This window comes from Copidosoma floridanum, unplaced genomic scaffold (assembly GCF_036245765.1).
Source record: "Copidosoma floridanum isolate Cflo_tuat_1 unplaced genomic scaffold, Cflo_Japanese_pri ptg000013l, whole genome shotgun sequence".
In the NCBI taxonomy this organism is placed as follows: domain Eukaryota; kingdom Metazoa; phylum Arthropoda; class Insecta; order Hymenoptera; family Encyrtidae; genus Copidosoma; species Copidosoma floridanum.
The window spans coordinates 32,657,001-32,943,947 of NW_028321890.1; the positions used below are offsets into that span (position 1 = coordinate 32,657,001).

At 42.1% G+C, this 286,947-nt stretch overlaps 15 protein-coding genes across 27 annotated transcripts; 8 read left to right on the forward strand and 7 right to left on the reverse strand.

The window, feature by feature from the left end:
* Positions 1-4,135: 4,135 nt before the first annotated feature.
* LOC106637533 (uncharacterized) lies at positions 4,136-8,343 on the reverse strand. Of its 2 annotated transcripts, none has more exons than XM_089591461.1 (4): positions 8,258-8,343; positions 8,059-8,160; positions 5,126-7,827; positions 4,136-5,046 (listed from the first exon to the last, which is right to left on the reverse strand). In XM_089591461.1, the coding sequence occupies exons 3-4, from the start codon at positions 7,805-7,807 to the stop codon at positions 4,825-4,827; spliced, it is 2,904 nt and encodes a 967-aa protein (XP_089447587.1). In that variant the 5' UTR covers positions 7,808-7,827; positions 8,059-8,160; positions 8,258-8,343; the 3' UTR covers positions 4,136-4,824. The 2 variants fall into 2 exon arrangements, with proteins under 2 accessions (XP_089447587.1, XP_089447586.1); XM_089591460.1 differs by having other exon boundaries at positions 8,240-8,343.
* Positions 8,344-9,034: 691 nt separating this feature from the next.
* LOC106637520 (eukaryotic initiation factor 4A-III) lies at positions 9,035-11,076 on the forward strand. Its single transcript, XM_014350321.2, has 5 exons — positions 9,035-9,259; positions 9,438-9,773; positions 9,887-10,109; positions 10,188-10,442; positions 10,526-11,076. Exons 1-5 carry the CDS (start codon positions 9,112-9,114, stop codon positions 10,776-10,778), a joined length of 1,215 nt encoding a protein of 404 aa, XP_014205807.1. The 5' UTR covers positions 9,035-9,111; the 3' UTR covers positions 10,779-11,076.
* A 210-nt stretch (positions 11,077-11,286) lies between these two features.
* Bili (FERM domain-containing protein 8 Bili) lies at positions 11,287-14,152 on the forward strand. 3 transcript variants are annotated; one of them, XM_014350364.3, is made up of 6 exons: positions 11,287-11,904; positions 12,230-12,760; positions 12,836-13,278; positions 13,372-13,530; positions 13,635-13,809; positions 13,940-14,152. In XM_014350364.3, the coding sequence occupies exons 1-6, from the start codon at positions 11,796-11,798 to the stop codon at positions 13,978-13,980; spliced, it is 1,458 nt and encodes a 485-aa protein (XP_014205850.2). In that variant the 5' UTR covers positions 11,287-11,795; the 3' UTR covers positions 13,981-14,152. The 3 variants fall into 3 exon arrangements, with proteins under 3 accessions (XP_014205850.2, XP_089447391.1, XP_089447392.1); XM_089591265.1 differs by having other exon boundaries at positions 11,287-11,897; positions 12,280-12,760; XM_089591266.1 differs by having other exon boundaries at positions 11,287-11,865; positions 12,248-12,760.
* Positions 14,153-14,239: 87 nt separating this feature from the next.
* On the reverse strand, positions 14,240-181,128 carry LOC106637499 (dynein regulatory complex subunit 7). The gene is made up of 12 exons (XM_089590826.1): positions 180,730-181,128; positions 178,250-178,355; positions 165,853-165,893; positions 16,990-17,343; positions 16,089-16,515; positions 15,769-16,026; positions 15,531-15,687; positions 15,377-15,443; positions 15,101-15,313; positions 14,810-15,031; positions 14,492-14,728; positions 14,240-14,422 (listed from the first exon to the last, which is right to left on the reverse strand). The coding sequence occupies exons 1-12, from the start codon at positions 181,126-181,128 to the stop codon at positions 14,240-14,242; spliced, it is 2,664 nt and encodes an 887-aa protein (XP_089446952.1).
* On the forward strand, positions 134,109-135,726 carry LOC149375025 (uncharacterized). Its single transcript, XM_089591524.1, has 2 exons — positions 134,109-134,834; positions 135,169-135,726. The coding sequence occupies exons 1-2, from the start codon at positions 134,452-134,454 to the stop codon at positions 135,200-135,202; spliced, it is 417 nt and encodes a 138-aa protein (XP_089447650.1). The 5' UTR covers positions 134,109-134,451; the 3' UTR covers positions 135,203-135,726.
* LOC106637567 (T-cell immunomodulatory protein) lies at positions 148,523-151,816 on the forward strand. Of its 2 annotated transcripts, none has more exons than XM_089591301.1 (5): positions 148,523-148,661; positions 149,440-150,003; positions 150,087-150,698; positions 150,798-151,144; positions 151,403-151,816. In XM_089591301.1, the coding sequence occupies exons 1-5, from the start codon at positions 148,601-148,603 to the stop codon at positions 151,664-151,666; spliced, it is 1,848 nt and encodes a 615-aa protein (XP_089447427.1). In that variant the 5' UTR covers positions 148,523-148,600; the 3' UTR covers positions 151,667-151,816. The 2 variants fall into 2 exon arrangements, with proteins under 2 accessions (XP_089447427.1, XP_014205870.2); XM_014350384.2 differs by lacking the exon at positions 148,523-148,661 and adding an exon at positions 148,671-148,861.
* dan (protein distal antenna) lies at positions 175,368-177,786 on the forward strand. Its single transcript, XM_014350372.3, has one exon. The coding sequence runs from the start codon at positions 175,889-175,891 to the stop codon at positions 177,401-177,403; it is 1,515 nt and encodes a 504-aa protein (XP_014205858.2). The 5' UTR covers positions 175,368-175,888; the 3' UTR covers positions 177,404-177,786.
* Positions 181,129-182,250: 1,122 nt separating the features above from the next.
* On the reverse strand, positions 182,251-192,162 carry Atg2 (Autophagy-related 2). Its single transcript, XM_014350475.2, has 20 exons — positions 192,080-192,162; positions 191,171-191,986; positions 190,587-191,092; positions 189,531-189,840; positions 189,140-189,450; positions 188,864-189,046; positions 188,561-188,788; positions 187,909-188,387; positions 187,544-187,834; positions 187,341-187,464; positions 187,155-187,255; positions 186,571-187,062; positions 186,191-186,469; positions 185,592-186,120; positions 185,321-185,508; positions 184,732-185,234; positions 183,401-184,643; positions 183,030-183,307; positions 182,649-182,950; positions 182,251-182,562 (listed from the first exon to the last, which is right to left on the reverse strand). Exons 3-20 carry the CDS (start codon positions 190,764-190,766, stop codon positions 182,332-182,334), a joined length of 6,252 nt encoding a protein of 2,083 aa, XP_014205961.2. The 5' UTR covers positions 190,767-191,092; positions 191,171-191,986; positions 192,080-192,162; the 3' UTR covers positions 182,251-182,331.
* An 834-nt stretch (positions 192,163-192,996) lies between these two features.
* Positions 192,997-195,443, forward strand: LOC106637529 (transmembrane protein 179). Of its 2 annotated transcripts, XM_089591020.1 has the most exons (3): positions 192,997-193,223; positions 193,307-193,535; positions 193,661-195,443. In XM_089591020.1, exons 2-3 carry the CDS (start codon positions 193,426-193,428, stop codon positions 194,208-194,210), a joined length of 660 nt encoding a protein of 219 aa, XP_089447146.1. In that variant the 5' UTR covers positions 192,997-193,223; positions 193,307-193,425; the 3' UTR covers positions 194,211-195,443. The 2 variants fall into 2 exon arrangements, with proteins under 2 accessions (XP_089447146.1, XP_089447145.1); XM_089591019.1 differs by having other exon boundaries at positions 192,997-193,535.
* Positions 194,493-198,468, reverse strand: LOC106637531 (uncharacterized). The gene is made up of 2 exons (XM_014350334.2): positions 198,098-198,468; positions 194,493-195,141 (listed from the first exon to the last, which is right to left on the reverse strand). The coding sequence occupies exons 1-2, from the start codon at positions 198,221-198,223 to the stop codon at positions 194,704-194,706; spliced, it is 564 nt and encodes a 187-aa protein (XP_014205820.2). The 5' UTR covers positions 198,224-198,468; the 3' UTR covers positions 194,493-194,703.
* mtTFB2 (mitochondrial transcription factor B2) lies at positions 195,083-201,737 on the reverse strand. Its single transcript, XM_089591018.1, has 7 exons — positions 201,675-201,737; positions 200,507-201,569; positions 200,139-200,437; positions 199,868-200,042; positions 199,628-199,786; positions 199,084-199,564; positions 195,083-195,141 (listed from the first exon to the last, which is right to left on the reverse strand). The coding sequence occupies exons 2-6, from the start codon at positions 201,218-201,220 to the stop codon at positions 199,112-199,114; spliced, it is 1,800 nt and encodes a 599-aa protein (XP_089447144.1). The 5' UTR covers positions 201,221-201,569; positions 201,675-201,737; the 3' UTR covers positions 195,083-195,141; positions 199,084-199,111.
* A 4,397-nt stretch (positions 201,738-206,134) lies between these two features.
* LOC106637513 (3'(2'),5'-bisphosphate nucleotidase 1) lies at positions 206,135-208,117 on the forward strand. The gene is made up of 5 exons (XM_014350311.2): positions 206,135-206,274; positions 206,581-206,973; positions 207,053-207,272; positions 207,351-207,435; positions 207,600-208,117. Exons 2-5 carry the CDS (start codon positions 206,616-206,618, stop codon positions 207,855-207,857), a joined length of 921 nt encoding a protein of 306 aa, XP_014205797.2. The 5' UTR covers positions 206,135-206,274; positions 206,581-206,615; the 3' UTR covers positions 207,858-208,117.
* LOC106637512 (luciferin 4-monooxygenase) lies at positions 207,590-210,461 on the reverse strand. Of its 2 annotated transcripts, XM_014350310.2 has the most exons (5): positions 210,136-210,461; positions 209,841-210,029; positions 208,775-209,750; positions 208,281-208,694; positions 207,590-208,210 (listed from the first exon to the last, which is right to left on the reverse strand). In XM_014350310.2, the coding sequence occupies exons 2-5, from the start codon at positions 209,958-209,960 to the stop codon at positions 208,089-208,091; spliced, it is 1,632 nt and encodes a 543-aa protein (XP_014205796.2). In that variant the 5' UTR covers positions 209,961-210,029; positions 210,136-210,461; the 3' UTR covers positions 207,590-208,088. The 2 variants fall into 2 exon arrangements, with proteins under 2 accessions (XP_014205796.2, XP_089447463.1); XM_089591337.1 differs by having other exon boundaries at positions 209,841-210,461.
* A 1,781-nt stretch (positions 210,462-212,242) lies between these two features.
* LOC106637591 (uncharacterized) lies at positions 212,243-232,904 on the reverse strand. 3 transcript variants are annotated; one of them, XM_089591763.1, is made up of 17 exons: positions 231,354-232,904; positions 228,917-230,583; positions 221,656-228,256; positions 221,309-221,539; positions 221,018-221,236; positions 220,711-220,926; positions 220,401-220,622; positions 219,598-220,326; positions 219,283-219,522; positions 218,881-219,030; positions 215,890-218,816; positions 214,946-215,155; positions 214,695-214,811; positions 214,343-214,612; positions 214,148-214,264; positions 214,002-214,073; positions 212,243-213,927 (listed from the first exon to the last, which is right to left on the reverse strand). In XM_089591763.1, the coding sequence occupies exons 1-17, from the start codon at positions 232,843-232,845 to the stop codon at positions 213,844-213,846; spliced, it is 15,564 nt and encodes a 5,187-aa protein (XP_089447889.1). In that variant the 5' UTR covers positions 232,846-232,904; the 3' UTR covers positions 212,243-213,843. The 3 variants fall into 3 exon arrangements, with proteins under 3 accessions (XP_089447889.1, XP_089447888.1, XP_089447890.1); XM_089591762.1 differs by having other exon boundaries at positions 220,711-220,944; XM_089591764.1 differs by lacking the exon at positions 219,283-219,522 and having other exon boundaries at positions 220,711-220,944.
* Positions 232,905-239,698: 6,794 nt separating this feature from the next.
* Snap25 (Synaptosomal-associated protein 25kDa) lies at positions 239,699-283,289 on the forward strand. 5 transcript variants are annotated; one of them, XM_014350423.2, is made up of 7 exons: positions 239,699-240,224; positions 250,557-250,898; positions 252,090-252,131; positions 274,972-275,020; positions 278,040-278,157; positions 279,655-279,922; positions 281,729-283,289. In XM_014350423.2, exons 2-7 carry the CDS (start codon positions 250,803-250,805, stop codon positions 281,789-281,791), a joined length of 636 nt encoding a protein of 211 aa, XP_014205909.1. In that variant the 5' UTR covers positions 239,699-240,224; positions 250,557-250,802; the 3' UTR covers positions 281,792-283,289. The 5 variants fall into 5 exon arrangements, with proteins under 5 accessions (XP_014205909.1, XP_014205907.1, XP_014205902.1 ...); XM_014350421.2 differs by lacking the exon at positions 274,972-275,020 and adding an exon at positions 272,014-272,062 and having other exon boundaries at positions 239,700-240,224; XM_014350416.2 differs by lacking the exon at positions 274,972-275,020 and adding an exon at positions 267,391-267,439 and having other exon boundaries at positions 239,722-240,224.
* Positions 283,290-286,947: the final 3,658 nt, after the last annotated feature.

The following is a 286,947-nucleotide window of genomic DNA, read 5'->3' on the forward strand; positions in this document are numbered from 1 at the left end:
TGAACACTCACGTACGTGTGTATGTGGAACGCGATCGAATCGAGACCAAGAAAAAAAAAGACGAAATTAACATTTTTCAAGAAACCTGCAGTACAAGATAAAAACAATTGTTATTTGCAATGAGACGATTTAGAAGATGCGACGAATGATAAAAAAAAAAAAACCTTGCGAATGACACGCGTACTTTATTGATTGAATAAAAATATTTTACAAATCTATGGGAGAAACGGCGCAAATGACACATAATACGCGGTACGAGAATCATCTCGTTTTGAAAATAGGTACACATCATACTCGGGTATACTTGAATAATGATATGTGTACAGGTATAACTAAGGTGATGATCATTAATTGAAAAGTTGATCGAGATTGACAAGGAAATTGACAGAATAACCGTGACGATTTTATTACTTTATGCGTGTGAGTATATGTATATATTGTTCTTCATTTCATTAGCGTTTGCACGTGCATTTATGTATACCTATTTTGGTACGATCCCCATTTCCATCCGAGACTTTGCGAGCAGCACAAGTGCATACGTGTCGTAAATAAGTAGCACAGGTGTAACTAACGCACATTTTGTTTTTTTATGCGCAATGGGGGGAAAAAAAGAAAAATCTCTGAAACGCTGACTCGCTAAGGGCCATTTTTCTACTCTCGACTCTCACGTCGTGAGTACACGTACTCATGGGTACAGGAACCCATATAATCGCTCTTACGTAAGCATAAATTCTACATTCATGCGAATGCAAAAATAAAGTAAATAAGCCACGCGTGTGTGTTCGAGATTCGCGACCCTTTTTGCTGGATACACCGTACAGCTTCGCGAGTACATGACTTTCCCTTTGACTCGCTAATGTTGCGCTGGGTTGCGTAATGTGTGGATGCATACCTGTACGCAAGTGTACACATATATACGCAAATAGAGAAAGAATCTCAGAATCGTATTCTTCCCGCAGATGTATAAAATGTCATTTATTTCTTTCTTTACTTTTTTTTTTTTTTTTTTTTTCAATTACCTCTTTAATCTTGGGAGTTGAAGGTAATGCTACACGGTATACGAAACGACGTTCGAGAATCGGTTATGGATTTCAAGGAAAAGATAAGAACGTCGCGCGTGTCGGCGTAAATACAGTAAGTGTTTAAAGGAAATTGCGCAAAGGGCCATTTTTTCGAATCATATAATATATGCATGGTATGTAAGTAGCGGCGTACGGTTTACCCAATTCCCTCGTAGGTAACAATGTGACTGAGTACATATACGTAAATAGTTAAGGGATGAGATAATAGTTTGATGGCCGGGTGTTGCGAAACAGTGAAAACAACAATTCGACCAATGGAGATACCCTTGGGCGCGAGAAAATAAGTACGGAGGGAGGTGGTGGTGGCTCGAACAAAAAATAAAACCCGCGCCCAACCTTCACTAATAAGCAAAGCGAATTTCAGCGAAGGGAGCGATAAAAAAAAAAGTTTACGATCCGCAATAGTGCGGCGAAGACATTAAACGGACCCTCGGGAAGATAATGGCCATCTCTTCTCTCTTCCTGTATATTCATGCGTGCCACAGCACCCCCGTATATAGGGGAAGGCCTATACGTCATATACGCACAGGGACTTGTAATTACACCCGTATGAAGAAAAAAAAACATAAACCTACAGGCTCTCAAAATTCTTTTGGATACATTTTCTCGCTTTCTCTAGTAGCAAATAAAGTATAAAATCAACTTTAATGTAAGTTTTTTTTAGTAGCAGAGATAAAAAAAAAAAACAGGACGCAGCGACAAAGTACTTCATATGGGATAAAAAGGCAGTGCCGGATGCTTGTTGTATTATATTTACCATCAAAGTGTGCAATGACGCGATTCCACGTTTTATACGTACGATATGAATGGTCGAGTAAGGACGCCGAACAAGTGATTCGAGCACACGGGCGATATGTATTGTTCATAGAGTTTTATTTTGCTGGATCAATGAAGGAAGTGTATATCGGCTTTGTACCGCAATCGTGGCTCTTTTAAGGTAATGCAGGAAGTACCTGTCTCTCGGTATACAATCCAAGAAATTTACAGTATACGGAAAGTAAGATTTTCACTTGGTTTTTAATCGATAGTAATACAAGAATCAATTAATCGTCACTCGTGCGTACAACGTGGAGGATTGAATTTATCGAGGTTTTCGAGAAACGCGATCGGTATATACGTAGAGAAAATAAGGAGAAAAGTTCCACCAATCGTCTAATTAGGTAATGCGAGAAGTTCGGAGAGTCCGTTAGTACCGGCATAAAAATACCAAAGCGAGTAGGTATACACATACACACTATACGTGCCGAGTTCCGCAAAGTGCATTACCTCGGCAGTTTAGTCCGATTGATAAAAGTCTCCCACGCGAATAGAGGAGAGTGTGTGTGGGTACTTTGGCGCGATCCTCAATAAATCCGGTCGGCTCGAAGAGAGCGCGTCGTAACTTTCGCACGAGCAATCGCAAGAAAGGGGAGGCGCGCCGATGGAATTATCGCTTACTTTGGCGACTCTCTCGAGGATAAGCGCTGCATCCAGAGCGCGCCTCTCCTTTACCTATGCTCTTGACGTCACTGCGCATGTTTTTTTTTTCTTTTTCTGTTTATTATTTTCATTTAAAAATGTAAATAAGCGCTGTCTTTCTGCGCATAGTGTTTTTACAACTGAGCGTTCGTGTCTTGAAACATATTAGGTATGTGTGGTTACTCGATTCTTCGTAAATAGGATTTACAATCAAGTGTAATCGTAACTTGACTTTGCATCTCACGCCGCGTAATTGAAAAAAAAAAAACAAAAAAAAAAAAAAAAACAATAATTTATCAAACTTACGCGAACAATCACCGATTCTCGTAACGTGCCGATGTTTATGCGCGCGTAAAATCTTGATAAAAAGACACATCTCGGAATGAGAACGGAGTATTAAATACGCAAGTAAACGCGGCACACCGTGGTCGATCGCTTACTGGCATAATTTTTTCCACTACATTTTGGATTGCGCAACGAAGTATCGGCAGACACATCTCGATCGATCAAAGCAATCCTCATCGGAGGGGAAAAAAGGTGCTCGCAGTCCACACTTTGCTGCACAAAATACCAACAGAGGAGCTTTTACACGGCCGCTGTAACGCGTACGTGCTTTTACGAGCGGAAATCGGCTTATCGCTTTCCAAACATCTCGATCGCCCCCTCCCCCCTCCTGTGCTTGTAGTTCTTTTATGCTTGCACTCGACTCAATTTAGATAAAAGGAAACGAGTCCTCTTGATATTCTTGGCACATAGGGACAAACAATAATGCATCGCCAGCGATTTAAGGCAAAAATGTAGCTTCCTAAACTACCGATCCCCTCATTGTGCCGTCGCCGCCCGATTTTCCTCCTCTTTATGTTCAAGCTTTACAAGTAGACGGCGTCTGACAAGTTGCATTGTATGCAAAGCACGCGACTATTTCACTTATTATTTCGCGAAGAGAAATCACGTGCTCCGCTTTTTTGGGTGAGATCTTCCTTCGTTGAGAGACGCGCTTGCTATATTTATGCATATTTCTCTTTGCAACAGAAGCCGATGATATAAATTACAAAGTTGAAGATATTTCTAATTATTGCACAGGAGCAAAAGTAGCAACAATGTCGCGCGAGGATTTTTAGTTTGTTTTCAACGCTTCTCTGCGCAAGTTATGTATACGATAAACAAAGGAAACAGACGCGAGAGGGAAGAGCGAAGAGAAAGAAATCAAAACTCGTGCACGGCTCGAGCGACGCACAAAGGATTCGGAATCTAATTGGCGCGCGATGCGATCGCTATCGCGGAAAAAAAAAGAAATTATATCCAGTTCTCTTTGTGTTGCTTGTATATATACACTTGCCTATCTATACGTGGCTTTCGGCTTTTATTGCTTATCGCGTTTCTTGCGCCGAGCGTCTTTCTCGTGGCTTTGTGCTGGCGACTTTTGTACATCAACGGGTGTGTGTGCGAGCTTTGGATAATTAGCGTGAAATTTTCTTTCTTCCGCTGCAAATCATTTTTCTTTACTGCGCGCTAAAACGGACCAAGGTCATTTCGGAAACGCAAATGAGTGGACGATGGAAATGAAAATGGTAGCTGATACTGTGTACAAAGTATACGTTTAGATGTACGTTTATTGCATTGATTTCTCTTATATGGAATTAAACAAAATTTTTTGCATCTATTGTTACGTACGGATCTGAACATATATAATAGGAATACACGAGGTTGATTTCCTCTGGAATACGTTTTTGTACAAAACTTTAGCACGGAAAACAGATTTCTCAAAGAAAATTGCTACTCAGGCCAGTAACTGCTGAAAATTCCGTGTCTTTCAAAGTTTTTGTCAGAGTTAATGGGTTCTTGATCAATACTTGTACATTCAATGCATAGAAAAAAAAAAGGATAAAAGTTTAAACAATTTATAATATTATGAGACATTTCAAAGAACTTAATTTGAAACTTTCGGAGGATACAAATTAACGTGGCAAGCAAATAATATATTGGATGTTTAAAGCCATCGCGGAGCGCAAAATAAATTACGCGCTACGAAAGTTGGCGATTTTCAAAATTACGCAAGTTTTAACGAAACATTTGATAAAGCATACTTAATAATAAAATAATATCAAAATTATTACAGTTTACAATACTTTTTTACAATTACGTAAAATGAAATAGTTTAAATGAATTATTTACAGTATCTGGGAGAATTTCAATACATACATAGGGACTGATTTTGAAGGCGATCACAATGTTTCTGAATCATTGGCGTTTAAACATATTGTCCAGAATAAATATACAAAATCTACTCGACCACTAGATCAAAATGATCTATTTCCTCAAACGTTTCATTAATGCTTTTGACCCATTGATTCATTCGCTTTCGATCCTCTTTACTTAAATTATCCTTCTTCTTCTTTTTTTGTTTCAATAATTTTTTGCGTTCTTCGTCGTCGCTATCGTCGCTCTCTTTGTTTTCACCTATGTGAACCTCTTGTTTGCGTTTCTGGTATGACCGCCTTGGAGGCTGAAATAATTATTCAACATTTTGTTATGTACGTTTTTTTTTTACTATACTGAGAAAATTAGTTAAATTGTCATGTTACCTTTGAAAAATGAACTGGTTCCAAATCCACAAACAAAGGAACTTCTTCAGGTATTTTAGATTTTAAATCTTCATTCTCTGAGATGATGTCGAAAGTATCTGAAAACGATACGGCATTCAAGAGTTCTTTCTGTTTCGGCTCTAGGTCGTTGTCGTTTGCCGCGTGGTTTTTTGTCTTTTCGGTCTCTTTAACTGCATCACTACTAGTACTACAACTACTATCATCTGAATTTTCAGTAGTCATTTCTTCCTGCTTTCTATTCTTTTTCAAAGCAGCTTTCAGCAAAGGTTTTTTATTGGATTTTTTCTTTGAAGCCTTTACTGACATAGCTGACTTCACTCTAGCATTGGTGAACACTTTCCCTTTTATATTTGATTTAACATCTTTTTCTGTGACAATTTTCGAGTGAGGTGCTGATTCAACAAAGAGTATTTCGTCCGTCGTATCATCATCATCGAAACCAAAGGCATTTTTTGCGTTGAATTCAACATTTTGCTCCTTCAATTTTTTCGGCTTTCTTGGCGAGGCGGGTATATCGTCAAAGATACCGTGAGGGGTAGATATGCATGTGCTTTCTGGCATTTCAATTCGATTAAGAAATGCATTAAGATTCGTTTGTTTTAGTTTTACAGGGTAACGTTTTTCAATCGTTGGTTTTTCGAAAGTTTTTGTTTGTTGAAACCTCACGGGAATCCCGTCATTTTCATTATTTTGCTTACTTGGACTCTCTTGTATATTTTCCTTACCAACAGCAGCAGAAAGCTCATTACATGTCGGTTGTTCTGCAAATGCACTTTGTGGAGAAGTGATCTTTGCTGGTGACGGTTGATTATCTTTAATTGTTGTCTGCATAGAGAATCCCTGAATTGTTGATGTTTTTTTGCTGTTATCAATCACAGTTTTTGCATCATATATACTCTCATGAGATTGACTCTGTAGAGGATTGGTATTTGTGATTACAGTTCCAAATTTCCTAGGAGACACTGAGGTCTTTGTTTCTGGAGCATTAGTTTTATTTACTTTAACTGACCCATCAGGATTTTCTGATGAAATGTGGATTGTATCCATTGAGCAAATCGATTTTTCCTTCAACGGCATTGGGATTGGTAATTTTTTTCCTCGATTAAACGGTGGCCTTATAATTTGCGGTGTGCTTTGCACAACTCTATTAACACGAGAAAAAGCTATTGGTCTCCAAGGACTACCATCATCAAAATCATCGTTGTTATTACATTTGACAATGGGCGACATGGATTGCCTAATCAGCGAATGATTCATCATATTGTTGAAAGAAGATTTGGGTTGTGAAGTTATAGCATTAGTAGGACCAAAAAGTTTTAGTTCAGAATTTATCGTTTTGGGTATATTTGGAGTTGTCATTAAATTGATTCTCTTACTTCCATCTAACTTTTCACAAGATATGATTTTAATTGCTGGAATCTCTCCAACTCCTTCTATGTTAGGTATATCTTTTGGAACTGCTCGGTTGGAGATAACAGTGTTAATATTACCTTTAGGCTGAAGATCATTACCTTTCATTATTCCATTTTCTTTAAATTGTACAGTTCGAGGAACTTGATGAGTAAGTTTTTTCGACTTCTTCTCAGCTGCAACAAGTTTTGTACTGGCAACCTTTTTAGGGCGTTTCACAGCTGGTCTTTTTACTACCTTTTTTTTCTTTTTACCTTTTTCTACTTTTTCTTGAGAATTATCAGGAAATTCGTAAATTTCTTCTTTATCCCTGATATTTTCTTGAGATAACTTTAATTCTTGTTTATAAATTGGCAAATGATTTTTATGACTACCTTCAGCTTCCTTATCAACCACTTTTTCATTTTCTGTTTCTTTTATGGTAGCCAAATTAGAACTTTGCATTATCTGAGATAGTTCACAGTAATTTTTAGTCGCCTGACAGCGAAGATTTTTCTTCGAAGGCTCTGTGGGTTGCTTATCTACCTTCATTATTACATCAAGATCACTATCATCATCATCAACCATCTTGGCTTTCTTACAGGCAGCTTGTCTGCGTGGTCTTTTAGAAGTAGTAGCGGACTTCCCTTCCTTCACTTCAATTTGCTTGTACCTAAAGAATTTTTTATTTTTCTGAATTTTTCCTGCTTCCTCTTCATTAGGCAAGTTTTCTTGTGATTCATGAGAATCACTGCCCTCAGGTTGTATTTTAGGGTAATTTTTTTGGTTATCCTCGAGCTCAGAATCAGTATCCCTAGTATTTGTTTCAATTTCACCTGCTTCTTCATTATCATCATCATTTAATAAACCTTCTACTTCTTCCATTGACATATTTTTCTTTCTTAGCATGCTGTTTTTCTTTGAATTTTTTAGATTATCCGTTATTTGTTTTGCCGTTTCTAATCGATCTAGTTTAACAACAGGTATTTGAGTGACTTTACTTGACATTTTGCCATCGCTCAATTTTGCTCTGCGAATATTCATTTCTTGATTTTCATTGAGTATATCTTCAATTTCTTTATTACTACACTTTTTGTTTTTGGGCACTGGTACATTAACACACGGACTGTCCAATTTACTGAGAACATCTGGTTCTGTTTTCTGATCCGCTTTCCTTACAACTCTCTTGGTAGCGGTTTTGCTGCTCATTTTTGATTTTACTTGATTTTTTTTCTTTGTATGAACTTCATTGCTCCGAGTGATTCGCGACATGATCGTCAACTGTTTCCTTCCTAAAATAAAAAAAAAAGTATGTAATAGGTAATATGTATAATATATATAATAAAAGTATGAATAGGGTTTGGTTTTGAAGACAAATGATGTGAGATCGAGACGTGACGTGTTTGAGTTATCAAACAGTACTTTTCTCTTATTCAAGTGTCAGACCTAATTCTCTCTCTAATTCATAGTGCTTATCAAAGTTATTGTAACTAAGTGGTCATAAACAAGTTATAAGTACTTACACACACAAAATATATCCTTCGAGCTTCAAAGGAATATTCTAACACTTTCCCATGACAAAGTATACGAAAGCCTATAACCTTGAAATCAAGCGTCACCACTACCTTGAACAAAAAAAAGGCCAGAATTTGTCACTAAGCATCAAAATCATTAAAGTTGCAAGCAAACAAGTCAATGCTAAACTTTTTAATAATATAATACTTTGCGAAACGTGTTTATTACTCGGTTACTACAACAATAGATCATTTATTACGCAGCCCGCTAAAATTACGTTTGCTCGCGTAACTCGCGTTACAATTCGGTTTGTTTTTTTGAATTGAATTTTGATAGTTTTGGTACCCAGCGTGTAGCGCAGGTGGCGCTTCAAGCGTAGTGCTTGAAGGCGCGAACATTCAAACACAAATGGTACCTTAATAATATAATCAGAAGAAAAGTTTTTAATTCCATAGCTTAATTCAGTACGCAAAAAAAAAAAAAAAATCAGTTGTGATGAAATAAAATAAGGTTTAGGAGAATTAGTTTACTTTTGCTGGAATACATGGCAAACATATGTATTTTAATATTCGAAATAAAAAATTTCCACGATTATTGGACAAACCAATATCACTCTATTTTGTTAAAAAAAAGCACATTTTGGTGCTAAGTTATAAATGTAATAAATGTTGAAACACGATGAATAAATACATTTTTTTTACTCGTAATTTTTGTTAATTTAATTATACATACATATTAACGAAAAATTACATTGATTACTTAGAACAAATTATACTCCGAACATTTTTCACAGTTGTTTGTAAAACTCATATTATTTGTGAAAAAATATGTCTAAGAATGGAATGCTTCTTTTTCTCTTTAGCTATTATTATTTAATTAATTTAATCTTGATATTTTTATACTCATACAATACACTTATACTTTATATTATAGATAGTCCGGATTCCGGATGTCACTGTCGTACTGATGTCACTGGATGACTTGTTAATGTCATAGAGGTATCTATGGTTAATGTAGTTGATCGCGATCACCAGCAGTGAAAGTAACAAACAGCAAGAAAAATGGCGGAAGCTAAGTTGCGACGTGTTGCTGCTCAAAACGAGGATTTATCAAATGTTGAATTCGAAACAAGTGAAGATGTCGAGGTCATTCCGACCTTCGACAATATGGGTCTTCGGGACGAGCTTCTCCGAGGAATCTACGCATACGGTAAGCTCTCTTTCGTTCATCAGTGCAATCTATAACCTCAAAATCCCAACGTTTACCTTTTGGTTTGTTGACGTTTTGTTTACCTACATACATCTCAAGTACAGTAAAATCAATAAAAAATAGTTTTAAAAAATACTAATTTATGCTAATTAAATGATGTATCGATGTTTGTTTACAGGTTTTGAGAAGCCTTCCGCTATCCAACAGCGATCAATCAAGCCAATTATGAGAGGCAGAGATGTCATTGCCCAGGCTCAATCCGGTACTGGTAAAACTGCCACATTCTCTATTGCGATTTTGCAATCTTTAGACACGCAACTGCGCGAGACCCAAGTCCTCGTTCTCTCGCCAACTAGAGAACTTGCTACACAAATTCAGAAAGTTATCCTAGCCCTGGGTGATTTTATGAATGTTCAATGCCATGCCTGCATTGGTGGCACGAACTTGGGTGAGGACATCAGAAAACTGGATTATGGACAGCATGTGGTTTCTGGTACACCTGGGAGAGTTTTTGGTAAGTAATCAAATTAGTTGACATACACTTTCAGAACATAAGTTGAATCTACACTTGAAAAGACTAGATCATTTTTTCTGATTGTAACTGTAAACCTCTGTTCTATTTTTTAGATATGATTAAAAGGAGAGTTTTACGAACAAGGGCCATAAAGATGCTTGTTCTTGATGAGTCTGACGAAATGTTAAACAAAGGTTTCAAAGAACAAATTTATGACGTTTACCGTTATCTTCCTCCTGCAACTCAAGTAGTTCTGGTATCAGCCACATTGCCTCACGAAATTTTGGAAATGACCAGCAAATTCATGACAGATCCCATTAGAATCCTCGTAAAACGGTAAGTTTTCTTTTACATATAAAATGTATTTTTTTTAATCAGCAAAATTTTTTGATTTTTTTTATCATACGTTTTTAGTGACGAGTTGACCCTCGAAGGTATCAAGCAATTTTTCGTCGCAGTCGAGCGCGAAGAATGGAAATTTGACACGCTTTGTGATCTCTACGACACACTTACAATCACACAGGCTGTTATTTTCTGTAACACAAAACGTAAGGTCGATTGGTTGACCGAGAAGATGAGAGAATCCAATTTCACAGTCTGCTCCATGCACGGAGACATGCCACAGAAAGAAAGAGACAACATAATGAAAGAATTCAGATCTGGTCAAAGGTAGAAACATTGTTAACACTATAACTTTGTAATGACTTGGATTCTTTAAGTTGTATTATGAATAATATATGTATTACTTTTAGTCGAGTTTTAATCACCACAGACGTCTGGGCACGAGGTATCGATGTTCAACAAGTATCCCTCGTCATAAACTACGATTTACCAAACAATCGTGAGTTGTACATTCACAGAATCGGCCGATCGGGTCGTTTCGGACGTAAAGGTGTCTCCATCAATTTCGTAAAGAACGATGACATCAGGATTCTTCGAGACATAGAACAGTACTATTCCACACAGATAGACGAAATGCCCATGAACGTAGCTGACTTGATATAAATAGCCTACTTTTTTTTATCATCGCCTCACAGATTAACGTTTAAGATAGTAATCTTAAGTCTAGAGAATTATGGTGTTTGCGTTTTGTTGTATGCACATATCGCGTAAGATATGAAATTTATCTTGACCCAAGTTATCAACTGTGTATTAAAAAATGCATTTTTAGTTTGTCAACAGAAATATCAACTATTTTTTAACCCACTGGACACGTAAGGTGTCTCGGAATATTACAGAGTAACGGTACCCTGTTACACGAAAAGTAAAATTTATACTGTCAATAAAAACTGAAGAAAAAAAAATCCACAATCACGCCGTTTTTCATTTTAAAAATCAAGCGCTCCATCCTCCCGCGTCTCAAGAGCAGCCCGAACAACAACGTCGAGTTTCTGACCTCGTATACGAGAAAGCACGGCTCGAGACGCGAAAAATCAATAAACACCCCTATAGCGTACTCAGCAACACGACGTGTGTGGTGTGCAGTGGTCGTCGCTTCGGTAGGTAAAGATGTGTCGTCGGATCTCGGCCAAATAACGTGAAGTAGAAATGCTGCTCCTCGTTAATCATTGTTAAAGCCACGGGTTACCCCCGAATTAGAAAAAAAAAAAAAAAAAAAAAAAGTAAAGTTGTAACAAATCGCCTGGGGTTCGGTGAAAACGGGGCTGTGAAGAAGTTTGGTCGTGGTGCGGTTCGAGGAATGGAGAAGAGTTCAGTGTGAACGAGAGAGAGAAGAGTAGGACATGGAAGGTCGCTCGAGGCGTAAGCTTATGTCTCGGGGAAGGGAGGATAAGTGACAGCACAATGTAAATACCAAATGGAAGAAAGAAGAATTGACAAATAAAAAATAAACCACAAAGTTGGGAATATAACTGAAGAAGAGAGAGTGATTTTTTTATTCGGGAGAGTCATGGCTGCGAGCAATGGATTTGGTGGCTCGTCGTTGTTAATTGTAAGAAAAATTACTATTTTAAGGGTAGGCGTGTAAGTAGGGTAGCTGAGAGTGAGAGTTCGAGGGAGCACATGTATAATATGGAGCAGCAGGACGACTGCGGCAACAAAATAAGGAACCAGATATTTTGTCGCTATCAACATGATTACAAACAACAACACGAGGGAGCCTGTCAAACGCGTAAGGATTTTTTTTGCCCTCTTTCACGTGATTATCTTATTTTTTTATTTTATTTTTTTATTTGGTCATCAATCAATTGTCTTGGGTAAAATTACACGAAAGGTGATTCAATCCAAACACATCAATTTATTTATGCACGTATGCAAACTTGTTATCGACAATTTTTATTCGTTATAAAATGGTCACGTAAATTGTATTTACGACAGTAGTTCCAATAAGTGCACGATGTTTCGCATCAATTTTTAATATTACAAACTATAACTAAAAACCAATCATTTGAGAGATCAGTGGTATGATGATGAAAAACAATTTTTGCGCATTAAAGAAAAACCAGGCAGTCAACAGCAGCAGCAGCAACAACAACAGCATCAGCAACCACAACAGCAGCAGCAGCAGCAGCAACAATCGGAGCGCGCGACAACGATATGCATAGCGATCTACCTGATGTCCGAGGTTTGCTTGATGATGGACGTGGACAAGAGCACGACGGCCCAGCAGATAGTCAGCATGATCCAGTCGGACGGCGAGCTCGGGCTGACCAGGACGCCCCCGTGCACGAGCAACCAACCGGTCTTTGCCCTCTGGCTATGCTCGTCCCAGCTCGAGCTTCAGCTGAGGCCGAGCCACAGACCCCTGGATTTAGCAACAAAGTGGCCTCGATTAGTCAATAAGTATTCCACCCAACAGAGCTCCAGCAGCAACGGTGTCAACAGCACAATCAGGGACACCAGTGACGAGGAGCCGTTGCTGTACTTCCGGAGAAACGTCTTTCTCTCGCGGAGGGACGAGGAGCAGATCAAGGAGCCCAAGATCCTCGAGCTTCTCTACGCGGAGGCCAAGCGCAACGTTCTCGATGGTACGTACATGTTTTATATTATTATTTATTTTTTGTATTAATTTTTTTTTTGTTTTTTTAACTATTTACCTGCAGGACGATATCCGTGCGAGAGCCAGGCGCGGTACACGAGTTTGGGCGCGTTACAGGCGCGGATAGAGCTTGGCCCGTACAACGTACAGACGCACACGTTGGCCTTTTTCCGTAAGCACCGCAGGCACTTTTTGCCCCACCATTACAACACGCCCTCGTTGCTGTTGGGCCTGGGCCTCGGGGGCAAGGGCTCGCCCGAGGCGCGCTTGCTCGAGCAGTACAAGCGGATACCGAACCACACGACCGGGCCCAACGCCAATCCCCGCAAACTCGTCAGGAAGTACTTGGAGTTTTGCTGGGGATTGCCCTGCTACGGGGCGGCCTTTTTCCACGGGCAGATCGAGAGGCCCGTCCGGGGCTTGGCCTCATGGATCATGAACAGGGACGTGCCTGTTCTCGTGGCCATCAATACCATCGGAGTGTACATAGTCGACGACACCCAGTGTGTTAGTAGTGCCCGTCATAGTACCTATACCTACCGGTGCTCCGTTACTGACAATTGTATACTTACGAGTTTTTTTTTGGTGTGTGTTTTTCAGAGTCTCTTGTTGGGATTGAGGTACTCGGAATTAAATTGGGGTATGCTTAAGCCGTCCGACGAGACGAATCCGGATTGCTTGCCTTGCTTGATCCTCCAGTTTCCGGTGCGGGAGAACGGCGCGCGAGTCATTAAAATACTACAAGTATTCTCGAGACAAGTGAGGACCATTTTTCTTACATTGATTTGGAAAATCCAAATTTCTTTTTCTTTTTTTTTTTTTTTTTTTTTTTTCATTGTTGAATACGATGCGTTTCGTTGTAGGCAATAATGATGGATACGCTGATAACGGGCTTCGTGGAGGAGAGCAAACAGAACGAAGCGGCGGACGAAAACGTGAACGCCAACAACAGATTACAGGACAATTCGATGCTGTCGAATTTTGGAAGTTTTACGAATAAACTTAGCAAATTCACCCTTGCCACGTTCGACGAGGAAGGTAATTGACGGAAAAACAATAAATGTGTATAATATAGATATTTATATGCATGATGAGTGATTGTTGAAAGATTTTTAAAACATTGTGGAAAACAAGAAAAAAATCGTAATACCTTGATTGTTTAATTTAGGCCACTGCATCGGTCAAATGGGTTCGTGGTCCATTCAATAGCTGTTCGCTCCTGCAAGTACCTCAACTCTCACGTCATATAACGTAATTGTGAAAAAACAAATTATTAGAGCCAAAAAAGAACCTACATTTTGTATAAAAACTCACATTCTGTACAAAATCTATCGAGCGCCGTTCATTGTTCAATGAAATAAATTATTAGGCGATCCTTTTACACGTACCGAGGCATTTTTCATTTGACCATGCATATTCGTTACTGAATGTTTTTTTTTTTTTTTTCTAGAATTTTTAATTTTTCGAGTCAACGTTCGTAAAGGATGGAAAGACGCCTGTCCGATTTCACGATCTCGACGACTCTGTTGTATCGGAACGATGCGAGATCGCGATGACGAGCTAATCGCACTTCCAGCGTATGAAGTCTCAGATTCGCTTTGTTGACCTTTTCCAGCAGCGATTCTTTCTCTTCTTTGCTCATACCCTCCGACTGCCGACAAGTAATATATTAATAAATTTAAATAGAAGAAAAAAAAAAATAAAATAAAAAATGTCATACATTGGTAAGCGCTGATTGCCAATTTTCCAATTCATCGCTGCATTTCTCGAATTCTCGTAAAATGTGATTGGCCCTGTTGACCAGAGCCTGCTTCAAATCATTGAGGCAGGCATCTCTGATTTCGGTCGCTTGCTTCAGTGTTAGGTACTTCAGATTACCGATTCGCGCCAAATACGGTTGCAAAAAATCGACTTTTCCCTCCAATTCTCGTTTACTTTGAGCCTTCAATTTTTCCGCCTAAAAAGTTTTTCATGAGCAACGATCAAGTAATAATAATTATTTTTTTTTTTCATCCTCGTTTGTTATTATGTTGCACACCTTTGCCATCAGGCCAGCTAAAGCTTCCTCGTTCCTGATGGGATCGAACGCGTAAACCTCGAGTTCAGGTTTCGAGTACTCCTTTGCCCTGACCGACAGGAACTTAAATATTTCAGACTCGGCCTTTCGGACTTGCATTACCGAAAGTTCCTCCTCGTTCAACAGCTTTTCCAACTCCTCGATTAAATCGTCAAAGTTTTCGGGCAAAGCTAGCGGATTGGGCTATCGTGCACGGAATAAATAATCCAAACAAACTTTCATCCGTTTGCAAAATAAGAGAAATAAGCTTACATTATACGCGTAGGTCATGTCGGGCGTGAAAACGAGCTTATCTCCTCTTTCAGTCACAGGTGGCTTTATGAACGTCCGAGTGGCTTGCGTGTACTCGCCCACGTCGTAGTGATAAGTCAGGCGAATCTCATTATCTACGAAATTGAACTCACGTACCGCGACGTCTTTGCTCGCCGGCAACTCTTCGTTTCTGTGAAACTTTTCTACGATTTTCTAAAAAAAAATATGAACGATGCAGTTATACTATTTCAAAACGTGATATTATTGACAACTTACTGCTAGATTTCGATAATGAATATTATTTTCCACGTACTCCTCGCTGTAGGGAGAAAATTCGACAAAGCTAGAAAGAAACACGTTATCATGAGTGTTGGTGATTTTACTGTAAACGATAAATAGTGAATAATAAAAAGTGATTGCGAGTGATAACCGATTGTAAAGACGATCATCACGATTTTCGTAGTCTTGCGATGCGTAAAATGGATTCATTTTCATACGACGGAGCTCGTCGAGTCTTCTGCCGGCGTAGAACTCGATGGTTCGCTCCTCGTCAACGGTACCCGAGCTGTTTGCGAAATACTGATGGACTGAAAGAATTAAAAAAAAAAAAATCCAAAATTTTTACATACAAACAAAAAAAAGTATATTCACCGAGTGTCATTCTGTACCTTTGCAAAAATCCTTCCGGCCTAACGCGTAATGATCGGTGACGATTTCCTTGACCACATCCTTGTCAGATCTCACGAGGCCATCGCTGCGATTGCTAAAGTATTCGTTGATGAATGTCCTCGTCCTATACTCGTACTCCCGGTACTGAGTGACTCTTTCGATCAAACCGTCCGGCCGTAAATACGGACCATACAAGTCGACCCTGCACTTTTTGAAATAAATGGTCTTCTTCCCGTTCGGATATCGCAGCTCGTAATCTGCACAATTGAGAGTATTCACGCGTTGAAGGTACATCGACTCGTAGTACTATGAAACCGACCTTTGTACGGTATCTCGATGCGCTCGACGTAAGACGCAGGCATGACCATGTGAAAGTCCCGGCGCACTTGTACCTCCTCGTCCTCGTCGTCTTCGACGTTTCGCAATTCCCTCGGCTCCCCGGCCAGAAAGTGTTCCCACAATTTGACGTCCGACAAATCCCACTCGAGTCCCGTGCAAGCCTCCGTGCAGTTTTGCATGTTCACCCAGTAATTACGGTTGTTCCAAATGCTCTCGATACCGAGGTACAGGTTTCCGGTGGCGGGTTCTCGGGGTGGATACGAGACGCCGGTGGACGGCTCGATGAATAGGGACTCCGTTATCTCGGAGGCCGGCCCCACCGAAGTGTCCGCGAGGTTCGGCAGCAGGAGCACCCAGGCGTGGATTCTTTGGCCAAAGTAACGGTCCGGGGGAGGTCGCTCGAGCTCCTGGTGCGTTTATTTACTTATTTTTACATATTTTTATTTCGATTCCTTTGATAAACATTGAAAATACATTTGACTCAAGTGGTCTATGTAAAAGAAGACCCTATAAAAAAGCAGAGGGCCTCGAAAATCAACGCGTCTGACCATACGTTGACTGTTTTCACTTGTTCCCTAATTTGTCGTGTCCCAACAACAATGAAATATATTTGATTTATATATGATCTTTGGACTAAAACCAGATAAAAAAGCAGGGGGTCTCGAAAATTAACGCGTCTGACCATACGTTGACTGTTTTCACTTGTTCCGTAATTTTCGATGTCCTAAGCGGGTCACACGCATTGTTAGTCTTATTTTGTTTGTTAAAAATATACTTGATAATACCCCTCGTTTAAAATAAGTAAAAACATAAACTAAAAGGAAATATTTTCAAGCTAAAAAGGATAAAGTTAAAAAAAAAAAAAAAAAAAATTTTCTCACGGTTATCATTCGTATGCGCTGATTCTCCCGTTCCTCTAGCTCGGCTTCAACCTTCCTGCGCTCCCGAGCTTCCATCTCTTCGATAAACTTGCTCTTAAAATCCGGCGGCGATTTCGGTCTGTACTTGGACTTATCGACGGATGGTGGCGGAGGCTCGGCTTCCTTTTCACGAGGCAAGTACGGGCAAGGCAGCATCCGCCGATCGCAAAGCGTTTGCTCCCTGGAGGCATAGCCACTGACGACGTAAGCGTTGTAACCGAGACCGAGGAGGAGAGACACGAGAAATGTTGCGAGCTCGAAGCTGTTGCCCCGTCTGATGCGCAACAAGTACGTGGGCGAATACAGGTGCTTGGGCTGTAATCAGAAAACACGTTTGTGTTTAGTTCCTGACGAATTAAAAGATTTTAGAATGAAATGGCAGTTTGGGGAGTTGTTTGTGAGGTCGAAGTACATTAAAGTTATACGGTTGAATGTGTAAAATTATCGTGGAAAGTAACGATTTCAAGTAGAATAGGACGGATCGCAACAATTTTTATGGATTTCTTATAAAGCCATTCATAAACGAATTCAAAGGAGTTCAACTTATTGCATTTTTCAAGAATGTTTACATCTCTTAAATTTAAAGAGACAATGATCGGTATGATTTTAAGTCTCTTCCGGATGATCCTACGCGTGTTAGGTGGTTAATGCAGTAAAATAAGTAGTAACGTAAGTGTTTGGTCAGACACAAGTAAAAGTGTACGTGTTGGGATTTTTTAGTTTTATGAGGATAATCCCTGATGTATATAAATGAGGTTTATCAACCCTAACATCTCCAAAGCATAGATTTTATAGATGAAAATATCAATTTACCACAATACTGCTAAATAATACATGTTTTCAGAAAAATTTTGCAAAATCATTTAACAATCATATATTTTAATGTTGCATTTTTCTCTTTGCATAACGTGTAAAGATTAATTGCCAACGAATGATTATTTGCCGATCTGAATGAATCACCATCATTCTTAAAATGCTCGTATGACCCGGTCATCATTGACAGTGGGTAATGTTACCATCGGTTGGTAGGCCACTCCCGGAATAACGAAATGATAAAAAAACCCAAGCCGCGGCGCTTGTTATCAAGCTTTTAGCTCCCTCTGTCTCCACCCTGACCCAAAACATCTCTCATGTCGTCATCGGAAATTCCTACCGGTGAAATGCCGGTACGGGCACAATAACAACAATAACCGGTTCACTGGCTGCGCCCGCACATAGACCTACATTAAACTGCATGACGAGTGAGAGTGAGCCGTTGCCGCCACCGAGAGTAGCAGACGACGCAAGAAATTCTGCGAGGGGTGGAAGGGGCCGAGAGGAGAGGGATAAACGGAGTAAACGGAGGGGCTGCTGTACACGAGAGAGAGGTAGAAAATGTAAACACGTGATTCTATTGCAAGTGCCGTATACGTACGTACAATCATATAGCTGTATAAACCACCACAGGTAGAAAGAGAAAGAGAGATATGTAAAAAGACGGTGTGGGGAGGGGGAAAAAAGAGAGACACCGGCCGGCCGGCGAACTTGAATGAAATTACATAATGTATATAAGAGCGGTGCAGCCGCAGATGTCGGTTTCCCTCTCCCTCTTTCTTTCCCCCGCTCTCCCGTGTTGCCGTGGTAAAGCTCCTTACAGAGGAGACAGAGAGAGGGAGGGGGGGGGGGCGCAAAGAGAGATAGAGAAAGAGGGATTTATATTCTCCGTGAAATTCCCTCCGTTTCTCGCTCGGAGCTCGGAGGAGCGGAAGATGACATTGACATTGAAAAGCCGAGTGCGCCTCGTTCCAGTTCCCTCTCCCTCCTTATTTCTCTCACTCGCTTTCTTAACCCATTATATACGTATATAAAAGCATGTACGCGCAAGAAGATGGATGTATATAGAAAAGGAGAGTAACGCTTCGTGCGAAATGGATGGGTAGAGAGGGACGAAGAACTCGTTCGGTGTCGTTAACCAACGTACGCAATACACAGCCCATACATGTACACACGCATCTGGATTCTGGATGTGAATTTGTGGGTAGGCACACACATATACGTAGATATATTTGCCGACGCTTTTCTCCCACTCTTTTACCTCCTCCTCTCCTTCTCTTCTCAATGAATACACTCGTATTTCTCTTTTGCGGAAATACAGGTCATACGCTAGCGTAAAGGTACACATGTGTGCTCCAGCCTACATCCGCACACCGTAAAAGCAGGATATGGCGCGGGGAACAAGGGGAGGGGAAGAGAAAAAGGCCGGAGAGTGGGGGGCGAGAACGCGCTCTTTCTCTCTCTCTCTCTCTCTTTTGTAGTATAGTAGTAGTAATGGAGTCGGCACGTGCGTGCTGACGATCAGCTGATCCCTCCGATCAGCCGTTTTCCGTGTTTGTTATGTGTGCACGTGTACGTATATAGGTACACATAGTCTCTCTCTGCATTTTTTTTCTTCCATTCCTTTATTTCTCCATACTTTTTCGAGTCTGCGCCGAGACTGGCCTTTTTTTACTGCCAGAGCTGTTTCCGATGCTGCCGCCACGCGCTATATGCATGTAGTCTCCCCTGTCGTCCTTGACTTCCTCTCTCTCTCTCTCTCGCTCTCTCTCTGCCTCCCACCCCTTGCTCCGCCCAACTCGACTGCGTGTGCATGTGCACGTAGATTCTCGCTTGGCTTGGATCTGTGTTGGTTCTTTATTTCTTTTACTGCAGTCTGACGAATAACGGGCTGTTACTACTTGTGTTCGAGACCGGGCTCTACATGGCTATTGTTGTGGCGCTGCTAAAAGGAAGAGCAAGCGGATCTTGACATTGAGACGAGGTATACGACTTTTTCAAAGGGGGGATAAACAACTTGGGCTTTATTTTGCACGCTGAGTTTCGTTGATGATGGGGTGAAGGGTTCGATTACGGTTCAACGTACTTCTGTTCGAACGCACGGAAATTTCGGAACTTGATTTAAACATTTCGGGAAGTAGATTTTTTTGTTTTTTCTACATGAATTGTAACCTCGGTTTCGCGCTGTGAGATTATTTTAAAAAATGTAATTTTTTAAATTACAGTGCAAACATTTATTGTAATTTTACCCTTTTCAAAATAATCAAAGCGACTGTGAAATGATGAGTCACCTTTGAAAACCGATTAGGACTTTGTGCAGTGATACACATTACAATAAATTGCAGTGTCAGCACGTGGTTCGTGAATAGTGGCTGAATGGCATTGTACAGGTTAGGCGAAATTGCATAGAGAAGCGAAAACTCGGCTTTTGAAGTTCACTGGGTTTGAAGGTTAAGAGCGCATCGGAGCAGGAGAGATAGAGAGAGAGAGAGAAAGGTGGGGCCATTTATTTAGCGAAAAGTGAAAGCCCGTCGGTACAAGCGGAGAATAAGGGAGAGATTATCCTGGAATTGGATGGTGGGGAAAAAGCGACACGTTGTGTACTGGGGCACTTTTTGTAAACGCGTTTATGAGCACTGCCGGTCGTATACTATACCTTTACTCTTTCCCAAGCGTCTGTAACTTCTGCGTTAACTTTTTCAAGCTCTTTCGACCCTGTTTGTTTTTCGACTAGATGATCTTTACACGTGAAAGCTCCACTTCGTACTTGGAGCCACGTGAATGCCACAAAAACACCGTGACTATTGTTTGCGCTATACAATGTCATTGTTAATTAAAAATTGGGAGTAATTCACCATAGACCTTTAAGATGAAAGTGATTTAGAATAGTTATTTTCGTCACACAAGCCCTATCGTATAGGGGTTACATGGGGTAGCTCCGGTTGGATGGCGCTTTCGTGTGGCGAATCAAATTTTTCGTACCAAGGACTCAGTAAGATCCGGAAAACCAGTTCAAGTGAAAAGTAAAAAAAAAAAAAAACTGTCGAGATGAAAAGAAAAGAAAAAAAAGCATCCTCTACGAGACCTTCCACTCGCTCAAGTCATGAGCTTGCGAGCACCTTTATTTTTCCCCCCTTGTCCTCGGAGGGATTTTCGGAGCGTAACGAGAAGCCGAAAGGTGTCACCCTCCGCTAGTTCTTTTCCTCCCAGAGAGAGGGAGAGAAGCCAGCTCTGCTATTTGTTTTTTCTCTTCCCTCCTCCGCGCGGCACAAAAACACCTCGTGATCCACCAGAGATAAAAAGGAAGAGAAAGACCAGTTGTTTTTCCTTCCTCCAAACTCACCCTCTCCTCTCCATTCGCCTGTCCGTCCATCGAAGCTCGTCGCCAAGAGAAGGCCCAACCCACCCACCGGGGGGTCGGTCGTTTCCCTGCTGCTGCGGTGTTATATATGCACGCATATATAGCCAAGCCCCCCCCCCATTTCCTCGTCCGGCTCGTCAACCTCATTCCGGGAGCAGTACGCGCTCTCGCGATCCAGCCACGTGGGACGAAGACGGCGCGAGCCACTGCGGATCTCCCCCATCCCACGTATACTCGTACATATATGTACCCTATAGCTAGCTATACGAGAACGTGCAATGACGTCGCCGTGCATATAGGTGTACACGTACACAGACACGACGAAAATAAGCGCGCAGAGGGAGGGCCGAGGGCACAGGCTACGCGCGGAGAGATAATACCGGCCGCTGCGGCGTCGAGGGAGAGAGTACTATGTGCACGTGTATGTAGGTGTATATATATATATATATATATATATATATATATATATATATATATATATATATATATATATATATATATATATATATATATGGGTCGTGGAAGCGCGGCAGCTGCGGCGAGCGGTGCTCAACTGCACACGTGTATTATAATGAACACATACATGTATATGTTACATGGTAGTCCTCGCAAGACGCGGCAGCCGGGGTTCTCCGTGCTTGTGCCTGATGAGCACGCGGGGATCTTTTTTTGCAAGCTTTTTTTTTTTTTTTTCTTCGAGAGCTACCGTGGATTCTTTCTTTCTTTTGTTCTTCTTTTTTTTTGCTTTAGAAAAAAATTGGGAGCACTCGGGAGGTTCGAAGGATCTTAGTGGGTCAGAGGCTGCATAGATTGCCCGATGGAAGGGCTTCTTTTCCTCCAAATGGGTATTGTTAGTATAGTCGGAAAAGGGGCGAGTCGGTCAATAATGTGTTATTTAATCAAGTGTCCTTTTTTTTTTTTTTTTTTTTTTTGCCCCTCGTTGTTTCAACACTGTAACAGCTTGATTTTTTCCTCGCCATTTGTGAGAAAAAAAGAAAAAAACCTACTAGTCATTAAGATATGAGAAAAAGTTCCCACCAAGTTTTTCTGTTTGAAGATAAAAGCTTCACCGTCAAACATGAGAGAAAGCTCCGCGTCGAACCCACACTCTATATGATACGCACGGATTCCCAAAGATCCCGATGATAGAATAATTTTTTTGTACGCACTCCAGCCCATATAATGCACCGTCGACAAATCCATTCTCGCGAACGCAACGGCCCATCGATTCTCCCTTCTCTGCAAACGCCCTTCTCGGGCACGCGTATACAGCGTAAGGTCGTGGGGTGTACGGGCTTCTCTGTTCACCGATAAAAAAAAAAGAAAAAAAAATAGATGCAGTGGAAGAGAGAGGAGGGGAAGGGCCAGTCGCCGTTTTGTCCGATACACGTTACCGATCCTACCGGCTGGCCGATAAAAAAGAAAAAGGTATCATAACCGATAAATCACGCGCAGGGCAGCTGCCGGAGAGAGGAAGGGGAAAAAACAGCCAACTGGACCGTAAGTACGTAGCAAGGGGGAGAGAAAAAAAAAAAAAAAAAAAAAAAAACACGCGAGGAGGGGCCGGACGCGAAAAATTCAAGCCATCGGTCGTCAGCCTCCATCGTACCACCCTCGTCTCGACTGCTTACTGCAGCACATTTACACGCACATGTACGCATGTATGATGATTTTGGCAAACTCGCGAGCGATCAAGTGGTTACTTGTGTGCACGTCACGAGCCGAGCGGCATTTGTCTCCTCCGAACGACCCACTTTTTCAAGCTCATTCTTCCGTAGCCCCGAAATCATACCGAAAATTGATCACTCGCACAGCACCTTTACTCCGTCTTGTACGTGCATAGCGTCAACGATTCCTGTAACAGAGAGGGAAAAAAAAAAAAAAAAAAAGCAAACAACCAACCCTCTATCTCACTCCCAAAAGAGGACTAAGAAATTACTTTGGGGCTTTTCCACGCTCACGGGTCGTACTTACATACATCAAGCGTCGCACCACTATACATAAGGTATCTAGGTGTACAAGGCTACGTGTGGAGGCTAAGCTCTATATCTCTTCTCCAAGGAGGAAGGCTATAAGCGCCGTAGCTCGAGATAAAGGTTTTCGGGGTTGCCGTTGGTAGCCCTGTACGTATCCCCTGGTGTTTCTGCCCTCGGCGGAGCATCGGTGCTAGGGCGCATCGTGGCTCGTTATCTGCGGACGCGGCCAGAGGCCTAAATCAGGGACGATCGCTGCTCCTGCTGATGGTGTGTATCTATATGTATATATATATATATATGTACCCTGCACGTATAATACAAGGTTAGAGTCAACGAGCGAACTAGAATTGGAAGAAAGGGACCAGAAGGGGAGAGAGAGCGAGCATCAGAGGAGCGGAACGAGAGACGAGGTAAGGTACAACCTCTGCTATACATGTATAGCCATGCCGGTGCTCGTACATATACACGTACACGGTGTCCTATAGTCGCTATCTCCCTGAATATGCGGAGAGCTATTTGGCGTCCGCACCGCGACGACGCTGGCACCCATCCGCGCGCATACCTAGTTGTATATATAGACATATATGTACCATGTACCACCCCCGTGACCTGCTACACCCGGTATTACTATAGATAGGTTAGATAGCTCTCTCTCTCTCTCTCTCTCATTGGTTACGGTCTAAAATGTGTATACGTGTGCCAGTGACTCGGTGTTGGTGTGAACCTCGTATATACGTACATGCAACGTGGACGTTGAATACTGCAGTTCCCTCCCCCACCTCCCTTGCAGTATGGTCCGTTCGTCCGAAATTTCGGGGGATTGATTAAGAAGAAGAAAAAAAACTCGTGCTTAAAAGCAAAATGTTTTCAGACTCACCCCCAATTTTAATTGGTACGCCGTACCACTTGTATATAAGTGCATACATCATGTCCATGAGACAGCGAAAATATTTTATCCAACATTTTGTATGTTTTTTTTTTTTTTTTTTTTTTTTTTTTTTTTTTATCATAATACCTACACTGCACTACCGTATTTAATAGTCGGTATTTATGTATAATAGAGTTGACAAAGAGAAACAAAGGGTCGTGCGGGCAAGGGTGCACGCGCGAGCCCTACCTAACAATTCTCGACTCGGGGAGGGGTTTGAAAGCACGTCGTTAGCCACCCGTGGATTTCGCGAGCCGCGATGTAAGTATAGGCGTTGCGACTTTGGTGAGGTTTAATTGGACGGTCGCCTTGCAATCGTCGGCCCGCATCTCTTTGGTAAAAATATTCAATGTCGGGCATATGCGTTTCGTCTCAACCTCCGGTCGCCTCTGTGTACCAACGCTCGCGTGCCGTCTGAGATGCACGTGCTGATGAGGTGTGCCGAGGAGTTATTGGCGCGGTGCAATGATCGAGCGTGCGTTACACTCGGTCCCTTGATTTGGGACAACCCGCATGCATATTCATGCGCGTGTGCACGCGTCGTCGTGTACCTAAATTTACATGCGCATTGTGCGTGTGTGATGATACGTCGATGATGTGTCATTGTTGTGGAAAACAATAAAAACTTAACTAAAGACAATCGTTTAAGAATAACGACAATGCCGAGAATACAGTTTACTCGTTGCGCTTTTACTACTTCTAGTTTATTGGTGATTCAATGAGTGCAAAATTTTCCAGGTAATCTATAGCGAAAAGGAATTACTGCTCCTGATGAAAAAAAAAAAAAAAAAAAATCACATCATTACAATGACGATCGCGGCCCTTGCACCAGAATTTCATTTACATCAGCCCGCAACTTTTAAAAACACCCGAAAAACAAAAAAGACACACAATTACAGCGTTGCGCGAATTAAATATTTATCGAGCGCAGGATAAACTCCCCTCTCTCCTATCCCCACTCCAAAGGGAAACAATTTCCAATTGCGCGGCGTAATTCACGCTCCGGAGCCGCTCGGAAACAAAAGAGTATATTATACGGTGTATATACCCTTGCTCGAACGCATGGTACGCGGCGAAAAAGAAAAAAAAAAAAAAAAGAGAAGAAAGACAGAGGGGCAGAAGGGAAATGAAAGAAGAGGGTGAGGCTACGGGCAAAGCCTGCCACCCCTCCCCCGATAACAATCGATGACTCGTGCCAGGCATCTCTCTGCAATCGGTTGCGCGAAATCGTCGTCGAAAACCGATTATTTTCCTACGCGCCGCTGTCGCTCGCGTTTGTATATCACAGTGGTATAGAGGCCCCCACGTACGTATTATATCCACGTATACACATTGTTCTCCTCCTCCCCCCCCCCACCCTTTTGGATTACTGCGCGTACGTACGATCGGACCATCAATGCGTACGCACGCCCAAGTGCGTGCAGCAGCCCGTGCGCACCGTCTATATATACGGGGTATACGTACTCTTATGCCCCTGTAGGGGTGACGTGGGACGGAAGAAAAGGAGCCGAAGAGTACACATATAAGTAAGCTTTGCGCGGGCACGTGCATAAATAAATAGCCAGCGTTGCGCGGAGTCGCTGCTAGCCAATTTTGGCGTCCGTATGTGTGCGTGTGTTTATTGCATCCACCCGCAAAGCTTGAAAAAAAAAAAAAAAAAGAAGAGCAGAGGACGGTGCAATTATGCTGTGCGCCCTGGCTATCGATCCAATAATTTCAAAGAGGGATCGGCTTTTTCATCGGTCGGGCCGGCGGTGCCGATTGATTGCACCCTCGATGCGCCGAGAGTCCCGTCCGCGGCCCCCCGCCTCCCTCCCAAAGTGGTACTCTCGCCGAGGCTTTCGTTGTCATTGCTTGCGTTTCGACGATTTATAATAATACCAGCTTTGTTAGCGGCCAACCATTATCGAGAAGACGGGTATTACGCGTCATCAGGAGGACAACCCATCAGGTACAATGATGTCACTGTTTATACTGTATCGAAACGGGACGCGCAAGCGAGTGTTTTCTTGAAAAATTGCGCGAGCAAATTAGTAGCCGGCACGCGTACATGGAGTCCTATGATCTTGAGTACAGACTTTTATAGGAGAAATTTACCGATATTACATGCATACGAGCCTCGTTTTTTCTTCTTCTTCTCTTGCTCCCATGCAGAATATATTACATAGAATATACGATGAGAACAAAAATAAGACCTGTCCACCGAAAATTCGATACGCAGACTCGTTCTCCATAGTATCCAAGTGGTCTATACTTCCCTCGCTTGTATACAATCCAGAGCTAGTCCTCCCCTAATCCGCGGAGGGGGTAAGGCCTCCTTTGCAGAGGACGAAAACAAGGGTCGAGCAGCGCTTCGAAGAGAGAATCGGCCCTGCTGTCCGGCGACCCTTTTCGGCTCGATTAGCGCGCAAGCCGTCGACAGAGAGACAACAAGAGCCAGCGGAGAGGAAGGAAAAAAAAAAGAGAACCAGCGTGAGAGGCCATGTGTTCGCGTGCGTGTGCCCGAGAGAGGTGCACCACACGCGCCGGGGAGCAAAGCCGTAAGGGAAATCGAAAAAATCGCTCGCGCCCCTTCCGTGGGTTGCAACACCACCCCCCCCCCGCCAAGCAGTCGAGGGCGCAGTAAGGGCGGTACGCGCCGAGGGAGGAAGAAGAGCTTAATGACACGCACTCGCCCGACCGGGCATGTGCGCGGCCGATGCTCGCTCGCGAGGGGCGCCTCGGCTTTTCGCTTCAATTGTCGACGGCGACGCCGACGCGCTATCGATTTTTCTACCCCCGACCCCCTCGACCTTCCACCCCCCTATCATCCGGGCGTTTCGCGTTGTCACCGTCGGGGACGCCTGTTTTTTTTTCCCCGAGATTTTTCCTCCTCGCGACGCTCGGGGGTTTTCCAGAGATGCTTCACGGGCCCATGAACGCTTTACTATCTCGCGCCCCTCTCCCATCCCTGCTTTTTTTCATGCTCGTTCCCATACGTTGTTTCACGAAACCATACAAGAGCTAATTGAATGAAATAAGCGCCAATCGATTACAGTTCAGTCGGTGCAACGATTAAACCTTTACTTTTTTAATGTACTTCGACACATTGCTCGACCTTGGATAAAATCTTGCAAATGGCACTTTTGTCTTGCATATACGAGTACTGGCAGGTGTAGTTTTCCGACAACGCAGACAAAAGAGAGGGGTATACCAAGATGTCGCAACTATAATCAGTTTGCACGTCGAGCAGAGCGGAGTTTTGTGGCCAGGGGATGAGATAATTCATGCCCCGAAAACTCATTATTGGTAATCTTTTTTTTTTTTTTTTTCGTCTCATGACAGTCAATGTATCGTTTTCTTGTACGTGTTTTTAGTCACGCAGGTACAAAAGCAAGTATAACTATAAGAGACGACGAAGATTCAAGCGTAAAATTTCGGAAACCGAAGAAAAAGACGGTTGGCGGCAGAGAGGGAGAGAGAGAGAAAAATGTAGTTATTCGTATGAAAAATTGAAAAATCCTCCCCCCGTAGGTCGGAACGAACCGTTTCTCGAAAAGCACATAGCGCGTCCCACTGAATAATTCATAGGGGCAATCTCTATTACACAACTCGGGTCGTATACCTACAACCGAAACGATCGAATAAAAGTGATGGGGCGCACGTTTTCGAAACCACCTGTGGGCGTACAAGCCGAGTATATATACATATATATATATATATATAAATCGCATTGTGTGTAGTTATACACATAGTGCGGGGTACGTGTAGTAACTCGAGTTTTGTGCTCCCGAAAGCACAAGTTGAAACGACGGAGGTTTCAAGGTGTGGGTCAAACGACCGAGTCACGAGACTAAACTAAATCTCATGCGCGTTATACACTGGGCCACGCACCTCTCGTCTTTTGGAATTCAATTACTTGCCCCAAGCTTTACTGTGTGTATTATTTGCTGGTAGAATGGCGGGCGAAACAGGTGGCGGGTCAATATTGCCTCCACGCGATGTGCAACAGGATCTGTTGACATGTAAAGCCAGTGGAAAACAGTGATTTGTAAAAGAATCCATGATAAATACTGCTATACTGGCCATTTAACAACACAATCCAGTGACACAAAATAAACGGAATCTGGTTGTGCATGTACCCTTTTGCATATTGCTGAATCAATTGACCGATGATCATGATGATATTATATGTTTACGATTTTACTTTCTAGCAAAATTCACTGATTTGAAGATGTATATTTGTTAAATGTTATTTTTTTGTCGGTGACAACTATAATTGTAGGATCAAGCATCGGTCGACCCACCGATACGGATACCGTGTTCTTGTAAAAGGGCAATTGACCGGTTTTACACGTATAATATCTGTCACACGGAAAGCACAAATAGGAGGGGTCGGTTATAATAATAATATACTTCAGAACTGTGGACTCACGCGTATACATGCACATCAGGCACGCGTATCGCATCGCCCCGTCGTGAATTATCAAACTTTGAGATCAGTCGATGGGGAAGTGAGCGAGGAGCTAGTCCAAGGATGTATGTATGTATATATGTATACACACATCAGCCAATGCTACATACAGCTGTATATATACACATACACGTGTGTTACCCGTGTAATCCCGTTCTCGTCTCTGATGATGCGTGCACGTGCATTACACGCAGGTTTGCCCGATAACTATATACAGGCGAGCTCGACCCTATGGTAGGTACGTATACCAGGATTGCGGTGTCCTCCGTGATGCCAGAACTAGTGTGGTGTGGCTCTTGTGTTGGCGACTGCGTGAGAGACCCGAGGTATAGTTTCTCTTTCCCCATTTTTGTGCCTTTGTATTAACTTGGGTGGGTACATTGATTGTTTACATATCCAAGCTGTGGAGGTGCACGACTCCTACTTTGCTCTATTTTTACGGTTTATTTGTAGGATTGTATTTCTTTTTTTTATTAGGATGAGATTGTTATCAACAGAATACAAATGGCACAGAAAAGCTCTGGAGTGAAACTTTTTTTATGATATTGAGTGTACGGTATACGAATGGTGAAGGATCACGTTTTTTACGTTGAATTTACGTAGAAAACTGTCAAAAAATTGAAAGGCTTCTAAAGTCCCGTCTTTCGCTATTTGCGGCTGATTGTCCGTCATTCATTTGACCATCGTAACACAGAATGGCCCTGTGGGTTCTTTAATTTGTACCGAATTTGTCTCAAGAACCCACTTTAAGGGTTAGTCATAATCTTTATGAGCCGTGTCAATGGGGTAAGTAATTTCAGCGACAAGGTTCATTTTACGAACGCAGGAAAAAAAAAAAAAAAAAAAAAAAAGAGAAAAAAAGAAAAGAGCTCGGAAAAGAGCGCGAACAAAAGTGACGAACCCAAGAGATCAAAGTAAAAGCGAAAGCTCCGCAGCCATCGGCATTTTTTAAAGAGGATATGAAAGAAGACTCGACGACGTGGATACAAAAAGAGCCTGTAAAAAACCCGACTCCCAGACCTGAAAGAAATTAGCCCTTATCGGGGTGTCACGATTTACCCCAGGTGACGGTACACAGAGGCAGAATCGCACTCTACTCCCGAGACCCTCTAACCCATTAACATCCATATCGCAGTTACAGATATACACACGCGTGCGCCCTCGCGCGCATACGATTATGTACTATATGATCCGTTACCGCGTTATACCTCGCACAGCATATTTTGTACTCCCTCGAGTATAGCACACCTGCATACATTAATAACTGTATACACCGACGTAAGTACACACAAACTACACGCGCGTACATTTACTTACCCGTGTGTGTATAATATATACATCATCAACTCTCATTTCTCTTTGCTTGGCTCGTTTTCTCGTTCCGCGCACGTTTATTGCCTGCTATACTATATACATACGTACTCATCTATACCTACAAGTATATACGTATAGGTACGCACATGACTCTTTCCCCTCATATTATTATCCACCTTGTATTGTTACGTGTATAAGTACGCTGCACTTGGTCTGCTCCCTTCCTCTTTTCTCCGCGCATTTATTATCCCGTGTGTGTACTTACCTCGTCTCGAGTAAAAGAGGTCCCGCTTTTTTCCTCCCTCCATCACCGTCACAGCCCGCAGCGTGTCCCTTTTCAATTTCTTGTCCACGCAAACATACACAGGGTCACACCTATATAATATACCTGCTTACGCTCGTTGTGTATTTGCACAGCGACTCCGGACCTTTTTTCACCCCTTTCACCCGTACCCGTAAAGAGCTTATGGTCCGTCAGCTGTACACCGTACAGACCCCGAGAATCCCAAGTGTCGGGAGAATTACAAAAAAAAAAAAAATGGGGCACCGTCTCTGGTGGTTGCTTACTTTTTTTCTTTCCTCCGAGCGTTAACTTTCCGACTCGCTCTCTGCCACGGCGACGTTTTAATGACCCATGTTTAAGTACAAAAGTGGGTACCTGCGTAACTTTTTTTTTTTTTTTTTTTTTTTTTTTTTTCCACCCTGCCACTGGGCGGTAGCTTGTGGGCGCGTGTATTAAAGAAGTTGAATCTATTAATCGCTCGCGTCTGGGACGGCGATGGACCAAGCTACGTGTTTCGCAATGATTACAGTGTTTTATGGCACGTAGGGTGTCCGCCAACTTTCAGCCAACGTTTGCCCCGACAATCACGTATATGAGGTGACGCAACAAACTTTTGGTGTTTACTTTACCGGTGTAGGTTTATAACGCGTTTGCAGGATCAATTCCACGAAAAAAAAGTCACCCCCCTCAAGAGAAGGAGGGGGGATTTATTTTTCAAATATCTCGAGGGGTGTTTGTGGACAGATTAAAAGATCCGGTGAAAAAATGACCAGCAGCGTTGTATTGCGAGGATAAACTAGAGAGCCGATAAACTGTGACCAGTCGAAAACCAGGCGACTAGTGAAAAAAAAAGCTGTGTCTCATGACTTGTGGGTACATTTAAAGGAACTTTTGAGCGTATAGTTTTTACGCGGAACCGCTCGTATATAATATGTACTTAAACACGCTAGAACGACAGAACTAAAAGTTTTAAAGCCCACTCTGGTGAACTTGAACCTCAGCAAGGGTATAGTTACTGCACAGCTGTACAGCAGCTTTGACACCTGTACCTATTCTCCTCTTGCCCATGTCGAGAAATTTACTCACTACTTTATATCCAAATAATACTCACTGTAAAGATTGCGTAGCCCACCCAATAACTTTTTTGTTTGCACACATCCGCGTTGTACTGCAAGTTGGGGACACCAAACTCGTGGGTGTACGAAGAAAAAAAAAGAAAAAAAAAAAAAAAAAAAAAAAAATGTCTCGAGCTGCTGGAAGATCATTGCACTTGCACGGCCGCGCGGGATTCACAGCGGAAACGGGGGCTCGAGCACTCGTGAAGAGGCGACGAGTCATAACGAGCGACATCCTGAGCTATTAAAACAATACAAGCGTGCAATGTGTATATATACATATATAGACGTTACACACTTGCTGTGCGAAGAAAAAACATCCGCGGAAGACGAACCGTGTCGCGAGCCCGCGAACCAGAGAGGTGTATATCATAGAAAACGAGAGTGTGTATATGGCTGATGTAGTTACAATTTAACCGGGGACATCGACGCGGATCAGGATCTGCCAGGGCAGATTAAACCGGAGCTCCCTCTCTCTCTCTCGGAGGGGAGAGCCACAATTTGTCGCGTTAGCTCATATAGGAATACTGCGATTATAATATATATGTATACACGTGTGTGCGTTGTGCGACGGTGAATTTTGCTTCGGAGGTCCTCCGAGAGAGCTTATATTATGTTGTACACGTATATATGCAAGGTCGAACTTGCACCAAGAGTTGGACATTTCAATACGAGACGCCGATTTGGTGTTTTTATTTATCCTTCATTCCTGTCTATTCTCAATTTTCAATTTCTACTTGATTCGTACGATTTTTTTTTTTTAAACAATACGTACATTCAAACCACTGGATGAAATTGCTATCCCTATTTTCTGTATCCTTTCATATGTCACTCGTATGTTAACTCATTCGTTTTATTTACTTATTTTTTTTAAGAGTGAACGCGTAGCAGATCACATCCAAAGACAAGCCGAAAAATCAATCCCTCCAGCATATATGATAAAATTACAAGAAAAAAAAAAAAAGAAAAAAGTACATTCCTCGCCACTAAACAGGATTTGCGCCCAGTGGTGATAAATCAAGATGGCCCTGGAAAAACTTGTCCGAAAACTCGCACACATCGGCAATTGTGTATACATATACGTGTGCGCGTGTGAGGAAGGAAAGTAAGAGAGTCGTCGTCCCCCTAAATACGGTATACAGCGGTACAAGTACTCCTTTTTCCTCGTCGTCCCTCAAATCGTCCGTAAAACTCTCGTGGCCGGAACGACCCCATTATCAGCCCCTCGTCCCAGAGCACGGTGCGTATCGTATTTCCTCTCTCTTTACTTCCGCACTCGTGTATACTCGTGTTTGGCCTCATGCACCTTTTTTTTTCCTCACCTGCGCGTTACATGCACATATCCGTATACATATGTCATCCAAACTCACCTCGACACATCTGTATATATAGGTACTTTCACAAATACAGTCACGACAATCGGTACACTTTAAAACCACGTGAACCATCTGAACTTGAAAAATCGAGCAAATTAACTGTACCCTCATCGTGATCACCAGGTAGACTCTCGGAAAAAACTCCCTATTACAGCAGTAAATCGATCGACCCCCATGAATATTCGATACACGGTCTCGGGGCACAACAAACTTTAAAAGACCGTCCATTATTGGTACCTATACACGCAGTATAGGTACTTAATATATATACATACACGTCACGCGTGTCGAGTCAAGATTAAGCCATCGTATCCTTGCAGGACCGCAATCCGAGGAGCTCACCAATGGGGGGGTGGTACGTTTAAACGCGCGGCGTGTGCGGAACGATAAGTATACAATATATACATGTGTATATTTATTATGCGAGAGACGAAAAAAAAAAAAAAAAAAAGAAATATCGCAGTTCTGTACATTTTCGAGACTCGCCTAATGTTTTTTTTTTCCGCCCCCTGTCTGTTTTTTTTTTTTTTTTTTTTTTCATTTCAACAGCAGTTGATTTGCCTAATTGCGCGTGAAGGAGCGAGGGGGTGCGGGGCCGTCAAGAGGCAAAACTGTTAACGCGACAACAGCTCGCAGGCGTAGGTATAATACAGCCACGCACGCAGGAGGGGTATAGAGTCCGTAAGCAGGAGCATAAAAAAAAAAATCCTTATCGCGAGTTGTGCATCAGTCGGTGCCGGGCGGAGGAGGGGCGAGACGGGAAAAGGCGAGGGGTTAAAACAAATTTTATCGTCCATTAAACGCTCGATGCGTTTTATCCTGGGGGAGGAAAGGACGGGGTTGGAGAGAAAGAGAAGGGAAACACGGCTAACCTACTAATTACCCTTCGAAATAAAAGGCAAAGCAGTATAAAGCAGCATCAGGACCCCGTAAACACATATAGAAGATATACACGTATATATATGTAGCTTCCAATAGTGGTGGTTGGTTGCACGTATAGCCGGGAAAGAAAAAAATGGGAGAGGATAATAGACTCTCCCTGTAAGCTCCCTTTAGCCCCAAGCCCACGTGCGTACAGATATATATTTATATATATATTACGGTAGCTCTCTCTCTTTGTCCCTCTTTTCTTATGAGTTTATAGACGAGGTATCGCTTTAAAAGTGGCCGAATCGATCTCCCTTTTCCTCCTCCCTCTTTTTTGCCCAACCAAACGCTACATATATGTATACGTATAAACAAGCGATCCCATTATTAAGCTACCGTGCGCATTATAATGCAGGTATACGCGTATCGTGTGTGTATAACGTGCGTTGGCCCACTTTACCTGCCTGCCTTTTATGTTATACGCGCAAATACGTACATTAGGAGCCATTTGAGACCGGGACAGAGTAGGTATTAGAAGTGTGTATCTGTTTACCAAAGGAAACGAGAGAGAGAGAGAGACTTTGGAGCGGTGTTAAAAGTTGAGATCAAAAAGTTTTCGGGGGTACAAGAGTATACGCATATAGGCTATTGTTAAGCGAAATTGGCATGGAACTTGAGACGTTTCGTACCTACTTATACATATATACATGTGTATAAATATTGGCTGTGGAAGGTTCTTTTATTGCGTTACCCAATAACCATCATCACGCGGAGAGTATAAGTATATAAGGTAAGTGTTTTACGGGTGCAAGTGTACAAATCCGGACGCCACTGCCACGCACGATGATTTAATTAATTTGCAATTTATAGCGTTTTCATTCCACATTGATCAAACGAGTTTTCATCGATGGGATTTTTAATCGCGTGGAAAAAAAAAAATGGGTTTACCGTACGCGCAAGTACAAAAATGATTTCACAGATTTGCAGTGAATTTTTGATAACGGGCCAAGGGGATTGGAAACGGCCAATAATACCCACGAGTTTGTACAAGTACAGTATACGTTGTACATGTATATATCATTGTGTACGATATAGCGTAACGGAGAAAGATTTCAATGCCGGGGTAGACTGCGCTGCCGCAGGGCCGATAACTCAATTCGAGTTAACCATCCACTTGGATAATAAATTACGTCGTGCGCCCGCCACTGGCGTGTTTTACTTATCGTCCAGCTGTGGTTCAAACGAGACGTCGATCTTTCGTCGTACTTATACAAAACACGTGTCATACGGCAAAAACGCGTGTGTCCGACAGAGATAAGTAACTATACTAGAGTGAAAATGTCGTTTCGCCTCGTTGTGCACTCGCACTTATTTGTACAATCATACTCCCATTACCTACTACATAAATATACTCTTTTAAATTAACCATGAAATCGCATCATATCGTACATAATACACGCCAGCAGGGAGTTTGGAGAAAAATATTTCCCTCCCACGAGCAGTGCAGCGAAAGCAGCTCGCGGTGAGAGGGGAAAAAAAAGCTCCCCAAAGCCGGGGGCTGATGCTCGAACGCCAAATATGTATAGTATATAGTATATTATGTACCTGGTTGGGAGACAAAGAGAGCGAGGGCAAAGGCTGGACGGACGCGTGTGGATGCACGAGACAAAGGCACGGCTGATGTGCACGAAGCAGAGAAGAGGTGAGAGGGGGGGTGGGGTGATCAGCATCTCTTTCTCTTTTATCGGGTCGCTGGTTAGAAGCTCGGGCGAGGAATCTATTATTCCTCTGGACACCCGGTGCATCGGCGGAGGAGCACGAGAGAGAGAAAGAGGAGACCTGCACATCAGGGACGGATAGGTGGATGGATGGACGGGTACACACACACACACACACCTAAGCCACCTCTGCAGGTCCGCGAGGAGTGCCGCGAATATCGACCTCCGGCGGTGTATGGTAGCAGGGAGACCAGTGAGGAGGGGGGCAAAGGACGGGGGAGGCATTTGCACAGGTCGGACGCCAGCTCGCGCGCTTCTCTCGCTGATTACGTCGCGCACGGGGGCCAACACGGTTCGAAGGAGACCAAGGGGGGAAGAGAGAGAGAGAGAGATGCCCAACCACCTCTCGGATAGCGAATATCCGCAACGTCCCAGCGCTCCAGCTCCTACCAGCCTCTCCATTCCTCACCCTTCCTATACCTCCCGCTCTTGCATTCTCCTCGTCTCTTCTCCTCGTATCGTATCCACCCTCCGCAAATTCTGCTGTACACGTATATACGACCGGGTTGCTATACGTACACACACATATATATATATATATACACAAACTGGTGCTGGCAGCAACTGGGTTGGCCGAGGCGAGCAGAGAGAATCCATGCCCAGATATAGGTGTAGTGATCTAGCCGGTGCCTTACCCTCCTCGCCCCCGCCCTGCTTTGATTGCATCTGGCCGTCGGGAAGAGGGTCGTCGAGACTTTGGTCACACTGTACACCTCTCTCTTCTCAGCCCTTGGCGCCCTGCTTGCTGCTGATGCCTATAGGTTTTGCTACCAACCACCGCATGCACCCCACACGTGTATGTATACTTCGGCCAACACAGCGTGTACACATATATATGGCTGTCTTGGCGAATCGCGAGGCAATTAGTACGCCGGCCACTCTGCAGCGTTAACCTGATTATATCATCGTACGTGTATCGGCGAGGGACCGTAGGACGCCAACGTCGTGATGCTCTTCCTCCTCCTCGCCCCTGTTCTTGGTCCGTGGCAAAAGTTTGGGGGGGGGGAGAGAGAGAGAAAATTTATGTGCGGGGGGTGTGGAGTAGCCGCCTGCCTCCGTCTTACGTAAGAGAAATTGGAAAGAGGCTATAGGCGGGGAGAGCCGAATGAATTGTTACACTTACACACCTAAATACACGTACATTGCAATACGTATATATGCGTGTATGATGTATTATATTATACATATATATATATATGTGTATGTATATATGTACAAGTGGCCCGCAACGGGAGGACCTTGTACCGTGTCTCGATGATCGGACGCTAGATTAATAACGTAAGAGCGGCCGAGAGCGTCGGGCGCGATAAGGAGCGGGTAGCGGCAATTGATTTGTTGTTGGCCTCCCCCCCCCACCGTGTATGTATACGGTCTGCGCCCGGAATTCGTATTAGCATTTTAATTGAAACCGATACGCCGAGATAAATCACGGCCTCCGCACGCCTATACCCGTATACGTGTGTTGTTATGAATGTGTATACGGTATAGATGCAACGATACAAAGAGAAACGATGGTTTGTTTGTTTTTTGTTTTCTACCCAAATCATCATCATACATCGAACATATAGTTTTACGTAATGAAAGTATAGGTACGCGTGCGTAGAGAGAGCACTCGAAGTTGTAGTACTCCTGTCCCGGGGTAACAGAGCTCGAGGAGAAAGGAGAAAGAAAAGCGTAGAATCGCGGCGCATATATATAGTATTTTATGCGCGGCTCCCCCGGGCGGGTCGAGAGGGCTTTTGTTCGTTTGATACGCGAGAGAAAAATCGAGAGGGGGTCGAGCGCTAAACGTACCTATATATTAAACGAGGTAGCGCGGGGCAAACGAGAGACAGAGAGAGGTCGCGTCGGAGCGCGAGGATTAATCTGAATAATGGCGAATGGCATTACCACTCGACGCCGTTAAGTACAGAGCAGCGGCACAAAGGCGCGCTCTTTGCTCAACCTCGAGTGGGTATATACCTACTTCTGCCGCTGCTCTTTTTTCGTTTTGTTTTGTTTGTCTTTTGAGTTATACATATACACAACGCGTTATTGGACAAACTTCCCGCATCACGAGCGAGGAAGAGGCTTCTCAAATGCGCTCGGGACGTGTCGTCGGTGTGGGCACTCCAGGACTCGGATTCGGGAGCCCAACATTATTTATACATTAAGTATATACGTACAATTATTATGTATTGCAGCGAGTGTTGCAGGTCAACGAAAGGGAGAAATCCCCGATAGACCCTTAAAAGAGTTTATGGCTCATCCGATTGATGATCATCGGAACCGAGTTGCGCATAGATTAGCGTGAAAATTCAACATCGTGGATGAGGTACAACCTTCGCGTGTGACATATACATCATGACGTATTGGGAGTTGAAATCGACAGTCAATGGCTCTCTCAGTGAACTGGAGCATCCGATTCAAGTACAAGGGTGTCGAGCGATTAAAACCCCGTATGATGTACAAATAGTACCTACCCATTTTAACCGAACGGCAGAGAGTAATATTTGTACAACCGATAAGCGAACGGAACGGCAAGTGACGCGACTTGAAAGAAAAAAAACCTTTAAGCTGTACATAGGTCAAGCATCAAAAGAGTATACGTCTCTAGGTTCGCGTATTCCGTTTAAATATATATATCGCAGAGACCCAAATCCCTCGCGAGGGAAATAAAGGGAACTACCGAGTATATACCTACTGGACGACGGGAAAGCACAGGACGGGGGAGGGGGAGAAGCTTCACGGGCAGAGAAAATAGAGCTCGGGGGGGAACAACGGGTCGCACATACAACGTGCACACGTGCGTCCAATGCGCTCTCGTCTATTTTTTTTTTTTTTTTTTTCTTTTTTTTCCTGCTATTCTCAGCCAGCACGACGTCACACGACCAGTGTGACGACGAGGGCTGCCTCGTACACACACACACACACGTGCATAGCACCTTTTGCCCGGCTCGTCGCTGGCGCAAAGCAATCTCCCGCTCCTCTGCCTCGCTCGTCTATACCTACACTGCCTCTGGCACCGGTTCGCCATACCTACCTACCTATCCTCTATGTGTATATATCCATCTGCGGAACGAGCCACCCACGGCTCTCTCGGAGCCATGTTCACCCCCCCCCCGGGAGGGGGAGAGTTAGTTAGGGGTGGTATATTGACGGCCGGCGTCGCGAGGACGCCTATACTTAGAGCTTCCTGACACTATACCGTATGGTGTACTAGAACAGGGCTAGAGACCCGGTGGATGCTGGCGTTTTTTCTACACAGATATAGGATACATGCCTTTCGTCCGTACACACCTCGATTAATGTCGTTGTAATGGCTTGATCGTTCATTTATATTGTGTACAAAGTTGCACCATTTGCTTAAAGTATAGGCAACTTGTGTTTTATCCATACACGTGGATCTCACACGTATACCTATGTCTACGTTGTTTGTTCTTTTTCGTCCGATGATCTACGGACAGGTGTGTCTATGACAAAATATTCTGACCGCAGTTGCGTTGTTTTGCAGTTTAGGTGTCACAATAACCGAGATACAAATTAAAAATTTGTAAGGAAGCCACCTACATATGTATGTATTTGTACTATATAATATGTCTTCTCCCTCGTCCTCCTTTCTCGCGGAATATCTCTGTCTCACGTGCTAGCGTCGCTTTTTCCTCCTCCTTCTCCTTCGTTGGCTTTATATATATACATACCTATATCCGCTGAGCAGGCCATCTCGTCTCCGCACCCGCCCTCCACCGCCACCCGCTGTGCTGCCCTGCTGAGTCGGGCAGAACGACGGAGCGCGTGTGTGTGTGTGCCGGTGAGCCACCCTTCTCGGCCCTTCGCTGCCTCGGGGCAAAGGGGGTTGCTGCCGCCACTCGCTCTCGCGACTCAACTCCCCGAAGCGCACGTATTGGCACACACGTGCCTGTCCGTGTCTCATATAGCCCCGCGCGAACTACGTGGGCTCTATACATGCTCCACCTCCCCCTTGCCTCTGTATAATCTTCCCATATACGTGCTCTTCTATATATCCTATACCTAGATATACTAGCCGGGTATGTTTATTATTTGTATTCCTCTATCTCTCTCTAATTCGCGACCCTCTCGTCCCTCACCTGTGTACGTGGGCCTATATATGCACTACACGCGCTATTGCTAAAGTGCTATTATGCCTAAACGCGAGAGCCGGTGACCTCGCGACTCTCCTCTTCTTCGTCCGGGCAACGAATTTGTGCCGTTACATGCTTTCACCGATCCGGTACGCTTCTATCCCTTATTTTTCTTCGGCTATGTCTCTGTACTTTGGCCACGCTTCTCTTCCCCTTTCGGTGAGCGAGAAACGCGAGGCACGGGAATGCGAAAACCCTCAGTGGCCACTCATAAGACATGGCCGCGTGCACAACCTATACAAGTGCATACACGGTCGCGGCGACATGAAACAGGGTCGCAAGGCGACGTATACGCGAGATCGAGTGTCTATATGTATGGTGAAAAATAAAGGCACCCCGGAATCATTTCCAGTCGAGCGGGTAAGTGTATACATATATAGGTGCTAGTCGATCATCGCGGGGTTTGCTTCTTCGTGTATGGAGCGTGCCAATGTTGGGGGGTGATAAGACCTTGCGAAATTTTGGAATAGCTTTCTGAAAATAAGTATATATGCCTTAAGTAAAAGGGAGAGTTGGATTTCCTTTTTTTTTTTTTTGCCACCCCCCTGCCCCTTGAGCGCTACATAGAACGTTTTTACATCGTATGCGAGAAAACAGGAAAAAATTGTGGAGGATTAGCATGTGTCAGCAGCAGCCTCAACGCGTGACATGTGGAAAAAAAAAAAGTCTGGGAAGTGGCTGAACGTTATAAGCCGGATGGGTTAGTCGCGAGCGTGTCTTGGAGGAAAATATTGTATGCTTAAAGCTATCATTAGTATGGATTTATACACATTATTTTAAAACGCGTAACTGGCCGCTTAAGAAAAAACAACAATCCCCTCGACGTGTTGCAACTTGGTCCAATGAAGTTTTCTCAAAATAATATTATACATTACCTGGGACATCGCCTGGTACATAATATATGTAGATACTATACGGATACACGTAATGATATGTATGGGTGTACAAAGAGAAGATGAGGTAAAAATCCAGAGCAAAAATCGAAGATTCGAAGAGAATGAGAAAAGTGAGCGTTGAAGGAAAAAAGCCGAGATGAGAGGGAAAGACGAGGCTTTTTTTTTCTCGCTCCCCCTACACGCATGTATTTACGAGGGTAGGCGCGTAAAGTTGGTTACTATTACGACGCAATTTGTACACCAATTACTGGACGTACTGTGTATTATATGCATGCGCGCTTTGATAATCTGTAAAGCAGTGTAGGGTAAGTAAGTATGTGTCGCATACACTGTACCTATACATCACATGAGCTGTACGGAGATGTAACACCAGGTGACGTAATAATCAAGACAAATAACGCAGGCGAACGGGGAGGCGTCAACTTATGTAATTACGTCTTCTTAGGAAAAAAAAAAAAAAAGGGAAAAAGAAGCCACGGCAAAGAAGAAGACGTGGGAGATGAATGTGTATGTGCGGGGAGAGAGGAAGTGCACGCACATGCAAATATATACAGTGGAGTGAATCCGAGAGAGGACCCCTTCATACATGTATACGGACACACACACACTATCCCATCGGCAGGGGGAGATTATTTTACATGGAGGGCCATGCGCTTTACTATATATGTACCTTGGTCTCGACCGGGCCCCGGGAAATCGTTTGCGAGTGCGCGCTACCGAGTAAGTGAATTACGATGCTCTTCCTCCCTCACCCTTTCTCTGTCTATGCAGGGAACGAATGAGAAAATGGTAAGGGGGGAGGTTGGATTATTCTAGGAAACGGCAATTTCAACGATTCGTGGGGATGCATGGGGTAGTTTTGAGACAGTTTGCAAGTTTTCTTCTTCTTTTTTTTTTTTTTCGAGCTTCGTTCAACGTATCGGTATACCAAGGATTAATAAACGCGTCGAAATTGACCTTGTGAGCCGGCAAACACGGTGCTGTACTCCCATCGTGCCTATACAAAAACTTTGCTTCATCATCACATCCAATAAACGTTCATTTGCCACTGTAGCTGCTGCAATTTGATTCAGTTTGATTTGCAAATTAATAACGAGCCAACGAGAACGTGTACGGGAAAGACGGGAGGGAACAAAAAAAAGGGCCACGTTGGCCGCGGTTGGTGGCAATAAATCACGTATAAAGGAGTCGTCGCGCGACCGAGGCAGGCAGAGGACGGACTTGAGTACATACGTATACATGTACATGTATAATATTGTACGTACAGCAGTGGTAGCAAAAAACAACCTGTCGCACGGTAAACAGGGAATAAGTATAGAGGTGGAGTGCATTACAGTATCCGGCGTCAAAATTACAGATCCCGTTCAAGGTTGAGAGCGAAGGGGGGGAGGAAGGAAGAAACAGGAGAGAGAGAGAGAGGCGCGTGGAGCAGGAGAGAGACGGAATAATCGAGGGCGGAAGGTGAGAGCGAGGGAGATGGACAAAATGATATAGGGGGGGGGAGAAAAAAAGCGAGCACGAGGAGGTGGCTCTGGAATCCGGTTTGCCGGCGCGTAATCGAATTAACTGCAAAAGGTAGGTATATACGTGAGAGAGACGAAGATAAAGGAGCGCACCACCACTTTTCTCCTCTTTCTTTTCTCATCTTCCCGAGTGCAGGCATTGCGGGAGCGCGTGTTTGTATGTATAATGCCTCCTCCTTGTTTTTTCCGTACCGTTTCCTTTTTCTCTTTTTTTTTTTTTTTTTTTTCGCTCTCCCGTGCTTGCGCTCACGTATGCGAGAAATGATGTATCCGCGGCTATAAAAATCCACTTGCACGCGCACGCGATACATTTGTCAAGTTAAGTCGGGGAAATAAAAAACGCGTATACGGTGGAAGGAAAAGGAGAAACAAATCGACGATGCGACACCCGATGCTCTCTTCATTGTTGCGCTGTATTTTTTTTTTTTTTTTTTTTTTCCTACAAAAAAAGCAATAGTGTGCAATCGTTTGATTATTTACCGATTCACTGATACGAATTAATTCCCTTCACCTCCGAAAAAAAAAAAAAAAAAACCCAATAACTTCATTGACTTGTTAATTGTCGAGATACGTAAAATCTGACACTTAAAAATCATAACTTGCACCGCATGGGTATGAATTTGATTGTATTGTTCCTAGCAAACAGAACGAAGCGTCAGAAAAAAAAAAAAAAGAAAAAAAAAAATTGAAAATGAAATAAGAAATTCGACAAACATCCGACACTTTCCTATAGTCAAGTCTATATATAAGACAAAGGGAAAGAGAGAGAGAGAGAGAGGGTTCTTATTTGGCGTAGCAAAAGTGTGCGCGCATGTCCGTGTACACGAGGGAGAGAATCGATTGCCGGGAGGAGCCATACGTAATCCCCGTCGAAAGGCGTCGACGTGCAAGCATCAGTCGATTGTGTAGCCGAGCGTCGCAAAATACGCGCTCGATAGTGAGTATATATATGGAAGGCGATGTATTGAAAGCCGAAAGAAGGGTGGAGGAGAGAGAGAGAGAAAAAAATAGAGGAACGAAACTTTGTAGCGAAACAATCGCTCCTGTATGCGGGGACAGCACGGAGTAAACGCATATAGTTCGGTGTAAGGGCGAGAGAGCGAAGCGTCAGCCGTAAATAGCATAATTACAGCGATGCGTCGGGGATGTAGGGGAGACTGGGTTCAATCAGTTCTGCGGAACAGCGACGGTATAGTCTCCCCCTCGCGCCGGTGTTTTATTAAACTGACGTCATAGGCGCCTAGTCGAGGCCGCGCACAAGAGGAATGGTCGTCTCTCCCCCTCTGGGAGCACCTACATTTGCGCGAACTCGCCCTTGACGTCACTGCATATTATACACGCGAGAGGCACGGCTGGCTCCCGTGCCCGTACACGCTCTGTCAGGTATGTTTTAAAACCGTTAGTGTTGTCGCCGAACGCGGAGCACTGGACTCTAGAAATACACGTACACGGCCATGCGATGTAAAACATATACACAAAAACAAAAAGTTAAATCCAAATTAGACGTTGACGATGGTTAGGAGACAATCAAGTTCTTTTTTCCAACTTTCGACGACATTCCGATGACTCCGTACAACCGAAATTGAAACGTATATCACTTGGCTGTTTCATTGATTCTCACTCAATCAAGCATCGGACGGTAAAAAAAAAGTTCTACCATTTTTTTGTTTGTCGGCATTTGCGCGTAAGTATAATGCCACAGGCGTGAGTGAATCACATCGATGTAAGAAGCAGCGGGACACATGGGGCTGAAACAAAAAGCCGCAAATAGAGAAACAACAAGATTGGAGCGTATATTTTTATTTGCACGCTTTGCGGAGGGTCCCCCACACTGGCTCCGGTTCTCGTCTATTGTGCGCGCGTGGACGCGTATAGAGATGGTTTTAATTGCCCATCGGATATCTCGCGATTGCTACGGTCTTTGCGAGCGGACGTGAGCTCTTTCTCTCTTACTCCGTGGGATTATCTTTAGCCCTTTCTGTGCGTTTGGTATAAAATGCACCGGTTCGTGTACCACAAAGAGCGAGAGAGACGCGCCTTATCTACTGGATGGTTGACGCGATGACGAACGAGCGATGCTCCCCCCCCCTCCCCGATTTTAAACTCCCACGTTGATAGATTTCGGGCGATGTTCCCGACACAAGGAATAATTATGCTTTTTAAAGTTTTACCTGTACCGCACTCAAACAGCAGGTGAAACCTTCGTCATCGAAGTTTGCGAAAACTTTGCCGAAACTTGGACATGGCCCAACGATACACCTACTATAATACTACAATAGTAGCTATCGTAAGGTGAGCCAGAGTAGACGTGTTTATTAATTGCTAATACTCAACTCTTCGCTATACCGACTTTGCTAATTTCTTCGTCAAACCTCTATGAGGTTTTCTCAATTTTTGCAGGCATTCGGACTCCTGTTGGCTCTAGCTTCTGAGAGCATAAAACACGGGCGCTCTCCTTTTGAGCCAGGGAGTCTGTGGATGCCTGTTATTTAAATCATTGCAATTAATCCACGTTGGCTTTTCAAACTTCGGATTGCTGCACTACTTCAGGCTGCCCACTTTCATGTTATAATCCTGGCAGCGCTGGAATTATTTGATCTGCACCACTTTGCTGGACCACTACTATTCGCCTGCGTCTCATACCGAAATTAGTGAGTGTTTCTCTGAGTGAAAACCAGTGACTGTGCACAAACTTAACTACAATAATAACCTTGGCCTTAGTTCATATTTTAGTGTAATATTATTTAAGCATTTCATTTACTCATTGTTTTAAATCACTTCACTGTATCCATTTCTCTATATCTATTCTCATTTTATCAACATATCCTCCATTTTTCACTACCTTATCAGTATTTTTCCTAGTATTCTTTCTTAATTCTTGATATACTGATTATCACCTGTCTTTGTTCATTTTCGCTTGGCTCAAGGCCAACGTTTCATATTATGTTCTGTCCCTACCATTTAATTTGTATACACACTCTTTCATAGCTTACTATATGTTGTTTACTTTACATACGTCTCGACCGTTATATTTTAAGATATTAATAAGTGTTTATAACTTCATGTACTACTACAAACTTTTCCTAATGTCCAATTTTAAGCGTTGTGTAATATTATGCGTAAATATCTGCGCAAATCGTGTCTAGTCTGTCGTCGCGCTACTTTTACAATTGGGCAAAACGAACGCCTTATTTGTTCTATTTGCTGTAAGCCTTATCATAGAAAGTGTATTGATCCCAGCTGGTTTTCAAATTCTGCATCTAATGTCTTTCACTGCTGCTCTTTAATACCCCTACGTCCCAGTCCCCCCAATTTTATCTCACAGCATCATTCACAAAATTGTAATCTAACAATCCACCACACAAATCTTCCTCACAAGAAAAGCTTGAAGCGTTCAATCCCAACCGACATACTTGACAATAGTTATTCCTTTCCCTCAGTAGCTAAGGCCCCTAGACTTTTTCTCTCTCGTCCGCATTTCGTGTATTTTTTGAGCAGTATGAGCGATAATGGTGATCAAGAAAATAATTCGGGCATGATGCTTCTTCGAAGTCTTGTCAAAAATTTCGAGGATTTCCGGAAAGAAAATCATGACGATATGATAAAACTTCGAGATGACATGAAACAATTTCATACTGATATGAGGGAGTTTCGTGATAATATGACAGAATTCCGTCAGTCATTGTTGTTAGTCAATACACGTATCGATAATCATGAAACTACCTTAAACTCACAAGTAGCCAAGATTAATGACGAATTAATTACTGCCAATGCAAAATATAATGCGATCTCTGATGCCTCTTTATACAAGGAAACTGCCGAATTAATTATCACTAACATCCCTTCATCAATCAACCTTAGTAATCAAGATATCATCAAAAGCGTTTTTCAAGCAATAGGCTGTCAAGAATTTATCAGTTATGTTACACATACACGCGATTGGGCACCGAAAGTACAATCTAATCAGAGCAATCAAAGACCATTACCTCGCGCCGTTTACGTTCGCATGAACTCACTGGACATTCGAGATCAAATATTAGAAAATTCTAATAAACTTTCAAAATCTAAATCTTCTACTCTCTTCGGCAATGGAGGTGATACAGCGATTTATCTACGACCATTACTCCCCCAGCCTATTTATAATCTATGGCGTAACGCTATTAAGGTTCACAAATCTATTAATTACTATTTTCCTGTAATGAAAAATTTAACGGTTTGTATGCGTAAAACAAAAGATTCAGCATTGATCCCAATTCGATCTGATAATGAATTGAAGGCCCTCGTTAATAGTATGAATAATTCTCAAAATTGACGCCAATTAAATAATAGTAATCAAATTTCTATCCCCAACTTTTTTAAAATAGGACATATTAATGCGAACCGCTTAAAAACGCACTTTAACGAGATTGAACTCAAGTGTATCGATTCTGATTTTGATGTATTAGCAATCACAGAAACATTTCTTTCGGATCTTGATGATGATTCAGTCAGGATATCAGTCATACTCTTTTATATCATCTTCTCACCCACAATACTTATCATCTCAATACATTCATACAACTGACCTTAATCATCTTCGTCGATCTGCCCGGCAGTCCAAAGAAGCCCTAGTATGTCCAAGATTCCACACTGAAACCTACAGGCACTCATTTCTCATTCAATCCACTCTCCTTCTAAACTCGCTGGGCATTACAGTTTTCGACACAAGGTTAAAAAATAAATTTCAAACATTTCTGTTTAATAAATTGCTTGATTCTGATTCTCAAGATTGGAACCGCGAACAAGGCATTATCTCATGACTCTAAAAACTTTTAAAATTATTTTTAATAAAAACAAACTTATACAATCTTACAATAGCTACAATAGTGTTAAAATAAGTCTAATCAATTACGTTAAATTTATTTATTGCCAAATTATACGATTATTACTATTACCAATTTTATTAATTATTTTGTCAATTATAATTATATGTATTCTACGAACTATTACTTTTGTCATCTTCACTGTATTCTTATTCCATTGTTATTAATTATGTTGATAATTTGTTATGTATCTTATTACTCTATTAATTATCTGTAAATTATTTGAGAACCATACGTGGTTATACCACAAGGTTTGAATAAAGAATTAATCTAATCTAATCTAATCTACTTTTCGAGTTTGCAAGCACGACCCCTTATTTTTCCTCCCCCGTTGGCTTATCTCGCGTCAGTTCCCTCTCGGCAAATCCTTTATGTATACTTACTTGTACGCATTCTAAGCGCGTAGAAAAAGAAAATCAGGGCCAAAGCACATGCAACTCCGCGTGTCGCTTCTATTACAGGTAAATACAAAGCGCCCCTGTAACTTTCTTTAACCCAGTGTGCGTGGTGAATTTCAGCAAATTGGTTGGAAAAAGAAAAAGGACCGCAATGTGTGGGCGTTGGTATATATCATAAGGTGCGGAGCGAGGGTGTGGGTGTTTGGAGGGGGCAAAGCTCGCGGGACTGAAGGAGCGAAAATTGCCGTGCGCCACGAGGACGGAAAAAACAAAAAAAAAAACAAAAAAAAAACGCGTCGTCCGCGCGAACGAGCGCGTATACATGTAGGGATTCTCTCCCTCACGGATAAGGGAAGAGCGAAAGAAAAGAAAGGAGCCAGACCTTGCCACCGTACGTATGTATACGTATACCCTTTGCGAGAGGGAGATTCGACTGCGGCAAATATATATAGGAGAGAAGGAACCGGGGGAGCAAAGACTCGTGCTGCAGAAACGCGAGACGCCTCCCCCTCGTTTCTCTTCGCCCCCTCGGGGAGCCGCTATTCCCGGTCGAAAATGCGCCGCGGCTCTTTTCTCCCCATCCCCCCCCCTATCCTCGCCCCCAGCATCGTTAGGTGAACGCGAGGGATCGGGCAAACGAGATGAGGGGGAGAGAACCAGCAGGGGAGCACATCGCGAGGCCGAGGGTGACCGTCCGAGGAAAAGCCCGAGGAAAATCGCCCGATCGATCTGCTGCTCCAGCCGGGTAGAGACGGGGGCAAACTCGAGGGTGCACGGAGCCAGAACGGGGAGGCAAGCAAATGTGTGCAGCACGGTGGTGTGTATATATATATATATGTATATGTATATATGTATACCTGTACATCGGCTCCGCTTCTACCTATCGAGTTTCTCGCGCCAACGAGCGCCCTCCTCCTCCGCGCACCCGCGTCTCCGGGATATAACGTCGTACGTGCCCGAGTGTGTGTTGCGTGCGTGGGTGGTCGATGCTCAAGGGCCGTCCACAAATTCTGCGACCCCGTGTTTCACGTTGCACCTTTTACACCGTATTAACAACAATTTTCCACTCCACGAGCTTCTTTTTTACGCAGAAAAAAAAAAGAAAAAAACAAAAAAAAAAAAAAAAAAAAGAAAGATGTACGGTTGTTCAATCTCGACGGTGATAGTCTTGGAAACCCAACAGGAGGAGCGGTGGACAGATCAAACGTAAAATCAGAGACGATTAATGGCCGGATGGTCCAATCCTTTAACCATCGCTTAATCCGGTAAAGCCAGGAGGAGGACCCTCCCCCTGATGTAGAAGCACAACTTTACAGTGGTCCGAGCGAGAGACGTACATACAACCCATTAGTCGGAAACTTTGGCGTCGCGCATAAACACGCGCCCGGCTTTTCGCCCCAAACTTCTCTGGGAAACAACAATAGTGTGTGTGTATACTCAATCATCGCCTACCGTCCGGTGGGGCGCGCGAATCACCCTCGTATCGGACGCGCGGGGCGCTAGCAACAACAACGGCCGCCTCCTCTTGGTCCTCGTGAAATAGTAGCCCCCCCCCCCCAAGACGGAGGTAGTCATAATTCGACTCGGTGCGAGCCCTGTCGGCGACAGGAGCTCGAGTTTGGCCGAAACTGCGAAACGAGCATCATCATCATCGTCGTGGCATCCCGTTAATTTTCGCTCAAGGAGCCGAGATACCGGGCAAATCTCGCAACCCTCCCTCGACAGAGAAAGAGAGGCCGGACCACGCGGTAATTGAGCAGAGAGCGAAGGACCAGAGCGGTTAACGCACAAAACGCACCTCGTAAATCTCGGCGTTGGTAAAAGGTCAACCCCGGACGGAGGAGATGGCCGTGCTGACTAAGGGATGTGCTCTGTATATACCTACCTCGCACGGAATCGCCTTGGAAATCACTTGAAAAATTAAAGGAGGAGTAGGAAGGGTCGCCGAGGATGGGTGTAAAACAAGGAGCGCTCGATGCATCGGCCACGCCACATATACACGAACAAAGAGAGACAGGAGGTCAGCGTGCACGAAATTTGGCTCGTTATAGAGTAGCGCCTGGTGCAGCGCACGGAGAGAGAGAGAGAGAGAGCCCAATCCGAAACGTCGTCGACGGGGTGGCCATAATTAAATCCGTAGCCGTTGGCTGCGGTGACGTTAGGGTGCCTCAACCCCCTCTCCCCCATCTCCAACGTTCGCTCGCGAGGGAGAGACAGACGGACGAACGGATTACGCGCGTTCGGAGCTGCTGCCCCGCTTATGTAGTCTCGCGAGAGAGAGAGAGAGCGTTGGCCCTTTGTGAGTAATCCCTTCGTCGTTGTTGGGTGTATATAGGTACGGGGGGTAGGAGGAGGAGGAGGAGGGAGATCGATGCCTGCAAGTGGGGAGTCGCTGCATTACGTACGCGGCAAGGATAAAGGATACACACACACACACACACACACACACATATATATATATATACACGCGTGTACGCGCGAACGGTGATGATGACTGTGCGCTCACGTGTTACAACGTACGTATACGTATATATTATGTAGTTGTTGAGAAGCGCGAGCGCGGAGGAGGAGGAGGCTGTGCACGTCCTCGACAAAGGGGGAGCGGTGCGTGCGCGCGTGTGTGTTTTTTTATTTCACGGTGACCGGGCCCATATTACCCCCCCTCTCGGCATCGCTGACTATAACGTACGTGCCCGTGAATGATGGATGCGCCAGTGTCTCGAGTCGTCTTTCTTTCCACGAGCGCCGCGCGGCGTATGCCGATTGTTTGTTGAAAAGTTTAGCTCGCGCTCTGCTTTTGCCGATTAGCAAAGGGGGATGATGATGATGATGATGACGTTGAACGGATGGGCGGCTCGGGGATTCGCTCGGATTAATCGAATTTAGCTGTATGAGCGCCACGTACATGTAGGTATATATACTTAAATTACTACGTTTACCGTGTGCGTGTGTGGGATGTGTTATTCGGCCGCTGGGCTTTTTCGGGGCGGAGGCGATGGGGATGATACAGATTCGTCGGGTTTCCAACTGTTCCCCCCCCCCCCTGTGATATTATTATTATCAAGGACGCGATTGAATCAAGTGGTTTTCATTGCTGGTTATGCCGGGGGTGGCATTTATTTTTTTTTTTTTACACCCGTTTGGATAAAACTATTGAGATTTTCTCTCGTTCTTCGCGCGTCATGGTGTGGATGGTTGTGGTAATATCATCGATCGTTGCACTGTGCATGTACATATATATATATGTACGAGACACGGCTGTCGTCTACAAGAGCGTCGTCGTCGTGGTCTATAGATGCTGCTAAAATATGGTAATTGCCCGGCTAAAATGCAACGCTCGGCGCAACGCGGGTCCGCTCTCTGTACATGCACAGAGGGACGTGGATGGTGCATGTTATATATGTATACACACACGGAGAGAGCTTTCGCCAAAGGGCGAATGAAAGAACGTGTGCGGAGGCGAGAGAAGGGAGTAATGAACGTGGGGTGGGGGGTGAGGGTGGATTTGACGAGGGAGAGCGAGTTGCGTTGAATCATCGAGATAGGGCACATCGAAAGAGAGACCATAGGAGGAATAATAAAGGGTGAAAGAGAGAACGATGGCTGTTTGCAGTAATGACCGACAATCGAGCGTTCAAGTTTTAGGAGTGAGTGTTTAGCTCAAGGAGGCTGTTAACTCTGTCGATCGGTTAAGTTTTTTTTTCTCCATACATGGCTTCGTTCTCTTTTTTCTGTAATCCCATTAGATTTGCGCCTATTGTATATACATTTATGGTCTGCAATGTGCCGCAGATTGATGACTCTGTATACTTACGTGTCTCTTGCACGAAAGAAACTAGTATCGCTAAGAATTGTATAGAATTAATAGCTCAATTGCACCACGTGTACACATGTAAACTGTACAATCATTTATAAAAGCTTATAGCTATATATACATTGGATTTGCCTCTTCTTCCTTATCCCTGCACGTATAAGACAGTAAGAAAAAAAAAAAAAAGTGAAAGAAACTTCTTATTCTTATACCTTTTGCTAATTTCAACTACACAGCTGATCCAAATATTCATCAGAGGCAAGTAATGAAGTAGTATACAGAGGATCATCCGAGCAAGCGCAAGGGGATAAGGACACAGCGAGGACATGGATGCTGACCGCGTCGAAAATCTCTCTCCATCTATATATATATATATATACACAGTATACCGTAGGTATGTACATATAACACTCACACGTATCCAGCGTCAGGAGTATCAGCAACGACGACAACGACTGGCCCGGAGGCCCAGCAGCGGTGCAAGCTGCCGCACAGCAAGCCGTCCCCTTTCCTTTGTGGCCCTCTCGGGCTTCGCGATGACACGCGGGCGCCCATTTCGCGCTAGACCCGTATATACTAGTCTATACCTATATGTATGGTGTTCTGCACCAATCTACCTCCAAGCTATACACACAGCGTCAACTCCCGAAGCGAGCACGAGATTCCCGTCACGTCTATACATGTAGGTGTACCTCTATATATATATATATATATATATACAGCAGAGGAGGGTCGTCGACGAGCTGCTGTCGACGAACGGCCGACATTGCTGTGAGTATATACGTATATATACAAGCCGAAAATTCAGGGTAGGGGAAAAAAAGTGGAACGACGCGAGGGAAAGAACTTTTCCGATGATTGCTCCTCTTGCGAATATACGTGTATAGTCACCCTCGTTCGCCCCTGATGTGCGTTTTCCTTCGCTCCTTCTTTCTTGCTCCCCCGGAGCTGTGCAGACACCGCCTCTAATTATGAAGACGCGCTTACGCGGACAAGTGCTAATTAAGCCGGTGATAAATCGACCGGGGGACATTGGATCTTGGTCCCGGGAAGGGGGTGCTGCCGTTGTATAAAACAGCTGCAACGCGCGGGGCGAAACAAAGGAAATTGAATGTATCCGATTGTCCGCGCGTGGGGGTGTCCGTTCGGCAGTCATGTGTAGCCATCAGGTACAGCTTACGGCGCGGTGGTATAGTTTGCGGATTATTATTATCTTTGGAGTTTTTTTCGTGCGAATTTCACTGGTTTATTTGTACTTTTACACGAAAAGTAGGAACATTTTGTTTCAGCTAGCGATGTACATTAACACCAACTGCGTAATCTTACAACGTACAAACCCGTGAAAAAGTTTTCGATGAGGTAAAGGGGTCATCATGGAAAGGAAATTATGGAGGTATAGAGCGCGTGTCACCTGATAATTAATTTTTTACCCCACGCCAATAGATCATAGTACCAATTTGGCTGTAGCCATCACCAATCTGATTGGTTATTACTTGTTATACATATAAGTATATGTGTCTACACCAAATAAATACACATTTCGTTACTTTTGATCGTGCATGGATCTGGTGTTGATTGCGACGTGAGCAGCGGCAACGACAAAAGAAACACCAGTCGTGCAAATCGTTTCAAGAAATCTGAGCATCCACGCGGTCACCGTTTGCCGAGCCTGCCCCCCCCCCTCCACGTCCCTACATAGTTTTTATTTTTTCTCTTCTTCCCATCGGTCTGCCCTTGCTGCTGACCTTCTCCTTTCCACTGCACACGTACACGCGTACAGGTGGCCAATTCCAAGCACCAAGAAAAAATAAGAGAGAGAAAGGTGTATGGCCCTTTGGGCAATTAATCAATCAGGGCGCGCGCAGATGTACGCCCTACATTCTTCGCGCACGTGTCTTCCCGCGAAACGAGTACATTATATACATATATATGTGTGTGTGTGTACACGTGAACTGGTGGAGAAAAATAGAGAAGAAGAAGAAAAACAATCCTCGTCTCGCTAAAAGAAGCATGCACATGGTTTCCCTTTAAAAAAAAAAACACACAAGGGGGGAGGCTATACTCGCGAAGGTCGTTTATATATACGTGCTTGTGTACCAGCAGCCGCGGCGGCGACGCCGGCGGATAAAACAAAGATAAGAGGCGTCCGAGGAAGAATAGGTTAATAAATAAGGATCGCCGGAGGCGAGGCTCTCTCGCACGCGCGACTCCCCCAACCCTCCCGGTCATACTCGGGGTGACCTCACGGGGTAGGAGCAGGGGATGGAGGAGGATCTCTGTCTTGTAGATACACGCTTCGCGGCTTTTTTTTGTTCGACTGGTCTAGGCAACGGTGCTCACCTCCAAGTACATAATATTATGTACATAATAATATACAGCCAAGTTGCGGGTGAGCGAACGAGCGAGCTAATGGGAAAGAACTTGTACTACTTGAGATCCGCGGCTGTGTGATGGGTATGCGGAGGCGGGGGCCGAAAAAACCAGCGCGAGAACGATTCCTGGAAGCCAAGAAGGGCGCACCTCCTCTCTCTCTCTCTCTCGAGCACATTAGGCCGCGCCAAGAAGGGAGATACATTGGTCCGTTCGCCCACACACACTCACAGAGCCACCGGAAGGTAAATCAGAGGGAGATGGATGAGGAAAAACGTCCCCCGCGTTGTACTCGCTCTCGGAGGCTTATTTTCCGCAGGCACAGGCGCCCCCGCCCATTTACTGGCAGGGGTGTATATATACAGTCGGCGCTCCTGCTGCTGCTCTCGGAATCTGGCCTGTCCCTCGCTCGCTCGCACCCGCTGATTATTGATCGCCGAGGGACGGCCTCGTGTTTTCGCCGGGAAAGCTTTGGAGGGCCGGCCAGCCAGAGCACCGCGTATATATATATATATATACGTACACACCCTAATACCCTCCGAGGGGGAGAAAAAAAAAGGGAGAGAGAGAGAGAGAGTCGCGCCGCGCGGCGAATGTGAAATATCGCCTCGGGGAAGCAGGGGAGGGGGGCCGGAGGAAAACCTCGCTCTTTTCTTTGGTTCTTCCTTGCTTTTCCCTCGGCTGTGCGTCCGTGGCGCTGGGCTGCTAAAAGCGCGGTCACGTAGACGCTACCGTGGTCGTCGGCGGGGCGGAGGAATGTTTTTTCAGCTTGTTTATGCGGCAGAGAGGGGATAGGGGGGGGGAGCGAGAACCAGCAGCTAATACCAGCACCGAGGGTCCACTACGCGGGCGATTAGTTTTTCGTAGAGTACACACACACACACACACATATATATATTTTACGATGGGTACCCATGGTGGAGCCGAGGAAAATTTCCCAGTCGCGCTTTTCGTGCGTGATTCACGCTCCTTGTATCACATGGGACGTGGGGCTCTCTTCGATGATATATATTTTCTCTTTGCCAAGGGGAAAATGACTTTTGGCGAATACTCATTTATCTATGGCTACTCATTGATTTAACGTCGAATCGTGAATTTTGTAAGTTTTAGGAGCCTATGACGATGGAAAAATGGGAAAAATTCAGTTATCACCGCGTTTCAATGTCTAAAAAAATCAACCACTATATTGTTAACGAGCGTTTGATTGTAAGTGATCGATGGTTTGTTATAACTAATTCAACCAGATCGCAGAACTTTTTAGATTAACAATAATTGCACACAATGAATCCAAGCGCGTGATTGATTTAATAAACACGTTTAAAGCGGTTGATTGAAATTTTTCCTTTTCATCAGCTGCATTGCAGTTGCATAATATACCTACATCGGACGATTGACTAAGCAACACCCTCGATTTGAAATAAAGAGAACACTCTATTTGAAAAAAAATCGCGGCAAGTGAATTTCCACGTAACCGATGCGTAATCGAACTTAATTTAAACGGGCAGCCGCGGGCGACCCTACATCCACCTCAAGTACCCGACATAGTTATATTTACCCACACGGATACAGTTCATATACAGAGCCCAACGCGACCCTTTATATACCGTCGAGAGAAAGAGGGAGAGCGGGAAAAAGCCACAAGATATATAGCCTCAGGTGATGGTACGTACATATACACATAACCGTACAGTGGATTCGGCCCCTCTCTACGTATATATATACATGCGCGCGCAAAATGAATTGCACATGAATAATTAATCATCGGCCGCAAGTAGCCCCGAGCAACCCTCATTACGCTTCTTATATTTCAAAAGGGAGTAAGTGTATACAGCGGCATAACCGTCTCGAGGACTGTAAAATCGGGCTACCGCCATGTACATATACGTGTGTATATGTATATACGTGGCTTTGGTGCACGCTGATATGGAACGGTTGGTTAGCTCGGTTAGCCGGACACATTAGTTTAACAACTTTTTCTTTTGCATGTGCAGATGATATTCTCCATTCGTAAAATAATAATAAAAAAAGTATCGCCTTTCCCAGCTGTTTGACACTTTGATTGCGCCTGGCTAGTTAATTTTTTATCATTTGCCATTACGTAATAATTGATCAAATGAACGGTGTACGTGGGGTCAGATCCAAGGGGGGATCGCGAAAATCTCTGTACCATAATAAAGTCATATTATAACGATTGGACGCCTATTACACACTACAAATTACCGTACTTACCGTCGCTGCGGTTTCCTACACTATGCCCGGCTCTATAGTCTAGAATTAATTCTAAATCGCACGTCAATCGCAAGTATACATTATACAGGACTGCAGTTGATGTAACGTGTACGTGTATGTATATGGTGTACAGCTGCCGTGCAGACACCCGCACCTCACCCGCGTTCATTATAAATATACACATATATACCTATATGTGTACTCTCTGCTCCAGTGCTCATGGGTATACATAACACATTACCTTCCTCCTCCTCCTCCTCCGACGCTCAGTTACCTCGGGTAATTCCTGTTTATTCTACAAATCGCAACGATTTGCCCCAACTGTATAACGTTCACCTATCGTCTGCTTGACAATTTAATTTGTTTCATTTGCATTAGTTTACTCAACCGGTGCACGATGTATGTATACCTTTTATTTTATTTTTTACCCCAAGTATCACGAAATAGAAGGTAAATAGGAAAAAAAAAAAAAAAAAACAGAAATACACACTTTGATTTACATATGTACCCACTGTTATTCTTATACCGATCTCTCAATTACGGTAATTGATTTCCAGGGGTGCTCGACCAGCCCCCACTTTTTCACTCGTTCGTTCGCTCGGTTATTTGTTCCGTTTGACTTCAACAAGTGCAGCTACATATTGTACACACCCACACAAGTGCATGTTTATACAAGCGGTGACTGATGCACCACTTCGATACAACGAAATAAACACGCAACACCCACGTTTAATCAAACGTTTGCGGTCCTTTGCACGTGAAAAACAATAACAATGGAAATTCTAATCGATGGAGGGATTATTTTGTAATTTGCAACCACAAGTAATTTTGCACGATGAAAAACTGTGTCAAAGCGGTAAGTGAAGTTCAACGATCGGCAATCCAAAGTCGATGCTTCGTCGTCACAAATCGATAGGAAGCTTTTAAAAAAATGTACCCTGTCAACAATATATAACCCGCAAATCCTGGCGTATTTTATTTATATAGTCAGGCCAATCGAGCCGCGTCTACTGTATGTGTATACGACGATCCGGGCGCGTAATTTTCGCGGGACGGCGATTTCTCGGTACGACCCGGGGCGGCTTTTATTGGGCCGGCAGCCCTTGACGCTTTCTAATTAAAAGTCCGTATAGCGCGCTGGTGCGCTGTATATATATATACGTGTATACAGTCGCCTCTGCAGGGTACTGCTGCCAGCGCACGGCGACATTCGGGGCCGATATAAATCTCGGGAGGAGGAAAAAAAGGGAAAAAAAAGGGGGGGCGAGAGAGAAAAGAGCCAGCGAGCGCACGTCCCATTTTCTTCCCTCCTCCTCTTTTTCTTCTCCCTTTGTAGGTATACCTACACCACTCTCGCAGGCGCATCGATTTTCGAATTCGAGCCCATGCAGTCCGGGCGAGCGGAGCAACGCGGCGCAAGGTCTTTCGCACGCGGCAAAGGCACCACACACACACACACCAGATACCTATACAGCTCTCGTTTTACCTCGCCGGGGGCTTATTCTTTCTTCCCGCGTGCGCGCGCGCGCGCGTGTCTTCGTCTCACCCTCGGGCGCCCCCCTCCGCTCGACGTTTCCTTTTTTTTTTTTTTTTTTTTTTTTTTGCGCACCAGCTCGCGGGGCTGTATATATACGGATTCTCATTTCCTGCGGCGCTTATATAAGGAAGGAGAGCCGCTCGTTCTCCTTCGGCTCTGCCTGTAGTAGATGAAAAGGCGAGAGTTGCGCCGCGCTGCAACATCATCCTTTTTCGCTCCTTTTTTTTCCTTCCACTTTCGAGCTGCTCTCTCTCTCTCTCTCGTACGCTTTTTAAGGGTCCGAGATGGCTTGATTGGAAATTTTCGAGCAAACGAGTTGCTGGTTGACGAGGACTCGCGGCTTGCCGATAATTATTGCGAGGGATCGTTACTTTGTTAAATTTTGGGAATTGGAGCATGTATACTGTATTGTTTGTGGATCACAAGATTCGACGATTCGCGATGTTTTTAGTAATCCTACAAAATACTGTTTGCCAAAAATTGAAATCCCTGTTGTACCGTTTGAAAAAAAAAAAAAAAAAAAAAAAAAAAAAAAAAAAAAAAGTTATCGTTCGCGCTCTTTGGAGATTAAAACCTGATCAAGCGAGATCACCTGCAACAATGGACATCGGATATTGAGGGGAGAAAGGACCTTAGCCGAAGATGGAGGAAGGAAGGAGAGTAAAAAGGGGTCAAGAATTACGGAAAGGAAGAAAAATCACTTATCATCATCAACTGTAGAGTGAAAAAACAAAAGAAAAAAGAAGTAAGTTTGATGAACGATAAAAAGAGAGAAGGAGAAAAGTAGGTGGAATAAGTGAAGAGCCAATGTCTCTCGAGGCAATCAGCGACAATCAGGCGAAACGAGAGGGAAAGTAATAAAAACAAAGAGGAGGTGCAGGTATATATATAAAGGAGACGGGGACAACTTGTACAATTTAAGTGGTATAGGTATATATACAACGAGAGCAAGAGGAGAAAGAAGCGGCTTAGAGAAGTTTTTGCTTCATCGTTAAAAAGTTTAACCCGCGCGAGGAGCACAAGGAGGAGGAAAAAAGGACGAGGGAACTGCAGAAAGTTTGTAATACTTGTACACGTACACACCACAGGTATGATGTGTATCGCATATATATATAGGACGAATGAAACGGAAAGTGTAGGCGATGCCTATATATACTTATATATAGTACAGAAACGCGGAAGTTTGCCGGTGCAGTTGTAGATGTACATATATACATCTGTAGTCGTGCACGGTGCATTATCCTGGCGTTTCCGGCTGAATGGGAAGTCGGGGCGGCTGGAAATCGTGTTTCGAATTCTCTGGGCTGATTTACTACATGCGTATACTTATACCTACGTACAATACAACACACACAGTAGAAGAAGGCCAGAGCGAGAGAGAGGGAGGTAAGGTATATAACAGTACATATAGAATGGCAGTGCCATTATATTATAACTTGATGTGACGTGACGTAATATGTACATGTATAGAAGAGAGAGAGAGTGAGGGAGGGAATCGTATGAATGGGCACATATAGACGCGCAACAAGTTGCCACTAAAAACTGGGAGTGAGTTTGTGAGTTGAGTTCTGCTCGTTACACTTTCGTATGGGCATGTGTGTGTGTGTGTGTGCATGGGTATATACTGCACGCACGTATATATGGTTGTTCTGTATACTTCTCTCTCTCTTCTCTTCTCCCTCTGCACGTTTATATACACGCGCACGTACGAAGACAGAAAAGAAAGAGAAGGAGATGAAAAAGAGAGCAGGGAGCCCGTTACGAAGCCTCGGGCTTTTAAAGTATTCTTTTTAAAGCAGAACTGTCCTAAGGCCATACTCTCGCGCTGTGGTTGCAGTAGTAGTCGTCACCCCGCGATATAATATATATACACATCTTTCTCCGGTTTTCCGTTCCCACTTCCCTCTTATTTTATCGTCAGATGTCAAGTCGCGACGTAAGGTAAAGGGCCCATCTATGAGACAATTTTAAAATCGGTACCTATGCATGAGACACCCAGTTTAATTTATATACGTAATACTTAAACATGAAAAGAAATTTTTTTTAATATCATTATAATATAATCTTTTGAATAAACAAATATTTTAAAGAACTTCAAACGTTATTAAATAATAAAGAATTTTATTGTAAGACCCTGTCTCATACATAGGTACAATGTGAAAACATAACCTCAAACATGTGTTGTCCCTATTAAGAGACACTCAAGACGCATTTAAATAACATGGGTGTCTCATAGTAACGGACGTGTGTCTCATACACAGGGCCCTACAGATTCAATGTGTCTCATTAATAGGTGCATTTCCATCCTGTTTATATTTGTTTATAAAATTATTTTTTAACGTTTTATTTGAATTTAAAAATTATAATATTATTCGTAATGATCTAATGCTTTCATTGATACCAAAACTTGATATATTTCCGCTCATAGAGAGTGTACATTAATTTAATAGCAAAAAAAGTGGTAAAAAACTGTCTCATAGATGGGCCCTTTACCTTATTGCATCGATCATTCGGAACCCTGCCTTCTTCTCCTCCTCCCGCCACTTTCGGTATGCATCTTTTCTGTGCTCGAATTCCCCCACATGTATATACGTGTATTTATACTACATCCAAGGCCCCGCGTGCCTTATTCACTTCGTTTTTCTTCTCTTTCTCCCCGTTCGGTCTCTTCTTCTTCTCCTCGCGCCTCCACCCCGTCCCTATACTGTCCCTCTCAATCACGTTCTGCGCATTCCCGGCGATTTCTTCGGTTTATTGCCGAACATTTGTTTCGCGCGCACGCCGTCGCTTACATTACAATGCACTCTGTCGCCGCTGGAACGTCTCTCTCCCTCTTTTTGCTTTCTTGGCTTCCCAACTCGATCGCTCCTTTTTAGCGACCCGCCACAGGGGTGGGCGTTGGACGTTCACAACCCACGTGGCAGAGCGCACGAGTCAATTACACCTATACGTTTTTTTTCTCTTTCTTTTTTTTTGCGTTTGGTATTTATCTCTCGTTTTGATTAAATTACACGTGGCTCCGTCTTTATCTCTCTTTCTTTCTGTTTGTTCTATTCTCTCAAAATGCGTCTTCTAAAGATGTTAGTTTCTTTAGAAAAAAAAAAGAAAATAAATGGACTATTACAGGTAATCAAGTCCCCCAGCTGTAGTGCCACATCTGGTGGGCGTCAAGTGTTGCCAGTAAAATGGACCAAATATATTGTATGTACTCGTACGGTGCGGCACTATAGGGTCCAAAAAGCATCCTTGAGCGTATACTCGTCCACGACCGCCCTGACAAACGGTTCCTCGAAAGAACAAACGCGATTAATTGAAGGCCGGTACTTTTTTTATTCCCATACGCTCGATCTTCTTCAGAACCAGTACAAAGTATCTTGAAAATGCGCAAAAGAATCCCAAAAAGGGGACAGACCCCCGTGTCGCATACTTTCGAGGAGGATCGAAATGACTCTCGGACGCTACATGTAATTTTTGTTCAAAGATCGCGCGATACACTGAGCGTGCATCAACTGAACCTTTTTTACACTCCTTGTCTTTGATTTTTTTTTTTTTTTTTTACATCGACAGCTCTATTAGCAGGTCCGAGTGCGAGTTTTGCGGGCATTATGGATTTGGGGGCCATTGATCATTCGGGCCATACGGAGTCGGGAGATGAAAGTGTCGAGATAGGCCGCACCAGTAGAGAGAGAGAGAGAGATTCGATCTTACATATGCCGAATCATGCTTCGAGAGTTCGAGGAGGGCTGGTCGAGCGCTCGTAGCACCCATCAGGCGTGTGATTTCTCTGGTATCGAGTCGATTGAATAAGCATCGATATCATCGATTACTTTGGTTTATTCTTTTTTTTTTTTTTTTTTTTTTTTTTTTTTTTTTTCAATGCACCAACTTGATTGTTAGAACCTTCGTTATTATAAGCACCGACTGGATCTACTTTAACGCCAAGACTTTTGTCTCAAAATCCCACAGCGATGACACAAAAATCCTTGCACAAGTTTGTTTACATTTACAATTTGTCCCTTTCGTAAGGAATTCGATAGGAAATAATAAACGTGTTGTCGATGAAAGAAAGGAAGGGAAAAAACGATACCCATCGTCAATACAATGCATTCCAGCAAGTATGTCTCCCGACTGTATCCGATGAAGCACCGAGATGCATATATATACGCGACAGTCGATATATCGAGCACAAAAGGGAGATGGGAAAAAAAAAAGGAAAGAGGTCGGCGTCGAAGATTTTTTTTTTTTCACCCGCATCCCCCCCGGCATCAGAGAGGAGCCTATAATCCAATCGGGCGTTAATTCCACCCGAATTCCACGTCCCCCTCCTCGCCGAATATAACTTTTTAATCAATCGCCGCGGACCCGCGAGAAAAATACCCGCTCCCTCCGGCCGTACCTAACGACCGTCATTAGAGCCGTGGGGCGCGCTCTCGAGCTCCACCCACGCGAACGGAGGAAGAAAAGGAAGCGAGTCCGCGACGGAGGGGGAGCTCGGACCGGTAATCAGCCGGCGAAAAATCGATTTGCAGAAAGTGAGGCGCGAGCCAGCCGATCGCTCGTTAGCCGCGCTCGGAGACGAGGAAAAAAAAAAAAGAAAGAAAAAAAAATGGGAGAAGAAAGACCGGGAGGGTGTACTGGGAGAAAGAAGAAGGTGGTGGTCGGAGGAAGCGAAGAAAAAAAAGAAAGAGAAGGGAGCCCTCTCGTACGTATATATATACGTATACACACGGGAGTTGCTTACTTCGTCTCGCCCGTGTACATCCATACTCTGGGGCGTTCGCGGATGTGTGCGTATATATATATATATATATATATATACATACAACCGTGCAAGGGTGTGTATAGAGGGAGCGAGCATAGGGCACACACACACAGGGGCCACGAGGGCAGATTGCAAATTGGTTTCGTCGAAAGGATATCGATCGATTGCGCGCCACGGCCTCACGTACGCCTTCCCCCGCGCGTCCCCCGGCGCCCGAGGCTACGGCTTTTTCGGCCAACGGGAGAGTAATATAACGTCGTCTCCGTCGTCCTCTCGCGAGGAGCCGCACCTCGCGTTATTTTCGCTCGTGCGAGCCAACTGGCGCGCGGCTGCCTGAATTTTATATCATATACCTATAGGACGGGGTATCCCGGGTTTTTCGATGTTCATTTTGTATTTATTTACGTTTTTCTGGGGGGTTGGGGTGGGTGGGAAAGTCATCGCATCGGGCGGTGCTGTTTTTACTTGTAAAACCTGGGCGGCTTGGCGAAATATTGGAAAATTGCGGGCGAACGAAAATGAAGTGAAAAAAAAAAAAAAAAAAAAAAAAAACAGAGGAGTGGATGCGCAAGGTATTTATTTGGAAATACCGGTACCACAGCGTAGGGACGATTGGCCTGAAAATTACCCGATTGCAGCGTCGCCACCTCCACCTCCCGGTGTAGGAAAATTCCGTAGTTGGTGTTTGATCCGCCTAGGTATACGCCATTGGATTGGACACACAAATTTAAGAGGAGCAAAAAGGTAGAGGGAAGTTTTTTAGAGCGCGAATTTCGCGGTGCTCTGCCGGCGTTGCAGTGCAAAAGCGAGGGAAGAGAGAGAGAGAGAGAGACAAGGTGCCCGAGGGCGGACGCGATTACTTTGCCGCTGTGTCTATATTACATCCGTGCTTGTAGATATATGTGTGTGTGTGTGTCTGATGGTGGTGGTGCAGCTGCAGGTCCGATAAACCGCCCACTCTGCCCCGTACATACATACCTAGCGCTACTATACGAGAAAGCTGCACAGGAGCCGTAGGGCACGTATAGGATATAGGAGGAAACAGAAAAGGAGGAGGAAGAGGAGGTAGTGGTGGTGGTGGTACGCGACGCGACGGGGGCAATCGAATTAATGCCAGCCTACAAATTGAAGTCGCTACTGCACAGCGGTGGAGGCAGTGGCTGATGCTGCTCGATAATTACTAGAAAGTACGCGACCTCCCCGTGTCCCCGACGACTATGACGTCTGCGAGGCAATCCTTTTTTTCTGCCCCCTTCCATTATGATTGCACGCGTCGCGTATTAGATCATCTCGAGGGGTTGCTGAAGGTGATACTTTTTTTTTTTTTTTTTTTTTTTTTTTCATCAAACTCAAGCTCGATTTGTTTTATTTTAATCATCCTAAGCGGTGCTCCTCGGTTGACCACTCGGAATTCAATGGGAAAACATGGCGTTACGGATTCTACGATTGGTGCGTCAAAAAGAAAAAAAGAAAATAAAATACGAAACACGAGAAACCGATTTAACTGTTGAAAAAAAAAAAATTCCGACTAAAATCCAGTTTCTTTAAAGTAAAAAAAAAAAAAAGCGCTTCGGATTAGCGAGTTCTCCACTCGCTTTGACCGAATCGTCGAGTCTAATTGATCGCGTGGATTTGGCCAGCAGCCTCGAGCATTCGTGGCGCTCTGATTTCATTTGCACGTATTAAAGGAGATATTTCCGGTCATTTATACTCATGCAGTATTATATACGAGGGGTTTCACGAAAAATTGCGGAAAAAAGTTAGCACCGCAAGAGTACTTTATCTCCAAAGTAATGGAATTGGTGAGAGTAAAAACAGATAACAAAGACAGACAGAAAAATTTCGTGATTCATAAAAATTTCATCAGATTTGATCAACTTGGACTAAAATACGCTGAATTATATGAAAAAAAAAGGTTTAAAAGAAAAAGTCACACCAGCTTCCCACGGGATTTACATTACACTCCGCTGTACAAATAATATTATCTACTAGGTATACGCACAATTACAACTCTGATTTCTCAAAGCTTATCTTTTGTAATCTATTCACGTAGGACGTAGAAGCAGAGATCTTTCTCGCTTCTATATACAACACTGGAGGCTAAATCATCGCCGAGACGACCCCTGCATGCGTGCACACATAAATATCATGTATGGGTATACGTATACACAACGTTGGTATATACGTATGAGCAAAAAGAATATATTATAGAGGGGAGAGCAAAATAAAGGATGTACCTATGGCGAATGACATTTTACATCGTTAAAAAGTTATCATGAACTTGGCCGAATCTTCATAATTTGCTCCGTGATTTGTGGCTCCACGACTTTTCATCGAATTTTCATTCAAGTCCCTCGTGTGCTGTTAACTTATATGTTGGTAATACACCCCGTACTGTATATATATAAACAGACCCTCGACGTGGTCGAAGACAACGAGTAAATAGGGTCGTCGTTCTACACGCAATATAGACGTATTGGATGAAACTTGACGCATCGTTTGTTTCGAGTTTGAACGAAAATTGGGCGTTGTACGATTAATCGACTGTAAGTACCTACTCAGCCCTACCCTGTTTGTCGATTACATTTTCAAACGTAGAAAAAAAATGGTACATATCCCTAAACACACGTCGCGCGAACAAACGATGTACTTATATGTTACTACACTGTCGTAGCCGATTATCCTAATGACATAATTATATATATACATTTTTTTTTTTTAATAACGCGCAAAAGCAATAGCTGGAGAGAACGCATGTAAATGATTGAGACGCGGGAAAAGGTCGGGCGGGGGGGTGAAATTAAGAGAGTTTAAAGCGTACTGAAAAACAAAAAAAAAAATGACAAAAAAGAAAGGAGAGAAAAAAAAACGTCAACAACAACACGAAAGAGGAAGGGCGAAAGAGAAGGAGGGAGAGAATGAATAACAAGTGACTACCGGTATTCTGCGTTTAACGACACCCCGTTTAATCGCCCTTCTCTCTCATGCTTGGCCTCCGCCTGTCCCCCCCTCTGCCAATCTATTACGCACACATGCGCCACACAGTATATGTATATGTATAAATATACACGCATGCAGGGGGAAAGAGAGACGCAAAGGCATAGTGCCCGCGTGCACATGGGTATTATTTTACTTTTTTTCTTTCTCCCCCTCGTTTCACTGCGCTGTACACCATATGTGTATATATATATATATAGAGAGAGAGTGTGTCTTGTCTCCCGGTGCAAAAGTGACCTGTCGCTCGCTCAAAATGCTATATCCCTGTGTCTCTCTCCATGACTTTTTTTTTTACGTTGAACGCCTCGTGTGACGGGGCTTTGATTTTTTTTTTTTCCTTTATTCTCATGACGCCATGTAGCTTTGGGATTAGCATAAACGGGAAGGTGTTGATGCTTCGAGGGAACAGAAGTAGAAAAACAGGTGCCTAGGGTTCCCGTACGCCCAATTACCCGTACAAACAATAATCCCCAAATATCTGATGAAAAAACATATATATATATACGTATACACAAGACATGTGACATATATGTATATATACACCACTCTCGAAAGATTCGCAAAGCTAAACCAGCCTCTCTGACCGTGAACGAGTAAAAAAAACTACTCGAACCTACCTCGCGATTTCGCAAAGCATCGCTCGCGCAACGTGTACGTACACATATATATATATGGGTGTGTATAGTGGGCTCGGCGAGGCCACGTTGAGCAAAGGAGGAGAGGCGAAAAAAAGAAGAAAAAAAAAAAAGAAAAAAAAAAAAAAAGAAGGAGGAAGCGTGTAACAGCGGCGTGCACGCGATAAATAAAACGACGCACCGTAAAGTAAGTGTATATAACATTACACATGGAAAGTAGGTACGGGAGCGGATTCGCGAGAGCTGCGCCGGGCTGCGGGTTTCACGCGCGCGGCGAGCGACTCGTGACCGGAAGCCCCGTTCGAACCGGAAGCCGACGATTTCGCGACGCACACACACGCGCGCGGTCGTGCAGCACAGCCGTCAGACCCTTCTCGCAGGCGAGGTACGTCCAACGTGCGTATATATATTTATGTACTTACATGTACGGTATAGGTATATATATTAACGGGACCCCGCGGCTCGCTGCTGATGCGAACGAACCGACCAACGATGTTTCTGGCTCGCCGTCTCTGGTCCCTCTTTTTTTCCTCTCTCTCTCGAGCATCGGCTGATCGAGTACAAAGAAGCACATGCATGGGAATGATACAAAAAAAAAGGGGGGGATCCGCTCGTGTTTTTGCCAATCGATCATCCACCGGATAACTCGTGCTTAAAAGTTTTGATTTCGCGTTACACCCACAACAATACCGTATTCGTTTCAAGTGGATGTACATTACATTCGCTCCACGTACCCATTACCCGTTATATCTCAAAATAAGACGCCCGACCGAGTTGGCCAAGCAACACCCCGGGCTATATAATACAACAAAATGACGTATCAATTAATACGAGTAGTGCACAGGGACAACGCCAAAAATGATGCGGAGGAAAAAGATTTATCGGACCACGCTCGAAACGACAATTAATTTCATTACGTGTGCGTATAGCGATAGTGTTGTGTAATTGCGCACGAGAAAACGGTGGTGGGCGACCACAGTGATGATAAATAACTTACACTCCCGCACATGGATATATATATATATATATATATATATATATATATATATATATATATATATATATATATATATATATATATATACACATGTACCCACCTACGGTGATACTCGAAGTAAATTATCTACATAATATAGGTTGGGTACCCTAAGAGAGAGAGAGAGAGAGAGTCGTCTTATTTGTCGCGGCGCGACGGCATTCCCTCGTCTTTTCGTCTCCACCCCGCCGACCTGTATACACGTACATGCCTACCCTACAGTGAGAAGTACGGTGTAAGATTCGTCGGACTGTCGCCGTGTGTATCTTATGCCCGAGTCTCCGACCGCGTCCTCCTGCGAGCCGCATTTTCGGGCTTCACCGACGCCCCTCATCGCAGTATATAGACTCACGTCAACTCGTGCTTTTTTTTTTTTTCCTCGCAAGCTCCGTACAATACCTATACTACACTTATTATGTATATAGACATTGGTCAGTCATCATCCCTCGCCCCACACCTTACACTTACAATCGTATCGCGGATGATTTGGCTACTACTGACAGCTATGTTTTACAATTGTGCATCACGCGTGTCCATATCAAACTTAAAAGCGGAGAAAGAAGGAGTCATCCATACCAATATTTTTGTAATAAATAATATATATACGCATGCACGGACAGCAAAACGCATCGGGTGGATCACAGTTGGCATTAGTGTAGCACCTATATGGCTGCGCGACGGAAAAACCCGGCGGAAATTCCAAGGCGAAATTGCCGAAGGGTCCTCACCCATACCTACACACGCACTTTCAGTCGGTGTATCCCTGTCCCTTTCCAGTTCGGTGGTTGTATATACATGCAGTCCTCGGTGGCGACAAACTCCCAAGAGGCCCGCTCTCTCGGACGCGTCTAATCCCCCCCAATTTGGTCTCTCGGTCACCCCTATGCTCGCTCGGCTCGCTCCCTCCCCCTACCTCTGTGATGGCCCTCTCCTTCTCGTCGCCGTCGGCCTGCTGCTGCATGCGCCGCGTCCCTCCTCGATGCCCTCGCACACGCGGACTCGGGGACCCTCTCATTTGCACGTATAACACGCGCGGAGGGGAGGGGAGGGGGCATTCCAAGGCTGCGGAAGAAAGAGGTACGGGGAAGAGATGTGCCAGCCAACAGCCGGGGCCCACCGGCTGATGGCATACATATATACAACCGCGCGAGTACGCCAGCCATCGGACGTTGTCAAGCTCCACCTCCACCGGCACCAAAGTCATCCTCTGCTTCCTTCCTTTTCCTTCTCAACGAGCACGCGAAAGGCACATATATATATATATTGTACACACATGCACGCGGTGTTAAGAAAAGGTGGTCACTAGCGCGTTCGAGCGGGTGTGTGTATGTGTGTTTGTGTGTATGTACGTATACGAGAGCCGAGCGGTGGACCCGATAGGGATTTACGAGCGGTTTCGGGCAATCGCGAATAGAGATTAGGCCGGTAATTAACTATGGATCTGGTACGTAGGTAGGTACATACACATGGCACAGAGTTCGCGAGCGTTCGCACACGTTGTATATATGTATATGTATATATAGACCTGTACGTGTTGTAACGTTGGGGCAGCGAGAAAGGGGGACAGAAGGGAGCTATGTATACGTATACATCAGGCTCTGCTGTATATATACGTATATGCATTCGCTCCCTCTGTACCATTATACCGCTGCTGCAGCCAACTATATGCAACACCGCGGCCGTGGACCCAACCCTCCCCCCCCCTCGTGAGTCACCCTTTCTGGCCCACCCCCTAACTGGATGCACACACATACAGGTATATGTATATATAATATTATGTTCAAGCATAAGGGAGCAAGGAAGCAAGCAACCCTTGTGGGAGAGAACGTTCGGACCAAGCCTGTATATGTGCAGTGTGTATGTATATACAGGTATAAGGTATCGCTCCGAAGATAGAGGACAAGCGGGCGGGTGAACGGTAGATCGTATATATATGTGTAGCTGTATATATATATATATATGTACACATGCATATGCACGTAGAGGGTAGGTATTATGTACACTACCCTTATACAGGTATATACCATATGTATACGCACCCTATGGACGTTGCGCTCGCTCCACTTACATGTTAAAGGTGAACCTCCGCATGCCTCCGCTTTTCTGCCCTCGCTGCGGTATTACTGCACCGAGGGGCTCCCACTCATTTTCGTCGTCCAACCACACACACGACACATGGGCAGGATAGGATGCAAAATATTCCCGCACCTGCAGATATTAAGCTTTGACGCTAAGACGCTCCGACGCAAGTATCATATAGTGTATCGGGTACAGCTATATATATATACTTATAATAGTAGTATACGATGGTACAGTATTCTTGCCAACATAAAAATACAGTGTGCAACTATCACTAGATGCATCATACCTACATAGGTATTAATTTGTATACGTTGTACATGGGTCATCAGAGCACTGCAGATATGGGTACTACATACCTATATATATTATAATATCTTACGTGTGAGCGAGAAGAGGGTGGCCTGCGTACAGTCGAGCAAACGCAGCGGACCTATAGGTATACATTATGTATACGAAGCTCGCGCTCGGGCTTACATTATACGAGTTAGAGGGTAGGTATAGGTGTATGTATATAAGCTACCTAGCTGGCCCGGCTTCCCCGGCCCTCCCGAAAGGCTCCAGACGTGCCTGGCGTCGACGTCCTCCTCCCACCGTACCGTAGCGTCCTCGTCCCGCATATAGTATATAGGCACACACACACACACACGGAGTGTATTCGCGCGAGGGTGGCTGTACCAGAGAGTAGAGCAGCATCGAAGCCCGGCTCTATACGTACCTACTGTCTCTGGGATTCTCGAGGCGCGCTGCTACTACACTCTGCTATCCCAGGCTAGATCGACGCCTAATTCCGTAGCGAGCGCTGGCGCCGAGGCTATACTGCACACCCACACGTATACAAGCGTGGACGAGGGAGATAAAGGGGGAGAGAGAGAGAGATTCTCTCGCGGAGAGATAGGAGCGTGGGAGTGCACGTGTGCGCGTACATCGTATGGGAAAGCTCGAGCCCGAGAGGCTACCGTCGACGACGGCGTCGCGTAATATATATATATACATATACGTACATCCTTTGTCGTTTGAATTAAATAAGCCCGCGCTCTCTGGTGCCCCTCCCGCTACAATGCTTAAATATATATAGTGCAGAGAGGGGGGGGGGCACGGAAATAGAGGGAATTTGGGGAAAGGAGGATAAAGAGACGCGGAGCTTTCCTGGTGCAAGCGGCACCGGCCCAACGCGTGGATTCTCGATCTCGGCGATGCGCCGCTCGCTTTAATTTTCGCCCCAAGCTGCGGCACCGCTACATATCCTATCCACTACTGTTTATAAAATACGATACAATAATGTTTTTTTAGAAAAGTTTATTTTCAGCTCGGGCAAGGTGCGTATATATACATGCGGGTGATTCCGGTAAAATTATAGTTGAGGATGATATTCGGGAATCCCAAAGTTTTCAGTTTTTTCCCGCACTCGAGGGGCAAATGCACAATCATACAGATAATAATATTGCAATCTTGCGATTCCATGGGATCACAGCGTAAACACATCGCGCCTTCGTTAATAAAAAACAATTTTTCAGAGTGAACGAGCACTGTCCCGAGCTCCTTTACTTTTCTTTCATCGTATTCTAGAGACGAATGTCCAGAGCATCAATCTATCGCTGAAAAATTCGGGAAGGGGTGGTAGTTGAGGTGTACGTGAGTATTTCTTTCATGTACTTATTTCCAGTAAACTTGCAAATGGGCGCACGTTGTATCATCCAATACACTCGAGAACACGACAAAAGCCCCCACGTCTCTGTTGGAAAAAAAATGAGAGTACCGCGTTTTCGCGAAGCGGCCACCAAAGCGATGGTCTCGCAGCTTCTCGGCCGAAAGGAGGGGCACGTCTGGCTCCCAAGAAAGCGAGGAGAAACGATCCGGGTCATTATTAATATCATCATCCGCGCGCGACCGAGCGAAAGTCTACTCCAAAGCCGACGCGGATGCTCGCATAAATATACACCATGTAGTACAGGAGCGCCGCGCTCGTTATTATATCTCGCGAGCCAAGGCTCGTCCCTCCTCTGATATGCTCGCGTTTCTTTTTTTTTTTTTTTTCCCCGTTCTCCTCTCTATTCTCGCCCACCTCGGCGTTCCGCGACTCGCGCCTAACTCTCCTCCCTTTGTTCTCTTCTTCTTTGGCACCCACCGCCGCCCCTACTCTCGGACTCGCCGGTCGCCTCCTCCGACAACTCCGCTGCTGCTTCTGGCTCTGCTACAAATATAATAACTACAGCGAACGATAACTACTGTTCCCCCTTTTGCACAGTACCGCAAGCACGCAGCATCACGCGTGTAAGTATATATACATACATAGCTGTACTGGCATCACTTGTTGTCGACAAATTGTGGGTATAGTTATTATATGTGTGTGCACTATCAATACAGTCGTAGGCATAACATCGTGACAGGTGACTGGGGATAGCGCTGATGGAGCATATATATACACTATTTGCGTTAAATTGCGAAAAGTACCCGTACGTATACACTCGGGGCGCTGGAAAAAAAAAAATAAATAAATAAAAAGAATGTTCTTTGCGTGCAAAAGCCCGTATGCTTTCGTTAATTGATGTGTCCTCGATAAGTATACACGCGGTATGTGTATGTGCATCCTCTTGCGGGCGACTTTATTTGCAAGAGCCGATGCATGTAAAGTTCCGCGTCACGTTACATGTACACGTATATATGGGCGTATACGTGTACCTATACACACACACACACACACAAACGAGAGCTCCATATATATATATATATATATATATATATATATATATATATATATATATATATATATATATATATATATATATATATATATATATATATATATATATATATATATATATATGTTGTGCGCTCACGAATTTCCGACGCACGTACGTACGAGCAATTAGCGTGTAACGTGTCATTTCAAAGGGGGCGTGGGCCGTCGGGGCCTGGCTGGTGAATTTTTTTCCCTCTTTTTTTTCCCCCTCCGTTCATTTCACGGGGTTCACTTGGAACGCGTGCGTGAAGGGGATCGAGGAACAAAGGGGCTAGGCACGGTCATTAGTCTGTTTTCCTCGATTACTTTTTTTTTTTTTTTTTTTTTTTTTCGTTCGCAGAGCTGGAGGACACCCTGAAGTAGGTGAAAACGCCATTGATCCGGCGTTTACACCGAGGACGACTCTGTGACGAATGGCCTGACTTTTCCTCGGTGCTTTTTTTTTTTTTTTGTTTTCCCCTTTCGCTGAGGGTAACTTTCTGATCTGAGCTTCTCATGAATGCGTAAACTTATGTTTTAGCCACATTTGACGAACAAAACAAAAAAAGACTCGATTTTAGTTGGAAATTCATCAACTTGGCGTGTACGAGAATGTAGACACTTGTTAACTTTCCCAATAAAGACTCATTTGGCTCCAACACTTTCCGTACAATGTATATGGTGTATCGCAAAAAAACCTCTGGATAAAATTAGTGGAGCGTGCCCCCTTTTCCAAGGTTTGATCTTGATTTTGATGCTGCGAGAGATCGAGGGGTCGTGTACACGAGTCCGCAACAATAGGACCCGGGGGTGAACGTGAAATTTACAAAGGCTCATGACTCAATTTACGGTGTTGTTCAACACTGCGGTAGACCCGCGCCTTCTTCTTCTTCCGTACACTTAACCGTGCGCACGTGTGTACATATATATCAGTTTGGCCAAAATTACAAGGTGACTTGCGATAAGCCCATATATTTAAGATGATTGATTATACGTTTGCGCACAACGAATATTACATGCTCCACCCCCTTGTACGGCACTGTTTGCGTGAAAATAGTGATTTTTATACGAATGAAATCGTGTGTTATTAGCCAGTAAGCGCCCGGAAGGATTTTTCCATCTCTTTGAAGGGTCCGAAAATCAAAGTCGAACGCATCACTACAAGCACGCCGGAGAGGAAAGAGACAGCTTCATCTCGAAATCTGCACGAGCGAGGACATATTCCTCCGAGGCGATCCGTCATTTATACACCCGCAGGAGTAGGTCAAAGCGTCCCACGGTTCACGCGTCACCTATACATAAAATACGTTTCTCCTTTTCTCTCTGCTCGATTTTGCATGGCCCCCGAAAAAAGGATGAATAAAAGCGCACAAAAAAAAAAAAAGAGGATATAGAGGAGGGGCACCTCTGCCTCCATACATAATAATATCCATCCGTCTCTCCGGCAGGCCCACCCTGCCCCGTGCACTCTTTCTCGATTGAATCGGCGAAATCGAGAGGCGTGAATTTTGTAGGAACCCTATATAGCTTCCTCCGCTCGCATCCCCCTTTGGCCAGCGCGGACGCTGTACACAGCGTGGATAGAGAGAGAAAAGACTGCAAAGGTGGACCCGTTGAAAAAAAGAAGAGAGCGGGAAAACGAGGGTGCGCGAGCGGGCACAAAAGACCGAGAGTCCGGAATTTATAGCCGCGTGGAATTTCCGAGTGCATCCCTGCGGAGGAGAGTCAAAAAAGAAGAAGGAAGAGCATGGCGGCACGGCAGTAGCGGCGGTAAAAAGTCGACAGTGCAGCGTATATATATGCAGGAAGGTGTCTCTTTTATTTTTCCTTGCTCTCCTTCTCCGCGTGTATTTTAGACGGCGGGACCACTCCTCTCTTAGCACATTGTAAACAACTCCGACGAGGGCCCCACTGAAAAATTGCCCGATGCCTCGGCCCGATTGCATTTATATGCTTACTGTATGAGCGACGAGTTAAAAATCGGAGCTACCCGCGGCGGTGGCTTTTACTTTGGAGCCCTTTTGCCACCTTCTCTTTCTCTCCTCGTCCTTTCGCCCTCTCTCTCTCGTTCGGTTTTGCTGTTGCTGTCGTTGTTGTTATAGATGCCTATTTCTTTTTCTTCTAAAAATTTACAAAAATATACACCCACAGCTGTAGGGTAGGGCGAATAATCCTTGAAAGGGCTAAGTGTATGACTATACTATTTATTGTAATACGTAATAATTTTAAAATTTTTTTCCTTCCTTTAGTCATGATACGATTAGAATCCACGTCTCTCCGACTTTTGAATATGTGTGACTCGTCAATTGCACAAACGGCGAGATTCAATTACGCGGTTAGAAACACCATACAGTCACCTAAAATAAACCCATTGCGATGATCACTGGACAGCTTTGGCACTTTCTCCCCCTATACACAGTGGGGCATCTCTCACCCCCCCCTTTTTTTTATTATCATCTTCCGTGTCTGCGACGTAAATGTGCACACGTCTGCACGTCGCGTTAGTCTCGCCCCAATGTTCTCGATTGCCCCTCTCATCCGTTCGTACGTGTCTCCATAGTATACGGACTGCGCGCCTAAGCCGAGCGAAAAGTCTCTCTATTTATTAAAGTTTACAACTTTCGATGCGTGCGTGCCTGCAATGATTCAACCCAATGTCCTAGCGTTTTTTTTTTTCTTCATACACAGATCACCTATAAATCAAATATCTGCGGTACATTGTCATACATATATGTTTGCTGTAAATCCACAAGTGCATTTCAACGTGGGTGGGACGGTTGTCGTGCCCCTTTTAGGTATAACTCGCCCATGATCATCGGATGACGAGTTGACCATCACATGGATCGCAGCGAGGAACGAGCATTGGTGAAATTTACAGCCCCGAAGGAAGGAAGCGGTATACGGGTATAAAATGTAAAAACAAAAACGGGGACCCGTTGTTACCACCGAGCAGGGGCTCTTAAGTATTTTTACAACGCGGAGACGCGTACATTGTACATAATATATACAGGGGAGAAAGTGACGGGGGAAAAAGTTTGTTGTACGTCGCGCGCAAGGCCCGCGAGAACGACCACCACCTAGGTGGTTACAGCGGATGTCCGCAATATATATACGGTCCTGCGTGTGATATATTGCCCCGCCAATATAACCGTAATCCCGGCTCTTCAGCTTCCATTCTGTACATGATGCACATACCGACTCCTCGGGGACCCTACACACCGACTCTCACTCGCGCTCACCACTCTTGCACTCTGCTACACGACGTACACACACACACACACACACATATATATATATATATACACGTACAATGCAATTATGGTTTATATATACGTAGGACACAATAACGCGCGTAAGCACATCCTCGCAACACAATAATAACATGTGCTCGCGGGCACTTACCATGTGCCCCTTGCACCAATCCATACGTAGAACGCGGTCGAGAGGGACGCTCGGTTTATTGCTATTAGCCCTCGTAAGCCCCGCGACACTGTACATAAGAATCGGCAGCTACACGGATTACAAGCATACACGGTCTTTCGCTGTAGCTTCGGCTCCGCCTTATAATCCCATTGTGCGCAGTTTACTGCCTCGATCGCTCTTTTTACCATTTGGGAGCGCGTAGGGCAGCCCGGGGAGACGCGCTTGGCTCGTAGGACCATATAACCGCCGCCGCCGCGCATAAATACCTCGTGCACACGCACGATCTTCTTCCTCTTTTTCTTGAAGACAAGTCGGAAAGAGCAGCGCCGTTGATGCGGGCTCTCTCTCCATTCACGAATTTCCGCGTAAAGGTGGAGAGAACAGAGGGTAGGGGAAGGGGGGGGGAAGAAAGTCATCGTCGCCGCCGACCAAGCGCATTAGTTTTCCCTCTCCGAAGCGCGTCTCTTTTATTACAACCCTCGAGAGTAGTTCCTTTCCCAATGTATTATTGTGTATCATAGGTATAACGCTGCTCGCGGACGTCGTCCACCTATAATATACACTCCGCACCCGCATGTTGTGTGGGTATGCGCGGTCGAGCGGAGAAGCGAAAGACACCGTGAGCCGTCATTGTCGAGGAATGTAGTGCGAGTTGTTTACGGTTCCGAAAAGTTCCTCCCCTTCATCGATTGCCCTTCACTCGTGAATATGGTTGCGACGATTTTCTGACGCCGAGGTCCGTTAATAGCCGTTCAGCGGCTCGGGGCCTACCTTATGACTGTTTGTTTCTACGTTTTTGCCAACCCACGATTCATCCAATATTATACACGCGCTGAAATATTTCACACCCGTCGACGACTCGACTACCTATGTATGTATACGCACATTTGGCGCATTTTTCCCCCGAGTCGTCCGTCGGATGTAATAGTCATCGTTAAATCAAGCTTTAAAAGATTAACAAAACTCAGCGCGAACAATCTCGGGGATCGACGTCGCGAGGGTTGCGAGGGACCTTCCTGCTCGTATATACACGCACCCTAATTCCCGTCGAGGAGGGAGGGACGACGTAATTTTTCCTCGACTCGTTTCTCTCCGTGGCGTTGGGAGGAAGGAAAAATCCTACGAAATAAAAAAAAAAAAAAAATTTGATCGTCGAGGAACGGGGGGGCGTCAGCTTGTAAACACGTCGTTTTCTCTCGCGTAAGCCTAAGTAATTAGATGCGCCGACGCCGTTTGTCTGTACTGCCGTGCACAGAGTGGGGGGGGGGGGGTATGGAAAATTAAAAATTGAGTCGTTTCCAGGGACGAAGACGAAGAACAATTACATTTACTTACTATCAGTGGACCAGGTTGGTATTGGTATAAAAAAATCAAAAGTTACACAACACCATGGTATTATAAAAGTTAGAGCTTACAGCAAAGCAAAGTATATACAGGTAAGCGTACAAATTGACAACTCCTTATTGAAGTCCTAGCTCGGTACGTATCATTATATATACGTCTACCCATCACCCATCGTCCCACATATTATCGTACCCGTTCCATATATACCTACCCACCTACTTGCGGTACATACGTGTGTAAAATCCTCCGTCGGTTGGGATGATTCTGCTCTCTTTTCTTTTGAATCGACGAAAAAAAAAAAAAAAAAAAAAGTAAAAGAAAGAAAAAAAGCTACGCTGCAGGGAACGAACGTCCATATACCTATGTATAAGCTATGCACACGCGAGTCCTCGCTCTATGTATAATAGCCGTTTCCTGCCAACTGCAATATTATGTATATATACCCAACCGGTCGTCTCGCGCGAGTCGAGCAGTGGCTCCTCTTCGGTCTACTCTCATTTTTTTCTTTCTTTTTTTCCCGTCCTGTCTCCCTTCACCGTCGTGCCGATGCTCGCGGCCAAAGGAAATTTTTCGGTGGTATAGCCTGTATGAAGCCCACCCCCCTCTATATATATATATCTGTATACATCGACACGCGAAAAAATCGGTGAGCCAGCGTGAGAGGGAGAGAGGGACCACGCGAGCGTGCTAAGTATATATATACTTACCTACTACACGCATCGATCGCCAAAGACGCCTGCATGTGCTTACCTGCTGCTGATGGCAGCTCTCGTATAGCTGAAACCATCTCGAGAGCCTCTGTGCGCGTAATATGTTTTTTTTTCCCACCCCTTGCCTACGCATCAGCTTACTCATCACCGCGAGCCAAGATGCAGGCAGGGCAGGGCCACCCTTTTTTTCCACCCGTGTCTCCTTTCTCACTCTCTTTAGCGCCTCGTCTGTATACCCCTCCTCTTTTTTTGTTTCACTCCCGTCTTATTTCTGTATGTTATACCTTCTGCCCCGCCGCATCTCGCCCTTTTCTGCCTCACCTCGGCGTCATGGCCGTTGAAAGGGCCTCAGGACACTCTGTTTTGCCTGCATCGCACATTACACCTCAACCTCACTCTCATACTGATACTCTTGCACGAGAGGTCATCGTATGTACGGGCATAAGCGAGCTCGCTCGCCTATATGTGTTTTCAATCGTTAAATGAAGAAGTTATACAGGGTTGAAAGGACAAAAAAAGAGAAGAATATACGCGAGGAGTTATTTGTGTGGGAGTGTATATATATAGCATTGCTCGAAGAGATTTGACGCGTACCGTTAGCCCATTGTTTTCATTTCTGTATTTTAAAAATATATAGAGCTGCAGAGATAGGGAAAAGAGAGGGCGAGTATAGAATGTATTGAGAAAGAGAAGAAAAAAAAAAACAAAAAAAAATACCTGCTGCGGCCCAACAATTTTAATCGCCCGCGCCACGCACGATAGAGCCTCTTCACCTCTTTGGAGGCTGCACCGGAGCTCTCTGCCTCACTTGCATAACTTATACACACGTTGGCGCGCCAACTACGGCACAATACGTATATGTATATAATATGTAGGTGATGTGCCGTACACACATAAGTTAAGTACCTACGGGTACGACGGCATTTTTCGCGCACCAGCTGCGCAACGCGGGCTCCTATACTTATACGGTGCCTCGCCCAGTATTCCTGCTGTTGCCTCATTTTTTTCTTTTTTTTCCCCCTCCTCATCCTACTCGACCTTCTTTTTTTCAACTTCACGACACGGGAAGCGAATATATGTATAAAACTACGTGTAGGGAAAAACAGGAGAGCGGCTCGCCTTGCCGTCGATGAAGATTGGCTAACGCGGGGCAAGAGCCACTTTTTTTTTTTTTTTTCGTTGCAGTATGTTCATTTGTATGACAATTGATTAAGGTATGCGGAATCGTGGAAGAGGAAAAAAAAAAAAGCACATTGATTGTTCAAACGAAGGTGAAATTTGTCACCTCCCATCGGAAGGAAAATGAAGACGGAGGAGCATTGAAAACGCAGCGGCTGCCGGATGGTCATAAAAGTTCAGCCCGACGAAAGTAAAAGTCCGGGGAAGGGAGTCTCGCTCGGCTGATAAAAAGCGAAACTTTTTCCGCAAAGAAATACACACTTGTTGCGCCAATGAAATATTAGTAAGTGTAATAAAATGACTCTGGAAAAAGCCAGCCCCAACCCCCTCCTGGCCCCTCTCGTTTTCGCCGAGATAAGCGCTTTTTTCCCCTCCTCTCTCGTTCTTCTCTCTTCTTATTATATACATGTTTGTACATCACGACAGGATTGGATTTACAACGTGTTACGCTCGTAATTCAAGTATATACACCGAAAGGCACGAGTGATAACTTATTGTACTCGAATTAGTGATGATTCCACCCGGTTATTGCTTTTTTTTTTTTTCTTCGGGCACTGTAAAAACTACCGCTTTGATTCAACAACATCATCGACGGCAAATTATTCACCTTTGCTCGTAAAACTACGTAATGGGCCGCGATACTGACAGACGGAGCGACCATTACACACTCGCACACGTGTACTCGGGAAATATGGAGAAAGAGCCATACATTAGTAATCTACCTGTGCTCATCGGCACCTGCACCAGCAGTCCACCGGCGAGTTTTACGCTTCGGCGAACCGGCCAAATTAAACGAGAGGAGGAAAACGAACGAAGGGAGGGAGGGTACACGTATAGGAGCGTAGATCGGGTAGAACGGTTCTAATAAAAAAAAAAAAAAAAAAAAAAAAAAAGGAGGGTCTGTCCTCCGCGCTCGCCCGCGCAAATAAGTAAAAAGACGACTGCCGGCTGCGACGAAGAGATGCTATGTATGTATACATGTATACAGGTGGAAAGAAGAAGGGGAAAAAAAAACGAGGAAGCTGCAGAGGAGGAGGAAGAAAGGGAAGTAGGTATATATATATATATCCGCAGAGCACTCTTCTCGCCTTTCTCTCTCTCTCTCCACCAAATACCCTACACACTCTCTTATTTCCCGGGGCTCGTTTCTGTGCTCCTATATATATACACGCTGCAGCACCACCCTCATCGTCCGAGTTTCTTCTCCCCAACCCCCTGGCTTGCCCTTATTCGCTATCTCACGGCTCCAACTCGACCCTTAAGACGGAACGCGAGCCAGGGGGCACCCTTGAGCGGCGCTTCTCGCGAAATTTGTCCGTTTCCAGCTCGAGCTCTCGCGAGTGAATTTAGGGTGCGAGGGGGGGGGTGGTGTGCTCTACACACGCCGGACTAATAACAAAAGGGGGAGGCGGGAAAAGGCCGAGCCCGGTATCATTATTATTATTATTATTATTATTATGACTACGTATATAGCTGTACACACGGTGTAAGTTGCTACCGAGAACGAAGACGAAGAGAGAGAGAGAGAGAGAGAGAGCCACTCCTCGGAACGGAGGACAATATCTTCCTGCTCCTTCCTTCGCTGCTCTCTCTCTCTCTTTCTACCAAGAAGGACAAAGATAGGTGTAGCGCTCGGTGATGCTGGTGGCTCGCCCACTGCGCGAATTTAAGCAAGAGGGAGAGAGAGAGGAGGAAAAGCCGTCGCGCTCTTCGAGGTCCGACGACGGCGACGATGACTATACGACAGAGGGGGGCTGAGGGGGAGAAGGGGAGGCGGTGACCCGCGGTGCCTGTCTGCCGCTGGCCGCGTTTCAGAGAGAGAGAGAGAGTGTGTGTGTGTGTGTATTGCGCTCTCACTCTCCCTCGGGCTAAAGTGGAAGACCGAGCCAAAGCACGCGAGCGGGAGGAAGAGAGAGATATAGGAGCCGTTGGCCCGCGTTATATGGCCCCCGGAGAGAAGGCGGTGGAGAGAGAGAGAGAGAGAGAAACGACGTCGCCGGCAGGAAGGCGAGGAGGTCTGTACGGTGCGGAGAGCTGCTCGACGGCCAGACGCAGGCATCAGCCGAAGGAGGAAGAGGAGGCAATGTATAGTATATAGGCAGAGAGGCAAGAGGACGGAGGTAATTTGAGCGTCACACGCCGAGAGAACCAGCGCTCTCGCGGGCACACACACTTATGTATACACGCGCAGGGAGAGAAGCTAACAGGGTATACATTATACGTATATGTATATACAAAAGAGAGAGAGAGAGAGAGAGAGAGGTTGATGGGCTGGCAACTCTGAAAGCGCTAGCTCGCCATACGTATATAGAGTGCACATACAAAGAGAGAGCCCCTATATACAGCGCACAGAGAGAGAGAGTAGAGTAGACCCCAAATAGGAGGAGGCGTTAGTATCGAAGCTCTATACGGGTAGGTAAGTATTTAGCGCATGCATGTTGCACACGCGAGCTTGCCTTGCCTCATCGGCAACTCTGATGCGACACCTTTAGGTATATGGCAAAAGCCGCAGAGGGATTGATGGTCTCGGTCTATTATTTTTCCTCCTCCCAAGTACCCAATATCATATATATATATCAACCCCTTGCAGGATGAAGCGCACACGAGATATACACGGACGCGAAGGCAGACAACTTCTCGTTCGTTTTTGAGGGATGCGCGCGCCCTGGTGGAAATTTAATCCCTCGCAGTGCCCCATGCAGCAAGGCCGGGGGGGCCTCTCTTTATGTACATTGTACACTATATATACGTATACCCACCGCCTATATATACACAGGGCTGGCTGACGTAATAAATATGTATATAGTCGTGTCGTCGGCTCCTCGTTAGAGTCCGACTTGAAATTATTATAGGGCCCTTTTCCGCTCTCTGCCTTTTACGTGCTCCCTTGTCGGGGCTCGTTTTTGGTCCTCGGTTGTGTGCAAGTGTGTGTGTATGGACGCGATATTACACTGGACGGACGGACGGCCATTTTCATCCCCGATTAACGAGAGCCCTGTTGACCGAGCTTTTGAAAGTTGAGGAGCTCTTTGGCCCTTTGGGTGAAACTTCCACCGGAGAACACATAAAAAAAAAAAATTTCTCTGAAAAATCGTGAGTAGGTGGATTTTGACCACAAGGGAATAAAAGAGAGCCCATCGCGTCAAACAAAATTCAGCAACCAAGAAGGCCCCCTTGCACATATATTGAGCGTAAGGCACGTACACTTATATTATTTAATGATGGCACACAATGCCATAGCTTTTGAGTCAAGTTAAAATTCGTAAAATAAGTACTATTGGCATTAAAGGGGCGTGTGCGCAATATTCCATACATCTATGAGATCACCTGTTTTCCCAACAACTCTCACACTCGTGTAAAAATCTAATCCTCGACCATAAAGCTAGCGTTTTGCCATCGGTCACGTTATATGTGCGTGGCCTATATAGGGCCTGGTACAAGTGTGTGTATTAATGTCATGTACAAGGTAAGAAGAAGAAGAGGAAGGGAAAGGCCCAGCGATGCGGCAGCAGAAGGTAAGCATACGCGCGTCCCGAAAGCACGGGGACAGAGAAAGATCTCGAGGGGGAGTCGAGATGGTGGCGGAGATATATTGCGCGCTCCGCGACCGTATACCCACCGTCAAAAGGGGCAGAGTCGGCGACGTCGTCTATACTTCGTAGAATAGGAGAAAGGCCTATACACCGCTACTCGGACCGAGTGGCAAAGTAATTATCGCCGGGGCCAGCCGCTTGTTTCGGCTCTCCCGAGGGAGCCCCTCTCTCGACCCATCCTTCTTAGCTTGGCTGTATATTTCACTGTGTACACGCGCACACGCAGCCTCGACGGGGAAGATAATATGAGCCTTGTCTCGGCCGTACGCGCCGACACTGGAAAATTTTCTGCGACACGCGTGTGCAGGTTGACACATTTTGGGTACGGGGTGAGCTTCGTTCTCCTCCAAGCTGTGCGCATAGGTGTACTAACACGTAGACTGCGCATTACACTGCGTGTATAATTTTGATTTTTCGGGGTAGGAGGAGTTTACGCGGAAGGGCAAACTGCACCAATAAATATACGTATTAAATAACACATGTATTTAGACAGCGTGGGATAAGATGGGCGCTTCGTGATTTACGCAGTCATCATTGTACATACGTGCGGCTTGATTTATTGGATTCAATTTCGAGTTAGCTCCTCGCGGCTGCTTCTTTGGATTCAGTCCTCTCTCTCTTTCTGTTAATATCTCTCTTTATCTCGTGAGATTGTTATATTATATTATACGTATATAGGTACAACGCGACGGGGGTAGTAGAGCGAGGGGGGGGGTAGGATTTATCTGTTTCAACAATCTGCGCCAGATTAGAATTGATCGCGCGCCAGGGCTTGCCAAAATATTTCGCGTGTGCATGTATACGTACATTGTATTGTACCCACAGTCAAAAGTGAGAGGGCCGCGGCAAATTTACCGTCTCTCGGGCTGCCGGCTGTAATTAACACCCAACTTGCGCGCGTTGTATATATATGTGTGTCCCGCGAAAGATGAAGCGCGTCGGTGATTTTCGGGCTTTTTCTGCATATTACGAGGGTAATCGGTATTTTTATTTTTTATTTTTTTTTTTTTATTTCCTATACGTACAAAATAAATATCGTTGAATAAATTGGTACGACGTGATGTGGTCGAGATATTTATCTTGCTGCATCTGATTGGCACTGTATTTATGGGTGCATTAGTAGCTCAGATACTTTTTGCGGTAATCAACCAGGAGAGATATGTGATCTCGAAATTAATTTCATCCCCGGGAGTATAGGCACCTTAACGATCGGTCGAGTACTGCCGCGGCACTTGCAGTCATTAAAACATCGAGACTGCGGCGAAACATCGCTCCTTTCAATTAAAATCGCTATACATACTATTCGTTGAAAAATTTCGTTTTTCCACACGCGCTTCGTATATTTGATAGTGATGTTCTTTTAACGCGAGCTACCGCGTATAATATGTGCAATTACGTTTTACGGTTCATATACCGAATCGTCGATAATAGATCAAATGCGTCAGAACCATCCTCGCGCTAAGCAGCTGCACGGAAATCCCAAACTGTGGTATATCACCCTAGAAGAAGCATCTCTCTCTACATCTCTTGCGACGGTAATAAGTGAAAAGTCGGTGGTGGATAAAAAAAAAAAAAAAAAAATTGTTATAGCACGTCAGAGGGTAATGTAAAATAAAGAAAAAAAGGAAAAATTGATGAAAAAGGACAAGTGTCGCTACGTATAATAAGCATTAAAGTATATCTATCTATAATACAGGAGTCCAAGGAGGAGTTAAAAAACGTCACACACACGCACACATAATACATATTGTACATATATAGTATACAAGGAGGAGCGGCTCTCATTTCTTCTCTGTTATTAGCCTCGTGAAACGGAAGGAAGGGGAGAGACGCGGCCAAATTCACTTGGCCGTTGCAGCTGCACACGCGAGATTCGCGAGTAGGTATACGTATATATACAACGTACTATGCTCAGGAGACAGAAAATGAGGCGCAGCCGAATCTCTTATAATATCACCTTCTTCCCCTTTCAAGTTATACGTACACGTACCACTTCTCCTCTTCTGACCTACACCGTATACGTTGTACGTATTATATGCCCATACATATTTTACATCTCAAGCTCTCTTGCGAGCAGACTCTTTTTTTTTTTTTTTTTTTTTTTTTTCCTTCTCGCGCGCTCTTGATACCATCGTCCGTTACTCTCCCGCCCGTTATTCCCCTTGACTGGCTCTCTCTCTCTCTCTGCACTCTCGATTTCCGTCCCTCTCTCGTGTGCTGCCTATACGTGCCGGCTGGCTATAAGCGAAGCCGCTCGCGTTGCGTGCACATACATACGTGCTATACAAACGCTTGCGAGCGAGTGGTAGCGTGTGTGTATTCGCGCGTATGCGAACTGTTGTACAAAGACCCGCGCGCTTCCTGCGTCGCAGCGATAATTGGGATTAAAAAAAAAAAAAAAAAAAAAAAAGAGGAGGAAAAGGCGAACCAAAAGAGGGTCGGGCACACGTGTAAATATGTATATATATCGTGTACAAAAGCTCGCGCACGGACGACGACGCGGGAGACACGCGGCAGAGGAGGTTTCGCCCGGGAGATAGAGCGGGAGAGAAAAAAAAAAAAAACCCTCGACTTACGTATACACGCTCACTGCATGCAGTGAAGAGAAGAAAAAAAAAAATATATTGCGAGACCACTCTCTCTCTTTTTTTTTTTTTTCTTCTTTAGACGCTCGGCGTATGTATAGGTATTGTTTTTGCCCCTCCTCTCGTCCCGTCGCTGTATATAATACGGGTCCCATTTATATCCTGCCCTGTTGTGTGTGTTTTTTTTTGTTTCCTTTTCCCCATCCCCCTCGCCGACGAGTTAATTGTTTAATTAAGGGCCATCGTTACTTCGTGGACTTTATTAGCCGATGGCTTTCAACATTAATTAAGCGCCCGGCCTCTGTAAATTTCATCCTCGCCTCGACCTCTCTCTCTCTCAAGAGAGTCGCTGTAAATTAAAAATTCGCATCGCATTATAATACATTTACCCGCGCCACTTTATTGATACCCCGACAGCCGAAATGATACTCGTGATCGGCAACTCATCGGCAGAGTATATACACGAGAAGTACTTATATCCCAGCACTGCGTCACGGCTGTGGAAAATCAGAAAGCAGCCGGCACCGTGACACACCTCTCGCGTATCCTGAATTTAGTGGTGGGCTCGGCCCAAACGTACATGTGCGTTAGCAAAAACTGTTCGACCAACTAGTCAATTTTGATGTGCACGTACGTAGGTGTACATTGACGTTAACGTGGAGGGATCGCTCTGGTGTGTGCTTCGGGTGTCGAGTCTCGGCCTCGTTAACGCCGCGCACGCAATATATTATATCCGCGGAGAGGAAGGCGCGTCGCAATTAGTATTTTCGCGCCCGAGGTCTCCACCCGCGAAGTAGGTATGGTATGCGTCACCGACGCGCCGCCGTTTGCTCGTTTTGTCGTACCGTTATAATATAGCGCGTTGGCTTTTGTCGCGGGGTCTCCCTCCCATGCACCTCTTCTAGCTCCTGAATTGCAGCTGATATATATACGTATGCGATCGGTATCGGTAATCGGTGCAAGAGGAAGATACTTTAAGTTGCATGCGTGATTTTTTGCTGTTTTACGCGGGTGTAAGCAGAAGTTTTTCATACTCCGAGAATTTGTACCGCAAATTTTTTTACTGCAGGTGTAGCTACCTATGATTTGTAGTTTTATTTAATTTTGATCGGTTTTTCGATCGATGTACGATTTTGCGACGATTTTCCACGTGGCTTATTTTGATCCGACAACAATGCAATGTATCGATACTTGATATTATTAATGGATAAGACAGGCGACAAACATGAAAGATGTTGAAGATGTTTAAATGGTGGGTTACCTACTTCGGCACAATCTTATCGTCGGATAGAAGGATGTAACGAATCGAGTGACCTTAAGAGTCCTTTGGGAATTCCCTGTAGAAGTTTGAAAAAACCAATGGGAAAATAGGCACGTAAGAGAGAATTTTTGTTTTTTTTTTTTTTCATTTAAAGTTATAAGTAGTAAACTGACTTACATAACATTAAAAAAAAAAATTTTATATGTACCGCTGTGGTAAAAACCGGTTGTACGCGTCATCGCATCAATTTATGCACCGCTCATCGCGCCGGCGTATTATTAGCGAAGCGAGTTACGATTTTATCGGATTGCCGAGCACGAAAACAAACTTGATGAGCGAAAATTTGAGGGAAAAGAAAAAAAAGGCTCCCTCCGACTCAAAGGAAAAACCGAAAGTCTCGTTTGATCGGCGTCGCTCTGTTGACAAACAACGAGCCAACCAGCGATTTCCTCGAAAAACACAACAACGTGGGAACACGAGCGATCCGTCCAAATGAATTTTTAATCGAAGCCGTATATATACAAACCGGCTGACCCCTACGCGGCTTACGTTACGCGAAAGCAAAGCAAACAGAGAGTATAGGAGAGGGGCAAGGGGGTGGGGGGAGGGAACAAAAAGAAAGAAGAAAAAAAGGAGCACGCGATATTTTCACCGCACGTCGCGAGGTCGTCGCCGCGCGGCTTTCTCGCGCGCGTGCAGTCACGTCGCGCCAAAAGCACACACGTACACACGCACGTATAAACGCGATACACGCGGTAAAGAAATAAAAAAGAAGAAGAGGAAAAAAAGAAGGAGGAGGCGACAAGGGGAAGAGACGAGGCAGGACGTCGTCGTCGCGGTGGTGTCATCCAAGAGAGAGAGAGGATATTATGAGAGAAAGAGACGCGAGGCAAAGTCGCGCGTGGCAAAGACGACGCGGCTGTGTGGCTGGGGAGAGGCAAACTAGACCGTAACGAATTCACCGAGAGCATCGGCCACTGTTCTTCTTCTTCTTCTTCTTCTTCTTGTTGTCCGTTAATATATATGTATTTATTACATTGTCGCTGCTGCTACGTTTTCTATACCCTGCCGTCGTGCAATCGCTGTACTTTAAGTAGGCGTATACGTAAGTATATATAGGTATCGTGCATGCAGAGGTTCTGCCTATTACACGAGGGGCAATCACTGCTCTGCCTCGAGTAATAGAGACGAAGAGGCGAGAGTGACGTGGTGCCTCCGAGAGAGAGAGAGACGGATAAGAGCGGTCGAATACATTGATAACGGGATGGCTATTATAGCCTCTTTGAGCTCCCACTGACGCTATATACACGCCGAATTGGGTCGTCCCGGAGGAGAGGAGAAACTAAACGCCGGGAGTTTTTTTTTTTTTTTTTTTTTTTTTTTGCTAAAAGTTCCGTTGCTGCATAGACAAAAAAAGCACTGTATCGGTATAAAATCCGATTTTAAACCAAAGTCGCGACTAGGAGACACGTGCTCGAATCGTGCTACGAAAAGGATATCGTCAGGAGACAACAGTTCCCAAACTGGTGTAACACAAAGTACACAAGCGGTAATGATGTTAAATTAAACGATAGCAATTGCCTCTTGTACTTGAAAAGGAGAGTAAAGCTGTATAGGGGAACGTGGTGCGGAGGTGGGCACCTTTTTTTCATTATTTCACTGTGACAACAATTTTAAGTATTTTATTATTGTCCAAGCGTTATTGACACGGTAAGAACCTTAACTTTACCGTGCCATACTTTGCTAAACTTTAATCTATAAATATATATTTTTTTTATGCTGAAGAACGAGAACATCCAAAACTGCTCACTCGTGCCTCACCATAGGGTACGGGTGAGCAGGGGGTGGGGCGCGGATGGGCACGGATAAATAATGCATGCACCCAGTATGAAAGTGTGTAGGTTTTGAAACTGATCTTAAATCTAAGTTTATTTTGCAGTACTTACAGTATTCGTATTAAAAATATTGTAACAAATAATATAATATACATAATTTTTAAGTATTAATCTCTTGTAATTTTAAATCACATTTTAATCACAATATTATCGCATTTCTTTGGATTGATTCATGCTAATACAACACTCAAAAGTAATATATTTTGAAAAATAATTAAAATAAAGAATTAGATATCGTTTTGAAAAATAATTGGTATATTTTTAATCGAGATGCAATCTTCCTCGATGCAAATATTTGAGTTAAGTACACTATCAATTGTCGTTATAATCGTATCATGTGTTGTAGGTATATCGACTTGGTTGGATTGTAATTTTAACTTTTTTTTTATTAATTTTTATAGGCTTCGTCACCTTCATTTTCTATATTACTTTTGGCTTCGATACTTTTATAAACTATTTGAAAAACTACATAAAAAATCAACAAAAATAAAAATAAATAGCCTAACCTATAAAGTATGACAGCTGACAGCTAACCACATACAACTGGTATACCTATACCTACAAATAGCAGACGCTCGATGCGGAACTGCTTTCTTGCTCGGGCCCATTTGCGCCCCACCTTGGTGCCCATTCCCACCCTCGCAACACATATTTTTTATTTATTAATAACTCTTTTATTACAAGTAAAAAAAAAATAAAAAAAATAGCCTGTCAAAGTTAAAGATCTAAGCTTTCGAATAATATCATGGATAATTATGTAGGTCATATATAATAAATTTGCCAAGTGATTAAAAATTTTTTTTTTGTAGGTTATCTTCGACTAAGAGTTGAATCAGCTCGTAGTAAAAAAAAAAGCTTTTAGTCCGGTAAATTTGTTTGGATAGAGAAACTATTGATGTTGTATATGTATATTACAGAGGATTCAGCTAAAAATATGTTTTTGTTTTTAAATATTTGCATGCCCATTTTATCGGCTATGCCCACCTCCGCCCCACGTTCCCCTATATGGGCGTAAAAACACGTGATAAAAGGCTTGTGGTTGTTCGTAGCATACAGGGTGCCGAGGAAAAAGGGGCTCCAAGGATACAGAGTGATATACTTATAGGTGTTGTATGATAAAACGCACCAGGCGTGCATATAAGGTGTTGAAGGTATAGGTAAATAGATAAAGCTTGAAGGACCAAGCTTGCTTGGCTGTATGGAAGAAGGAAGTCGTTAGGGTGGGCCTCTTTATTAAACGACTATGGACACCGGCATCAGCGCTAATTCGGCAAGGCAACTCCCTTCCCCCTTCTTTTTGCGTTTTCGCAAACCTTCGACGAGGATTATTAATCCTTGACGCGGCCGGAGGAGCTGATGGGCCTCGCGCATCCATTATGCAAGCTCTCTGTCTCTCTCGCGTGCGTACCATAGGAGCCAAGCTGGTACATCCTATATACATCGAAATCCCGCGCTGAAAAATTCACGAGGGTTCGCGAGACACTTTCCATTATGACTGTACAGTTTCGGAGACTTAGCGTGCCCCTCTTGTAGGGTTGATGGGTTTTGCTGGGACGCTTTTATGGACAGGGGTAGGTACCTATACAAATCGATGATCACCTTGCATAGGTATACAGTATAGCTTTTTTTTTTTTTTTTTTTTCTTTTTTTTTTTTTACACAAAATACGAGTATTTAATTTGCGCTTTTAACTCCTCTCCTCGAACATTTCGCAATAGTTTAATGACGAAAAACACGGCGAATGGAGACGCACGGCGACACTTGGAGGCTGAAGTGGAAACGAAAAAAAAGAAAAGAAAAAAAAAAGATGCGAGGCGTGTTCGTAACGCACGTAAATTTTGCCTCCAGAGAGTGTGTAAATATAAATATATGTATGTAAAAGTGGCCGCGGACGGTACGAAAAATAATAGCGCGACGTTTCAACACCGCGGCGGGTCTTTTGGTTTCTTTTCGAGTTGAGCGCGCGTGTAAATAGGATTTGGGTAAAAGGTAAAATAAAATTGAAAGAAAAAAAAGCTACTTGCGATACAGCGGACTATCCGCGAAACGCGCGAATAAATCGCCCACGAGACTCGGTGGCAAATATTATCCCCGACGACTGCCGGTAGTAGTCGCTTTACGTAACGCGCGAGTGCTCGCGGTCCAGAACCAAAGTTGCTATACACAAAGTGTTCGAGATGTGTGTTTTACGCAAGAGAGTGTAGCCGGTGACGCTGATACAGACGCGCGCTTTTATGTATGTACATTTATACGATGGTCACCTATATAAGTACTGGCCGATAAAATGATCGAGAGGCTGGTGCAAAGGGGAGGGAATGATGAAGCTTCGAGACCGAACCGACGTTAATTGGCGTGCATATTTTTATTAATATTTTTTTTTCTTCTTCGAGTCATCGCTACAATACAACTACAGTGCTCGCTTATCACAAGCCGCTGGTAAGACGCGGGAGCGCGAGCGTGTGGATGTTTCATTTTTTGTTTTTCTTCACTCGGAAGGAAAAAAAAAAAAAAAAAAAAAAAAAAACCGCCATCAGCAGCTTGCGATACCTATACTTTGTTTGCCGCGACAGTTGCACGTTGCTGTACAGCTATCTTTGCGTGCATGTATATACACTCGCAGGTCACGGCGCGCGGACGTTGGTCTATATTTAGATTTCGCGCCCGAGTCGCGATTGGCGTTTAATTATAAGACGCTGTTGCTGCCGCGCGAATTGCATTGTGACACCAAGACAATGAAGAATACGTTCCGAACTGTAATGTCGTAGTCGAGCGCGAGGTATACATACCTTGGCTTGGACTCGTTGATCGCATTATATGTATGTATAAAGGACTGAAGGGTTCTATGGAATTGCATACATGATTGGATTGAATGGACACCAAAACAAGGTATATAACAAAAGAAGCAGCTTAATTGATAAAAAAGAGAGAGAGAGAGAGATGGGTGTGTTGGATTCTCTGTTGTTCCAAAACACGCGAGTCATTGCACTTGATGTACGCCATATCAACATATTATACGCTCTGAAAAGTGTTGATGTTATTGGTCAATGATAATGAATTTTCTTGAAAAAGCAACAGTATCGCAAACACCACACGCCGAATCGCCTTGTATCTCAACGAAACCCGCCCAAAAAAGAGCTCCGGCCGCGAAAAAGTTAACTCCAAAGTAGGTAAGCTTGTTTGTCTATAAAAAAAAAGGGGGGGAAAAAAAACACAGTCACCGACCCTCCAAATCTAAAAGACGAAACAAGCCGCAGCTGAAAAAAAAAAAAAAAAAAAAAAAATGATTTGCCCCGGCGGCTCATTTAAAAGCGATAAGTATACCCGAAAATATTCAGCTGTGGCGTCGTTTCGTAGCGCGCGGGCTTCGCTCGATCGCTAGCCTCTCGCGGCCGCCGAGCAGATAAAATTCGCTAATGTATATGCGCCGTTTCAGCGAAACCGGACTCTATACGGAGGAGGGTGGGTGGGGGGTGGGGGGAGGAAAAAAAGAAAAACAAGCAAAGACGCGACCGCTCGGACGACGATGGAAAAAAAAAGAGAGAATCAGAAGAGAAGGAGGAAGAGGGTCAGGCGCAAAAAAGCCGTTGCCGCGCTGCCGCTGGCCGAAGCCCCGAGCTCGTCCGCGAAAATCGATCGGAAAGAGAGAGCTATATATGTATATACGTACACACACACACACACACACACACACACACACACACACACGGGCAACACAAAGAGAGAGAGAGAGAGAGAGAGAGAGAGAGTACACGCGAAGAGCGCGAACGTCGCACTTATATATATATATTCCCTCGCCCGCCTCGTCTCTTCTCCTCTTCTGGCCCTGCGGGCCCTCGTCATTGTCGTTCTCGCCTGCTGCTGCCGATGGCCCGGCCATTCTCTTTGGGCGTAGTTTCTGTTACCTTACGCGTAGGTACATATATATATATACATGCCAAAGCATCCATGCGTCCATCGGTGCCCCTCGCTCGCGCACGCGATCCCGAATGTTAAAAAAAGCACGCGGCAGAGTCGCAGACAAAAGTAGCCCACTCGCGATGTGTAGGCATATATATATACGCGCCTCTCTCTCCCTCTCTCTCTCTCTTTCTCTTTCCAATTCGTGATCACCCGGACGTCGGCGACGCGCACGTGTTTTATGTACTATCTCGCTTTGGCTCAATCTGATGGCTGATGCTTGTACGGCTCCGGCGCTACGTTATCTTCCGTCCTTACTTTTTATATCTGCCTCGTGAGATGCTCACGTGTTTTTTTTCTTTTCTTCGCATCTGTTTCACAGCGGGGCGAGGACTCTTTCTTCCGATGGTGCGTTCGAGAGAGAGAAAAAAAAAAAAAAGTCCTCGGATAGCTTTGATTCAACTGTTTCATGCTTTATACTTATGAATACAGAAACAATTAACAGTGATCGAACAGGCACTTCGGTGGATTAATAATACGTACGCGGGACAAATAATTGGTTGTCAAAGACTATATTATTGTGTTTCATCGCACTGGTATAGTATATTTTTGATCGTAAGGTATAAGTTGTCAAGTGGTTGTACTTACTCACTTCTTGTTTGAACACCGTAACGGATGCATTAGCGTGATCTGGTACCTACCTGAAAGTAACAAAAAAAAAAAAAAAAAAAAAAAACCATTCATCAATTTAAATTATGTATAATATTGTAAGTATATGTTAACATAAGCACGGCAAGAAAATTGAGATAATCCGTTCGTGTTTGCATACATGGATGGCAAAAAGTAACGGGCAATCAATTGAAAATAATACAAGGGTAGGGTAATGGTCAATTCATATTCTCCTCTCACCCAATTACCCATCACGATCACACTCGGCCCATACCAACGAATCATCGGTATATATGAGAGAATCGCGGTACGTCATGTACGCGTATTAACGGCAGATAAAAATCTGACCCCATGGATTCCGCAAGAGGAAGGGAAAACAAAACAAGCAGCAAGTCCAGCTCTCGGGCGTCTATAGCTTTTCCTAGCGCGAAGCGATTTTCCGCTTTAACTATCGATCTCCTTTTTTTTTTCTCTCCTCCTCTTTTTCCCAGGCTCTCGCGTCACTGTTCTCGCACAGCCTACCCACACACACACACACACACACCAACACGTCCCTAACGACTCTCCTGCGATGGATGAAGAGCGAGAGAGAACATCGAGGGGACGTTACGTCACACGAGAGCTCGGCTGACGCGCGAGTCGGTTCGCTGCTCCGCTCGCGCAAAATGCAGGAGAGAGAGAGAGAAAAAAAAGGCCGATGGGAGCGAGCGAGGAAGAAGGAAAAACAAAAAAGAAAGAGACGAAGAGGAGGGTGACCGCGGCGGAGAGGTATATATAGGTATATACGTGTATCTGTGCGTGTAAGCTATATATACGAAGAGGCAAAGATATACCGCGCGCTCACACATACATATAGGTACTACACGTGCACAGCCAAGGGCGCGTTCGTTAACTTATTCCGGGGCGCCGAGGGTACGTGTGTGTGTGTGTGTGTGTAATAAACGAGGCGACCGCTATACCCCCCTTTCCCGTGTACATTAGGTGCAGCTTTCTCCCTCGACGCGAGGAGCTAAGGGAAGCGACGTTCTCCCCCCCCCCACCCTCGTTACGCCGAGGGCATCGCCACCCACTTTTTTTCGGACCTCGACGGCTACGATCTCTCCCTTTCGCCCATCTCTCGGCGCGCTCTATTTACCGCTCCTGCGCATGTGTAAGTGTAGCAGCCCGTACATGCATCATGGGAGTAGAGGATCGGAGGTGAATCGGAATGACTTTTTGTTTCGGGGAGTTGGTCGTCACGCTTGAACCGGTGCTCCGATGCTACAGCCAACTTTGTACAATTAAACCCTCGTTGCGAAACGCGTACTGTTCGCAGGATGGAAGTTTCCTATATGGACGAGCCAAGCGAGAGTAGGTTGGAAAAAAAAAACAAAAAAACAAAAAAAGGAACGCATCGACACGTGGTCTATGTCGCACGCGGGGTATACAAACAACGAGAGATTGTGCAACCACTCGGGATGTAAAAATTTGCTCTTTGGATATAATATAGGTATATCTCGCTGACCACTGTGGCGGTAGTTCCTTTCTCACTCGATTTTTCTTTTTTTTTTTTTTTTTTCTTTCTTTGCGCTCATCGTTCGTTCGTGCGACGTAAGCGACAGGGAACACGTGTTTATACGTATACGTGCGCCCGGAATTTATATACTTTCGGCCGATCATGTATATAACTTACTGCACTGTAATGTATGTTCGACACGACGCGTATATGCAACGTGATACAAGTGTATGCGGAATATTATGAACGAGGTACCTTGCGAGCGATGTTTTTTTTTTTGTCCATAAATCAACACTCAAAACGTTTTATCTGCAAGGGTGCGTTTGTTTTTTTACAGGTGTGTGTGGACTCACAGCTAAAGCACATACTTTTTTTCACCTCCGTAATGATCATTATGATGATCTCGGTGGCGAGAGCAGGGTAATATTTAATTGATTCGTTGCATAATTTGTTTTGGACGAGGCGAAAGATCGAGAGAAGGAAAAAAAAGAGAGAGAGATGGGCAGCCGCGATGCGTTTATTTATGTACCGCGCGCTGGCGCTTGAGGTCACGTATATATATATAACGTACAAATGAGAAACACAAGGCAATACAAAGTCACGCAGCAAAGCGCTCGAGAATTCGCGCTGATTTATCGAGATGCTCCCCCCCTCCCCTCGCCCGGGGGGAAAAAGGCTCAACGAGGGGGAGGAAAAAAAAAAATTTTTTTATTGTAGTGCCAAAAGTCTTAAGTACGCAGGGCTCGTATAATCCGAGGAAAACACTCTCTCGTCCTCCCTAATCGTGCAATACATTAACTAGCAGTGGTAAGAATAATCCCCGGTGATTTCTATGAACAAGACAACTCTAATCTGCTCCTCTCTCGTTGCAATTTGTGCGCGCAAAGTAAAGTCTACTGTGTGGTATACTAAACGTATACATGTATATATATATATATACACGCAACAGATCTCATCGAGCAATTATACATATACATATACCAAGCTCGACCGTTTATATCTAGCGATTAGCACGTGATGGATACACTACCTACATTACCAGCTGGTACAGACGCGTACTTTGCGGCTACGGTATACACCACCAACTGCTACTGCGTACCGTCGCAGTTTAGCAAATACAACTTGCTTTCACTCTCGTCCATATCGTCTTCGCATCATCTTTATCTCCTTCCTCCTCTTATCTCCGGCTCCGTTAACCATATAGGCGTTTATATAGGTACTGCAGCTTACTTATATAAATGAGCTTTCTCTGTAATGTACCCATTCAACACACCAATTGTCATGTTATTTCGGTATGGGCATGCATAAAAAAAAAAAAAAAGATTTTTACGAGACTTTGTGAGCTCTTTATAAACGTGCACCGCGTGGTTTAATTTTGTCGTTGTTACGAGTTATCGTGGAGGGGTGGCATCACTGAACCTGATGAATACCCAAGTTTATTGTATACGTACGGCTACACGAGAGGTGTGAAGGAGTGTACCTAAACACACAGGGTCATTGAAGAGGATAAGTCTCTCGGTTCTTACTCATTAGCTGGGCAATTGGCTATCGGATGATTATTATGGGAAAATAAACGCTGAATAATACGATACTTGCGACCAGCCCATCTGATCCCACTTTGAAACCAAAACAGGCCAATAGCGACATGATGTTTGGATTGACACCAGCGATCGGAGTATACAGTCTCGCGTCGAGAACGAAGTAAACACGATTTCAGCCAAAGCGTCGCAGAGAGGGGACGAAAACAAAAAAGGTCGAAAAATTCGCGCGTGATTAGCAAAGTGAAAAAAAAAAAAAAAAAAAAAACAGGAGTACAAGGAAGGATCCCCATTTGGCGTAGAAATGTTTTCGCCGGCGAGCTATCTATAGAGAGCGAAAGACCGAACGAAACAAACGGCCACGGCTAGTTTCTCTCGCTCCGCGTGTACATAGTATACATCAGGTATAGCCACACTCACACACACATATATATATGTTTAAGCATCAGCAGCAGCTCGCGCGGTAGATAAAGAGGGAGAAAAAAAAATAGCCGGCACGCCACACGGGGGAATATATTATCATTATTATATATATATACACGTACTGGGTGTATGGGGCCCTGGGGCTGTACGTATAATATACAATATGCACGGACGTGTGTGTGGATGCGGAGCGAGCGAGAAAGATAACCGAGTAGCGCACGTCCGCCGGCTGGCTTCTCGTTCTCACGTATAGTATATACATGTGATACACGCACACACGTATAAGCGTGGCGGCGTTGATTTCACGCGAGAGCGTGTATATAATATATACATAGCGATGCTCGGGTGTTTGCGAGCGAGAGCGCATCGGCATCAGACTATCAGAGAAGAGAAGAGAAGAGAGAGAGAGTAAAAGAAAAGGAAGGAGAGGAGGAGACCGCCAAAAAATACCCTCCGTGCGGGCGAGTGGGCCGAGAGTGGAATTACGAGAAGCAGCAGCTCTCCCGGGGACGGGGCGAGCGGCGACGGTGGTGCATTCCTGCCGAATTGGAATCTCTCGAAATATAGCCACCACCAGGGGCACCAGGACAGAGGTGGAAGGGCCCGCGGAGGGGTAGGGGTAGGGGGGGGAGGGTGGAGGACCAGCGAGGTCGGCGTAAACGAGTAGCGGGAACGAGATAATTAGCTCTCTCGCGAGCACGCCGCGCTCGGAATTGAACGCTATACGTGTAAGTATATATACACTCACTCCCCCCCTCTCGAATGATACAGCGCGACTCTGTATATACCTATACCTATCTCCGATGCTCTTCCCTCGTATACGTTCGCTCGCTGAAGCTAGATTGGCTGGCTCGTGGCTTAAAATTCGAGATTTTTCTTCTTTTTTTTTTTTTCTTTCTTTTTTTTTCCATTATCCGGTTGGCTCTGGTTTTTTGGGCATACCAGCGTGGCATATGTCGACATCAACAGCCAAGTTTTTGGATTTATTGAATAAAGGATCGCTCAGTCGTACCCCCCCAAACAGAGCAATAGCCCATTTCCCTTGAAACGTAAGCGAGGATGATATTAGTCGTTAGCAGTATAGTATATGCATGATAAATTTAGATATTTATCGACACGCGCTTTCACTTTTTATTAAAAATACCATTTTTTGAGCGAACGAATCGTATCGCATTTTTTCAAAGATTGACCATGTCCATACTACATCGGTATATTACATTGTTATCTCCTCGCCACGGTACTTACATCACACCACGCGTGCAAGCTTTTTCCTCCCGCTGGTCGTTATCTCGGCCGTCCCGCGTCATTAGAGGCCTCTCGACAACCTTACGCCTCCGCGCGCATGCAGGAAAATAATATGTATAATATACCAACACGCGGAGTACCGCTAATGGGTATGGTGTATAAATATCATCACTGCGGCGTTCCTCTTTGCACCCCCCCCCCCTTTTACACCACCGGGTGTGACGTACCCGCGTATACACGTCACGTTCCAGGTATAAGTACCTACGGCGTGCAATTATAACATCGGCATCACCAACTCTCGGATAATCGGCCACTGCACTGCGGCTGTACCTACTTATACACGTATATTACACTGCGCAAGCCGAGTTTTTCGTGAAAATGAGGCGGCCGTACATATACCCGTGGACAAACTCCAACCCTGCTCCTCCTTTCGAGCTGCAAGTATTATATAAATATATATATATATACATTATATACATGAAGCACCAAAGTGCACCGCTGCGTATATAATTATTAACACATACCCACGGTGAGGGGGTCGCCGGCTATACGGAGCTAGTTTTTCGTTCTCGCGAGCTAACGCTAATACCGGTGTACAACTACATATGTACGAATATGGGAGCTGTATACGCGTAACAGTTACACGTACACATGTAGTTATAATCTCGGGACGCGTACGTATCGCAATATCGAGGATCTGTTCCTCGTGAAGAGAGAGAGAGAGAGAGAGTTTAGCACAGTGCGAAATGTAACGCTGGTTCGCGCGCATAACGAACGGAGCTCAGCAGCTGATGTCGAAGGAGAAGCGAGATAATATTGTATAGCCACGGGCAGCCGGTATTATATAGGTGCAAGAGTCGCGCGGACAAAGGCGAGGCAAAGGCTGCATCGTCAGCCAACGCGAAAAGGGGAGGGGTTATACCGCTGCATGCGAATAACTGGCACGGCAAAGCAAACGAGTTGCTACTACAAACTGCACGTGGAGGGGGGGGGAACAAAATAGGGGTGTCGGATGAGGGAAGAGAAAAGAGCGCGCGCTGGTACCGCGGCTTCCGCGCGCGCGAGACACAGCAAACTCCGCACACGGGCATCATGATCATCATCATCAGCGCTTGGCTCGCTCCCTCCTATCCTGCGCTCGGTCGGTGAGTCACGCATCGCGAGCTTCCTGCCCATGCTACTCTATACTCCCCTTCATCCACACGCACGCTCTCCCACATAGGATATATAATACTCATACAGGGTACAACCGCGCGTACATAGGTATATATACCACCAACGTCGTCCGAGCGGTACATATATATAGTCCCCCTTCCTTCCCCTCGACCTGCGTACACCCCTCCCCCATGACGTTATACCTATATACACGTGCGTGAGCCCCCATGTATAGTAGCTTGCTCGCCAACACCGTCGTCGTCGTCGTCGCGGCTCTCTCGCTCATCCTCCCCCTCCTTCCCGCTTCGCCCCGCGCGTCTGTTTGTTATACGGCCGCCCCCACGTCCGCCAATCCCTTTTGTCCGTCTGACGTACGGACGAGCCGTCTACCGTCCGCCGTCGTGGCGTCCATCCGAGCGTCACCCGCAGGGGTTGGGGCGGGGGGGGGGGTCTTTTAAAGAGGATGCCTCGCTGATGCTCCTCCACCCCTCCGCGTACTTAGAGCTTGCGTGCAACACCCCCCCCCCTGCTTTATATTCTCTTCGTCGCATCGTCTTCCTCCTTCCTTCGGTCGGCTCCCCCGTTACTTCTTTGCTCCTCTTCCGTCTGTACCTATATACTTACTCGTCATCCTCCACCAGTAGCGAGCCATCTCTTTTTTTTTTTTTTTTTCATTCCCTCGCACCCGCCGTATATATATACGCGTTCCCGCGGAGCGACGTAAACTGATTCTTCCTCCGCGGACCCGAGGAGATGAAAGGACGCGAGTACGGCCCCTCTAACCTCCCCTTTCTTCCCCTCCCCAGGGGGGTCCTGTATCTTACGACAAAATATGAAGCCCTCCTCGTCTAACTCCGTATAAATATATCGTTCAATACGGCTCGCGATTCGTAGTAAGTACTATACATATACGTAGAAGGATCGAGATTTCGGTACCCATGTATAAGACCCATATCGGGAAAACGAGTGTAATTTTGCGTGGAAACCCTAATTGGCGATTTGGATCGTTGAACGAGCGCAAAGGGAGATCGAGAGATATGTGTATGTATGATTGATGTGTGTATTATATTTATTAGGGACGAATTTAGTGCACGGGATCTCTTTGTCGCGCCGCTCGTTAAACCTCTCCGGGGCTCATCATCGTGTTATCACTTTGTATATACGTATGTATACATATACATCGTACGAGCGTATACCTATACGGTGCACAGGGAGAAAGAGGGAGTTTGATGATTATGGTAAGTAAGTGGAGGGGAAGGGACCGATCAGTCAAACTTGACTGCTGATGTATACATGTACAGTGCAAGCGCTCGTGTTGATTATGATTGTGATCATTATTATTGTGATGGGGAAGGGGGGGCGGAAAAGCCGTGTACGCACAATTACTGGCATCGCACTTTCTCGGGGACGAGCTTCTCTCTCTTTCTATACACGTGCTCGATTAAATACATTGTTTTATATATACACACACGAGTTATTAGCGTCGTATACCTTGTCTGCGTATGTACAGCGCACTTTTGTATCAGAGGGTAGGAGGAAGTGGCACGTTTGTATGGGTATAGATATATAGGTACTCCTTTCACCAGCGATTTTCCGAAAGCTCAGCCCAAACGGGGATTTGCCACGAGGGCTTTTGATTTTATCTGTTGCATCCCTTTTTATTTTCTCGTCCGATGGCTTCGAGCTAGCACTGTATGCTCAATCTTATCTATTTAGCATTTCCCTTGCAGAGATTAATACTTCATGTCCACTCTAATTTAATTGTTTCGTAACTTTTTTTTTGGTGTAACTATGTTTTTTTCCCCCAGATGAATCAACATTTACATTGAGTTTTGCGAAAAAGTTCGAATAGCCATCGTGATAACTATATCCTGTCCACACTTCTCTGCACAGAGGCAATCACATTGGGTCCACGTGGACAATTGTTGCCAATAATAACCTATATTTTTTATGCTTCCATGCATACGTATATAAATGAAAAATCTGCGGTATGGCTGTAATCTGCAAACACATGAAATCACCCTGACATGCAGGTCTATAATTTACATGCTTTACATCTACGACGAATCTACAATCACACTTTGGTATAACACATGTTTGGTACTTTTACACGAGTACAAGTTCATGTACGTATCTTTCAAGTAGCCAAGCCACGCTCTCTTACAGCGTAAAAGGCAAAGATAGCGTCTCAGAAGAGTAGACTCACACATAATATACATATAATGCTGCCGGTTAAGGAGAGACGGTGTTTTTAATAGTTCATCGTGGTTGTAATAGTCGCCACAAACAGCTCCACCCAAATACCTGTGTATACATGGAAGCCAAAGATGTATACATACCCATACGCGGAAGCGTGCCACAGACGCGTTACGCAACCCGAAAGTCAAGACTACACAGCGAGCTAGAGGAGGAGGAGGAGGAGACAAACTGCGTCGAGGAGAAAGAAAAAAAAGAAAACAGCGGAGCAAGAAAAAGAACAACGGTTGGGCCTTCGGGTCTTGGAAGGAAAAGCTAGCGAAGAAGAGATACGTACTTTGGAGGAGGACCGGAAACATAAAAATCGCCCAAGAGGGGGGGAGGGGGAGAGAGAGAGAAGCCGCTGCGTGCACATTGTAAAGGTAGTCGCTGCACCACCATGGCTCTCCCTTTTTATTTTTTCTTATAATATATATGCACCTTGTACACGTATAGGCGGACGAACACAAGGGGGAAAGAGCGAGCGAGACGGAAGAGGAGGTGAAGAAAAGCGAGATAGCGGATCGTCGCCAGCAGCGTCGACGACATCGGGGCGGCAGTGCAGTCCGCGGCGCGCATAATCGACTTCTCCTGCTCCTCTCTTTCTCTCTTTCGTCCGGCTGCGAGCAGTGTATATTACAATGCACACACCCCCCCCCCTTGATGAGATAGCCTCTGCCTGCGTAGTTTCAACACACGTACACACATATGTATAAGGTATAAGCTGCATGAACGCGTCGGAGCTGCAAACGAATAACGAAAAGGCCTGCACCAAGTGTACTGTACTTACACTGCATGGGCTCAAATGGTGGACAACGGAGCCACGCTTGTTTGCGCTTTCGCTTCTCTATAGGTATACCTCTCTCCCCAGCGTACGCTCGCAAGCATGTTATAGTGGTCCGCGAGCTGCGAGGCACGGATTTGATAAGAACAGAGCTGGGGAGAGAGAGAAAGATATTGGATGACGCGTCAGGTTGAGAAGTTCGCATCATTTGTGATCCCCCTCCCCCCGGGGAAGAAGCTCGCATCGTTCGAGTATTATGCTTACAGCGTGTGGGGGGTACAGAAGTTCGCGGAACAGAATATACGGAGATATAGATGCGTTTCTTATCGCGGTGTACAGCTTACCAGGGGACCGACGCGAGGTTAATTTGCTTCGATCAACAACCTTTTTTTTTTTTTTTTCATTCAAGTGACTGTACCGCTTATTTTGCGCCTGATTACCCAATCTTTTTACTACCTGTTATTGTACGAGTATATTATTTTCATGTATACAATATTACACGCAACAAATGCTGCTATACAGACGAACTTTAATTGTGTTTTCGTGTATACTTGAAACATGATGTACTAGTAGATAATTCAAACCATTGAAATTTTGTAAACTTGTCCCATACATGCACGTTTGTTTACATAATATGCAATACTAAAAGTTGGGCGACTGTGTTTTTTTAACTTGTGGTATATCACATGCAAATAAAACAGATATTTGCTCTAAAACCATACTAAAACGGTAAATTACCTAATATTATAGACAAGCTTGACTAATTTATCCATCGAAGAGAAAAAAAAAAAATGATTCATGCTTGTTGTTTGCATTTTTTCGAGTATAAAGTATAAAGTATAGGTGCTGACGATAGTCGTGCAAATCAAAAAATTCCTAATACATTTACAAAATACAAGAAAATGATACAACATGAATAAAAATGTGAGCACAATATTATACTTTGACTTTTGAAATAAAAAAGACTCGCTCTGTAATCAAGAAGCTTCTTGCAGCATCCTCCCGCAAGGTAATGCGACGCACACTCGTTATACCCTGAAATCTACGTCGTCAACAAGCATAATTATGTATGCATATATATACACACGCAGATACCGTTCGCTTCTCTCTCTCCGATCTTATCGAAAAGGCATCCGAACGCAACGCCGATATATGCCCCCCCCCTCCCCGCCCCTTCCGAACGCGATACCCCGATGATTGCGCGGATCTCTTTCTTTGCGGGCGAAAACAAACCTCCAAAAAGCGAGAGGAACCTCAACCACCTTGAAAAAAAAAAGGGGGGGAGAGGCCCAAGGCTGCAGCTTCTCGATTCCAATAGAAAAAAAAAAAAAGAAAAAAAATCAACAGCGCAGAAGACGAGCTACCTACGGGGCGTACATTATAGACATCCTCCGTCTCTCCTATACGCACACACGAGAGGGAACCTCTGTTAAGCGCAGGGCTATTATATACCAACGCACAGCGCAACGTATACGTTGGCTGCGGATGATGGCCGGCACATCGCGGATTCCAGTGTGCGCGACGTCAGTTACGTGTGTATATAATATATATACTTATATACGCACACGCGGGCGCGAGAATTATAATACAGAGCCGCGCGGCTTGGCTCTTGCGCCGCGCGAGAAAGAATAAGTCCCCTCTGTTCCCCTCGTCGTCCCGCGTGGCTCTTTATTTGCGCGAGCAGACCCTCTCTCTCTGTTTTTCGCCAAGAGCATCGGCAAGAGAGAACGAAGGAGGAAGATAGCGCGTTGTTGCTTTCCATCGCGCGAGTCGTTGTTTTTTTTTTTTTTTTTTTTTTTTGCGCCGATTAGTCACTCCCCGCTGCCTCTGCTGGCGCTCTTCCGTCCTTCGTCCCTCTTAGTTTTGCCCTTCTCTCTCCCTCTCTCGCATCGCCCCCGTCACTCTGCTTGCTTTTTCGGCAGCGTGTATATACAGCGCACTCATACACGTCGAAATCTTTGAAAAAAAAAAAAGTACGAGCTCAAGGAAATTGGAATTCTCTATGTTGGACATACCCTGAGAAAACTAGTGGCATATGTAAAACAAGCAAGTCAATAATTGATGATTGACTCCAAGGGAATTTCGGAAGTCTACATTTTTTATTTCGATAAACGTGGCTTGTTAATTTTTGTTAGGAAATAAAGATTTTAGTATGAAAGTATACGAGGTTTCATTGAAAGTTGCACTAGATTTAGTTGAAGACGCACCTCGTGGAAAGAAGAGCCATGAGTAGAAAAAGACATGATTTTTATAAAAAAAATGTCCCGCAACGTTAAAATACGCTGCTCGTCAAGTACCTCGACTGATCATTGTTGTAGCTTCCAAACTGTTTTCATTTCCATACGGTATACCTCCTTACATCACAAGCACGACGTTTTTTCATCGTGGAAAAGTAAATCGCATCTTCCGAGTCTCTAATCTCTCCAACTAGCAACTTTTCGGAGACCTCGACGTATACACGCTTTAAATTGGGATATGCCCGGCTGACGGTGCGCTATTGTGCGCACTTTAGCCCGCCGCTATATTATATACGTCCGTTGGGACTCGGTTCTCGTGAGAAGAAGCGGAGGGGGATCCGGCGGATTTTTTTTTCTTTCCTTCTCTCTCGGTGAGCGTAAAATAATCTTGGCTCGTCGTTCGCTCGAATTGTCGCGTAAACATTGTCTCGTCCGGAAAAATGTCCGGCAAGTCCATACGATCGTCCCGTAATTTTTTTCCGACGTTTACTTTGAAAAATGTCTATCAAGCCGCCCAGATATTATACGCGCTTCCACAGTCATTTAATACATTCATCGTCTCGCGATGAGGTGCGTGTATATACATACCGAGGAAAAAAAGGTGTTGAGGTGACGATTATACATCGCAATGATTATAATTATGTTTGCACTTGCATTCACGTTTGCGTACAAACGAAGCGAAAAGAGACTACAATATCAAGGAATGTACGATGTCTGACCAGATTTACTCTTTATCTACTTAAAGTGCAAATTTTACCCATTAAACTTGAGAACGACTGCGTTAACCAAATACAGGTGTACCTATCCATCGATAACCAATTTAGCGGCGACTTGATGACTCTAAAAACTTCAAAAACGCAATTCCCTATGGTTACTCTCGTTTTCCAAAACAAACAAACCACGTAAAACCCAAAAAACCCTCCCCTCTATATTCGCTAAAAACACCACGGCTCCTCTATATATTATACACGAAACGCGCGAGGCACACGTATATATACATCGTAAACGTACAGCAGCAGCGAGCCATAAGGCCGAACCAGCTACGACGACGACGGAAGCGGCGCGGTCGCGGAGGGGAGCTCCCTCGAAAACTCGGCTCGCCGCGAGCTCTCCTCCTCCTCCTCCTCGCGGACGCGCCGTGCAATATCTCGCGCCCAAGCTCCCGACAACGGTGGCCCCGGCCGACAAACACGCGCGCATACTAATATACGTATACACGCGCGCACCGATCGAGGAGCAGCCCTAACGAGAACTGGGTGGACCCGTGTGTGTGTGGGTATATATATAAGCGAGCACGGCAGCGTCGGTTGGCTCTGGGGACGGATAACATCGGCTACCCATATATATATATATATATATATATATGTATACTTACGATACTCGGCTGTGCACTGTGTGCAACCGCGGCGGTGGCCCGGTGGTGTTGTGTGCATGCAGCCTCTCGCGAGCGGACGCGCACGTACTGCGTACAAAGGGAAGGGGCCGCGAGGGGGACGACCTGCATGAGAAACCGGCGAGCGTTCGTTCGCTCATCGATACGTGTGTACTCGTGTGCCGGCGGTTGCCTCTATATACACACACACATATATATAATATGTACATGTATATGCGTAATCTGCTCATTTGCGCGCGCCTATATACACGCACACACTTGCCCTCGCTTTGCTCCTCGTTCGCTCCGCCGGGCCCCGACTTACGTGCACAGCCGACGTCGAGGGGAGAGAGAAGCCCAGGCGCGATTTTCTTCGTGTGTGCGTGCGCTGCCGATAAATTTAATCGGGGGAACGGGAGGTATAGGAAGCGCGAGGGAAGGAGAGAGAAGAGTCGTCCGCCTTTTGTAACGCGCGCGTGGATCGCCGGAGAGACGCATTGTAATGCAACGCGGGTTGTATTCGTGTCCGCGTACGCCCGCGCCGCGAGGCGGTGGCCTTTTTTTATTTTCCTCGGTATTTATACTTGCAATCGTTGGCACTGCGTAATTGAGATCGTTCGGATCGATGAGTACACCGTGTATATAGGTATATATTGTGTAGATGTTTCCGAACGGGAGAATCGGTGGTGGTCGGTAAATTAATTGGTCGATCGATGTCGATGGCTCTCCGCGCGACTAATCTCCCCGGCCGACAAATATTGTCGAAATGAAATTGAAAAGTAAAAAATCACAAGCTCTGCCGAACGCAAAAAAACAAGAAAAAACCAACTTTTTCCCAATGGGATCCCAGTCGTCAAAGAAACCCGTTCCGATCGGCAATCAGCGCTGGCTCGTGCGCACCTGGATCAAAGAAAAACCCTCCCTCCTCCTCCTCTCCCAAAACCCATTTGCGCCGTTTGGTCCTTGAGAAAAATGAAAAAAAAAAAAAAAAGAGCCCCCGACTCTCGTCTCCGGAACCCGATGGGGTAAAAAAGCAGAAAACTATGGGCCTCCCCATCAAACGCGACGAAGAAGAAAAAAAAAAGAGGTATAAGTGCAAGAGGAGGGGAGTTTGGCCCCTGCACTCAAAACAGCGAGAAGCCCCGAAGGTAGATCAAGAGAAAATAAAGCAGCTTGATTTTTCTCCAAAGCTTATAATGTACATCGATGCACCGCATGCTCGGCCGCACACATACATTACGTAAACCGCTACACATACAACGTATCCCCAATAAATTAAGGTGCATATATATATACCCACGCGCACACGTGTGGGCAATGCGCGATCCCGCGAGCTGCCATATGTTACGTGTATACGCGTACTGTTGCACCAAAGGGCGGGTATGCGTTCATTTTCGCGATCGCCCATGTGCGTGGCGTACACGTTTATACGACGCGAGAAGAAGGGGGAAAAGAAAAAAAAAAAAAAAAAAAAAAGAGTCCAATGTTCGAGTCGGGCCCGCGGGTTCTGCTTACAACGCCATGGCTAGCCAGGCACGCACGGTCTGCACAATAAGAGCACAGTGCACGTTTGTGTGTGTGTGGATGTGCCCTGGTAGACGGTGTGTGCATGTGTGCATGCGAGGCAGCCGGGGCGCGAGGTATAGCGCTCTTTTATGCTCGCGATCGCCGGTATGCGGGTCGCCGCCGTTGCCGCCCGCTTCGCATCTATATACCCATACCTACCGGCACACGTAAGCGTATACCTACTCTCTTTCTCCGTGTGCCAGATGAGGTGCTGCCTCGAGTACCTATATACCTATATATGTGTTGTGTGTGGCTCTAGCACGACGACGACGACGACGAGAGACAAAGAGAGCCGGAGCAGCGCATGCATGCATGCAGCGAACCTTATCCGGCTGCACTGGTGTGTGTTATATGTATATGTATATATAACGCGAGCTCGGGCACAGCAGCGAAAGGGGCGAGAACGAGGGAGGACGGGAGTAGTACATGTATATACGCATTCTGGGGTGTGTGTGTGTGTGTGTGTGTGTGCAAGTGTCGCGGGTGCGCTATAACCGCCCGGCTCGAAAAAGGAGTAGCGAGAGGGAGACCCTCCTCCGTCCACGGTCTCATCGTCGCGTACCTGCAGTATACGTCTACGTATGTATATATACACGCGATTTACCAGCTGCTCCGTGTATACACGTATCTCGGTCTTCCTCTTCGCTGAGCTCGGCCCCTCGAAAACTAACGCGGGCCAACACCCGTACTCCCTCCCTCCCTCCCTCCTACAAGCGGCGTCGCTTCTCGCGTTCATATATATATATACCAACCAACCCACCTATACATATTACACTGCTACGTGGAATGCACAAAGGGATGTAAGGTGCGCACCGGAGCACAGAGAAACGACAAGGGTAGAGGGGGAGGGTTATCGGCTTTTCCCTCCTCGGGGTTGTATATACCTACACCCATTACATATATACACACTCACACATATATACATACCTACCCGCTTGATCACTCTGTCTTTATCGCCTCTGCTCTCCAAAGGCACTCTCTTTCCCTCTCACTCGCTCATTTTCTCCAACACACTGCTTTGCCCGCGTATATACATAGCCATCAGGTTTCACGTGTTGGCTCATCAGCACGCGGACGCCTACGTCATTTTCTTTACGGTCCTCCGATCGTGGGTGTATAAATATATAGGTACGTAATATGTCACGAGCGAGTATACATACAACCCAATACTAACCCGACTCGCCTCGTCTCCTCTTCATTTTCTGAATTTTTGTATGTATATTAAGTAAGTAGATATATATATACGACCCGTTTTCCCGGGGACGCCCTCTGGTCATTCATCACTTTCCCTTTCGCCGCTATTTTTCTGGCTTCTTATCTCTGATGTACGAGCTATTATTTATATTGTACACTTTGCTCGAATAGCCCAGCTCTAGTTTTGGGGACTCTGGTCGAACTGGAAATCACACACCAAGGGAATCCCTGTACCCATGTGTCGTCCCCCGTACAATTAGTATACATACCCCGTGAAGCTTGGACACCTAATACATATATATATATATATATATATATATATACGTGGTAATTTTTTACCAGTTTACACTATACCCCACACGTACGGTAAAACGTAAAACCCACGAGATGGTGGGCGCACGCGTACTTTACGTTGGCTGCATTCACACGACTTGAAGGGCGGGAGGGTGAGTTATGAGGGGGAATGAGTAATTTCGGATGATTAAAGCGAAATCAGTGCACGCGTGTGCGTCACATGCAGGGTTTGTAACATCAATTAAAGTTACATCTAAAAGTGCAATAGAACACCAAAGTATATATATATGAGGTTCGACTAAAAGAGTAATTGCTTCGGTGCGACTGATTATTTTAGCGCGGGTTCGCAAACTCCAAATGAGAGTGCAACGCATACTGCCAGCCGGTCGGCGCAAGCGGCTCATCCGCGTAAATTTTCCCCCCTACGGGTATATATCCGTGGCACATGAATGAGATGTATACAGAGGTACGCGGGTGTACATGAATTTCCGAGTTTTCTCATCATCCTCGGTACTTGATGCTCAACTTGTCGAGTCAATTTTACTCGAAATACCCATACGTAAGCGTGCCGATCCTGCTTCATATATGTATGCCACATCTCAAACAAGAAAACAGACAAATATATATATATACCACCACCACCAACTACAACGCAATCAAGTTCAAGTACCTGATACACTATATGCATATGTTTATTTTTTGTGTTTTCATATATGTTACACGGACGCCCTAGTGCACGCTGCAGTATACATATCGTTATTCCCACGCTGTATACATAATATAGGTATAGGTACGTATATAACATGAAGGTATCGCGTAATTCGCGGTTCGCTTCAATTTACGACGTATAGTGTATGGTCCACGCGAATGATGACTTTTTCATCCATGTAGGTACGGGCGCTCGGGTGAAATAAATCATTCCCCATATGTATATATAATATTATACATGCCTCGCCCGTAGCACTGGTGTCACTGGACGCGCGATAAATTAACGAAAAATTTCTACGCTCAACTTTCGCTCGCTTCCTGATGTTCGGTATACCTACGTCTATATATATATTTATTATCGTCGAGAGACGACTGTCCTCTATGTGCACATGCACTCCCATTGTCGGTAGCTCTCGCGTTGATTTGCATACCCCGGGTTCCCTCGGACGCGCGCTGCATTGTCGTTATGATAATTATTCGGCGTTAATTGCTCGTCTCTGTTACTCTACATATTTATATAGCTGCTGATGTTGCTGCTCTCTCTTTCTCTGGTACATATTGATACGTATATACCGTTGTACAATGTATACGTGTATATAACAATGGTACCGTGTGCACGCACGCGAGCGAAAAAGAAAAAAAAAAAAAGGTGACACGGAGGCCGCGATGTAGTGGCGTTCCTTTGTCCCGCGATCTTTATTCATGCATGCGCGCGTGTATCATGTACTTTGTGTGTGTGTGTAGAAATTTCGAAAGTGCGGATCGAAGCGCGAAAAATAAGCCGCCATCCGTTGTATAGCGTTTTTTTTTTTTTTTTTTACTTTTGGCCTCCGATGTACGCGGTGGGGAACAATCATATGGAAGTTGCGTCATTGGCGCACAGAGTGCAATGCTCGCCTTAGGAGTTATACCGGACGAGGCTTTGAATGAGCTATCGATCGAAAGGCCCGATCACCCACTGCGCACATCAAACCAGCGATGTATAGTTTTGTAAGACGTTAGACCGAGCCTCTTGAAACCTGCGCGAACGCATCAATTTGTATGATTATCTCCCGAAAAAAAGGGGTATACCTGTAGAAATTCAATAGTACATATTATAAGTAAAGTATAACGAAATCGAAAGCAATTGGTATATAAAGCGGTCAGTTTGAAAATTGGTCGATCCGAGAGAGCGCGTAAAGCAAAGGTGTCTTTTAATGTCTTGCTCATGATACGATGTAGGTATACAACACGAGAATTACGTAGTCTCAGCTCGTTCGCCCGATTTGCAACAATCTTCATCACCTTGACGATAAAAGCAACCTTAAACGCGCTGTACCCCGCGTGTATTACAATAGAGACACATACATATATACCCTATTTATGTCCAACAAGTGTCCAATAAAAACGGAAAATAAACACGCAGACTCGTATAATGCACGATAACACTTACTACAATCTCCGTCCCTTTTCTCACTCTCTCTCTCTCTCTCTCTTTCTCTCGGTCGTTTGCTCGTTTGCCGTACTTACACACCGAGTGTCGTTTACAAGTATACTTCTTACACTGCTCCACGTCGTCACAACAATCTTTACTCCAATAAGTACCACTGCGCTTCCTCTCGACGTCGTTGTTTCCTTCCCCGCAAATTCGCTGTACTTACTTAGCTGTGCTCAAACATTGTACGTATCTCAAGTATACGAATCGATTAGGTGATGTACGAGTATGGATTGTACCATATTATATTATACCTACGTATAGCTATATATTTTCGAAGACATATGATATTCTAAATACGATTGGCACGCTATGAATAATTACTTATCTGTCGGCTCTCCACTGGTGCACAGCTGCGTACAATATCGTTACATGTTATACACGAGTTTTACACGTGTTAGGCTGAAAACTATCTATATTATACACGTGTAGGTGCTAATGGAAAAACGCGATGTTTTATACAGCATCCCATGCATGTACCGTCACCCACACCCACGTATGTATACATACCAACACAGCAGCGACTTAATTACATGCTCGTGCCGAACTGCCGATGTATACATGTGCTACATGATAACGTGTGTCATGAACGGTGTACGCGTTTTCGCGTGCAGTACATTGTACTATATACATGAAATAATATACTCTTACACTCTCAGCAAACAAAAGTGCTACGAGCTACAATAAGTATGCCAAAGTCACGTTAGAACAACGAATAATCTAATTTTTCGACATCGGCAAATGGACCCATAGACTCGTCAGGTACAAAGACGCGTTATGTTACACGAGTCTCTTTCCATTCGCTCGTTATACAACGCGCGGGCAAATGTACGGGCACATACCACGAAAAATTAGCGCCCATTGAGTACAGCCGAGCCGTGCGTGCAGATAATCCAAAGGCGCTTCCTCCGAAATCCCTCGGGCCTCCTAAATTATCATATTTGGCATTCTTACGGGACTGCAGTTATAATATACGTACGCATGGAGCGTCCGACGATGCTGATGGCGCCGGAAGTATTTCTCCAGTGGGTCCCCGAAGGACCCCTATACATAAAATCTGCAGCTTGTGAAAAATCTTATACTTACGCGCTTGCGAGAATTTTGCGTCTTACACCGGCACGGGAGCAATCCAACGAGAGGCTCCCCGCGTGCTCAACTTTTGCGTGTGAAATACGTCCCCACGCGGATTTCACGAATAAATTGCCGATTCGGTGATGATGCATAGGTATATAATATATGCACAGGTAGATTATGTTTGTATGTATGTAAAAGGCACCGAGAAGATGCTGCACCTGCACGTAGTACGTAAGTATACCTAAGTTTCGTCCATCTGTCCGTCCGTCCCTACGTATTGTGGGGCACAATGGGCACACGCAGAGCGGAGCATCACCCGTGTGCTTGTTCTCGACGACTCGTAATATGCATATACATATATTGTATAAGTATACAAGAGTATACACTGCACTCAAGAGCCACGGCGATGGCGGTTGGCACGAGATCAGAGAGATGAGCCACGGACGAGTACGGTGTGCGGATTTCGGGCCTATGCAGAGCTGATTAGCCGAACGGGGCTGATGCAGTGATCCCTCGACGAGCCTCTCCCCGTCGTCTTCCGATGAAAATCGTCTACGCTACGTATATGTGTGTGTGTGTGTACATGTGCGTGCGTGTGCGTGTGCACGCAGAGCTCCCCGTTTTCCTCTTCGTCGTCAATGTACAGTATAATAATATATCCGCATCAGTCATCCTCGAGAAAAGCCGTGCTCCATTGTTACGATTATAGGTATATATATATATGAGGTACACGCATAATAGGTCCAGGAAGACCGCCGTCATCCCCCTCCCCGTGTACACCAATATATTATATTATATGTTATGCACAGCTCCTCCCTTCGCTTCCCGTCTCTCGCTGTGCCACATAATATGTACGCCACGAAGAAGCTCCGTCCCTTTCGTCGTACCTATATATAGGTGCACTCTCTCGCGGTGCGCGCGTGCAACCCGACAACAGTCATATCATGAGAGAAGAGAGGCCCCGAGAACGAACGAAAGAGGGGCACGCAGAGTCGACAACTGCGACGAAACGCGAGCCGCGGGTTGCTTGCTCGCGTTCCCCCACCCCCCTCCCTCCCTCCAACCCACCTCGCATCCTGTCAATGGAAGGATGCCTGATGGGCTGCAGGCTGCTAAAAGCCGGAGGCCCTGTATACACGGTGTGTGTGTACGTGCCAGAGCTTCTGGCGGACACACCGTAATATATACCACCACCATACCCTCCTGCCTACCGATGCTTCTCTCACGGGGGCCTGTTACTCTCTCGTTCGCTCGCTCGCTCTCTGTTCTTTATTTTTTTTCCTTTTTTCCTTTTTTTTTTCGTCGCGGCGAACGCGCGTGGGTCTCAGGCCGCAGCAGCCGTCGCGCCACAGCTATCGAGAGGATATGCCTGCCCGACCCCACTCTCTCTCCTCCACCTCTGATGATGATGATGATGATGATGCTGTATAGCGTGTACCGGGTGTATATATATAGCTATATATGTATACGAGCCAGCTCCGCTCGCAATGGGCGTGTACGTTATATTATGTATATACGTGTATATCATGTATATTACGTCCGAGCTGGTGCCGCTGCTGCTACGGGCGATTTGGGTGATATTTTTTTGAGGGACTCGTTTCGGCCTGCCGGGCGGAGAGAAACGGCGGATCGTGACGAGGCGAAAATTTTTGCCAGCACCGCGTGGACCGAGTTGGCTGTACCTATACATATAGAGCTGTAAGTAAGTATATTGTAGTACCCCCAAAAGGGATAGCTAAAACATGTAGTTTTGACGATTAACGCTGCGGAGTACCTTTACGTTACGGTTTCTTCCGGCTGATGGCTGCCGCTGAGCCCTTGAAACTTTGGTCTCGGATAACACCACTGGCTGTATAGGAAAAAGATCTTTTACGTTTTCCTTGGAGATCTTTCAAGCGACAGATTTATTGTAGCTCACGTACCCCAAACGGACTCTCTCTCAAAAAAAAAAAAAAAAAAAAAAAAAAAACTCAACAGCAAGTACCGCGCGCAATTTAATGTCTTTACTGCGTGTGCAGTACACGTAAAACCGATATTACCAAAGTCGTACAGAAGCAGTATAGCGACAAGCGTGGATGCGTCATTACAATAACAATTTCCGCAACACCCGAAAAAAAAAAAAAAACTCGTGTAATCGGTAGCCACCCCTTCCTCCTCCGTTACAAACCGTACAATGTTATGTATGCATGATATACTGTATACGTAGTATTAAATGTTCCTCGCGGTGCCAGCGATCGCACCTATATACGGACGCGGATGTCCGATGGACTGTACAGGGCATCCGATTATATTTGCCAGTGGCTATATATACGCACCTATATTTTTATACACGCGTACGAGTGCGCAGTAATTTTCCCGTCGCATCGGTGCAGAGTACAATATAATGTAGGTGTGTACGTGCACGGGACCGAGGGGGAGAGAAGGGAAGCGTATATATATAAGTGCACACTGCACGTGAAAAAAGAGCGGAGGGAGCCGGTACGCGGTATATATACACGTAGGTATAGGTGTACGTATGTATACCTATACCTACGGCATTACTAATTAAATGCGCCCCGCCGGCTTTCCGGTCCGCGCTCCACCCCCTCCCCTCCCGCTCGCTAATTTCGCAAGCGAGAGACTCCCCCTCGCCTTTTCTCTGTGCAGCTTGCCTCCGGTCGCAGGCTCGACCGGGCCTCTCCCTCCCTCTTTTTTTTTCTTTTTTTTTTTTTTTGTTTTTTTACGCGCACGCGAATTTCGCGGAAATTCCCGCGCCACGAGAGAGGGATAATATGTGTTTCACGCGCATACATATATACTATACACCACCACCGATGCGATAGAGCGCCATGCAGTGGTGCCGATGAACCTACAGCACCCGCGAATCCGGTATGCGTGTAACTCCCCCCCCCCCTCGCCTCAGTGGATTTTTGCGCAGCGCGAGTAAAATCATCGGTTGTATATGTATACCCTGATGCACCGCATCAGCGACAGGAAAAAGAGAGGAAAACAATGGCCCAGCGCATGTGTATGTACATAATATACAATACTATTTGACAGTGGTATGTAATTGCCCGAAATACCGAGCCCTGCTATACATAGAGAGGCTTTCCAACCGCGAATCGCGATAGTCGCGCTGGTGTGTTGTATGTGTGTACGGTGTACGTATATTATGTATATGTGTGTACGCGTGTTAGCGATCGAAAAAGGTGAGGCGCGGACAATAGCCGAGCGCGTCGTATGTGGGAAGCCTATATAATAGTCGGGACGAGCGAGCGAAGAAGGTGAAGAGGAAAAAAAGGAGAGAGGGGCTTGCCAAATGAAGAGACGACGGGAGCCGAGAGAAAAGAGAAGGAAGAAGCCCGGGCGGACTCGCTCGGCGATTTGGCAACGGCGTTTACGGCTGCTCGTCGTCGTCTCCGATCGACAGAGAGCAGCGATGGCTTTTCGGCGAAGTATATAGAAGGAAGGCGTCGGCGGTGGGTGTCCCCTCGCGATGACCCGAGGGGCCGCGCTACAGAGAGAAGTCAATAGCGCTTCTTCTTTGCTCCCCCTTTTCTTGCGTGCGTACATTCTATACTTGCTCCACACACACACACATATATACACAGACGCTTGGGGGTTCCCGCCCGAGGAAGAGAGTGTATAGGTGTACTTTCCGCGGGCATTCCCATCCCCCTCTAATTTATGTACTCTCGCTCGCTCGGCGTGGAATTGGGCTGAAATTGAAGTGGGGCCGGCTCTCTCGGCTGCTCGCCTACGTTTTACCTATATAGGTATCGATCGGACAAACGAGCGGCAACTTACTACGGCATGATCACGCTCGGGGCTATTTTTTTTTTTTTTTTTTTTTTTTTTCATCTCACCGTGCGATTTCAATTCGCGTCACTTTGCGTTTGCGTACACGGTAAAACATTCGGGGGCTCATACGCGCGAAAGGGATGGTTTTCTCTTTCAACCAGGGATTTAATCAAGATATTAGTACGTAGGGTATTTCAATAGCGGGGACCGATGCAGAAAATACGGTACATCGATTTATATAGATCGGTGGGTTTTTTTTTTTCATCAACTCGGGAAAATTTAATTAAAGGACTCCCAGCGGCAGAGATATTTGGAAATAAACCTCTGCAGTGGAAAAAAAGACGTCACCGTGCCAAGTAGTATAGGATCGACTCGTCGGGGAAAAGGGATCATGAAGTTCACGTGGGAAAAAAAAAAAAACGAGTGTATCGTTCAAGAAACGAGCTATTATTTAAATGACACTTAAAACTCGGGAAAAACAAACGTTTACAAGCATTACTTCAGTCAATCTCGAACTCGAGGCATCATTAATCGACAACCCTCATTGCACAAAAAGTGGACACCATATACAAGTACAGCCCCTATACACGGGCTTCGCTTGGCGGCAACGTTGTGTATACACTCCCCAAAACACGAAAATCATGCTCGTTGTTAAATTAACGACACACGTTTTCGCAACGGCATCGGCGAAGATTAATAATGGGCACTTTTGCTGCCACGGGTACAGGCTCCCACCCTCCCCCGCCAACTTTTGGCGCAAAACTTTTGCTCCGCGTAGGTACAGTATATATACATACAATACGCCGTAGCAGTAAAGTATAGTTTGCAGGACAAAGTAGTTGTGAGCTACACGCGATATCGAATTAAAAGACTAAGTCACAAAGTCAACGACGAAGCAGGATCCTTACGTGCGAGATATCGGCTACGCATTCCTGCGCCCTCGTCGTTTTCTCATGTATACTCACACAGCCCGTAATATGTATACCTATATATACTGCTGGCTGACACCCCTAATTTATATACATACGGAGTCGAAAGGATATACCATTCCTAAGGCAGTGCCCATAAAGAGTAAGGGAACGGGGCTATAGCCAACTTCGGTACCTATATATATATATATATACGCGTGTAGACGGGCGGGCCAGGCGCGGGTTTGAATTTTGATTAATTTAGAAGCGCCGGCTCGACGAGGGAGAAACTGGCCAACGAAGGCAATACGTATGCGGATGGGCTGATTAGGAAAAAGGACGGCTAGAGGAAGAGAATGTATATGAGTAGGGGATGGAGGGGGCTCGTTGCGATGGATTTATATATGATTTGGATCCATCCATGTGATCCACTACTGTAGTAACAATGTATATGCGATCTTCTTCGATCGGCAAATGGCTATGATATAGCGTCTAGTCGAACGCAGTGTAGTTACAGTCACAAGTTTTAAGATACTACTTTAATTGCAATGGATTGCGAAAGGATTGCTCGTACAAAAGTATAGATACATGGCACTGGACCAAGTACATCATCTCGACAGAAGGGCTTGAAGAAGAAAATAAAAGCTTTAATAGTGTCGTCGAGCTGTGAAGAACGAAAAAAACGAGGATAAACAACATTGTTCATGGTGGAGCGTAGAATCAAATAATAAAGTGTCATCCCACCTATCGATGGGATTGAACTAATAGTGTCAACCTCTCTCTCTCTCTTCAGAAATAATTTTTATATTCACACGCATTAGGCCCGTAGTAATACTTTTATACAGCAATTGCTTTTATCAAAGCAATACTACTTACGCACGTCGTCGACAACGACTCTCGTCAAATACTACGTATATAATTGAGCTCGAATCCCGATTGTCTGCCATCAACATAATACGCATACATGTATATTATGTACCTGTACATGGTTACCGCGTGATTGTACATCGAGCACACCTGTGTTACGTATTAAAGAGCTGTCTCTTTCTCTTGGGTATCGAGCAATATACCTAATACTATACAGAGCAGTAAGCAATTGAGAGAAAGAGAGAACCAACTCACAACTCAGCTGCAAAACGAGGACACTCCCGCACAGATAGATAAATAGAGAGAGAGGCACGTGAGTGCAGCAATAGTAGTAGCGTTGTGACGGGGTAGTGTTGGTGTGCTTTGCACGATCCTCAGCCGGAGGAGGGAGGAGTACAGGAGGGGGTGGCGGTACAGTTCTACATACATACCACTGTGGTATAGTTGTGATGGTAACGGCAATGTGTGTAGATATACATTTATATATAGTTCGTAGTGGTAGTAGTAGCGGGAGTGGGCGAGGGGGCGGCAGAGATGGTGGAGGAGGAGGAGGAGGAGGATGAAAGCGAGAGCGCTTTATGCGGCGCATTCATACGTTCTGTTGAACGTAACTATACCGTATACATACATACCTACTGGCTGGGAAGTATCCGAGTAAAGTAGGTCAGTGTCGTGCGGAACTTGAAAACTTTGCTTCCGTAATCCGAGCGAGAGAGAGAACGACCTCTCAACACACACACACACCCACAGAAAGACTACTATACGTATACACATAATAATACAAAGGCTCGGTCGCCGCAGATGCTCGACGTGTACCTGTATATATATATATACGTATACGTATACGTACTTTGCTCTCTCGCTCGTTTTATCTGTTAATCTATCTCTCTGTATTTCTATGTGCCCTTTCGCTTTCAACCCGATGTGCAAGTATACGTATACACTCCTCTCTCTCCCTCTCATCTCTTTTCACTCGTGTTTCGCTTTCGTTCGTTCGCTCCTCCGATGGCGTTTATTACGCGACTTCCACTATACACTTCCCTCCTCTCTCTTTACAACTACCCACCCATTAACCAATTCCCACGTTCATCGTTCGTTCGCTCGTTCGTTTGTTTGTTTCCTCACTATAAATATACACACACTTCTAATTGCAACGGCCGATTAAAGATAATAGATCTCCCTTGCATGGGTACAATATATAATACTTATACGAATCGATTAGCTTGCACTTTCCTCTTTTCTTTTGTTTTCATTGAGATTCCCACCGTCTCATTACCCGCGCTCTCCCAGTGCTCAGTCGAATTATCCGCGATGAATTGACATCAAGGGGGTACGATGTACAGTTCAATTTAATTAATCGTCCAGATCCTTTGACACTTTTTTTTCTTTTTTTTTTCTTTTTCTTTTTTTTCGTAACGATTAAAAAAAAAAGGAAAAAATGGGTGTGCCACTAATTGGCAGTGCAAAATTCAAGTTCCTATAAGTGACAAAATAATTGATTTTCGAACTGTATAGTATCGAGCGACTCACGTACTCCAGCGATGATCACATATTTATATACTCCATTCATAACTGGGATGATAAAAAATGATGTATTATTAATTGTGTTGGCAAATGATTTTTGCAATAATATTGTAAAAGAGTAAGTTAATTAATTGACCGTAAATATACTTCGGACAGTTTCTTGTTTTTTCTAGAATCTGATGGTTTGCCCTCAAACTCAATTCAAGTATACATACAATGTTTGTATCGACACTCATTATTCAACCAGAGCTAATTGCATCGATCCAATCAAATTACAATTCCTTTCATAACTTGTCACGTTATACCCAATGAAATCAAATGTTCGAATGGTCTTGAGGCAAAAAAAAAAAAAAAAAGACTCATCGCGTTCGCAAATTGGCCGGGAAAGAATACACAATAACCGCCAGCAGTGGAAAAAAAAAAAAAAAAGGAAAAATCCCTCTGACGCACAAATATTCATTTTAAGTGAGTCGTAAGGCTGTCGCTCGTGCAACTCGCCCGAGGGGGAGGTGGGAGCGAGATAAGCCGCCGCAGCGATATTTAATTTCAGCGGGTATGTATGTATACACACACAGCCGTCCTCCTCCGGTGCACTCGCGCCGATGAAAAGCCTCCCGCTGAGCGAAGACTCGGCTAAAGAAGGAACAAACGACCCAGAGAGACGCTACCACCGACTTTTGGCTCTCTCTTTTTTTTTTCCCCCTCCTTTTTCGCCTCCGACTCGGCGCTTTACGCGATTTACTTACGGGCCGTATTTAAACGCTGGGCTCGGCTGCACGAGAGTGTATACACGTATTCCCTTTTGCTTTTTCTAAACGAGTCTCCGTTGTGTTATCCAGCTGTTTGCGCGCGCGGCGCAATTAACTTTTTATCGCTCCTCGGTGGTACGTTGCTGCTGTACCTACGCGGGGAAAAGGGAGGATTTTTTTTTTTTTTTTTTTTTCTTCTCTAAAAGGGGAGAAAGACCATTTTAATTGTTTTGCTCGCGACGAGCTCGTTAATTAACGTATTGGAATTCGTCAAGGGATTTTTTCAAAAAAGTTGTACCGGTACATCTGCCGGTCTTCCGATTTACTTTTCCTTTTCCCCACTGCACTTTACGGGTGTATTTTTTTTTCTTTTTTCTTTTTGTACCAATCGCGATTAAATCGAGATAATTACGCGCTTGATTAAAATTCGCAGTTCGTTAGAGGCTAAAATAGGCAAAAAAAGAAGAAAAAAAAAAAAAAAAAGAAAGGCAGAAATTGCGATAGCAAGGGTCCAAATTAAAAAGTGTCCCCTCGAATCTCCGCAGCCCGCGATAATTCAAACACGCGGCATGTACGTACGTGTACCGTAATATTGTGCAGGGGTATAAAACGATACGGGCAAGCCATCCGAAAAAAGGGGGCCAAGTGAAAAAGAAGAAAAAAGCCAGCGCCGTGTAGAGAGATAAGGGCAAACGATGGGCAGAGAGAGGGGGGGAGGTCTGCGTCACACCCTCAATTTCATTAACCCGGCGACGCTTCGTTGCGGGGAAAAAAAGGCACACGAGCTTTCACGCCTTGCCCGTATACCTCCTTCTTCGCCTCGACCACCTCCGTCGCGTATGCCTTTTTTTTCCCCCCGAGCTCTTTTGCTCCTTTTGCACTCCTTGCGCAAGTGTGTAGGTTACCTTGCGTTACCCTCTAATCTCCCTTTTTTTTCTCTCTCTTGCATCTTTCTACACTCTACCTCTGGCTAAAAGTTTTCTTCGGCAAAGCAAGAGCGTTTACCAACTCGACAGCTAAAGGGCTGCTGACGATAAACTCTGTATAGCCGGTGATCAAGGTAATATCTGATAAGCTTATTGAAATATGTGTCAAACGTTTCTTGCCCGTCAAGTTTTACTGGATCGAAAACGCTCAATTAGTATTAGGGAAAAAAGCAAAGTGGCTTTAATGCCGTGACTTGTGATCATAATGCAAGGCCACTTGGAGCTTTTTCGTGGATGCCGTAGTTGATTTTGCAGCATTTTCGATAGCTTTTAAAGTTACCTCTGTTACATCTCGATGTACGATAAATTCGAGCTTTTTCCCAGTACAATAGTTACCCATCACGTATGAAAATGATGATACTCCAATCATCTATATGTGAATTGATGTCAAATATCTAAGAAATATCTTGTGACAACTAAACTCGCAAAAAAACCTCAGGTTAAATAAAGGTACGTATACACACTGTGACATATTTTAATTTTATATATTTTAGTACGTACCTCTTTTGAATATTCCATGCATTTTTTTCGTTTCCGTAAAATACAAAATTCATTTAGAAAAAAAGAAAGACATTACGTCAAAGAAGTTGCACGGCGTAATTCAACTACACTCGTTAAAAGAAGCAGCAAGTTCACGCGAGCCTAGAGCGCAACGAAAACAGCTCGGGCTGTGTACAATTTCACATTTGTTTACTTAGCAAACAGAGGATAATTCGATTAAACAACATAAAATTGTTTTTTCCCCGGAACTGAGATACATGTATATTATTTCGCGCGAAGGACGGCGCTTAAATTACACGACGACCCACTCCATTACAGGAAAACCTTATACTCGCACCTCGCACAGTCCGATGCGTTTAATTTTGCTCAAAAGAGCTCCGGGCGAATGTAGGACTAAAAAAGCGTGTACGCGTTTCAGGTCGAATAATTCGGGCGCACGGTATGAACGTCGAAAAAAAAAATTAACCTTAATTTTTTTTTTTTTTTTTTTTACTCATTTACACACGTCAGAAGTGTGATATTCCAGCGCTAGTTTTTTTTTTTTTTTTTTTCAAAAAAAGAGGATTGCACGAAAAATCCGCTGGAAACGCTCTTCAATCCAGAGTCGCGAAAAAAAAGGGCTCAGCAATGAAAGAAATCCAAAAACTAGAAAATACGGAGCAAAAATCTTCCTTCCTACCTTCCTTCCTCGGTGGAGGTGAAGAGCGAGGGGTCGAAGGGGGTATATAAGGCGCGTTCGTTGCCAAGTCGTCTCGGTAGAGCAAAGAGAGAGAGAGAGAGGGCGATAAAGCCAGAGGCAAAGGCACACGGCTACAGGGACACGAGGGAAAAGCACGAACCAGCAAGGGGTGAGACGGGGGGGGGGTCGGGGGGGTCGGTGTTCCGAGAGAGCTTCGACGCGGGGTTCTCTCGCGTATACGCTCTGCAAGCAGAGAGTATCAGAGCGTCCTATACGTACGCGTCCGCGCTAGCGTGAGGCTCTCACGGCTATATATAGACAGCGCGAGGGAGTACAGAGGGCGAGTAGAGGGTGAGTACAGCGGCGAATAAGGCAGAGTGGAAAGAGCGAGAGAGAGAGAGAGGAAGGGAGGAGGGTGGGCTACGACAGCTACGACGCAAGCAGCAGCAGCAGCAGCAGCAGCAGAGAGGGTGGGTATACACAGGGCGCTCTGCAAGGTGGAATAGGGCAGGCCGTTATTTAGCCAGCCGCGCGAGCGAACGAGCTAGCGTCGGGGGGTAGTCGCGAAGGGACGGTGCCAGTGCTCTCTCGCTAGGTCCCCCTCCACCCCCCCCCCATCCCGCGACCGTCGACTCGAGGACCATATAGCAGCACTCCACGCGTATATATCTATACGCACGTATATTCAGCGCAGTAACCCACCCTCCGGCTTCGGTAGCAGCGTCGTTGTTTCCCCCCCCCCCCCGCCCTTCTTCACCCCCTGCCCTGTGCAGCCCCGGACTCCTCGGGGGGGTTCCCCGTCCTATACCGGCTCCGCTGCTGGCGAGCGAACTAGCTTCGGTCGCTTCCTCTCTCTCTCTCTCTCTGCCCCTTTCCCCACCCCCTCATCTGCCACTCCACTCCGCGGTATACGTATATATCGTGCCTTACGCGACGTTGGCTTCGCGAGGCTGGAACGAACGAACGAACGAACGAACGAACGAACGAGCGGGCGAGCAAGGGAGAGAGAGAGAGAAGCTCTTGCCTTCGACCTGCTTTCTTCTCTCCCTGCCCGCCCTTCCCTCGTTCGCGGGAGCCCTGGCTATTTCTCTCCCGAGCGCGAGAGAGCCGCGCGATCGTTTTCGCCCCGCTGGCGCTCTCGCCCATATATATATATATATATATACACATGTATACACGTGCACACATACCGAGCTGCTCTCACGGCCGCGCGCGGCTATACGTATACATTTTTTTTTTCCCTTCGCGTCCCCCCCGACATCCCGCCACCTCTGCTGCCTCTCTCGTCGTTCTCATTTTCTCCCTTTTGCCGCGCTCTACTACCACCACTCGCTCTCACTACCATGTACACGAGAACCCAGGCTGATGCCGATGGCTCTAGGCTCTTCTTCCTCTTTTTTTTTTTTTTTTTAGTTGCTTCGGCGGCTCTTTTTTTTTCCTACGGCCGGTTTTTTGCCTCTCCTCCTCGCCGATGTGTATATACGTGTATCTATGTATCCCCCTCTGCGTCACCAGCGCTTCGTCTCTCACCTCCTCGCTGATGCCGCTGCTGCAGAGCTCGACCCTCCCCCATCGAGCTTTTAGCTTTATCGTCTCTCCCCCGATGCGCTGATGGCGAAGGAGTGCTCTGCCGCTGGAGCACGATGCGACGCGCTCTCCTTCTTTTTTTTTTTTTTTTGTTTTCCGTCGCGTCTGATTGTGTGCCATCCAAGGCCCCTCGTAACTGTACCGCCCGTCTATAGATAAGCGCTACGTATAGGTGCATATTAGCCGATGTGTCCCTCTCGTCATCCAACGTGTACACTAAATACGTCTCAATGCGAGGCAGTGCCCAACAACAGCTATCCTCGAGATTTCTCACTCAATTTAACCGTATCTCGTATAGTGTAGTATAGTATATACGTATAATACGCGATGGTATAATTGATAGGCACGTACATGTATCTCGCGCATGACTGATTCCGATCAATGGGGCGTTGTACGGTTGTATATGTTCCACCTTCTGCGCGACAAACGTGAAATTTTCACTAGTATATATTTATGTATAAGCGCCTCGATAGGCGACCACCTATTGTATACGTACGCCGATGATACGTTCACTGCCGAGGCCGCGGAGCCCGAGTTTCCTCGAGCACATAATAAGCCGAGCTCCTTCAAAAAAAGCCCTCGATATGCACATCGAACGATCGGCAATTACGCGATCTCATCGTGCACTTTGTGCCCAGCCACACGGAATCTCGCGACACAAGTACATGTATACGGGCTCACCCCACCGGGCGCTAATTACATTTCTCCCTCGTGGGCTCATTACAATAACAATGCGGTCCATCCGCCCCGATGTGTGTCCACGAGGGTGCGGAGAAAGAACCATACACACGCATCGACAACAAAAACCTACCCTCCGCGTGCGTCTCCGCGGCCGATCGCACAGCCAGAGAGAGAGAGAAAGAAAAAAAAGACCCGCGCTCCCGATCTCTCCATATAGCTTCCCCTTCGACGTCGTCGGCGGCGGCACAGTTTCGATTCGCCCCATCGCGGCGACAAAGAAACCCGTCGCTACACACACACACACACGTGCGTATACGTATATATGAAACAGAGTGTGTGTACAACACATCGGAGGAGGGGCAGCAGCGCGGAGATTAATGCCGCGGTCACTTTGAAATTCAATGCAAACGAAAGTGTATAAATTAAGGTCGGCCGAGGGGGTACAGAGAGCACAAAGTCCGCGCGATGGCGTCGATGAGAATCGAGGAGAGCCCCCCCTCCCTCCTTCTTCTTCGTTTTCCCCCCTTGGCGCGAGCCGCGTATACGCGCCCTCTCCCTTTTGCCGCGTCCCTCGTGTATACCATGTATATATATATATACATACGCGGTCTAATTGTCCGTTGCAAGGGAGAGTCAACGAACTTTGCGAGTTTCGGGGGAAGGGAGGGAGTGGTGCGTTTTATCGATGCGCGTACACGGTGCAAAGCTTCCAAACGAGTACCCCCGGGGCAGGGAGATCCTCGTTGCGCAATCACAGCCGATCGGAGGTGTTTTGTGCATCGTATAGGTAAGAGCGGACTCTCGCTGTTGTTCGTATTCATATGTATATATACGTATATTGTATCAGACTCGTGATTCAGCTGTCCCTTCCGCTAAATAAACAGTACTCTTCCTTGTGTACTCGTTCATCTCGTCCGAAAAATGATGAAAAAAAAAGACAATGCTAAAATCCATACATTTTTCTACCTCCTCGTTGCGACACCTATACAACGGGCGTTCGTCCCGAGTAACAGATAATCATCTATACGATCAAAAGTCTCGGGACAAACTATGTATGCAAGCAGCTGTATAAGTATAAGTAAGTATACGAGGAGAAAAGGAACTTGCAGTGTACCGTCCATCGTAGGTACCTTTATATATATATAAGCTTGGCAGTAGCGAGGGAGTGCGCGGATTGTCGTACGGCCCGCGGGCTATAGTATAATATAAGGTATGCCGACCGTGCGCTTCGGCGATTTGCATAGGCGTAACGCGTCTCTGCTCTCTCCGGGAGAGCGTCAGTTGGCCAAGGGGGCGGGAGGGGCCAGCGACGGGGCTATAAATACGCGCGCTACCGCTTGATATATAGGTACCTATATACACACATACACGGTGTGGGGTACTACTGCTCCGCGCCACCCATCGATCGCCCACCCCCCTCTTCCCCTCCTGCCATCTCCCTGTTCGCGCTCCACACTCGCCGTTCGCTGACTCTCCCGCACGAGTACGTGTATCACGGGCGTATAAGGTGTACGTGCATATATAGTTGTCCCAATATACCTGCAGGTATATAACTGTATATAGCTATACGTATAACATCGGAGATACGACGCGAGGGGGTGGGTATACATATATAGTGCTGGGGAAGAAGACGGAGGAAGCAGAAGGGGGGAACTGTGGCATAGCCGCGCCGCGTTGTCGCGACGTCGTCGTTCTATACGTACGTGCACACATACACACACTTACACCCTTGGGTATACATCTACATCTACTCGTCGTGTGCTGCGGGTCGGTCGGACAAGGTAGAGATGTATGCCGAGATTAGGTATGCGGACAGTCGGTCGATCGCCGACGATGCTGCCCATTGGCTACTGGATCCCTCTCCACTATAGATCCAACCTCTTCCCCCCTCGCCCCCCTACTCCTTCTCGTTATCACCTGCAAACGGGTGATGGACGTACTCACGGCGAATGTCGTATCGAGCCCCTTCTGTTTTAATAAAGGCACATCTTACGTTTAGCAGAAAAAAAAAAAGAAAAGAAAATCACCCCAGGGCGTGAGCGGCTCGGCGTTTCCAAAGAAAACCCGGGTGATGCGTCTTTCGGGAGCCTATTGCGGGGCGCACCCTGTCGATCCCTCTGATCTGCAGCGCTTTTCCGTTGATTCCCTCGCAAACAAACTCATTTGGTCCCTCGAAAATAATAAAGAAGACGAGGGAACCCACGCGCCCGCGGTCCAGTCAGCACGATGAGGGATGGGCATATATATATATACACGCTACAGCAACGTGTAGCCAACCTATACACGTTATATTATGTGTACACGTGAAAATAAGAAAAGCCCTCCGAGGGACCTTGAAAGAGCCTATCCCCTCCGGCCCGGGTCCTGAACAATTAAGACCGGCAACGCTGGCGGCGGACTGTACACGGTAGGTGCTGTTGCGCGCGAAACCGAAAAACACAGAAGAACGGGGGGACGGGGAGGCGAAAGATGGATGAGCCCCGGCTAGAAGAGTATAAGGTATATAGTACTCTGCGCGCCACCCGTGGCACACCAATACCGTTGTATATACGCGCTCATCTCCCACTTCATCCCCCCCCCTCTATATACCCAAACAAGTTCCCGTCGACGAAGAATCTGCCGCAGCGCACCGACACAGGTATACATGGAGGACACGGAGCCAACAACAATGGGCCCAACTCCGCGCTGCCCTGGCTCCACACGTATATAGGTGCAGTATACCTATCCGATTCGTCCTCTTTCATTCTCTTTCTCGCTCATTTTCGAAGGTTTTTCGCGAACGCGGTCCCTTACTTTTTGTTCTCCGCAGCGGCATTTCCACGCGCATCGAGCCGTCGCTTTTTTTCCTCTCTTTCTCCCGTGGACGATTTTCCTTTTGTCGTTCGCATCGCCGGACATACGTACACCACTACCGTCAGCCCTCGCTGTACACATACACAATACCCACACTTCCCTTTCTTCCCCGTTATTCTCTCTGCCTCGCGTTGGCGGGCACACCGACGTAGAACCTAATACCTACACGTACATCTACATCGCGCGAGCGCGAGGCGACTTTTAATTAGTCCCGGATCTCGCGAGCGAAGAACCCGAGCGCGGGGGTGGAGACGAGGGAGCTCCGACGCCGGAGGAGAGGATATACCTTTTTTCTTTTCTTTCTTTTTTTTTTTTTTTTCTTTTTTTTTTTTTTTTTTCATCTGCCAGCGGCAGCGGAGCTCGGATTAGCGAGGCGAAATTTTCCACGAACGAACGGGGGGTCTTTTCCGCGCCGGCAGCTGCAGCCCAACGCTCGACCTTTGTTATACACGTATATATACATACGCGGACTGTAGCCCGCCTTCTATCCCCCCCCCCTCCCACAAGCGATCGATATTTGGTTCGTCGAAAAAAGCGGACAAATTACTGAAAAAAATCCAGCGTACGTGTATAGTTACCGATTTAATTGTTATGGTAAACCGCACCCGATTACAAGCACCCCATAAGTACTCACTTGTTCGGCACAACTCGCGAAGGAGAGAAATTGAGATGGATCGGCAAGAAAAGCATGTAGAAGCGAGTATTCTCAAATCACTCGGGCTCGTATTACTTCTAACGGAGATAAGCGGGATTTGGGCACGCCAATAAAGGACCTGTATGACTGTATTGTTCTCCGAGGACTCGCGGCTGAGGTATTCGTTTGGGGGATTTGCATGCACCACGCGTCGCCTGTGCCTTTACGGGGAACTCGTCCCGGGGGGGGGGGAGATTCCATCCGAACAATGTCTCGTCGTTTCTCTCCTTCTTCCCCACTATCTTTTCTCTTGAGTTGACGAATCGATATGGAGGTAAAAAAAAAAAAGAAAGTGGTATAGGCGTATTGACTTATTTTTGGGATTGTGGTACATATAAGCGTGAGGATAGTTTATTTTTTTAGCACTCGAGCCATCGAGTCTGCGCCGGTGGGGGTTTTATCGTCCAATCGGTATTTAACGAAAGATTTGCGACGAAAAAGAAAGAAGAAAAAAGAAAAAAAACCTAAATATGCGCACAGGGAGGACAACCGCGTGCGGAGCGACACGACAACTTCATTAACGACGGGGAGGACGGCGGGAGGCCAAACGGACCTCGGGTTTCCCGCTGCGCCCCGAGACATGGATTTTCAGTTATCCGCCCACGCTCTTTCTTTGTAATTTTCCCCCCTTGGACCGTTTTTTTCCCTCCCCCCCCGGCTTTTTGTTGTCTCGTTTCGAGCGAAAAGGGCTCTCTATTGGGAAATGGGGAAACGCAGAGAACCGAAGGGATGGAGCGCGGCCCTTTTTCTATTTTCTTGCTGCTATACAGATCGTGGGTCCGCGCTATTCGTCAAAATTTCAACTCCACACAACCATCCGACTTCCAAACGCATGTCCGTCGTTGTTGGTGTACAGACCAAAGATGCCCCCCTCCCCCTGGCAATCATCACAGAGCCCACAAAACGTCCACGTAAATACGCACAGCCATACCGACAACAGCCGATCGGTAACGCAACAGCAGATTCACTGTGTATCGCTAACTGTGTATACGTATACACTTTGGGTTGGTTATCCTTTGGTTCCCTTGGCTCGCGCCGGCGGCGAATCAGTCCCCCGGCCATTTTTCGGGGATACATAATTCCCCGGCCGCGAAAGAGAGAGGAACCGGTGCCCGTACAAGGTTACCGGGAGAGCGAGCGACTGGAATTCCGAGCGCGAGTCGAGCCTCACGGTCTAGCCTCTTTTTTTTTTTTTTTTTGTTATTTAAGCGCGGGCTATTACGCAGGAAGGATGGATGGATCGCTCTACGTGTGTCCTCGTTTAATTGGTTTTTTGGAAATCGAGCTGTTAGGCTCTCGGAGATACAGGCCCGCTCGGCGGTGATTAACCGATGAAAGTATCAGCCGGCATCTCCTCCACCTCCTCCTCACGCTCTGTGTATACATGCATGGAGCCGAGTTTCTTAACGCACACGGCACTCAATGCATTGGTTTGTTTTCTTTTCTTTTCACCTGCGTTAATTAAGAAGATGCACAATCATCCTGGCCCCCGATGTTGCCTCTTCTCTTTGTTTAGGCGTTTCGTTTTTGTTTTTTATTTCCCTTTTTTTTTTTTTTTTTTCGTACTCCGTTTTGAAAGGGACCGGTTTTTTTGCGTTATCCTAATTTAATAATGTATAGACGATCGGTCCAGGGGAATGCTAATGAAATTAATCTAATGAATAGTAATGGATAGCCGTTTGTAGGATTATCATAGTCGGCGTGTTTTTGTGTTTTGCTATATGAATACACTTTCTTTCTTTTTTCCACACGCTAAACACTATACGTGTGTAAAATCGACATTTTACCGGCATTTGTGGTAAATGAAAACGCGAGTAAAATATACTTTTGACAAATGAAACGATTACTTTTTTTTTTTTCTTTTTCACAATGAAACAATTACTCTCTGTTTGGAAGATGAATCTTGGTATTTCACTTTGCATGATAAAACGTATATCGTGCCAATTAGTGACCCAATGGGCGTTGATTACAAGTTGATCGATCGTCCATGTTGTTATGTATAACGTATAGATTATTTTTCAACTTGGATCATCCAGCAGCGACGTATCGTTTCAATAAGATCGGCACGCGTATATATAGGTGATGTATACGAAACCCTTTCGCCGGATATATGCACACATTAAATTACGTAGGAATAAACCAAGGGGTCCCTCGATTACGCACTATAAAGCGGCCGCGGAGTTGAAAAAGACAAAAAGCAAAACAAAAAAACAAAAAAAAAAATAGGCTCAACGAGCAATGGAAGGAATAACAAAGAAAAAACAAGGGCATGCATCGGAGAAAGAACGGGGAGAAAAAGACCGAGGGAGAGCCTCGAGGGTTGGCAGATCGATTCGGCGTCCCGATGAAAAAAAAAAAAAAAAAAAAAAAAGGCGCGCGAAAATAGTCGGCCCCATCCACCTCCTCCTATATACAACTACTACTACTACCACCACCACCACGAAAGCGAAGCGTCCCTCACTTTGACGCGTCGCGCCGCGCGTTCCATTGCCTATATATAGTATCTTGTGCGTGGATGAGTCTCTACAAGCATTGACGAACGTCTATCTCTCTCTTTCGTTCTCTTTTGCTGTGTGAGATGGGTATACACACAAACGCACACATATTTGTATATATACACATGCGAAAGAGAAAGAGAGAGCCTGCAGACAGACAGCCGCACGCGAAGTACCGCGGATCGAAACTAAACTCGAAAATAGCGATCGAGGTGCGCGATATCGGAGCTCCAAGGCCTCTGGGTGTTACATATACACGTACACGTTGGGCAGTTTTAGCTTCGGTTCCTCCGCGCGTGCATGCATGGGTATAACTATACACACATATAAATAGCCACGCGTGTATACACCTAGTTGTGCATACCGATCACGCCGGTATCTATGTAGATGTACGGTGTAGCGTCGCAGTTATATATATATGTTTTCAATCGTGCTACAGGCAATACTTGGTCAAATTTCGATGGAAAAGATCATAAATGGGAATTTGCATCGCGACCGATGATCCCCTGCACGAATCGTACCAGTAAAACATCGATAATAATATAACTATGTATGTCCTTGATCCATCGAACTGTTATCTAAACAGGAGCTACCCTGGCGATTGTATTACACGTGCATCAGCTCCCTCGAAGATTTAATAATTAATTATAAAAGATCACAAGCGTAGGTAAACCAGGTAGATGAGATATAATCAATGGGAAGCGCAAAAAGCGAATTTTTGGTGCGGCGTGTATGCAAAAAAAAACCCTCCTCTCAAACATCTCTCATTTTTACTATGCCCTCCTTGTGCTTCTTTGTCTTTTCTGATGCATACCTGTCTTATACAATGTATATAGCCATACAGTTCATATATATAGATGTGATATCCCGCCGCGTGCACCGGCAGCAGCGTAGCGTATTTTCAAGCACACACACGCACACACACACAAAATATACACGTATAGGCCACCGAGTTGCACATCACCGAGAAGATAAAGAAAGGGGAAGAGAGAGAGAGAGAGAGGGAAAGGAGGCAAGAAAATCGATCGAGAAATTAACGACCCTTTGGCGTTTACTCCCTCACGGCCCTTCCGCCTCTCCCTTATTCTCGTACTCCCCCTTTCTTTCGTATATCGTAACATAATATGTATATATAAGCACAGAGCCTCTTCGCGAGTCGCCCTTCTCTTTTACTCTTTTCTTCTTCTTCTTCATCCACTCCTCCCCCCCCCCGCGTATGCAGCTGCCATCGTCTAACGTCCCGCGCCACCATCAGGGGAAAATACCTCTCCTCTGCCCTTGTACGTGCGGACTCGTCTGCCCCGTGTATTTCGTTTTCCTCGCTTTCTCTTGCTTGGATTTTCCCTTCCATTAACGAGGTTTTCGGGCAGAACCGAAGGTGAGGGTTATACAGCTCTCTCTTTTCTCTCTGATGGTTGAGCACGGTATTGTAACGGGGGAGAGGAAGCGAAATGGGGCACCCACACGTATATTTACACGCACGAGGAATCGGGGGAACGATTTGTTATCAGGTGTTAACCTGCTTGCATAAACGAGGTATTTTCTGCAGATCGTACACCCGACGGCTCTTGCTGTGGGATGCAATAACAACTCCGATGAGGAAAGGGAACAAAAAAAGGCTAACAAAAAATTAAAAAAAATAGTGGAAGCGATTATGGGATGTGTATATATATATATATATATGGAAACAAAGCAGTCTCGACCGAGAGGGGCCCTTATTCGGTAACTCTTTTCCGGGGCTCTCGCGCGGGCAACGGAGCTAAATCGCCATTGAATCGCTCGATGCTTTGTATGTTGTATGTATATATTTATATAACAGGTAGGTGCATACTTCGGACGTGTATATAAATACTTATACAGGTAGAGAGCTGCTGACCTGCAGGACATGTACGTGTGGGTGCAGCTCGGCCGTCCGAGTTAAAATCGAGAGAAAAGCCCGGAAACCTCTGCGGTCGGGGGAAAGGGCTCTCTGGAGCGCGCTCGGTAATATACCTATACCTACGGGGTCTCTTTTTCGTTTCCAAGCGGAGGAGAGAGTATACCGCTGCAGGGATGCGGCAGAGTCAACCAAGGGGCTGGAATTAATTGGAGATGGTGGTGCAATCGAGTTCTTTCGTCCCCGTGCCAGGCATTATACAATACATATATATGAACGTGTATGTAATTACATACTCGAGCCAACAGCATCACCGTGCATTATTTTCGAGGGCAGTATATACAGGGCGCGGTGTAATGTATGTATATAGGTGACGCCCTTGGTCCGTCCGTCCGTCCGTTCGATGGGAGCATAAAGAGGAGGTGGTGGGTGTTTCGCACAAGCTCTTTTACGCATGGGCTTCACGTATAATATATACATTTATAAGCGACCACCTGTTACCTCTAGCGCTGTATTTACAGTACAGCTCCTCTCTTTTCGATGTACAGTAAACCGACCCTTCCCATCATCCTCCTCCTCTTGGTGCGTATAACATTCATACGGGCGAAATCACAAATATACACGTCCCAAAGGGTGTCGGTGCATCCGTATACACTGGCCCCGAGCACAATTGACAAAAACAAGATTCATCAGATCTGTATAACATCAACTGGAAAGTCCCAATTGATGCCCATGCGAAAGGGTTATCAGACTCTCCTCCTCCTTTGATCTCGACGCCCGGAAATTTGCGTAGCTGCTGCGGATTCCTTAGCTAATACGAGTTTGGGGAGATTTCAACGGCGTCATTCATGATGTGCCCAACAACGTAAGGAAAAAAGTGGAGAACGAGCGTTGCGGTGGACCATTCTGCCATTTTCAAATCGAATCCAAAGCCGAGCTTCTGTGCGTATACAATAATAATAATAGTAAAAGTGGCGAGCACCGGGAGAGAAAAGATGAAAAAGAAAGACCACGAGTCTCTAACTCGTCTCGTGGTTTTTTTTTTTTTTTTTTTTTCCTCTTCTCGCGGCCGCGATCTCCGCTCCTCGAAATTCGCCGGGCGCGCCTTGGAGCCTGCAAATTTACGAGCGAGCCCGGCCTCGTCAACTCACGGATTCACGAGGAGCCCGGGGGAGGGGAAGCGCGCTCTCGGCTTTATCTCTCGGATGGACGGACGCCGAGGCGAATTCCACGGCTCGTACGTGGAGAGAGGGCTACGAGGACAGGGGGGAGGGAGGCTCCGGCACACACGCGCGTGCTGAACTCGCGGTTTTGGCGGGCCTTTTTTTTTTTTTTTTTCTTTTACTTCTCCTCTTCCCTCTCTCTCTCTCTCTCTCTCTTCTGGCAGTCGAAAACGCGGCAAGCAAATCGCTCCAAGTCTTCTTTTTTTCTTCCTATATACATTTGCGAGAATTTTCGCAGAGGTATGGTAGGTAGCGCAGGGCTCGAAATTGCTCGTGACCCACTGAGCTATTATTTATGGAGAAAGGGCTGAAAAAAAGGGGGAGGGAAGGGGTGCACGGACGATAAGGGCTCGTTTTACACGGGCTGTGTAAACCAACCGAATGGAGTTTTGGACCTTTGCACGCGGGCGTAGTGCAAATTTTGGAAAATTTCCCGCGGGGAACACGGAGGTTTCGCTGCGCTGCTAATTTCCTGCTCATCCCGTCCTCGTCAAATAATTGCCCTCGCCTGATTTAAAATGAAGAGCCACTCTCGAGTTTTCCCCCGTTGGTACACAGGGCCAAATGAAAATTTCAATCGAACACTGGTGCCTCCTCCTCGCGTTTTTTTTTTTTTTTTTTTCGTGAATATAGCGTTTTTATGTACCTTGCAATCGCCATAACACACTTTTATAAATACTTGTAGCTCTCGGGCAAACATTTGACGCTAGAGATTTTGAGATTTTTACTCATCCGGGCGACGGAGTAACGCTCAAAGAGAGAGACTCGTACTTTGTAAAATCACCGTCGGGTACTTCATTAAGACCCGGTACATAATACACCATTTCCAGTGCAAGGCACCCGACTCTGTTTGACGAGGACAATCAGCCTCGCGCTCCCAATTATTCCCTCGAAAATCCGGGGCGGCCCTTTTCGCAAAATTTCCGAGACTCCTCCGAGAAATTCCCCGCGAGAGCGCCCAGTCGGATAGTCCGCTCGGAGGGACCACCGGCTTTTGCTCCCTTTCTCCTCTCTTTACAGCTCGCGTTCGCTCTACAATATTAAACGCTGCGAAGAGCCGACGAACGCGGGCGAGCGGACACGCAAAGGACCGGTGCAAAAGGTGTGTGGGTGTGGATCGCGATGTACATCCTACATGTGTGTGTGTGCGCGCTGGAACGAGCTACGTATAGAGATGAGCGGCCAAAAGGGAGGAAAAAGAAATCTGGCGCGTATACACAGAGGCCAGCTTCGTGCCCCGATCGCCCGAGCGGCAAAGAGAGAGGGGGACAAAGGTTTTTTCAGCCCCGCAACGAGTGCCAATCTCCCTCCCCTCCTTGGCGAATAATCGATTCACCCCCTCTAGTCTCTTCCCTGTTTTCTTGCTCCCCCCCCCCTTTGGGGCAAAGACTCAGTTTTATGCATACTATAAAAGTCAAAAGAGTAAAAGTGTATTTTACGGCTACCTAAAGTAACGCAGCAATTTGCGGAGGTTGCGGAGCAGCTCGCGGATTATATATATATATTATAGTATACACACATATGTACATAGTGTACAAAGGTATAGCGTTGATTTTGCCGATGGTGTAGCCCGAGCGGCTCCCTTGCTCGAGTGCTCTTTTGCATGAGCTCGTGCATCAGGTAAGGATGGACGAGCAGCTGGGGCCATCATCGGAAGAGCCGGGAAGGGAATTTATGTATCTGCCTGCTCGCTATATATATATATATATATATACACACACATATATATGCCTTCGATAAGATGTACATTGTATATAGGTACTTGGGTATTTGTTTGACGAAATTCCGGGGAAGCGGCTCGCGCGCGTGACATTACGAAAATGTAGAAACAAGAGCAAAAAGGCAGGGGGGGGGGAAGATTAGGAGAAAGTGTGTACTTCGCGATCTCGAAAGCCGAAGAAGAATGACTAATGCAAGCTTACAGCGCGTGGGACACGTACGTCTGTCTCTTGGAAGTATTAAGCGAGCTAAGTATATGAGGTTTCCTAGACTTTTCAGAGCCCTGTACACGCCGCCAATGTCTTTCTTTCCACTTTCAATATATGATATACATATACACATTTATGCGTATGTGTGTGTCTGTGTACGAAGTTTGTTCGAAATTCACCTCACCAAATGCACATTTGCTCATTGGCAGTCATACCTACATCATCGATATTGATCGATATCCCTCAAAGTGACGTGTGGGTACAGCGTGTGTTGAACCATAGAGACCGCAATGAGAATAGAGCAATGACGTTTACGTGATAATAATTAAGCACAAGTAGGTGTATTTTAAAGAAAATTAATGTATATAGTCAGTTGTCGGTAGGACCCCGCGGTGGTAGACAAGTGCCATTTCCAGTTCGCCATATATATAGATTTCGGTCGTTGTTGTTGTGTGCTTGTGTATATATAATAGGCTCGGTATGGAACCGATGAGCGACAGTTTGCGGAAAATGATAGACGAAATCGAGTTGAGCAGGGAGGCGAAAAAGGAATCCAACGGCAACAAGAGGATAACCGTGCAGTACCCCCAAGAGATGCAGTTGTACGCGATGAGGTCGTTCATAAGGGGCGCGTCGAACCAACAGATAGCGAACGCCCTCAAGATCAGGGAGTCGACAACGAGGACGTGGATCACGAGGAAGATTCCGTTGCACTACAAGAAGGCCGTTCAAGAGATTTACAAAAAGTGCCAGACCGACGAGGAGAGGGAATCCTTCATGAAATTCGTCCTGGACACCGACCCCTGGGAGAAGGAGGAATTCGGTTGGATCGAACCCTGGACTTTTCTGATTGTCAGCTTGGAGTAAGTACATCCATATTACGGCTTGTCATATTTTTTCCATTTGTCTGTATCTATGTGTGAGCCGAATCAACGGATTTTTTGGACTATAATATAGCCTTGACCGTGTAGACAACTTTTCATGAAACTAAATACTTCTTCGTTACTTTTTAGTCATTTCAAAGAATCAATCAAGTTTAAAGCTTACAGCCGTTAATCACTCAATTTATACGGACACACTCCCTAGTATTTGTAAAATATTTATAACAAACCAAAGTTGAAGACAATATTTTTATACTTTCAACTAACGTTTTTTTTTTATTCCGATATCATTAAGATGTACATTTTTCATTTTCAGAATAGAAGAGAAACCTCTTCACTTCACTGACTAATGCCTGCGGTTGATGATACTGTAGTATTGCTTACACTTGCACAACTTCGTCGAGTAGGGAAAGAAAGATTCGTTTGATTACGGGAGTAATTATGAAAATCGAACTTCTTTAATTACCAATGACTTTGAACGTATAGTCCAAAAACGTGGCTGTTGTAGAGTTGTCTATTTGTGGACACTGTGATGACATGGATTTAAACACATTTATCCAAAGTAAATGGTACATAATTGTAAAATATGTTATTTAATGTGTTGGTTACAAAATTTTGTAAACATTTTAAATGTGCCTGTGTGCCTGTGTATGACGTATCACTACAAGTGGTGATTCGATCCGTTTACAAGTTTATTGTCGAGGTGTACGTTGCAGTGGACACGTGATGATTCTTATTTGTTATTTTGTCCAAATGAATTGTAAACAAATAAGAATTTTAATATAAGTAATGAAATTTATTTTAAATTTATGAATGACCCACCCTGATGAGCCCGTTTGTTTTAATTGTTTTTACACGTTGCAGTCAGCTTATCTCGATGTATAAAATTTTTGGTACTCATGGAAAATTGAAAAATAAATGAGTCATATGATATGGAACATATTCCGCTATTTGTTATTTCAAAACTATATTTTAAATTGCTGAATTTTTATGAATCATTTCCTTCACAACTCCCGTTCCGATCAATTGGTTCAAAACTTTTAAAGCCTATTTTGTTTCGAAAAAAAAAGTTGTTTTTGTATACATGAAAATGATAAACGCTATTTACATACAACAAAAATGTATTGAAGAAATTATTAACGATGCATTCCAAGTAGGATAACTGTCTACACGAATTATCCAATTAAGAAATTTAAAAATTGTTTGCTAAACAAACTACTGTTGTGTTTTTTCAACAAAAGTGCAAAATGTGATTTAAATCATTGGTAATTCACAAAAAAATGAGTGAAAGCTACACAGTGCCCATTTCTATATCATCTGACCTTTACAAAGACGAAAATTTAATGGAAATAAAAATTTGTACGTAAAAATATTTAATTTAAGACGATCCGCGCGGACTGGCAAGAAGGAAAAAAAATGTTCAAACTTCGAGCTAAATTCTCAGAAGCGGGTCTTTTGTGATTTTTTTTCCTCCTGCCTACTGTAACTTATCTTCCCTTATATATATTTTTCCCCTTATTTCGGAGATGAATTTCCCTAGTTTTTGTTTCGCAGATAAGGTACGAAAGGGCTTCCTCGACTAATTTTGTTACGATAATATTTACTTTTTTGAAAAATTTAATTAGCGCCATTCGCCTTCTCTCGTCCTCGACGTTCTGGACTTTAGCAGACTGCAACGAGCTGGGAAATTATTGCAGACACCCCGTCCTTTGGCAGCTTTAATTAAAGAGCTGACCCTACACGTTACGAGCTTTTTTCTTTCCTCCGATTTTCAAAAGGCATTTTCAGCTGGAAAATTCATTTGCAAGTTTGGGCTTTGAAACTCGCGTTCAATATACTTGACGCTTTATTCATTCTCTAATGAAGTTTGAGGGAAAAATACAAGTACAACTATTCAATCATTGTTTTTCAACTGGTATGAAAAAAAAGGAAAAAAAATCATGTAAAAATCACGACTAATTAATTGAACCGAATCGGGTAGCGGCAAATTTTCATTCCCCTGCTCGAAAAAAAGGCTCAAGGTTCGCTGATTGTTTGAAATTCGCGCTGCTGATGGCAATTATAGTCACTTCAGTCGAAATCAAAGCTATAATTTCGCAAGACTGCCTCGCACGAGAGAACCCAAACGCCATCCAGTCGAAAGAGAAGTCACGCGAGTTTCACTTCGAGTAAAAAAAAAAAAAAATTATTATTGGTGGACGGCAAAAAAAAGTGTCGTTTTCTTTATCCCGAATCAGCGTGTCATTGCGTACATGCAAAGTTTCCCATACGACGACTGAATTTAAGTCATCATCGATCAAAAGCTATAAATCAGACGTATAGTGTAGGCCAACTCGGGCGTCAATCAGAGTAAAAAAAAAATAAATAAAAATAAAAAATGCAAATCCAACGAGTATTTCTACAACCTTCTACATTTGGGATTATCCCCTCGAATGAAAGGTACACGAGAGAAAGAGGCGCCAGTAGCACACCTTAACGACCTCGGCTCTTGCCCAAAAAGAAAAGACACATAATAATATTATATAGGCTCATAGCACAGGGCGATGTGGATCGAGTGGACCACAATTAACACTATAGGTACAGTAATAAAAAGCAAATCGTCAAGTCTTGAGCAGTGCCGTACATACTCATGCGTGTTTGTATAAAATGTCGATGGACGTCCAACTCCGGTAAGCGCTGCGCCAATAACCATCAAGAAGTCGCGCGTCCATCTACCAAAAAGGGGGAGTCCTCCCGCACCGGAAATCTTGAACCCGACCAACATTGACGATCCATCTCTCCTCTCCGAGCATGGGTATACCTTGTACATAGGTATAAAATATATATGTACGTGCGGATGCCCTCCTCCTACGAGGGCCGCTTCCGGTATGACGCGCAGGAAATAAACACAAGCTCTTTCGCTCCCCTGTTCTCCTCCAATATATACTGCCCACTGTATATTATACCGAGGGTGGCTACACGTCTTTTGTCGTATCAGCAGTGCACCAAAAAACCTACTCCATATTATACGCACTTGTACTTTTTTTTTTTTTTTTTTTTTCGAAATTTTAATTGCATTTGTTTCCAATCGCCTTCGTGTATCAGTATATAACGACTGCGCTGTGTAATTACATGCTTTTCTGGCAAGCTGTAGATAAGCAAGTAAGTCGAGAAGTAAGTAGAAGTCGGCGCAGAGAGCGAGAAAGAAAAAAAAGGGGAGGGTGGAGAATCGCTTATACACGTGCATCGTCCCTTTTGCACCTATGCGTATATACGTATTGCAAATGCGGGTTGGGTATATAGGTAGTAGACATGAACACAATAGGTGGCAGGGTGGCATGCAGTGGCGCGTGCGCGAGTCCTTTCAACCGCTTTTCTTCGCAAACACGTGCCACCCGGCGCGCGCGCGCCTCTCTCTGTGTATCATATATATATATATACTCATTTCCTTTTGCATTTGCGTCGAGAACATAATTATATAAATGCAAACTAGTAACACGACGAGGGACAGGTATATATACATGTATGTATGGGGGCTGAGTCGACAAGGCGAAGGGGTTGGCAGAATTTCACGGATACTTGCGGTGTAATTCCCCATCGATGGTGACAAAGAGATCGCTTCTAGCTTTTAATAGTGGTTTACGCGAGATGAGGAGGGGAAAAAAGAAAAACAAAATAAATTCAACGCAAAAGAAAAAGGATAACCAGAGAGACAAAGAATAAAGAAGAGAAGGGCGTACAGGTCGAGAGCAGCAGCGCAGGAAAAGTAAAAAAAAAAAAATAAAAAATAAAATAATGTGCAAGCCCTTTTCTCCCTCCCCCGTTTTGCATCGGCCGCTCATCCGGCAATTACCTTTATGGCCCTGCACCGCCGCTGGCTACATTATGCATATATACATATACACGCGCTCGTTGTGCACACCGCGCACTTACAGAGTATAAATATATATACCGACCACATGTATATATGCGCGTTCAATTATGCAACTCTTGTGCGCCTGTACCGCGCGCATCCCATCACTATCGGCTAAAACAATATATAATAATTCGGCGAAGCGAGAGACAGAGAGTCTGAGACGTGCTCGCTGTACACAGCTACTGACTTTTTGCCCTCGGCTGTTTTTTGTTCTCTCCCCCGCGCCTCGGATCCCCAAGAGGCTCCACCGCGCCATACGGCATCCGCGCTTATATTCGCCGCCGTCGAGGCATTGTTGTTATCGTCGCGCGTAAAGCTCCCGTCCACGCGAATACATCACATTGTCGGATCGCGGTGCTCTGTTTTCACGTAATTAATTGGCGAGAAATCGGCCTCGATTGACGCAAGTTGCACTCGTGTAGGTACGCGATATGCCTCTTACATTATATTATATTATATATGATGTGCCACGTTGCCTCGGGGACACCCTACCTCGTGCGTCACTTGGCTCCCGCACTCTCTTTCTCTCCTTCTAATGAAACGCGAGACCCCCGGGATCAGCATCATCGACGTATACGGTATACATACATATAGACGCAGTGTTTTTGCCATCTCATTGCTCTTTCACGATCGAAGGCCGCGTGCAAAAGAGGAAGAAAATTGCCCCGCGCTCACGTGAAATGATACATACATGTATATGACACAGGTATGCAAGGGGATTATGTACGTACTTTGGTGCGTCAATCGGGAAGAGACGTTTTTGACTAGCGTAGGATCTTTCGATCATCTCTAAACCGGTTGGCGTTTTTTTCCCCGCGAAAAGGGCTTCCGAAAATAATCGGTGATGAGCCCTCCCATGCGTATCCCTCGATCGCGCACGAAACCGAAAGAGGAGGAGAAGGAAGCAAAGAGAAGAAGAAAAAAAAGCGAGAGATGAAGGACGCGCGGAGCGGAATGAAATACGTTAATTACGGCGGGGCAGAGATAAGTCGTCGTCGTCGTCGTCGTCGTAGCAGCTTGACGGACGAGACTCAAGTGGCTTTTCCTGTTTGCCCGGATCCCCCGAATTTAAGCTTCATTACGTAAACATATTATTCCCGGCGCGACGCCGCTTAATTTTTTCCCCTCCGTGTTTCTTTTTTTGCTCCTCCTCCTACTCCTGGCTCTCCGCGATCCGGTCTCGTCGTCGTCCCCTCCTTTCTTTTCTGCACTTGTGTGACGTGTTGTGCAAAGAAACGGCATCGAGTTTTCCCTTTCTCCCCACCGTCAATCGGTAACTTGGAAAAATCCCCAAAGCAACTCGAAAGCCCCCTTTTTCCCCCGAAAAAGTAATCACACGGGCAGTGTTTTTGGTTTCCCAAAAAAAAAACACGAGCCGCGTCATCATCAACCTCGTGACCTCTAAAAATTTCAATTTCGTGTACAAATGGGAGGAAAAAAAAAAAAACAAAAAAAAATATAACAATAACTCAGCGCACGCAGAGGCTCGAGAGAAAAAAAAGGGAAAACCCGCTCATCTGCTCGTCCTTTATACGTATTGTGTGTGTGTGTGTGTGTGTGTGTGTATAGGTGAGAGGGTGAAGGCACGCGAGGGTGAGGCAAACGAGTAAGTATAACACACATATGTATACGGTACGAGACGTAAAAGCGGGATGTATATATATATATGGGTGTGATGTGTACGCCAACAGCAGCAGCGAAAAGAAAAGTATAAGCGCGGCGAGCGAGCGACCCCTCGCGCTCGTGGTTCGCCGGAAAGAAGAGAGTCAGTCCGGCTTCCCCCTCGCCCAACGCCCACGCAAACAGGGCCGATTATACACGGGCGCGGCAACACTCGCCTCCCCACCCCCTCCTCTTTCCGGCCCCTTGGTTCCTCTGTGTGTGTGTGTACTCTTTTTCGCTTCCAACAACAAAGGCCGGCAAACTCGCGCTCGTCCACGCGCCCTCAGAGGGTGTACGTATACATCTATATATATATATGTATATTCGTATATAGGTGGGTGTGCGTGTGTACACATGTATCTACCGGAGGCGAAGGGACTCGGCCGAAGAAAAAACAAGAGCCCCGGACCAAGGGGGGCTCCGGCCAAAGTAGCTCTCCTATACACCTCCTCTCCTCCGATGAGCACACATCGCAAGCAGCGCAAACATACGGTCGATGAGCCTTTGTTTTCCCGAGCTGAGGCCGACGGACGCTTTGCATCGGAAAACAAAAGAAAAGGGCCCCAAAACCACTTGCGCGCGCAAAGGGCTGCGAGTCTCTTGCGTTGCGGCGCGTACAACAGGTATATACATTTGTACAAGCATGAGTATATACACTTACACGTGCACACGGAACGGTGGTCGTTTGATCGCGAGTCAACGCCGGCGGATAGTTTCTCTCGATTCGTGAGAGATAACGGCCGCAGTTCCCCGAAAGAGAGAGTAGCCACGGAAGTGCAATTATCCCCCCACCGCTCTTCTTTCGTTATTTCTTTTTTTTCCTCGGGGGGCTTATCTGCCGCAAAAAATCGGGACCCGAAATTCGTAGCCCAGGCCCGTACCCATACACGCACAGACCCTGCACAACAAAAGAGGCACACGTACATATATATATATATGTATGTATACGGGGATCCACTGGGAGAGCGCGGCAGACGAGATAATTCCGCGCGCGGCCTCCGCACCGAGGGGAGAGAGGGAGAGGTGCCTCATCACGAGCGACCCTTTTTCTCGGTGTTCCGCCCCGTATCCTCAGCTCCCTGCGGGGCCGAGCCCTAAGTCGCCCGTAAATGATTCCTCGAGGCGCCGCCCGCTGCGCGAAGAAGGAATAAACGACCGGTGGGTTTTTTACGTGTATTTATAGCGGACGGAGGGGGGGGGGAAAGGAGGTCGGGCGCGCAAGGTCGCACCGCTTATACACACGCGCACGAAAAAAAAAGAGGAGAGATCTCCGGGAGGCAGGGGAGCCCCGGCTAATCGAGTTCGGATCGATTTTTTTCGTTCGGGAGTTAAGTACGTCCACGGCGCCGGTCACCGCGGTCATGGGAGAAACTCGCACCATACCGTTGACAATGCCTCGGCATCGGCATGAAGATCACTTTGACGAATGACCCAATTTTAAACCATGCGAACCGCAGCAAATAAGTATAAGCGCATTTACGGTGCAGGTAATGAAGTATCTTTATGCTCGCTCAATTTTACCCCCCTTCTTCCATGATGACAAATAACGAAGCGACGAGCTCGAGTGTTGACTTTAACGCTCAATTGAAGCTCGAGATGTGAAAAAAAAAAAAAAAGAAAAAAAAAACGATGAATTATGCATCTTTACTGTACCAACGTACACACAGCTTGCCGACCGAGTTCCCCTTTTCACTAGTTTTTCTTCTTCGAACCCCCCATCCCAACTGATTCCCTCAGCTTCGTTACCTCCGATTTGCTTTTCACTCGAGCCGTCGGAACGGCACCTTCGTCCGGAATCCAAAATCCAAACGTAAAATACCCCGCATGCACCTTCCTCCGGTTATTTGTCCAAAAGCTCGGGGCGTTGAATGGAAATATCAGCGTGGGTTATAATTGTTGTAATTGTTGGCCCGACACCGCTCGACAAACCGATCTCCGGAGGGTCGACTATATACATGTAGAGACAAAAATCAACGCTTCACCCATCCTTTCGAAGAAAAAAAAATATATATCCATACGCGCCACAGTCATCAGCACCAAAATACATCACACATTGACCGATCGAGGGCGTGCGCGCGTGTACAAAGGCATCAGCGGCAAGGGGAGGAAAAAAAAGGCGAGATGAGCGATATAGAGGAGGTGGGTGGTGCCGGACGTACACGGGCAATGTCTTCATTGTGCCGTGTGCACCGTGTATAGGTGTATATATATATATATATATATGTGTGTGTACGCACAAAGTGTGTATCTGGCAAAGAGAAAGGAGCGTGGTTGTAGGTATATAGGGTCCGTGGAACATAACGTATACGAGCCGGTGCACCGGCGGCGGCGCCTTGGCTTTTCTTTGGCACATGTGCGCGATCGGCCCCGTCGAGCGTGTGTGCCCTCCGCCATCGCGCGCGAAACATCGACATATGCGCACCGCTCCTCCTCGACTCGCAACAGTGGGTCTTCCTTCCCCCTTTCTTTTCGACCGACTATCGAGATAACGCCCGATGCTCCCGTACCGTTATTATCATCAACATCGGCATTGTACTATACGCCCCTGTTGTTTTTGCCCCCCTTTTTTATTTGTCTCCTCCGTCCGAGGGACAGTAAAGCACCTCCCTTCCAATTTCACTGTTTTTTTCCGCTTGGGTGGTACAAAATTTACAAAGATCCGTGTCATTTGCGAGAGAGGAGCGTAAAAAAATACCTGTGGCTCGTGCCAAAGATTCAGTCCGATCGCACGGGTAGATGATCTCGCCTATCAGTTTCCGGAGAAACCGGGCCATCGATTGTCATGTAGGTCGCGCGTGTGTTTTTATGTTCGTGAAACAAAAAGGAAAAAAAAGAAAAAAAACCAGAGGAGCCCAACAATGGATATAACCACTTTCACCGCCGGAGTTGATTTCCGGGCGCCGCGTCGCAGTGTATGTATATAGGTACATTCACACGCAAATCCACCTTTCCCTTTCGAGCGCATCCTTTCCACGTGCACGTGGTGAAAAACAGGGGGTGGTGGAGGTGAGCCGGAAAAGTGCAAAATTACAAGGCAGAGGGACGAACGCGCTCGCAGTCCCTGGAAATGAGTCGCGCGTAGACTGTTTTGTGCAGACAACGGAGCAAGAAAGAAAGGGTTGAATTAAGCCCGAATCGATAAAAGGGAAAAGGGTGGGTCCTGCATCGCGTCATTGAGCTTTAATAACGGGGTGGCGGGGGAGCTTCTGCGTGCGTATACCCAAAAACGCCCACATCGGAGGAGGAGCTATTGAAGGAGAGTACGTACAGTACGCTCGAGCTACCTCTTTTATTATTTCCGTATGTGTGTATTTACAGCATCCCCATCCACCTACGCGCTCTCTCAGCGTGTCACTGGGTTGTACTTTCCGTGGCTCCCAGCTCGCGCTTTCCCCTCTTTCATGTTCCTCCTCTCCGACCTTTCACCGCCACCGTGCGCAGTTGCGGACGTTTATCTCCGCGAGATTTATATTATGTGTGTGTGTGTGTGTGTGTATATATATACGTGGGAGAGAGTTGGGAGGCCGCCCCCTGCTACTATTATATATATATCGCTGGTGCACGTGCGCTCTGCTGTATACTGTTGCTCCTGATTTCCCCCCTCCCCCCGCTTTTTGTATGCGCCCGCGCACGGGGTGCGTGTTTTTGTGATTCAATGCCTCATCGCGCGCTTTTTCCTTTTCCCACCCCCTTGATTGTTTTTTTTTTTTTTTTTTTTTTTACCTTTGTGTACGTTTACATGTTGGTTCACGGGAGCGGAGATTTTCATCATATTAAAGCCCACACGTAGTATCTCCATTAAACGGGCGTTTGCGTGTAAATCATATTTGTTTCGTGCAGATTCATTGGTATCGGCCATCTCAAAAGTAAGCATTTCTAAACAAGTACAGCAACAAGTGGTAACGTCGCGAAGGTTTATTTCATTCGTCCACTGGTGTAATATTATGCCATACATGACATCCTGTAAGTTGACAATCACAGGCGCGTAAATACAACGTTAATCATGCTATATACGTTTGGAAAAAAAAATTCTAACAAAAGGCTGAAACTCACATGAGCGAGGTATACCGAAAAAAGTGAGGTCAAACAAATACGAAATTTCACAGCGCTCCCCGGCAAATAAGATTAACGCGTCGGCCGGCCAAAGTCATTCCCGCCCTCTCTCTTCGCTAATACCATTAAAGAATATTTCGCGGAAAAAGGTCACGAACAAAGGAGGGACCCACGAAAAAGATACAAGTTTCAATTTGCTTCGTTGCACGTTTAGCTGCAACAAACAGCCCGGCTGCTCTTTGACAACGTGCATTATACAAGGGAAGCCGAAATAAAGGGAGACGCAGCGTCTGTGCGCGCGCGCGCGAAAAGTACATAATATACATTGTTGCAACGAAGGCTGCGGACTACCTGCTGCTCCATTAACGCGATCTTTCACGTTTTTACGTGGAAAAACTTATGCAGCTGCACAGGGACTCACTCCATTCAAGTAAACGATATTTCACGAAATCGCGACAAAACTCGATATTGTCTCGGAGGTGCAAATTTGCAATGTCGTTTACTCGAATATAGAGCCCCCGTTGGGGTGTGCGTAATCAATATAGGAGATCCATACGCTATTATAACTCGATACATTACTCTCAAAAAGGTTTGCTCGTCACTTATATCTGATGGGTCAAACCGAAAAATCAATTTCAAAGCAAACTGCAACAAACAGATCGGTATTTTAATTTCTTACTCGTCTCGATCTATATCGACATTGATTCTGACGTCCAACAGGTTACCGATTTCTCGAAGCTCGCGCGTTCATCTATACATATACAGTTATCTGTATCCCAACATCAAAGTCTTCCACGAACAAATAAACAGCTGCGTTTTTCTGTACACATTGACGAAAAATTTCGTGCCAACGCGTGGAAGGAAAAAACAAAAAAACGGTATTTTCTCCCCGTCTTGGCATCCGTTGTTTCCAAAAACAAAGGAAAATCCTCCTCATCCCCGTAAAAGCAGCGAAAGGGGGGAGAAACTAACGCGCCATCGCCACACACGCCACATGCAGTGTACGTGTATACACGGACAACACAGGCGACGCAAAAACTCATCGGCGCGCCCGTGAGCGAGAAGAAGAAGAAGAAGAAGAAAAACAAGTTGGCAGGGACTTTCCCTTCCTGCGCCTAAAATGTATTCCAACGCCGTGGTGCACAAGGGAGCCGTATATATTATACACGCGCGTGAGAAGAGCGCGAGATCTTTTCGGGAATCGACTTAGTTCCCTTCCCCCCCAGAGCAGCCCCATGTTTTCCCTCGGACTTTTCCCGTTCGCGGCTCGCACGAGGGAAGGGAGAGAGAGAGAAAAAAGGAAGGGGCGAGTAAGCTAGAACCCGTATATGTATATATATGAGCTGCCGGAGGCGAGGGAAATCGCGAGAGGATAGCCGCACCGCGGGACGTGCCTGCAGCCGCCATCTACGCCGCTGCTGCCTCGCATTACCGCACCCCGCGGGGTCGCTTAGACGAGGACGGCACGCACACGCCGAAGAGAAAAAAAAAAAAAAAAAGGGGACGGCGGCGGCGACGAGGGAAAGATAAAGCGAGCCGTGAAACACGTGGCGGGTTTCGGCGTCGCCGCGTCCCTTCGTTCCGGCGCGCTCACGGACATTTTTCTCCCGGCAAAGCACGAGGGAGAGAAAGAGCCGAGGGTCGTTCGAGGCCGCCGCTGCTCGCGAGGGAGCCGCGCTCGTTCCTTCCCCCCCCCCCCTCATGCTCCTTGCCTTGCCGTATATACGTGATGCGAGGGCTCCTTACAGCTAAGCTAGCCCCGGCAGCAGGAATGCGCCGAAGGCGTCGCTGGCGCGCCAGCGAAATTATCTCCTCTCTCCCTCCGCTCGGCAGGACCTCCGGTTACCTCTGCCTACTGTTCTTCCTCTCCCTCCTCCTCTCGCTCTACCAAATTTGTGGCCCCTTCGTCGTCGTCGTCTCCTTTCGGGCGAGCGCGCGCGAGATTATCGACACGGACTTTGCGCCACCGATTCTCCATCCTCGAGGGTGCGAGGTCAATGTGATGTAGGTACCAGTGGGTGGTAGATTGGAGGGGCGGAGGGTATCGGAAATAAGACTTTGTGAGTTTTCGAGAGTTTTCTCGACGCTCGTTGGTATACGTATACGTGTATATGCATCGTGCATCGGGCAAATTGAGTTGATTGGGTCTCGCGAGGGAGCCTTACATACGTATAGCCCCCGGTCTGCCGCTACCGCGCGGTGCACATATGGCCTACAGTTGTTGTACGCACTCCAACTTGTCGATGATGCCTTTTTTTTTTTTTTCCTTTCCTCGTGCGACGCTCCTTTCTTGCTTGATTTGTAGAGGGTCGTTCGCGTATAATTGCCCCATCGCTCCTGATGCAGGCCTCGTGTATTTCGGAAGGGCAGTTTCGCGCGTGTTTTCCTAAGTTTTTTTTTTTGTTTTGTTTCCCTATCGACGTCGAGCATTTAATTTTCGCCCTACAAAAGAGAGCCAGTACCGATCTGTTGCGCTCATACTGTTGTACACAGCGAGGAGAGGCAGGGAAAAAAGAATAAATGACGTATTATGCAGATTGGCCCTTTGTAACTAGTCGCAATAGCCCCGGAGCGGGCGTGGAAGTGTGCATTTTATGGATGATTGGTGTAAATCGTATACGTGTTGCCGACAGATTTGTCTTTTTTTTTTCGCCTTTATATACATGCAGCGCTGTATATGTACGTATCTCCCGTGGGACTGCAGGGGGCTTTTTTTCCTTTAAATGGCCCTCGATGCGCCGATGATTTCTTTTTCAACCAAAGAACAACGAAGCCTTGTGTATGTAGAGTGCAGGCTATACGTGCGCATAAATTTCGACTCTGTGATTTTTTAATACCGCTTTGTTTGATAAGTCGTTACGGAGCTGTATATCCATACGGGGGAGAGAGTCAATGGTGCCTGATCGACATCGTGAAAATTGAAACGAGGATCCAGAGGTTTATGGGGCGTGAGGCGTGAGCATTAGTTATGGCTGGCCGCAAGATACGTTAAACAGCCCATGCATGCAACTATTACAAACATCATTGCACGTAACCGATTGTAGATTAGTTATTTGATCAACAGTGAAGTTAATCATTTTTTAGAATAGAGTTACCGTTTTATTTGTGGAAAAAACTCGTCTAGTTCCCAATTGGTACGTAATTTGATTTGTCTGATTTACTTTACCGTCCTGTATCTTGAGATATCATGAAAAGGTTACGCTTGTAATGAAACTGAGTTTTTTTTTTATTGCAAAATGCAGAACATAGTAGAGTAATAGTATTGATACTACAGAATTTGAGAAAAAAAAATGATATTTTTTAAATATCTATAATGGTGGTGGTGACGAAAATTAAGATGGATGTTCGATACCCTGATAGCGTTAACGAGCTCAACTACGTAAATAAGTAATTGCTTTTCTGATAAACTGATTTTTAAAATCGTACGTTGCTGTTATACGTCAACCAAGATTTCGTAACGAACGTAGACGCATTATTCAGACGATAATGGTAATTGAAGCTTTAAGATAAAACTAGGTAAAGTTGTAGTTAACGTTGTGATAACGATAAAAGTAATTGCCGTTCGACGGCGAGACTACTGTACATCGCTAAAGAAATTGACAGGTGTGATAATATATGGTGTAACCGTAGCGTGACAGTTCTAGCAATAATATGTTTAAATAAAGTCTTACATACGTACATACATACAAAACAAAGAAACTATTAAACGTGACTCATCAATATTTTCTCAAAAGAAAGGTTACGTTTTAAACACACGATTATGCCTGTTTGAAAATGTTTAAGCGCTAATTGTTGTACAAAATAATATTCTACTTGTAATTGTGCGCAAAATATTATAAAATTGACTTGTATCTGATGATTCGACACACTAACGTTAACAATGAATGTCACTTTCTACGTGGCTACGTATTCCTTTCGTCTTCTCAACTTTTCTTCTATTAGTGACTAATTTTGTCATCACTGGTAAATATAATTAACTATATATTCACTTACGTACGTATATGAATAAGAATTTTTGTCTTTTGCTCTAACTTTACTTGACTTCCTACTTTGCGTATCACTCGCGTGGCCCCTCTTTATTACCTTAATAAATATATCTAATAGTTGAAAAACTATAATTCTAAGAACGTGAGTGTATATGTCATTTAAATATACAAATACCTACGTCGAGTGTATTGAAAACTACAACGTTTCAAAAGGTTAGTATGCAGTGTTAACTGAGTCGTATATACAGAGTTTCTGTCCGTCATTGGCTCGAGTGACTAAACATTTGTCAGCTTTAAATGGCGATGGTCGTGTACTTTTATTAGAATTCGTGTACCTTTAGAATATAAAACGTGCAGAGATGTAAGAGTTTTTGGGATGAAATCGTATAAAGTGTTATTGCAGTGATTCTACTGTAAGTATTAAAATAACCAATGACCTAACTGATTACTTACTGGTACCTTGATTACTGTAAATAACCAAAGGATCGTAAGGGTTCCTTCAGAGTGTCGCGAAAACTCTAAATATTCGAAATTCTAACTCACATGTTACTTTCTCTCTTTTTTAACACATAAAAACTCGATTAAATCAACACATAACCTATGTTGACAATATTCTTTTTTCGTAAAAAACGTTTCATGGCAAAAGTAGGTGTATAATCAGAACAAAACAGGGCGAAGCAGAATACGCAATGGAAATGTTAATTGTAAACTTAGTCATACACAGCGCAAGATGGCGTCATGTCAGTCTATGTATAGAAAAATTTTTAGTTTTCCATATTTCAATTAGTTACTGCTTTTGCCGCGACGCAACGAGGATGCTTTATTTGATTTTACCTTTGTATAAAATATCTTTGTACTTTAGTTTTAATTTTTTATCTATAATAAAGGTAACTGGTGTATACTGTGTACATGGTAGTATAATAATTCATCAAAATGTTAAATTCTCTTTTGGAATCTTTATTAATTGGAAGCCTTTTTTGTTTCATTTTAGCTGACACAATGATTATGAAAAGTTTGATTTTCCTAAGTTTTCTCAGTACTCTAGTGGTACTGGGACAAGGTAGTGACATTACTTCGACTGTTTTTGGCGAAGATGTTCATGGATTGCCAGCTGCATTTGGTGATTTTGATTCTGACGAGCTTATCGACATGTTTGTCATAAAAAATTTCACTACAGTTCAAGTAATGTTTGCCTCGGACGAAAAACCTCTACTGCGATCGAGAGAACAATACAATTGCCCATTCGACAAAAATATTACTAGTGTTGTGCCTGGAAATTTCGATGGAGATGATTTCATGGATGTATTAGTCACTACTCGCGATGAGAAAACCAAAATAACGGAAGTCTACATACTTTGGGGTGAAAAAGAACGTCTGAACTGCTCTAATGCACGAAAAAGCATATTGAAAATGAAAGGGCAACCGCTGGCGATAGATTATAACAACGACATGATTATTGATCTTTTTGGAACTGATGTTCACAACAATCGTATGTTTTGGATCTTCAACAATGACAGAACAGTAAATTCGACAAAAATGACAACACCAGATAAAGGTTCATAAATAATATTTTATTACATCACCCTAATTAAATCATACATGTGCACATTTTCATATACATTTTAACTTTTAATTTAGATTCAAAACCAATTCAAATGCCGCATTCCAATGCATTTTTGGATTTAAATAACGATTCCTTGGCCGATTTAGTCGTGACAACTCAAAACATGGACAAAAGCAAGAGTGTCAACAGAAGTCTTGAAATATGGTACAGACAGAAAAGCGGGTTTCGATATTCGAAAGATATTCCAATTCCTGAATTCAGTGTAGTTGGTCAAACTTCATACTTGGATGTGGCATCGAAGGGTGAAATAAATTTTGTTTTACCAGTTTGCAAAGATAAAGAGTGCCGAGACAGTCACATTTACGTTTATTGGAATAATGAATGGAAAGACATGGAAGTAAGTTTTATAGACGATGCAGGTACCACTTGGGGTTTTGCTCACGATAATGAAAAGAAATACATCGATACCATAACAATGAGAGGTGGTGATTTTAACTTGGATGGTTATCTAGATTTGCTGGTCACTCTTACTAGTACGTCTGGCAAAACCCGTTCATTCGTTCTTGTAAATACCCCTACCAATAGTAAAGGCAGTTTCGATCGTACTTTTAAAGTACATTGGAACAGGTTTGATATGTCCTATAATAATAGCGTCACCGCAGTATTTTACGACTTCTATCACAACGGTATGTTACTTAATACGACGTGAAAAATATTTATATTGCAATACAGTAAAATTTAAGCTCATAACTTATTTCAATAATTCAACTACTATTTTTTTACAGGTTTTTTGGATGTAATATTCGTGTTAAGAGATGAAGGTGACGTTTATAGGACAGCTGCTTTTAAAAACAGTGACGGCTATGACACTACCTTTTTAAAGGTGATGGTTATATCGAAAACAACGCATAGTAGTCAGGATATTGTACAACCTCGAATGAAAAATAGCCACTTTTGTGGGACAAATCTACCCGGAGCATCGATTGCTTACAAAATTACAACTAAATATGGCTCTTTAAGAAAAGCTACAGTTGCCCAATTACCACAAAGCGCACATAACGTTATGAATTTACCATTTGTTATTTTTGGCTTGGGAAGGACACACAATTTCGTGGACTCGTTGAGTGTTGGGGTAAGTTTAGATAATTTTCTTATTAATATCAAGCTGTCCCTATTTCATTTTCAAGTGCAACGCTAAAGCGTAGAATTGAATTATTGGCATTGTCTACAGTACACAGTCAAATTATTACCTTATTACTCCCAAACGACTTATTTGTTGACAAGATTATCATGATGTTTCCCTGAAATTTCTAAAATGTTTATCTACCCACGTGTTTGAAATGTCAGTTATGAAATATTCTCAACGAAACATATGGATGTGACGTTTCAGCTGTTCAACAAATCGAGGGAATGGACATCGTACATCATCCCCAATTCACATATGGTGGTGGTAACAAACCCATTGTCGGAATCTTCAGAGTGGAAGGCACTTTTGGTTATACCTTACAAGCTAGTATCACACTGTGCTGTCGCATTGACGGGAATTTGCGGACTGATAACTTTAATTATCGCCGCTCTGTATTTGAAGGAAAGGCGAGACGATAATATTCAGAAATCACAAGAAGCACACAAATTCCACTTCAGTGCAATGTAAAATTTAGAAATTTACAAACACTGTTAAACAAGTCTTCTGTAGACAATGTTTAATATTATATTTTTATACCTTTTTTTTGTTTTTGCACTATGCAGTAGATCTGTATGTACATCTGTTGTAAATAAGTTATATACGAACCAGCAAAATGAAGTTTAGTTTTTTATTGTTTTATTCTCAAAGAAAATCCGTCAATTCTACAGGCAGCGTTCAAAAGAGAGTAATATATTGCCTCCGTTAATTAGAATACCGGATTATGTACCCAGAAGAGTTAAAACGCAGCAACTACATGGGTTTTTGGTTTTAGAAGACGCAGTTTATCGTGTATCTTTATCGCACTTGAGGTAAATGCCACGAGGGAGTGTAAACAGTAATAGGGACGTTTATCTCATCCGTTTAAAAGCTACGAGGATTAACCTTCCCACTTTGCACGCACAAGTTTCTAACACTTCAATGAGCTTACGAGCGTGGGAAAGCACTTGCATTCTATATATACTTGCACAGATTGGCTTTGTCTACCGTACAATGCGCGATCAACTGTCAGCATATTTGTAAGAAAATATTAATGTTTTTTACAAAATACCCATGTACGTACAAGTCCAATCGATACAATAAGGCCATTTTTTTTGTTACCCCGTACGATGATATTTTAAAATCTGGACGTGAATTAATAATGCATGTCTCGCGTTAGAAACAAAAATTAAAAAATGAATGATCATTTCAACAAACAATAATGAAAACAAAAAACTAGACATTTTTTTTCTCTCTCTTGAAATGCCCAAATGTTCGTCAACTCCTCTTTCTCGTGTAAACATTCAAAATTGATCAATTGACTGTTTGTTGTATAAAATCATGTAATTCATTAATTATAGCTGCTATGATAGGAGGCCCCGATAATATATAGACACTGCTTTTAAAAAAAATTATCGCGAATTTTGATAATGCGTAGGAATCATTCTATTATTGGCCTCAGGCGTGTATACATCTGTATATACATCCAAACAGCCCCTCGGGCCACATCAACAAAAACAAGGGAGCACGCGTATTATTTTCCGCAATTTTCGCATTTTAATAACAAAATGATGGACACCAATTACGTTTTAATAAAAAAAACGCGCGCGGCCGTATGGAGCTTGTAAATTATATCCGTGAAGAGCGAGATTTGAAAATTAAAAACCCGGCACGGCCACCGGGAGCTGGCGCGCAGACGAGGAGGGCGAAGCGAGCAGAAAAAAAAAAAAAAAAAAAAAAAAAGAAAAGAAAGAAAAGGAAGAGGAAAAAAGAGAGAAAAGGTCGCGTAAGCCCTCAATTTCCGCTAATTCCCGTTGATTCTCCGAGAGCCAAGCACCGCTGCCTCGTCAGGCTAAAACGCCCCGTGTATTATACATATATATATACATGAACCTACATCTCGCAAAGGAGGCGAGCGTTTAATAAACGAGTAAGAGAAAGAGAGTGAGTGAGTGAGGGACAGCAGCCTCCCACGCTGCTCGGAAACGCTCGAGCAACGAGGTCGCAGGAGGAGTAGGTATATATCACCTTGCGCTTGTGTGTGTGCGTGCACCTAATGGTAAATATACTCGCAGACACCCGAAAGCGCTAAAAAGAGGGAGCGCGTCGCGCGCGAGGGCTGTCGCGGCAAGACGCACATTTTCGAGCTACATGCAAGGGAGAGCGAGCGGCTGCAACAGCGGCCAGGCATATTATATATATATGTGTGTACAGTAAAGGTGAAGGGAGGAAAAGAAAGATGGGGGGGGGGCTAATGGTGTGTCCTGGCAAAGGAGGAAACGTAGCCCCGCGAGCGCGTCTGGAGCCACGCAGCGTTGTGTGTGTGTACGTATACCTAGAGATAATTTTCCCTCTATCCCTCCCCGCGTCGCCTTTCCCTCTGGTCAGGGCTATACGGTGTATAATACACACACACCCATATATATATATATATAGGTATATATTGCGAGGAGTACCGGCAGCATCAGGGGCGCTGTTCCCCGAAAAGCTCGGCATTTTATCTCTCCTCGTTCTTTTGCGCCGCCGGACTATAATATGGTCCCCGAGGCTCGTGGCGGTATATGCGCGCGGTGTACAACGACTTCCCCCTGTACATTCCTGATGTCTCTTCTTCATTTTCTTCCTGCGCTCCCTTTGTCTTCTTCTCCTTCTTCTTTCCCGCGCTCGTGTTTCGGAGGGCCATCGGGAACGCGCTTCTGATGGCTGTGCCAAGGAAAACGAGAGGCCGGATTAGAAGGCGTGACTCTACCGTCGCTCTTTGTCAAAGTATAGTTTATATATATATGTGATGCGCACCCATGTAATTCGTTTCTCCGTTTGGCAATATATGGCCCCGCGGATACCCGACACAATGCCTTATGTACATATATATACATATACATACGCGTGGTTCTTTTGCGTCTTACCTAAGGTCAAAAAATTTCTCACGCCAATTTCCCGTGCTGCGTTTCTTCTTCGAGTTTTCAATCATACAATCTATCGCCTCGAGGCTCGCGTTCGCGCGTTAATCGATACGCCAAAAGTCGTTATCGCTAGCCACTGTAATTTTCCTCGGTTTCCACGAGCAATGACTTTCATCATTTAACGTTAAAATCATATCGGAACATGCATGTCATATTATCATCACGTGTGTGCAGGTACATAGTATAGCAGCAGCCCAATATGTGTAAGAACGACTTTGCCAGTATGTACATTTAAAGAAAGAAATGTAACACATTGTTTGTAACAAACGGTTTGGTTAATTAAAATAATTATTCATTGTCGTCACGTTTTGGCGCACAAAGCAAATTAACAACGTGACGGTGTAATGTACGCGATGAGAGCGACAACGTTGCCAATAATACACGTCCCCTCTATAATATTATATGGCAATAAACATATTGTATATACCGATCGTGCATCAAGCCTTCGTCGTCTTGGTGTCGTCGAGCTGACGTTGCCTGCATATATTTATAGGTATATATTTATACACACATGGTCGGGCAAGCCCTTCGCTCGGACGGCGTTGGCGTTGGCGCAAAAGGGAGAGAGAGAAAGGGTTTAAAGGGGGCGGGAGACCGAGAATGCACACAGCCACATTCTCAGGGGTTGCCTCTGTTAATATATTATGTACATGCACTACCCTGTATCCCATCCAATGCACACACACTCGCTATAGATGCAGTGCAACGTGTGGTTATACGTGTATATATATATATATAAAAGGTGCACGAGCATGGATATATGTAACGAGAGGAAAGGGTGTGCGGCAGCCTTCGCTGGTTCTCGCGGACCTGCATTACAGAATATAGGTATGGATACCAAGTTATACATATACATAGATACAGAGTGGCGCGGCTTCAGCTCATGGAAAAAGGGATCGCGCTTGCTTCTCCACTGGTGTATCATACACATATACGTACACGGGCACCCGCACATGCATGTCCGGGATATTGGACGAGGGCGCAATGCCATCGTCGGAGACTGTGGGCCGTATGTGCAGTACTTATACCTTGATGTAGGTGTATCTACTGCCTGGCTCTCTAAATTGAAAGGCAATTTTTAATTCGGGCGGTATTAATTTCGAGAGCCGCAACCTTCCGCAAGGGTGCTGCTGCTACGCGTGCTCCGATGGAGTTCCAACGGCTTGCTTTTTCATTTTGGGTTGATTTTTTTTCTTTTTTCTTTTTGGTGACACTGGCACGCACGCCCGCGAGGGACTGGAACATGTTTTTTCATCACTTTTGTCGAAGAAAAACAGAAAGAGCCAAGCGTCGCTCTCCGACTGCGATTATAATATATGGAACAAATGGTACACGATACATTAAGTGCACAACGTAAATAATTGTAGACAAACACGAGGATCCGATTATACTTGAAGCCTTGATATTTTTCGTATATTTTCAATTCGGTTCGCGAAAATTGGTGAGCGGACGCTCGAATAATTCACCCTTGCGTGATCTATACGGAGGGACGTGTACATGACGAGAGAGCCACATACCAAATAGCTGCAAGGGCTACAATAGATTTTTTGCTCGTTGAATTATATAGTTTTAGTGACCACAGATGTGTCAGTATACCAAATCTATACTCACGTTCTGAACGAGTGGTCGTAATCGCTAGAGTCAAGGAGCAAACGAGTCGACGATCTTTCATTTATTTTTTTCCCCCGCGTTATCATATACAAATTGTGTGCTTAGCTGCTCTGCATATGTGTACATATATAATTATACACACGCATGTACACGATTTCCAAGGCCCAATATACGTACAAGCAGCAGAGAAAAGAGAGAGCGATCATAACTGCGGAACCGAAGGAAAAGCTAATTCTCATATATATATAAGTATTACTTCGGGTATAATCCCGTCTCTGTGTGTGCATGGAAGGGAAAATAAAGAAAAATCGGGTGTTTCTCCTCGTCGCCGACCATCTGCAGCGCACCAGCCTATATAATATACGCGTGCTGTACACAATTTACGCTGCAGAGTGTACAGCATATATAGCTGATGTACTACAATTAAGTTGTATACATAAGCGGGTAATATAACGAGGGAGTAGCAGGATTTTCGGAAAAACATCGAGTTGAAAATATTTGGGTGCTCTTGGAGGTGTGTATTGTATACAATGTAACGCGCAATGCGCACAACAAGGGATCATCCCTTTTCTCCAACCCTTGCATTTACGTGTATACCCGTCTCATTCGCGATTATACTATGGCCAGAGAAAGAGAGAAAATTAGGTTGAAATAACCAAAACGAGTCTGCAACGTGAAACAAACAATTTAAAAAGTGGAGGGAAAAAAAAAACAGCGCGCAAGAGGATGAAACCGGATAACATCGCGGAGTGTATACACATACTCGGAAGTTTCGAGCAAAACGCAACGAGTAGGTACATGTATATACGGTTGCAGGCGTTCGCGTATAAACGCACATATTATATAGAGGAAGGTGTATATATACATAAAAGAGCACGCGTGCCCGTATACATTGCACATCGACGCGTGGAAGGGTGAAAAGAAAAGCTACATACACCCAACAGAGCTGATGCCTGCAAATGGCCCCCGTTTTTTTTTTTTTTTTTTTTTTTCCGCGAAACACGAGCACACAATAGGGTCCCGATGCGCGTTGGCAAGGGGGGAGGGGAGGGAGAGCGCATGGGGTGGAAGGCTAAAGGGGCCGCCTACGCTCCCTCGGCCTGTATATATACGTTGCTTTGTGCGCGGTATTACGCGCTCGCCGGATTACCTACCTCGCAAATGCCACTCACCACCCGCCGAATAAATAAACGCCCGCGTCAGTTGCATATACGCATTGGTATACACCATTACATGTACAAACGGTGCACGGGTTGCAGCTTATGGATACAAAATGATACGTGTAACGTATAAGTACAGTCCACTCCGCGCTCATCCCTCGCATTTTCCTTTTTCCACGAGGTAAACCCCTTTTGCCTTCCACGTGTTCGAGGATACCCAGTATAGGTACAGCTCATTGATACACATGTAAGGTATAGTACCCATGACGCAGCTGGAGCTCATATTCTTTCGGGCAGTTGTATATAGAGATATTATGTCATTGTACCTACATGTATACCGTTTGCATAAGAAATGGTCAATCGAGGGTAAAAATATTCGTTTCGAGTAATCAAAGCAACGATTTGTAGGGGAGGGCGGGAGGAAGGACAAACACGTACCTATAATATTATACGTGTAACGTACAACACACATGTATGCGAACGACGGAGCAAAGACATCAACAGCCATAGAGTACACAGTGGGGCTGGCGCTGCAGCAAGCAAAGGACGTAGGATATAGATAGTAGGTGTATGTAACGTATAAGATATATATATATAGGTATAAGGCACGTACACCAGCGTTATTATGCAGAATTCGAAGGAGGAGGAAAGGTGGCGCGATCGGGAGGCTTGAAGGGGGCAGCTGCACAAACGAGAGACGGGGGATGGGGTGGCAGTGGCGGGCCTCGTTTATCGCGCTCTATGTACCCTATATATACACATACCCCCATGTAGAGTCCGATGAGGAACGTTATTCGTGAACACGCACATATACCGTTCCCACCCTCCCTGTGTACCACTACGTCGTCGTCGTTCCGCGGCTGCCGATCGAAACTTTCACCTCCACCTCCTGCACCTATTATACATGATGTTATATATACACATGCGTGTGTGTGTGCATCGTAGTCTAGCCCGTAGCTTGCTAATACAGGCCGCGTCTATATATGTTATAGCCCTCGCTGCATGCAGCCTCCCAAAGGCTCGTCGTCATCGTCGCTGCTGCTGCAGTTTGCCCACACACACACACACACGTACGGTCCATGCACCATCACCCAGCCGGCCTATGGCCTCTCATCCTTGTTTTCGCCCTCTTTCTCTCTCGGGGGTGATCCCTTGGCGCGACGCGCATATCCGTGGCCCCGCGGTGGCAACCTTCCCTTCCCTTCCCTTCCCCCACCCCCCTTCCCTACCCTCGCGCTCTTGACGGGTAAATGTGCTCAGCTTCTCTTTCTCTCCCGTTCGCTCGCTCGTATTCACTTTGCACCGCGACGGTATAGCTTTTCGTTATCTCTCTCGCTCGCTCGCTCGCTCGCTCGTTACGTTCTCTGTATATATATATATATACATAAGGTCCAACGTCTGCATGCAAGGCCGCCACTGGCGTGTATACCTACCTACCTCCTCCCCCGGCCCCTTTGGAACCCTCGACCCCCCCCTCCCCCTTTGCTCTTAGCCGAAGCGCGCTCTCGCGATGGGTGCAAGAGAGAGAGAGAGAGAGACGCGCCTGCTTGGCCATTCGAGCCGAGCGTGCAGTCTATACCTATACCCACCTTATATACATATACACATACAGCCTCTCTCTTCGGTTCTTCCGTTCGTTTCCCAAGCGCGGCACTACCCATGTATATATAATATATACTTATATATAGGTATAAGGGAGAAGGGTGCGAGTGTGCAAGCTGGCTATATGGTGATGCGGATATAGATGAGCGCTCTCATCCCGGCGGCGGCGTCCTTTTCCCTTTTCCTCCGGGGCTGATGCCGGCCCACTTGCCCGTAACTCGCGCTTCGCTAAATTTTCAGCCCTACACGTGTTGTACAGCCAGACAAGGTAGGGCGGAGAGGGGGAAGGGGGGAGAGAAAAACTCTGGGTGTTCGGTTTTTCCCGCTGCACTGCGATCTTTCCTTATTTTCTCTCCCGTACCTTTTTCTTTTTTCCTCCGCACCGAGGATTTTGGTACAACGTGGCTTTTCTTTTTTTTTTTTTTTTTTTTTTTTTTCGCCTCTTCTCTCGGTTTTTCCTTCAACTGTACAACAGAAATGGGATGGGATGGGGTGGGAATCTTCCAATTGCAGACGAGGGTGCGCTTTCGCGGTAAATGAAATTGCGTTGGGGGTGCGCTCCGCGATTTACCATTTTTTTTTTTTTTTTTTTTTGTCTACTGCATCAGGGAAACAAAATAACGTTGTTTGGCACGGGTTGTTTGTTTTTTATATTACTATAGAATCACCGGAGCATGCTAGTATATAGGTGATAACCAAGAACCGGGAGTGTCAATTAGTTCCAACATGGCCATTACAACTGCGGACAATTACTAAATATATGTGTATACGTATATTACACGCGCGCGGGCAACTTGTTCCTTTGGTATTCAGTATACGGAGCCGAGCGCGCCCCTTTCCTCCCTCCTCCTGCACCTTATCCCGAGCATCACGGAACAAGAGAAAAAGAAAAGTAAAATAAAGCAGCAGCAGCAGCAGCAGCTTATAGACACGCGGTGGTGCACGGGAGCGAGCAAGCGGCGACGGCGAATAATCCCTCGATCCAATTTCTTCCTCTCTGATTTCGGCCGTGCGCATCTAAGTAAGTACACCAACCACCTCCCGTATGTCGCTGCGCTCCCTGCTGGTGAGAGCGCAGCCCATCTGTTGTGTATGCCCCCGACCCGCTCTCTCTCTCCACTCCGGTGCACACGTACGTTTATACGTATATATACGTACACGACACCGCGGAGGGGTCTCGCGTGACTGCGCGACATTCGCGGCGATGCTTATTTGCACTGCCTGTTCTGTTTCACTGCCCGTATTATAGGTACATACGGTACAGCGCAAGGGTAGGTCAAGCGAAATAGGGAGGGGGAAAGGCTTCTCGATCCGTACATCTCGTTTTTACGTACAGATCCGTTTTTTTTTTTTTTTTTTTTTTTTTCGGGGGTGCTAGCTGATGGCTAGTTACACGTATATGCGCCCATATGGGGGTGCCCGTACATACATACACAAATGGGAAAGGAGGAGCTGCTGTACGGCTCTTTCTCTCTTGGATTACGATTTTTTTCGATTAGGTACCTATACCTATATACATGCGACGACAGTGGGACTTGATGCGGTTTCATGGCTTTTTAGATTGCTTCCGTGCGCGTGTACTTGTATTGCGTAGGTATACCCATATGAGTATAGGTACATCGGATGTATCCTTAGATCGCGTGACGCGTGTACAACCATGCAAATAGTTCGCGTGTATAAATATATACCTACTCTGGGATGGGTTATTTTTAAGCGTCCATCTCCGCGCGTGACGTCAAGAGGTTATTGATTACGAAAGGCAAGCACCTGTTTTTTTTTTTGTTTTGGGGGGTGGGGGATAAATATTTATATGTCATAGGATTCAGTGGAAAATATAATCTTGTGGATAAAAAAAAAAGTTGGCGAGGATCTCGAAATTAAGATCTTCGTCCAGTCAAGCGTCGTGGCTAATCAAAAATTCAATTAGACCCGTGGCCCTGTGCATACACATACGTTAATCCACGTCGTTTTCCTGCTTTGCCGTTCACCCGGAAGCCCGTGTGATGTACAATGATACACCAAAGCGCGTTTTCTTCTTCCCAAGTGGGCTTTTCCGCCCATCGCATCGTATACAGTGGGTGTACGGGCGACACGCGCGAATCTAATTTCGCGCGAAAGCTCGACCCTCCCGTGTACGTATACATATAGGTACGTGGTGCTTTCCCCCCGAAAAATTTAATGAATCGCTCGTATACCTAATACACAAACGTGCGGGATATACGTACAAAGCGTAATGTAGCAGAGATGACGGGGCTCCGCGTGTGTACATGCATACATATATATATATTATGTTCCATGTAGACACGTATACCTATAATGCAGGAGTACAGATGATATAGATGTTAAAACGAGTCCTTGATCTTTCATGGTTTTCCTAAACGAGGCAGACGCTAAACTGCCCCTTCGTCGTGTGGTGCGCGCGTTCAATTGGTACATAAATTCCGCTTAATTCGTAATTACACCTGTTAACGGATTTATAATCGTATACGTGCCAACACGATATACCTACTCCTGTGCATATCGCTGAGACAAAGGTATTTTTCGTCCATCGGATAGATGATAATGATTCAGGAGTATATAGTTTAGTGGATGCCGATATTGGACTGTATACCCATACCTGATTTAAGACTTATCTTATCGTGTGGTACTAATGTGACCAATAATAATAGCACCCAAGCTACCTTTTGGCACTTTATCGTGCTTACATCCTGTGTATACTAATGAATGTTGCGTATTGCTTGATAATGTAATGTAATGTCGGGAAGAGGAGATGCTTACGAGAGGGCCTGACAATTTTTTTTCGATCAAGGGACCGTACAACAGATGACACACACTGGACCGAATTCTAAAGTCACGTATGTATACGCATGTGTTGTGTGTGAACAGAGGTGTAGACAAGAGAGAGGGAGCGGTACACAAGAGCCTTCTGTACATACATTCCCCTGTTTATATTACCTATAGGCTATACGCATAGGTATTATAATAGTTGCACGAATCGCTAATGAAGATCGAATTACGCATAATCCGAGCCCTTACCTTTACTCTCTCGGATATATATAGGTATACATATTTTTCCGCCGTAATGTGCATACGAGACGTTAAGACAGTACAACGATTGTATACATACAATACATATTATGTATTCAGGTAAAGGGAGGGGAGGGAGAGCAAAGTGTTACTATGTGTATACATATTTATAAGTACATACATGAACGTGAGAAAGAAAGGGCATTTTATTGCCGTCTCACTGTGCCGGAAGGTTTTTTAAGGGTCCCGCGAACGATTACATGTGCGTATGTAAATATATATATATATGGGCGGTAGCGACAAAAGTTGATAGTGACGCTGATGACTATTGGACTCGGTAATCGTTGTGTTTGTAACTCTGTAATCGAGATGTCACGCCGAGCGGTTCTACTGATCCGCTTCAAAGTTAATTCGGATCCAAAAGTGTTGATAAATAATAATGGTCATGATAATGCTGATGGTTTTGGTTTTTTTCTTTTTTTTTTTTTTTTCATCAAGAGCACCTGCTGTTTCATACTCCAAGGGTCACTCACACGATAAAAAGCTTCGTACACGCCAACAAATATAAATTTTGTTACCGAACACGTTTTTAACATTAATACTACTTAAATGTCACGCGCTGTAACAACATAGAAAAAAAAAGGGAGGGGCCGCTTTGGACATAATGTCTCAGACTGGCTTGCACTTGAAATGCAAAGTAAAACTTTGGGGGGAAAAAAGAAAAAAGAAAAACCCGGCGACAGTAGGCGGCAGCTGGGCAAAAAAAAAAAAAAAGATCAGCTAACGAATTTACACTAAATAACATAATGAAACAAGAAACTCGTCCCTCTGTACATCCACCGCGCCTCTGGCTTGCACATAACTGCACTCAACGCTATACGTAAGTTGGGTATGTAATATACGCTAGCAAAAAAAACTGGTTGAAGAAAAAGTGGAGACCTGCTGGTTGGCGTATATTATATGCGAAAAAAAACAAAAAAAACAAAACAAAAAGGAAAAAGAAGCAGAAACTGAAAACACGCGCGACAAAAATAGCGAGCTCCTGCCGCAGCGAGAGGGAAAAAGGGAGCAGAGTGGTAGCAATGGGGGTTGAGGGGGAGGGGGCGAAAGTTTAGCGAAGCGAGCACTTGACTTTGTCGCATTAGCGTCCGCGGCCCTCCTGCCGCTGCTGCTGTTCGTGCCTTTTTTTTTTTTTCGTCCCACGTGTATAGGTATACACAAAACATGCTTTAGGTACACAACATTACACTCTTGGTCACGATAAAGAGAGTACACACGCCAACATGTACCTATACATACATGTGTGTATACGCACCGCGGGGGACGCGCTTGTAAGTGTGTTACAGAAAAGGACCGGATGTGCGGAAAGAGAGGCTCTCGAAGGGTAATTTGATACACAACTCGGATGATGCCTCGTGCTGTTTTTGTGTGCACGGGGTGTAGTAGTGCGAGCACGTTTAGTGCATGCGGGGAATACAGAGATTGATAGCACCTTTTTTATGATCCTATATTGTACGGTATCTATATTTATGCAGTGTATATCGATGGCGTGTGGATTTTTTTTTTTTTTTTTTCTTCGAGAACGACTGAAAGGATGCGCCGCTGCCTACGCGCTGTATACGTGGTGTCCTTCTGTTATCCAAAAACCTACCCTGAAAATGGTTCGTGATTGGATTCTTGGAAGTCAGATAGACCATTTTTTTTGCGTCGAATCAAACTCGGTGCAAATAGTGCTTCATTTCCCTTTACTCGTCAGATACATCATTATATTAATTAGAGTTGAGAGCTCTAAAGAGGGAAATAAAAGCACACGCGGTTCGCAATTGATTTATATCACGTTTGATTGAATTGATAACTATTGTTCCACCAACAATATTACTATGTATAGGAGAAATTGCATTTGCCACGGGTCTTTTTTAAAACCTCGGAATAATAACTTTACTTTATTTCAGTGATGTTAATTAAGTGATGGTGCGTCGGCGATAGAGGGTGAAAAGTTGGTCATATTAAAATGTTGAAGAAGTTCTCTCTAATTGATTATTTGAAATTTCAATTTTCGTAATTAAACGGGGTTAGATATACTTTTGCAAGTATACTTGTGAGACCTTACCCTCTCGATTACATTAAATTAATACGAGATGTATTATATGTAGACTAATGGAGCGTCATCGTGTGATGTTGAATTATTTTTCAATTTTATTTCTGAAAAATATCTTCAACGACTCAACGGATAAAAAAAAAAAGACACAACTGCAGGTTGAAACAAAACCTCGAGATTTTATTTGTGATGTCGAAATTTAATATGAGATTAAGGAAAAAAGAAGGTATTTAAAATCACGCGTCAATCATTACCGCTGGTGCGACACATTGGGCGGTGCAACCACGTAGAAAAGGAAAAAGCATTAAATTCGATAAAAACACCTGTTGCCCATGAATTAAAGCGACAATTAGCGTAACGTCGTTGTTTGATGGCCAAAAAAAAAAAAAATAAAAAAAAAATAAAAAAATAAAACGAGAAACAGCTTCTGTCGCAAGTGTTGAAAAGAGAACGAAAGGGGGAAAAAAAGGGACATCAAGTACGCGATTACGATGTGTGAAATTGACTTCGAATGCGAACTCGGAGAGATAAATGTGAATAATGGGTGGAGAGCGTACACACGCTCATATTATACCAGCGTCACTCGGTCGGAAGTGATTTATGATCGTTTTATTTCCATCGTTACGTATGTATACTCCCTCCGTTTGTAGGGCAGTAAACTGCACGAACGTGTATCGAGTACAGCCAAACACAAAAAATGCCCCAGGATTGTTCACCACACGCAAGCGCGACCCTGATTTTTCCATTCCCTCCGTGATTCAAACTCATCGTGAAAATGTCCCTCTCTCGCTTGTATTATTGCATTTCTGTTATTTCCACGCTTACTCAACGCCACGGCGCGTCACGATGGTATACACACGCACCGCGACGCTAACAAGAGAAGAAAAAAAAAAAAGAGAGTTTTATCGCGTATACCATGTGTCACACACCGCGAGGAGGAAAGAAAGAGAGAAACGTTTCCTCCGCCGCCGTGTACGTATATATATTCGGACGCTTCGGGGATTTCTTATTTCTCCGCAGGAGCGATTACGCGCGCGCGTGTATGTACACACACAAGGGTATACGGTATAGGCTCTTATCTCCCTCGGTTTGGACACTTTCTTTCGGCCGATGCGGAGACGGGAGAGCGAAAACACGCGCGCCCACGTATATACACACATATACCTGCGCTTCCCACAATAAAACTCTCGGCCGTACAGTGTGTACAACTCCCTCGAGGGAGGTAGGAAGAAAGGAAAGGAGAGGGGGGGGAGACGAGTCCCGAGTATCGATCCTCAATCTCGTTGTCTCCGACGAGCAAGGGGCAGGGGGAGCACGTACAACGTTTATATGATATAATATATGGGGGGCAGCCGGGGAAAAAGAAAAGCCGTGGACGCTGAGAAAATTCGCGGAAGGAAGTTTTTCCCCGGGACAAAGCTCACCCGTACAACATAATATATATGATTGTATGGGGAGTACACGGGCGCGAGAAAAGTCCGTCGAAGGCATGCACCGCACGCACGTCAAAGAGAAATTGGGGGAAGAGAGGACGCGAGCGGGTTTTCCTTTGCAACTCCAAGATGTGTACGTATATACATATAGTTGTTTTTTTTTTTTGTATTTAAGGTTCTGACCTCATAAGAGGTATGAACGCTGAATTTATTGAGAAGATAAGAGTACATTTACATACATGTATACATATTGACATATAACAAGTACTATACAATTTGTACAAGTGAGGTCGCTTGCTAGTTAAGTACACGCAGATTACAAGGCTAACATTATCAGTATCTGTTAAATAGGCAACGTATGTACATCGCATAAAGTAACATTTGCATTTGTGATTTTTTTTTTTTTTTTTTTTTTTCTAATATAAAATTAATATGATTATCAATAATTTGTCAAGACTAGGAGCACATGTATTACTCTGACCAGTTGTAAAAAAAATTAAACATTTATATTACACGCTTTCAGGAACTTAAAAACTATAAGGCACGCATTAATATTTGGTTTCGCAATTAAACATTCTATGTTTAGAGGAGGACGGAGATCAATTTTAATTAATTCCTTTAACATAGAAGTTCTTTGGGCAGAGTAAAGATCACAATTCCAGATAATATGATTAAGGGTTTGTTCGTCGAAGCCGCAAGGACAGCTAGGGACATTAATTAAATTTTTCCGAAAGAGGCTTTCTGCAAGACTATGGTGATCAGAACGCATTCTGTTAATGGTAACAATGAAATTGCGCGACAAATTTTTTGCGTGGAACCAGGGCGTTTTTTTTCCTTGTGTGATATAAATTGAAGTATATTTTGCCTTTGAAAAGACCCTCTTGGGCGTTTTTGAAAGTGGAAGCCCGGAACACCGGGAGCACAAAATGTTAAAGGCACCAAGAAAAAGGTCCTGTCTAAGACACTATAGTATTAGGTTATGGCGGAACATCTTCGCGCCCATTGTACATGACGAACGAGAAAATCTCCCACTAAGCGTATAGAAAGGATCACAGTCTCACAAAAACAATACACTATTGCTAACAATAACAATTCACCCACCACGCACAATGAAAACTTACAAACCGCAGTAAAAAACTCATGTGCTCAGTTCAACGGTTTCGACATGTATCCAACAAAACTCTATATAAGAAACCATACATACAGTTGTAGTTGTTACAATATAATAATAACGTTCGGAAATGAGGAATTTCACGCTCGACCTACATATCCACGCCAGTGCGGTGGGTTATGGATGCGTGTGTATAGGTAAGGGAGCCCTTTACCCCAGTCACCCCCTTTTTTTTACGACGAGAGGGAGAGTCGAGGCAAGGACTGCGAGAGGGATGCGAGGAGAAAAAAAGAGGGTCGGAGGGATGGATGTGTAAATGAAAAAAAACGTAGCAAACCAGGGGAGAATTGGCTGTGCGTGCGTATGCGTCGTTGTTTGTAGGTTGTATGTATACGCGGGCTAATCGACGCCGCGACCAGCACTCGATTTCGTTGGCACTTGTCTCTGCGCCGTATTTTTTTGTACTTTGTCGCAAAAATTCTCCATCACTTGGAAAACGAAATAGTCCCTCCTTTGCGCGTCAACCTATTATTATACAATATATAATATTGTTAAACGAGCGCTCGTTGTCCCGCGGTCGCGCTTAAATAAAAGTATACCCAAATTCGTCGTGGTCGTCACCGCCGCGAAATCAAAGTCATTTTTAGCTCTCGCGGCGCACATCACCATCGCTGCTCCGATGAATATTTCAGCCGACTCGCGAGTCGTATATAAACGGCGCGCTATCGCAACACAGTCTCGCGCGCGCGTGTGTATATATTTTGCGGTCACTCGCTCCGCGTCGCGCTCGCGGGAGCTCCCATATGTGTATAGCGTATACACTCTCACACACACTGCGGCTGTATCGATCAGCTAATGTAAGCAGAAAGGAAGATGTGGAGGGAGAGGGGAAAAAAAGAGCCGCGCGGTTAGCTCGACTCTCTTGGCTTTTTTTTTTAAATGTGCCCGTCGAGCGTCACCGAGACCGCCTAAAGCATATATATATATATACGCCTATATATACGTGAGCGTCGCATCGTCTAAAAAGTCGCGCAAAAGTCGAGGCGGCCGCGACTGAAGGAATACAAAAAAAAACAAAAAAAAACAGCAGAGCGAGTATATATGTATATTATCGAGCTGGGCGGGAGTCAATGCATGGAAGAATATATATTTAAACATGTATACGACGCGAATACACATACGCACCACGCGGAGAGCTGTCGAAAGGGGCCATGCACAAGGACAAATTAGGTATAGCGCGAGCTGCTGCTGATGGGCGCACACGTGTGCACAATGACCGTACACTATATAGGTATATAGCTGCCGTTTAGCGCACACACATATTACATATAGGTATATGCGTACATGTAATACCATCATCGCAATCTTTGGGCCGCGGTCGCGCTAAATTACCCGGTCTTTCTCTCCCTCCCGCTTTTTAGACCCTAAATATACGTATACACCTACGTGTCTACCGTACAAGCCCGCGATGGCGAAAAAAATAAGTCGGTTGTTTTTTCCTCGATCTATCGCGCTTCTCCGAGGCAAGGGGATTTTTTTCTTTTCCTTTTTTCCAGCCCGACTGAGCGTTTACATATTCCGTGGTCACTCCAAGAGGCGATAGCAACGCGCACGTATACATATACATTGTACACCTACCTATACGGATTCACTGTGAGTGCGAGTGTATGTGTGTGATTTCGGGTGTCCCCATCAAGTCGAACTCGCTCGCGTTGTTGCCGGGCGTTGAGCAATAACAAGCAGCAAGAGCTTGAACGCGCGTTATTCGCGGCCAGGAAGATTTCCAAACTTCAGGCCCCTCCCCTTCTGGGGGGGGGCAGCGTTTTTAACACGCTTCCATATATTTACTGTCATCAGAGAGAGACACTGTTTTTTTTTTTTTTTTTTTTTTTTTTTTTCACTGAATAGAAATAAAGGGGTAAAGCTTTAATAAAAGTCACAACCGCCTCGTGGAGATTGAATCACTCGCAGCTCAATTGCACATTTTTATTGATCCATCGACACGTGTGTACACGGGAATTCTACCTAAATACTCCACATCGATGTTTTGAGAGCACATGTATCATAATGATGCCCGTTACGGTATCGGTCAAACCGCAGACGCGGTGTTCCACACGTGCTCCAACGTCGTTAGAGCCTAATTGTTTTTATATAACGAAAAAAAAAAAATTTGATTGATTTGTTCGAGGTTTTAGCTCGGAGGTGCTCATTCTGATGTGTATAACCACGTGTGGCATGTAAGTAATCGTGCTGAGTAACACATAAATGCGGAGACGTTAATCGCACAGCTCGTCGAAAAGGCTGTAAAATAGAAAAACTAAAAAATTAAAAACAAAACTGTACATAGTTTTCGAAGCATCGAATGAAATCTGTACAATTGATTTCGATCATTTATCGCTAGACACCGTCTGCACGGCAATGAAAGTAAACACTTTTTTTTTTTTTTTTTTCATCGTCACAATAAGCATCACGTTTTGATTCGCGAAAGATATCAGCGAAGCTCTCGCGAGTCCCTATATATCTCTTGTTCGAGCTCAAGAACGCGCTTATACACGCGAGAAAAGAGAGATATGCCATGTATTTATACATATACGCTTTTCAAGGTTACTGTTGCTGCGGCAGTGGCAAAGTAAATCGGATCTCAATATGCGTATACGAGCGCGTAAACAAAAAAAAAAATATCCGCAATCATAAAACGCACCGTGTATACTTGGTAAGGTTTCGTATATATGCGGGTGTGCGCACAAGTGTGCGTCGATTCCAGTGTGTGTATAGATGTACAGGGGAAGAGAAAAGTAGGTCAGGATAGTTTCGGAGCTCGCAACAAGTTTTTGCGCCTCGAAAATCTAGATTCGCCGGGTCGGGTTCAATGTCAGCGAGGCGCTCTGTGACGGCAAAGTTCACAATAGGACTATACCATTGTGAAAACCGATATAGGGGAAACTCTCTGGTGTACCTGTGTGCTATAAATATGTATGTACACATACTTGTATACAAGCGTTTCCGTGGGGACGATTTTATCGTGTGTTATTTACCAGGTTACATATCACCCATACTTGCACTCGCTCGATGCTCCGTGTAAATGTATACTTAATTGTTAATTGTAACGGTGCTCTGGAACTCATCTCTTTTTTTTTTTTCTTTTTTTTTTTGCTATTCGATTGATAGTTAATTTTTAAATATTGTGGAAATGTGTTGGCTAAATGGGCCTTAAAATAAAATATATCGATTTCACCGATTATCAAACATTAAAATTTGTTGTTGCAAAACTAGAGTAAACCAGAATGGAAGAAAAAAAAACAACATCAAAAGTAGCCCCGAGGATGAAAATCAAAAGTTAGCAGTAAATAAACAGAAAAAAAAAACAAAAAAAAACAAAAAAAAGAAATGAAAAATAAATCCATGGAAAATCTGTGTACGCGCAGCCATGTATACGGCCGGCGCTTCGAAAATCCGAAGGTCGAGAGCTGCAGGGCAGCACGTCCGGAGTTCCCCCCATTCACGCGGACGAAAACAAAAATTACAACCGAGGAGAGACCTCGACTGCGAGGGAAAAACCAGCGCCCTTTTCCCCGTACGGCGCAGCGACGCTCGAAAATCGAGAGCCTCCCTTCGCGTGTATAGAGAGGAATTTGGGAAAAATCTACTCTCGCGCGCAAGAGGGAAAGAAGGAAAAAAAAAAAAAAAAAGCACGACGAGGCACTAGCGAACGCAGCCTCGGGCGCCAACGCCGCAGCGAACGAAGGCCGATACAGAGAGAGCCATAGGTACGTATATAGATATACATGTGCAACGTAGCTTACGTAGCTCGCGTCCGGATCCGTGGCTCGCGCATGGGCCGTGCCAGCAGTGTAATCCGCAGCTCTCCCTCCCGATGGAAAAAAAAAAAAAAAAAAACCACGGCACAGCAGTCGCTTTCGCTACAGCTCGATCATCGAGTATATACTTAATACACATGCCGTTACCGTCCACGCCGGCACTCTTTGCCTACTACGGATCCTCTGGTTTATATATATATATATATATATATATATATATACTGGCTTGTAAAATTCCACCTATGGCCTCTCTCGTCCGTGCACTGAAAGACCGTAGCTCGAGGCAGGTGAAAATTAATTGTACCGCTGCTCTCTCGCTCTTTCCCCCGCAAGTTCCACATCTGTATACGTATAATATATATTTATATGATCTCCTCTCTTGCAGATTGTACCACGAGAACACGCATCGCTCCACCACACTTATACACGAAGGCATGTAGACGAGCGAGCTTACATACATATACATACAGGAGATACGGGCGGAAGGACGCGCCGATCGATCCTTCGGACCCTCTCCATTACCGGCCGCTCTCTCACCCTTCGCCCTCGTTCCTCCGTGCATTAGGTTTCCCTCCCCCATGCACCCCAATAAGCCCCGAAGCGTCAACCTTTTTCTCTTTCCTCGTTTCGAAGCGCAACGCGTATTACGTCCCTCGAGCATTTCCGACCGTTTTATCCACTGCCCCCGTTACATCGCCCCTCTTTTTCATCCAAGTACAGCGGTGTCCATCCGCGATATCAAGGAAAAAACCGAAAATAACACATATACCTATACGTCTCATGCACGGGTGCAACGAACAACATACTTGCACAAATTTTACTTCCATTTGCATAACATCGCGCGCTCCGATAACGAACTTGTGAAATAACTCTGATGAATAAAGTTTGTTTCGCTGCCGAAGAATATAAAAAAAAAAAAAAACATCGTCGCAACGAACCGACGATCGGGACGCGATATAGCGCTCCGCTTCGATCAACGATTCGCTTGTGACCGAAAACATCAAACCGTCCGAAATTTCTGTTACCCCTCCCGCGGTGTGTAACATTGTTACTCCGAGGGAAATCCGCGTGTTGTTATTACGCGGCGCCGTCACTTGGCCAATTATTATCTTATATATTCACTTATATTTGTTTTCGTAGGTATATGACAAAGATGTATTTTTCGAAAAGCAATTAAAAACGGTTCGAGGGTTCATAAATAACAGGAGCAACGTGATTTCGTTTTAACGAGGGTTTCATTAAAGCGCATTCGTATAATTATATAAATGCGACGACGACGCGTCCGAGAAAAGACCTTCGCGAGCGCGGCAGAGGCGGAGAGTGATACTATATACATTATACACACGAATATAAATATATACGCGCGTGATTTTTGCGCCGCGCTAATACGTCGCTGCGTTAACTCCCTACGTGAATTTTGACCTTCGGCAGATATTACATTCAACGCCGGTCAAATTACATGTAACTTATTTTGGAGTCCACGTGTCCAATAACGCGATAAACTTGCAGCGCCTGGAAAATCCGATGGCCCCCCGCGATACGATCGAACAAGAAGTGCCGATTTTAAAGTAAATCGATGATGACAATAACAACGATTCCCGGCGCGGCATTTTTTATTTTTCTCCCGCGAGTACGCTACATACAGACCCCTCAGCTTTTTTTTCCTCCGCTACTTTTGTTTTGTACACACATTGTATAGATAAGAGGTACCCATATATATAATATATACATGTACCGTTTATATTTACGTCCGAGGCGCGAAAGGCGCCTCTGTCCCTGCTCTGGCTCACCCACGTGTTTGTTCGCACGTAAAACAGGGGTCCGATTTCAGAGTTCTATGTATACGCGCTATCGCTTTGGAGATTGTCCTATACACCATTGTGTAATGGTGGAAAAACTTTCTATTTTTTTTTGTTTTGTTTATTTTGGTGAATCAGCAGGTGCTCAAACTCGATCACGCATGCATCAAGTCCGAAATCCGACCCCACAGCTACACAACATAATAATTATATACACATATACGTGTGCGTGCACGTGTGAAAGATGAGGCGAGGAGAAAGAGGAGCCACCGCGAGGGGCAAAGTTATTTGGCCTCCGCGTGTACGTTGTATGATATTCGCCGCGTGCGTGTCTGTGCACGCGCGCGAGAAAGAAAAGACCTCGATCTCGCGAGCTACCGTCGCTCGCGCACCGCCGAGGGGGGCCGAAGGGGGAAAAAGAGCGCGCCGAGGGGTCCGCGAAGCAACGCCGCGAGGGTTATTATAAAGATTGGACGTGCGTGTCTCGCGTATACTGTACACACATACCCATTTTGTGTACGTATACGTGTGCGAGCTCTCGATTCGACTTGTGTGCCGGGGCGATTCGGAGAGTATATATATATAGACTCGATACCGTGTGGAACCTACACGAAATTGGCCAATCGAGGGACGCTTACAGCGAACTCGTCACTTGTATCCCTATACCCGCAAAAAAAAAGGAAAAAGAGTTGCATGGTGTCGAACAAAAACTTGATGTTTTGCAGGGCAACATTGATGGAGTCGAAAGAAAATGACGAAAAAATTATAGTCATATTACAGAGTCAAAGCAAAAGTTATATTATAGTATAGGCTGCGTTAGGTGTACAACGTAGAATCGGTCGGGCAAGTATAAAAGAAGAAGAAAAAAAAAAAGAGGAAGCGAAAAGAAGGTGAAGAAGACAACGGCGAGTGCAAGGGGGAGTGCGCTGATAAGTATACATAGATAGAGGGGCGAGTGACGCAACGTAAGCCGAGCTCGTGCGCGCGATCGGATAAAACGGGACGCTCATTGGATGCGGCTCTCGATCGTGACTCTTTTGTCAGCGTATACATACGTTTTAAGTATAATTATATATACACGCTCGCCCTTCCGTGCGTCAATTAAATAGCGATTCTGTCTTTCTTTCACAATTAGTACGATGCTAATATGAGTTATCGTAGGTAATGCCGGGAAAGGGGGGTGGAGGACTCCCACGCACGGATATTTGGTTTAATTTTTCGTTTTTCTTGTTTTTTTTATTTTATTATTTACTCCCAATCCAAATGAAAGCACCTCTTATGTAAGTGTCGACGAGGAGACGGCGATGATAAGGGGAAGCGAGGCGAGCACAAATATTGACGTTTATTGGTCTTTTCTTATTCTTTTTTCGTACATAAGTACATATATATAATGTGTAGCTGCTGCTGTTGCACGAATTTTTTTTTTTTTTTTTTTTTTTTTTTATTTGCTCCCGTGCGCCCGTTGATTTTAGATTCGCGGGTACAAGTGTTTTTATGTCCGTGCGTTGTTGCGCGTGAGTTAAAATGGGAAAAGTGAAAATCGGGAACACTCTCATGCCTCGCATCTTCCATTCCGAGTACTTTCGCTTTTCCACGTCAAATATTATATGGTCCCACATACGCCACAACGCGAGCAAGTTCCTTTTTTCTTTTTAGCGTCCTACAGCTGGGAAATCGATATCCGAGCAAACAACCCGAGACGTCGAGTCACGAATCTGGCGTTGACAAAAAGAAAAAAATAAACAAAATCGCGGACCGCGAAAAATGATGTCTCGCCCGCGAATCTCAATCTCAATCGCGCGTGTCAACAGTCGATACGACATGATAATGGATAACAAAAAAAAAAAAAAAAAAAAAGACTGGTTGGGACTCGTCGACCGTGTGAAAGCGTTTTTCCTCTTCTCCGGGTAGGATTTACCAAAGGAATACGCAGAGAGAAAATAACTCCAAAATTTATGGCTTGCAAAGTAAGGCGCATCGGTGCAAAGTTAATTGGTATTTGTGTCGCGCGTGTAGCCCGAAATTTCTCGGAACGGACATAAGTACGCACGCTGCCCCGGCAAAGAGAGAAAGAAAAAACAAGAAAGAGAAAAATGGAAAAACATGCCATGCACGCCTATAGCGCACGCGTACATACACATCTGTCGTGAAGTAGACAAATAAACGGGTCATAGAGGTTTTTACATTAACACATCACCGACAGCAAAACGCGGTCGACACGCGATAAGGTGTATATTACATGCCTTAGGGGCAGAATTTTTGTTGCTCCGATAAGATGGAAAGCGCGCGCGCGCGGCTGCATCATCGGCTCGGTTGTTTGTTTCGGGTGTCGCATTGTTTCCGAGAAAACGCGCACCTTATCCGTAAGTATATTCTTTCCCTCTGATGGGGACACCGCGTGCGCGCAGCCCGCCTGCATGTAGCCATATACACGCGCGTATATATACGTATACAATGCACAATCCAGAAATAACTCGACGCTGAAGTCAAGGTCACGGGAGGGGAAAAAAAAGAGCATGAAAAAAGAGAGAAAAAAAAAGATGTGTAGTCGGACAGTTTATTCAGTAATGAATATATACGTCATGCGCGTGGAGTTGGTGGTTATTTCACGTCATTATTCAAGTATTGGCTAATGGGCGGGTGTTCTTGCGCAAGTGGCCCATGTAACGATGTAACGCGAATGCACGCAGATGATGATGATGCGCAACTCAAGGGATGAAGTGAAAAGTTATAGGAGAGAATTTTAGCTAAAAGTACAAGTGTACTGGATAAGTGACGCACTATAATTTATGACGCGCGTTCGAAAAGTCATTAGGGATCGCCGAGAGTTAACTGGAAAAAGCTTGCGCGCGTGTACGAAATTTTTCGAGCTCCGCGGGACGACAGGAGTTTATTTTTTATCTTACGCGAGTGAAGCACGTTTTTATACTTCACAAACAAGTGGGTTGTACCTATATATATACCCGTAGCGTTGCACTTTCACTTTCTTCCCTTATCTTTCGCTGCATATGGAGAAGAATAAGTATACTATAAAGTAAGTGTATACGGCATCCATGAAAAGAGAGAGAAAATGTAGCGCTCAGAGTGGTACAGCGCATGGTGTTATATGTATGAAACAACCCGTACATAATATACAGTTGGGTAAAGGGGTGGGGGGGCGGGGTAAAGTGCGAGAAACGAGAGCGAAATGCATAGTGGTGGGAGAGTTGTGCAGTCAGGGGCAGAGTTGTTTCATTCATAAAAACGCTTTATTACTCTCCCTCTCCGGTTTAGAGATACCCCAGCGCATGTGCTACACTTATACACGAACCCGAGAGAGAGAGAGAGAGAGAGTTGGGGTTGGGGTCGTTGGGGAGAGTTGAGCACACACGTACATACACACACTATTCGCCGCCCAGGAGTACACCACTGTGGGTGCGTTATTCCCTTCTCCTCCTCTCCGTGGCAGTACCGATGCCCTTTCCATCCCTCTCCCGCGCACCCGTGCCAGGTGGCAGCACCTACAGCGCCAAGTCTGGCCGAGGCTCTAAAAGCCCCGCGCGGCGCCGCTTACGGATCAGATGCTCTCGAGCAGCCGGTAGAAGCAGGTCCTCACTTGTAAGCCTTTATTGTCATCAGTGCTTGTGTTGTTCGGTTTTCTTCGAGAGCTCATCCGATGTTTTCGGATACTTGTGCTCTGCCACATAACCACCTTGACCTGTGCTTTTAGAGTGACTTCGAATATCATCAGTGCCCCACGGTGTTTTTTAATTTCGAAAAGACAAGACTCGCGGTGTCGTCGTAGTAAATAACAAGTGCTACTGCGGCTGTGTTTTTTTGACTTTTTTAAAAATTCGTCAACAATCTCGGAGAGACTTATGCGTGAGAAGCAAGGCTTACACGAGTTTGTCTGATTTTTAAAAGATAGTTAATAATACTACGAGTGCAAGTGTAAACACAGTGCGCCGGTAATAAACGAAAGGTACACACCTGCGTCTACATTATACGGTTGTAGGTGTTGTGTAGTCGAATTCTCGAGTTTTCGACCCCCAGACCGGCAAAGTGAATTTGATTTTGGGAGAGCAGTTGCTTCTGGAGGAGACGCTCGCCAGGATGCGCGGCGAAACGACCCAGCAGCCGAGGAGGGGCAACCGGCCGAACCTCAGTCCCGAGGAAAAACTCGGGGCGATCGAGCGGGTCACCTCGGGAGAGAGCAAAGCCTCGGTGGCCCGGGAACTCGGCGTACCCGAGTCGACCCTGCGCGGCTGGTGCAAAACCGAGCACAAGATCCGCCGGCAGGTCACGAGCACGCACCCCTCGGGGTCACCGGACAGCAGCCCGTACTCCCCCGACTCTGCGGGCAGCGGCACACCGCCTCCCCGCGTCACAAGCGACGACGAGGAGACCGCGCCAGCAGTGGTCGTCAACTCGCCTGCGATTATATGCAGCAACCCGCCAAAGAAACGTAAACTCGACCACCAGCTGCAACAACAGTTGCTGGTGCAACAGCAGCCGTCACAACAACCACAACAGAGCGTCACTGCGAGCAGCACGACCGCGGCGGTAGTCGATACCAATGGCACCGACTTGGCGAGCAGTTTGAGTAGTTTGGCCAGCACCTCGTCGGCCAGCCCGTCTACAAACTACGACTTTCTTAACAACTACGCCCAAATCTACAACAGCCTCTCGGAAGAGCAAAGAAAGATCATCCAGAGCAATCTGGTGAGCGCCAGCGTTACGGCCTCCTTGTACCAAAAATTCTTCCTGCAGCAGGCGAGCTCCCTGCCCATGAACGTCGCCAATCCTCTGACCGTGAATTTCGTGGACAACGGACTGCAGTACCACAAACAAAAACCCACAACCAGCAGCAGTACCGGCATCAACAGTATCAAGAACAACAGCAGTAATATAAACAACAACAACACCAGCGCCAACAGTAATGGTAACAGTACGAACAGTAGCAGCAGCAGCCGGCGCCAGCCGGCAGCCGCTCATGCCTCCGTGGTGGCACCGATGTCCTCGCTCGCGGATTCGAATGCGCGCTCCGCGTCGAGGCAATCGATGTCCCCGGCCGCCGAGCCGCCCACGATGCTCATTCCCTCGCACCACAGCAGCGGTAGTATCGGTAGTAGCAACGGAAGCAACGGCAATAGGCGTAGCAGCCCGATCCCGAGGCCCGGCTTCGTGCTCAACGACACAACACTGCAAGCTTGGAAGGAATCGGCCCAGCACAGTACCAGCGAGACCGTGCCGACGAACTTCTGGCAGGCTTTCAAGAGCCTCGGCACGCCCGTGCGCTCGCTCGACTCCACGGCCACCGCGGTCAGTTCGACCGATGCCTCCTCGATGCCGACGAACCTGAGCACGAAGCTGTCATCCGTCAAGGCCAAGCTCGACGACATCATGTGCCAGGATGCCACTGCTTACAACCAAAGCGAGGAGAGCGCCATCAGTTTCGACGACGCTATGCTCTCGGGCGAGAAGCTACTCAATTGGATGACAAACAACACCGTCAAACGTATTTCGCAGACCGACATTCTGCAGTTCAAGGGTCTGCTCAACAAGCTCAAGGACGGCAAAGGGCAAGTACCCAGGACCAAGCATAGCCGGAAATCCGCTTGGATATAAACACGTTAACTCGCGCACGTATGTATACTCGTCAATGAACATGATCGCGATTTCCTAAAACAGTGCTGTGATCGATGTTATTTCACTCACGAAGAGAGTGTCAGATATATAGTTATTAAGCATCATTTCCTGTATCAACATTTCAATTACTTTTTTTCTTACTTTTTCCTTTTTCTTTATTTCGTTCCATTTATTATTTTCTTTTTATTCTCAACAAAAATCTTTTGGAGATTTTCTTCATTTTGTAAATGAAGGCTTATTGTCTTAAGTTTAACAAACATGTACATTGCTAAGTATCGATTTTGTAAATATGTCCAAGTGACACTTCCAAGTCATTATTAATAACTTATTAATGTAAAAATGTTCAAGTAGAACAGTAAATGTAAAAAAACAAAAAAAAATGATTATTCGAAAACGCATGTACCAAGATAATAGGGAGGTAGAAACATATGACCATCCTTGATGCATTTAAGATTTAGTCTTCGCGTTTTTTTCATGTTTCAAAATTAAAATTTCTTAAATCTTACAATTTATTTAAAAAAAATAATAATAATAAAAAAAAAAAAAAAAAAAACTTTTCAAACATTTGATATCCTGTTTAATGTATAAAATAGAAAAAAAATTGATTTTCATGATTGGCATGATGATAAGAATAATTTAAATGATTTAAAAAAAGAGATTCAATCGATCACCATGTGGATATTTTTGTTTGATTGATTGCAATAACAATGCAACTTTATTTCATTGAGTACTGGTGGTTGATTGAATAGCTAAGTGTATATTTTAATTTTTTTACAAATAATTGTCTCTATTAAAAAGTACTTACCATTAAAAGAGCGGGGCGAAGTGGTTCGTAGTTGTAAAAATCACAGATGAATTGAGCACAACCCTGCCACGTGCTCAAGTTTGCATAATGAAGCAATGTACGTCTTATTGATGTTGATACGAATTTCTGCGTCGAAAAACAAACAGTTGATACATATATTTATCAATCATCAATTGATTTTGATAATGTAAAGTGTGTGATTGTCACCAATGACTTTTCTTTCTTTCTAATATTCCGTAAATGCAAGAGGTCAATTTCACTTTCATCCACCGATTATATATATATATGATGTACGAATGTATCTTGTATGTAGATTATGAATACAAGCTGTGCATAGTTTAAATGTGAGATTTATTTGATTATTAAGAAAACAAAGTAATATATCTCCAATCAAGATGCAATCGTACCGTGTCATTAACGATGTCAAGCAGTAATACGAATTCATAACTCGTTATTATAAAAATTTTGTATACCAAAGCGTTTTTATTTTAACTTTGACTACTGATTTCGTTGTATATAAGACTGCGAATATTACAGTTGTAATTGTATTGTAGATTTGCGTTATCGAATACGCAGTAAGCATAAGTGTTTAGCAGAGGTGGATTTTTGCGTTCATAAATTTATAGAGACTGATTGTCAACTACCCATAAAAAACGTGTAAAAACAATCGAACATTAAAAGATAGAGATGAAAAAATCACAGCAGAACCAGAGTCACTAAAATATAAAAAAATCTGAAGTAAAGGATGTGTAAGCTTTCCCATCACTTTTGTATTATATAGAAGAGAGATTTTGTTTAAAAAGTGACTGTTTCTCTTTTTTTATCTCTTTCAGTTTTTTTTTTTCTTTTACCGCCTCGAAAAGAAATTAAAAATGATTGTATCAAATCGTTTAGAAATGGAAGATTATTATAATGTAAAAATTCATGAAAAATAAATGCGAAAACTTTTATAAAAAAAATATTGTTTGTATGTATGTAATCCCATTACCCTTTTAATGTCAGCACGTTCTTAGTTTAATGAGTTAAATTTTTTAAACTTTTTTTTATCAGAAAGTAGAAAACAAGTATGAACCTTAAAATGTAAAGAATTTTAATTGATCGTGGTTATAATAAATTTACAAGTTATAAAAGTAGTATTCCTAAAATGAAAAAAATTAACAACATGAGTATGACTATATAATGATGATCATAACATTGGTATTTTTTGTTATTATCGTAAATCTCAATGTATTATTAGCTTTCAATTTTTTAAATAATATACCAGATTCTTGAAAGTAAAAAATTTAAAAATTTAATTTCTGTAAATAGGTAAAGCATAATTTTTTGAAATTTAAATGTTGCTATAAAATTTAGTGCAATATCGAGTAAAAGTATCTTGGCTCCAGTTGGTGATCTTTTTAAGTAGGTGAAACTAATTAATAAGCTCACCAGAGCAGTCAACAATTTATCTTGTAATCCAAATAATCATCAAACAGTACACAGTTTGTAGTACGTTTATTTGAAATCAAAAGAGATGCATACTCCGGTTTCAGACTGGTGCCGCCACCTCGTATTTAAGCGAGAAATATAGATAGTCTCTGCAGGTACATAGCGACACGTTTATACCGTCTGCCAACAAGTGAAAATACGTTATCTCAAAGAATTCCAAAAGTGCAGTTTTATATGAACAGGGAGGAAAAATTTATGAAACATTTTAATTTTCAACCACTTTTTTGCTTTTTTATTATACGCATTCAGAAATTATAAGCATACATTTCAGATAAAAAATTTCAAATGAGAAATTTCTAAATTAAAAAAAAATTCGTTAATGTTCGGATTTTTTATGCTATGTAACCAATGAGCCATTAGGTTCGTTCAAGCCCCTTTTGGTTCGGTTCGGTTCTCTTAACGAAATATATCTGTATATACAGAACCGAGTACAGAACCAGTTCTGTTCTGTTTGGTTCCCTATGTATTATAGGTATATTTTGTATAGAGAACCGAACCGAACCAAAAGGGGCTTGGACAAATCTAAAGATGACATTTTTAATAACCAAAGCTAAATAAAATTTCATCTTTCATTAAGTACTAGAAGAAAACTAAAAGATTTTAATTTTTACTTTTGCAACGACGTTACATTTTTTTCCTACTAAACCATTGAGATAGTTAATTAACCGTTTTTCCGGGTTTTCGTAATCAATACGTCCAAACATACTACCGAAAAACATTAAAACTCTAGCCACGAGAACTTCATTCGCGATTTACGCGTAACCTTTGCCAGGACAGTGCAAAATATTTTTGCCAAATTCCCCAACTTTATCGATTTATTCGTTTATCATTTCTCTGCCTCGATATAGGTACGAAAGAGAAAGTAAACTAGCCAACTAAGCTAAAAAAGTTCGAGATCCGATTTAGCCTAACGGGATCAGCAAACTAAACCGAAAAATGCATTGAAAATCGCACGAGAGTACTTGAAATTTCGATTCGAACGTATACGCTTTCAACAATAAAACCAGCTCACCTGGACACCGCACTCATTGGCGCATGTTAACAGTAAAGGCTTGCGGTGCTTGTATAGCTCTCGGTACTGCCTGCGGAAGTTCTCGGCGTACCACAGCAGCGTTTTCTCAACAGGACTGACTGCGGAGTAGCTGCTCGGCAATTGTTTCAGGTACTCGTCGTCGACAAGCCGGACGGGCTTCTCCGGCTGACTCAGCCTCACCAGTCCAAGCTTACGACGCGTAAGCTCGAGCTTCTCAGGATTGATCTCGTCTGTACCAGCACCAACCTCTTCGGCTTCATCCTCCGTAACGCGATCGGCGAATTCTTCGAACTTTAGCAGCTCGGCTTCTTCGTCGGAGATTAGTGACTGAACTGCCTCATCCGACCCGAACACGCTTTCGAACTTCTCGTCCTCCATAACGATACTTGGGGAACGCGAAACCTCACCTGGACTTTACGTTACGATACGCGATTGAAAGCCGACCAAAAAGCCGGATAGGCGAAAATTCTATCCCCATGGAAGCGCGCGCGCGACCGGTTGAATTTGATCGATAAAAGCCCGTTGACAAACACTTGCCGCCATCTTGTTTGTGTACGAAAAATGAATACCGTGGAACTACGTTATCAACGGATGTTCTACGTTTTACCGATTGTCAGTAATTTACAAAAATTTGACAACTGTAGAGGTTATTAATTAATTTTCATGATTAATTGTAAATAAATGTAGAAAAAACGTATTAATTGAAAAAATCACTTTAATTACATATCGTTTAACTTGTATAAAACATGTTTGTTAGAACAAAATACGTACAAGCGGTTATTATTTGTTTTTCTTGCGTATCGAGTTTTTATGAATATATAAGTGTGTGTATTCCGTATATATACCGCTCATTCGTATGTATAATCTAACATTCATTCGTAAATCCGAATATAACAAACATTTTTCTCGCTTTTTAACGCACGTAATAATCGAACGAAGCAGACACGTTCGCACGACTCTGATACATTCAACTCAACCATTCTCGTTTATTTGTTCAGACTCACGAGTCTCGTTGAGCTCTCCGACAACTTTTCCAATTTTATGAGACCAAAAAAATATAGGAAAAAAAAAAAAAAAAAGATTTCTATTTTTATGTACCGTTTGCAATAATATAATAGAGATAAATTTTTTTTTTCGTTACATCTACAGAAGAGCGACGACGCATTAATTTTTTCTCTACGCAAGTACATGTATACGTGTGTGTATTGAAAAATGGTCGTAATAGATGAATTTAAGTATAGCAGAAAAGACGTTTTAATTGAATTACGGAAAGAAGTTGTGACCAAGTCGGAAGAGTAATCGGAGAAAATCACAAAAATTGACTCAACTATTATTTGCGCGATAGTTGCCTTAGCACGGAATCCCAGGGGAAGGGCGTCCGTGAAAAAAAAATCGACGTTTTCTCTTAGTGAGTTTTTAAGTTGCTTACGTCCAGCTCAGTTTGTAGCCTAGTACGCTTTGATTAGTCGGAATTCGTATTGAATGAAAACTTATAGCCGATTTCGATTTGAATTCAATTCAGTATTCGGTTTGTCGCACCTCTGTTGTAAAAAAATTTCGTTTTATGGCATATGTACACGTTTAGTTAGAATCCATCCTCCACTTTTGGACGGCCTCGCGTCTAGCGTCTGGCACCAGTTGAGATCTCATGCCGCCAAGAACGTTGTTGGTCGCCTCGGTCGCTATAATGAATGGCGCCACGACCGTTGGTGGTATCTGACGTACAACAGCACCCACGGCACCAGTGACACCCTTTTGTTCGTGCTCCTCACTCGCCACTCTTACTAGTTGGGTAGCCGTCTCATTGATTCCCTGTTAAACACCAAATGACAAACGTGTAAGGCTCGGTCGTGACAGCTAGTAAAAGCTAATGGAGCAAAACAGTTAAAACAACTCACCTCTTTGACAAGCATATAGGCATTAGTCACACCCTCTCGAATGTCAAGAGGCTGGTTATAGCGTTTCTTGCGACCTTTACGGCCTTTCGTGGGACGTCTTACGCTCGGACCTGGACTGACCATGTCATATGCTGTTTCGGCTGTACTTTGTATGGCAAGGACAAGCCGCGAGGTCAGCTCCAATGCTGCCATTGCCGTCGATGTAGTGAAACTATTGGCACCACGCTGAAGTCCTCGAACTATTCTGCCGTCCTTCTGGTACTGCTCGATTGGAAGCCAAAACAGATCCCGTATTCCTTGGACTATGAAAAATTTTTACTTGATTTAAGAAATCCCCCAATTACCAATGCTTATCAAAACTGGGGAATCCAAAGTACGTACACAGTTGAACAAGGGAGTGCATAGGGCCAACTCCACCCAACAGACTGGGGAGCTGATTTTTCTTGATGTCTTGCAGCCACTCCGAAAATATAAAGGCAATCAATTTTTCGAAACCCAATAAACCGTGTCGATGCATCAATTTCTTCAGTCTTAACTCGGAACAATTCAACTGAGTCAGTCCCATTATCAAACCGGCCAATGGTCCGTGTGTGAGATCGATACGATTTCTTCCATGGTAATCTAATCGTACTAAAACTTCCGGCGCAAACGTCACACTTCTTTAAAAGATAAAAAAAAAGATATATTCAAAACATGAATTTAGCGAGCAAAGAAACTGATTTAAAAAATATTTGTCTAAAATAAAACTTCACCTGAAATACACGGGTTGACTGAGATCTTGTGTCTCCGTCATTATTTTCGCGCTTGGCTTCGATTCCTTGATAGTTAGCTCATCCTCCAACAAAATCATCAGGTTTTGATCTATGTTGGCATTGTTTTGCACGTCCACAGTGTCATTTGCATTAACATCGTCTTCTGCTACGCACATGACTGGATGATGCGTTGGCGTGCCCTGCTTTGAGCCAGACAGTGATGACATGCTACTCGTCAGCGACGTACTGTCGATGTCCTGCTTAGCACAACTACCAAGCTCGCTAAAGAACGAGATAAGAAATAGCAAACTGTCCTGGTCGATGTTCAGCCGCACAGGCAGTAGGCTGATTTTCAGGCTACACTCTTGAGACGCTATCTGAGGATCAGGACGCACGTGCAAGGCTCTCACGGAAAACATGTTTGCGTGAGTTTGCTTGGGTAAAGCATCGCTGCTGTACTGGTAGAGGAACTTGTTGATCTGCGACGTAGCCAATCTGTCACGCATCTCGATGTTACTGATCAGCAGAACTTGGCGCGAGGCTTCCTTCGTGTTGTCTGGATATACATCGTGTTGAAAGCGCACCTTATCCAACTGCAGCTCCATCAGCACATTAAGATTGCGCCCCGGTCCGCCTTGTGTCTTCCAATCTGAGCAAGGATCTTGGTAACGCGCGCGCGGTGAGCTGGGCACACTGCCAAAGTGAACTTTATTGGGAGATGCTTTACTAAAAGTCACTTCATCCAAAGCTGAGTGACTTCTATTTTCCTGATGATACGTGTAATTGTCGTAAATGGTAATGTGCTTCTTAAAGGGCATCAGCTGCTGTGGCTCACCAAAGTCTTTGCCGCCGTACATGTGCCAGACCAACGTCATTTCACACAGCGTGTATTTGAGCACCGGCGCTGGAAAATTCTTGGGCGCCTTGAGCATATCAACCTTCCCGATTGGCATTGGAAAATGATTGTCCACGATACGTAGAGACTCGTTACACAGCCATCTGACTTCCGGCAAGCCTGTGCGCGGAAGTATACCAACTCCAGCTTCCTCGCCCAAAATGCAAAAATCGTCGTCAGGATCATCGTATTCGATTATATGATCGGCGACAGCATTTTCACTTTCGGCCGCACTTGTATTTTCGTTGGCATTTTTGGACGCTGTTGGTTTCGACTCGTCCGGGAAGAAGAACACTTTCATCTGCTTTTCTTTCTCTCGCGCTCTCGATGCTATAGCTGCTATCTCGGCTAAAATGAAATGAAATTAAAATTTGATTGTACGCACGTACTTTGAAAACAATAAGAAAATTTTATTCTCATGCGTGTAAACAATTACTTTTATCAGTGTCTTCCATAGCATCTTCGACCAAACTGTTAACGCGTTCAGCTTGGCTTTTACTGAGATAATTCACCGGGTCATCGCCAAGTAAGCTCTCTCCGTCCTCAGAACCCGGGACAGCTATACTCTCGGTACTGCCACAATTTGCTGGGGCAAGATCACCATCACTGGCAAAGTAAGTGAGCAGCTGCGTAAGTGCTTTACAAGAATCCGAGCAGGTGCGCAAGTGAAGTACGTTGTTGCTCGCACGCAGATCTACTCTCGGTGCACCGCCGCACATCTTCTCGTTTAAGCGCAGCGACAGCTCGAACAGACCAAAATCCATTACGCATACGTAGTCGTTTCGTAAATCTACGTACGTGCTCAATTTATCCGAAATAAACAGGGCTACGTTCTCGGAGATGAAGCGTAAAGTCGATGTGTTGGTCTGCGCGGCAATGTTACTCGAAATTCCGAAGCTTTCGAGCGTTATCATCGAACGCAAGGGTAAATTTATTGGGCTGTAAAATGAATTGTTATTACCATCGTCTTTTAAATTTCGATATTCTAAGCGTAAAATTAAAAATTCAATGTGTTGAACATTTACCAATAATCTATAGCGCTATCCCAAAAATGAACATGTAGTTCAGTCAAAACTCCAGGTGGAATGTACCCCAGAACTGGATGATCTTTGACATCCAGACAATCAATCATTTGTGAGTACCAGGAGTTTTGGGTAGCACACACTTTATGCTTTAAGGTTGCATTGTTTAAACCAACGGCCACTCTAAAAGTCTTTAAGTTTGAAAGATTAATGAAAATGTAAAGAAATTTCAAGCGTATCTTTTGGAAAAGAAAAAAGAAAAAAGAAAAATTACTTTAATTCGTTGAGTTTCTTGGGCAGATTGTATTCGAACGGCAACAAATAACATGTCTTTATCCATAGCTTCCATCCTAATATTAGCACCAGATTCACTTCTGTATATCGTACGCTGACAATGCTTTGGTATAATGCTGTTGATAGATCGTAAAGGAGGAGTCTGCGAATGCATGGTAGTTATGCCGCAATGATGCAGCAATACCTCTTTAGACATGACGCACACGTATCCTAAATTCTCATCGCCTTTGTAACTGGTAACAGAGAATATGGTCATTTCATCGAGTCTCAAAACGATTTCACCGTGTTGTCCAGGTATGACTCTGTGCGAAGAATCTCTGACTGGAGTGTACATAGATAGTAGACCCTGATTTATGTTCAACAGTACACAAATTTTGCTTTGACCGTTTTTAAAAACACGATTTAGTTTGTCACGGTTGTTAGCTTTGTCTGTGGTCGAGTGAAATATTCCTTCTTCATCCGAGTCAGAGTCAGAACCATATCCTATTCCACTTTTGCACATGCTAAACCTGAAATTTATCATCAAAATGATTTCTATGTATAAAAAAGTTTATGGTAATAAAAAAAAACTCAATTTACTTGGGTATCACGGATTCCTGCAACAAGGTTGATGCCAAATCTAGACCGATGTTCGTGTCTGTGTGAGTCGTGTGTTTAGACTTTGGTGCAGATGGTTTCCAAAGCAGCAAATCTGTGTTGAATCTATTGTATATTAATTCGTACAGATGTTTCGACGGAATCTGAACAGAAGCACATGGTAATCCGATTTCCAAACGAATTCTTGAACTCCTGGTTCCCTCCTCAATAAACTCATTCATTTCTGCCTTGTTCCCAGGAGTGATCACTTCCTCACCTTCCCTGAAATGAAAGGCAAAAGTAAATTGGTAAGACCTAATGAATACTTTTTTTTTTTTTTTTTTTTAACCGTAAAAAATAAATATTCAATGGAAATAACAAACCTTACTTCCGCACCATCTTTTTTTTCATATGTGCGTTTAGAGTGTGGTGTATCAGACTCGTGGATGATTTTTTTCGAACTGAACGGCGATGGCTGGTACTTTAGCTGATGTTCCATCGAGTCTTCCATGCTTTCAGGTTCACCTTCCGAACTGTCCTCGAGTGGTGCACCATACTGTTGAGGGAACAACGTAACGACGAGTCGTGGCCAGCACATATCCTCCGGCTCGTTGTGCATTGAATCATCGACGCGGCACTGGTCCGACGATACCTTACCGATCTCCAGTGGTATGTCTGAATCTGCCTCTGTGTAAGTGAGCAACATATGCCTGCACTGGACTTCGTGTCGTGATAGATAAAACGCGTTGCTTTCGAATGACGTGTGAAGCTTGGCATCTGTGAGATTAAGAGTTACATAGTCTGGACGAACTTCGCGTTTCCACCAGGGGGTACGATTTATATCGTGGAGAGGCCGAAGATCGGGTATAGGAAATCTATTAGAGTAAAAAAATTTCAATAGACAGTTTTAATAAAAGTTTAAGAGAATAAAGAAAAAATCATTGTTCGAGATCAAAGTATGACTTACCGAAGTTTTATTGCACATTTTGGAGTTGAAACTTTAATATCTACATGTGAATCTGGCAGTGACGGACCTTCGACCGCTTGCTTAAATAAAGTATGCTGGTTCTAAAAATCAAACAAATAATCACATTCAAACGTATACTTAAATAAAAATTTGTAATATTTTTACATTGTATTGTGTAAAACTTGCCATGTTTTCTTTAGCTGCAACTGTAGCTGGACTAGATACACAAATAGGACTCGGGTTCAAAAGGGCAGATATTCTATCAACTATTGTTATATCAAACTCGCCTTGACATGGCGCCAGCTCAATACTAAAATCAAATGAAAATGATATTTAGATATGACGTTCTATGAGTATGATCTGTATCAAAAAATCTAAAAGCTGCTTACTCAAACAACGTGCGAGGTTGTATGTATCTTGTCATCTGACCACGTCTCACAGCCTTCTGAGTATATTTAAATGACATCTTCAAGTCCATTTTGTTTGAGAAACCTGCGTTATTCTCCACGTTATCTTTAATAAATGTAAGCAGCTCTACAAACGTTGATCCTTGACTACTTATTTTATCAAACAAACATTCGAGAATCCCTAAGCTAGCTAATGTTAAGTTGCCAGATAAATAACAGCCATGCATAGTTTTTTCCTCGCTACCGTTGATTACTAAAGGAGCTCCCAAAAATCTGGATAAAGAAATAAAAAATCGAGACTTTTAAAAGAGTTCTAAATAAATTAAATTAAAGAAATAAAGCCATACCTCAAATGACTAAGTTGACAAATATCTGAAAACAACTGCGAGATCTTTTCAAAGTCCTTGTTACCGTAAACGTTACTCGCAAGCGCGCCGAGCTTGTTGAAGAACTCTTCAGCCGTACTTTTCATCACATTTATGCTCGTCTTGGAAAGTCCACCATCGACACCCTCGATAAGTATCTCTTCGTGCAACAGCACCAAAGCGACCGATGCGATGCGTACATTGAATTGCGACGTCTCGACCGATGGATCTACGTCGATGCTGTTTCGATACTTGTGATGCTTGCCTCCACCGACTGAACTCTTGGAGCTTACACTGTTAGCTGTGAAGCTACCGTCCATACTCGCATTTACATTGCTGTTGATCGAGTTGGTCATTGAACCGCTACTTCCGATGTGATGCAATCGCACCATTGGCAAGAATTCATCCTCATTGTCCGAATCCGCTGGATTGCTCGACCAGCCTTGATTGTTACGCAAATCCTAAATTTACATTTTTATTTTTATTATTGCTATAAGCATAATCCTAATGTGGATCAAGTGTTTTTTACGTGTTGAAAAAAAAAAAATAAATAAATAAATAACAATAATAAAAGATAAATTTATGCTGCTGCTAAAAAAAAAAAAAAAAAAAATGTAAATTAAAAGAAATTCACCATCGTGCGCAGCCCTTGCATAGGATTGATCTGATTAAGAAGCTCACGTTCAACTCGGTTGAAATCGCTATGAGCCATAGGCTTTTCGGCACAAACGGTTCTTGGCATAACACTGGTCGTTTCATTATCATCTGGTGACGCGAGACCGTTCAACAACTCGTACAAAACGTGAGCTTGCCGTGGACTCAGAAACATTATAAGAGAACCCAAAGTTACCGTTAACTCTACCTGAAAGTTATCAAGTAATTTAAATTAAGGGATTTGTTTTCGAATTATTTGTGTAACCGGTAGTAGCACACTCACTTTAGATCCCGCGATACTGGAATCTTGTTTTAACCGCAAGCGAATTTCCTGAGATCCAGATAATTTTGCACACATAATGGGATTGAATTTATCATCGGTTTCAATATACGTACTTCTTCTGGGTGGTATTTGCATATTTTGCGTTGGAGATATTTGCGCGGACGAATAATGGCCATCTGAATCCTAAAGCGAAAAATTCAAAACGTCATTAAAAACAAAATAAATGTGATTCTGATGAAGACATTAAGTAATTCAAACATGAATGGTGATTAATACGTTTGAGTCGGGAGATGATTCTCTGCTATCCGATATTCGACGAGAAGTAGTTCTGCATTGTGACGGAAACTCATCGAGATGAAAAGTTACACCTTCGAGGTAAAAACGTTTGGTAGAAAAAGCTGACACAAGAAATCCTTTGTTCGGTTGGTCGGGATCCGTGGTTTCGGGTGACGGATCGGAGCTCGCCTCGTCAGAATAATCCAGAGTCTCAATCCGAATTTCTATGGCTACTCCCGTCTGTGAATCCAGTGGCACATGCTCCAAGCGTATCACGACGTTCTTAAATCGCACTTTTATTTTGGAAAATACTAAAAAGATGGTCAAGTTTGTAAATTTTCATCAATTATTATTATACTCACTGTTTAACATTGCAATTCATAAAATTTACCCGAGTCTATAGTGTTAGCACACAATTCAATTCCTTCTATGGGTTGATTGTTACTTGCATTGTCTTCCTGTTTCAAGCATTCTGCAGCTAATTGCATGCTGGAAGTCATGGAATTCATCATAGACTCTAGTACAGAGCTATCTGGCTTAAGTCTCGGTTTAGGCTTTAAAACTAGCTTCAATCCGGTGATTTCAATATAGGTACTCTCGGTAAGCAATCGTGTCCAGGGTATATTGGCCACGATTTTATCGGCACTACCGGATATGAGGTCCACTGGCAGATTATATTTTTCTGACATTTCATTGAAAGCCTGTAATTTATAATAACATGTAAGATTTTTTTTTTTCAATTTTACAAAATAACAAGATGGTTGAATGTTTAAATGAGTTTGCTTGATCCAAACCAAGCGGAAAATTTCAAATTTGCGCATCTGGATGAATCGATCTTTAAAACATAAGACTGATCAAAGTAATGATGATTATTACACTATAATTTTCTTATCTGACGATTGCATTAGAGTCTTTGTTTATTTATTGCTAATTTATGATTGGATGACAGCAATGACAGTTAAGGGAAAAAACAATTTCGAGCAGATGAAACTTACTCTCTGGTAAATGTACTTGTGAAAACTCTATTATAGTGTTGAAAAAAAAAAAAAAAAAAAAGAAAGAAGGAAAGAAAATATATCCATAAAAAGTGGTTTTAACAATGATTGGACAAACAATTGCAACTAAAGCAGTGTATCATCAATTGAAAAAAGAAAAAGGAAGTTAAAAAAGTTGACATGAGCTATATAAAGTATGAAATAACTTTGTATAGATTTGCATGTGAGATTAGCTTGAGCGAATCATAAGTGCCATATCATGAGTGCATAGACGCCACAGAAGAAGACATGGACATGCAAAAACAAAACGAAAGAAAGAAAGAAAGAAAGATAGGAAGCGAAAGAGAGAGAGAGAGAGAGAAAGAGCAAAAGAACGGGGTCTTGGTAAAGACAAAGAAACGACAGCAGGTAGGTACAATTGAAAAGAAAAGAAAGGTGCCCTCACGGCTCACCTGTACGTCGAGACGGACGTTACCCACGTCGATGTTGCCATGGTAGAGATTAATGGACAGCTTGTTAATGTCGAGATCATCCTCAAGGAACTGTCCGCAGTAGCGTTTGATCAGGTAGGTGCAAATGAGCTTCTTACCTTGCTCGTGCCATTGCAACGGCAGTATGTTTAATTTAAACATCTCACCCGCTAAGATGCATTGGTTGTGCTTGAGTATAGACCAGCACGCGTTGTTTCCGTAGATGGGTAAATCGACCCGAGAACTGATCCCAAACAACACAGCGCGTCGTCGTCATCCAGGCTTCCAGCCTGAGTCTCTGTCGTGTAAGTACTCTCCTCTGCACTCTCTATTATTGTGTCAAAACAACGGCCCAGCAGCGCGCAGCTGCATCAGCTACGTACGACTACGTCGTAATATATATACCTATACTTTAAGTTGAAGTAACACAAGAGAACTGAGAAGAAGAGAGAATGCGCACACGGGTGGACGTTTAACACTTTAACAACCTGCAACATAATAAATTGAATCAAGAACGAGTGCGATAGAGATGGACGAAGCCAGCATGCACATAGGTAGGTATATACTTAAGTATGGAAGTACAACAAAACTTGAAATGATGCTCCATTAACAGCAGCTGAGCTGAGACGAGAAACAATTCATTTAAGCTGAGCAAAGTTCTGAGAAACTGATGGTAATGTAATAATAAAAAACAGAAGAGTGAGTGATTACTTGTGAGGCTCAACACAAAACATATTGTACACAATGTAGGTACTGACGCGTTGTAGCTATTGTCAATACTGTCATGAGCTGTAAGTCATGAACATTTGAACCAAAGTGCCAGAAGAAATCAACACAATTTTGTGTTTTGGTTTGGTTGCTGTTATTTGGACGGGCCCAATAATTTGTTTGACTACTGTAGCAGCACGTGTGTCGATCTGCAACTACTAACATGAAAACAGATCAACAGCTGAGTCATATACACTCCAGCAGCTCCTTTATTTATCTTCTTGATTCTCCTTTCTATTTTACGTTCTCTCTTTCTGTCTTGTATGTCTACTCTACTGTAACTTAACTGTACTCCTTACTCTCTCTCGTGTTTTGTTTTTTTTCCCTTTCCATCTTCAGTTTTATCTTTCTCTCTCCTCCAGTGTTTTTATATAAGTTTTTATACAAATTACGACATTTCTGGTTTTTGACCTGTTCTTTATGTTATGGATGGCCTTGGGTCCTTTGTCCTTGGGCTGAGACAAATATATATATCATATCTTCATAGACAAAAGTAATCATAGACATTTGAAAAATTAAGAGTTTTTAAATCACGAAGAATCACTACTTAATTTCACAGCTCTATGATCTAGGCACCCGAAATCACTACTTAATTGTTTTGAAGACAATCTGTTCTGTGGAATTGATTGAAATCAGCTGATACATATCCCGCGTGTAGTTAAGATATATATTTGTATAGGTATGATTGTGACAAAACCAATACTTACAAGGCTCTAAAACAATCTTGTGGTTGGTCGAAACCAGCTAGTGGAAACTTTTTGATTCGGCTGTCTCCCAGTGAGTTGTTGCGTGTTTTGGTCAACATTATTTCCTACAATCGAACACACACTCTCGATTAATTTATTCGCAAGCAAAGATTGCTCAAAATTGATAAACAAACGAGCGGTGAGTTTTTTATTTAAGTACTTTTCGGTAAACAAGTTATCACGAAATTTCAATTTTTTAATGATCCCATATCACAATCATAATTTTGGGACGCAATATTTAATTTGCATTTTGGTAAAATTGTTTTACATAATTTTAATGATACATATATTACAAATCGACAGCTTGGTCAAAGAAAGCGCTTTAACGCAAAATTGCTTTCAAGGAAGCGCTAAAGCTCAGAATTATTCAGGAATTTATTCCTTAAGTTTTGTAGTGATAGCTTTGTCTATTGTATTTGTAGCAAAAAAATGACCAAAACACACATACGCTGAAATTAAATTCACCGTAAAGTGATACACGCAAATCTTATTAACAAACTGCTCTTTCGGATGAGGTTTGTTTTCGTTTTTACGCGACAACAGTGCTGCCACTCCAAAATTTCAGGGTTTCCTTGGAGGTAACAGCAACATTTTGAGTTATCTTGTTTTTTGACGGCAATTCTAAGTTAGCGCTTTCTTGAAGGCAATATTTTGAGTTTGCGCTTTTTTAAACCAAGGTACACAAGGCTTCGAAGTATGTGTCAGTCACTTAACTTGATGAGCTCTAAATTTTTGTGCGCAATATTTTCTCATTGAGGTGCCTATCTACACTAAAAATGCTAACAATTCTTAACAAAAAAAAAAAAATTTGTCTCTACTCGTAAGACGGAAAATAAGACGTACGAAAAATGTTGAGCAAGTTTTATTGCGATTTGCGCAACGACAAAAGACGAGTTCTTTTTTTTTTCACTGCAAGTACTGCAATAAGTAGGCGGAAAAAAGAAAACAAGTCAACACTCAATACCTCAACTGTGTGGATATGATCAGCGCCAGTGTAAGGAAAAGTCCACGCAGGGTGCCAGGGTGACAACTGCACAGAGTGTCTAATGACGTTTCATTCATTGGTTAATTTGTATCGACGCAACAAAAGTTTGCACATATAATTGTATCCGTTGAGATTATTATTGGTAACTTGCGATAGAATACGCGACAGTGGTTGAAAAATTTTTTTTTTTTTTTTTTTTTTAGAAGAATAAGAAGAATTATTAAACGTACAACGGAGAGATCTTCTTAACCTCGTAAGGTGACGCGATATATTTTGGATCAGATCGTTTGACAGTTCATACGGTTCGGAGTATCATCCGACAATGGCATTCACAAATATTTTATTGTTGAGTCAAGTGGCAGGATACATAGTTGCTCTTATTCTTTCGCTGTGCATTATTGTGCCCATGAGTCTACACGAAGATGAATTCAGGTAAAAGATGCTGCCAGCCTCCTATTGTTAACAATGTTATTGTTACCTTCTTTAGTTAACAATGATTTTAATTGAGTTGTTGGCAAACCAAGAATCAGATATTTATTAAATGTTGTTACTTTTAGGGGACACTGTCTGCTATTTTCTACTGGCAATTGGAGAGAGAACGATGGGCAGTTTGTGCCCGACTGGTCCTACAAAATATATTGCAACTACACCATTATGGTTGGGTTGATAATTCTTTTTGTTACAGCTATACAAATCTACAGGATGTCTATGCTCATGTACAAAGGAGAGGACAGTTCATTCCTATCCGCTTTCATAGATGTTGTTACATCAATTTTTATCACGATTCTTACTTTAATTGCTGCGGTAATTATCACTTTAGGCTTTATGACATGGTGCCAATGCATGACCAAAAGATTTCCATCTTGTGAACTGGCAGCAGGTAACGACATCGACAAAGCTGATGATATAAATACAACTGGGTTCCACATAGAGTTAGGTGTTGCGCAGTTTGGATCTTGGAGTAGCTTATCTATTTGGGTGGGTCTTTCTGTATTTGCAACATTAAAATTGCTAAGTTATCATCAGATTGAAAACATGAAGGTTTCCATGTACAGAGAAAGGCAGAGATTGATCGAGGCTGCTAGCAGTGGTCAGCCAGATATTTAAAAAAAAAATAAATCAAGTCTATCTGTTTGTTTTGTACAAAGTATTATTACTATTTGAAAGCGTGATCCTAATGTTATTTGTTGCTTAGAGAATTATTTTATCCCATTAACTTTAATCATAGCTTTAATCGTGGTACCGCATGAAACTGTTAATATACCTCATACATATCACAATGACGCAAATCAAATCAATGCTTCATCATGTAAAAATATGTTACATTTAGATTATTGAATGAAAAGGAAAGGAGTATAAAAAGAGAAAATAGTGATGAATTACAGCAAATTATAAAAAGAATGTTTTATTTTAAAAGTTATACAAAATAATATCTATTTGTAAATAACACAGAGGAATTTGTCGAAATTACCTGATGTATGTTACACGTGTAATATAATCGTTAAAAAAAATTTATATATTTTACATAGAGTTAAGTATAGTGTACAAAAACTTCGTCAAGCTTAATAAAATCGCTTAAGCGATAATATTTAGCACAAAATTAATTGATCTTCAGCAGAATAACTTTACAGACGCCTTGGTTGTTGCGTCGACTGCCTTTGGGACAGGACTTCCTGGGCGCATCAATAATCACGTGGGGCCCGATGCTCGTATCAAGACACTGGAGCTGGAACGTTGTCTCGTTAACGCCCAGCGCACCACCTTTGCAAGGTCCTTCTTTCATACCTAATGGGTAGCATCCATCTTCAAAGGGTACAATGCCATCCATAACACAGGGGTTTTCAACACAACTGGGTAGCGACTCATTTAGCGGCATGTATACGTAGTGACTATCGGGACAGGGTCCACGACGAAAGGCTTCGTGACAGCTGTCGTTAAGCGGAAAATAAATGTAAAGGGGCTTGCAGTCACATCGTCCATCATAGAGCAGCATGTGCTCCGCGCACTTGGGTGATTCAGTTGGTTTGGGCTCGGTTGTCTGTAAATTAAAGATATTGTATTATGAGTTTGCTGTGATTGTTTGGTACGAGTCTAAAAACATTTTCAATTGTTTTTGAGAGAATCGTAAGTTTATCATTTTTTGTATGTAAGAGTGTTTTTTTGGAATGTTTGTAAGCAATGTGTATAAATACCGTGAATAATATAGTGTATGATATGGGTGTGAAGTGTGGATAGAGTGAATTATTTGGAAATTTTTTTAACTTGTGTATAATTAATAAAGATATCCATTGATTATTCGAATCTTTTTGTAACTTCTATAATTAACAAAGATATTAAATAAAACAGAAAATTCTTATTATGTTAATTGTAAGAAATTTTATTTCCCTTTCTGCTATTCAACTATAAAAGACTTTTAAATAATACTTTATGCCGGTTAAGTATTACGTTTTCAACAATTTTTATGACGAAAATTAATCAAATGTCTCTATTTTAATAAACAAACTGTTTTCTAATGTAGATATTTTCGAAGTTAGAAAAATAATGCATTCATTACATTATTAAATACTTGGGGTAGCACACGTTTTAATGGCAACTGTACTTTTTTTTTTATTTATATCGTATACGTATTTAATGTGTCGTTAAATTTTTTTCAAAATCAACGAAATTATTTGAAATCATTTTATTTTCAATTTATTAAAATTAGAAGTTAGGAAATCTTTTTTAGTCAGAAAATTTTATTGAAAAATATAATTAAACAACACAGCCCCATAAAATTTTTTTTGTTTCTGTAGACTATAGACTGCTCATCTTCTATGTAAGTATTTTAGGTCTGTAGATTTGAATGTTTAGTTAAAACTAACGAGTCAAGTCTAATCGTTTTTATGTTTTATTTTAATTTTATTTTTTTTATTACTAAAGCCGCGGAAAAATCAAGCTAAATTTCATTATACTATAGACGTTACCTAAGCAGATCTCAATGTTAACTCTCTTTAGGCTGCCGAAATAAAAAATGTTCAAAGGGCTACGTAATCGTCAAAAAAACTTTGCAATCGGTTGCAATCGATGGTCACGTATTTTCTATTTGTCTATAAGTAGATATACAAATCGTTTGATATTTCATTGTAAATAAAAAAAACCCCTAGAATTAAAAAACTATTTTTTATTAAATCTACTCGACAGTTTGACTAATACTGTCAAATTTAAACTATTTAATTCTAGTTTAATTAATTAGTAAGCCAATTAGTTGTTAAGAGATTTTTTAAATTTTGTTTCAATATACTTATCAGGTTGCGGTTGTACGAGGAAACATTTGTCGTGTCCACTATATGTATGCGAGTTATATAAATGTTGATGTAAGAAACGTCACAGTCAAATCACATTTTGAAATTTGCTGATGAAATGCTAAGCGTATGTTTATGACTTCTACGAGGACATTCAACTTTTGTAAAACGGTTGGTCTAAAACTAGCATTTTAAATTCAAACTTATCTATATAAAAAAAAAAAAATAAAAAAAAAGACACCATCGCTAACTTAACTGGGTTTCGAAACATTTCACTTAATCTTTCGGTTAACTACTGATGCGAGAAGGTCGTATACAAAAACAATGTGGATTTGTTAAAATATTTGATATCCAAGAATCAATGACATTGTGCATTGCTCACAATTTGTTGTCCGACTTAAATAGAGCGGTTGGCGTGATACTTATTGAAAAAAGGCAGACTTACATAAAATCTATTAAAAAATTTTTTTCATTATTTTAAATTTTATTTTCTCGTACTTAGCATCATTTTCTGTTTTTCCTCTTTGGAGTTTTAATGCTTGGTCCAAAAATTACTTATTATCTTCTTAATATCTACGAGGGTCCATTTGTAGGGGGCGTATGAATATTTTGCCTTATGTTGCTGCTTATCGTCCTAAATCTTGTACTTATCATTAGAAGAAAAGCGGAAACGTATGTATGAAGAAAGCGCGCCCTCAAAATGGTTCAAAGATTTTTTCAAAATGCAGAGAAAGCAGTCTTTTACCACAAATTATTTTGTATGGGCCTTAGAAATTTCATCATTAAACAAATCTTAGTGCAAAAAATATTTAAAAAAGTGTTTCCGAGTACTCTGAATGGTTATTGATGAAAATTTCAATACTTTCTTCGCATTTTTACTGGAATTATTCATTGTTTTTATTTTCGCACGACCCTCCAGCATATCAGCGGTTAACTGAGAGACGAACTGTAATAAACAAAACAACGGAATCAGCTAAATGGTCTTTGCGTGTTTTGGTCAACACTGTACAATCGAACATGCGCTCAGCTGTTGTGGTTACGAAAACTGACAAAAATTTCGTTTCCGAATATCCTCCTCGGAATAGTATAGTTTATCACGCGTTGAGTGAGTATTGTACGAATAAGAATCTATCCGCACCTACGACTTATATTAACATTATTATGAAAGTATGCACGTGCAAATCACAAAAAAATTGCTTTGATCATAGATGCTGTCATGATACAGGAAACTACTTAAACTCGTCATCGTTGGAAGTGTAATTTTGATATCTCTGCATATGTTTTTTATCGATTCCTTTAATTATCATTGATATTATTTTGCGAAAATGATTGAAAAAATTAAAAAGAAAAAAAAAAAGTAATTCATGTTTTTCTCTACAAGTAGGATAATTTTACTACGGTATTTTATTATCAACTTCAAAAATTAACGAGTTTCTTAAAAACAGCATGTTTCAAGTACTAGAAAAACGCCTAGTCCATAGAGCACAGTGCAAATAACCACACTACAAATTTAAAAAGTGTTATTTTAACATAATTGTTTTTAGGGTGTATTATTACAACAAATTTCTATATACAAATCATAAAATGCAAAAATATTAACATTACATGAAAATTTCTTTATGATCTTTCAAATAAATTAATCAAAAAGTTACAATACAAAGGAATACTAATTGCAAGTACATATACTTAAAAATAGTAATAAAAAGTACTTGCCGGCTCGCTAGCACCGACGCGCAAATCCAAGTTGGCCTCTCGGGGAAAAAGAATATCCTGTCCGGCACAACAGGTTCGCATGATCAGTGCCACAAAAATCGTTCTCATCAATATCACGAATGTCATTGTCAACCGTCCTTTTTTAATTTCTTAATTTTTAGAAAGAAAGAAAATCTCACACGAGATCGAGAACGACAGTCGTCGAATTTAATACATAGAGACGCAAAATCGCGAGGAATAATACAGGGAAAAGATAACGTGTGTTGCTCGGCTCTGTGTACTGGTACGAGTGGATATGGAATAATCGTTATTTATAAACATAGTGCCGGAGTCGGGCTCTTGGTATAAGTATATGCCATTCACGGTGGTACTTGCGCGTATGCTAACGACGACGCACTTTGATTAAAACGTAGTCCCAGCAATAACAGACTTCTTATATCTACAAGATATCTACAAGATTTCTTTGAGATGGACATTAGAATTGAAACTGCGTTCGCTGGAAGATATCATGTCAAAGCTTATTGGAGAGACCGACGCGTAAGTATTAATAATTTTTGTGTCATGGGTGCGCCTCTATATATTTCCATGCAGTTACGATTTTTTTTTTTTTTTGTTTTTTTTAATTGGTGTTTCAGTGGATGTATTATTCGTGAAACAGGAAATTTTCAGTGTACAAGAGCCGTGCACGCAGTCTTTACTTCGAACTGATTCATTTCAGACAAAACTATAAAAGCGCGAGTTGGAAAAATATGCAAATGCGAGGACTAGAAATCTGATGCTAAAAGTATAATGTATGGTAAAATAGATTGGTTTTTTGATCGTAATCTTTGGATAACAAGAGTTATGCTATATATTTGCTTAACATAATGATTTTAGGCTCGTGATGAAGAAACTCTTGAGTTTTTGGATCGTAATTGTAAGTTGAACATTAACGAGCTTTTTTAAAAAGTGTCGCAAAATAGAAAATACTTAGAGACAAAAATTACCATTTTTTAAATATTTATAATCTTGTCATTAATTACTCCATGAAAATACCCGTGAAATTTTCTTCAGCAAGGACACTTGACTTTGCTTTCTCTTTTCCTCTTTTTTGTTTATCAATTCGGTTATGGGTTTCAGAATAGTTTTTTCTTTTTCCTCAAGATTTTTTTCGTTTTTTGGATTACTCGCAGGATTCTCACACTGTTTTTCTTCCTTTTCAAATTTTTCATCTTCTTTATTCTTTGGTACAGACATGATTTCAGGACTCTTTTTTTTCTCCACTTCAACCCCATCATCTCTTTCATTTAGCGGCTCTAATGTGGGTTCCTGAATCTTTTTTTCATTTACTTCATGCTTCAACTCGGGCAAAGGATTCAAATTGTGTTTTTCTTCCCACTCAAGTTTCCCATTTTCTATATGCTTTGGTTTGGGTACAGGTTCGAAAATGTGTTTCTCCCCCATTTCGAGGGGATAACTTTTCACATCCTGTAAAATTTAGAAAAATCCGGTTAACTTTTTATTCCATATTTACATATTAAAATTCTATACCTTGATGTCCTCATTAAATGTTTCAAGTATTTTATCTTCTTCATTTTTCAGTTGCAACGTAGGTTTATTTTCAAGGTTTTTTTCTTGTTCAATATTTGGCTCAGATGAGAATTCTTCACTCTGTTTCACTTCTCCTTCGAGTTTTTCATCTTCTGTACTCTAAATATTGAAAGAAAAAAAAAAGTAAAAAATTTGTTATTTTACCACAACGTAAATTTTTAAATACTACTAAGTATATACCTTAGTATCTTCACTGATTCGTGGATTTGGTAAAAATGAATTTTCATCATACTCTGGACACGATTTGTATATTTGGAATATTTCCAATAACTTTTGAGGTGGTAACTCTTTAAAAGTAGTCGTGATGTCAATATTTTTTTCAATGAATTTGGCTCCGCATCCTCGAGCAAATGATCTATAATTTATCAAAAGGATATTTAATAAATGAATGTATGAAAATCTAACAAACGTTGAAATATTTAAATTAATTTAAAAAGTAAATAAAATATACTCTATCTCTTGAATCACTTTGATTTTTGATGATCTCAAACAGTGTTTAAGGAAAAACCAAAAAGCTCTTAGATTTTCTCTTTCAAAGGATTGGAAGGCATTCTTTTTAGGTTCCACTTTAACAACTCTCATAGGCATACTCAACATATCTTTATTTGCTACTCTAGAGACTGGCCATGGTATAAAAGACGTTCTGGGCACCTCACCTAATATTTGACTGTCAAAAAAAAGCTTAAGAAATACATTAAACTGTGTATAAAAACGTTTTAGTTTAACAGAATCGTTGAGTACATTCAATCTCTGAAAAATAAAAAACTGGTTGATATTTTTGAAAAACAAACAATAAATTTTTCATACAAGTATACATACATCCCAAGTTTCAGAGCCCACAGCAAAGTAAAAAACTGGCCTGCCATGACAAAATAAACTCGTTTCATGAACTAAGTTATAAATAAGCATCACAATTGATGTTCTGTCGGATGCAAACAATATTATTTGGGCATTAGTTTTGCTTTTCCAATCATTATGTGGAACATCAGTTAAGTAATGGCCTGTCAGGTTTTCATTCATAAAATTATCCCTAATGGCCATTGCCCATATATCAGTAAAATTCAACTCCTTCAAACTCAATCTGGATTTGTGATCTTTTAATAAACTTTGCAAGGGACTGTTTGGCGTGAGAAATGAACGATTCTTTTCAAACATATTGATCTTGGGTACGCCAATTTTCAACAACTCTTCCGTCAAAATCCCTAAGCCTGAATTGTTTTCAATCACATGAGACGTGTTTTGCAATAAATCTTGTTCAATCATGGAACAAAACTGTTTCGCGGTGTCACGATTTATCAAGTGTAGTGATAAACTTTTTCTTTTTCCTAAAAATTTCGTAGGTATAAAATTCAAATAATTGTTTTCCTTCAAATGATTAACTAGTTCTGGATGTACTGTAGCCGGTCTGGACGGCCGTTTTTTAAGCTTTTTAATTGTTTTCTTAACAGGTAATTCAACGTTTTCAGCAGTTGACAACTTTTGGAAAGAACTTGTGTGAAAATGACGAGTCCGCCATATACTTCTGCACAACATTTTGACAGTTTAAAGTAGTATTTTGAGTTGAATTTAATTAATAACTAATTATTTTTTGTTTTTAATATTCCTTCAAAAAGAGAGTAAAACTGTAAAGAAACGTCAAACATTACGTAAGAACACATAACAGCAACAAAATGCACACACTTGAATCATAGTTAGACTCAAGTTTTCTTGTTCACTAAAACTTAATTGTTGAACTTTTAAATCACTGGTAATCTGTTGGGTAAGTATTGCGTTCCTGAATTTTTTTTCGAAATTCCACGTGTGAGGTCAGAGGATAAGTTTTTTTGTACTTAACCTTGACTTGAACGCCGGTTCGATATGACAATGTTCGATATATGGCAGACTAAGAATTTCTGATACGATTAAGTAATTGTTTTTATATTTTAAAGTTTTTATGTAAGTATAAATGGTAATTGCAAAACTTTTTTTATGACACTTTTATGTTTACTTCACAGGGTTTTTTAAAAGACATAGGGTGTATTCCGCAAATGCTGCCAGCAGTTAAGTTACGTAGGTCGTGGTAACGCCGCATGGTCGGGTAGCGCTAGCGTCAACCTGTACTAACTGTCGGTGGGTTCCGCATGTCAACAAACTCCGAAATATCAGATGGCATGGGAGCGAAAACAGTAAAAAATATCAAAGTTTGTTGACATGCGGAACCCACCGACAGTTAGTACAGGTTGACGCTAGCGCTACCCGACCATGCGGCGTTACCACGACCTACGTAACTTAACTGCTGGCAGCATTTGCGGAATACACCCATAGTCCGCAGGCTAAGTATACGTCCTTAACCGCCTTTTTCACTAACGTTTAGAATAATGATTGAGACAATCAATGATTGTATCATGAGTTTTTGTATAAAGTTCAATTTATACAAATAAGTTGGTAAATATAGGCACACATGATTAATATTTAAACATTTTAAGCTGTATAAATATATAACATAGATTCCAAATATGCATTATTACCGCTGGAATATGCTAACAAAACCAAATATCCGTCTTTCTCACCCAGCAAAATAATAGGTATCTGTATAATCCTGTATCAATTTATTGCACACATGCGAAATGTTCAATGACAGTAAACAATGACATAATTTCAAACTTTACTTTTAACTCTTCATTTCACACGTAATTTTACAATGCAATTGATAAATTATTATTCATACAAAAGTATTAATATTCTTATAGGAGGTCGATTTTCAGGCAAAAGATTATTTGTAAACTTGCCGTAAACAGCACAGCCAATGTCAACTTTTTATTTTCCATCTATACACAACTAGTTGCGGCTGGTTTTAGCGTTTCAGATTTCTAAACTAAAAAGTGGCCCTAAAATTCTGAAGGAAAGCTTTAGATATTTTAGGCCCTAGAGCCATGTTGTCAATTATAAACCAGCCGCAACTTATTTGACAGATACAAAATAAAAATTCAACATTTTTTGTGCTGTTTGCGGCAAGTTTACAATTTATCTATTACTCGAAAGTATACATATATAGGAGGTTAATATTCGTATAAAACATACACTGCAAACTTGCCGCAAGTAGCACAAACATCGTTAATTATTTATTTTGTATCTATTTCAAGAGTTGCGGCTGGTTTATAAGTGACTAAATGGCTCTAGGGCTAAGCTGCCTAAAGCTCTCCTTCAGAATTTCAGAAGCAATTTTTGGCCAAAAAAATCACGACCGCTAGATGGCGCTGATCCTAATGATTATAACTACTTATAGTAGAGCCATTTAATCATTTATAAACCAGCCGCAGCTATTACAATGGATACAAAATAAATAATTAACGATGATTGTGATGTTTGCGGCAAGTTTACAATTTATCTATTACCCGAAAGTGTAAATATAAGGGAGGTCGATATTGGTGTAAAAAATACACTGCAAACTTGCCGCAAGTAGCACAAACATCATTAATTATTTATTTTGTATCAATTTCAAGAATTGCGGCTGGTTTATAATTGATCAAATGGCTCTACTACAAGTAGTAATAATCATTTGGATCAGCGCCATCTAGCGGTAGTGATTTTTTTGGCCAAAAATTGCTTCTGAAATTCTGAAAGAGAGCTTTAGGCAGCTTAGCCCTAGAGCCATTTAATTATTTATAAACCAGCCGCAACTGATTTGATAAATACAAAATAAAAAGTGAACATTGTTCGCACTATTGGCGGCAAGTTTACAATTTATCTTTCACCCGAAAGTATAAATATATAGGAAGTCAATATTCGTGTAAAAAATGCATTGTTAACTTGCCGCAAACAGCACAAACAATGTTAACTTTTCATTTTGTATTTACAAAATCAGTTGCGGCTGGTTTATAATTGATTAAATGGCTCTAGTATAAGTATAGTAATAATCATTTGCATCAGCGCCATCTAGCGGTAGTGATTTTTTTGGCCAAAAATTGCTTCTGAAATTCTGATGGAGAGCTTTAGGCAGCTTAGCCCTGGAGCCGTTTAATCACTTATAAACCAGCCGCAACTTTTGAAATAGATACAAAATAAATAATTAACTATGTTTGAGCTACTTGCGGCAAGTTTGCAGTGTATGTTTTACACCAATATCGACCTCCCTTATATTTACACTTTCGGGTAATAGATAAATTGTAAACTTGCCGCAAACAGCACAGACATCGTTAATTATTTATTTTGTATCTATTTCTAAAGTTGCGGCTGGTTTATAAGTAATTAAACGGCTCCAGGGCTAAGCTGCCTAAAGCTCTCCATCAGAATTTCAGAAGCAATTTTTGGCCAAAAAAATCACTACCGCTAGATGGCGCTGATCCAAATGATTATTACTATACTTATACTAGAGCCATTTAATTATTTATAAACCAGCCGCAACTAATTTGATAAATACAAAATGAAAAGTTAACATTGTTCGCACTATTGGCGGCAAGTTTACAATTTATCTTTTACCCGAAAGTATAAATATATAGGAAGTCAATATTCGTATAAAAAATGCATTGTTAACTTGCCGCAAACAGCACAAACAATGTTAACTTTTCATTTTGTATTTACAAAATCAGTTGCGGCTGGTTTATAATTGATCAAATGGCTCTACTACAAGTAGTAATAATCATTTGGATCAGCGCCATCTAGCGGTAGTGATTTTTTTGGCCAAAAATTGCTTCTGAAATTCTGAAAGAGAGCTTTAGGCAGCTTAGCCCTAGAGCCATTTAATTACTTATAAACCAGCCGCAACTACTTTCATAAATATAAAATAAAAAGTTAACGTTGTTTGCACTGTTTGCGTCAAGTTTACAATTCATCTATTACCCAAAAGTATAAATATATATGAGGTTGATATTCGTATAAAACATACACTGCAAACTTGCCGCAAGTAGCACAATTATCTTTAACTATTTATTTTGTATCTACGAAATTAGTTGCGGCTGGTTTATAATTGATTAAATGGCTCTACTATAAGTAGTAATAATCGTTAGGATCAGCGCCATCTAGCGGTCGTGATTTTTTTGGCCAAAAATTGCTTCTGAAATTCTGAAGGAGAGCTTTAGGCAGCTTAGCCCTAGAGCCATTTAGTGACTTATAAACCAGCCGCAACTCTTGAAATAGATACAAAATAAATAATTAACGATGTTTGTGCTGCTTGCGGCAAGTTTGCAGTGTATGTTTTATACGAATATTGACCTCCTATATATTTATACTTTTGAGTAATAGATAAATTGTAAACTTGCCGCAAACAGCACAGAAAATGTTGAATTTTCATTTTGTATCTGTCAAATAAGTTGCGGCTGGTTTATAATTGACAACATGGCTCTAGGGCCTAAAATATCTAAAGCTTTCCTTCAGAATTTTAGGGCCACTTTTTAGTTTAGAAATCTGAAACGCTAAAACCAGCCGCAACTAGTTGTGTAGATAGAAAATAAAAAGTGGACATTGGCTGTGCTGTTTACGGCAAGTTTACAAATAATCTTTTGCCTGAAAATCGACCTCCTATAAGAATATTAATACTTTTGTATGAATAATAATTTATCAATTGCATTGTAAAATTACGTGTGAAATGAAGAGTTAAAAGTAAAGTTTGAAATTATGTCATTGTTTACTGTCATTGAACATTTCGCATGTGTGCAATAAATTGATACAGGATTATACAGATACCTATTATTTTGCTGGGTGAGAAAGACGGATATTTGGTTTTGTTAGCATATTCCAGCGGTAATAATGCATATTTGGAATCTATGTTATATATTTATACAGCTTAAAATGTTTAAATATTAATCATGTGTGCCTATATTTACCAACTTATTTGTATAAATTGAACTTTATACAAAAACTCATGATACAATCATTGATTGTCTCAATCATTATTCTAAACGTTAGTGAAAAAGGCGGTTAAGGACGTATACTTAGCCTGCGGACTATGGGTGTATTCCGCAAATGCTGCCAGCAGTTAAGTTACGTAGGTCGTGGTAACGCCGCATGGTCGGGTAGCGCTAGCGTCAACCTGTACTAACTGTCGGTGGGTTCCGCATGTCAACAAACTTTGATATTTTTTACTGTTTTCGCTCCCATGCCATCTGATATTTCGGAGTTTGTTGACATGCGGAACCCACCGACAGTTAGTACAGGTTGACGCTAGCGCTACCCGACCATGCGGCGTTACCACGACCTACGTAACTTAACTGCTGGCAGCATTTGCGGAATACACCCTATATATATCGTGAGAGTCACGTGACCTTTTGGAATCCCAATATAAAGCAAATCCCCCCTTCTCACTCTTTTTGGTGTAAGAAATGCGCGCGCTCTTATTCCTCTCTCTCAATTCGAATTCCCAGGTGTTTGCGCGCGCATCGTCACGTGTTGACTATATACTTAACTATATAAGTATACTTTTATATGTTGACGGTGTTAGTTAACAGTGTTAACACAGCATTCTAATTGTTGTGTGGGTACAGGTATTTTAGGATTTTATTGTATCTCAATGAGATAAGCTTACGTTATAATAATTATAATATATGCACACGTATTTGATAAAATTGATTGTTAAATTGAGTGACGAGTACACTTGGCAGATTAATTTGAAGGTATAACTATTTCTCTTTGAATTAAACAAACTCAAAAAATTGAAATAAATTCTAAAAAATATTTTTTTACAAAAATTAGTAAACATTTCTTTGAGCCTTTCTTATTATGCTTAGTTTTTATAGCCCTGCATGCTCTCAAAAGAGATATAACATTTTTTTCCATATGTTTTTTAAAGAAAAAACGGTAAAATCAGTCAATTACTTGTCTTACAAAACACTTGAGAATCCATAACTGGGTAGCTGCACACTTTTTTGAGTTTGTAAAACTTATTTAATTGTATAACTTTATTCTAGCAGTTAATTCAGTTTTCAGTGTAACGGGAAAATAAAATAGATGAGCAATGGCCCAAAGTGCTGCTCTTTTAACACGCCTAGTGGCATCTACTGTACCAATAGCTACAAAAGCTGGTCAAATTGTGCGAGATGTCATGAGCAGAGGAGAACTTAATATTGTAGATAAAGGAAAAAATGATTTTCAAACTGAAGCGGATAGATCAGCCCAGAGATGTATTATATCTTCTCTAAATAAGCAATTCCCAGAAATTACAATTATAAGTGAAGAAGAGAAATCAAACTGTGAAGTTCCTTCAGATTGGATCATCACAGATATGGACCAGGAAGTACTGAATTTAAGTCTTCCACCACATTTAGAAAACGTTGATCTCAAAGATTTGTGTGTCTGGGTAGATCCTCTGGATGGTGATGATTATATTTTCATTTCGTAAACATTCTCTATGCTGTAAGCATCATCATTTAACAGGATATTGAATTATTACAGGAACTGCAGAGTACACTCAAGGTCTTGTTGAGCACGTGACAGTTTTAGTGGGTGTTGCTGTTGGAGACAAAGCCATTGGAGGTGTGATACATCAGCCATATTTCAAGAATCCAGATACTGGTTCTTGGGGAAGGACTATTTGGGGAATTGAAGGTGTAGGAGTTGGAGGATTCACACCTACTCCACCTCCAAAAGGAAAAAGAATCATTACTACCACACGGTAATATGTGTGTAGAATTTTTTTTTCTCAAATCTATATAATTCGACAATTATTGATAACTATTTAAACCATTTTCAGTTCACATAGTGACAGCACTGTTGAAGCTGCTCTGAACACGTTAGAGCCTGATGAAATTTTAAAAGTTGGTGGTGCTGGTCACAAGGTGAGTAACATTGAATTTGATATTTAACAAAGAAAAACAAAATAATAACTTTACAAATTGTCACTAACACAATATTTTTTTAAAGAAATTCTTGGAAAGAAAAAAAATAAAGCATTAAATTTTATTTATTAAATATTTATTTTCTGTTGTATGATTATTTTTAGGTCATGCTGTTGTTAGATGGAAAAGCTCATGCATATGTTTTTGCTAGTGGAGGCAGCAAAAAATGGGATACTTGTGCTCCAGAGGCAGTTCTTCATGCTGTAGGAGGTACTTTAACAGATATGCATGGAGATAGATATTCATACAATCCCAAGATAAGTTATCCCAATAAGAGAGGGGTATTAGCTACTGCTCCCGGAGAACAGCATAGTTGGTATTTGACACGCATTCCAGACGACATAAAGCAGAGATTAGTATAAAGATTAATTACACCTTTTTATAATTAATTTTATTGTTATGGTAAAAATGGGTATATAAGTATATTATATATATTTAAATAAATCTATACAAAGAACACGTTTCATAAACACAACTGTAGCCTTTTCTAACGTTATTTTACTGCCTAAAACAGCAGATACATACCGTACTAATAATAATGACTGAGTCCTACTTTTGAGTAGCAAAAAATACCTAATATAAATAAATACGATTTAAAGCTTGGACTTCAATAAATTTCTTAACTCGCGACGAAGTATTTTCCCAGATGGGTTCTTTGGAATGTTTTCTATAAATCGAACACCTCCTCGAAGTTTTTTTTGGTTTGATACTCGCTCTGAAACAGAAATACATTATTAATGGGACGGTAAATTTTTTTTTTTTTTTAGGTTTGGTGAAAATTTTACCATTAACATAATTAAGAATATTTTCTGCAGTAACTTCGGCATTAGGTTGTTTGACAACAAATGCAAGTGGTAATTCGCCAGCCACCTCATCTGGTAAGCCTACAACGGCAACATCTTTCACCGCAGGATGAGTCAGTATAATAGCTTCCAACTCAGCTGGAGGAACTTGAAAGCCTTTATATTTAATAAGCTCTTTTAATCTATCGACTATGAAGAAAAAGCCATCATTGTCGTAATATCCAATATCACCAGTGTGTAGCCAGCCATCTTTATCAATTGTTGCTGATGTTGATGTCGGGTCATCACAATATCCTTTCATTACCACGTCTCCTTTGAAACATAGTTCACCTTGACAGAAAGGACCCAAAGTTTTCGTAGAAGTGCTTTCGTTTTCATCAACTTGTACAACTTTACCTAAAATTTATTTTTACAAGGATTTTAGTTTTCAATTCTCTTGGAGTGCATCGTTGAAATATTTTTTCAATTCTGTTTACCTAAGCAACCAGCTATTAATTTTCCAACACTACCAGGCTTGTAATCATACAGGGGATTTTTCAAAACACTAAAAGTTAGTTCAGTCATCCCATAACCTTGTTTGATGTCTGGATTATTTAATCTTTTTTTAACTGCCTGTTCTACCTCACGCGAAAGAGGAGCAGCTCCACACCAAATAGTTTTCAGAGATGATAAATCATATTTGTTCACCATAGGGTGTTTAGCTAAAAATAACATTAGTGGCGGTACCAGTGGCATTACCTCAATTTTATATTTTTCTATAGTTTCTAGAAACGCCTTTTCTTGAAAACTAGAAAATATAATGGCTTTACTTCCAGAAATAAGCGTCATTAAAACAAGATTAAAACAATAAGAATGAAACATTGGTAATAAAAATATCATGACTTGATTCTCAGATGCCAAATTTGTGGTTCCATCCAACATGGCTTGTATTGACTTTAGGTAATTATTATCACTGTGCATCACTCCCTTGGGGAGTCCGGTTGTTCCACTTGAACACAATATAGAAACAATGTGTTCACGAATATCAACTTTGGTAACTTCGAAATTATTCAGCATAACCGGTGTTACATTAGCTATCAGATTGTCTACAGAAGGTACATTAGCTTCGTTGGGCTGATTAAGAGTAAGTACTAAAGTTGGAGACCACGAAAGATCTTTGACTACGTTCTTCATACAACTCAGTGTTTTTGGCGACACAAAAATATACTTTGGCTTTGAAATATTTAAAGTGTGGACGAACTCTCGCTTGGAGTACGAATGATTCAATGGACAAATAGATGCACCCACAAAAAGGCTGGCACAGACTGGAACAGACCAACCCAGGTTGTTTTCACTGCAAATGGCTATCCTGTCGTTTATCTTGACCCCATTTCTCTTCAAATGAACAGCCAACTTGCAACTTTTGTCGTAAATCTGTTCAAATGTAACTTCTTCGCCAGTTTCTTGTTGGATCTGTAAGTACGTAAAAATAAAAAATAAAAAAAACAGCTTCAAGAAAATACAGCGGTATAAACCGATTGAAACGATAATGATGTCTTTTACCTGAGCTACTTTATTAGAGTGAGATATCAATTGATCGTGTATTAGTTTTCCCATAGTGATGTCCTCGCCAAATTCGAACAGGTAATTCGGTCCACGCAAAACATTGGGATCGTCAATCATTTTCACGACTCAACTAACAACTGTCACAAGTTTCCTCGAATTTTTCCTCTTAGCGCAAAAATTGTTTCGCTTCTTAGTGAAATACAACGTGAGAATTAATGAGCGAGTATATCATTCGGTGACACCTTAAGATAACAAACGGATCACGTCGGGGAAAAAAGTAATGTTAACTTACGTGCAGTTCGAAGATAAAATGGGAAAAAAAAAAAAAAAAATGTTCGAACGTTCTAATATATATGGTATTACTTATATAACGAAAACCATGAGATAAGCCTTTTACACCTACTGATAAGCGAGAAATACTTTTTTCGTACTGACTAGTGGATGGAATAATACAAAGATTATATAGTTATCGTGGATGAAAAAAAAAAAAAAAAAAAAAAATTAAAAAAATAAATCAACAAGCCCATAAGACGATGGCAAAAACCGGTTATGCGTGGATTCAATTTTGCAATGTGTACTCATGTTAAACACTTCACGTTGCAAAAAAATGTTGTATTTGCTGTGTGACTTGTACCATTATTGTTGAGCCGACAAGAGCCGAAGGAGCGCACTAAAAGTGTAGGTATATATATATATATAAGTGTACACACCCCTTACAAGTCCCCCGTCAAATATTACACGACTGCCGTTCCTGCCCTACTCTGCCCCTTCGAATGACGTGTGTGCGCCGTAATTATGTTTTTTATCAATACATGCGTGCGTGCGAATATCATGCAATCATTATTACGATGGGGTATGTGATAATGTGATGGATCTGAGGACAAAGGGTTGTGGTAGATTTTTTTGGGTGATTTTGACACGTATAACATCATATAAATATTACGAGTGCGAAAAAAAAAGTCGCTAAGCCACATCTATTTGTGTACTGTTTTAGCGAATACAAACTTTTTGCGCACACATTCGTTTAAAGTTGTTTTTTAAAATACGAGAAAAATTTTTGCGTTCGCGGGTACGGTATGCAAATATTTTCTTATTTCAATTCAGTTCAATGCAATATTATTCAGTTACGTAAGATGCAGATGCAATTAGTCTGTGCTTGTAATGTGTGACACTGAATATACAAAATAAATGAGCAAAAATCATTATAGAATATGACACAATTAAATAAAATACATATAGATGAATATGAGAAATTGTTGTAAAATAAGATATAAAAAAATTTGTAAATAATCACTCATCCTATTTTTCACTAATAATATATAATGATACTATTTTTTTTTTTTTTTTTCTATTGAGATTTTGAAATTTTTTATTTAATATGTATGATGTAAACTTGAAAAAAATACATATTTCTTACCTTTTACAGCTGCTTCATCTTTTATAACGTTCCCACAGAGTTGGAATCTGCGAAAAATTCGTACAAAAAATCAAACATATTATATGTATTTACTGTAATCGATAATCACAGTTTATTTGTTTGGTCAAACTCTGTTATACAGTTCAGAGCCAGTCTGATATAGGCTGAAGTAGAAGACCCAAGCTCGTAATTTATATTACAATATTGAAAAAAAAAAATTATTCATGTACGTATAATTTTTGAAAACTGAATCAACTATCACCCTTTTTAGAGAAAACTGTTATTTTATTTCCTTGAATTAAAAGGGGGGAAAAAAAATTTACAAACCTTAAATTGTGCACAGTAAAAATTAACATATTTTTAAGATCAAAATAATGGGGTGAAAATAAATGTATTCTATTTATTCAATTACGATATATTTTTTTCTGTCAGATAAAATACAGTTCCAAATTATCAACTAATTGAAAAAAAAAAAAAAAAAAAAAAAATGTATTGTAACGTACGATTATCAATCAATGACTTACCAGTTGAGTATTTTATTGTTATCAGGTCAAAAGTATCATTTGTAGCTCTTTTATCTTTTTACCTGTTCCTATTCATCATTGTTATCTGTACATTAAAAAAAAATTCAACACAAATATGTGTATTTATACATTTTCTTCCAATTATCAGTGATTAATTTAATATTACACGGTACTTGAAAATCGCTTAAGTATCGAAGATAAATAAAATATTTTCATTATTTATAAGGTCAATTGAAAAAATAATAAAATAAATAATTAACCGATATCTTGTGATTAAAGCGATCAAAGAAACTGATGAAAAACTTTGATATAATAAGATTGATAAAGTTTTTAGACGTAATAATAAGAATTTGTTTAAGATAAAACAAAACGAAATTGTCGTTAAGTAGCTAATAAGGTTTTTAGGAGGAAGTTTTTTTTTTCAAAGAAAACAATGTTTGTTGTAAAAGTGAACGTGTTTATTTAAAATATCGTTTAGTTTTTAAAGTGTTACATTTTTCATTCACTTATTGGTTTTCGTATAATTCGTTGAAAGTAATTTTGATCAAACAACAAATTGCTTTTCATAAGTTATTTTTACTACGAAAAGCGACAATAATGTCTAGAAGTAATGACTTGATAAGTGTAGTTTCACTCAAACAATTATCCATCTTACTAAAAATTGTGGACAACTTAAATTTTAATCAATGAAAATCTAATGAATTTTTCAAACATTCATAGCACGAATTTTGTACGTTTTTATAATATTATCAAGTGATTATTTCTTCTAAGAAATAAAGAAATGAGCTTGTTACTTAAATTATGTATAACTACTGCCTAACAAGCAAAGAAAATCGCGTATAAAAAATCACTTTTTCATTTTATTTTATATTTTTACATATTTTGAAATAATGCAGTTAGACGAAACTACATTACATATAAAATACAACAATGTACGAGAAATGGTACACGTTTCGTCATTTCGCATCTACAATGTGCTTTTCATCCTTAGTTTATTTTTCTTTTTATATTTTCAAACTGTATAAAATTCGAATACGCGCAATCATACGTCGCCTTTTTGTCATATTGACGCAAAATTTACAAGGTATGCAAAACTTCGACGAAATGTACGTGAAGTATCATATGACATCGTAAGCGCCATTCGCAATTCCGAGCGAATAACGCTGTTTTTTTTTTTTTTGTTAACGTTAATAATTAACTTGACAATGTAAATGGAAATGACAATGTTTAAACATACCCACTATCATAAGTTTACATTCTTAACCGCTGTCAAATTACAATCCTGCTTCTTAGGTATGAAACAATATGTAATAACAAAAAAACTGAAATGTAAAGCTTTTCATTGAGTAGTAAAATTGCGTTTTCAAAGACACATCTTCATCCGATGGCTTAGTAACATTGCCCGTTTCTTTTAATTTATCGTTTACTGAGAATCCGCGAGTGTAAATTAATTCACGTCAGTCCTGTTACCGCTTTCAATTTTGGTTCCGATTAAAATTAAAGGATAGCTTCAGGACTGGATACATGCGGATACTCACTTTTATGATAAAGCATGTAAGAAAACAAAACTTATCAACTCCGTGAATAAATCTACAAGGTTTAATATTACATTAACGTCGCTCCTAAAGTTACATTGGTTAAAGTAAAGGGCACGTCGAGATGCGTACTTGGTACTTTATTGGCATTAATTTTTTGACAATAAAGTACGACTTGTCCTCACGATTCTCCCTCTGTACAATCGGCTCTGTACAAATCGTTTTTATTTTTATATATACGCCTATACGATGCACATCATTTTATATACATTCTTTTTATAATTGAATATTAACCGAATCTTTAACTTTTTTTCGGTTTGATCTTGATTTTTTATACAAATATTTTAATTACCGTTGCAACATCATTTTTTGGTGACATCCATGATTGGCGAGGGCCTGAGAGCATCGCGGCAGTGGCCTTCGATATCATACCACCGTTCATTTTACTGAATTGACATTCTTATGATCTTAGTCCTGCCAAGAGTCTATTAGGTGACTAGATTCACTCTCCGCGACATCTTTCTCTACGGTTTCTCATTTAGCAGTCTCAATACATCATCAGGCATGTCCCATAAATGAAGATTCTTGTCTTTGCTGCCGGCTATTATCTACAAACATTGCGAGTCTTAATATAAATTGGCTATGAAGTGATTGTATTGATTTATAATTAATTGCTACTTACTTTTCTATCAATAAGTTCCATGCTTAAAAGCATATTTCCAGGGCCGGGTATAGCGCATACGAGGACTTTATCCTAAAAGTTTATGGAGTTGAAATAAACAATAACAAAAATGGGGCCACTTTTTTAGACAATAACGCTCTAGTTACCTCAGTATCAAAAACATAGATGTTTCCATCATAGCATCCAGCAAACAGAAGGTGTTGACATAAGCACATGCACACAATGCCGACACTTGCATTATATTTTTCTGTCTGTACTCCAGTCTGAAATATAATAAATTAACTTTGAATAAAAAGATACTTTTGTCAATTGGATAGTTATGAATAATCGGAATAACTTACAATAAAATCGAAAACAGGAAGCGACCTACTACTTGTTCCGCAGTAAATCAGACTTTTTTCTCTGAGTAAACTGTAAATTGTGTAATTTTCTTCACCGCTTATCGTTCGCAGCAAGAGTCCATTGTCAGCATCTCGAATGGCCAACTTTTCGGCTCGAGCAGCCACGATCAGCACCCTTCTAGCTCCTTCTTTGGTCGCTTTTAGTGCCATGATTGATGGAGGTTTTTTCTTGTCGCCTTCTGCTGAAACTATTGTAGCCAAATTCCTCGTCTACAAAAAATACATGTCAATATCAAATAAATACCATATTCTTTCAATTTTGTATTTTAATTCAAAATAAATATGCACGTACCTGAACATTAAATCGTAATATACTTCCAGATTTGGTACCGATATAAATGACATTCCAGCACAGCTCCATACATTGAATAGGACTTTCCACTTCGTTTATTTGTTGTTCCAGACCAGTCTGCGAAAATTGTTGTATTAAAAAATCATGGAAAAAATAACCAGTGAAACAAAATTATTAAATTAACAAAAATAATTGGCGTGTGTATAAATGAACAAGCTAAGTAGAATAAACATTAATTTAATAATTCTTACCCTAATATTGTAGCAACGGAGACTGCGATCTAAGGATCCCGAACACATAAGTTCATATTTATTGCTATGCTTGTCTACATAACAGGGAACACAAAGACATGTCACAGCACCGGTATGGCCTTTGAAAACTCTAACTAATGTATCAGATGTGATTTTGTACTGATATACTAATCCATTGTCACTAGCTGCCAAGAAAGTGTCTTCAAAAACCTAAAAAGCCATACGAATTCTTCATCTAGTCAATGTCTCTACTTCTTCTTATCTTTTATCATGTCTTAATTAATAAGCTGTGTTAAACAATTCCATACACAAGAGATAAGTCGATTTGTAGACGTTTCGTGGTGTTATTTAAAACATGAGATTAAATTGAAGACACATGTACATTGTTAATCACAGGACAGGTAAAGGACATGTCGTAGTAATGAGTAAAAGCAGGATTCTACAAATTTGTGAGTTTTTATTAAATCTATAATTACGAACATGCCTCGCAATTAAAATCGATGATCAAAAAATCGATAAAATTAACACAAAGCCTGCGTTTTCACGATAAGTAAAAAAAAAAAAAAAAAAAAAAACTAAACAAAAATACGGTTTATAATTACTTATTAATTGAAAATTTCATTAATCACTATCTAAATTTTTACTTATTACGAAACAACATTATTTTACATTAATATATAGTTTACACAAGTCTAATTTAATATCTTCAAAGTCTAAAACTATAGGCTTTTGGGAATATCACATCCAGTTTTTAATTTAAGCGCAATTATAGTTTCTTGTACTGTAGTTACATGGTTTTATATAATAAGTTTGTCACAGTGTTGTGAAACATTTCACTTTGTAATTATTTTTTACTTCTCGGTCATGTTTTTTTAAGTCAAGTTCATCGTCAAGTTTACTTCTAAAAACTATTTTTTTTTTTTTTTTTCATCACTGTCCTTTACCTTGATATGCAAAATCGGACCCGTGTGACGTGAAAAAGTAGCTCTTTTGGATTTTGCCTCATCCTCCGCCACGTTTGAATTGGATTTTTCTTCAGTCTCGTTGAAAACTCCCGCTGCTGCCGTTGCCTTTGCTGGAATTTTTATTTTTTCCACAACTACTTGAATCTGAGCTAATTTGTTGTCTTTGCAATTTAATAATGGTTTTTTTTGCTGCAACGATTCTGAGAGACTTGAAGTAGACTTAGGAGATTCTGAAATTGTGGGAATATTCTGCTTTGATGGTGTTAATTGGTTTGCAGCCTCTTGTACTACTTTTTTTTTATTTTCTGAAGCGACTAACTCATTTTCTCTTGGTGGTTCCACTTCAAGACTTTTTTGTTTAATATCCGACTCCATTTCTTTAGTCTTGTTAATAGGTGAGTCTTCTTTTTTCTCAAAATCCTTTTCTGTTATCGTTTCTGAATTTGATTCGACCTCGGTGTTTGTTAAATTTTCCTCATTTGTTCGATTTCCGGTGTTTACTTCTATATTATTTTGCTCAGACTTAGCTTCATTCTTTTTTTTATGGTGATCTTCAACCTCGGAGTCTATCTTCTTTTTGGAATCAATTTTTTTTTTAGACTCTTCTTTCAGATTCTCTTTCTCTTCCGAGTTTTTTGCTTTTGCATCTGTGGTACTATGTTTGTCTTTTTTACTCACAGTATGTTCTTCCTGCTTAACTTCTAAGTCAAGTTCTCGTTGTTTAGAACTAGATTTACTCGGAAATATAGACTTCAAGTTTCGAATGCGAGATATACCAACTTTACGTAAAACACTTGAAGATACGTTATCCCGAAGCAGAGTATACTTGCAGTTTATGATCGAGACTTTACACGCTCTCATCTCTGCTTTGCTCATAAATGGTTTTCTTTGAACACTTTTCTTAAATGGCACATCCTTATATTTACGCCTTCTCTTAGATGGAATAACTCCTTCACCATTCGACAGTTCTTCTTCAATAATTCTTTTAGGGCGTCCACGACGTTTCACTTCTTTAACGTTTTCATTCTTATGTTTCTTGGACGGTTTTACATGGACAGATGTCTTGCGTCTCTTACTCCTCTTCTTGTCCTCAGCTTCATTATCTTTTATTTCATTTTCCGACTTGTCCGAATCACTCTCTACTTTTCTTTTTTTAGTTTTTGTTTCTGTTTTCTTGCGCTTTACATCCTTCGATTTTAATCGACTCGAGTCTTCTAGATCAGACTCGTCAGATTTTTCAGAATCACTATCTCTCTTCTTAGTGTTTTGTTTTTCAACAGCCAATTTTTTATTTTTGGCTGATTTAACTGACTTGCTTTCTTCCACGACAGATTCATCATTATCACCACCTTTAGACTTATCAGAATCACTATCGTGAATAAATTCTTCATCAACAGTCTTCGATTTTTGTGATTTCTTTGAAGTTATAGCTTTATTTATAACGATAGATTCTTTCTTCGATTTGTGACGAGAGGGTTTTGTTTTCTTTTCTTCAGATTCCGAGTCTTCAGCAATAGTTTCTCTACTTTGTTGCATTACCTTTTGATCAGATACATTTTTCTTTTCTTCAAAATCTTTTTGGTCTGTAATTTTAACAATGTTCTCGTCCTCATCTGTCATTTTTTCTACTTCAACATCAGATTTTTCCGATGTAACATCTATTTCTCTTTGCACGACACTATCATCTAATTTATCTTCTTTTTCAACATCAATTTCACTATCAGAGTCAGCTTGATCTTGAGTTAGAGATTGTTTTTCAGAATAACTGTCAACTTTAGATTTATCTGATTTAGTTACTTGTGGATCTGCAGATGCCTCGACACATTTTGGTGAAGGTTGATTTGAACCACTTCCTACTGAACTACAATTGTCAATTACTTCTTTGGGTAGTGGCATGCCTTCGTAAGTAAATGGTGCCATCATATTATCCTCTTTGGCATTGTCATCCTCTGTTGGAATATCAATTTCAGCTTCTTCAAGAATATCTAAAACAACATATGGAGAACCTTCATAAGTAAAGGGTACATCAAGATCGGTTACTTCAACTTCATCTTCAGACTGAGAATCATGGCTCTGTTCAATCTGAGCTTTATCTTTCGTGTCTTTTGTATTAGCAGATTCTACTTCTTTTTCATCGGACTTTAATTCAATCGCATTATCCTTTTCGGCAGATTCTGTTTCTTTCACGTCATTTATTTCAGCAGATTCATTGTCATTTTTCAAAGTTTTAGAAATTTCTTCATTCAAACTTTCAGAAACAGGTACTTTTTGTTGTTCTTCAGATTCAGGTAGAGGTGAATCAACATTTAACTCACCATCAGAAATATCTTCTAACTCAGAATTTTTAGGCTCTGAAGAAAGCTGGCAGAGTTTTACGATCTTTTCTTCTCGAGTTTTTTCTTTATTGTCATTGTTTTTTACAAGATTATTTAACTCTGGAGTTGGAGATTGCAGTTCGGAATTTTTAACAACACACTCTATAACATCCTCATAGCGCTTGGACACTTCTGAAGAAACGATGACAGTTTTTTGTTTTTTCTTGGAAGAACGTTCAGATTCTTCTAAATCTACAATAGACGAAAGATCTGATTCTTCATCAGACTTATTTGACTGAGAATTTAACAAGAACTTTAAGGATGACTTTTGCTTTTTTGATTCTTTCTTAAGAGACTCTTCAAGAAGTGCGAGACCCTTTCCGGAAGCTTTACTATCACTTTTTGATAGCTCCAGTGTGTCTTGAGTACTATCATCTGAATATATAACTGTTTTCTGATTATCCTGAATTTTTTTAACTGGAGACTGTGAATGAGTATTGGATTCTTTGCCAACCCTACTCTTTGGTCGCTTACTTGAATCTTTCGGTTTTATAGATTTAGCTGCTCTACTCTTAGAACGAGGTGGAAGTTCTGAAAGAGAAAATGAAATCAAAATAAAGTTTGTTTGCATTAATAAAAAATGCGATGAACTTACCCTTTGAAGGAGTGATGCTTTGCTTCTTAATAATTCGTTTAACTTCCAAGTCCTTATCAAAATCATCCTTATCTTCGGGTTCGTGACTTTTTACTTTTTCTGATTTCTTTTCTTTGTCATTTGATTGATCTTGTTTTACTAGTTGACCACCTGAAATAATTTTATTAAAAAATGTTAAAGGGCATATTATCATGTTAAGAAAGTAACTATTAAAACTTTTGTCTGGAAAATTTTTATCTTTTTATAATTGTAAAATTATGATATATATATAAAAACTAAATATTTTCTATTAATACTTAAATAACACCGAAGCATACATGAAAGATATTTTGTACACGAGAGATACCTCTCTTGGGGGATGTTATACTTAATTTAAAATACTACATAGAAATAAGAACTTACCATCCGGTTTAGGTTCGTTGATGCCATTGGAATTCTCTTGACTGCTGTCTTCATAATTGTCGGAAGACTTACCAGGTTGGTTTTCGTTCACAGCTGGAATGTTGGTCTCATCGTCGGAAAAGTCTTTAGCAATCGCATCTACCATTTGGCGTGCGAACTCTTGCGACTTTGCCAACGACTTTTCTACAGACTTACTTTTTTCAGCTTCATCCGATCTGCCCACTGAACTCCTTGCTGACTCTATTGTTATAATTTGGGATAGATCAAAATCTAAACATCTAACATTCCACGCAGATAACATTGTCGACAGTTTACCTGGTTTAAGATCAGAAGCTAAATCAATATCCGATTTTTTCTTGTTTTCACTGTCACTTGCAGCAGATGAATGCATTCGGCTCTTCGGTCGCTTTGGTCTATCGTTAAGAACGCGATTTTCTACATTAGAGTCACTGTCCGATTTACTGATGGATTTTTCTTTCCCAGGTGAAGACTTTTTGGGCGATTTGACCCTTTTCTTGCTTTCATCATTACTCGTCGATGAATCTCGAGACAATTGGCGAATTCTACCTTTAGCTCTTCGTTTGGGACTAACGCTTCGATTACGAACTGAACTTTCATCTTCTGATTCATCACCTGATTTCATAGCAGCTATTTGTTTTGTCTTGGGAGATTTTATTTTCAAAACTTTGCCTGCTCTACTTCTAGCACGTTGGGATCCAATAGGTTTTTTCTTGTCACTTTCAACTTCACTGTCCGATGAGTCTTGAAGGTTTTTGCGGATTTGATCTTTTGACAGAGACTTACTTTTGGCTGTTTTTTGAGAAAGGGGTTCATCTGAATCACTGTCCAATAATCCTTGAGAAAATTTACCAATGCTGCTTTTAGGTCGTGGCCTTTCAGGACTAGAACTACGATCTCGTTCAAATTGACCAAGTTTTGATTTTATTTTTGACTTAGCTTTTTTGGTTTTTGATAATTTTAATGTAGTTTTATCCTTAAGAAGATTTCCTATACTACTTTTGGAACGTTGAGTCAAGTTTGATGCTGTAACAAAAAATTATAAATGGTAAAATATGAAGAATTAAACAAAATTTCCATAGATATAACGTTTGACTCACCACGACTAAAAACAGGTTCATTATCACTAACTTTCTGTGGTTTTCCAATGCGGCTTTTGGATCGCAAAATTTCTTTGGGACTAGGGCTACGGTTGCGTGTATATTTTTCAACTTCTGAATCAATATCCGATTTATTGCTATCATTAACAGTCTTTACTGGTGATGTATGTTTCTTTTCTACTAAAGGTTTATCTATTCTATTTTTTGATCGTTTAGTTGATCCTAAAAAGTAAGGGAAAAAATGTAATTTAACCATTATTTGCACAATAGTAACTAATTTTTTTACTTGATGTGAATAATCAAAATTTACCTGATTTACGGCTGGATACCGACTCAGAACCAGATTTCCTCTTTTCATCTTCACTTTCACTATCTACCAAAGCTTTAGAAAGTTTACCAAGCTGACTTTTAGATCGGAAATTTGCTTTTGGACTGGTACTCCTACCACGAGACTCATTATCCGAATCGTCTTTTGATTTCGTAGTTTTTGGAGACTTACGCCTAGCAGCTTTACCAATTCTGCTTTCTGAACGTTTAATAGAATCTGTGTAATGATACTCGATGTTGAAATCAATTTTTTTTTAGATATAATACAAAATACGAATCAATAACTTTACCTTTCTTTCCTCGACTTGACATCGATTCAGTGTCTGATTTTTTCTTAAAGCCATCATCATCACTTACTTGTGCACCCTTCATAGGTTTACCAGCACGGCTCTGAGAACGCTTGCGAATTTCACTTTCATCTTCAGAATCAGAGTCATTAATTTCCTTACTCTTTAATGATTTCGATGGTTTTAAAGGTTTGCCCATTCTGCTTTGAGATCGAACTGATTCTGCGGAAAAATCAATTTTACAGTAGCACAAAAAACCAAGTAGACTTTAATCGAAAAATTAAAATTTATTACCTTTTTTAGGTTTGTTTTTGTTTTCTTCCTCACTGTCTGACGAATTTTTGAGAGCTTTGCCAAGTTTTTTAGCACGCTGTGTTTGCGGAGCTTGCATGGAATTCAACTTTGATTGTAATATTGCATCAGAATCATCATCCGACAAATTTTTCGAGGCAGCTTTGACATCCTTATTAGATTTCGTTGATTTTTTACCCTTAGAGGGTTTTTCAAGTTTCCTCGAAAGAGATTCTAAAAAAAATTTTTTTTATGAAATTTTTTTTTTTTCAAACCAACCATTAAGTTATAAGAATAAGTCTAGTCGTCAGAATAAATAGTTGCTAGTTTACAAATAAAGAATCAAGTACCTTTTTCAAGCTTTGTTGGAGCTTTAACCTTGAACGGTTCTGGACTAACAAGACGCTTCCTGGCGGAACTTTCGGACTCAGATTCATCTGAAGATCCTTTGGAAAAAGTTCTTATCCTGCCCTTTGATTTTGGCGTAGTTTCAGAACTATCAACTTTAGGCCTCTTCTTCGAGGCTTTGGAATCTTCAGAAGATTCCTTGTGCTGCTTGCTAATTTTGGTATCGGGCGTTGATTTTAGAGAAGTTTTTGTTTTATCTTTGTCTATGGACAGTTCACTAGACACAGAGCGCCTGCTGTTGGATCCATCTTTGGATTTGGCCTTTTTCTTTTTCCTCTTGTCGTGGATCTTTTCTTTCTCATCGTCTTTGTGCTTGCTTTCGAGGCGCTGTCCAGATTTATCCGAGTCTTTGTCGCCAGTACCAAGCTTCTTCTCACCAAGAGCTGATCTCTCAGATACTTTGTCGGACATATCCAGAGCACTAGTTTCACTTTCCGAGCATTCTGGCTTTTTCGTTGTTGGTTGCTGCTGTAGCACCGACATGCCCGGCAGCATAGACATCATGGATAGAGGATTAAAACCTATATTCATGCCTATGGATGCAGCGACCTCCAACTGTTTTTTAGGATCAGCAGCCTGGGGCATCATCATCATCGAGAGTGGATTGAAGCCCATGTTGATACCACCCGTGGCCGCGATCTCTGCCTGCTTTTTCTCGTCCTCGGTGACATCGTCCCCAAGAGCGTTAGGCAGGTGCTGGAAGAGCTCACACTTTTTGTACCACAGCTCGAGCATCTTACGGTTGATATCGTTCATTTCGTTGACGATATTCATCCAGGTGTGACGGGTCGGTAGTACCGTAGGCTCCACCAGCTCAGAGTTCATAAGATTATCGATACCAACGGATTTTGGCGGGGGCTTCGCCGCTTTGAATTTGGTTTTCGGCTTGTTAAGGATTTTATGTAACTTACGATCTAGTGAAGGTTTTTCCTTTCTCTCGTTAGACAAGTTCTCGAGGTCTTCGGATTTTTCTAAAACAACGAACGGCTGGTTTTTGTTCATCGCTAGCAACAGGTCTGTTTTTTTCTTGTTTTCAAATTCTTCTGTTTCAGCCGCAACAACATCCGTCACTCTCTCCTCCTCCAACGTGGCTACTTCCGGCTCGTTTTCACTTTCTTGTTTCGACGAGTCTGGGGCACTGTTCGTGTTGTTGTCTTTATTAACCAGCAACGAAAACTGGCCGCCGCCATTAACAACTTCGTCTGCTTCGTTGGAATTTGTTTGTACCTTACTTGTATCGACGTGCACTGAATTCTCGGAAGCCTCGTCTGTATCGAGCGCCACAACGTTTTTCGTCGTTGTATCGATCAAGTCCGAAGTCGGTGACAACACAGACTCACTGTCATTCACACCAATTTTTTCTTTCTCCATGACAACCGAGCTCGTGCTTGTGGTCATCAAATTGTCGATGCGGTTGTACTTCTTGCTACCGTCTTTGCTCACGTGTATCACCGTAATGGGCGTCCTTAAAATCATCTCGGATATTAAAGAGGGCCGTGCCTGTACTTGAGGCCTTTCGATTGGCTCGTCACTGACGTCGGCAACACTGGGCACTGCGATATCGGCAGATTTAAACTTTTCAGCGGGAAGAAGCACGTGTTCGCTGCTGCTGCTACTGCTGTCAATGGTAATCACCGGCTCTTTGACTATCGAGTCGAGCAATAAGAGCGACTTTTCGATCGGATCGTCCAGATTGACGGGAAGCTCGAGCTCTTGGGCCACGATCGGAGTCTCCTCGGCCAAAAGCTTAGGGATTTCCTCGGGCTTCGGGTCGCCAAAGACTTCGAGGATGGGCTCCAAGTCGTCGGACTTGCTGAAAGTCTCGGCGATCTTGTCGCTTTCCCCGGCTTCCTCGTCAGAATCTGGGATAATGGACGCGTTTCTGAACATGGGAGGAAGATTGCTGCCGTCTTCGTCCGTTTCCGCTGGAGATGGCCTCTTGAGAAGTTCTGCGTCCGGCTCGATAGTTTCCTCGGGCTCGGGAGACAGTGGAGATTCCATCTCGTCGATTTCTCTGGCTAACGGAAGTGGCTTCGCTAATGGTAGTACGTTATGTCCGTCTCTCAATGAATTTTCTAGACCTCGCATCTCTTCCCGCTCTACGGGAATTCTGTAGTCTACCGATCCTTCGTTAGTCATTGAGTTTGAAATATCATTCTCGCATAATAGTTGGTCGAGTTTATTTGCCTGCTCAACGTTTGTCACCTGCGAGCTATCCGCGGTCTCGCTTTTTTGGGTAAACGTCTGCAAATCCTCTAAAAGATTCATGGTGTCGTTCTTTTCGTTCTCGTCCGTGATTGGGCATATAATATCTTTATTTACAGATTCGCTCAGAGATTCTTTTCCCATGTATTCCTTATTTACAGATTGCATGATGCTCTCTTTGAAGAGCGGTACTGTGATTTCGATTTGATTCTCGTTCTTTTGCAATTGCTGCTGGAGATTACTGAAATCCTTCATGCCACTGGACACATGGCTATTAACAGTGCTGCTCCCCATACTTTGAGATCTAATGTCAACGACCAAGTTGTCACGAGATTGAAGCGATTCTTGGATGCTTTTAACGACGGAGACATTAGATATCTCTATTGAGTCTATCACGATATTTTGCTGCCCACTTTTTTCCACATTTTCACTATCTACACTTTCTTTTTCACTTTCCACTGTAAAGCTCTCTTCCATCACTTTTGTATCATTAAGTTCCTTCAAAATATCTTCAATTTTTTCACTTTCACTCGTTTTACACACTTCACTAACACTTTCCACTTTTTCATTTTCCATCATCTTGCGTATCATTTCTATTTCTGCTGATTCAACTTTGCGCAGCTCTTCTATTCTGCGCAGTTCTTGCTCTGCTTTAAGCCTTTCTGCTTCTTCCTGCTTTTTCTTACGCAACTTTTCTTCTTCAGCCTTGAATTTTTCTTGCTCTATCCTGAGCCTTTCTTCCTCTGCTTCACTTCTTTGATTCTCTATTCGGTATCTCTTTTCTTCTTCCAGACTACGTTTTTCTACCTGAGCTCTGTACCTAGTTTCTTCTTCCCTCTTGCACTCTTCTGCAGCAACTCTACATCTTTCTTCTTCTTCTGTGGTTTCATACATTTCTTCACGAGTAATGTCCACGAAAAATTGCATTAATTCTTCTAAATTGTCCAAGTCGGGCTCTTTAGCATCCATATTTGAGGCCTCGCAGATTTGCGACATTTTAGTTGATATCAAATCAAAAGATTTAGTGGTTACACTGTCTTCGGCAATGTCCATGGCTTCATCGACTTTGTCTGTGATTGAAATTGGAATCTTGCTGATGCCGAGGTACTTGTTGATTTCCTCGTCAGGCACAGTATCAGGCAAACCGTCACTCGTGAACAATGCGGTCATGTTAGACATCACGTTATCCACAATTTCCATGGGTCTTTCAATGACTTTGGTTTCAATGCGTGAGGTGTCAATTGGAACGAATGATTCTTTACTCGACACGACATCCATGCTCTCAAATGCATTACTTGAGTTCAGCTGAGCACTACTCAACACATCATTCTTTGATTTTTCCTTAAGCATCATGTCTGCTTCGCTTACTTCTACCTTTTTCGAGGTTTCTTTGTCTTCGGATTTTTCGCCCACCTCGGCGACCTTGCTCCTTGGTGACTTCAACTTAAGCTCCTTGCTGCCCTCAGACTTGATATTTTTAAACTTATTGCAGGCTTCACAAACCTTTTTCTTCTTTTTTGATTTGTCCGACTTCAAGTCACCATGGTTTTCCATGCACTTGGTTGGACTTCCTTTTTCCGTGTCAGGAACAACGGTAGGTGCTTTTGCAGCTTCTTCAGTCTTTTTCTTATTTTCCTTTTCCATTAGTTCAGCCTGAGCCATCTTCTCTTTCATCCTCTCGTGAAGGCTCGTGCGCTTCAACTTGATAGCGGGTCTGCTATTTTTGGCGGGTTCAACTTTGTTCTTGTCAGTTTTAACTTCCGCATTATTCGCCGTGGTCTGTGCTGCTGGCTTCGTGGCTAAAGCTGCGGAACTGGACTCACGTTTGTTAGCCGGGATGTTTAAGAGATTTTGCGTTAGCGAAGCAGGGTTACTTTCTAATTGCTTTGCCTTTTCCTGCTCTCTTTTTTGACGTTCGAGTAGCCTTTGTTTGTAAGCTTTAATATCCAATTTCTTTGGCTTGCTGGGATCGACAGGTTCTGACTTTTCTGATTCGGTAGTTTTCTTCACAACTTTGAGAGATTTAACGGGGCTTTTATCCTGGGGTTTGACGGTGGTTTTCTCCAGAGATTTTATTTTTGGCTCAACAGCCGGAATTTTGTCGAGTTCCAAGGCGCCTGATATCAAATTCTCTGCAACAGCTTGCTTGATGCTCTGAGCGACGTCCACGTCAGGCTTTTTAGGCTCTTCTTTTTTGGCTACGTGACTAGTTTTTTCAACAGTCATCTTAGATTCAACAGGTGCCTTTGTCGCAGCAGTCTCTTTCGCAACAGCTGGTGCTGCAACTGCAGCCTTAGGCACTACCGTCGCCTTTGCGGCAACGTTTGTCTTCGCCACTGTTGTCGTCGTGGTAGCTGCAGTTTTTACGGAAGAAACAGCTTTTGCTGCTGAAGTTGTTGCTGCGGTTGTCGTAACCGGGACAGACTTTGCTACCAGAGCTGTGGCTGCAGTTGTTGTGGTCGAAATAACTTTAGGTATTGAAGTCGTTGCTGAAGTCGTAACCATAACAACTTTCACTGCCGAAGCTGTTGTTGCAGTCGCCGTTGCCGTAACAGCAGTTTTTGTTGCCGTTGTAGCTGTTGTTACGGTAGTTGTTGTCGTTACTAATGTAGCGGTTTTTGAAATAACTGCTGTGGTTGCTGGCTTTTTAACATGAGCTGCTGCTGAAGCGGCAGCTACAGCAGTATTTGCAGCGGCTGCCTTGGCAACTGCAGCTTGGTTGACGACTGTTTTTGTGATGGATTGTATACCAACTTGTGCTGGCTTGGTCGCAGTTTTAGCTACAACTTTTAGCACAGACGGAGGAACAGCTTTCGTAGCTGCAGCACCAGCGATCGCTGCCGGTGCTACAACAGCCTTGGCCTTGGTCTCTGCAGCGATCTTCTTGAAGATCGTTTTGTCAGAGATATCGTGATGGATCACTTTGTCGGAAAATGTGACTTTTCGAGTTACGTGATAGTCATTCTCCTGCACAAGCTTCTTTTGGCTTCGAGATTTCAGTGGGTAAGGCTTGGCAGAGCCATCGTTGCGCTTGGAAGGCGGATTTTTAAAAAGAATGGTTCGTCCACCGACTGCTGCAAGAGTGGCTGCAAGGGTAGCTGCCTCAGGCTCTTCTTTGATTATCTCTTTCTTGATCTCATCTTCCGAGAGCAGATTCGTTGTCAAATCATCATCGTCAGAATCATCATCGTCCGAGTCATCGTCGGAGTCGCTGACATTTACCCTCGAGCGCTTCTTGTGCTTCTTGTTGCGGGTACGTTTTTTACGCTCCTTCTTATCCTTTTTCCTTCTCGAGCGCTTCTTCGATTTGCGTTCTTTGTACTTTTGTTTCTCACGCCACCTTCGCTCAATTTCGGCCGTTACTTCATCCCTAATGGTCTCATTGATAGATCTCTTTTTGGCAATTTTTTCTCGCTCCTTAATGACCTTCAGCAACTGGGTAACATCAGATGGAGTTTCGTCATCCGATTCGCTTGACGACGAGGACGACGTGTCATCTTCGCTATTGGAGATTTGTTCTCGAACCGCCGTCTGACCGGCCGCGGCGGCTTCTTCATTGTTGAGATTAAGCGCTTGTATTTTGTTGAACTCCGAAACCGTAACCTCGAGTTCTCGCTCAAACGCGCCTCGGTCTATCGTCTTGCCATACTTTGCGTCCCACTCCTCCTTTGTCAAATTTCTGTAGGCATCTATGTGTTCGCGTTCTTTCCTCATCCATCGTTCTACCACATCAACGTCCGAGGCTCTAATCCTTCCGGCATCTGACACAGTCGCGGCAGAGGACGCCTTAGCCCTGGCCATGCCGGCCGAAAAGATATCGTCAAGATTAAAGGCCGTGCGGTTCTCGTCAGGCTGAGGTTGACTCTTATTATTACGATCGATACGATGAGCCAATCTAGCAGCTACACCACTCGTCGGCGGTTGGGGAGAGGGTAGCTTCGCTGCCTGTCTCACCTTGGCAATACCAGCCGAGAAGATGTCGTCGATGTCAGCCATATTGACAACGGGAGCGGTCTCGTTTGTACTGTTAATCGGCCTTGAATGTTCACGCAAGATGAAATCTGTCGTTGACGTGTACGTGGGGTAATCATCGTCGATCTGTGTGGCCGTGGAAATGGTTCGAGCAGCACGATTGGTTGCGAGCACCCGCTCGGCTGCGAGCTGCTGCTGCAACTTTGCCTGTTGCTGCAGTTCTTTGATTTTTTTGTGATCGTCGCGAATAATTTTAACGCGTACTTTTTGTTTTTCTTTATGATGAGCTAACTCTACTGGCTTGAACTCCTTTTTGCGTCGCTCGTGAAGCAGATGCTTGTCGATTTTTTGCATCATTGCATCGTCCTGCAATAACAAACATTAGTAATTATATGAATTGAAAAATCATAGTATATGCTTATGGCATAAGTATTCGTGTCTTTGACGATTCTACGATTTTCATGGTACATCAGATGCTAAATTATTAGGTTATAGATATTTACAGCGCGACATGCCGTGTCATTAATTTATACATCATCCATTATGTTTAATTCGCTTTATCTTATTCAACACAACAACATTCATAAATATTGATATATTAAAAAAAATTTTGTTCTATAATTGCTTTTATAAAATAATATTTTAATTTACTAATTTAAGAGGTAGTGGAGGCTTGTTTTACCACAACTAATTGTTCCATACTCATTATTCTGCTTTTCAAGTGACAAAGCCGTATTTATTGTGTAGTATTTCAACAAAGTAAATTAATAGAAATTTACCCTTAAAATTTCAGACGAATTAGATACTTATGAGCGAAAATTGTTAAAAACGTCAAATTAATATCGGTCAAACAGCTTCTATAACCTCTTATTAAAGTTGTATGTCAGGTACATTAGGTTCAACTCTATCTTTCTAGCGATCACATTTTACGGGTGAAGGTTAGTTTAAAACTTTAATATGAAAGTACGCTAAGTATCACGTGCAAAAACATAATTAATAAAATAACTAATGAAAACACATGCGTACCTCTTCTTGTAGAGCCGATGCAATTCGTGAATCGAGCGAATTGTATTCGTGAGCCAAAGGATCAGTAAGGCTCATTGGGTCCGAAGAAGCATTGGGTATGGCAGACACAGGATTGGTTTCCAAATTCAACATCACATCATTCAACTGCTGTATAAAATCGGTGGGCAAATCGTCAATGTCGAACGTCGCATTTGGATCTAACATAGCATTGACCTGCTTGATAAACTCATCTTGGGAATGTTCCTTGAGCTTTCCGTCCTCATTCATAAGTATTTCCTGGTTAATGGAGCTCTTTTGCTCCTTAACTAGACGGTCCATGACAAAGTCATGCTTTCTACGGCTCGTACGATCTATCATGTTACGTATTTCGTTTCCACTCATTTTGAGGAATTTGTTTATCACTTTGTTTTTCCACGTCGCCTCATCACCCTCTTTTTTCACTGGTTTTTTGTCCTTGGCCTTTCGAGTCATTGTTGCAACACCAACTTCTGCAACTGGCAGCTGGACACTTGGAATTGTTCCTAGTATAGGAACTGTAGTAGCTGCAGCAAGCGGCATCGTTGATGCGGCAACCAAAGGTACCGTACTCGCACTCAAAGGGGCCAGGGGCAGCGCTGTAGACGTCGCCACGGTATTGAGTAGCTGGGTATGCCTCAACAGATCTTCCGTGGTTTTCTTGTCCATGAGTATCTGCTGAGATAGCTTTAATATATCCATTCCAGAGGGAACTATCTGAGCTGTTTGACTCAAAGTTGTCGAAGCAACAATCGGTGCTGCAGTGGACGTAATAGTACTCGCGACTGTCGGATCATCGGACACTGGCACCGATAGCTGCTGCGTGCTCGGATTCGAGTCGGTCGAGTGTAGCAACGGTGGCGAAATAGGCTTGGGTACACTTGAGATCAAGGTCGCCGCAGTAACGAGAGGCGTACTCGTAGCTGCTGCTGCAGCTATAAGTGGAGGGGCGATTGGTGCAACAATCGGAACTCCGATTGGAGCGGCTACTGGAGCGACCGGCGAAACGGATACTGGTGTAGGAGCGGCGACTGGGACAACCACTGGAGCGGCAACAGGCGACATTTCAGGCTCTTCCAATTTCGACGCTACTGGCTCGTCATTCATACTCATGAGCTGTTTGGCAAATTCCATAGCCTCTTGCATCTCCTCTAGACCATCCTCGTCGAAGCTAAGCGAGGCTGCAGCTGTAGATACAAGAGACGTACTTGTACTGCTGCTGGTACTCGTGAGACCGACAAAAGGCGGTGGTAGTATCGGTTCTTGGTTTGGTATCGGAGGTACCGGCATAGGCGCTGGGGCAACCGAGACGGGCATCGGCACAGTCGGATAGTTCATGGGCGTCATGAAAGCCGGGAAGGTGGGTGGCATCATGACCGGTGGTGGAGGAATTTGCACCTTTGGCGGTTCCCGCGAAGTTGCACCAGCCAGCAACAATGTCGAACGCTCAGTCATAGAAAGCCGAGGATCGAATATTGGCGGTGGTTGCCGGACCTCCTCTTTTTTCTCGGACACGCTGCTAATGATTGGTTTACGTGGGTCGAAGGCCCGCGGTAGCTGCAATAATTCACCCTTGGACTTGCTACTGTCGCTGTCAGATTTTTTGGATATAGTCGGTGGTGGTTTACTAAAGTCCAAATCTGCTGGCAGTTCTGAAAAAAAATTCACTATCAATTATAATAGCATAATCAGGAATAATTAAAAAACATCACTTTAATCCAATTAACTTTTCTGCTATTGGTCGTAAAATAAAACATAATAAGTAAAACTGAAAAAAATGAATCACGTAATAATTGTGGAAAAAAATAATTTATTGTTATTTTATATGCTTTAAGTCATTATTTATTTTAGTATGTCAAAAAGATTGACATACTTTACTTCCACTAGAATTTTTCACGAGAAAATCCATGAAACTCAATATTATTCATGAACTAGTCAATAATCAGTTAATATTACATAAGTTTCAATCAAACTACGAGTTGCAATATGTGTGTACAACTTTTGTAACAAAGTGCAATGAGCAATATCGTTTAATGTAAATTTACACAAAATACAAAACTAATAAGTTTTATTAGTTAAAAAAAATATATTATTTCACATAACATGCGACAAAATTCATTAGCTACCTTTTAAAGCTATTAACAATGCCTTTATTTGAATAAGTTCTATATTGCAAGATATTACATCTTTTCTGTTTGATTTTTTATTACAAAAGTTTTTAACCGTTCATGCTGTTTAAAAAAGTTACAACCATTTTTTTCTTTTTTACAATTAAATCTGTAAATAATATAATTTTAATTACTCCCTATGGATCCTACTTTTAGTGGTGTACAAGTATACTTTATTTTTAATTCAAATTTTATTATTATTATTATTGTTATTATTATTATTGTTGCTGTTATAAAAGCGTCATCAAGCATACCTTTCCCGTCAAAGGCTCCAGTCCAGGGAGATGTAAGACTTGGTGTATAGCCAAGACTTGTTTTGAATTTAGTAGAACTTGTAAAGTCACCCTTGGGTGGAGGGCACATGGCAACAACGGGCTCTGCCGTGGTCGTTGTGGCTGATTTTGACTTAGTACTCGTCGCCTCAAAGAAGGGAACCGTAATCTCGGAACCAGGCTCCTCTGCTTTGGATGATGACCTTGAGTCTTCATCATGATCTTTTTTAGATTTGTCACTCATCGAATCACAGTTATTCTGTTCATCCAGGGAATCGCTCTGGGACTGTTCATCGAGCATTTGCATGACATTATCAAAATCGATGGGCTCCTCGAGCGGCGTCACTAACTTTTGCTGTTGCTGCTCTTGTTGAAGTTCTGCTGATGACTCGGTGCATTTAGGCTCGTCATCAACGGGGTGGTCTTCAATGTGCTCATTACTGCCGTGATCAGTACTTGGCAGAGTTTGTAGCAATCCGTAATCGTCCATTTCTATGTCGCCAATGCTGTCCACGACAAAGTGTTCTTCATCAAATTGCTCCTTTGCAGACAAAGAAAACTCATTGAAATCAACTTTACTGCTCGATTCAGACTCAACAGCCTTACGTCCAACATCCTTAGAGTCTTGTAGAGTAGAGGTTGAGTCGGTAGAATCTTGCTTTGTATCAGGAACAGTTGAGCTAGCGAGATCTTCTTGGGAGGAAGCTAATTTGCTGGGTGTATCGTCTACAGTTGAACTCACTCTGAGATCTTGCTCCCAAATGGTGACTTTTTCCTTTTCAGTGATGCTGGACAATGACTTTTTGAGTTTGGCAGCAGTTTCGGTTATCTTTTGTTGCCTCTCTTCTTCTGATCCCAGCAGAGGCTCGGACGGCTTCTCCGAAGGAACAGGGGAGTTACTTCTGCTGCTGTAGGGACTACTGTAGGGACTTGAACGCTTGCTGGAATAGGGGTAAGGCCTTCCAGGGCCAGGATAACGCATGTTGGAGCCCCTCGGCTGACCCCGGTCTCTGTAATTCTGATAGGGCCTATCATTTCTGTTCTGCCTGTCGTATCTGTCACGATCCCTATCTCGGTCCCTGTCCCTATCTCTATCTCTGTCCCTGTCATACCTGTCAGACCTGTCCAAGGAGCGATCGGACGAACGATCGTTAGAGGACGTGCGGTCCCACTCTGTCTGAGGCGGGCCCGTCCTGTCCCACTCGGATTGAAATGGCTGGGGCCTCTGATGCTTCTGGTAAGGGGCGTTCTGGGGCCGGCCCCGCCATTGCTGGTAGGACCGGTTACCAGTGTCTCTACCCTGCCAGTTGTCAGACTGCCGACCACCACCACCTCCGCTGCCACCACGGTTACGGTTTTGTTGCTGCTGCTGGCCGGGTGGGTAGCGGTTACCACCGCCAAATCCATTGGCGTTTGTGCGTTGCCCAAAGCCTCGGCCACGAAAGCCGCCGCTACCACCGCCACTGCTACTCATCACAGCACCTGGCTATGCTTAGGTCCAACTTCACCACTCTCTTCTTTTTTTTTTTTTTTTTTTTTTCTCCTCTAGTGCCTCCACTTTCCTCTTGCCAAGCTTGCACCCCGGGCGGCAGTACACCAAACCTGGGCTGCTTCTCACCCTGTGCTAGGGAAGAGAGGGTGTCGCTTACGGCATGCCTAGGCTGGCCTGTGTGTATCGGAGACTTTCTAGAATGCAGACTCATCCATCAGAGGCAGCCCACGGGCCTGGGCCCTGGCATCCTTAGCTCGGTACAGCCAACCACACGAACTGTAATCAAAACAAAACAAACAAACCAATTTAAAGTATAACACGTACGGCGGTACACTTGCTCTGATTTCGTATATTATAACTTGGTACCTATATCAGAGAAAAAAAAACAATAAGTATTTATGGGAGCGAGCGTGAGACGTGACCACGTAATCGAGGCACGCCGACGAACTTCTGTTATACGTTGGGAACGCGAACTCTCATCGATGTCTACCTCCAGGGTACAGTAGAGGCAAGTACATCGTAAGTACACACGCTTATTGTATGTTAAAGTGGTAGACGCGCAAGTGTATTTTTAGACGTCAGTGTGTAAGGGTGCCTATATACTGAAAGTACCCCTTTAAATGTTTGACGATCCGGGCGGTGTATACTGTATGCATAAAACGACCAAAGGTACAACTATACTTACAATGTGTTAATGTGTGTGTGGGTACGGGAGCAACAGCATTACAGCAGCAAAGCAAGCAGCCCAGCAGCAAATTTCTGCAGTGCAGGGGCGCGTGGATGACCAAGACAAAAAAGAATGTAAGCTCTGAGGACGTATACTTAGAAAAAGAGCTGGTGGTATGATGAAACAAGGGGGAAAAACGAGGGGCGGAAAATCGTCTCGCGCTTCATACGCAATATATAATATACTTATCGTACACGTTAAGCTATTCATGACACGAAATGACTCACTTTTTGTAGAACGCAGCACTTCCTGAAGATGATGATGAAAAAAAGATTACTTTCACTCCGGTGCACAACTAATAGTTCCTTGCCAGCAAAGTTGCGGGACGAGAGGAGTGTAGTGTTAATATGATGCACACTATACAGCGCTCCTAACCTCAAAGGTAGTTTTGTATTTTCACACACAACACGCCACTGCGTCCTTGTCCACCACCACCTAGGGGCGCTCTCTCCCTCTCTCTTTGCTCTGCTCTGTGCTGCTGCTTGGAGTTTTTTGGAGTATGTACCCTGTGACCCTGTAGAAGCTGCGCACGCGTGCACAGATGTAATAAGTACTCTTGGCTCGACTCCTCTCCCTGGATACCTTGCTGGGAAACACACAGTCACACACTAAGTACTTGTTCTCTTTGACTTTTTACGCAAAAATCCCTTGGTTTGTACCCGGGATTGTTGTTTATTGTTCTTAGAAATTCAAGTCCAACGTGAATGAGTAACTTTTTGTGTACACCGAACAATTGATACACCGGGATTACCGGGAATTACTTCACTAGTTCACTTGTACCTACGAGTCTCGACTCGTGTTATCTCGTGTGTCTAGTGTCGCGGTAGCGGTTGCGACGAAGATGAAATTGCTGCTCCGAAAAAGCAGTGGCCGCACAGCACCGCCGAGACGCAGAGAGAAATATATTGCGGTCTTTACTGTATGCTCTTTCTCTTTTGCTCTCGAAAGGGACGAAATTCAGAATCCTTTGAGACAGAAGTACCTACCCTATATGTATGTAAAAAGTTGTCCTCCCCCTGATCAGTTTTTCCGGTTGCAAGAGAGAGTAGGCATCAAAGAGTGGAAGCTCTGGTTATACATATATATTATATGCTCGAACGCAAAAACGAAAATGTGCATACACACTTTGACTCTTTTAGCCTCGCCGCAGTATATACTTACTATATTTTCAAGCCAAAAAGAGTAGAAAAAAAAGTATTTTCTTTTTTTTTTTTCTTTTTTGAGAATATTCATGCACACTGCATGAAAAATAAAAATAAGCAAGCAATCTTTCTCTTTTTTTTCTCAACCCAAGATAATTATTGTATGCACTCTCACTCTCCAAGAGATATGCTTCAAAGTACAATAATAACTCATGTAGGTATTGTAGGTACAAGTCACGTTAAGACATTAACGGTATGTGCTATCCGGGGGCATCGATTTTTACAGAGCATGTTCTTTTTTCTCTCCATGTCTTCATGCTTCTCTCTCGTACTCATATCATTCGTACTTTTGATGATAGGTGTACTTGCATTATAATGTACTATTGCTCTGTATAATTTATCTCTCATCGTTGCATTTTTAAGTGCATGCATTTTTATAATTGCCCAAAAACGGTGCAGGTGTCTCTTTTTCGGAACTGTCAAAATTCTAAATAAACTTTTCAGTTAACAATGGTGTATTACTCCGAAAACATGTTTCAATAATATTTTACATATTACATACAGTCATATTTAATTCCAATTAAATATATAATATTAATAACAAGCTATTATCGTTGATTTAAAAAAAAAGGGTTGGGGAAGATTATACTTCATAGCCGATTTTACATTTCTATGCAGCATAGGCGCACACGTGTTTAGGGGCGCTCATACATATAAATATTTCCCAACATCCAAGATCGTCGACGCTTTTTTTTGTTTTTTACTCGCTGTCAGTTGTTGTAATGAATCCTTACATAAATCTCTAACGTGCATACTTATAAACATATAAATATAGTATACATTTTTTTTGACGCCTCTATGGTAAATGAAATAAATGTACGCATAAAATCATGAGAAAAAAATTTGCCATCGTTTTTGTCCCTGTTCACATCATTTTTTGAATATTGGGTAGTTATACACATTTATCTCCATGAAAAACGTGTGACAACACACGCACAGCCGTTATGTTAAAAGCGTTGCTCCAAAAATCAACGTCACTCTCGAAGTCTCGACCGACTATACATTAATACCCTTCAACACACACACGTACGCAATACCTAAATCGCTCCGATTTTTCTCCATTTCAGTGTATTATGTTATATTATCAGCGTGCGTTATCCGTCCACTTTCCTATGGGCACACCATGTGAAGCGAGCCCTGAAAATTATCGTTAGCGCATTACGTAAGGCCGTTCGTTCATCGCTCACAGTATGTTATAGGCGCATATAAGTGTATACACGTGCACGCAAATGTAGCCGACCGGTTCTCATTCATGATCAGCTCATAACCGCTGTTCGTTCGTATTATTATAGTCTATACATAAGTAATTACATATAACTCTTGCAAAGGCATTAAATAGTACATATATGGTGTAAAACATAAAGGTGTTGCGCATAGGTCACGTATGCACTCTTCTACAAGCGATATTATGGTTTTTTTAGTGATTGTAAGCGAATAAGTCTCAACAATCGCGAGGCGGAGTAATATGATATTAGGAAAGTGCATCATCCTCACGTGGAGATAAAGAGAGAGAAAATATACATTTCTTGACTTGACATCTCGAGTTTCACGACCCCTATTGTCTGAACACTCTGCTCTTGCAGCCATTCTCTCTCTCTCTCTCCTCTCTCTTCCCCGCGCGGTATGCACATACACACGCACAAAGTATTGGTGCTCGCGTTGTACAAAAAAATACGCATAATGCGCTCTTTTATTTTAGAATATACCGGTCTTAGCACCTTATTAGCGCTCTCGCGCGTTATTATGATATACATTTTACAAGTATATACGATGTAAATTGCAGCAGCACCGAAGCGGCCGGTATACTTGAGTTATTCATTAACGTCGCGCAACGTTGCGTTACAGACACACATTTTAAAAATTTTTCTCTTTTTTTTTTTATCGTGCACTGTAAAAAAACGTGCGTATCTCTTTCTCCTTCTTTTACTTTCATTTTGAGCTTTTTTTTTTTTTTTTTCACTCGATGCGTTAGATGTTTTGCTTTCCCTTCCGTTATAGTATACATGCGTTACACACGCACGCGTACGTACATTATATATGTCACATAAATAAATTATGTATGCGTGGGTGTCTGAGAACCGGTTAACCTTCACTTTTGGAACTTGAGTTACCTTTTATTGTTGCCTGTGAGTATGGCGTGCGCTCAGAGGGTTCTCGTAGCTCGTAGCTTTTAGTGTTTACACATGCAAGGCACTTCCGGAGCCTTTGCGTACGTAGATTATGCCTATACTTACAACATATTATACATTATATTCCTGTACATTTCACGTATGTCGCAACAAGATCCCTTACTCGCGATAAGTGTCAACGCGTGCGGTGTGTTGTTGTATACATATATGCGAGACTTTTTTTCATCAATATACACTCTCACGTGCTGGTGTTTCATTATAATCAATGAATAAATTAAATTTCACAATCGACGCATTTGTGTCATCTCTCGTTCGTAATAACCGTACGTAGAATAAGCTTTAATTCAGACATGCACACCTGCGAAAGTTCAAAAACTCGCGCCAAAACGTGCAACGAACACTTCTTCGCAGCGGTTTCGCATAAAAACGAATAGCACGACAGACTGGATGCGGAGTTGCAGTTGTTGAATTTGGAATACAGACACGGGGCTTTTATATACACTTAAGTTTAAAACGAGTAAGGAAAAAAATAAAAACAACTTAGGTTTTCAGAAATACTTCATATGTAAATATTATAAGTGCGTGCCTGCACTCGTGCCTGCACGAAGATGAACCTAACACGTTCGTCTCAGGGCGCCAAAAACTCATGTTTTTTTTTTCTTTTTTTTTTTTTTATCTCTTTCTCATCGCCCCTCTTCTTTCTCTCACACACATGCATTTACACACAATAAGCTAACATGTGCTGCAGCTGCAGTGAGAGTGTACAATGTCACACACTTGGATTCGTATGCATAGCTGATGTTACATCTTTTTCATACAATTTATATGTATTCCCTTAAAAAGAGGAAGAAACTCATAAATTTAACTATGATAATGTTCTATACTTATTTATCGAAATTGATTTTTTTATTTCGCAATTTTTTTTTTTTTCTTCATTCCATCATTCGAAAATTATTGTCACACATAAAACATGATATATTACGTAATGCGATCGCTTTTACATGCGATACTCGTACTTTGTGTGCGGACGTAAATTTTTTTTTACAATTAAAATCATGTTGAAGCTTGACACAAAGGGGCTCCGTTAAGTACTTCTTTGTTCCCTTTTTTGCTGATATCTTTGTAAAGTCGACATGTTATATATATAGTCATTTGTGTAACAATTAGAGATGTTAAGCTGAATGTTCCATTGCTTTGTTGTGTAGGTAATTAATGATAACTAATCCATACAGTAATGTGCAGTATTTCAGTAAAGAAATCCAGAGCTTATTTATTATCACGATAATTATTATTGTTATTATCATTAAGTGCATTATGTATTGTTTGGTTACATTGTATTTGTTTGCGATTCTCGAATAATTTTAATGCAATATTCATTTTTGTTGCGTTAGAGATACAATACCTTAGAAATTTGGAAATTTAATTCATTTTTTAACAATTTGTAGATTGAAAAAGTTGTTGCAATTCCAATGACATGAAATTTATATATTCTGCTGAAATTTGTTCACAAAAAATATAATTATTTTCACGCGTATAAAAAGCAACAACGAATTGTGCAATCCGTGCCCTCAACTGATTTCGCAACTGATTAACAAAATTTTTTTAGAATTTAAAATAAAATATTTTGTATTTACGTTCAATTTATAAAGTTTTTCTTGTATCATAAATTTGAAATAGCGATCGAATTAATGCGCGGGAAACACTCATCAGCTGATGTATGCAGCCAGTATAGCTATATGTAGAGATCCGTTAACGAAAAAAAACTTCTCCCCTTTAGCGATTGAGTAACATCCCTCAGACCCCTCATATACCATGGCATCCCCCGTTCAACGACCCCCAAAGGCTTTTTAAAAAAGCTGACATTTGTGACGATAATAAATGAAGAACGAAGCGCCATCTTCATTTCTACTTTTTAAAACTGAACTAATTAAATTTTTCTGTTTTACCGTCTGACGGTGAGCTCATTTTCTGCTCTTTATCCTTTCGTAAACCGCCAAATTCAAATTCTTAAAAGTGTGTATCCCGTTTAAAGACGAGTAATAGCCATAACCACAAAATAAAAATACAAAAAGGTCTATCACATTAACCACCACTTCTGAACAAAGTTACGATTGTTTATTGTGTGATTATGATTATCATCTTTTGGTGAAACAACTTAATAGTTTAAATTTCGCGGTTCATGAGCCACACGCATCTACTGCACGTATATGTGTATGTGTGTACGTTTAAAGAGTTGTTTTTAACTATACACTTATTAATGAGTTAAAAATAGGACTTGCTTCATTTTTATACTGAAAACACACGCTGAAGTACATACAGTGTAGGAGTCAACAGAATATTGGGTATACAATTTAAAGTTTTTGTTATTCAGGACCATCAACGGAACAGAGAAGCAGCTGATAACCGAAACCAAAACGAGAACACTATCGGGTGCGTATTTAATAAAAATAATAAAAACTGTAAGTAGGTAGGTAGGTAGGTACAGTGTGTGTTTATCATTGAGATTTGAGATACGCTGTCAGCGCTTTAAATACAAAGACACACGTCACCCACGCACCAGAGTCCAGTGTGTAAACTGCCAAGTAACCTGTACACTTGCGAGGGTGAAACATATATTTCACATCAATCTTTACTTATATTATCTGCTCGAGACTGCGCGCGCGTGGCCGGGCCGAGGGATCGGGGATAAAGGTGAAACACTTCCGTGTATGTAGGTATACGAGAAAGGGAGAAAGTAGGTATGGTCTGCAGGTGCACACGTATGGTAATGTTATACGCAGCAATATCCTTACCAATCTTAAAAAACAGTCACGGGGGTACACTTTCGTACAAATACTGCACTCGTCGCTCCGAGTACCTTAAAGTATGACATTCGTCTCGATGGGTATCCGTAGTGGACTCGCGTGTAACTCCTGATGCGCAGCTCCTCTTTCTTCTGTCAACCTGACAACGATACAACAACGGGAAAAAGCCGTCCTCGTCGACAGTACTTACTTACCGCCCACCGCCTATAACGTGTGTGTGTTATTTGCAGCAGTGCAGTGCCTCGATCGAGCGCGCGCCGAGTAACAGTTTATTTTATTGTTGTTAAGCGCGTCGTCTGGTCGACAGTTGCGTCGTCGTCGTGTCACTGCCGCTGCCTATATATATACACGCATGCCTGGCTCGCGCTAAAGTTTGCATTTGTTCATTTGCTACAACTGACAGTACACAGTTAACAGTGTTGTTCTTGTTGTTGTTGTTGTTGTTGTTTCGTGCAAAGAAATTCATGGATACGCCTGTATACTTGGTAAAAAAGACGAGGTGAGTCTAACGGTTGTTGTGAGGGAGTAAGAGAGTGTGTGTAAGATGGGCCGCACCTGCACCTCCTGCAGAGGAGAAGGAGGCCTCGGGAAGTAGGTTGTACGTTGTCCTTCTGTCTATTTTCTTCGGGTATACCTTATCAGTTATTAATACGAAAGTTGTGTTGTTGCTGTGTACTTATCTTGTGTACTTTAAAAGTACATGTCTCATAAAAATGTTTACTTCGAATGTCGACATTGATGCATAAAGTGCACAATGTACTTTGATGCATATTAGGTTGCATGTATAATAATGTCTCAAGTATGGGTTGAAAAAAAAAAAAAAAAAAAAAAAACATGCCTACCCTTGCGGTGGGCGGGAAAAAGATGGTCGACTCCGGCGGTAGCCCTCGCGGAGCACTGTTGCAGCTAATCTATCGATTTTCCCTCGGCTATTTCTCTCTCGCTCACCGCTATGTACTTACCCATGTATGTAGGTATACTTGCATTCTCTTTCCTCCGCCTTGTAGGTAAATACACTTACTTTTGCACGACTCACCTTACAGTTGCTTGCATGCATGTATTTTTTTTTTTTTTCTGCTCCAAAACATCAAATGGAGCAGAAGGAGAAAGTCACAGTGCAGTGTGCTCCAACGCTTTTCTTTGCGAGAGAGAAAAAAAAGGGTGATGCTTGCAGTTGAGTGACGTCGTGTGTGCAGGTGGCTGTCAGAGTATACAGTACTTATACCCATAGTGGAAGAGCCGAGAGAGTACATATACGTGATAGAGATGGATTAAAGGTGGCGAGGGAGGAAGAAACAGCAAGCCGAGGGCAAGGCTGCGGTCATATAGTACTTAAGAACCTTTATTGCTTCCTAAAGTGTGTATAATTTTTTTCAAGATTTTATTGATCGCCGGTATACTTACCTACTTAAACTTACACGCTCTCTCCCTCGTTGGTTTTTCTTTTTCAAGCGCGTGCTTGAAACGAATCGTTATAAGTACATAAAGTATAAACTGTTTCCGGGCGCAGAAGATTTCTTCAGCTTTTATCGTTGCAAGCTGCCACAGTTCTTTGTTCGCTGTTGTCCGAGCAATAAATTTTCGGTTCAAATTTTATCAGCTACGTGTATGAACTGTACGTTGTTGGTTGAGCATTCAACCACTTGATAACCGCGTGTGCATAACGCGAAGATTATCGTTTATGTCTCCTTCATTTGGTTGATTTGAAAAATAACAAGTTTAGTATGAGCTTCGTTAAAAAAAAAAAAAAAAAAAAAAAAAGGGGGAAAGCTAATTAATCGGGTTAAAGGATACCGGTGAGTCGATACCTTAATGAGAAGCTAATTTCACAACCAACTAAATTCAGAAGTGACGCGCTGACGCATCGTTGATTACAACTTTATATCTCAATGTTCAAGCCTGTACATAATTATATTCTGAACGTAACTTTTTATTTTAATATTGAGAATAACAACATTTTATCGTGAAATTAATGGAAAGTAATTCAACATTTTTAATGTATTTCTTTCTATTGTGATCAACAAGGAGTACACGTATGCTTCGTATTCTTCATTTGCACTTAAAAATCCTATTTCACCAAGTACTTATCCCGAAAAACTACAATTTTTAATAATAAAATAAAACAAAATTATGATGGTGGGATGAAATTAAAAAATGAACTTTTGGGCATAAGTATCCAGCTAAATAAACTTTTGTAGTATTTATACACTAAAAAGTTCTGCTTGAAAAATTAATAAAGATTATGTTAATCACATATTTCTTCGTGACTCAGAAGATAATTATACTATACTGATGATTTAGAAATAAAAAAAACGTGAGATCATATTTATTAGGTTGCAAACACTCATAGTGAAGTAATCTAGAATACCTATGACTCAATAAATTTTTAATAATACTTTTAATATTCAAAAATGCTTACCTCGTCTATTATCTGCTTATCAGGTTTGTTCTTGTTTTAATGAACCATGAGTTTCACGACTTTTCTATTTTACCCTTGCAGACAAACATAATGGCAAATAGGTTGAATTGGACTTGAATCTGTTTTTTCGGTCAACGAATATGAAGTTGTATAGCCAATGTCAATGGGTCTCGCGTGCGACGGTACAGTGAATTATACTCTGAAAATTCATCTCCAGGGTGCACCTATACGTTGTACCGTGAGATGGTACGCGATAAGATTTTTGGAAGAGTTGAAGATTGAGGTGTTGTAAGACTTTTAACTTTATAATGTGCAAAATTGGAAAAATGCTGATTTAAAAAGATTTAGTTTAGTTAAGACAATGTTTCATTTTTATTTTTTTTAGGGGGCAAGTTTATGAGTATAAATAGCAATTTAGGGAGTTAACTGTATACATAAAAAAACATGTCTGTTCCACGATTGATACTTTAATTTTTTTTTTTTTTTCAAATCCTGTGTCTAAATAATTATATGACACTTATTTTTCATTCCATACAATAGTCGTCATCTACTTTACGCACCTGTTATTTACAAACCGATGAAGCTGATCAATGAAAAGTTTTTTTAAATTTCTTTCCTAAAATCGAGTCTATTTGCTTACCGACGTAATTTCTGCTCGTATGTAACTAGCATTGAGTCGTGATTTATTTTTGTCACTGCATAAACGTTAGTGATTGACTCATCAGTACTATTCGCATTCCGATGTCGATTATTCATGGTTACTAAAAAATACAGTGGTATCTACAAACACAAAACGATTTTTAAGATAGATCAATGAGAAGCCCAGCAGATTTTATTTTATTTATTATTCCTAAAACAGGACAGCTCAGTTATCTTTTTAAAGGAAAATTTTCAAGCAGAACAAAGATACGTGTATTTTTAAACCTTAGCTAATAATACACGTAAAATATCATAAGTTTTCACGTTATGTTAATTATTTCTAACTCCAACACTAAGGGTGGGTGTGAAAAAAATTTATAACTTGAATGTTTGTCGAAAAATAGTATTGAATATTTTTATAAGCTCTAGTTATTATGTAATAAATAATATATCGGGTTAATATGCCATTGCATTTTATTTACACATCTCATAGAAATAAACTCATCACCCGTACACGTGTTTGGTGCTTTTATATAATGTATCAAAAAATGGTTGCAGTTGCAAGTTGAATAACAATAATAACCATATCGAGTAATCGATTTACTACGGGACTCGAAAACTTTTTTTTTTCTTAACTTGAATACTTTTAAACTATTTAATGTGTCAGAGGGTATCCATGAATTTGTTATGATGAAAAACACAGTGTTGTTTTAACTTACTCAGTCGTATGAATTATTTTTTGTAACTTTTTAGTGTCGATTGTCGCGTACACTCCGAGTTTAATCAATGTACTGGCGATATTTCACGTCGTGCAATCAAGTTTCCAGAAAGTTTTAAATAAAAAAACGTGACAAAACAATAAACAACACTCGGTGTTTGCCGTATAATTAATGCACTCGTCACCTATGTGACCTAACATAGTTATTTATGCTCTTAATGTTCATTTCATGCACGATGTCGACAGCAAAAAAAATTTAATTGAAAAGATAAAACTATTGATGGATCAATCGTTGTAAAAGGACAATAAAAATATAAGTATAAATTTCGAGTTATTTTTCGTAAGAGCGATCTATGTAAGTATTGTTATTCATCTTCGTCACGCGTGTACTTAAAGTGCCCGTCACGCCCCGACGCAAGCACACCGAGCTAATGAAATGCAAGTCGCATCCTTCAATTTTTGTCCCTTCCCCGATAAGAGCCTTGTTGGCCACGGACCATCAGCCACACGGCGATCGGAAAAGAAGTCCCCCCTCATCCCCCCGGAGGTGGGAGAAGGGAAAAAAGGAGAGGCTCGTGAACGCCCCTCGGCACCAATCACCCGCGCAAATTCAAATTCGGCTCTCGATCAATCTTGCGCGCTCGTCCTCTAACTCTTCCTCCTCTCCCTCTCTTCTACTGCCTCGTTCCAACAGGGCGCAAATTAATGGACACGTTCCGCGCCGCCTGGGAAGAATTATGGGCTCTCGTCCCAGCGCCTCTCCATTTCTTCCCGACTCTACGAAAAAAAAAAAAAAAAAAAAAAGAGCAGCTGTCGATCTACAATGTGCTTCCACTCGTGAGGGTACACACCCGAGTTTTTTTCTTCTTCTCATTTTCCGAAATCCCAAATAATGATGCGTACACGCGCTTGGACTGGGAGGGGGTCGGACTTGCACACTCCTTCCGTTTTCATTTCACTCGGTCGAGTCCAATCGCGAGTGGGCGTCGAATTGATGCTGGGAGTCGATTTTTCTCCTCTTCCCCCCTCCCCCCTCGCATTTCGAGCAATTGGTCGGATCGATTTGCGATGGGAAGCACTTATTGGTGGAAGTTTATTAATCCCCGCAATCTCAGCAGTTGAATTCTGCTGAAGCGACTGAGGCCAATTGGTAAAAAAAATCATGGTTACCGTCAGCGTTGTTACAATTACTTGTTATTATATATAATAAAAGTGATTAATGTTTCCCATAGCTTGGAGCAAAATTTTCTAGTACTGGTGTTCATTTGATGCTACAGTTGATCTTGATCGATAACAATTGATCACCAGGAAGTTCGCGAAATATATCCTTCTTGAATCGAGTCAGTCTGGCCCATGTTCTTGATAAATGCCTATGACAGTTCAATTCTTTAAATTACGTGCTTTTTTTTGGTGCCCAACTGAGTCTGGGTACGAATTCAAAAACTAAAAGTAAGTAGTATATAAAAAGCCATGAAGTTACATAAATTTTTTATTAATTTTTTTTTTATACAACACTGGTTTTAGCGATTGTAAAATTAAAGAACTACGAATAATAATTAAAAGTATATAATTAGTTGATGATCTGTAAGATATATCTTTCTGTTGTCCTCAAATAAATAAATAAATAAATAAATAACATTAGTATGCTGATTCCAAAAGCATCCCTAGTAATGTTGATAAGAAATTTCACTCGTATTCTACAAAAATTTGTTGTAACTGTTTAGTGCGTGATATTTTTAATCGCTTCATTTAAAAAATCACAACAGATATGATTGTTCATTATTTTTTTATCTTCTGCGTGCATTTTAAAATAGAAAAAAAAAATCCATGAATTTAAGATTAAATTCAATCACAATATTTAAGAATTTAATATCTTTTTAGACCCACTAAACTACTTCTAATAGCATTTTAGTATTACGTGTAAGACACTCCTATGGTACTGAGATGTCCAAAAAGTGTATATTTGACGTATTGAAATTTATGGACAGTAAAAATTACTGAAATCTTGATAAAAATATTATATCATTCGAAATAAATTTCCAACTTCGCGTTAAAAATAAGTAGTTCTGATTTTTCTCTGGTCCCCATAAAATTTTGTTTAATACCATGTCCAAGTTGAAAGTTAACTAACAAAAACAGCACAAGTATTCTACTTAAATTAAAGTATTTTACTCTTACGTAGACTTTAATCTTGAACTTTTTCAGGTAATAATTGGCCAAGAGATAATTAGTGCAATGAATATTCATAGTAAGTTCCGTTTCTACATCCTTGCACTGTTTAAATAAAAGAAAAAAAAAACGAATAATCGTGAAACCTTTTGAGAAATTTAAAAGTCTACACGTTTCCTTCAACTCGTTTGCAACACTACCCGTTGATTTCACCCACCCCAGCACGCATTTGTAAAAAAATACTAGAGGAAAGTAAGTTTGTTGCGAAACGTGTTTTCAAACAGTTGTAAATATTGTTTTTCAACACTAATACCAGGACAATGGGAGCAGAGTTAAAATTTTCCTTGGTAATTAAATCCTCAAACTTTCCTCGCATGGCCAAACGAAACGCGTCGCGCTCGTTAGATGAGGTGGGGGTAGGGTTGCATGTACATGAGTATGTGTGTACGTGTACGTGTACATACACATATACATATACCTATATATAAATACGAGGTGCTTGGTGGTAATGGAGGGTGGGTTGGCTCGTTTGAAGCTGACCCTGACTTCTCCGCCACCTCTCTCGTGCTCTTCAGAAAGTCGTATATATATTTGTATGATGTATAAGTGTAAACGTACACGTGCTACTGATGGCTGGCCTTTTAGAAAACGTTTGATTCAGCAGATGCGTTTTGTCTCTCGAGCGACTTTTTCCGTCGGCCCTTACCGAAGAATTGAAAAAAAGCGCAGACACATACAATTACGGACGAAAGTGAAAAATGTCGATTTTTCCGGCTCGTTTTTTCATCCGTTGTTGTTGGAGCTCGCCTATAAACTATATAAACGTGATTTTTTTTTTTTTTTTTTTTTATACATATTTAATGTTTCTCCCATGCACAAGAGATGATTGATAAAAAAAATCGTGCCATGTAATAAATATGTGTGGCAACAAAATATATAATGTAATATATTCTCGATGTTTCACTCGTGTGCAGGCCCAAAAAAATTTCAGCTCTTCAGATTGCATCAAATATCCAGCGTGCCCTTCATACCTACATTTTTTTGACGCCAGTACTTAAATGTGATTTTATTTGGTTTGGTCCAGACAAGAATGTACGACGATTTTGTAAATTGTAAGCGAACCCTTCGTTTTACAATCTGCGTACTAATATACTCGAAGTACAAAGAAAAAAAAAAAGTAATTTAAAGCTAAATCTCAGAAAAAAGTATCCACCGACCGATACGTCACAGTCCCATGCCTCGAAGCTACCATAAATTAAAAACGCCCTTACGGATCATCGCGTTATGCGCGCGGCGCATCGTAAATCAACGTGTTAGCTTGACAACGATATCTTCGAGCACCCTCCTCTCCCCCCTTTGTTGCTACCAAAAACACAACACATACCGATTAATCATCGAGCGCTTCTCGACCCCTTCCCCTTTGCAAAAAAGGCTTACTTCGCGCACGTGAGAGTTGGGACATCACGAAGAGGGGGGGAAGATAAAAAAAAAAAAAAAAAAAAAAACAAAAAAAGAAAAGAAAAGTTTCCTCTTCAAAGAGCGACAGTCTTGGTAAGTAATAGCGGTAATTAGTACGGCATAGTCGTTCGGTTCGCCAAAAGCGTAGCTACATACATATACACACCGTCCGCGTAACTGTACAGTCGTCAAGGGAGTTAGAACAGCGCCTCTGGAAGGGGTGGGAGGGCACGGAGCGTAGTGCGCGGGCGCGCGCCACCCCTAGCTTCTTTTACTCCTTTTTTTTTTTTTTTTTTTTTTTTTTTTTCTTCCCTCGGCTGCTGAGGGAGGGAAGGGAGCGATTTTCCCGCGACGCGCGAATTTCCTGGCTCCTCAGTCGCGATCTTCGACTCGTCGCGGGAGCACGACCCGTAAGTTGCCAATACTTAATACACTCCGGAGTCCAGATAACGAGGAGAGAGAGCGGGGCACGAGTACTCGCTACATTTATACACACATACACTCGCTCCTTCGACCCTGTCCTCCGAGCGGCGGATATTTATATTGCACGCGCGTATCACCTTCACCACCACCACCCCACCCCCCTGCCCCGGACTGACTTTTTTTTCGGTCGCCCGGTTAGTTGCGCCGTGATGCGAGGAATTTCATCCGAAGACGCAACGTAACGAGTACACCAGTGATATTGTACCGGGTGTCCCGCTAAATCGTCTAAATCGGTATGTTTATCTTACTTATACTTCATTGAAGCCCGACACGGGGCACGATGGTACATTGTTTCGTGTCCTTTGGTCGGGCAACCCGACTCTACTCTTCGTTGTGAAGTGAGTGTAAACGTGGGCTCTCGTGGCCGGGGAAACTCGCTATTACTGCTTCTTGAAGATCTTCCGATGGTGGGATAACAGCTCGAGTGGATCGTTGCGATAGTGAATTTGCCGGATCTCGTGCTGATACGTATCGTTTCGTATGCTAGACGGTCTCCTTCACGGAAGATTACGTCAGTGCGTGGAAATTGATTTTCTTTTTTTTTCCCCCCTCCCTTTTTATTTAGAACGTGTTATTATTTTATAGTGTAAAAATCACGATACGAACTGCATAAAAAAAAAAAAAAAAAAAAAAAAAATACCTTGCCAAAAAGGATCAAGGTCTCCCTGGCTGTCGGCTGAAAACCAGTCTTACCGCCGTCGGCATTATTCTACTACCCCGAAGGGAAAGCGAAAAAAAAAAAAAAGAAAATCAGCTTGCACGATCCAAGCCCCCAGCGCTTCCGGGAAGAGGGGGCTCCTTTGCTCCTTTTTTTTTTTTTTTTTTTTTTCGTTTTTCCCACGTTCCCCCTTGACTCTTGCAACGCCGTATATAGGAACACAACACATTATATTATATACAGTACATAGTTCGCGAGGGATAGGGGGGTGGGATACGTCAGACAGAGACGGGAAATCCGAGTGTAGCACGTGGACGGTGTGCAGCTGCGCAGATAAAGAAAAAGTACACACACACAACCGCGGCTCGCCTATTGATTTTCCAACCCTCTCTCGCTCCTCGTGTGCATATATATATATATATACCTACGTGTATATTCTCTCGCGCGCGCGTACGTAAGTATATGTAAACCTCTGCGCGCAAGTGTGTGTGTGTGACCCTACATGTGCGTGTCGACTCTGTATATTTTGGCAAAGTAGAAAAGCCGAGTCTAAAAATAAGGAAGACCTCGTTACCCGCACGCTTCCGTAGGACCAAAAGGAAATTCCCTCGCTCACCCTTGACGCTCGTTTCATTCATGATCCCTCCCTCTCTCATGCCCCATAACAAAAACATAAAAAGCCAGCAATAACACTTGACGCTCGATTGCTGTTTTTTTTTTTGGGGGGGGGGGGGGTGGATCGATATAACCACGAGCAGCGTGGACACAGACGCGGTGTTTAAGTATCGTCTCCCTCCTAGCAACTCATTCGTGTAAATTGGGCTTTGATGCGATACACCTATACAATGATCCCATGTGCGTTAGTTACTTCCCTCGAGCTTCAACTGCGGAAGTAAATGCCGCCCTCTCAAAAGGCTCCGTAACGCCTCTCTTGTGTCCAACGGTATATCGTAGTCGTTAGCCGGCGCAGAGAGAGAGAGAGAGCTTTTAACTCGTGCTCGAGGGGTACTTTTGATTAAGAAAAAAACAACAACTACGATTTCCGCTCTTTTTTGTCATTTAACAACAATATTTCACGCCCCTCGCAAATGATCACTCGGAAGAGCAGAGATTGCTTTTCCTTTTTCTCTCCTCCCCCCGTCGAGCTGTGCGCGCGACTCGAATATAATAGATGCTATTGTGCGCCCGAGGGGGGAAGAACAGGGTAACGATGCTCGTGTCGAGATACATACGTGTGGGTGTGTGTGCGTTTGATGATGCACTCGCTAAAGAGAGAGGGCCATTGAGTTTTGCCGTTTCCAGGAATTTGTTAAATTTTTTGTGTATACGTTAGGCGGAGACGGCAAAAGTACGTGTCGAGGATTCGGTGTGTACCTGCGACGACGGCTGAGTGGGCAATTGTGGAAAGATCGCGTCGAGAACTTGGGAGAGCTCTTTTTACGGATGCTTATACATACATATATATATGCTTACTCCGCCGTATTTTTAGAATAATTGTTCTCACGGCAACCGCAGTAACCTTTGAAGCTTCATTATTTTCTAGCAATTTCAAAAAATGATGTATTTAACTGTTGCGTTTCAAATACATATTTTTTACAAAACAATGAGCGTTGAATCAATTAAAATGTTTATTTTTATCATCAAACAATAATACAAGTTCCTTAATACAGATAAATAAATATTTGTGGTTGTTCGTTGTTTCATAATTCAGCTAATGTATATAGGAAAATGGCTTTACGTAATTTTTAATAACAGTAACGATTTATTGTTTAATAAAACACCGAACGATAAATTCTTATCTCTTGTAAGGACAAAGTTAACCGAGTTTAATATCTCGTATACAATATTATACACACACACCCATGTCCATGTATATGTATACACACATTCTTTACTTGAATGTATAACACGGAAGCCGTGTAATATATAACGAAAGTTATCAAGTCTCTGTATTACCGGAGCTTACCTTTTTCTCCTTCCATTGAATAACAAAATTTATGGAGCGTATAATATATACTATCCTCGTATAGCCGAAAAGTAGGCGTCATTTTTTTTTTTTTTTTTTTTTTTTTTTCCTTCAAAATTCAATAATCACTCGGTATTTCCAAACCATCATAACAAAACAAACAAAGCGTCACCATTATCATTATTGTTGATTAAATATTCGTTAAAAAGTTTGAATAAGCTCATGATGTGCAAAACTCGCGCGTAGCACCGCACTGACTTTTCGCGAGCAGAGCAACGAAATCCACTCGGTTAAATCCAGCTTCCGTTGATAATGTTGTAGGTGTCAAGGATAAAGCCCCCCGCTCCCCCGCCGGAGGTGGACCGCCAGAGCAGCTGACTACCATTGCTCCAGTACAACTGGGTCAGTGCTACGGAGCAGCAGCAGCCGCCTCGTCCAAGCAGCCAAGGGGAGTAGAGGAGCTCACCCCGGTGGAATAACTCGAGGGGGTTTACAACCACCGATCGACCGAGTGCGGGTGTAAAACAAAAAAAAAAAAACAGAAGAAGAAGAAGAACATAACCGAAAATGCCTGCGCCGACGTCAGCCGCGGCGGCTGAGCCCGCCCCGCCCCGCACTGAGCTGCAGGAGCTGCAATTCAAGGCCGACCAAACGACCGATGAGGTAAGAGCCGCTTCACTTGTATGCCCATATATACACGCCCTATACATTACACGTACGTGTCTACGTAACTGCATACGATTGTCAACGACGACGACGACGGCTTCCCCCCTCCTTTCTGCCGTGTTTTATCGTCCACCCAATTATTTTCCTTACTCTCGCACGCGGACGAAATTTTTTTTTTTCTCGTGTATACCGTTACGTTCTCCCGTGCGAAAGTTTCTCTCGTCGGTGTCATTTACGTAGGTATGCGCGACTCAAGTTTTCCTACAGCTTAACGTGCACGTACAAGACGTTGAATAACTTAAATATTTTCGTGGTTGAAGTATTTAATTTTTCCCTCAATGTTTTTTTTTTTTTTTAATACAATTATACAAGTACTCGATGTTGCAATCCTCACACACGAACGATTCCTCGTTGTAAGTGATGATGGAAGTAACTCGTTTCGTTTCACTCTCGGATACCTCTTATACTTCGGTTGGGCAGTAATGTTAACTCCCTCGCTTGAAAACCATTGGTTTGCCCATCGTCGAAGTATAATGCACAAAAATACCGGCTCTAGGAAGATTTTTTTTTTTCATGCGGGTGACGAAATTAAATTGGAAAACGAGCCAATAATATGATCCAAGGCTGGAGAAGTAGAGCAAGTCTTGGATCGTCCGAGGTAAAGCCCACGATGATAAAGGGACAATCTGAGGCTTCTTTAATCTCCATCTCAACGCTATAATTAATATCTTTCTTGAACCTAAATGAATGAAAAATTATTAAATATCGTACGTCTCGTGTGTATTTTTTTTTTTAACTTCCAACAGTCCCACTGATAACACACCTACCCATCCTGCAAATAATAGATGAATTTCGAAATGACAAATTTGAGATTGGCGTAGAAACGAAAAATCCGCTCGAACAGCCACACAATCTGCCAATAAAAATAACGAGGGATGAGCGATTCATAGTACCGGGTAATGGAAAAAAAAAGCTCGAAAAGCGGTGCTTTGCGCATCACAAATGCTTCTCGCGTATACCTACCGTGGTTCAGAGAAACTTTCCGCCGGGAAGAAAAGCTCCCTCACCCTGTGATCCACAGCATCCCTCGTATCGGTTATACATATATGTATGCACACCCCATTGTATCCAAACTCAGGCTGCACTTTGGCTGCCGAAAATATTAAAGTTTCCTTTTTTGTGTTACAGTCGCTCGAGAGTACGAGGCGTATGCTGGCGCTATGCGAGGAGGTAAGCCAATCCATTTTCCATGCACATGTACATATATATACCTCCCAGAGTCTCTTTAATATCGAACCCTCTAACTTTTTTTTTTTTTTTTTTTTTTTTTCAAATTAAATTTTAAGTATTTATCTCTCTAAACCTGAATCCGTGAAACTTTAGTGACTGTACTAACGTCTTCATTGATCGTTCACCTACATGTCAGTAAAGTACAATTATCTACAAAGTATTCAGTACAAAGCGCTGGCTACACAACCGTTGCAGATTTCATTCACCGATTCACTTTTAGAGAGCGTACCTGTACCTATACTTATGTACATAGTTATATTCTACGATGTACAATGAATATTTCAAACCCCGACTTGTGTATAATACCCCGTTTATTTATTGTATTTTTGTAAAACCGCGCGTGTGGCGTATGGATACGAATACAAATGAAAATGAAAAGAGCGTCTCAATGAGACATAATCCATAATATTATACGAAGATCCGCTCGTGGATCTTGAATAATACCCCCCCCCCTCGCCGTGGTAATATAACGTTTTGGCCATGCAGCGCATCAAGAACAAGGAAGAGGAAAATTAGCCGTCTGATGTCCGCCTTATATATTATATAATATATAGATGTATGCATGACCACATGTGTATGTACGTAATATATATACGTGCGTGTATATATATACTTATTTATATGTACAGCTTTTTATCTCTATGTCCCGTGGTATACCGTATATTATAAGCCCGAAGAGATGAGACGGAGCCCTTATATCGCGCATACACATGATAATTTGTACTGTTACTGTACCGCTGTACTCTATCTCTCCGTCTATATATCCATACCTATTGTCTTTATATGGTTGTACATGTACTGTGTGTAAAGTGTATGACGTGTCGTATGTAGATGTATACTACGGAGCAAGCGCTTCGCTTTTCTTTTCTTTTCTTTCTTTCTTTTTTTTTCCGCGATCGTTGTTCCTTTCACATTCGATCAATCCAAAATAATGACTGGCTATAACGGACTCACCGAGAGAAAAATATAATAAAAATTACTGTGCTGGAATGGTAATCTGGTATTTGGGGGGAGTTTTTACTTTGGCCAACCTATAATTTTTACCATTTAGTTGTTGGATAGTAATTTCTATTGCACAAACAGTAAAAATCACTATACTTACAACAAATGTGTTACTGTTCTAAACACTAAAAGTTATTGTTGTTCAAATGGTAAATAGTCTGTAGACGACCGAACAGTACCAGATTACCATTCCAGCACAATAATTTATATAATTTTTTTTTCTCTCAGTGTTTTTCTCTCAGCAAAAAAACAAAAAGAAACCTCAGTGTTTAATCAATGAAGAAAAGCGATCCGCTTCTGGCTTTTGTATGTATAACCATACGTGTAGATCAAGATTGTATCTAAATATATATATATCGTGTATAACGAAGGGGCCAAGGGAATCTCGTTCGCGCGCGAACGCCAAAACCACAAAAAACCCTCTGTGTGTGTGTGGTGTTAGACGTGGCGCACGTGGCAAAAACTCGGTAGTGGAGAAACGAGAGGGGGATGGCGACGCAGCAGCAGCGGTATGGGGGTTGTGCAAAGCTTTTATATATACATATACCATATAATGATAATAAATAATGGCTTTTGGCTCTCGAGATGCGTACGTCGATGGGATAGGTGGTACAGTGAGGGGAGGGGGGAGGGGGAGGATCCTTAAGGTCCTACATCACGGAAGCATAGCACTTTAGCAGCCATGGTCGCGCTCCGGAGCTTTAAAAGCTCTCCGGGCTGTATATACATATATAGTTGCGCTGTGCATATAACGCGTACACACCTACACGAGGGATGGAGGGAGAAAGGACGAGTAGGAGGAGGGAAAAAAGTGGTGGGTCTCCGCTACGTGGGTGTGGGTGCAGCGAGAGAGAGAGAGAGAGAGCTAGCGGTGGGTTTCAAGGTCGGGTCCATTGAGCAAGGCCTGGGCATTGTCGGGTGGTGGTGGTGGTGGTGGTGCGCCGGGCTGGCTGGATTATCGATTGTCAAGGTCGCGCGTGCCGATGCATCGTCCGCTGCGCTGCTACTGCTGCTGCACCGTCGTCCCTCTCTCTTTCTCTCGCGTGGCTGTAACGTCGTATTATTATTACTATTATTATTATGTATACCTACACGTTCTCTCCTGTATACCTCTGCTGCTGCTATTACGGGCGTTGTATACACTGCTGTGCTTACTGTGCGTGTGTATCATACACACATCTACAGTATCTATCTACACTCTATGACTCTACACACACACACACACATGCAAGCTGCTAATGCACCAGCTCACGGGGTAAGCATACGTATACAACGCGTTGGTGACGAGGGATGCCATAACTCAAACTTCCCTTTATATGGATACCGAGATGGATACATATATGAGTGTATGCCTGACGCCCGCGTTGGTGCAAGTGGGTGTACATATACGTATACGACTTACGATGCATACGTATGATTATTTGTGCAATGTTAGGAAACGTTACTACATAAATGCGTGCAAGTGTGTGTGTGTGTGGAATAGAGCATGCGCTCTAACTTCCTCCTCTTCCTCCTTAAGCTGCTGCTGTACCTCCCCCTCCCTCTCTCATTGCTCTCCTCACGCGTCCAAGGGTGGACGCGTTGGCTGTCAAGGATTGGCCTCATTGCCTGCACACATCCTTGCCCATTCCCGAAAATCCTTGTTGTCCGTGACTGCGTGTGTATGTTTTTTGTTTCTTCTTTTATACATGTGTGTGTACCTTCTCTTGTCCTCCTTCTCTCTCTTTTTTTTTTTTTTTCTTTTTTTCTTTTTCTTTTTACCGTACCTATATTACCTATACATGCATGCTTCTTCTCTCTTACACAGGATTGCGGGGTCTGATGGCTCTGACCTGGTTTGGAATACGAAAATTTTTCGGGGCAAACGTCGAAAGAAAGTTTTACTCGATGCTCGGAACAATCGCGAATTGTTTCCCCCGGTCACTGTTATAGCCGATTTAAATTATATATCCACACTCCACGATTGACTAAACTCTATATGCATTTACAACGTGCACATCTCTCCATCTTCTCTTCAAGGGATTAATTGCGTAATTTATACCACCCCGTGTATCATCGATAGATTATAAATATATACACGTCACGTCGGCCATGTGTACATGTAAATTATATGGTGGTGTCGCCACAATGGCGTGACGTGCAATTGGATTCCACGTCAATCGTGTAGACCGCGCTAATGGATCGACTGTATGTAGCACTGGGTGTGGTTCGTTATCGTGGCCCGTATGATTATCTGGGCCCTGTGCAACGTGGTTATATGTCAGACCGCGTATTTATTCGGACTCTACTCTTTTTCTCTGTCTTTTCGCTATTTTACGTATTTTACACACATGTATACCATGCATGCGCGCATTTTGCCTTTGTACAAAAGTATACTTACACCTTTTGAGTGTACCTTTCGACCCGTTTACGATGCCCATTTGTTGTCTCGTCTCTGCATTTGTACCTACTTTGCATCTCTACACGTGTTTATGTACATACTTGGGTGTGTATGTGTACAGATATACCTATCACGTGTACTCTCGAGTATAGCCGATAATTTGATGCCATCGAATCAATGGTTTATAATTTCATCGCTATCTCTGACTGTTTAATGCGGTGCACAATCAATTACGCAAATTTTGCGATGCACACATGCACCCTGTACTATCTTTCTTCCTCCCTCCTTTTTGCAGGAAGCTCATCGATTGCTTGCACACATCGGCACTTTTAACTTTTTCTCCTCTTCTCATCCTTTGTCTCGAATACATGGTCATCTCGATCCTCGAATTATATTTCTATGAGTTGAAAAAAAAAAAAAAAAAATTAAAAAGTAATTTTCGCATTATCGTATAAATATTAATCTGTGCAATTACTCGATTTGAGGAGTAGACAAATCGTGCCGTGGTGGTATAAAGATTTATTCATTATCTCCGCATTTACGTGATCTTATTAATCATTGCTCGAAAATATACCCAATTACGTGATGTTTCAAGGTTGCATCCTCCCATGTTGCCTCTGTAAAGTAGATTTAGTAGATTTTTATTTTTGTTTTTCTACTTAACTCTCGTATTCATAGGCCGTCCGCCACCACTTTAATCCACGGAAATATACATATTTACTCGCTTCTCGAGAGGACACTTGACTGTACTTTGATTTGAATCTCATGTTTTATTCTCGAGCTGGAGAGCCTGCACGAACGTGATCAGGAAAAAACAGATCAAGTGCCGATTGCGTGGATTCGTTGTCGAGCAGAATTTGTGTGGATAAACACGGAGTGGAACCTTTTTTCTTTTTCCGATTTTACACGAATTAAGGGTAAAAGGGGGAAAATAAAACTGTAGCTAAAAATACCCAGTGATTTTCTATTTACAGAGGTGCAACAAACTCGCCTCGCCAGTTGTTATTCCGCGATCGATTTTCCAATGAAATTTCCCGGCAAGCTATCAGACCCCGCCCTGCAACGACGACGACGATGACGACAACAGCAACAACTAGATCGAGATACTGTATAGCGAGGCGTGACTTTACGATGAGTGTTGGTGGACAATCAGGAAATCGTATAGCAGGCAATGTGCGACCTTTTTTTTTTTTCCTTACCATACCAATCTGTTACCGATTTGCCTGTTATACATGCGAAATGCGATAAGATATAAGGTCCTCCGATTTTCGTATTGGATATAATATTGCCGTAAATTATGTCCACCTTTACGTACTCACTGTAGGACTAATTTCGAAAAGTAAAACAACTGATGGACGGACGGCTCGTAGCGGCGTTCAAAGGCGCAGGTCATGTAAGAAGATCGCCACAGAGCGCCCATTCAAACGTGAAATTATGTACATAGATATTTTTTATTCATTTTGTATTTGTGTAATTATTGCACTCATGTCCCTTATTTCCATCCACATCCCCCTCTTTTTTTTTTTTGATTTTTCATCTCTTGTATACTGAGTTCCATTAACATACGTACATTTTTTTTTCCCCTTATCTTTTCTTTTGGTCAACCAAACCCTTCGTATTGGTATTACACGAGGCGCTGACATCTCTCGTTTGAAATATTTGTTTTTCCCTTAAAAACCTTGAACCACCCCTCGATCGTTGTTTTTTTTTAAACCTTCAGCCTGCCTTAACAATTATCCTCTCTCTGGACTATTCATATGTTTCTCGCGTTCTTTTTTGTCACCTTTTTTTTCTCTATATTTATTTTTTTTTTTTTCCAGAGTCACCGTCAACACCAAAACTCCACTTGCCATCTTTCTTTTTCTTTTGTACACTCTCCCTCAACACGTTCGACAAGACTTTGTATGCGCATATACACTATACGTAATATTATTATTGCCTGCCTCATTTGTACGAATATACGTGTACCTACACAAACACGGTAACGTACGGTACTCGCTCCGAAAACGAAGTTGGGTTGAAAATTGGGATAAAAAGTTATCCATACAAGTTGGTCGCATGATAAAAATTTTTCCAGCAATCATTAATTTATTTATATACTCTGCACTGCTTGAAACGTTGTGCAAAAACGTTGAGAATCGCCAAACTTTGTTATCGTTAAAATATTTTCCTTTATATTTTGTTTACTGTGACGTGCGAATGGTACCGCTCGCGTACCACCTTTGGAAAACCAGCTTTGAACACAAAGTGCGAAGGGCGCTTCGGTCGTTCTGGGAGCGAGTGTCCGCCTACGATTATCCATACTTACATACCATAACAAATATTATGAATTGTATCACATCCTCTAGACCCTATTCAACGTAAAACGGGGTTATTATTTTGCAAATAAACAAAATAAAAAATTATATAACCGTAGGTTACTCACACGAGACACCGATGAGGACCTTTATCCGCTGAATCTCTCTCTCTCTTTTTTTTCAAGTATTGCGGTCCTGTCTATACAAGTACATCTCCCGTCCGAGTTTAATGCCCGGTAACGTGCAGCCACACGTACAATACATAGATATACGTACCCGGAGATGGCCAGCGACGCGTATCCACGACTCTCGGGGCTACAGCCTTTGTGACGGTGCACACACCCATTACGTTTATATTTATATGGAAGCAGCAGCGTGTTATCCGCCTCTCTCTCTCTCTTGTTTTACCACCGAAGCGGAATCCAAAACGGCGGTTTCGTTCGCTTTGAGACGTGCAAAGCGCTTTGACGCTGTACACCTACCTGCGAAATCGCGTATAATTGCTTTCACTTTGTAGTACTAGCGCTTATTATTGAAAAAAAATTGCGCGCGCAATACCCCAACGTTTAATTGAAATGTAATTTCGTTCGACTATCGGTTGTGTGTACGAATACGCGCAATATTACGTGTTTTGTTTAAAGCTCTTTCTCTGAGCTTTCATGTTATTTATATATTTCATGATCATTAAGTATTTCGTTTGCGCTTGATTCGAGCGCTCGCATCTATATTCTCGCTCGTATAAATATTTGCCACGCGCAAAAACAGTGGTCGGACTGTATTATGGTCAGACGAGTAAGTAGTACAAGCAGAGTTTGGTAAGGCACGTGTTACGCGTCCAACGGTGTGTGTCTTATTTTTGCACCGTGGCAGTATTAAAATTGATTGTAAGACATATTGTATACGGAAACTAAGCACGTGTCCCCGTGAAAAGTCGAAACAGTACTTTATTTCGTTGTCTTTGCCTTTCCGTGCAAAACTAAAAATTCAAACTCTTGGCAAGGATATTGAGGAAAGCGAAAAAAAGAGAGAAAGGGAGAGAATATGAAGAAAAAAAGAATTTCCGAGTGTATTCTCGGATGTTATAACCGAGAAGTTGACGATTCTGTGAAAAGGGCCGCGATCGAATTTTCATCCCCGTGGTAAGACACGTGTCCTTCACTAACGCATTATACACAAACACACGCATGTCCTGTTGGAAAAAAGTTTCTTTTCCTATCGACAGGCTAAAGCTTCTGTTTTTTCGAGGGGGAAAAGTTTACCCGGTACCTTTACGACCGAATAAATGTACCCAATAGCTTTATGTGTGAAAATTGGTTTTGACATGTTATAGAAATTACGTCACGTAAAAAACTTCAATTGATGCTTTGAGATTCAAGCGATTAAATTATGTCTTGTGTAAGAAACAACAACCATTTATCTCCATAAAAAAAATTAAAAATTTTTTTTACATAGAAACGATAGTATCGTTATGCTTCCATGCGGAGATTTTCTCGGAGTCAATTATTTGATCGTTCGAAAACTCGATCGGTTCGGCTAGAAAGAAACAGACCAATAATGTTATTAAATCCATGCATGTAAGGACGTCGACGCGCGCGATTACGTATTATTTTTTCGGACTCGACCAATTTTCTCTCTAAATTTCTGAAAGCAGAGATGCACCCGACTCGTAACGTAAAACCTCGGTGCAACTTAGAAACCAAATGCCCGTGCCTATTGAATTATATATTTGAGGAAGATCCAAGAGCACGATATACTAACCAATACACACCACACATACTACAGTATACAGTGCATACTTTGCTTGCCTCTCGGTGTCTGCTGTGTCAATATCTTTCTGTTTTATGTACATACTGTGACAATTACATGACACAACAAAAAAAAACATCAACAATCGTATACTCGTTTTTTTGATTTCTGTCTTTCGCTTTGTGTTGCTCGAGTTTATGTAAAAATACGCTCCGATGCGTATTGTTGAATTTTGCTGGGTTCCTCTGGATGATGAGTTTCAGTTTCTTATCGCTGTTAGAGAACTGTTTTTGTTGATTGTAGAATATTTGCAAGGTGTGGCGATCACATTGGTCTATGGAAATAAAAAAAAAATTGTCAAATGATACTGTAATATGTCTTAAACACGCACGTGTGTGTGTGAATTTTTGCAGCGACGCACGCATATATATGTGCCCTGTGTGTTGTGTCGGTACATAGTTACATTTGTGTGGAAATCAATATATCTCGATTATTTTTAACGTAGCATCATCGGTATATAAGATAAATTTGTTGTTTCTTGAAATTATTTATACCATTTAAAATTTTCAATGATACAATACAGCAAACAAAAAAAAGTTAATTGGTGTACCGTTCATACTTTGAAAGAAGTTCGCTAATAAATCGTGCTACGAGTTTCTTGCAAAATTAATTATTTCCTTTGATGAAGGCGATAAAACACACCTGTAGAACAATACGAGAAATTGAGCTCTCATTAGCACAAAAAAAATGGATAAAACATGTCCTCTTTTGCGCGTCTATACGCACACGTAATACAAATACAACCTCTTATTTAGACCGACAGCCTATATGCTCCAAAATTTGGAAGTAATAATCAGGCCATCTCATAATTATCTCGGAATGTCGTGTATTTAGCGGGAGATAATTGTCTAGTGGATTTATCTACAATTTAATGTTAAGTGTTTGCGTGTAAAAATGTTAAATTACTGCAGACATTACGCGAGCGGATAACTAAATTTTGAGTATAGAAATGAAAAGCTTCAACCTGTTCGGAAACCTACATGCGATCATTTTAATCATATTACAAACACCTCGTCGGACAATAAATACATCTCCCGATGGGCTCTTGGTCTAAAACCACCTCTAAACACACATTATAATGCACGTCCGTAGATTCTAGCCTTTCTCGCGAAGATTCATTACACACGGCCACTGTACAGTGCTGCGAGTAAAAATGTCGATACGACCAGACCTCCTAACGTAATTGCTTTAGTCGAACTAATTAACGCTCGTCAATCTGTACGATTGCACCGCTTCGCGAACTTTAGCGCCAATGATTCGGCTTATATTTTGTACACTCATGTAGGTACTTGTACAGATTTGTTGGTGTGCTCACGGGTTATTTTTATCTCCCAACTAGCTTTTTGTTTATTTATTTTTTTTCCCCACACAATACTCAGCTCTTATAATTAAAATAATGTTATCATCATCCCCGTGATCATAACGTGCCAATAAAAAGATGGATCTATCCGTGTGTGTCTACACGTAAGATCTGCGGTTAAAATCTTTCATGTTAATTGCCAATTGTTCGAGATAGGATGGTTTCGCGAGACGGAAGTGAGTCAATAATCGACCACGTGACGGCGACTAACGGGCCAGCGTCTATAACTTACAGAAGCCACCCCTTCCCCCCACGCGAAGTCATCTCGTCCTATCGACGTTTTTCTTTACCCACGTACATTGTATTATACGAGAAAACACACATACGCATAATTGATGTTCTTTTTTGTCGAGCTATTGAAACAACAAAGAGACGGACTGTGGGTATATACGTAACAAAGGAAACAAACGGCGCGCCACGTTATTATGTTTCCTCTTGCGTCACTGTATCCTTACACGACGGCCATCAACCAACCCTCCGTATTTACGAGAGACGAAAGTTTAACGCAACAATTTCTATAGGTATACACTTGATGGAACCTCATTCACGACCTATACCAAGTTTCAAAAGGTATTTTTGTATTGCCGACTGGGTTCTGGGTTGCGCAACACATAACCTCTCTAATTAACCAATTTCACACATTGTGGATCGTGAATGAGATTTTGACTGTATGTATACAGGGGTTGTTGTGCACCGAGTAGCGTCTTTCCGTATTCGTCCCCATTATTTTCCCTTTGTCTTTTAATTTTCTTTACCGCATTACTATCATCGTTTTTTTTTGTTCGTATGTACACACACGCAATGATCCAACTGTAGGTATATTTTTAATCGCGAGCACGTATGCGGCATCTGTAACTGCTCTACTAGACACGTTTATGATATACTATTGTTATTGATACTATATTTTTCTATCAAACGGACCATACACATATATACTACCTGTATGCCTTGGACTGCTGGACTCTTGTGTATGTGCGTTGTTGCTGGGCCTCTATTATACATATACTATATATGTTACTATACCGAATACACACTGATTGCTGAAATGTCTCTCTCTCTCTCGCTGCTGTGTTTACAATATACCTGTGTCTTGAATACATATATATATAATCTATCCAATCAATATTCTGTCTTACTGTCTTTATACATATAATATAAGCTTTACCGTATACCTTATACTATATTCTAATTTTATGCTATTTCATATTTCAACAAATCTATAATAATAATAATAATAATAATAATAATAATATATGTATACTCTCTACTACATGCTACGCCGAAATGGACACATGAAACATATTTGTACACAAACAATTTACGACAACAACCAATATGATGTACATTTTTTACCTGTACACGATACTCTGAAATATAATTGACACTGACACTTTGACATGTGTATGATGTTTTGACGCACCAATAAGTGTATACAAACAAACAAACACCAGATACACAATGTATAATTTCTCCATTTACCCATACTATTATTATACATATGAATATATTGTATATTTTGTTTCTGTGACGCTGACGTTGTTGTTGCTGTCATTGAAATGTTAGTGGCTGACCTGTCGCTCTGTCTATGTGTATTACAAATCTGTACTTCATATAATACCTAATTTCTAAAAATGAACTAACTAAAAATATTGTATTAAAAAAAAAAAAAAAAAAAAAAAAGGAAAGAAAAGAAAAACAGGGTGAGGGTTTGAGAAACTAAATACCTCGAAGTGGAGTGGTGTTGGTATACCGATAACAGAGGAGTAGGCAAGGACACACGACGATATCTTGCGTCAGGGGCTGAGGTAAAGGGAGAAACGTCGGATGTACACACGTGGAGGAGGGGAAAAAAAGCCGAAATACGAGACGTGACAGATTGAGAGAAAATGGATAGAGGTGCCTCTCTGCGAGTGTGTATATGTGCGGGCGTTATCGTGAAAACGTCACGATAAACCGGTATACACACAACTGCAGAGGAAAGAAGAAGCGTGTGTCGGCATTTTCCTCCTCCTCCTCCTCCTGTATATATGTACTGCACATCTCGTCTTCATCGATCGTTTTTTTTTTTTTTTTTTTTTTTTTTTTTCTTCTGCTCTCTTCTTCTTTTCTCTTATTTTTATCAGTTTTCTCTATCCCCCGGTTTTTACTCGGTATACTCATTGTCCGGAAAAAATATATATTCTTTTTTTCCCACGACAAACGCAGCCCCGACGAGCATCTTTGACTCTAATCTTACCTCTCGGTTGCCTCTATACTCCCCCCATTTTTTTTTTTTTTTTTCTTCATACGATGTGTACAGAAAGCAGAGCTGCTTCGCTCGTCCGTGCTGTTTGCAATCTTTCGGAAGTTTTCAGCGCACGTTTCCGTTTCTCGTTTCACGTGTCTTGTTATACGTAGCAGTTGCTTACATATATACACACATATGTACTTGTAGCAAAGGTTGTTTGCAAATGCGCTGCTGCAGTGCCGCTTCGTTGCCTTCGAACGAAATAAAGAGTAACGACGTACGCGCTTTCCTTTCAAATCGCTGATACACGCGCTCACGATTCTCTACGTGATATCTCTCGTGCTCGGTCGATGATTCGATGAAATTGAATTCCATACGTTTGTGTGTCTGTGTGTGTATTTGGTACACAATTTGTAATCGGATGACGCGTCATTTCGTTATCGAGCTAATATACGGAGGGAAAACAATAATTAAAATTATAGAGAAATTGTGGCAAAAGTTACCATTCTGCCCAGTAAATCGGATGAAAGCTCGCAAAAAAGGATAAAGTTATTATTTTTAACAGTAAAAATTATTTTTTTAACGGTTTATACTATGGTTAAATGTAAAGAAAGGTTTACTGTTCCAGCATAGTAATTTTTCCTGTTTAAAATAATAACGTTTTTCCTTTTTTGCCAGCTTGTATCCGATTTACTGTGCGGAATGGTAATTTTTACTGGAATTTCTTTATAAATTTTTTTCTTTTTTTTTTTTTTCTCTCTTAGTGTGTACTTTATCGAGCGTAAAAATGAGAAATGTCGCAAGTGGATGGATTAACGGTGACATTGTATTGACGTTAAATTCAATCGCGTCCCCAAATTATCGCCTCGACAAGTTGAAACAGTGCACTCGTAACTCCGCGACCACCGCGTAGGTACACGGGAAAACAACAATATGATGATCCATCACGTTCAAGGACACGTTTTATCGTTACGCAAGCAGGTATATTACCTTCCACAAAACAGCATACACACGTAATCGAGATCGATATTATCGCTGCACATTTAATACTTTTACTCGTTTCCAAGGGCTGTTTTCCCTGATTAAATACGTATGCGTATATATGCTTTTTTCCACACGGTAATGGATATTCGAGCACACGTCACCCTTCATACTTTGCGTGTCCCATTGACATTCACCTCCTTCCTTGTTTCTATTTTACATATATTATATGTGTTCGTCGTTTGTGTGTGTGTGTGTGTTCTATGCTTGTACTCGGTTCGTTACTCGCGCCCGTTCAACGCGGTACCATTTTTTGATACATGGGTACGACTGTCACTTTAATCTTCTGTCTAATTATTTTCTGTATACCATCCTCTCTCTTTCTCGCTTTTTAGTCTTTTAAAGTAATAATAATAATATACACTATACTTGTGACCATGAAAACGCATGCTAACACTTTTCACAATTACACGTGCGTTAAATGAAACACTTTGCCATCGTTGAATCGATACAGCCACAAAAAAAATGAAGATAGTATCGTTACGAACGTGTATTATTTCGTGTAAGTAAACATGAAAATTAAATTATGTCAAACGGAAAGTAGCGGAGTTTAATGAGAGTAGTTGGCCGATTGATTTTTGCAAAGCTATGATACACACACGTGCGAGCGTGGGCGTGTTGTGCAAAGTAGCTCATCGATCGTGACACGTTTCGCAATTGACTGACATACGAAAAAGGTCAAACGAGTAATGTACACGTTTTTGAAAATGTATTTCTTTTTTTTTTTTTTTTTTTCTCACTGACACTGTGCAACTATATACATACGTGAAAAAAAAAAAAAAAAAATTTACGATTAGTACACTTATCTTTCCCGCTGTTCTCCTATACGTGCTTCTTTACCGTCACACGTGTATCTCGTCCCTTCTCATTTTTGTTTCTTCTTCGCCTCAAAGGGGACAAAATATCATCTATACGGCGCTCCTTCTTCGTATAAATACGTCAAGCTCAAATTAAACGACTCGACCGTACGGGGACGCCTCTCTTCCAAATCTTTCCATCCAAATTCCAGGAAAAACGCAAAGATACGTCGCACCGAAGTTCTCTCTATTTTTTTTTCTCCTTTTCTCTGGCGTCATTCCATCCGCTATATACACCGAGATCTATCTTGTATGACAAACACACGTGCGCTTGACATATAGCCACACGGGTACATTGTCATGTCCGATGTGTACACGATGTGCCATCTATTTTTTTTTTTTTTTGCCCACGTGTATACACACACACACACGCATTTACGTAAAGTATTGGCGCGTACTTTTCTCGTTCTCGGCTTCTCTCTTCTCCGGCCACCGGTTCAGCTCCATCGCGCCCTTTTACTTGCCTCCTCCTCCCCCACCAAAGTGGAAGTAGAAGAAAATTTTTCGATAAAACTTGCCCCGCGGCTCGCCTCGCGTATACATATAACTCAGCAGCAGAGCGCTCTACCGCTACACTCGCGCGCGAAATTTACTGTTTTTACGCTGTACTTACGCAGTTTGGCAAACTTCGGCGCGGGCTTGCATTCTGACGGCAAGCCGAGCGGCAATATTCTCGCTACGGGGGAAAAAAAAAAAAAATCTTGCTTCCAACTCGAGAGCTATGTTCTCTCGCGACAAGAATGCATGCGTCGACAGATACGGGCTGCTCACATGCTTCGCAAGAGAGTGAGAATCGAGAAAATTGGAACGAGAAAAGAAGTTGACGTTTATGGTGTGAAGAGAAAAAAAAAAGAAGAGTTTTGCATGCTACCCAACTTTTACAAAGTCTCGACCGTTTGCTGCGAGCGTGACATATAGTATGGGCTCTCCCGATGCACTCGGAGGTGCATGCGTACAGTGACAAAATTTTCCTACACTTATGCGCGCATATCGTCGTAGCGAGCAGCAGCACTTGCCAGGGATGGGCCAAACGCTTATTTGAACAGTACTTATATTTTTAATCAAGATGTTCTACAGAAATATTCAGTTCATGCTTACATTAAATTATAATTTAATTGCATTTAGATATACAGTATTTAAATACCTTTACGAATAGCCAATCGAGATTGTTTCAGTATTCAAATGTTGAATAAACGCCCATTTCCGGCACTTGCTAACATGGGGATGTTAATGTTCAGTCGCACACACAAGTTGTGTTTTTTTTTTTTTTTTTTTTTTTTTTTTTTTCATTTTGCGGGTAACGCGTTCACAGCGACAATGTACAACACAAGTACAGTTACAACGATAATAAATAAATATATACATGGGTATTATTGCTACTACAATCCAATGAAAAAGACAACAGTAACAACAACAGTCACAACGATAACAACAGCAGCGACAGAATAATGAAATCTGTAGGTAGATTCATGTAAGATTATCATGTTGACAACATACTTGTAGTCGTTTTTAATGGACCCCTCGAGAATTATTCGCCACAGATTCGTTCAACACATTCACAGTCACGTATATATTTGTGCTCTGCAATATTTTTTCAAACAAAACGACACGGACGAAGCGAACGCGCTGACCTACGATAATAGCAGTAATGCGAATGCAAATGGCCCTTAATGGCGCTCAAACGACGAACACAACTGGGGCATAAACGGACTCTTTGCCCGCCCACCTCTTGTAATCTATTTCAGTGATTTTTTTCTTTTTCTTTTTTTTGTTTTCCTCATCCGTGCGCTCCGAAATATGGTAAACACGAACTGAAAAACCGATGTGGTGTATAACAAACGACACAAGCGAGCATACAAAAAGCCACGAGATATATAGTATACTGCATCCACGCCATACTGATTGACTTGCCATTTTTTTTCCACATTTTGTATTACATTTTTATCATATCGTCTGTTTAGTATTAATATGTATGCTTACCAAAAGATACACGAAGGAATATGTATATTTTTATACCCATGAGAATTTGCTTAACTATAGGATGAAAAAGGAAAACCCTTATACTTTATACTAATCAATATGACTTTGCATACTTAAATATACTACTACTATACTACTTACTAAAACTACTATATACTCTCTCTAACACTGGTGGTGGTATTTTTTTACTTTTTGTTGTGTGTGTTGCGTTGCTGCTGCTGTGCCGGCTCTGTCTGTCTGATAATATAGAGCAAGGAGGCCGGCATCCGCACTCTGGTCGCACTCGACGACCAGGGAGGTGAGTTTTCAAATCCGCTAAAAATCCCATTTTTTCACCTTTTTTTCCCCCCTCAAGCAATTTTTTATATTCGAACGTTCAATCTCTCTTTCTATTGTTAATGTCTCTATTTTTTTTATATTTTTTTAAATACATACACCTTCCGTTCCCCTTTTTTATCTTTATATTTGTATACTTGTATTTTTACATTATTCTTCTGGATTACATGCAACTGCATTGCTCAGAACGTTTATGGCGTTATTTTATTTGTAGTCTTCTTGCAGAGCTTTTTCTTCTTTTTTTTTTTTTTTTTTTTTTTTTTTTTTTCGTTTATCGAAAGTATTCACTGCTATCTCACGCACTTTTTTATCAAGCCCTCTGTCTTTCACACACGTTTTTCTTTCCAACTTGTTTGTTATGTTTTCCGTTTTTGTTACTTTTTCTCTTCTTTTCGATGTCGTTGATTCGTTACATGTGTCCCCCTTTTACTTGGTGGTGTTGATATTACCTTTTTTTTTTCTTTTTCAAGTTGTGTGGGTTTGGAATACAATAAGATAACTCGAGTTGAGAGAAATGGGAGGAAACTATAAACATTAAATAATTTACGGAGATATTTCAAAAAGTTTCTCATCCACAAGGGGACTATCACCACAATGGTATTTTCCGTTTTTTTTTGTTCTGATTGATCTGTGCATGTTACTGTGTAATAATTTGACTAAGATTCATGAGATCCAGTTAGTTAGAGTTGATTTTGTCCCAAGCCTCTCAACTTGGTAAGTGTTGCACAAAAAAAAATTATAGCCGAGCCAAAATTTAAAAGGCTACACGTAGAGAAATGGAATTTCGCTTGTAAGCTTTTTTTTTTTTTTTTTTTTTTTTCTCAAGTACTTGTAGTTATGTACTCGCACGCCTGCCGCTAGTTTGCGGTTTGGTTGGTTGATAAGGTGTTGGTTAGCGTCGTCTTTCAACTTTCACGTACGATAACTTTCAAGAGCAACTTTTAATTATTACTATTTATATACTTTGACACTTGCAACTAATAATATTAATGATAATCCTCAAAATGCCCGATTAAATGAAACACTCATAAACAACAAAAATAATATCTGAGCCCTTCTTAGTGCGTTAATTTTAGTTTGTACTCCATGTATACTGTGGTAAATGAACTCTACATTATACTACATATTATGTGACTCTATACTATGTCATGTGACAAACTTTATTTTTCTAATACTTTGGTACAAGCACGTACGTACAGGAAAAGGTCGGGTCGTTTCGTTCACTGAGCAAATAATCCTCGTTACCTTTGTATCCTTACATGTTACAGTGATTTTACAAATTCGACAAACCAATATGAGATAATGATGAAAAAAAGGACATGCAGAGATGATACTCGCAGTGCAGCCAAGAGTAAAAGAATATGTTACCAGAACAATGGACAACATTCAAACTATTTTTTTTAAACAATTTCTCTTTACTTACAATTATACTTTTATCAACACTTCCCAATACTACTTTTGCGAGCTATTAAAATGTACCTTTCTACACAGAACTGCCTATTTATTTATTTTTTTTTTTTTTTACTTACACCACAAACAGGCTACTATCGCTAAAAGAAAAAAATTTGTCAGGAAATTTTTTTTTTTAATCTTTATTTCTAACTTTATCCTTCTATCTCTTATGTATATACACATTACTTTTTTCTCTCAATTGCGTGTGTGCCAAAAAAAGGAGAGGGAAAACAGGAAGGAAAAAATTGTTAATAACAAAAAAACGAGGGGCCTTGCAGTCCTATGGATTTAATTCTCAACTAAACTAAATTAAAATAAACTAAACTAAAAAAAAAAAAAAAATGAGACTGTGTACATATTGCACTATGCTTTGCGCTTGACGCGGATTACCGGTGATTTTTCACTTTTTTTTACCACATTTTTTAGAACTAGCCACATGAAACTTATTCACTTAATTTTTATAATGTTCACGTTTTTTTACAAATTTCTTAGAGGCACAGTTTGTGAACGTTGTAAATTATTTTTCATCAATGCGTGTTTTTCACATGAATCACCAAGTGTACATTGGAAAATTGTTTGTTAAAAAATAAAACAAATCAATTTTTTCTTATTTTTTTTTTTAAATGTTAACTTAAAATCCATCTATTACTTTTTTATAATCATTCAAATACTTTTTAAAAAGTCATTAATTTACCTACTATTCGTAATTTATAGATCAAGTATGAAATTAGTTTTTAATAACTAGTTTACCAAAAATTAGTCATCTTTAGTTGAATGCAACCTTAGTATGGAATGCCTATGCTCCTATATGGAACAAAGAATAATTTCATTTTTTATACTTAACAAACCAAAACGATTTTTTAACTGATGTTCTGAATATTACCGTCAAAATAATTTTCCAAAAGCAACGCTTACATAATATTTTCTGTTTTGTTTTGTCTTTAGGTACAACACTCTTTGTTTTGTTTTTAGTTGAAGCGCATACATTACAGTCATAAGATATATTTATTATAAAATATACATATACCCTGTACATATGCATAGCCTTACCAAAAAGCTTCTAGCTGTGTCGCTTTTAATTTACGTACATATATATATATAACCTCATTTATATATATATACATACTCTATATACATAGTGTAAATTCGTATTTATAAACGTAATTGTTGCCTATATCTGTCTTAGCAGTAGCTGTCTGTCCGAACTTACATTGATTATACAACATGTATACTCCATTTATGCAGACATAATCTCAAAATAGATCTAAAGAAAAACATTTTTTTTCACCTCCCTCTTCACCACGTACAATTTATAGTTTCTCCGCAAAGTAAATTTATTTTATCGATTAGATACTTACATGAATCCTTTTTTCTTTCCCCCATAATTGTATGCAAACGCTGCTGCTTATCCCAAAACTCTTACCACTTAGTTTTAAATATTTCATTGATTATACCACTGTGTATCCGTCATTAAAATTTCCTTATCTCCTTTGTATAGTCCCCTGCATTTATTATTAGCACTTTGTATACTATCCACGTCATATTCGCGTATTTTTTTTTTTTTTTTTTTTTTTACTTTAGTTTTGCATCATCGCCTACAAGCGGCAAGTTTCTTTTTTTATTTGCGTTAGATATATCTCACATTACGTCAACGGCTGCAATCATCGCAATCTCAACCTTGCAACGAGTGAGCAATACGAATTTTCAAGACTATCATGTCCTTTTAGGACATTTTTGTGTATGAAACGTGGTTTTGTTGATATTTTCTGGTTCATTAAAATTCATTCAGAATCCGGTAAATGATCTTGATAAAATATGTAATATGTCATACATATTTTTGTATTAAAATCACAAAATCGAATAGTAAAGTAATACATCTGTCACATTAACAAACGAGATCGTATAACTTGCGATAGTTCGATTACGAAGACCAAGGAGTAATATATCTAAACAAAAAATTTTTCTCGCGGAAAATCAGGGCAAGAATCCACTTAAGCGTTACACTTTGGCGGAGTATAAAAGAAATTTCTCTCTCTTATCTATGAAACACTGGAAAAAAAAGGAAAAAATTATCCTCTCCCCTGTAAAAGAAAAATTGAAAGTACCAATCCTTCGCTTGATACTTTTATTATTTAATCAGGTACGCCAAGAAATTTTTTATTTCCGCGCACCAGTGGAATTTCTGGAGAAAAAATGGAGCCCGAAATAAGATGATGTAACTATATACCTTCGGTACAGGAGTAAAGGTCCGATTTTCTTGTGCAGTGTTGCGTTGTAATTTTGTTAATCCTCGCGTTGCTACTGACACGCTATGTGCTTGTCCGATGCATATCTTACGTGTACTACAATCGTCGAAACGGCGCGATTCCGAGCGATTTAGGCATCATTTGCCGCTTGCCTCGTCAAATACCATTGGATTTATTTTTCCTTCCGATTTTAAGCTTATTTTCAAGTTCAACCAGCTGGAAATAATTCGAAATTGTTGGGAATTGCGCGGTTGGTACTATTCACAATTGCCGTGCCTTGGCTTACGAACTTTGAGCGAAGGTCGAAACACAAGTCGGTTAAATCGACATGTCGATAATAATCCATTTGATCGAAAAATTACGAAAACTACAAGTTATAGCGATTATTTCAACTACCGCTTTTTGATGTCTTTTGTAATGCTTATTTAAGACGCGTCCATTATCGCGGTGGTAATTTCAATTTTTTTTTTTTTTTTTAATCACCATTAACAAACATAATGATTTTATTCATTTACGGTCATTGAAGTAAGCAACCTTGTTACCGTAATTGAAAATTGCATATGCGTTTAGTTGCATCTGTTGAAGATTTCGCATTTTTTATCACCACAGTAATTACGAAATATCTCAGCTTGCACAGTTATTACGTATTTTCTTCCGAAATAAGGCACCACTAATTTTTTCCCACGTAATAACAATTGATGCTAGTGCTATTTTTTTAAATTAAAAAAAATGAACTACAACACGTATCCTATTTCCCTCGTTATTGTACTCAGAATGAGCTGAATTAACAATCGCCATCGGACTTTTTTAATCGCGTGAAAAATGTTCTTTCTTGTAGAGCGAGGAGCTTGGAGCGAATACCTTAATGATGCTAGATCATCAAGGGGGTAAGCAAAGAAATATACATAATAAATAAGTTTGTGCCGTATTGCAGTTGACAAAACTGCGTAACTGCTTCGACTAATCCAATTAACTTGTCCTTTTTTTTTTTTTAATTTATTTATCTATTTTTTTTTTGTTTTACTAACAAATGTCAATGTGCAAAATGGTATACGAGAAGACTAACATAAAAAATTAACCAAACTAACTCCATGTCCTCGCTCGGGTTTGTGCAGTGCAGAGAAGATACAGAGTTATAAAAGTTACTCATCATTATGCCGGACGATAACTCGCGAAGAAATTTTCGCGACATTGCGCAAACTCCGCAGGGAAAAGCTCTCGCGCGAAACGTATACACACCTCTGTATCGTAATGTATAGCTTCTGTATAGCAAGCAAAACTAGCGTATACCGCATATATTATACATGTATATATCTATACACATGTAGTTGTATAATAGCTTTAAAGGAATTAACGCAGAACCTTGGGCGTGTCTACCAAAGTGCCATCCTATAGCCAATCCTGTCGTTGCCATCAGTAGTGCATACCTAAGTATAATCAGCCGCATCTCATCCATACATACCATACATATAGCTACTCTAGAGCTCTCCATGCATCAGTTAACGTAGCATATCGACATGTAAGATATTTTGTAGTACTTGAACGATTCGCAAGGGAAATTATTATGTATTATATATCATGGCCCTCTTTTTTTTTTTTTTTTTTTTTTTTTTCACTCCAAAGTGACTTTTATTTTCACCCCATGAAAGGGTACCTTCTTAAAAGGGATGTGATGAAAAATAAAATCATGTATTCCCAAACTGTTCTCCTTAACGCTACCTTCGACGCATACCCCCTCGAAATTTGCGGGTGTCTCGTACATATTGCCGACAGAAATGATGCACGTAAAAACTCGATGTGGTATACGCCGTGGGGGTGTAAGAATTTTAAATTACTGCGAAACCCCGTGTGCTTGCACGATGCCAACAACAGAAGGACGATATTATCTACTGCATGACTTTACGAGGAGTTCCATCTCCCGGCACGTGTGCGCTTACATGCACGTCGTACGCGCGAGTGTCAAACTTGACCTGGATAAGGTGAATAAAAAAATGTATCATTTTAAGGAAAAAAAAAAAAAGAAAAGGAGATGAGTTTGAAAAAGTCTGAAAGTGCTACCGGATTTTTTAGTGCCGTGCATTTAGACGACAAAAGCTTTGATACATATATACGAAAATCAGCATCTAATGTATGCATGTGTGCAATCATATATAATATATACCTACTCATATTGCTTTCGTAATACGTGCCTACGTACATGTATATTATGTGGGTGCACTCAGAATTTATAGCACAGTAATACAGTATACATGCAAGGTAGATCTGATGCCTTCTGATTTGGCACTCGGTGGGAGCACACACACAATACGTAAATGTAGATAAAAGAGCTTCGAATCTCTTTGTAAGCCAAGATGAAACATCTCCCTTTCCGCGCGTTATATACATGTGCATATACACCCAATTCCTCCCTCGTCAGTCCAAAGCCTCTCTTTCTCTGTGCCTATATATACCTATCTCGTCCCATTTCCCCAGTCCTTGCAATTTTTGTCCCCCCCCCCCCGGTTCTCTATACGTACTGCACCCATAACATTATATATTCTCATCACCACCGCTACCGTACGTATACGTATCTTTATTTTAAATATCTCATGTACAAAGGGTATAAATACACGGCTACATTAAATTTGTTCTCATAATATTATTATTATTATTATTAACCGTTTGACGCTGTCACTCTTGCCACCACCGCTACTTCGAAGCTGCGTATATATTTGTATTTTTATATTATTAGCGTGCGTTTATTATTATTGTTATGACTATCATTATTTTTTATCTTCCTCGTACCATTGCGCTAATAATATAGCATATAGATGTCACGTAAGAATAAATCCATACGTGTAGTATATAATATTAATCACTCATTTAGATCCATCACTATTTTAGTTTATCACGAAAAAAAAAAAAAAAAAGAAATCATGGTTCCATGATATCGAGAATAAAATCCAAAAATCGACCCCAGTACATAAGTAAGCAATGTCATGTTAATAGTGCTGTACATGATGGTAAATTTAATGAAAATTAAAAAGTTAAGGATGAAAATTATTTTATTTTTTTATTTTTCTTCTAGTTAGATGTCGATTTAGCGGCAGCGCAAAGAGCTAAAAAATAGAAAAAGTAATCACGTAATGAAAGAACCCAGGACGAGACGAGACGGAGCCCGGGCTCGCCACGCGCTCACAGCTACGACGGTCTCTTTTTTTTTCCGCGTACCCGCTTTCCTTTCCGGGTGCTTGCCCGCGGCTTCTACTCCGCGCGTTTTTCACGCGCACTTACACTATTACTCCCGAGAAGATTAAATCCAAAGTTTCGAGGGATAAGAGCTCGCGGGGAAAAAAGATTGTCGCGCAAGCTTGGGTTTAACGAATTCCTGCGTTTTTGTTCCGAATTCTTTAATTTCGTCCGCTCCTGTAACTTCAAAAAGAGCCCGAGTACAAAGGGTATAGAATCTTTTCATCTATTTTTTTTTCTTCTTTTTATTAATAAAAGAAATGGAACTGAATGGGGGGAGAAAAAAATGAGTGAAAGAGAGAGTCTGGAGATAAAAGGTAAAAATGAGGAGCCGTCTCGAGCTGTTTGGCAAGCGAGCGAGTCACGGGTCTCTCCGTCAGGGTCTGAGTCCTTTTGGGGTTAATCAGTGCTCCACTGGGTTAGATGTACATGCATATATATTTAAAAAAAAAAAAAAAAAAAAATATGTATACATAGATGCTGGTATATAATGTAGCTGTATCAGTATTGCGCACACTCGAGCGATGATGTTTAATGTCTCTCTGATTGGTCGGTTGTGCCTGTTTAGAGCCACGAGGTCGGGATGAAAACCCTCGTTATGCTGGACGAGCAAGGCGGTAAGCCATTCTATCTAGCCACTCTATCTCTCTATCTCTATCTCTGTCTCTGTAAACTTAACCATTACAAACAACATAAGACACTACTTACTAATGTATATTTATCTCTGCCACATTTTTTTTTTTTTTTTTTCTTTCTCCAATATAGACAAAATTCAATACAGGAAAGCACTGACATGAGAGGGTGCATAAGGTTGAATAGCAATGCATAGCTTTGTTTGCGCGAATGTGGGTCGAGTGTACATTTTTTGTTTTAAAAAACGCGTCACAATATGGTCTTCCAGTGTACCAATGGTTCTTTATTATGATGGCGCTGTTACCTTTTTTTGCCATCCACTGTTATGTGTGACTATTAAACCAATGGCATCCTCCAAAACAATAAATACAAAAGAATGTCTCGAACAGTATTTAATGTAATTAAAATACTTAATAATTTTTTTTTAACTCTTTATTTGCATTTTTTTTCTAATCAAAAGATAGACAGTACTAAATTACATGAAATATACATGTTTCAAAGATATACAAAAGAAGTGGAGTATCGATGACAACAAATTTATAAACGTTCTGACGTCACAACATCATATCAATGTACGATTTTATCTACATGACTATGACACATTATTAGATTACGCAACGCGTAATTATAATCAACTGTGAACCCAAGGTCAATAGCATTAAACGACGAAAAATTTATTAACGTATGAAATATTTAAAAAAAATTCTGGTAACTTTAAAAAGGAAATAAAGGTGATTTACGGTTTTTTTTTTTTTTTTTTTATCACATAAAGCATCTGGCATTGTAATAAGTATAATCGTTATTAATTTTTCACATTTCACTGTTTCATTACTTAAAATACTAAACTCTCTTGAGAAGATAATCAGATAAGTTGTACTTATTGTTTTGAAAAATATAATAGTCCAGGTTCTCTTGGTGCATTTCAACTTCTTACTAACTCCAATAACCTTAGTTCGCAATAACTTTTCATGAAGCGGATATTACTGTTGCTTAAACTCAATCCATGTTATACTAAAAAAAAAACCTGTCAACTAAAAACAAAAAAAAAAAAAAGTTAATATAACTCAATAATATACTAATCCATGCTCACTGACACCTTAACGGCCAACGCTCAGACCAATAACCCCATTTTTATATATATATATATATTATATTCTATTTTACGCATCTATATACCCGAGCAATATAACACTATTTTATACTTAATATTACTTACCATGCAAACCACTTCCTCACTTACTTACCTTTCACCTTTTTTATTACTCATATATATATGCGTCACTTAGTGTTACTTGTCTAATTTTTGTTTGTTTTTTTTTCAATATTTAATAATATAATACAATTCTACATATGTAACAACTATCGTAGGATGTTTGGTGTGAGTTTGCTACTTTTTTTTACGAAAACACGTGTGCAGAAGTTGGCAGAAGAGTCCATCGAAAATCATAGATGTAAAATGATGTTTTTTTAAAACGTTGTAAATTGTTTGTATGTTTGTTTTTTTTTGTTTTCATTAAAAAATATCAAAGTCCGAAGCCTTTCCGTAAGAACACTAATAAACCGACATAATGACAAAAGAGCATTGCACCAGTTGAAAAATCGATCCCCAATAACCCTGTAACCCTCTCTGGGGCGAATAAGTAACGAGGGAAACGAAATAAATCACGCCTCGATTCAGCAACTCTCGGGAATCATTCCAAGACTATGCACGGGAGGGGGATCGCGCGTTGTCAGCGCCGGGCTTAATTACATTCCCTGCCATCTCGCGTATCGAGCGAAAATCGCATGCACATGCATATACGTATACACGCTCGTATGGATATTTACTGCTGCACTGTACACGGGAGGGGCGCGGCCAGGGACGCGATACGTCAAAAGCCCAGCCGGGCAAATTAATCAGCGGAAAGCCTCGACGCGCACATATTTAAACTGTGTGCTCCGTGATGATGAAAACTTTGCGTATATATAATGTATACTTTGGCAATTAACGCGTTACCATTTACACTTGGACACGCACCGATATTCCACTTCTTTCAGTATTTTGTATACGGACACGTGCTTTTTGATAACGTTTATTCCGACGGTGTGGACAGACTCGGAGGGACAATGAGCGGTAATTTTCCGCGTGGGAGGGCATCGCGATTACGATCCTCCGGAGGCTGCCTGGAGAGGATGTACTCGAAAGCTCCTGCTACAACGTTTTCAACATTAATAAAGAGGAGGAGGAGGCCTCTCGTCGACGATGGGATCGCGTGCAGTGGCGCGCGGTTGAGTCTATTATGCTTAGGGGGTGGGACGACGTATATTGTCTATATACCTGCTCGAATGTGAACGTGTGTAATATATGTACCCCCTTGATGGCTGTACGGGCGAATGGCACAATGGTAATTTCGATCCCTCGTCGTGTATTTTTTATTATATACTAAAAGTTAAAATAAATACGTTGATGTATAGTCCTCTCTGATTTTTCAACTGCTCGCAATGCGATTCAACGCATGTATAACCATTTTTTTCAAATGGTTATAATAAATTCGGCAGATTTGACGGTTTTTTTTTTTAATATACTCACCGGGGAGTTGTGGTTTTCCTTTTTTGTCCTGCCCATCGTTTTTGCAACGGTATTCTGGAATCGATTATCCGGCCAGCCTCTGCACACGCGGCGTCGCTCGTCCGACGGATTTTCGGAGCAGATAATATTCAGGCGTGATTTATATTCTCCTCGGGCCGTGTACTCGGCTAAATTGAAACTACGGAGGCTCCCCGTCGCAGACGGGGCATTTTTGTTTGCTCTTTGCGATGGAATATTCTCGCTCCGGAATCTCGAGAACGACGTCGTTGTTTGGCACATTAACATGATGTGTATGCATATGATATGGTATACGTTGTGTACCAAAGGTAGAGAAAACACATGAGAACGCAAGCTTAGCTGAAAAAAAAAAAAAAAAACAGAAAGACCTTGAGAATTAGGATGCATAAAAAATGTCTAATGCCTGGTATGAACAGAACAATTGGACCGCATCGAGGAGGGAATGGACCAGATCAACGCCGACATGCGCGAGGCCGAGAAAAACTTGACGGGGATGGAAAAGTGCTGCGGACTCTGCGTTCTTCCCTGCAACAAGTATGTCCACGGTGTTCGATCATCCCATCATTTTTTTTACCGAATAACAATATTTTATCAATTTTATATTACCTATACATGATTATAATATTATGTCACGTCTCATTGTGCATCTCGTATCACCGTATTGCATTCATTTATTATCTCTCGGCACTTGATATTCGTAAATTTTTTTACTTTATTCTTCGAGAATAATAAGCACTGCAAAACCTTCGTCGTTGCATCTCGCGCTGGGATTTCAGGATGTTTTGCTAGTAGAAATTACAGCAGACGGTAAAGTTTCTTTTTCCCCGTCTGGGCGTTTTTAATATTTCGCACGAAAAATTTCCAGCCAGACTCGGCTTGACGTTAAAAGCACTTTAGTCCGAACGCTTTTTTTAATTTTAATTCCGCGATAAAAGCTATGAATTTTAAGAAACAATTTCACGAAATCATTTGCATTTTGTTACATCGCATCATGATGTCTACTTTAATTGTAATTAATAAACTTACTTCGAGTATCATCGGTTATGAAATGATTTAATGAATAAGTAAATGCAGTAGGGAAAAAAAAGTAAAAGAAAATTTTGCCGGAAAAAAAAGAGTTTCGTTCCGATACATCTTTGTAAATTTAGTCCCAACAGTAAGTGTTATTCCCCACTCGATCGCAACATAAATATAAAATAGATTTCCGAGGGTCATTTCTGATGCAGACTTTCTCGCGAATGCCTTTTTAAGGGGAAAGCAATGCATGGATTTTCAGATCGAAGCCCCTCTCTGCCAAGATTTCCGTATTCACCTCGATCTCCTTTGAATATTTACAGCTCGAGCTTGCGTGTGTTTGTATTTTTCATACTTTTTCGATAAAAGTGCTTATTATTCTACGATTCATTCACAGATAGAATTGTATTTTTTTTTTTTTTTCTCATTAAACTTTTTTATCGTGTAAATAACAGTGAAAAATACATGGTGGTCAATTGGTTTTTCTTTGTCTTTTTTTTTTTTTTCTTCTTTCTTCATCTCAAAATGACAAAGCAAGAAATGATTTCATTTTCTCGCATGAATCACAAAGTCATGTTGAATTTTGTAGAAACTCACCGCACCTTTCGCATAATACAATAATATTTTATGCACAAAATTATATACATATACATGTATAAAAGAAAATTTACTCTGCTCGTATAATGTGATGGACTAATGACTTGTCAAAGTTTGAAGGAGTTGCAGAGCCGCGAGTCGAGCCGCTCAGTGACCAAAGTTATGCCCTTTGAAAAACCACTTGCCCCCAATATCACGTAATTATGAATAGAAAAGAGCAAAAATCCATGCTCGTATACATGGGTAATATACTTACTTGTAACGAGATAAAGATGATACGGGATGGAAAGCAAAACGAGATAACGAGAGAGCAATGCAGAGCAAAAAACAAGCCACATCATATACATATATACACAGATCGCTCGACTGTGGGGCTATAAAAGGTGTGTTTGTGTGTGTGCGATGGGGGCGATTTTAAAGGAGCTCGAGCTTCAAAGAGGACGAGGGCACGTGGAAGGGCAACGACGACGGCAAGGTCGTGAACAATCAGCCCCAGCGCGTCATGGACAACGGCATGGTGATGCCGAGCGGCTACATCGGCAAGATAACGAACGACGCGCGCGAGAACGAGATGGAGGATAACATGGGCCAGGTCAACACGATGATCGGCAATCTGAGGAACATGGCCATCGACATGGGCAGCGAGCTCGAGAATCAGAATCGCCAGATCGACAGGATCAATCGCAAGGTCAGGCTGATGAAAATTCTCGCTTCTCGATGTTCTTTGCTCATGTTGTATGTGTCCCCCCCCTCCCCCAAACTCTCAACAGCCCCCACCCCCCCCACAGTGTCAGATGTTGAGGTTATGTTGTATCTAATCTTATATACCTATACTTGTACGGCCCTCTGTATTAATGTATACTGTTAAATATCTGTTGTTATTACTATTATTATTGTTGTTGTGTTGTGTTTTACGCATACATTAGGTATATATAACCATACATACTTCTGTTGCGGGTTTGGCTCATTGTTTTGCGCAACCGATGTTTTTCTCTTTATACGCGCAAGCGTGTGAACGAGGCGTAATATATTGAGCCAAACTCGCGCCGCATCGGAGACGCCGGCATTTTTTTTGGTGCCGGCGTGCTCTTTTGCGCTCAACCTTCTGACCTCACACCAGCCCTTGAGGTTTTTTTTTTTTTTTTTTTTTTTTTTTTTTTTTTTTTTTTTTTTTCCAACTAAGTATATGTGATAGAAAGAAAAAAAATATTTGTGATGAAACAAAACCAAAGAATACTATTGTTCTGACATGTGTGTACATTTGTTGCGCGCTCAAAGCCCTCAGTGTTGATATATAAATATTATGATACGACCTGGAGGTTTGTGGTATCATTGTTGTTATTATTACGTAGTGTATTAGAATTTAGTTGTTAGACGTAGTTTACACGCGAGTAGCTGAACTCTCTGGAGGTCAATGAAAGAAAAAAAAAAAAAAAAAAAAAAAGACTTTTCAGGCCGTTCAAAGTCATCAAAGCTAACTTGAAGTCAGACTTTGAAAGTTTTGGAGAAGACTTTGTGAATGTTCATTGATACTTCGGAGTGCACGGCCTCTCGGTGTAATTCGTAGATATTAGAAAAGAGTCGAAGGGCAATGTAAATGTCCGCTTGGACAAGCGAAGGTTGCAGCGAAGGAAAGTTGATTTCTTCTTTTTTTTTTTTTGCAAAAGAAAAGTTATATTACTTTGCTGCTGCTTGTATAGCTTTGGCGAGACACTTGCGTTCCCTACGGCTACATAAAATGGTCCGTTTTTAACGTATTGTTGAAAATATATTTGGATAAATAGAGATACGTTAAAGAGGGACGATTTTACCATGCAATGCCGATAACACTGTAAATGTTTTAGTATCGTTGTACCGAACCCAATTTGACGTTGGTATGATCGCAAACTCCACACTCGCGGCTAACTCGAGTGTTTGGATTTGGCGTGCACTTTCAACTCCAATTGGATATCGTAAAGTTTACGTAAAGTATCCTGTAGCTTTTTGTGAAACGATTCCATTGTTCTTTTGACATTTTTGGTAAAAAAAAAAACAAAATCTACATCCACGATGTGACTGCTGTTAAAGTCCCAAACGTAATCCAATGTACATTTGATCGATAATCATTGTTATTGTAGTTGGTTTTCTGTTTGTACGATTAGAATAAGAATCTCAATGGAGAAAACCCGTTTTTTGTATCACTTGATTCAATTGATCGATAAAATATTATGTCTCCAAGTTGTGCGATACGTAAGTATACACGTACATACATTATACATATTATTGTGACAGATGCATGAAATTTATGTGTAGCAACGTACACCGAATGTGTGCGATGAATACGAGCACCACAAATACTTTGAAAACGAAAAGAAAAAGAAAAAAAGAAAAAAAAATAAATAAATAAATATCGCAACACAACCACACCAAAGCATTTACAGTGAAACCGAGAAAACACGAATACACGCCCCGATTGACGAGAAAATCCCCTCGCGTGGATTGGTGACTTTTACAGGGCGAGTCGAACGAGACGAGGATACAGGTCGCGAACGAGCGGGCCCATCAACTCCTCAAATAAATCCCCCCCGCAGCTGCGGGTTAATTCGGCGGCCGCTTAATGGATCATGCAAGAAGAAGTGGATGAACGGACGGCAAGTACACGCAGCATCATCAACCGCATCGTAAATCATATTACTCGCAGTCGGAGAGCGAAACGAATAATAAACAAACAAAAAAGTAAAATTAAACGAAAATATCATAAAGAGTACTATATAAGAGCTAATAAAATTAATGCGTGGGTGCGCCGAAACTTACCTGTACTCGGGTTCGCGTGCGCGCCACCCTCCGCTACTCAACATCCGCAAAATGTTTCAGCTACAATACTTATTGTTATAACTAATATAATTATTATTATCATTACTGGAGAGAAAAAAAAAAAGTAATATATTACACAACATTAATTTTCATAAATTGTCGCAAGTTTACCTTGATTATCTTCCTTCTCTACCCAGCCTTTATTTTCAATACTGCTGTTCATGCGGCAAAAAAAAAAAGTAAAAATGCCACTTTTATTAACTGTGCGTCGACTTGGTATACGTATACGTATGTGCTCGTGCATACATATTATATTTATTAATGAAACAGAAGAAACATTGCGAATTTTCGACCGGCCACCGGATAAGACAAAGGAGCGAATAAACATAAATTGTAAAAAATCTCACCCTCCCCCGCAACACGTGCCGCAAGTATCACTTGAATTGTCTTTACAGCGTTAAATGGTCGTGAAATTGACAACGGGTCGTTTCTTGGTCGCGGTGTGCTTTTGAATGACGGAGTTCTCGGGTACGAAAAATTTAATTTAAACGCAAAGCAAAAAAAGTGAAGAAACGAAAGCTTTGGGGCTGCGCAGCGAGTTCTATGTCGCAGCTTTACCAAGTATTTTTGCGAATATACTTGCTAAGAGCATGTACAAGTGAACATGAAAAAAAAAAAAAAAAAAAAAAAAAAAAAGATAATAATAATAACGTGTATATAACTTTCGCTGCAGCAGCGTTTCTCTATCCGTAGCCGAGACCTCGTTTAATTTTTTTTGTTTACGCGAGGCCTCGATGTCTTAAATATATTTCTCTCTCTCTCCCCTTCTTCCTCTGTCTTGTATATCTGTATGATATTCGTACAAATACGTTCCCATGCACACATACACATATACACACAGAAAGCAACGCTTAAAAGGGTCTTACAGTAGTTAGAGCATTTTCCTTCTCGAGTACAAAGTCGTTTTTTAAATTACAATTTTTACGAAAACGGTGCATGAAAATAATTGGGGGGAAAAAAAAGAAGAAGAAAACAAATAATTAAGGACCTCTCTTTGTCGCACGACATCAACAACAAGTAAACATGGACACAAAGACACAAGTATCTTCCAACGTTTGACGATTTTCTATATATAGAACAGACGCGCATGGCGTTTCGTTGTATTTTTCTTCTCGTGTCTCTATAGTGCATGAAGCTAATAATCAATTATAATGGTAAAGCGAAAAAAAAGAAAAAATAAAAAAAAAGAAAAAAAAAAGAAAAAGGGGGATAAATGAAACTGTAGAAGGAAAAATTGCGGAGGAACGGTGACAAAAACGTTTATACACGTGAACAATGATCATTATACATAATAGTAATAATAATGAAAAATAAAATTAATATACATATATATTTGTAAACGACGGTAATGAGTCGACTCAGTTTTACGTGCCTTTGATCGTTCTCGTTTTTCATTTGTAAGACCCTTGCAGGACCCACGGAGCTAATCAAGCGTAACGAATATAAAAGTCCTTGTACCAAAACACGCCTTTTACGATTGGCTGCTTTTTTTTCTCCCACACAATCGCACGATACAAAAAATTGATCTATCATGAGCTGAAGTGAAAACAAGCTGTGGTTTTTTTCCTCTACTATCCTTAGAATACAATGCAATATATATTATGATGCTGAACTGCATGTCAAAAGGTTCGTCGTGGTTATTTTCTTTTTTCTTTTTTTTTTTTCCACGGAATAATGACAAATCTGTACTTTGTCTCGCGTACTTTAGAAATAATCAGAAAACAAAGTCATCTTTAAAAGCACTTGAGTAACAGTTCATTCTCTTGTATTATCATTATTAATGGTAAAAAATTTTTTTTTCTTTTTTATTAAATGTAACAACAAACCTAAATAAAGAAGTAAATATAAAATATACGTAGATGTATAGTGAACAAACGAATAGGTAATATGAAGGGAAAGGAGGAAAACACAACGATTTTCATAAGTGCATTGAGATACATAAACATTTGCAAAACGTGTTTTATCAATCGTTCGGCAACGAGAGGCGACGCGAACTATAAGTATTTTCTTTCCTTTTTTTTTTTTTTGTTTCAAAGAAATTTTGCACAATTTAACATTAACACGTTAGGTATATTATACACACGTACTGTCAGGTGATGAACGATAGCGCGTACGATAGAAAAATCATTGTATAATAATTACGACACTAGCTCGCGTAGCAAAAAAAAAAAAAAAAAAAAAAGAAAGAAAGAAAGAAAAAACATACTTATAAGAGAAAACGTCCCGGCCATAAATATTGACATAAAATTGTACAGCTCGAGGATAGTAGAGGAGTGTATAAATATTGTATAAAACACAAAATTATTACGAAATGGAGGAACGTTTCGCGAGGGAGAGAGATAACACCGTCTGCTGCCGAACACAAGGGAGATAAAAAAAATTAAATAAACAGAGGGAGAGAAAGTGTGCACGCGATTAAGAGCAGATATATATATATGTATACGTTTTTTTTTTTATTGCCAAGGCATCCGCGAAGTATATCCTTGATTTTTAACGCCGAGGGTGTATCCAAAATTATATTAAATACGTTTCGTTGGATTGCGTTTGTTCGGTGGTTTTTCGGGGGGAGGTCGTAAGTCGACGCTTTCGGTAAATACTTGGCGTCCTTCAACAAAAGCCGCACGCAATTCGTATACGCACGAGACGGTCACGGTAAGCTCCGAACTCCGAAAGACGTGCGTATTATACACAAACGAAACTGCGAAACGATACTATTGTAGGAAAAAAATAAAACAATTGCGGGAAGCAAGAGTGTTTTGAAAAAAAAAAAAAAAAAAAGAAAAAAAAAAGAAACAAAACAAATAGAGCCGGTGTAGGAGGGAAACGGCGATGAGAAGGAAAAAACTTGTACATTATTGTATTTACACAGAAAGCTTGTACATGTACTGTAGAGAAAAAAAAAAAAAGTAAGTAAATAAAATAAACCGTAGAGTCGATGTAGCGACGAGAGAAAAGGAACAGAGGTTGTTGGCGTGTGCGTGATGTACGTGTAAACCATAGTTGAATAATAATTATATGCGCGGAAGTCGGCGGCGGCGATGATCATGATAATCAATTGTGTAAGTAGTTTGCCGAGGCGCGCGTGCCTGGAGCGTCGAATTGCAGTTTTGTTTCTTTTCCTCGCCAATGGAGTATTGACCTATGAAATTGATAAATTTTTTTGATTTCCCGGGAAAAACAGCCATTCCTCTCCTCCATGTCACCAGATGTTTTCATTTTTTCGTTCGCATTCAAGCATCACGCGCGTCAGATAATTATGACGCATCGAGAGATTATGCCCATCTTTTAATACGTTATACCCACGTATCTCTGTTTTAAATAGCCTTTGGTTTTTGTACGCATATTGTACACAATAGGGGGGGGCGGTGAATCTCGGTGTATATTATTTAGCAATCTATAGGTACCGGGAGAAAAGAAATAAGTCGTGCCACGAGGGCGAGGGGGAGATAAACAAAGAGGTGGAGACGTTGTAAATTTTAACGATACGCTCGTTCGTATATATAGGTGAGGTTTTTCCCCCTCCCCCGCCCTCCTCCGATGGCTCAAACGCGTTGCGCTCTTGACCTACTGCTCGGGGAGCAACGTCAAGTGTGTCTAATGCAATGTAAGAAAAGAAAACGAAACTCCGTTCGTTCCTGTGTGTCCAACGACAGGATATATACCTGTACACGCATAGTAACGGCGATTCTCACGGTCATCGTCGTTGTCGCCCTCTACTGCACAGTGAGCGCGCCAGCTTTTGCTCTTTTGAAAAAAAAAAAAACAAAAAAAAAAAAAAAATATTTTTTTTTCTTTATCGGGACTTGTAGTATTATACTTATTCATGGCGATGCATTTTTCACGAAAGCGAACGAGCGAGTGCCCGTACATGTATATGGCCTTTGCATGCCTGTACTCTCATATTATATATTACCCATTGGGTAGGCTTGTGCGTGAGTGCGTATATGCATGTATTGCCGAAGCTTTTCATCGATGCCCTCGGGGGTGGTAGAAAGAACACGTGTAAATTATTCGTACTGGCTGGTGATTATTATATAGTATATTAATTGGTAAACGCGAGGCGAGCTGATGTACGTACACACGTGTGATTGGTAACGATAGTGTGTGTGGGTATGTATTATTATCATCGTGTACGTACACATACGTAAATGTCATGTTTCGTAGTATAGAGATGATTGAAAGGAATAAAGATTACTAATATATGTCATACGTACCGGGGTAAATAAATAAACAGTTGATGGCCTCGTTTATACATTACATGCAATATTGAGATCCGATTGTTTTTTTCTTTTTTTTTTTTCTCTTACTTTGCGTGTACGATGTGTGTGCGCTTTATGACGTATTGATTTTTAAAATTATTTTTTGCTACACCGTACTCGAAAGTATATTATGTACAATATAGAGGGTAACTACTCGTAGTTGGCGGGGTGCTTGTACAAAAGTTTGCTTCATACTTGATGGGATACTTTGTGCGAATAGTGGCGATGAAAGGAGGTAAGCTAGATAATTATTGGAAATTGAATTTGCGCTTTTCAAGTGATTGCTCTTGCGCGCTTTTCATACGATTTAGGTGTAGGGATATTACGATGATGAAACAAAGTGTCCCTCGTCGGCGTGTTTTACAATAATACCACAAAAAAAAAAATACATAAATAAAATATATATACAGACAAGATAACAATATTAACAAAACGTAATCGAGAAGCAATGGATGTCTATATGCGTATAGTTGCAGAGATGAGAAGGTTTTTTTTTTTTTTACATACATAATAAGAATGACAAAGTAATCGAGGGGAGAGTTTGTAGAGGAAAAAAAATGGTAATCATGTAATGGCTTATCTATACATGTAATTATAACCG

Coding starts and splice junctions, on each gene's coding strand:
- LOC106637533 (XM_089591461.1), bottom strand. CDS start 7,807: ATGTCGCGAATCACTCGGAGCAATGAAGTTCATACAAAGAAAAAAAAT. Junction 5,047..5,125: donor AACCAGTTCATTTTTCAAAG/GTAACATGACAA, acceptor TAATTATTTCAG/CCTCCAAGGCGGTCATACCA.
- LOC106637520 (XM_014350321.2), top strand. CDS start 9,112: ATGGCGGAAGCTAAGTTGCGACGTGTTGCTGCTCAAAACGAGGATTTA. Junction 9,260..9,437: donor CCGAGGAATCTACGCATACG/GTAAGCTCTCTT, acceptor GTTTGTTTACAG/GTTTTGAGAAGCCTTCCGCT. Junction 10,443..10,525: donor GAATTCAGATCTGGTCAAAG/GTAGAAACATTG, acceptor TATTACTTTTAG/TCGAGTTTTAATCACCACAG.
- Bili (XM_014350364.3), top strand. CDS start 11,796: ATGTATAATATGGAGCAGCAGGACGACTGCGGCAACAAAATAAGGAAC. Junction 11,905..12,229: donor CGAGGGAGCCTGTCAAACGC/GTAAGGATTTTT, acceptor TGCGCATTAAAG/AAAAACCAGGCAGTCAACAG. Junction 12,761..12,835: donor CAAGCGCAACGTTCTCGATG/GTACGTACATGT, acceptor ATTTACCTGCAG/GACGATATCCGTGCGAGAGC.
- LOC149375025 (XM_089591524.1), top strand. CDS start 134,452: ATGGAACCGATGAGCGACAGTTTGCGGAAAATGATAGACGAAATCGAG. Junction 134,835..135,168: donor TTTCTGATTGTCAGCTTGGA/GTAAGTACATCC, acceptor TTTCATTTTCAG/AATAGAAGAGAAACCTCTTC.
- LOC106637567 (XM_089591301.1), top strand. CDS start 148,601: ATGTCATTTAAATATACAAATACCTACGTCGAGTGTATTGAAAACTAC. Junction 148,662..149,439: donor AAACTACAACGTTTCAAAAG/GTTAGTATGCAG, acceptor GTTTCATTTTAG/CTGACACAATGATTATGAAA. Junction 151,145..151,402: donor TGGACTCGTTGAGTGTTGGG/GTAAGTTTAGAT, acceptor GTGACGTTTCAG/CTGTTCAACAAATCGAGGGA.
- dan (XM_014350372.3), top strand. CDS start 175,889: ATGCGCGGCGAAACGACCCAGCAGCCGAGGAGGGGCAACCGGCCGAAC.
- LOC106637499 (XM_089590826.1), bottom strand. CDS start 181,128: ATGGAGGACGAGAAGTTCGAAAGCGTGTTCGGGTCGGATGAGGCAGTT. Junction 15,688..15,768: donor CCGGAAGGATTTTTGCAAAG/GTACAGAATGAC, acceptor TAATTCTTTCAG/TCCATCAGTATTTCGCAAAC. Junction 14,423..14,491: donor GGCAATCAGCGCTTACCAAT/GTATGACATTTT, acceptor ACTTGTCGGCAG/TCGGAGGGTATGAGCAAAGA.
- Atg2 (XM_014350475.2), bottom strand. CDS start 190,766: ATGTTTAAATTAAACATACTGCCGTTGCAATGGCACGAGCAAGGTAAG. Junction 189,047..189,139: donor AATCATCTCCCGACTCAAAC/GTATTAATCACC, acceptor TTTTCGCTTTAG/GATTCAGATGGCCATTATTC. Junction 185,235..185,320: donor GATAGCGCTATAGATTATTG/GTAAATGTTCAA, acceptor TTCATTTTACAG/CCCAATAAATTTACCCTTGC.
- LOC106637529 (XM_089591019.1), top strand. CDS start 193,426: ATGGCATTCACAAATATTTTATTGTTGAGTCAAGTGGCAGGATACATA. Junction 193,536..193,660: donor CTACACGAAGATGAATTCAG/GTAAAAGATGCT, acceptor TGTTACTTTTAG/GGGACACTGTCTGCTATTTT.
- LOC106637531 (XM_014350334.2), bottom strand. CDS start 198,223: ATGACATTCGTGATATTGATGAGAACGATTTTTGTGGCACTGATCATG. Junction 195,142..198,097: donor GCGTCGGTGCTAGCGAGCCG/GCAAGTACTTTT, acceptor TTTAATTTACAG/ACAACCGAGCCCAAACCAAC.
- mtTFB2 (XM_089591018.1), bottom strand. CDS start 201,220: ATGTTGTGCAGAAGTATATGGCGGACTCGTCATTTTCACACAAGTTCT. Junction 199,787..199,867: donor GAATCAGTGAAGATACTAAG/GTATATACTTAG, acceptor TTCAATATTTAG/AGTACAGAAGATGAAAAACT. Junction 199,565..199,627: donor CATTTAATGAGGACATCAAG/GTATAGAATTTT, acceptor TAAATTTTACAG/GATGTGAAAAGTTATCCCCT.
- LOC106637513 (XM_014350311.2), top strand. CDS start 206,616: ATGGCCCAAAGTGCTGCTCTTTTAACACGCCTAGTGGCATCTACTGTA. Junction 206,974..207,052: donor CTGGGTAGATCCTCTGGATG/GTGATGATTATA, acceptor GAATTATTACAG/GAACTGCAGAGTACACTCAA. Junction 207,436..207,599: donor TTGGTGGTGCTGGTCACAAG/GTGAGTAACATT, acceptor GATTATTTTTAG/GTCATGCTGTTGTTAGATGG.
- LOC106637512 (XM_014350310.2), bottom strand. CDS start 209,960: ATGATTGACGATCCCAATGTTTTGCGTGGACCGAATTACCTGTTCGAA. Junction 208,695..208,774: donor ATTAATAGCTGGTTGCTTAG/GTAAACAGAATT, acceptor AATAAATTTTAG/GTAAAGTTGTACAAGTTGAT. Junction 208,211..208,280: donor TATTCTTAATTATGTTAATG/GTAAAATTTTCA, acceptor TTTCTGTTTCAG/AGCGAGTATCAAACCAAAAA.
- LOC106637591 (XM_089591762.1), bottom strand. CDS start 232,845: ATGAGTAGCAGTGGCGGTGGTAGCGGCGGCTTTCGTGGCCGAGGCTTT. Junction 230,584..231,353: donor TGGAGCCTTTGACGGGAAAG/GTATGCTTGATG, acceptor ATTTTTTTTCAG/AACTGCCAGCAGATTTGGAC. Junction 214,812..214,945: donor TCCGTTGCTACAATATTAGG/GTAAGAATTATT, acceptor CAATTTTCGCAG/ACTGGTCTGGAACAACAAAT.
- Snap25 (XM_014350423.2), top strand. CDS start 250,803: ATGCCTGCGCCGACGTCAGCCGCGGCGGCTGAGCCCGCCCCGCCCCGC. Junction 252,132..274,971: donor TGCTGGCGCTATGCGAGGAG/GTAAGCCAATCC, acceptor GTGCCTGTTTAG/AGCCACGAGGTCGGGATGAA. Junction 278,158..279,654: donor TGCGTTCTTCCCTGCAACAA/GTATGTCCACGG, acceptor GCGATTTTAAAG/GAGCTCGAGCTTCAAAGAGG.